This window comes from Bicyclus anynana, chromosome 11 (assembly GCF_947172395.1).
Source record: "Bicyclus anynana chromosome 11, ilBicAnyn1.1, whole genome shotgun sequence".
NCBI lineage: Eukaryota > Metazoa > Arthropoda > Insecta > Lepidoptera > Nymphalidae > Bicyclus > Bicyclus anynana.
The window spans coordinates 464,784-720,193 of NC_069093.1; the positions used below are offsets into that span (position 1 = coordinate 464,784).

At 36.8% G+C, this 255,410-nt stretch overlaps 4 protein-coding genes across 4 annotated transcripts; 2 read left to right on the forward strand and 2 right to left on the reverse strand.

Annotated features, from left to right (window-relative positions):
- The first annotated feature begins 3,428 nt into the window (after positions 1-3,428).
- LOC112055466 (C-type mannose receptor 2) lies at positions 3,429-9,249 on the forward strand. Its single transcript, XM_024095594.2, has 6 exons — positions 3,429-3,578; positions 4,872-4,985; positions 6,230-6,370; positions 7,159-7,353; positions 7,807-8,070; positions 8,413-9,249. The coding sequence occupies exons 1-6, from the start codon at positions 3,524-3,526 to the stop codon at positions 8,601-8,603; spliced, it is 960 nt and encodes a 319-aa protein (XP_023951362.2). The 5' UTR covers positions 3,429-3,523; the 3' UTR covers positions 8,604-9,249.
- Positions 9,250-19,665: 10,416 nt separating this feature from the next.
- On the reverse strand, positions 19,666-23,548 carry LOC112055467 (C-type mannose receptor 2-like). The gene is made up of 6 exons (XM_024095595.2): positions 23,470-23,548; positions 22,142-22,255; positions 21,845-21,985; positions 21,378-21,572; positions 20,964-21,227; positions 19,666-20,306 (listed from the first exon to the last, which is right to left on the reverse strand). Exons 1-6 carry the CDS (start codon positions 23,519-23,521, stop codon positions 20,122-20,124), a joined length of 951 nt encoding a protein of 316 aa, XP_023951363.1. The 5' UTR covers positions 23,522-23,548; the 3' UTR covers positions 19,666-20,121.
- A 33,301-nt stretch (positions 23,549-56,849) lies between these two features.
- On the reverse strand, positions 56,850-196,461 carry LOC112055470 (allatostatin-A receptor). Its single transcript, XM_052884265.1, has 5 exons — positions 195,980-196,461; positions 146,208-146,237; positions 66,009-66,917; positions 62,767-62,922; positions 56,850-58,418 (listed from the first exon to the last, which is right to left on the reverse strand). The coding sequence occupies exons 3-5, from the start codon at positions 66,828-66,830 to the stop codon at positions 58,314-58,316; spliced, it is 1,083 nt and encodes a 360-aa protein (XP_052740225.1). The 5' UTR covers positions 66,831-66,917; positions 146,208-146,237; positions 195,980-196,461; the 3' UTR covers positions 56,850-58,313.
- A 21,617-nt stretch (positions 196,462-218,078) lies between these two features.
- On the forward strand, positions 218,079-224,538 carry LOC112053986 (macrophage mannose receptor 1-like). The gene is made up of 7 exons (XM_024093618.2): positions 218,079-218,137; positions 218,801-218,914; positions 220,116-220,253; positions 221,463-221,657; positions 221,992-222,125; positions 223,316-223,439; positions 224,271-224,538. Exons 1-7 carry the CDS (start codon positions 218,086-218,088, stop codon positions 224,441-224,443), a joined length of 930 nt encoding a protein of 309 aa, XP_023949386.1. The 5' UTR covers positions 218,079-218,085; the 3' UTR covers positions 224,444-224,538.
- The last annotated feature ends 30,872 nt before the right edge of the window (positions 224,539-255,410 follow it).

Sequence of the window (255,410 nt, forward strand, 5' to 3'; positions counted from 1 at the left end):
TAAATTATCGTTAACACGATAATATTCGAGACAACGGGGCGAATAGCCGAAATATCCGCGAATATTTAGCTACACATTGTGTATACGACTTAGCGAGCTGAGTGCGGCCTCGATACAGTGAAGTGTAAGCTAGTGTAACCTCGTACTAGGGGTGCTGTTCATCAAATTAGATGCACCGAGGACATGGCCGCCGATACCCTCAATATCCTATAATTACCAAGCGCGGGAAATGAAGTTTGCCACCGCCGCCGCTGGCGCCACTGCGCGACAATCTCATTTACCTCCCGGATGCCGGAGCGTGCAGACGCCGCGGCATTTTCATTTTATTAATGATTATAATATAACAATATTATCCAGAGTCTAAGCAATAAAACCCCAGAACAGTAAATTATTTTGCTACTTTATATTGTTAGGTATCGGAGGTTTTTCTAAATTTCAATTATTCTATAACCTTTTAAACTTAATCAAAATTCTAATACGTAAATCATGTCAAAAGAACTATAATTCATGATCATCATCATTAGTAACTCATATTCTTATGCCAGTTTCCTTACAATATTTTTCCTTCACAGTTGAAACACGTGATATTTTCATTTCTTAGAATGCATTTATCTGAAAAGTAGAGGTGCATGCCCCAGACCGGATTCGAACCTACGCCCTCCAAATCTAAGGCGGAGGTCTCATATCCACTGCGTTATGACGGCACGGAATATTATCACGGGAGTTAGAGCTACAACATTCGAAATTTTAGATAATTCAAGAAGTGTGTAGAAGTTAATATAGATTATGACATAACAAACGAACTAATAATATAATTAATTATACTCGTAGTACCCATAAACGTAATAAATACACAAGTAAATTGACCACAAAGTTATTATGGGAATTTAATCACTGTTATTGTAAATAGTTACGTTTAAAATCCAACTATAATTATTATTATAAATGCTTTTGTTGGTTTGTTATATTCACGCCTAAACCACTAAACTGATTTTTAATTCTGTGGAAAACTACATTATCAGCGAGTGACATGGGCTATCTTCCGATATTTCCAAGGGAACGGCAACTTTGCGGGTGAGAGTTTTTACTGAAAATATCTATTAGGAAGGCTTCACACGCCACGTAAAAATAATGCAGGTTTCTTCACGAGATTTTCCTTTATAGTTGAAGCAAGTGATATGATTGCTTGAAGTGCTCAGAACTGCACGAATGTGCACGAGCGAAATCGAATTCCTGACTTGCCAACCGAAGGTTCCACTTTCAACCAATTAGCTATCAGCGCTTTATGTATAATGATTACAGCGTAATGGGATTAACTTATGGGATTTTAATGATTATGTCTATCTTTAAATAATTTTCAAGTAACGTTAATTGCATGATGTAATGTTTTAATTATATTAATCTGTTTTTTTGTGTTTTTTTTTTATTTTATTCTTTACAAGTTAGCCCTTGACTACAATCTCACCTGATGGTAAGTGATGATGTAATCTAAGATGGAAGCGGACTAACTTGTTAGGAGGAGGATGAAAATCCACACTCCTTTCGGTTTCTATACGACATCGTTCCGGAACGCTAAATCGCTTACGATACTTCTTTCTCGGTAGAGTGGTAACTAGCCACGGCCGAAGCTTCCCACCAGCTAGACCTGGATCAATTAAGAAAAACTCAATCGGCCCAGCCGGGGATCGAACCCAGGCCCTCCGTCATTAAATCCACCGCGCATACCACTGCGACACGGAGGCCGTCGTTTAGTCTAGTTACATCATATTTCTGAACATTTAGACATTTTATCAGTTATCTAGACCGAATTTATAAGGGTACAAAAATACGACGAAACGCTTGAGAAAAGGTAAGTACGTTTTTTACGCGTTTTCACCTTGGCTCATAAACAGTGGCGGAATTATACATTTGCCGCCAGTAGGCTATTGAATTATTGTTGAAGCTCCTACTGAACTCTGAAATATATACTCGATAGGTATATATGAATATGAATCAATATGAAAATATGAATCAATACCTTAAATTGTGTCAATAAAATTGCAACTTTTAATATTTTAGTACACTGTACAGGGCTTACAGGACGTTCACGACTAAAATATTAAAATTATCGTTACATTTTCTTTATTTCTGTAGAAGATAAAGTTTTTTTGGGTCAAATTGGCCGCCCTCTAAAATCTGCCCCCATCATTTTGTATGTTAGTCTATACTAATATAATAAAAAGATAGTGAGAGGTTGACTGTCTCGGGATGTACTGAACCAATTTTGAAAATATTTTTACCAACAGAAAGTAACGTTATCTGTGAGCGTCGTAGGCTATATTTTATGCTCATAAGTGCGTCAGGCAACCCGTTGGGCTTTACTTTGTCCTTGAATGGAATGGTGCTAAGAACACTGCCTGAATTTCTGTGTCGGACAGCCAAGCTGATCATTTGTTTAAAAATGAGCCATCCCTTATGCTACGCAGTTGAGGCACTAGCCGCGAGGAAATATTCGCAAAAATATGTTTTACAGGCCCATGGCAAAAGGATCATAGCAAAATCTCAATGGATTATGAAACACGGCTAAAACTCACGTGATACGGAGTATGCCCGACTAGTTAGACAAGAAGACGGATCCAATCTAGATTAGTATTTTTGTAATTTAATATTTATTGTTGTAGTTAGATACTATTTACAATTGCTCGGGAAACGAATTGAGAAACTGTAATGTTTCTCTGGGCATATTTCATGTAAATAAATAATTAAATAACGGAACCTTCACTCCCCATACCACAGCTCCTCTCCCGACGCGCGCTGCGTGCGGCCGCCCGCGCTGCCGCGCTGGATCCACAGATTGGATCGTGCCGGGTTGCAAGAACCAGCTCATGACTAAGGGCCCTGTATGGGTTCGAAACTAGTGGGATATACTCATGTGAGTTTTAGTCGTGTTTCATAATCAATTAATATGAATAACGCTCACGATAGTTTATATTCTAAAAATGTCAATGGAGTTTAGTAAGCGATGTTGGTACACCGACAGGCCTGGAAGAGCACTTAAAGCCGTCAGACCTGCGTCTGCACTGTCACCGGTAGTGCACCTGTGTTTGTGTACAGTACTTGTGCACTATAAACCTGCGTAGATATATGGTTAATTTTAACATTAGATTGGCCACCGTAGCCGAAAATTTCTATTGGGAGGTTAAACTCGTAGGTATATTTAAATTAGCAAAATTTCGACTACCTACCAAGAAAATAAGTAAAATTAAAAATTTTCTTTTTTCTCTTCAAATTCAATTAGTAACATTACTATAATTTGTGTCTGATGTCTTAACGACATCTACATCATAGCGCTGGTATACCAAGCTGCAATTAGATTCCAAAAAATTTAAAAACCGTCACGAAACCCGACTCAAAACCCGTTTTCATTTCGTTAAACACGTGAATTGATCAGAAAAAAAACCCCACCATTTTCCTTATACACACCTGTTTACCTAGTAGTCACTCGTGTCCAGTCGGTGTTAGAGTCCTCGTGAGTCAATACATAATGATTAGATTAATAAGTTGTTTTGTTTTTGCTGCATTTTTGTGTAGTACTACAGGTGAGTACAATGGTTTTTTGTTTGTTTATTCCAAATTAGTTAGTTGAATGAAACTCCAAACTTATATAATGGCATACTCTATTGATATTGTATCATCATTATCATTATCAACCCATATACGGCTCACTGCTGAGCTCGAGTCTCCTCTCAGGATGAGAGGGGTTAGGCCAATAGTCCACCACGCTGGCCCAATGCAGATAGGCAGACTTCACACACGCAGAGAATTAAGAAAATTCTCTGGTATGCAGGTTTCCTCACGATGTTTTCCTTCACCGTTAGAGACACGTGATATTTAATTTCTTAAAATGCACACAACTGAAAAGGTGGAGGTGCATGCCCCGGACAATATAATGTGATGATACATTATATACTATCGTTCGCTCGAATTCATAAAAAAATTAAGAATTTGAAATTCTATCCAATCGGGTTAAATAGTAGAACGAGAGCATGTAATACCACATTTTAGGAAGGTTGATAGTTTGCCCATGCTTTTAGGCTTTTACCATAGATAGCATAGGTAAGTACGGAAGCCAATTATGGAGCTTGGGCTATAGTGACTTTGAAAGGAAGCAGGTTTAATGGCTCCAGATCCTCACTTGTCCGAGTATAAAACGTAAATTTTTGATATTTTCTACAGAATATCAATTATATCTCTAACCTTTTGTTTAAATTTCTTAAATATTTTTTAAGTCTTGCCGCGAATTTAAATGACTAATTTACGACGTCTCCTCAAACGTATTATGTATAGGCAAATATTTGAAAAATAATCTTTTTCTTGGAAGGTTGAGGTTCTAGATCAGAGGTTCCCAAACTTTTCTTTCTTATTCTAATCTGGTTCCGGTGGACCCCCTGCTAAATTTCTATCCAAAACTCGACAAAAATGTGATTAGATTCACCTATAGCACCTTAGGCAATTATATAGCCACCACGAAGTAACAGTTATCAAAAAAAAAAAAGTGAGAATTGACTAAGTACTTAGTTAATTAATTAATTGATTGTGCTGGGAGTAGATGACAAAAAGTAAACCTGTCCAGGCAGAAAGTTATTTCAGCCAACTTTAATGTTTGACATACTCACAGCACAAGGAAGCAATCAATTCACAATTATCAACGTAGACCCCGGCGAGTCTTCCGTAGACGCCTGGACCACTTTGGGAATTGATGTTCTGGATCCTTGAAACTTGCTATATTTCGAATACACCACAGTCCATAGTCCATAATTGGCAATGAGATAAGTCTGGCTGTCGCCGGCTCTCGGTCCAAAATATTTTTTATTAAATACTTGTTATTTCAGAATGTAAGCGCTACAGATATGATTATTCATACGACTGTGACGTGGACGGATGGTTCAAGCTTCACCTGGTGCCAACCACGTGGCACGACGCCTGGCTGCGCTGCCAGCTCGAAGGTACGATAACAGAGAATAATACCTTACGCTGACGCTCCTAGCACGTGACATTTCAAACGTCATCTGTTACCCAAGAAGTGACATGACACCTGAATTCGGCATTGGCTTGAAGGTAGGAGACAGACAATAATAGTATAACTCACTTTGACCCTCCTGGCACGCAAAGAAGGTTTAGTACAAGCGGAACACTGTATGTCAATTTGTTGATGTTTTGTTTGTTAGTAGTCATAACTTTTTGTCAGGAATACGTTAATCAAAGTAATAAAAATATATCCGAAAAAATTCAATGCCTTGGAGCTACTCCTTAAGTTTTATTATTATGATACATTTACGTGACTTTTGCTTTAGTTTTTACCTAAGGAAATACCAATGACCGCTTAAAAAAACACAAACGGCTTGTTTTACCTTTCCTATTACCATACTCACACTTAAGGAAGTCTGTTACCGGACAAGTGCGAATCGGACTTGCCCATCAAAGGTCCCGTATAAATCATTCTTAGTCATAAATAGAAAAAACTATATACAATTAAAATAATTCAAAATCTGTTTAACTCAATTCAAAGTTTGGACCGCCGTTCCTTGCATAAATACACTGTTTTTTTTGTGACTTTTAGAATTATTCGTATAAGTAGGTACTCGTACTTATAAGACTACTTACTGTGGAATTCATAGACGTTGTAGGGGCACCCCCAGGGGATCATTCAGCCGCTGAGTGTCGGATATAACCTCTATTTGTTTAAGAATTTGACACTTAGCGGGCGAATGAACACCTGGGGGCGCCCCTACAACGTCTATGAATACCACTGTTACCAAATCGCATAGTCCTAGGTTAACGGGTGTGGGTACCCTATGAAGTTTAATTCCATTGAGAGTCGAAATATACTCATACAAGTTTTGTGGTTCACCGTATTTATTATGTTATTCTAGAAATTGGATTTGGCACTTGTTCACATTCAAGAGTCTGTAGATTTAAGTAGGTATGTACGAGTAGTTTTAATTTTAACTCGACACCTCCATGCGTTTCGGAGATAAAAAGTATAACAGATAGGCAGATAGACACACGAACCACAAAGTGATCCTATGAGTTCGGTTTTTCTTTTGAGGCACGGAACCCAATAAAAATAAATCGAAGACACAAAAAATTACACTGCAATCGCGAAATAATTTATTGCTTTCTCATTGTCTCCCATTTCAGAACTACAGTAATCTACTTCGACAGTCTTAACTCTTGTTTCCTTCCCCAGGGGCAGTTCTAGCATCTCCCGACAACATATACATGAACCTGGCGATGAGGAATGTCATGAAGAATAATCAAATCACGTGGAATGGCGTCTTCACTGGGATTCACGCTACATTCTCCAAAGGGGACTTCTTTTCCGTTGAAGGTAGGAATATCCGTTTTTTTTTACATCTGAAGATTCTCTCATTCTACATGTGGGTTAGTGTGATAGACCAATGGATATAACCTCTAACTTTTCAGTTATGTGCATTTTAAGTAATTAAATACCACGTGTCTCAAACCCTAAAGAAAAAACATCGCGAGAAAAGCTGCACACCTGAGAATTTTATTCTATATCTAAGATCTAAATTGTGTCAAGCCTGTCAATCCACATTGGGCCAGTGTGGTGAACTAACTAGTAGTAGTAGTTGACATTTCTATTAAACTCTAAATTCACATTAAAATCTGTTGTGTAGAAAAGATTTTAGGGTAAAGACGGTAGAAAGCGACTTTGTTTTATATAGTTTATTGCTGAGTTTCTTGCCTGTTTTATTGCTTCTAAGAAGAGTCAGCTGTTGAAATCTACAGTAGAGTAATTATAAACACGTCTGTGCTTTTACGGGTCTTAAAGTTCTTTGGCCTTTATCTCCAGAAATCATGATTCAATAGAGCGGTTGCTAGTGCAAGGGAAAGTCCAAGGCAAAAGATCCAGAGGCCGATTTTAAACCCGCTGGACGGATTTGGTTAAGGCTGCTATACAGTCATCTTTTGTGGAGTGTACTCAAAATGCATGCAGAAGTGGAGGAGCATTGCACAGAAGGCGTCGCTCTTCGCTGCAACCACGACCACTCTGCCAAGAGTGTACGGATTATGAAGAAGAATTATAAACAAACCCACTTGACGTTTTAAAAGTACTTTTTAACCGACTTCCAAAAAGGTTACTTTGTTTTCCAGGGATTCCTTTATCCAAAATGCAAATAGAGTGGATGCCAGTGGAACCTGACAACAAGATCAACAACGAAGACTGCATCCTCTTGGTCTCCAACGGCACCATCGCGGACGTGAACTGCGACGAAGTGCACCCTTACATGTGCTTCAAAAAGAAGACCAAGAACATGGTGTTTAATGGATGTGGTACATTTGACCAAGGTAGGTAATCTTTTTCAGCAGTGCTGTAAATGATTGCAATTATAATCAGGTTTAAAGAAAAACAGAAGGTTTAACTTTCATTCATTGACAGTTAGTCCTTGTCTGCGTTCTCACCTGATGCTAAGTGACGATACACTCCAAGATGGAAGTGGATTTACTTGGAAAAGTTACAAGTTTATTCTACCCACACCTCTGACGGGTTTTATTAATGACATCGCTACGAGTAAATTCATTGGCTTACGTCTTTACCAGTAGGATGGTAACTAGACACGGCTGATGCATATCACATACGTACCTGAGCCAATTTAGAAATTATAAAATCATAAAGTAACCCGAACTGAGAATCGCACGCAGGGTCGTCTGTTGAGAACCAGCTTTTCCAAGTGCGCCAGAAAGTTCGTCAAAAATTCCAAGATGTATGGTTCTATTTATTTTACGTTATTGTTAATTTAGAGTACAACTTGGACCCTCGGACCGGGAGCTGCTACAAGTTCCACCGCGTCCCCCGGAACTGGACCCGCGCGTTCATGACCTGCGCAGCCGAGGGGGGGCACCTGGCCATCATCAACAGCGAGCAGGAAGCCAACGTCCTCCGAGAGCTGTTCGAGAAGAACCCACAGAAGTCCATCATCGCTGCTATCCCTGGCATCATGAGGGACATCATGCACGTCGGATTCCACGATTGGGGCGAGCGTGGTGTCTGGACTACTATTGACGGTAATTTATTCTAAAATTATAAAGTAAAGTATGTGGTATTGTAGGGGGTAATCTCTGAACCTACAAAACCGATTTTGAAAATTCTTTTACCACTAGAAAGTAACGTTATTTGTAAGTAAGATCCGCTTTGGTTTATTCCCCGGATTTTCACGGGAGTAGGAACTTAGGAACTCCGCGGGTGATATTGCGGAGCGTTAGCTGGTATATTATATTTTATTTGCCCTTTAATTCCTGCCCACGCTTTCTGGTACCGTTTACGTGCATTTTTTCAGGAAGAGGGTGGTCTATCGCGCTTTTGCCGGTAAAATATATGACCTTGACTTTATTTTTTTAACACAACAGGTAAATCGCTCATCGAGGCCGGGTTCAATCTATGGGCGGAGGGGCAGCCCGACAACGCGCCGCCGGGCGAGTACTGCGGGGGGATGTTCCGCAACGGACGCCTGGACGACGTGTGGTGCCACGAGCGCGGGACCTTCGTCTGTGAGAAGAGCCCTGACAGCCTCCTACATGAAGAAGATCTTTCAAAATAACCAGTTATCATCGTCACAATCATCAACAGTATCATCATCTTCTGATAGAGGTCTCCCAGTAAGAACCTTAGAAGAATGAAAGAAGAAAGAGTTCCTTACACCTTGAGACCCTAACGGCCATAAAGGGGGAGGATGAATTTGACGGCGCCCCACATGACAAGTCGACCAACGCTGCCTTTTTTCGGTGTGGGGTTGCAACCCCAGCACCATATGGCCCTAATGACCTTACTCGGCTCTTCTAATTTTTGCTCCGTCTATTGCCACGTCGTCTTTGCGACTCGTTGAGTTATACGTCTTTGGTTTTTCTGATTCGATATTTCCTTATTTCTGATTCGTTCATAGAGATAATCCGAGCATAGGTCACCATCTCTTGTGGGTGCTTGTGACTGTGAGCCTCCTTATGAGGTCCAAGTACTTTCAGACTAAGCATAGAACATTTTAAAAATAAATTTTGTGGTTTCAAATAATTTGCCTTTGTTCAAGTAAATGCCTCACTAATTAAAATGACATTTTCAAAGTATAATTTAAAGGATAGACGTCGATATTGTCAGTAAAAGTTATTAGGTTAGTATAAATTTAATTTGATTATATTTTTCAATAGGTATGACTTTTTTAAATATATGAAAAATTTTGTTTTTGTGTATAATTTTTTTTATTTTTAATTAAAAGAGTTAAACAACTTTCTTTGTATCAAATACCTAGTAGGAAGTAAGTATATCTTTCATAGTCGGTACCATTATCTTCAGCTTATCATCATCCTTCCAAACATCACGATACTGAGCCACCTGCTTCCAGCGAAATCCGTCATGTTTGTAGATGGACCAATATCCTTATTTACACATAATATACTACATGTTATATATATATATATATATATATATATATTTTTGCTAGTTACATACTATAAGAATCTTGAGCCAGAAATAATGTGTTTCATTTCACCTTAAGGCATTAATGCAATAATGCATAAATATACTCAGGCCTCTTTCTCTCGTTCAGTAGAAGACTATATTATTATGTTGATATAAAGTAATACAAGAACTAATTACAACCATCAATCAAAGTCGCGGTAGAATATAATTACACTCAGTGGGCTGTTCGCTAAATTTGTGTTTAACTTTGGACCGAGAGCCTGCCATAGCCAGACAAACCTCATTTAAAAAAAAATATTTACAATATCTTTATTTTTACATACAGGATATCGGTAATACCCTTAAACAAGCGGAAAAGACTTTATAAGGAGTGGGTACGACAATAGTCCAACGGGTAGAGATCTAACCACATTTATAAAAAATTTCAGTGGGGCTTTTAAAAATCTTTATCGGTGTTTTTCTAAGTGTTGCCGTGAAGCTAAGTGTCCAAACTTCATAATTGGCTTCCTTACTTACCTGTAGTAGGAGTATAAGCTTTTAAGGACTTTTAAGGACTTTCAGCCATCAGGTATGTGTGACTATCGCAGGCTCTCGCTGGAATTCGGCTCGACGCCACTGAATGGCTTTAATGGCGGTTTGATATTAATCTGTAGTCTTATTGGAGTTTGAAGGGCAAGTGAAAACGTTTGCAAACTATATTTATCTGTATTAATTTGCTTACGCACCAATTATTTACTAGCTAATCTCTGCGACTTTGTCTGCGTAAATTTGAGATTTTTACATATCCGCGGAACTTTTTTGGAGTTTACTCCTTAAGAATCGATTATATGCCCCTGGTATGAAAAAAAAATATGGGTAGTAAAATTCGATGAACAAATGACAGCGTTACGATTTTGTGCGCAACCTATTCTGCGCACCTTTCACTTTGCAGCCAACACGCTGTTTGCGGACGCGCACGCCGTGTCCTGCTGCTCCTCGGTTGCGCACCTTTCGCTTTTCAGGCGTTTGTATTGAGACGTACATAGTGTATGCTGCGGGGCAACATACACCTATCTAGACAGACGATCTGAAGAGTAAACTCCATTCTTGCGTAGGAGCTGACACACGCTTATTTATCTAAAACGCGTAGTTTCCGTTCCCGTAGGGATACGGGGATAAAATATAGCCTTGCCTTGATTGCACCCGAGGAGAATATTTTTTTCCAACAGTGATTTTTTAAATCGGTTCAGTTTTGGAGCCTATACAATGCAAACAAACAACCAAACAAATATTTCTTCTTTATAATTTTAGTAGGTATAGCTAATCAAGTCTTCAAAAAAACTAAAAATGCAAATATTCAATATTCATTTAAATAATAAACAATATTTATTTGAATAACCAAAACCCTTTTTTTATTTGACGACCTCTCTGAAGCAGTTGGTAGTTCTGTGGTTCTCACCAGACAGGTCTGCTTAGAATATTATATTTTCTAAATTGGCTGATGGTAGGCGCTGAACGTGACTAGTTACCACCCTACCAGCACAGTCGTACCGCCAAGTGATTTAGCGTTCCGGTACGATGCGTAGAAAACTAGAGATATAAATAGAATAAATTTTTACCTTTTTTACGTAATTCCGCTTCCATCTCAGACTACATCATCACTTAATATATCAGGTGAGATTACAGTCTAGACCTTAATTTCAGCTATCATCCAGTAGATTATGTATTTACAGGATATACAGGATATCTTTAGTTCAGAGGGTAATTAAATAGATGGCGTTACTACGAACAGTATGACATAAAAAAGCGAAGTTGGTTCTCTTTACTATAAATATTATTTTACTCTTTAGCGGAGACGTAACTTGTCATAGTATAAAAAATAATCCTATCCAACTAAGACAAAGACAAGAATTATAACATATATACCATTAACTATTCTATATTTGGAAACTGTGGAAAATACAAGAAGAATAACATGTAGCTGTTGTTAACAGTAGCTCCATCTTTATGTCGGTAATAAAATATCCAATATCCATCCTTCTCTAAAATCACTTTTTAGTACATAAAACCGCATCCAAATAGGTTCATGATATATTTGGGTGCTACTGTACATCGTACACCGTCGTATGGTAGGCGTCCACAGATCCACACAAAAGGGATTTTAGTATTCTTTGTCATACAATTGATCCACATCGTACAGATCGCATCGAACGGATTTTATCTACTGTAGCATAAAAAATCCGTTTGATGCGATGCGTCCGATACGTACGACACGGATCTGTGGACGCCTGCCATTTAGCATTATCTAGTTAGGTCCATAAGACATTTGGGTGCTACCTCAGACCAATTATAGAAGGACCTGTATCGCGCTCATAGTCACGAACAAAATTGTCTGTCATTTTCTGAAGAAAATGAGCTTAGATTTGGTATAAATCTTATACTAAACTAGAAGTTTTTTCCCGTTTTTTACATAATTCAATTACACAAAAAGATATTTTTACGGAGCTCTTTAACCGACGAACACGATTACAACTATTTAACATCGATACTATAGAGACAGTTTCTATAATCACATTAGATCGTTGATCATATACTTTGACAGAAAAGTAACCGAGGCAGGTCCTATACAATAATTGGTCTGAGGGTGCTACCGATAAATACACACAGACATTAAACTTATAAACATCCGAGCTTTGTGTAGGGGTTCTAAAAATGTCCTGTCATAAGAACAGCAATGAGTGATCATAGGTCTGATTGCAAGCGACGGTGAGCGCGGGGTGATTTCTCCCGGGTCCACTTAGTGATAAGTGTTCGTCGGAGATGCCTTGTGATTAAACTTATATAATGCTTTGTTGGTCTGCGTCCCTTTGGCACTGTGGTAAGCCTTTGAAAAACTGTTCCTTTCTGACTTTTGAAACTTTTGTCGGCCTCCGTGGCGCAGAGGTAAGCGCTGTGGATTTACAAAACGGAGGTCCTGAGTTCGATCCCCGGCTGGGCAGATTGAGATTTTCTTAATTGGTCCAGGTCTGGCTGGTGGGAGGCTTCGGTCGTGGCTAGTTACCACCCTACCGGAAAAAGACGTACCGCCAAGCGATTTAGCGTTCCGGTACGAAGCCGTGTAGAAACCGAAAGGGGTGTGGATTTTCATTCTCTTCCTTACAAGTTAGCCCACTTCCATCTAAGACTACATCATCACTTACCATCAGGTGAGATTGTAGTCAAGGGCTAACTTGTAAACAATAAAAAAAAAACTTCAAATTTGATTCTATCAACGGTTCGGGAGACAGGTTCTGTCTTCAGAAGGAAGATTTGCGGTTCTGTCTTGCAGGTTTGCGAGTTTTGATAAACTAGGCGTCCACTAGTAACTATAAGTTGCGACGCTCTAAGAACATGTCTATTTTTGCCCTTCACTACAATCTCACCTGATGGTAAGTGATGATGCAATGGCATCGGAAAATTTTGCAGCAGTTATTCTAGTCTAAGAATGATGCTTGTAAAAAGTCCCCAGGTTCTATTTAACGATTGAAATCCGAACTTCAGGGGCTTGCACGTTTGCATTATTATTCCATTTTAGAGCGACTCGGAGTCGGAATATAAATGAAGTATTCAATTGAACCACAAAGGCGCTACGTCTGGCATAAAAACCGCCCAGCATCTTTTTATGCATCCTTCGCTACTGATCGTACTTTGAGAACTTATAATTAGACGTATTTTTTAATCCCCGACGCAAAAAGAGGGGTCTTATAACTTTGACAGGTCTGTCTGTCTGTCTATCCGTCCGTCAGTCTGTCTGTCTGTCTGTCTGTCTGTCTGTCTGTCTGTCTGTGGCACCATAGATCCCGGACGGATGAAGCGATTTCAATTTAGTTTTTTTTTTGTATAAAAGGTGACCTACGAACGAGTGTTCTTAGACATGTTTGATGAAAATCGGTTGAGCCGTTTAAAAGTTCTAGGGGTTGAAAGTGGGGAAGAATAACCGAATGTCTACAAATTTACTCGAGTGGGGTCTCTAAATTAAAGCGCACTGAAAGATATGTTATATAACTGGTTGTTTTGTTTTGACGAGTCAAGGTGGACTCTGGTGGTTTTCAAATGAATGCTCGGTTCGATTCCTACGCATGGGTAAAGGAGAAAGAAACCCTGTCTCCTTAAAAACTTTGGTCTAAATTGTATAAATGATGTCATAATTTAGGACAACTAAATAGAACTCATAAGGGCAACTTTCAAAGAAATTTACATTTGACTAATCAGCTAAATTACATGTTACAGGTGGGCAATAATTTGTATCCCTTTGACATAAAATTAATTGCATTATCTGTGTTAAACTGACAGGCGACAGTTTTAATAAGGATTCTTCTTCTGTCATTTTCTTACCTGGTTCAGGAGGTCTATTCTGTAATGATGTTTTGTATTACTTGCAAGTGAGAGTTTCGAATTTACCTCTGTCTCTCTCTGTTTAACATGATACTATAGACAGAGAGCGATAGATGCCCGTTCGAAGCTCACACTGTTGAAGTGATAGAAATATCGTTACAGAATAGCCTCCCAGGTGTGACCTAGTGGTAGGATTTAGCAGCTAGCTTTCGGAGAAGATGTATTTGCCAAGAAAGGTAATGTCCAAAAATGGGCCTTTACTATTTATAAATTACGAGTACAAGCGGGTTGATAGTATTTTTTACAGATAGAAGACAAAAATTGTAAGCAATTTTCAGATTTTTTGGAACCATTAGGTGTTATTGTAACTTTCTTGTTCTTTACAACTTTCCATCTTACCCCCATAAGTGTTCGCCATATTCAAATACCTATTCACGATACATCCCTGTATTTGGGTCACAAGAAGTGATATGTGTACCAAATTTTAATAGGATTGGTCTAGTACATTCGGAATAAACAGACAAACATTAAAATGTGCGCGAGTGATAATCTAAGGGTTTCGTTTTTGTACTTCGTACATTCGGAACCCTAAAAAGCTCAGATAACAATGCTCGATCCAGGAATAGAACCTGGGAATTTGTGGTCCAAAGCCACATAGGCTAACCACTGAATTTACGAGACAGTTTTTTTTATTGAGAAAGAATACAATAAGATACTTAAGCTAACTTATCCTAAACGTGGAATAGTGGCAAGAATACTGGTTGCATTTCCGCGCTGGTCAGCCAGGCTGATCCTTTGCGCAAAAAATGAGCCAGCCCTTCTGAAAGACAGTAAGAAAGATAGATAAATAAAATTTTTTTATTTAAATAAGACGTCCATGATAATTCTTTGTAACAATTTTTTGAAGAACAGATCGTAGAATTTTCTACGTATTTTCATAATAATTTCTTAAACATAAACCTGTTACCTACTCGAGAAAATAATATTTATGTTCTCAATTTTGTTCTCAAAGTTTCCTTCAACGAGTCACTTCGAGGAAAATACATGACGCCGGGAAACTTTTTGATAAGTCAAAGCGTTTTGTTAAGATGAAAATATTGGATGAAAATTCCGGGAAATCTGTATAGAGAAACTTTATGCTATAGTGGGGTGTATCGTACCAACTTTACACAAAATTAAATTTAGTAAAAATTTTAATTAATTTATGGGACACACACAATGATATTCAATACTGTTAGATGTGTTACTACGCATGGAAGATTAGGCGCTCAAAAGAGGAAATTTATAGTCAACTCAATGTTAGTTGTGATCAACAACAAACGTTATATAAACAAAAAATATCTACCTAAATATTGTCTACAATGTCGTGTTGTGTAAAAACTATAAAAAATATATAAATAATATAAATATATAAAATATATATAAAAACTATATATTATTAATAATAAAATGGAATTAAATACAAAATTGTGCATGTGTGTGCTCAGTTGTAGCCTATTTTTTTGTTTTATTTATTCGCATCACTTTTTGCGGTGATTTTGGACGTAACCGATCTCTAATAAAAAATTATCATTGGACACACACATACGAGTACAGTTAACTTAAAAAGAGGTACAGGTACTTTAAAAATATAATACCTAATGTTATGAGGTACTAACATGGATTTGGCAATAATTTGGAAGTGACTAATTGATTTATTGTTCTATTATCCGCAAAAAAACGAAGAATCCAAGCGACAATGTTCCCGACATCTGGCAGAACATCTTCTAAGTTCATTTCACCTGAAACCAAGCCCTCAGAAAACTTTAATCTATAAAGTTTATAGACAATAACTTTGCGTCTAAACATTATAAAACATATAGATATATGTAGGCGTTAGACCTACAACATATCTAGTGAAGAAAAATAGACAAAAACTACTGTATACTACTAGGTGACGTTTTCGCTGGTTTCGTTTATCAACCGATGGACGTCCACTGCTGGACATAGGCATGGACTTCCAAACAAAACGGTCTCGAGCCGCTAGCTCGAATGCGGAGTCGCCATTCCAGCACCTTGGAACCCCAACGTCCATCGGCTCTTCGAACTATGTGGCCTGCTCATTGCTACTTCATCTTCGCGACTCCCTGAGCTGTGTCAGTGACCTTGGCTCGTCTGCGAATCTCCTCATTTCTGATTCGATCACGCAGAGAAACCCCAAGCATGGCTCTCTCCATCGCCCGCTGAGTCAAATTAAATCAATCAGTCCCTATTTATAATCAACTTTTGCAAAGTAAGTTCAAAATTATTGAATTTAAATCCAATACTTTTGAATTTAAATTTCCCATACAGCACAACACACAATTTCGTAAAAGTCATTAACTCGGCGCCGATCGCGTTCCAATCGCGACGCAATCTAACTAGTTTGTCGGAACCGCGGGGGAACCGGAAAAACGTATCGCGTCAAACCTTATTAGTTCAATTTCCTCGACGCCGTATCTGGGGCGGAAACTACGTAAATATTAATCAAAGCCTCGCGCCGGAGACGCGTTATCTGTCATGTTATTTATACACTGCTCGAGTTTCTTTGATGGCGGCAGACAATGCTAACTGAGACTGGCTTGAGGAGTTAGAATCACCTAGTGTGTCTTTTGCTGAGTAGTATTGGTGTGCCAACCCAGTAGACATACATAGAAACATGACAACAGTAAAACGCCAGTATAGAGCCGTGTAAGCCCAGTGGATATGACCTCTGTCTCTGATTCCGGAGGATGTAGATTCGAATCCGATCTGGGACACTTTAATTTTGCAGTTATGTGCATTTTAAGAAACGAAATATCACGTGTCTCAAACGGTGAAGGAAAACATCGTGAGGAAACCTGCATACCAGAGATTTTTCTTAATTCTCTGCGTGTCTGGAGTCTGCCAGTCCACATTGGGCCAGCGCAGCGTGGCCTAACCCCTCTCATTCTGAGAGGAGATTCGAGCTCAGCAGTGAGACGAATATGGGTTGACGATAATGAAACACTCTAATCTTTCTACTGTTAACACAGCTTTCTTTCTTCTCAAATTTATCAAACATCGACGACATTAGGTAATTTGAAAGTCCACTGCCATAAGGATTTGGAAATTACGTAGGGACGTCCAAAGATAGCGGTCCCGAGCCGCTTGTGAACAGCGCATGCTTGTGACACTTTATTTTCCGGTCGTGTAAGTGCCGTAGGCTCCTAAATGGGACCTCAGCGGCGATACCGGGGGGTAGCCTGCCGGCTGCCTGTGACACGTTTAACATCGTCAATGTGAGGTAAATCAGCATCCTCTTTCCGGTGCGGGGTCACCTTGGATCACTAAAGTCCTAACACCAACGCTCTACGGACTATGTGCCCCGCTCATATCTGCCGTTCAGTTTTGCGATATATTGTCGGTAACTTTGTTTGTTCCGTGGATCGTCTCATTTATTTTTTCAAGGCGCATGAGATATTCCGAGCATTGATTGCTACATCGGCCGCGCCGAGGAACTCTGAGCTTCTTATGAAACCTATAGATTAATTATCTTGAGCCTAAAAAATAAAATTTAAATCCTAAGACCTGATTTTTGCAGAGTAGATAAAGAAATATATTTAAAATCAAGTGGTAACCTTTTCGGCCAAACTGCAGGATGCACGTTTGTTTTTCAGATGGCTTGGCGCCCCTCTACAGATTGCATAGTTTGTCAAGGTCCAATTTGCCCTGAATATCACAAATACAATGTAGTAGAGCAGTCATGAATAAATATTTGTCCCTGGGTCTAATATACTTAATTATTTTTGTTTAACGACACTGTGTTTCGACTGAAGTGTTCACAACTCACACTAAGGGCACAGGGTAAGTATCTACAGTTACCTATTCAGCGCATACAATTTGTCATTTGTATCGCTCTGTCATTTCACGGGGCGCGCCTTTGGGACAACCCTTTCCGATGCTTTTTATTCTCACAAAGCCTTCGACTCCCATTGTTGGTCCTGACACTGACACAATGGCTTTTGTAGTAATTTGTTTTGGATGTCATTTGTCTTGTATGTACATCGTTATGTGTGAGTTTTCCCTAAAGAAAATTGAGTGTTATCGATCGTTACCTGTAGGAGGAGACAACGTGACATATCTCGTGATGAAATCGTTACAGAAATGCCTGCAGAGCGCGTTTAGGACCGTAAGCTTTAATTTTAAGTTTACGACTTTTCTAACTTATTAAAAAGTTCATTTTAATATAAAAAATATCAAACTGACGTTAATTTTAAACGTAATATAGGCCTCAATGAAACTTGGAATTTGAAATTCTTGCAGGCGAAGTAGCAGTAGTCAGTTAGTTTTATAATACTTTGTCAAAGGAGACGGACGCACAGAGCTGCCTCGAAAGGAATTCTATACACCATCTCGCTGTGACATATTTATGGTTTTCCGATACACCTGCTATGGGGGATGATACGGGGGGATCATCTAAGGGGGCTTGAAGGCTTTTAAGGGTATTACGATGACATAATAAATAGCTTTCACTTCCACGTTTCCGACAGCTGACGTGAGGAAATCCATGTAACATAAGTACTTGTTGACAGCCTGTATTAATCAATCGTGTTTCTAGTTTGGAGTTCATGGACATGATTCTTTCGATTCAGAAGTGCTTATAAATGAAGCCTACTTGAAATAAATTAATTTTGACTTTGATCCTTGAACGTCCTGCGTAATGTTGCAGTAATACAGGCCAAACCAAATGTTTAGGCTTTGTTCGGTCTATTTAGTAGATGGTATATGTGAACTTTGCACAAAATCGTAGGGTTAGGGTAGTCGTATGGTTGGTTAGTGTAGGTTAGGGATAGGGTAGAAGTGCACATAAGTAGAAGAGGTTCCGCTAGAATTCCATATTTGTTTTCCAACGGCTGTAAGGTTAACCAGTGGTTAGCCAGGCTTTGTATTGTGAGGTGGGTTTTTAGTGCTAGGTCGGACTAAAATAAACACTCAAAAAATTCTCAGCCTGCATTTGGGGAGATGGTAGTTAGACACCCGTGGCTTGGAGAATAGGTTAAGTCATTAGCCTATACCTAGTCTTATAATATGTTGGTGATAATCACAGAGCCAAAGAACTAGGGGTTAACACCAAACCAGCCAACCCACCTAAAAGAATGTTTAAGCTCTTGATAATCTATGGAGTGACTACTGAGGCTTAGACTATATGGGTGGTACCAGGTAGGAAACAATTATTGTAATAGTAGTTGTACCGCGGACAGACGGACATGGCGAAACAATAAGAGTTCCATGTTGACTACGGATCTCTAAAAAGCCGCTTTGTTAGATTTACTTAATTACTAACGGATGCTAGCAATCCTCCGTCGTCCTCCTGTAATTTGTTTTTTTATTACGTCCCTTTTCTTGTGAATAATTTCAATAATTGATTCAGTATTTAAAATTCCTGTTTATTCAGATGTTCTTCTACCCACGTGGAGTCGAGTGGTTTTTTTATTACTGTATTTCAAGAAAACCATTCTATTATTAACAGCTTACATATATCGACCACTTCAACAATACGTAGAAACCACTTGTGTTCAAGTAGTTAATGATCGTTACTAATCAGTAATTAGGCATAAGATTTACGATTAGATACAATTGCCTCATGGGTTCAGTGGTTAGCCCATGTGACTGGTAGCTGGGTTCGAGTCCTAGGTCAGGCAATGAAATAATTGGGAAGCCTCATTAGCTCAGTGATAAAGGGTCGGACTCAACACCGAGAGGTCGTAGTCAGTTCCCGCCTGCTTGACTATTCTCCTGCTCGCTCCTAACACAGACTTACTCCACTTAATTCTTAAAAAAAAACACAATACTGAACTATTATGATTATTAATATTTTCTTATTTATACTCTTTATTCTATGCACTATTCGGGGAAGCCGTTGGTTGTTGAAGTACAGAGAGTTACAGCAAGCCTATGGATACATGTGGTAAAAGACTGTGCTTTTTTATATGGCTTTACCACGATCACTCCCAACCACCTGGTGAAACACGCTTGCATAGAAGATACCACTCTCGTATGAGTTCTAGAGATGTCAATGACATGTGAATGGAAGCCCACCCGATGTCTTGCAGTGCGATGGTAAAGTGGTAACGGTGGTACGAGCTCAAATAGCTCCTGCGCACACTCTCCGAAATATATTTTGCTTAAAACCGAAAGACTCGCGACCCTACGGCGATTACAAAGATTACCAAGAAGTGTTAACAAATCCTTACAACAAGCCTATTTTCAGTAGTTGACAATGACGATGATGATTATGATGATGATAGCTGTCCTCAGAGGTCCTCTTCCTGTAGGAGGCTGTCAGGGCTCTTCTCACACACGAAGGGCCCGCGCTCGTGGCAAAATATGTCGTCCAGGCGTCCGTTGCGGAACATTCCCCCGCAGTACTCGCCCGGCGCCGCGTTATCGGGCTGCCCCTCCGCCCATAGACTGTATCCGGCCTCGATGAGCGGTTTACCTGTTGCGTGAACAGATCAAAGTTATTTAAAGAGCCACCTCCACTTGCCAATTGGTAATTGAATGTCAAAGTTGACAATACAAGTGCCGGCACGAATTTTTAGCTCTAACCGTTCTACACGGCATCGCACCGGAACGCTAAATCGCTTGGCGGTACGTCTTTGTCGGTATCAATCATGTGCCCCGCGCGGACTGCAATTACTCGCTATCCTGCGCTGGGGCGGTGTCATGTTTGGTATGTGCGTCATCCATCTCGTCACCATCTTCGTCGCCGTAAGCGTCTGCGCCTGCAGGTTCGGCGGTAGTATTCAGTGTAGGTACTGCGTGTGTATTGCGTGAGTAACAGTAGCGATGCGCAGAAACCGTTTCGTTCAGCGCTAGAGTGCCGCTAGTAATACCCTTCTTAGAAATACATAAATATTTATTTCTCACTAGCAGACGCTCCGCGGTTTCATCCGCGTACTTTCCGTTCCCGTATTAAATATAGTCACACAAAAACTTGGCTTTCTAGTGGTAAAAGAATTTTCAGAATCGGTACAGAAGATCCAGAGAACGACAACACCACAAACTTTACCTCTTTATTAGTATCGAGTTTAAGTAAGGCTATAATTTCGACCACTGGTCGGCTCGTAGAGTCACGTAAGTAGTAGTATATTACCGTCAATAGTGTGCCAGGCATCACGTTCGTCCCAGTCATGGAATCCGATGTGAATGACGTCTTTCATGCCATCAAGATTGGTAGCGATTATGGTGTTCCGAGGGTTCTTTGCGAACAGCTCTCGGACGACGTTGGCTTCCTGCTGGCTGTTGATGATGACCAGGTGCCCCCCCTCGGCTGCGCAGGTCATGAACGCGCGGGTCCAGTTCCGGGGGACGCGGTGGAACTTGTAGCAGCTGCCGGTCCGAGGATCCAAGTTGTACGCTAAATGAAAAATAGAGTTAGAGAGGTCATCAAGGAAAAAATCTTCGTTTATTATCTAATAACGTTTCTGATTATTCCTCTTCTATGACTCATTGACTACGACTTCTGATTATTCCTGATTATTCCTCTTCTTTGATAATATAAACCTACCTGAGTCGAAGGTTCCACATCCATTAAACACCATATTCTTGGTCTTCTTTTTGAAGCACATGTAAGGATGTACTTCGTCGCAGTTCACGTCCGCGATGGTGCCGTTGGAGACCAACAGGATACAGTTCTCATGATTGTTCTTGTTGTCAGGTTCTACTGGTGTCCACTCTACTGACATTTTGGATAAAGGAATACCTGGAATAATATGAGTGTTAATTTTATTAAATAATTATCAAATTTATTAAAAATATAGGTGACCATAAACATTGGAATCAATTCAAATTCATTGCAAGTAGCCTTAGTTTAAAAGGACTTTTGAAACATCAAGTGGGTTTTTAAAAGTCCAAGCTAGAAACTAAACAGTTGTACTTTGGTAATATATTACAGAATGATGATAAATCAATGTCATACATATACAGAAAATTAAGCTAAGAAAAACAGAAAACAGGAGAAAATGTTTTTCTTACCTTCGACAGAAAAGAAGTCCCCTTTAGAAAATGTGGCGTGAATTCCAGTGAAGACGCCATTCCATGTGGTTTGCTTATTCTTCATGACCTTCCTCATTGCCAGGTTCATGTTTCTGTTGTCTGGAGATGCTAGAACTGCTCCTGGAAAAGAAAATGACAGAAAAAAGACTGTAAAAGTATGCTGAATTCTAAAATGGGAGTCAGATAAAGCAAATAATTGAGAAAGAATACTTATGCTAACTTATCTTAATGACTTCTTTTCTTTGAAGATTAAGGTATTATTCTCTGTTATCGTACCTTCGAGCTGGCAGCGCAGCCAGGCGTCGTGCCACGTGGCTGGCACCAGGTGAAGCTTGAACCATCCATCCACCTCACAATCGTATGAATAATCATATCTGTAGCGCTTACATTCTGAAAAAAAAATTCTTAAACTAGCTAATCCAGCAAATGGTATTTTGCCTCATTGCTATTAAATGATTGATTGGTGGTAGAAGGATCAAAATTTAGAGTTACCACTACTATCTTACCTTTACCATACATAGAAAGAAATTACAATAAATGTAGTAAAAAAGTTGCATAGTAATGTATAGTTTTGAATTGACATAAAAAAAGTTTGTTTGTCACAAAGCGGTTACTTGATACTCTGGGAGTTTTCAATTCGGTTATGGCGATAGTTGTAGTAGGCTTATTCATCGAAGACCCTTGGGTACTCAATAACAGATTGGCGGATTGGGATGGTTCATGTTAGGGTTCCGAAGGTACTCGTAGGTACGTACAGAAACAGAACCCGTATGATGATCACTACCGTGTCACGTCTGTAAGTAATTATTATTTTGTAAATACCTCAATTCCTTGGTGCTCCTTTACAAAATTTTAAGATCTGACTAGAATCTTTGGAACGACTTCTTTGAATGCAGTAAATATTCTTTTTTTGGCTTTTTTTTCCAGCATAATTAGCTTTTAAACAGTTAGATAGGAATGATGGAACACTTGGAACTGCCTTATCATAAACCCGTCAATAGGTAAATTCATATGTAGATGTTTATCATCCCACTTCATTTTCTAGCCAACTTCATTGTCATTGTAGAATATATTATTTGATCCATAATAGAATTTTAGTTGATTTAACAAATATAATGTAATAATAATATTGTGAGTATCTATCTATACTTATATTTGTTTGTATAAGGCTTTGGCCTAATATTACAATTTTGGCCTAAATAATGCACACACAAATGAAAAAATAAAAACCTTTGCCAGCTAGTAAAAATATATAATACTACAAATTTCTCCTTCAAATATATTAAATAATATTAGAATAAATATATATTTTTTTTCATTCTTTACAAGTTAGCCCTTGATTACAATCTCACCTGATAGTAAGTGATGATGAATTCTAAAATGGAAGCGGGCTAACTTGTTAGGAGGAGGATGAAAATTCACACCCCTTTCGGTATCTACACGACATCGTACCGGAACGCTAAATCGCTTGGCGGTACGTCTTTGAAGGTAACTTACACGGCCTAAGCCTCCCACCAGCCAAATATAAAATGAGTATGCAATTATGTGGGATTGGGGTTTTATTCAACTTTGTGAACATATTAATAAAAAACCATCGTGCTCACCTGTGGTACACAAGAATGCAGCAAAAACAAAACAACTTAATAATTTAATCATTATGTATTGACTCGCGAGGGCTCTATCACCGACTGAACCCAAGTGACTTATAAGTAAACACGTAAAGTGGTTTGAATTTTTGTTATCACTTCACGTACTTAATGCCTTAATCTACTACACTCCAAGCAGTTATTGAAAATTTTCTTCGAAGAAAATCCCATAAATATATTAATTATTTATGTTGGACTGACCAGGCATTTGAACTCTGGATTTGTCCATAGCTGAACCAGCTAACCACGGGATCAATAAGGAAGTAAATTTTAACATCTAATCATTGGCTCCAAGTTTTTCCATGTAAAATAGCTCAGCAATACATCTTTGCCGGCGCAACTTAAGTGCTTTATTTTGTGTTTGCTGGTATTTATCTATCTAATCTAATATCAGAGCAAACGTCATCATCATCATCATCATTGTCATCATGAGCATCATCATCATTATCATCATCATATCGAACGTCCACTGCAGGACATAGCCCTTTTATAGGGACTTCCAAACATCACGATCCTGAGCCGCCTGCATCCAGCAAATCCCTGCGACTCGCTTGATGTATCCACCTGGTTGAGGGTCGACTATCACTGCGCTTTCTAGTGCAGGGTCGTAATTCCAGCACCTTGGGACCCCAACGTCCATCGGCTCTTCGAACTATGTGCAAACGTCAACTTATTTGAAATCATAAATTCCTAAATCAACCGAATCTGAAAATTACTTATAGATAACTCGAGTATCGTCTAAGTGTCCATCCTGCTCGTGCATCGTCTTACTTTCATATGAAATTCCACACCATAGTTGAAGTTTCAATAATATAAATAGAACTAACTAAACATTGTAAAAACAACCTTATTGTTTACAAATTAAAGTCGACAATTTCAAATCTATCATAAAACACAATTTCAGAAACTGCCTAACTAGAATTGAAGTAGACGCATTTCCACTCCAGCAAATTATAATCCACAGATCCCCAAACTATTATAGAAACGAGATGTTTCTGAATTTCCAATTAAATTAGGATCAAAGAGAAGATATTGAATAGAGTATAGAAAAACTGAAAATAAAAGATGTCTCTATAAAGGTATTCGATAAAATATATTTAACTCTGAAATACGTCTGAAAACCAACATTAGAACGAAAATTGTTTATAGTTCAAGAGAGCACAGTCAAACGTTGCAAACAATTATTTATCTACGCTCAAAGCTATGCTGGTTTCCTAAACTAAAAATATTTGTGACTATTACTATTTTCAGTTACTTATATTTTTCGTACATTCTAATTTAATGTGGGTAATATAAATGTATCATTTATTGGAACTTCAAATTTCGTCATTCTATAGTAACTTTACCACAGGTTTACTCTCTTTTATAATTGACAAAATTTCACATAATTCTAATCTTTCCTTTGCATGATTCCGCTAGGCGGATTGCGCTTTCCGGCATAACTTCGCCTACTTTGACGATCTTAGGCTTCCGATTTTTGATTTTGTTGGCACTTTTGTCAGTAGGTACAATGTCAAGCCAGAGTTTTTGATATAATTGAAATAATTGGACTTAAGGCAGATATGATTATTATAAACAAATTAATAATTATCTTATCTTACTACTTTACTTATCTTAAGTTCACTGAAAAATAATATCTGAATGTTTAATACTGTATGTCGATGAATATTATTTTGTACAATCTAAAGTTTGATGAACTGATGATAAATAACCACAATTGCGATTTAGTGGTGAGGGCATAGGTTTATTGTTCACGCTCCAAGTTTGTCTCAAATAGAAATGTTTCAAGGGTCATAACTTTCAAAACTTTCAAAACAAATTTAATTTACATCGTATAATGCTTAAAGATTACTATTTATGTTTTTCCAATAAACATTATTTTCAGTTGTTGTTGTAAGAACTGATTTGGTGATTTCATTTCAATACTATTCAATATATATCTGAAATTCAGATTTACACAAATCTCGCGGGAACTATGGATTTTTCTGGAATTAAAAGAAACCCATATGTTGCTTTTGACAGCCTCCGTGCCGCAGTGGTATGCGCAGTGGATTTACAAGACGGAGGTCCTGGGTTCGATCCCCGGCTGGGCCGATTGAGGCTTTCTTAATTGGTCCAGAGTCTGGCTGGTGGGAGGCTCCGGCCGTGGCTATTTACCACCCTACCGATAAAGACGTACCGCCAAGCGTTCCGGTGCGATGTCGTGTAGAAACCGAAAAGGATGTGGATTTTCATCCTCTTCCTAACAAGTTAGCCCGCTTCCATCTTAGATTGCATCATCACTTACAATCAGGTTAGATTGTAGTCAAGGGCTAACTTGTAAAGAATAAAAAAAAATAACCTGTAATCGATTTGGGACTTTTACTAGACAGTAAAAGTCCCAAATCGATTCAGCAGTTTCGGAGATTAGCCCGGATATAATAACAAACATAAAATAAAAAAGGTTGCTTATGTTTTAGTATCATGTAAATAACTACAAGTACTAATAATGACTTGAGAAAACACAGTTATTTTGGATTTATAGACATAACGTCAAATTTTTCTATTGATGTATGAATTATATTAAACTCCGAATATAATTTTGGTTACTATCTCTTCTATTATACCTTTAGTGATTGAAACGATTTCAACAAGATCGTACACTTTGCTAGTACTACCATTCGATTCAGATCACACAAAAGTGGAATATTGCCCTCTGTACCGCAGTGAAGTCCCGGGTTCAATTGCTGGCTCAAGTCACTTTGAGAACTTACATTTCAAATTAGTTAATGATAGATGTATAGCGCAACAGTTAATGAGGCGTATTCAAGTTTGAGAGGTTGTAGGTTCTATTCTTGCATGCTTGACTATTGATATATATCAACTCCTTGGATACTGCAATAGCTTATGATACAACTTAGACTAGATCATTATCAATAATATCTGATAGTTGTTACAAAATTAAATATTATCACCCTAATGCCAGCAACCCACATTGTTGTAGTGGTGGGTTTAAACTCCACATCCCTTATCCTGCATCGTACTGTAGTGGATGGTGAAAAATCAAAACCAAAATTAATTTATTTCAAGAAGGCTATGTTTACAAGCACTAAAACGTCAAAATTGGCTATTTATAAAGACTACACCGGTTCGGAAGACAGGTTCTGCTGAGAAGAGTCAGAAATAAACTTAAGGCTAAAACAGTAACCAGTAAAATAGGCTGATATTGATGAATATGCCATACAACAGGTACGAAGTTGCTCCCTTTACAACTAATTTCATAATTGGTTGTTTGCAAGCGCCTGCTGCTAACTTCGCACTCGTATCACTTCCTGCTGGCGCATATTAATTTTGAGCAAAAAGCTACGCCTTACTATGATTCATAGGGAGATGCTCTATGCAAAAAATGCTATGTTAAAAGTACTTGACCACTGGGACCTATTAATTTCATTAGGTCAAGTTTGTAGTCGTGCATAGTTTCTTTCTTTTTTACAATTTTCTTATTACATTAGGAAGGAAATAACAATATTTATTCTTTTAATTATTACTTAGTATACGGACTTTCAAAGCGTTTTCGAAAAGTCAAGTCCTTCTGTCTAAGCTACCGTTTACGTATACGTTTTGTGGGATAATATGTGACCTACAGAAAATATATGAAAAAAATAAATAAGTATTACCTTTATAGTGCCTGCAGAAGCTCCAGTGCTACCTCTGCAGACCATGAGCGGTGGTAATCACTTCATATCAGGTGACATGCATTCGCATTTGCTTTCTGTGTTATATAACCCTTAATTTTAAATCTTTAAAAGATTTTAATGTATGTATTTAAAAATATATATATTTTAGTGACCGATCGGGATGTCAACGACATAATATCTCGTAATGAGAAAAAGATTTATTGTCAACCAAATCGGCAAATCTCTTTTGTCCCAACGTAACGGAAGAGAGCGCGAGAGAAATAGATAATTTCTATTCCAACGCTATTGCTCGACATTACACTTTATCTCGTCTCAAGAAATGTGGTGCAGAACTTAGCATTACTGAGTATTCTTGCCGGAGTGTTGCTCTATGGTTCTAAACAAGTGTGTGGATCCCACATGCAAATGAAGACGCGAAGTGTGCCGCCGCTGCCAACTCCGGCGCTTGTATGCTGATTTGTTGGCTTATTAGTTGGGGCTAATTGCCGCCGTGCTCCAACGGTTAAATAGATCTATTTTTAGAATTTTAACAGAGTGTTTCACTAAACTATAAAATCGACTGGAACTCCTGTTCTTTAATCATGAGCTTCTTTATGAAAAGAGGTGGTTGTAGGAGTTTAACCAACAGCATTTTGAAATTTAATGCCAGTAGATTGGGCTACCGATTGATTGGGAGATTGGGAGCCGCTGGATGCTGGCAGCTCGATAACGTTTTGTGAAGTCCATGCATGACGCCTATGTCCAGCAGTGGACGTCCATCGGATGATAATGATGATGATGATCATGAGATTGGACTGCAATTACGTGAACCTGATTTGTGCCGTTTTTAATGGAATGACATAGCAGTGGTTCCCGTAGACACCTTAGATTTTAAGTAACTAACATAGATAATAAGTAATAATAGTTACTAGCAAAAGTTAGGTTTAAATACAATTAACATAGATTTAAATAAATTTTTATTAACAATATGAGTCTCAGTTACTTGAAATAAATGAATTATTATTATTATTATTATTATTATAAAACCGCGTTGCGTTAACGAGCTCGTGAATTATAATCCTTTATGAGATCTTAACAATAGTCAGCCATTATTGAGCCAAAAAATTTCAACAGTCTCTACTACTGAAATGGAAATACATTATACTTAGATTGAGGTTCTAGCCCTATGAAACCCCAATTAATTACCTTAGTCACCTATGGTATGAGCATAGGCTGAACAACTTTTAGCTTTCTTATGATGAGGCAAGTCAAGGTATTAAATTGAGGCTTAATCTTGATTAGAATCACGAATATATTAGAAAAATTAAAGGACCATATTGGTTTGCTACTTTTATATTGAAAAAAAAGGTACATATTATCCACTGCAAGAAAATGTTACGAAAAAGCACATTCGTAAGCTGAGCGTAGTAGCAAAGGTCAGATTTTCCTCCGGCATGAATGCAAACGTTTCGGATTTCAAGCATTTTCATTTGTATGTTTACAAGAGCGGAAAGCTTTTCTTTTGTATTTTCGTACGTTAAGTTTTTCTTGTTTATAAAAATAAGATGTATGAAATAGAAATGAATGAGCTTGTGGCTAAAACTGGCGCAGGTTTCCTTTTATATTTGTATGAAGATTGTTTTACAATATTTAGAGATTTGAGTATCGTTATTATCAACCCATATTCGGCTCACCGTTGAGCACGAGTCTCCTCTCAGAATGAGAGGGGTTACGCTAATAGTACTCTACTCTGGCCCAATGCGAATTAGCAGTCTTAAAGCAGACGTGCGATATTTAATTTTTCAAAAATGATTCGAACCTACGCTACTCGGAATCAAAGGCAAGACCTACTGTCTCGTTAATGTATTGACTTTGTTACGAACACTATCATTGTTATCATGATGACTGTCGCGTAACATCGACATCCCAACTTGGAGCTGCTACTGAAAGTTCTGAAAAGAAAGAAAACAACCTAATCCAAAACCTCAAAGGTGTGAGTTTTTGTACAACGTACATTGTATAAAAATAGTAAAAGTTGGGATATTGCGACAATAGTAAAAAGACACAAAGAACCAACTTTTAAAAATTTAAAGCTCAGAGCCGCAGGCTTTGTTTCATAAACATCGGACATAGAGAAACAAATGTATACAAAAACAATTCCACATAGAGGGACCATTTTTGTGGTTTTAACCTCTTTCGTGTTATACAAAAGGAACACACGGGTTCTACGAGTATCTCGCTTCTCACGCCTACGTAGATTTGACACGTGCATTTTCCGAACATTTACGTAGTTGTCAACGTAGGTACAATAATTTGAGGTATTGAGCCACTAAACCTGTAAGGAAGGAACAAAAGACAGAGTTCTACTGGTATCTATACTAATATTATAAAGATGAAGAGTTTGTTTGTTTGCTTGAACAGGAACTACTGGTCCGATTTGAATAATTCTTTTAGTGTTAGATAGCCTATTTATCGAAGAAGGCTATATATTCCCTTCTTCTTACGGGAACGGGAACCACGCGGGGGAAACCGCGCTTCGTCAGCTAGTTTATAGTATCAGTAGAATTTGACTTAGTACTGTCAAATGAATCATGTAAATCAATTAATTACGCCGCCCTCGCGGTAAATAGATACGGAACAGCAGTAATTGGCTATCGAGTAATAGACGATGTCAATTACTATCTCTATTTACTGCCACCCTCTAATTGCAATCGCAACTCAGGCGATGTGCAATTCAATGCAAATGAGCACTGACCAAATATACGTTATACACATACTTGTGTGTATTGACAGATCGATTGTGAGATTGTCCACTAAGTGTGAGGAACACGAAAGGAAATATCTTTATTAATAAACTAAGTCACGCCTGGATATGCGACTCGTTTTGACCCAAAATTCATAATTCAGACACCTTATCTTCACCGTTTGAAATCTTAGTCTGTAGTAGGCGGAAATATCCAGATAATGATGATTACAAAATCAGTGATAGTCCAGTGGATATACCTAACTTCCTTCGATTCTAGAGAGCGTAGGTTCAAATCCGGTCCAGGGCACCTCCAACTTTTCTGTTATGTGTATCAAACGGTGAAGAAAAACATCGTGAGGAAACCTGCATACGTTAGAATTTTCTTAATTCGTTACGTGTGTGAAGTCTGCTAATTCGCATTAGGCCAGCTTAGTGGAGGACTATTGGTCTATGGCCCTTCTCATTCTGAGAAGAGACTCGTGCTCAGCATTTAGCCGAATATAATGATAATGATGAATGATGATGATAAAGATGATAAGGATAAAATTTGAGGAACTAATTTGAGGAGGAAAAAGTTCTCTATGTATATTCTTAAAAATCGATCCCAACTTTTCGCTTCACATTGATTCCGGGCGTACCTAATACCCAGTTATTCAGAAACTTACACTTTAAATCATCTCAGCGACCGTAGATCGTAGATACGAACGACATAATATTGATGATAGGGCGAAAAATAAATTGAACAAAATTCAATCTAGAATATCGGTGATCAGTTCATAATGTTAGCAGGGACCTTTGTAACTTTACCAGTTTCATAAAGTCGTGAATGCATTATGCATGACTTGTACACAGAGAGTGTTAGGGCATGCCCACACTGGTGCGCTTTCGTCTTCATCTTGCGTCGTCGTATCAAAGAGTTCTTCGTTCTTTTTACTCTTTACAAGTCAAGTTCTTTTTACTCTTTACATAGTCAAGACTACGTCACGCAAGCGCACCGTTGGGAAAAACTTCCCTTAAAAAACGACAGATAATTTTGTTGGTGAATTTTGGTGCGATGCATCTCCATATCTAATTCCTCTATGTTGTAAACTAAACCTTTTTGTAAAAAAGTAATTTCATTTTATGTAAATACCAAATTGTAGAGTTTGGTTAGTGAAAGGAGACACTGAAATCGCATTTTTGATGAATATTTACTAGTACGAGTAGGATTTCTTTACAAAAGCAGTGCAGGCTGTCTAAAGTTTTTCTACATCCGCAGAGTCCTCTAGCATTTCAAATAAGCCTTGATCATAATTCATAGTTGACGTCACTCGCAGCGAGAATACGTAATGCGGGTAGTTTAATAAGAAACTGCAACGTCTGCGTATAAACTGACTTTAGAGCAAAACCGGTTTTAAGGGCATCCTGCACCACTCCGTGGAATTTTGACATGAAACTACCAAGCTTATAAATCTTTGGCATTTAGTTTATTTTACAGAAAAATGTAGCTCAATAAGTCTTCAAGCACTACTAAAACTATATGCTTTTGTAACTAGTTTAGAAACTCTTTCTTTGTATTAGCTCAAACCCGGTGCACAGAGTTAAGAGAGCCCTGGTGTGAAAATATTGTTGAATTTTCTGATGTAACAAACTAAATTAGTTAATTTCAGTAAATAGATATTATAACCTAAAATTATTGTCAATGAAAAGTTAGTTAATGAAAATTAATGTCTCTTTAATTTTCATTAACTAAACTAAATTGTGTATTTATGAGCACCATTTCCTTTGAATTTTCCAAATGAGTGACTAATTTTATTTTTATAGTATCTTTGTCGATTATTTTACTTTATAATTATTTTCAATAATAGGGCAGACGAGCAGAAGTTCCCGTCGTTTTATACGTCGATAAGATATAGTATTTGTTATTCACAGATAATGTAGCTTTCTGCTGGGGTAAAAACAGTTAAAATCAGCCCAGTAGCTTTGAAGCCTATATACTATAAATAAACCAACAAACAAGTCTTTCCTCTTTATAATCTATACCAATATTATAAACCAATTATACATCAATAAAAAGCAACATTATTTGTGAGCCAGGTACTCGTATTCACACGGGAACGGGAACTACGGAACCACGCAGGTAAAAACGCGGGGCGTCTGCTACTCAATAATATAGAAGCAAACTAGGGTTAGTTCTTGTCACACGTTCTATAATGTATTAAACGTCTTATAACGCATTTGTCTTCTGTAACATGTATTTGGTATGCAAATTACATGCGAAGTTACATCCGTGCAATCAAGATATCGTTTGCTTCCGCCGGAAGTGCTATCTGTAGAATGCACGCCATGAGCTTCGTTCACAGATTCGTTCACATTTTCCGCTTCCCTCGTATAAAGGTGAAGTAACAAATGATCGAATTTTCTTCGAGAAAAATTCTTATAGAAAACCGTTGATTTATGAATGTAAAGACTGATTTAGTCTAAAGTGAAATGAAAGAACTTTTTAATCCGCTTCAAAAAAGGAGGAGGTTTGTCATTTTGACCGTAGTTTTTCAACAAATTTTTTACTGGTTATTTTTAATAATATTTGAATTATTTTTGTTTTTGTATTCAACTTTGTATGTTTGTATGTAGAAATGTGTGCACTTATGTCAGTTAAGGGGCCCTTTAATATACGAGCAAATCCAGAAAAATCATTTTTATTATTCTAATTCTTTCACCACCATAAAATTGGTTCCAAAATGTTTCTTGTAATGCAACATACTACAAAGATTATTTATTGGCTTCGAGTGTAGGAACTGTGAAATAAACAATGAAAATGCCTAAATTTCCAATTTTCAAATTTAGTAAAATTTTTACTTGTACTCGCAATATAACAGGTCGGTTTAAATATTTCGATCTGAAATTATAACACAAATTATTTCCCGTCGCGATCTGCATGATGTCAAGCACATGACACGTGGATTTACTGGACGGTCTGTGGATAGCATATTGCTAGACGCCATTTTCTATACTTATATTATAATAAATCTGTAGCAGGGTCAATTCTGTACGTGAAATATATTTCCAAAATAACTATCAGGGGGTGATTAGCGGTCGATACTGATGACAAAAATGCAATCAGTAAAATTTTTTAAATGTTAGGGTACGGGTAGAGTAGTGGTAGGGTAAGATAACGTAGGGGTAGGGTAGGGATAGGTTAGGGGTAATAGTAGGGGATCACGCGGACGAAGTCGCGGGCGTCCGCTAGTTCTTGAATAATATTGAAAACTACTGATGCGACGCTTCGTACTCGAGAATGTATTAGTTTTTGAATTTTGTATTTGGAACGGCTACGACACCGTCGTGTTCCGTGAGGGCTATCTGCCTATTCTTTAATCTGTTCTTTCATCACAAAATATCTAGTTGCCAAAGTCCCTTGTTCTATATCAGCTAAGCAGTAACGAAGGGGATGCGATGAAGGAAGCGGCCGCCATTGCGCGTAAAAAGCCCGCGCCGGAAGTCGAACGCGTTTATACGTCACTTCCGTTCACTGAGAGCCCTTTACAACCCTATCTGCCAACATTGTGGATGTAAACATAACATTGTTACTTAAATATAAAGGGCAAAATAAAAATAACAATATCGTGTATGAAAAATGAACGAAATCTCGTTATTTTATGCAAAGGACTTTACTTTACTTAGCTGTATATTAAGTTGATGGCCGATCTAATTGCAAAAGAAAAACTGACGCCTATTTCTGAATATTATTATAGACTAGCGGATGACCGCGACATCGTCCGCGTGGAAATCAATGTTGGATAGAAGCAGGTGTTACTTTGCGGAAGTTCATCATGATTATATAATGAATTATTTATTTTGCTATCATCCGTGAAAAGAAACAATACATAAAACATAAACATAAACACAGAAACAATACATCTTTTTGCTGATGATAGTAAAATAAATAAATCATTATATAATAATGAAATCAATGTTATCTTTCAACCCCGATTTCGTAGTATACAATGTTGGTGATATAATATTATCTTTTGTTTTTCTTTTTCTACAAGTTAACACTTGACTACAATCTCACCTGATGGCAAGTGATGATGCAATCTAAGATGGAAGCGGACTGACTTGTCAGGAGTAGGATGAAATCCACACTCCTTTCGGTTTCTATATGACATCGTACCAAAAACGAAAATCGCTTGGCGGTACGTCTTTGTCGGTAGGATGATAACTAGCCGGCCGAAGCTTTGCCAGACCTGGATCAATAAGAAAACCTCAATCGGTCCAGTCGAGATTCGAACCCAGGACCTCTAAATCTACTGAACTGATTTTGAATATTCTTAAACCACGAGAAAGCCACATTATTTATGAGTGTCACAGACTATATGTTATCCCCGTTATCTCACGGGAAAGGGAACAACGCAGGTGTAACCGCGCGACATATTCAATATAACATTAAAGGTCCGTTTATATCTACAGACACAGTGCGTCACAGCGAGGCAGACACCCACAGACACCGTATATTCACACTGCCCAGCAATTAGCTAGAGACATTTAATGTCATTTTCATGAAAGAAGTCCCGCTAATGTCTTAATGGTGCTCATTGTTATTTGATAATGGCGGTCTTATTTGTGTAAGGCGCTGTCAATTTTAGTTCATGTTTCATGAAAAGGACTCTACAGACATGAACCGCACAAACAAAATATTCTTTCCGTGAATACTAACCAGGCGCGGCCCGTGTCTGCAACGTATGCGCGGCCGCGTTACGATAGACATAAATACGTTTATCAACACTGTATAGAAGAATATTATTTTGTCTGCCACGGCACGTGTCTGGCACGCTAAATGTCTGTACATATAAACGGACCTTTACAATTTGCACAAAGCTGTCTCACTCGTTTACAGTTGCCTAATGACGTTACGGAGAGAGATAAAAAGACGTTACAGTGATGTAACAAATACAAAAACGTTCCGTAAGCAATATTCCGTAACCGTAAACTGAATAAACGTCCGTAACGTAAATTCCTCAGAACAATATCCCGCACCTGTTCCGTGGAATGAGCACTCAATCATTGGAATAATAGTTGTTTAGACTTCCTCAGCCGTGAGTGTGAAACGAAATGAGATTTCTTTATTATTGTGGTAGACTGAGAAAAAAAATCACGAATTCTCTTTTTACTAGGAGCTGAGGGTTTTGGGGTTTACTTGAGCGCGCGATATATATATGCCAAACACGGTCAAGTATGCCGTCAAATCTGTAGCACGGGTAGCATAGAGTAGGCGGTTAGTGATGTAAGCAGTGAAACATCGAACCAACACCACATATGTAATACGACAAGCTCACTGGCGCAGTTGCTAGTGTTGTGTGGTACTGTATAGAGAGGTCGTGGATTCGATTCCTAGCAATGGTCAGTGTAGGGTTTTAAATTTTCTGAATTACCTCAGTTTTGGTCTGGCGGTAGGCGGTTTTCGGCCGTGGCTTGTTACTACCAAAGACAAAGACGTACCATCAAGCGATTTAGCGTTCCGGTACGGTGTCGCGTAGACACCGTCTATTGGGTAAGGGTAGAATAAACGTCTACCTCTTCAAAGTTAGCCCGCTAACATCTGCTGCATCATCACTTAACATCAGATGAGATTGCAGTCAAAAATCAATCCCCAAGCGCGTTGCAGACTTAACGGTCAATTTGAACGTGTGTGGCTGGCATAAAGAAAGATAACTTGCACGTACTTGTATTTCCACCATGTATGAGCCCTTTTTCCTCATAACTGAAGCTGAAATATTACTTAACCTTATTCTTCCCAACACTATATTCATTAAAATATGTACGTAATAGGTACTCGTAGACATCCACTTACGTATAGTTGGACGAGGTCATCAAACACCAGCATTCCTCCGTCGGAGAGGTATTGCTAAATTAAAAAAAAAATACTTTAACAATTGTAACCAATCGATAAACTAAAAATACAGCAAAGAGCAACGAAAACACGTTTATATTGTGATAATAAATCCAATGAAATCCTTAGTTTTATTGGAATCCGGTTAAACCAATTTATATAGCACCCTCTAACCTTCAGACAACATAAAGTAGTTTAGTGTAATCCCATAAACGTGACCCTGAACCCGAAATCAATCACAGAAGCGCAACAGTACCGACATTTGAATACATTACCAAAGATACATTCAGAAAAGCTACATTGTCAGGGAGTGACATAGGCTACATGTTATCCCCGTATTCGATACTACTCGGGTGTCCACTATTAACGTATATTTTGTGCTCATCATCATCATTATCAACCCATATTCGGCTCACTGCTGAGCTCGAGCCTCCTCTCAGAATGAGAGGGGTTAAGCCGATAATTCACCATGCTAGGCCCAATACGGATTGGCAGACTACATACACGCAGAGAATTTAGAAAATTCTCTGGTATGCAGGTTTCTTCACGATGTTTTTCCTTTACCGTTTGGGACACGTGATATTTAATTTCTTAAAATGCACACAACTGAAAAGTTGGAGGTGCATGCCCCGAACCGGATTTGAACCCAGAAACGGAGGCAGAGGTCTTATCCACTGGGCTATCACGGCTCTCTTTTGTGCTCAACGTTCATAAAATTGCTTTGTTTTTCCTTTATGTAACAAGTAAATAACAAAACTCGAATTAGCTTTCATTATATTAGCTAGTATCCTGTTGGTTTTCAGCGATTTCTATATGCATTTTCTCTTTTTATCCAGCATTGGTTTAGAAAAGTTACGGAGTAGAGATCGTTCAGGTTTTACTGAGTATTACAAAACTTAACAGTTGCTTCAAGCAACATGTTTCAGAGACCGAGTAGGATAAAAAAATAAAACATAAAAAAATAAATAAATAGTTTTGAAAAATCGCGGAGAAATTGACAAGTAAGCCTTAATAGCTCCACGGATAAGAGGATTCAACATCGAGAGGTTACAGTTTCAATTCCCGCCCATTTTAGTATTTTCTTACCCTCTTCGAACACAGTATTTTCGACTTATTGACCGGAAATGGAATGGAGTTTTGGTCATATTTCGAAGATATTGCAAATATTTTTTTATATTTTATACGAGCCAAAATTCTTTTTTTATTGAAATTAGTTCGCATACACAAGTCAAGGCATTTTCTAGTTTGGATAATATAATAATTACATATAATATAGTAATCAAAAACCCCATAGCATTGAAATTGGATCATAATCAAAGAGCGAACTTACAAAGGGGGATTTTCAAAAAAGGATTTTCGGAAATTACGAGAGCAGACACTTTCTTTATACTTTTCTTTTTACTCGCGGAAATCGGTCCGGATTTTATCAGCTTAAGGTGTGTGAGGGTTGTATTTTATAACAATGGAGGTAAGGAAGCGCTGAGTACAGAATCGCTTGTAGGCGTACCTATATATCGTATGCTATTGTCATGAATGCAATGGAGCGAAATTCAGAAGTTACGGGTAGATTTTATTTAATAGATATTAGGATGACAGTTGATATAGCAAAAACATGCCTAATTTCCTGAAGACTGAGCTTTTAGGTCCCTGTTCCTACTATAGGTAAGTAGGGTACATACCTGTGGTAGCTTCTACTTCAGTTTACTTCTGTTCCACACGCGCTATTAATTTGTACACACTAAGTACTCATTAACACGATATCTAACCCGTTTCTGAAAACCAAATATTATTATGTATGCTAGCCTGGTACTAATATTATAAAGAGGTTTGTGAATTTGTGAGATTGTAGAGGGTAATCTCTGGATCTACTGAAACTATTTTGAAAAATATTTTATTTTCCAATAGCCTTGTTATTTGTAAGTGTTATGTTATGTTTAACCTCTGTATTCCCTCAGGAACGGGTACTATGCGAATGATAGCGCAGGGTCCATGTTAGTAATCCTACTAATATTATAAACGCGAAAGTTTGTATGGATGTTTGTTACTCTTTAACGCTGCAACTATTGAACAGATTTGGCTGGAATTTGGAATGGAAATAGATTTTACTCTAGATTAACACATAGGCTACTTTTCATCCCGGAAAAATTCATGGTTCCCGAAGGATTTCTGAAAAACTAAATTTTAGTCCTCGTCCTCTAGTAATTAATAATAATTAAACCATGTCAGCGTCCTTTCGATTGCATTCTCAGTTACAATCAGGAGAGACAACATTGAAATAAAAAATATATATATGACAGTAGGTATTTTATATCAAATCACGCATGCGCTAATATAAAGTCACATAAATTCCTAAACCCAATCCTGCACACCTGTAGTCCGTGTAACCCAAGTACTCAATTACCCAAATAAAAACCCCCTAACGGTTGAAATGGTTGGGCTGTAAAAACTGTAATTTCCCAAGTTTACAACTGTTCAAATATTAAAGTCTGGAACGGTGTCGGGCGCTTACTTAGTTTGAATAAACAACATTCTTTGGTTTTACTTAAATTCAAATTTATTTAAATAGAGCGGTTTAGTTCCTCTTTCCATGAACGCACTGCAAAGATTCCGTTTTCCCCACCACCTACAATATGGGTATCAATTCAAGAGTGAATAGGCATCTTCTAGGCAAGCGCGTTCCACCATAGGCTGCATTATCGCTCCCCATCAGGCGTGATTGCAGCTAATAAAAAATAAAAAGACTGGAATTAATAAATAGGACTGGACATGAGATTTGATGAAATCTTATGAGTAGGAGTTTTTGGTAACCAGTTACTATATTCAAATCTTCTACTTTTAAAATATCTGTAGGTTGTTTAATATAAATTTATATTTTTATTTTCAATAACACTTAATAACTACACTAATATTATAAAGCTGAAGGGTTTGTTTGTTTGACTGAACGCGCTAATCTCAGGAACTACTGGTCCGATTTGAAAAATTGTTTCAGTATTAGATAGCCCATTTAAAGAGGAAGGCTATATATTATCCTGATATTCCTAAGGGAACGGGAACCACGCGGCTGAAACCGCGCGGCGTCAGCTAGTAAGATATAAAATGTTACTAATCTTACTAACTCATCTAGATTACTATCTTTGTAATTTTAAATTGTACGGTTTGAACCGAAATGAAAATTTATTTGTTTAAATTATAAATTCCCATAAAGTTAATCGTGTATAAAATTGGGCTTTTAAATTATTGTAACAATGTTGGGTTAACCTCATTTACGGCAAAGCAATTATAATATAATTGTTTTCCAATCTATATTAATGCGCTTTTCCCCGCTAAATGCGCCATTAGTGTCACATTACCTTTGAGAACAGCTGAGTCGTTACAGGGACAATGGAGGCTCTAGGTCAGAGGTTCTCAAACTTGTTTTCTCATAGACAAGTTTCGACATCTAGTTGGTACCGGTGGTGGTGGAAGTGGAGCAGTAACATTTCTGCTTTATCCCAAAATTCGACAAATATGTAAAAAATATGTCTAACTATTGAAATTTGCATTGCGGCTGAGTTCCAACCAAATAAACAACAAAATTAAAAGTTTTGGAAGAACAGTGAGACTTGATTGTTTAATTATTTAATTTAATTGATTGTGCTGTGATTGTATGTAAAAAAGCAACGTATGGTTAGCCAAAAAAGTGATTACTTTTAACATCCATTATCCATTTAACATACATTATTTTTAACTTTTAATATCCATTTAACATACATTATTTTTAACTTTTAATATCCATTTAACAGACATAATTTTTAACATCCTTTCTATCAATTTTTAACATCTAGGTACTCACAGCACAATCAATTAAGTCTCAACAGCTCAACGGTAAGAGCGGTCGGACTCATCACCGATTGGTGGTGGTTCGATCCCCACCCCATTGGTCTATTGTCGTATACTCCTAATACAGTCTTTCCCGATTAATTGTTGAAGAATAGGAATATTGGTCATATTTAAAGATATGGCAAATATTATTTAAAAAAAAAAAAAACGAAACTCGTACCTACTATAAGAAAATAGACAAAATTTCATGTACCCCCACTTACCTGTATATAATATGTACTTTTGTATCTGCAAATAAATACATTGATTGATTGACTAATTTCATTTTTGTCACGTTAACATAGACCCCTGTGAAGGGTCTTGTGGTACACTTTGGGGATCAATGCTCTAGGTAATTCAGGCTACAAATAGGCTTTCCTTTAGAACCACTAATGGCGTAAATCTCTCAAACACCAACGTGAACCCATCCATCAAATTCAATGTAAATGACCTTTAAGGCCTTTGTGCTTATCTGTCTTATGATAACTAATTTATGAACTTTTTTACTTAAAGAGAGAGTTAGCAGTAAAGCTTAGACTTTAGTTATTAGCCGCTCTAGTATATGCATTACTTAGTTTACAATAACCATATTAAAAATATATATATATTTTTAGGGTTCCAAAATAGCTTTTACCACGTCAGCTTCGCGACTCGCTGAGCTATTTCAGAAGTATTGAACTTAGGTACATTATAAAATTTTGTAGCATGCTTCAGTTTTGTAGAAAAACTAAGTATATAGTGATATTTGAGGCAAATAATATGCCTCACATATTCACATTAGTTAAGACATATAAGTAATGTAAAAACATGCTGGACAGTGCCATGTGAATAGCCTTGCGTTGAGCATAATGTACTAGAAAATGAAAACTATACTAATAGCATTAACAACTGAGTCTTAGGGCCATAAATCATTTCTCTATATCTATCTCGCTTGCACTCATGGGTCTTATGGAGCCGTCTAGTGAAGGGTGTAACAATGAAAGACATATTATCGATAAGTAAAGTTTATTATCGTATCTTGTTCACAAAATTAAAAAAATTAACAATATTTGATTTAATATAATACATATTTCATATTATATAATTATTAACTAAATAAAATTAATCTTCATCTGAGTCTTCATCATCAGAATCTTCGTCTTCTGCCAAATTTATTATATATTAGTATCCATAGTGCGCAACGAGTAACACATGAATGTATTTATTTAATTGCAGTAAACACATTTATAGCAAAAAAAATACGCAATGCAATTACATTAGAAACCGACCAATCAGAATCGTCCAAATCATTATTGACTCATCATTAGCACGTGCGCAGGTAGCCGTTTATCGATAATTAGGGTGCGCAGGTAGGCGCGCTGCACATTCCTATCTTTTTTGACTTTTATGACCGGACGACTCAGATGATAATGCGCATACTATAGTATCTATCCTAATAATATATCCTACTAATATTATAAACGCGATAGTTTATATGGACGTTTTTTTGGATGTTTGTTACTCTTTAACGCCTTTTAATTTGGAATAGAAATAGATTTTACTCTGAATTAACATAAAGGCTACTTTTCCATGGTTCCCGAGGGATCTGAAACTAAATTTCACGCGGACGATGTCTTGGGCGTCCGCTAGTATTTATATAAAGCCTCAATAAATCAATAGCAACGGGACTGAACACCACACTGAGCAGTTATAAATTCGATGTCAACTCGTCGGATCATCCTAATCCTAACACAGTATTTTTAATTAAAAAGGAATATGAAGAAAATCCTTATACTATTTTAATACATGTTCGACGGTAGCGATGTTTATATTTCAAGAAAATTGCATATCAAATAAATTATTAATAACCAGTAAACTTCAGCGAGTTGGAGACTGCTTCTTTACGTCTACATTAACACGAGCAAATCTGCAGGCAACCATTTTATATTGCCCGTTATAAATAACATTAAAAGTGCATTTATCTTGGAAAATGGCGACATTTTCAGGTGTTTAGAGCCGTGTAGTGGATATCGCGCCGGTATACGATTGCACGTATTTATCTTTTTCCAATACACTCGAGACGTGATCCGCGTGCAGCGCATTCCCGGAAAATGTTCCTGGAAAGCGTTCCCGGACCGTTCTACCCAGTTAATGGACACTTTCTAACATCAATTCGAACATCCGTTTCACTGGATTACAAAGTTTAGATTGTAGACCACAATTTATAGCGAAATAAGTAAATCTGTAATCTATTCGTAAGCTAACCTTTAGGCCAACGAGGCATTAAGGTCGCCGTCTATCATAACTATAAAACACTGGTCAAGTGCGCGTCAGTCCACGCGCAGTGTAGGGTTCCGTAGATTAAATGAACACATTAAACCCTTTTATTGCAAAAATACTGATAGCGATACATACTATGGGATAGATAAGAAAAAAAACGCCTCACTGTACATGACTCTGAGATATCTTCTAACAATTTTATCTATTTAATTAACAATTTTCGAGTTCCAATTACATATTTTAAATTGGTCGTTAATATTTTTCAAACGGATCCCTAAATAGAAAAAATAGTGTTTCCAGACCCACAATATTTTGATGTATGATATGATATCAAATATGAAAAAAAAACAAAAATCATCTTTACATAAAAAAATATATATCAAGATTATGTTGTACGACTTTGTCGACTGTTTTTAATAACTAAATACAGCTTTTTAGTATAGTAATAGTCTCTGCACTAAACCGTGGACAAACGAACCGACGATCAGACGGACAGAAGGACATGGCGAAACAATAAGGCTTCCATTTAGACTTCGGAACTCTATAAAACGAGACAAGTGCGGATCGAACTCGCCTACAATCGAGGATTTCATACTTTTATTTTATATATATTGTAATTGTAATAGGTACCTATGTAGAGTCCTTTTCATGAAAGAAGTCCCGCGCCTTACACAAATGACAATAAGACTGCCATTACCAAATGACAATGAGCGCCATTAAGACATTACTGCCGCGTCTGGTGGACTTCTTTCATGAAAAGGACTTTACATATTTGCATCTCGATGGTTGATTACGTACTTACAATAAAGACTATATTTATTATGGATTAATTACAAATGTATCGTGTTCAGATTTTAGGACAAAACAGGACAGAATGGAATATAGACTACAAGCCATTGAACAAAAATTACCTGTGAAATGAACCAACGTGATTAACGTTTAGAAGGCTGTAACTATAGCGGTACAGGTGAGTGCGCGAGTGAAGAGTAAGGCTTGCGACCCTTCACTTGCGTACTCACCACTGTACCGCTCAGAAATGACGGCATAGTGCTCAGAGTTATTTTCTGGTATAGTACCAGCCAATAGTTCGTGTGGAGTATTTGATATTTTCGTACCTATTTTGTTGTTTCAGAAATATTTTCAACACAATATAAATCATTGTGAGGTGTATCGAGCCACGCGTGGGCGGGTCCGTGGGCGATGGTTGAACTCATTGAATATTCTCGGAACCACCGAAGCTGCCCACGTGAATCTTAAAGCACGCTTCACGGATTTATATTTAGCTAGACACCGCACACTGTATACGAGTACACGTGCCCATGAAATTGTCCTATTTGTCCAATACATCTAGCCGTTTACCTCCAATCCAAGCGTACATACATAGTGCATGGGAATGGTATAAAATATAATGGTATATACGTACTTACTATAGACATGTTACGTGTCTACAAAATTACTACAAAAAAATTGATCCGAATTTGGCTGCTCCACTGAGCACAGTTTTGTTGTACATTGTAATGTTTATGTATAGGTAATAGGTGTATAGTTTTTACACTTCCTCAACACACAATACGATATTAATGACAATATTTAGGTATTATTTGTATAAATAACTTTCGTTGTTTACTATACGACTCAATTAAATTAAGACTATTAGCCGCTTTTGTTCGCCTCTGTTTTGATGTGCTACTAACACATCTCTATTATAAAATCTTTGCTTGTATTGTATTTATCTTATAAAGGCATTTTCTTAAGAATCACGTTTTTAGATTGTTTTTTATGTTACGATTAGTTTTTGAATGTATGTTTAGTTCAAAAGTTCATTTTGTGATTGACTGTGGTATAGTAGCATCTAAATCGATCGATGGTTGGTAGGGTTTCGTGGATTTTAAAATATAAAGGCTTTTTGGGAGGTAAGACCTCCTCATTGCTTGCTACCAGTTAAGAAAGGTGAAAGTATTTATGAGAAAATGTATTGTCGGTTTTAAGCCTACTATTAAGCGGTATCTAGATAATTTAAGTCCGTGGTACACTGACTAATGTTTAATAAAAAGTTTCAGCTTCGTTTATAAAGGCAAAGTTTTACAAGTCCTTTTGAATATGAATTTAAAATGTTATGTTTATATTTTAATTTTTTAACTTATATATAATACAATTATATTTTTTGAACAGTAACGTCAAAATTCTAAATAGTACCTAGGTATTCTTTTTTGAATCTTTAAGTTTCCATAATCCAACGTCATAGAATTGCAAGTCCAAAATCTTAAATCCTCATGCTACATGGTAGTCATAAGTCCCAATCTTTAAACTTGAGAACTTTTTAAAAGCTTCATAAAGGTCACAGCACACATCAACGCTGAAAAGGATAGTAACTGTATCGAACTGGAGCCATGTAGTACTTTGTATGAAACTCTTTACTGCAACGGAATCGTAAAGTAATCGTCTCTCCGAACGCGAATATCTCTCATCCCTGCCGCGTATCGCCTCGCCGTCAACTTATACGTACAAATTGGTAGCCGTAGCCGAATAGACGCCTGTAGGCCTAACATACGCGCTACGACATAACCCATAAAGACGAACTTATGGGTAATATCGTATACGTTGCGTTGGAACGAAAGAGATAATGTTATTTCCTGTTCGGCGCTATTGGTCGATTTGTCTTCACGATATAATATCGTGGGTCGCATGTTAGAAATAATATTGGTGTTACAATTTCGTTAAATATGCATTGCTATAAAGAGGAGGTATTTTTTGTATGAAATAAAGAATAATAGACAATATAAAGAATGATAATATAAAGAATGATACGGCACAGATTCCGATGCCTTTTCCATTTACGAGTATATGTGCTATGAGCTTTATGTTACTATTTTTAACGTGAAAAAGATTTTTAAACTTTTATGAAATTAAATTATTTTTAATTGTACCTATTGTTTCTATACAAATGTTTATTAAACATTTTTAACTTAGACAATGATAAGTGTTCAAAAGTTGATTAAACTTTTTCTACAATTCACGCTTTTAATTTACAAGTATTAAGTGAAAATTATTTCAGAATGGTCTTCTATTTAAAGAAACAAAAGAAGTTCGCAAAGAAATACATACGAATTGCTTTTTTATTAGAAGTTATTTTTAAATTGAACGCTCAAGACCTTTCAACGTATTCAACGAAGAACAAAAGTTAAAGAACCATTCAATTTTGTACACCTGTTTCTCTCTTAAATTCTTGTTCTATTTGGAATTTTCCATTTCTGCTTGCCAGCTTGTAAAACACAAACCTTAAAGGTGGGTTGGTTTGCTTTTTTAATATATATTGAGGTAGATTTTAAAATTCTATTAAAGATACGGTATTCGATTTTTATACATTAGCTTTAGTAGCCCTAACTGCATCCAGTCCAGTGACCAAAGATGCGATGTTAAAGCCATATAGGCTATATAAGCCATATATGCTAACCACTTGTTTAGCCTATATGGCTTCGGATCACGTGATCCTAGGTCAAATCCTGAGATCTGCATAAGAATCAAAGTTAACGATGCAAAGCTCAAGTGACAAGTGGGCGGCACATAGTTCGAAGAGCCTAAGGAGTTATGGACATTGGATTCCCAAAGTGGTGTTTAGAAATGTTGATGAACGGTCTGGCTAGCCTAGTCCATTAATAGTCTTAACCAGAGGCTCCTAAACTTTTTTTTCTCATACACTACTTACAAATTGAACTGGTTCCGGTGGACCCCTGCTAAATTTCTATCTAAAACTCAACAAAAAATGTGATTAGTTTCATTTAAGGAAATTTTGGTTGCAGCTAAATCAACAGCCACTACAAAATAACAGTTTTAAAAAGGTTGTAAGAATTGATTATTTAGTTAATTAATTGATTGTGCTATGAGTGGATTACAGAAAGTAAAATTGAGCAGGGAAAAAGTTATTTTAGACAACTTTAATTTTTAAAATGTCTACTCACAGCACAAGGAAGCAATCAATGCACAAGTTTTTTGGACCCCTGCTCACGAATCGTGAACCCTCATTTTTATGTTACGTCAACGTAGAGCCCCGTCGAGTCTTCCGTAGACCCCTGGGGACCACTTTGGGAATCAATGGTCTAAACTAATAATTTAAAGAGGTAAGATTTTCTTTCGGTGTATTGTTACGATTCATTTTAAAAACTACTTAAAAAGTAGATGTAAACTTTTAACAACCCCTACCCTGCTCTACCCTACCCTACTCCTACCCTAATCTACTCTACCCTACCCCTACCCTACCCATTAAGGCTTCACACGCGACGGAAGCTTAAAAAATGGAGTAATTTTCCCCGTTTTCCCAACATTTCCCTTCACTGCTCTGCTTCTATTGATCGTAGCGTGATGAAAAGTATATGTCGCCGGGGAAGCTTGGCTCACTGAGGGCTCTATGGCCTCAGACCTAATAGTTGTCATGTTTGCTCTGTGGTTATTTCGAATCGACTTGTTATCTAGTGGTCTGATCATTTTGCAGTCAAAATACTATTCCGTTTTGATTTAATTAATAATTAGTCTCTCAAGTAATGATGACAGGTGACAGCAGTAGAAAAGAAACTCTTTAGGTTCTGTGTTGAGATTTTGCTGTCGTAATGGTCAGCAAAATCTACGTTAATTAATTTAATAAATTTAGAATCAAGTTTCATGTAATTAGGTTTTGATTATTTACTCTTGAACTAATTAAGATTGTAAAACGTTACCACCATAACGAACGTGGCGGCGATCGACCAATAGGAGATTACGTAACTCTCATCCAATGGCATCGCGTCCCAAATGGCGCGTGGACTAGAGTCAAGTGTACCGTCACTGTGTATTCACACTAGTGAGGCATCCTGCCTCCGTCTGTCTCCGTAGTCTGCTGATTTAGTAATTCAGTTCTAATCGCGTTTTTAAGATGGAATAATCGTCTTCTACTTGTTAAGTATAGTGAAATAGTGAAATGTTAAGTAGTGTTAATAAGAAAAGGAAAGTGATTAGTGACTTGGGCTATTAATTGGTTCAATTCTTTGTTGAGCAGCTTGAAGCGTCATGCTGCTTGTCGCGTTAGTGATTTTGTTCGATAATGTTTCGTGATGAAGTAATTATTGATCTTAAATTGTTTACTGTGGGCATGGAGAGCATGTCGGGCAGGGTTGGTGAGTGTTTACTAGTATTAAAAGGCGCCTTTAAACCACACCCAATGGTCACAAGTCCTGGGACTTGCTCGATGTACTTCCTCTACCACAACTACCAGGGTAAAATAGTAAAATTAAGAGTAGTATTGTGTAAGCGATTAGTGAGGTTAAGCATAGCATACCTATTGTAATTGGCAGAGCCGATGACCAAGGTTAGGTCAGCGGTTCTGTCCATATTTTTATTAATGACTCTACGATTTCTACGACATATACTATAACCTGCCCAGAAGTATGAAGAATAAATGTACCAAGTTTCATTAAAATCCGTCGAGTAGTTTTTGTTTCTATAACGAACATACAGGCAGACAGACAGACAGACAGAGAATTTTACTAATTGTATTTTTGGCATCAGTATGGATCACTAATCACCCCCTGATAGTTATTTTGAAAATATATTTCATGTACAGAATTGACCTCTCTACAGATTTATTATCCCCGTATTCCCGAGAAAATACGCAGATGAAACCGGGACGTCTGCGAGTATAAAATATATTCATTATACACAACGGCTTGAAATTGTAAGCAAATCACGTATTAACTTGAAATTCAATAACGAAATGTATTCGTTAATTCCAGAGGAACGTAGGCGGAATACGTTTGTGGGGGATCTCTCTTCATTCTGAGTCGAAATTGTTACTTGAACACGCAATACAATGTTCATTATATTAAATTAACTTAATAATATTGTTAATAATGCGCTACTAAAGTTATGTGTAAGGAATTTCCAGTTATACCAACATTACATAACATTGTCTTGTCGTTAATTAAATACTCTGTTTATATTCACGTGAAGATTAAATTGTAATTCAAGATAGTTTGTTTGATATAGACTCTTCAAGTCAACTAAGTCAAGTTAACTCCTTTATCTTCTTGTGAAAGTCCCTTTAAAATAGATTCTGTAATTCTGTCTAGGTATAATGTTACGCTCAAAGATCGAAAACGCTTAGTGAGCGGAATAATAGCTCACAACGCGTTGTGGTTACAGTAAAACATACACATGGGGAAATTCGTGTTATGGCTTTAATGAAAACGCGCACGAGGCGTTGTGATAATCACAGAAAGACGCAATAGCGATATTCGTATTGTGGCTGACATGCTATTCGATCTCAACGCGTTGTGGCATTGAACTTTTGATTTGATCAATAAAAATGATTTTCTTCATTGCCACAAGCTATTTTTCCGCTCACTGAGCGTTTTCGATCTTTGAGCGTAACATATAATTAAGAAAATTATTAGGTATTCAGGTTTCTTCACAGTGTTTTTTCTTCGCAGTATAAGACACGCAGTTAATTTAATTTAAATTTGTAGTAGTATTTAAAACTATAACTGACAAGTTGGATGTGCATAGCCCGGACCGTAATCGAACCTACGCTTTCTGAAATAGGCAGAGGTCATATCCAGTGGGCTATCACGTCACTATAATAAACACAAAGTTATAGTTGTAACATACCCCAGACCGAAATTTATGGATTTCTCAATATTAAAATCGGCTTCGCTGTGAACAACCATAAATTCTAGATTTACAATTCACAATCCGAATTCAATACAAGCTTGGGTATTTCTACTGGGAATGAGCCCGGCTCACTCATTTTGTACTATATACGTTATACACATTTCACTTTAGAACAAGCGCCTGCGGGAGCTAGACATGCCTCGTTTTATGAAGGCTTGAAGGTATATAACTTTAATCTTTAACGGCGTTTTCGGAATGATTGCGAAGCTAAGTGACTGAAAAGATTTTATACTATTAGATATGACACTAGCGCGTCGAAACTGAGACAGACAAAATCGGCTAATTGTCTTAATTTAAACAAATAATACCTAAATATTGTCAACAATGTTGAGTTGTGTGTTCAGGAAGTGTAAAAGCTATGTATATACTTACCTATACAATTTGTAACTATATAAATAAAGAATGAATGTAAACACAAAATTATGCAAAATTATATTATGTGTGCGCTCAGTGGAGTAGCTAAATTCGGATTACTTTTTGTGGTGATTTTGTAGGCACGTAACATATCAATAAGTAGAAAATCTTAGGGCGCCTGCGGAAGTTATCTTTCTTATAATGCTGAGGAAAATATTAACAACATACGCTTTATACTTGGTCGGTTGAGGGTCTGGACCTTCCAAAGCCAACCTCTATAATTGGCTACCGTACTCAGCTATGGTTAAGCATAGACGGACATACTTTCAGCCTTCATATAAAGAAATATGTCTGACTGTCACAGGCTCTTACGTCCATTACTAGGAATACCAATCAACTAGCGATTTTATACATTGTGACACATGTGTCTAAGGGGTGACAGCGTAATATAGTGCTCAGACGTCGACAGCTGTCAGACTTCGGCCCCGGTCACACAAGTAAGGTAAGCCTCATTCGCACGAGAGTTTTTTTAACGAACGTTAAAAAAGTGTACTGTGAAGTTAAATGAAGGTCTATTTCCAACGCCCAAAATTGAAAATGCAACACTGCTCGAAATGCATTTGTTGTTTTTGAACACTTTTTTAACGTCCGTTAAAAAAACTCTTGTGCGAATGCGCTCTAAGGCAAATAAGTGGATAAATATAATTCATTGATCTATGCTATAATTGCAAAAAAAAAAATCTTTTGAAAAACTTGCAAAATTAGGTACCTACTATTTTTTTCAATAACTGACGTCCTCGACACCCCTCATATTAGATTTCTAAAAAAGCGAGCATATAGCTGATTATTACTAAAATTATTATAATTATAATTATTTTTATTTATTTAAAATTTAGATTTTATTATTCTTTTAATTCTTGGTCTAAATTTATTTTCATTAAATTTATGTGAAAATTAGTTATTAAATTAATGATTATTTATTGTTTATAACTAAGTAATTTTGTTTGTACTAAAATATCTTATTACATTTTGACACACAGACAACCCACGGTTTTACCCACGTAGTTCCCGTTTCCGTGGGAATACGGGAGTATTTTTCATGTTTAGTTGTTATAAACCAAAAATCAAAGCTTTATCAATCATCATTATTATTAACAACCGATTGGCGTCCACCGTTGGACATAGGTTTCTTGTATGTACTCTCAAACACAACAGTCTCGAGCAGCCAACATCCCCTGCAACTCGCATGATGTCCTCGGTCCACCTAGTGGGGGGTCGACCTTTCCGGTGAGAGGTCGCCGTTCCAGCACCTTGGGAGTTGGGACCCCAACGTCCATCCGATCTTCTAACTATGTAACCCGCCTACCAAAGCTTACCTCTGTATAATAGTAGATTCATTAATAATTGATTGTTTTGCTTGCTAAAGATGTAAAATAAAATAGCCGTCTTTGTTTGCAAATTTCTGCTTGCATGGGTTGCATGCATGTGCATGTTCACATGCAATGTTCAAGAAATATTAGTAACGTAAGTGCTTTTAAGTAATTTTTAAGCTTTAGCTATCCTACTAGCACTGGCCTGTGGTTTCGGTTAGGCTGTATAAAACTCTGTTTCGACTATGTAAAAATATAGGTATATAGACCGCGTACGCGTAAGCAAAGCTCTTTATTTAATCAGAAAAAAAATTAAAAACCCATGATTAACGTTAAACAAATAAAATTGTTGTACAAATTCTATCTAATAATATATTGTAGGAAATAGTAGTCTGAGACGGATATGACGTTCTTCGATCTCGTAGTAGCTTGTGCCAACGCTAGGTGGCGCGACTTGTTTCCGTAAAGAGTAGGGTCTTTATCTGTCATTATAGGGGTCTTATTTTGGTTACAGTTTGATTTGTTAATTAAGTTGTCCTGACATTAAGTTGTCTTATTTTTGTAATCCATTTCTAAGTTTGTCTTTCTATTCATCATAAATTATTCCATCCATTAGTAAAATAAGTAACAAAAAGTAAATCGTATGAAAATCCATTCAATGTTATTGAGTTTATTAAGTACTGATAGACAGATGCGGCAAAAAACTTTAATTTTATAATGTTTTGATGATGAAATTAACATTGCAAAAATTACTTTATACCAGCGGTCGCCCGCGACTTCGTTTGCGTGGAATTCAGATTTCACATATCCATGGATTTTTTCAGGATGAAAAGTATCCTATATGTCGCCGGGGAAGCTTGGCTCACTGAGGGCTCTATGGCCTCAGACCTAATAGTTGTCATGTTTGCTCTGTGGTTATTTCGAATCGACTTGTTATCTAGTGGTCTGATCATTTTGCAGTCAAAATACTATTCCGTTTTGATTTAATTAATAATTAGTCTCTCAAGTAATGATGACAGGTGACAGCAGTAGAAAAGAAACTCTTTAGGTTCTGTGTTGAGATTTTGCTGTCGTAATGGTCAGCAAAATCTACGTTAATTAATTTAATAAATTTAGAATCAAGTTTTCATGTAATTAGGTTTTGATTATTTACTCTTGAAGTAATTAAGATTGTAAAACGTTACCACCATAACGAACGTGGCGGCGATCGACCAATAGGAGATCACGTAACTCTCATCCAATGGCATCGCGTCCCAAATGGCGCGTACGCGTGTACCGTCACTGTGTATTCACTCTAGTGAGGCATCCTGCCTCCGTCTGTCTCCGTAGTCTGCTGATTTAGTAATTCAGTTCTAATCGCGTTTTTAAGATGGAATAATCGTCTTCTACTTGTTAAGTATAGTGAAATAGTGAAGTGTTAAGTAGTGTTATTAAGAAAAGGAAAGTGATTAGTGACTTGGGCTATTAATTGGTTCAATTCTTTGTTGAGCAGCTTGAGGCGTCATGCTGCTTGTCGCGTTAGTGATTTTGTTCGATAATGTTTCGTGATGAAGTAATTATTGATCTTAAATTGTTTACTGTGGGCATGGAGAGCATGTCGGGCAGGGTTGGTGAGTGTTTACTAGTATTAAAAGGCGCCTTTAAACCACACCCAATGGTCACAAGTCCTGGGACTTGCTCGATGTACTTCCTCTACCACAACTACCAGGGTACAATAGTAAAATTAAGAGTAGTTTATTGTGTAAGCGATTAGTGAGGTTAAGCATAGCATACCTATTGTAATTGGCAGAGCCGATGACCAAGGTTAGGTCAGCGGTTCTGTCCATATTTTTATTAATGACTCTACGCATTTTTACGACATCAGAAGTGGGATCGCTCCAGCGATCCCTTTCTGCCGGTCAATCTGTACCAAATCCTGACATTGACAATGAAAGTGCAACTTAATTTGAAATTTGTGAAATCCCTGATGAAATTAATTTTATTTGATAACTACCCTCAGTTTTTCTTGTGGTAACTAAGTTGGACTTAAAACCGTAAAATAGTTTTGACAATTTAATATTGATGCGTCATTGAGTTGAATCGGCAATGGTTGCCGTGATGCCCGTGTCGCCATATCGCATCCAAATAAATAATGTAATAACGTAAAAGACAAAGAGAAAAATAAAAAAGAAAAAGAAAAAGAGAAAAAAAAATAAAAAAAAAAAAATTGAGAAATGTTCATTACGTTGCAATCTGTATTACTTTTAAGATTTATCGTTTGCAAACGTTATGCGTTTGCGAGTCGAGTACTTTTAGTTAAAAACCACGACTGTTTGAGCCGAGTGTGCGAATCTTTTACCGATAATTTCAAAATAGATATTGCGTTTACGTGGCGTACGGCATTTTCCTTAGTTAGATTGCGTCTCTTACTTTTCATTTAATTCAGATTGTACCAAGGGTTTACTTTAAGAACTTCTCCGCCTCTTTACATCCCCAAAATAAATTATTGATGATGGAAGACAATTCCTCAGAAGCTTCCAAGACTTATTGTGACAGGCATTGCAACGAACTACACATAGTGACTCCAGGTAACGAAATACTATCTTTGGTTATTTGCAATGCTCTTTTTACTGTAAAGTACATACAATATTTGGTATAGCTTCGTTAACACTTGTTGTATGTAGTCAAAATTGTGTAGTACCTAAACTTCTTAATCTAGTTGACTTTGACAGTAGGGTCATCGATATAGAAGCCCTGCATGTTTACATCCAAAGTAGAATGGCCGAGGCGGTGGTAAAAAGAAAACCACTATTAGTAAGTAGACTACTTGGTTTTAATTAGAAACAACCAAACGTCGCTTCACCTTTGTTTAGCAATCCTTATAGTGAAGTACACAGAGTGCTCAAGAGCGGTATCTGGTCGTCATTGGAGGCCTTGCAGGATCACAGATAACCAATTGAGGCGACCTGCTCGCCCTGGTGATCTTCTGGCGGCCGTACCGCCTCTGGTATCAACGGTGTCAAACGTCTAGCGCCACTACAGCCGCGCAGCCCGCTACTACTTCTGCAGTCGTTGCAGCCTGCGGCTATTGCGACCGCTGGAGCTGGCGTGCTGCCTGTGTCGTCTACTACATCGACCACTGCGTGGACTATTTATTCCCGGTGAATATAGTTTCAATTATTTTAACATTTACACAAACATCATCACAAACACTTTAAAAGAAAGAGTAATGAGAATACTTATAATTTTACTTATTGGCGGCGTGGAGTCGTTTATAACTAATAAAAGATGCCATGTGGCACTCAAAAGATGTCGTTGGCGTATGGAGCCGACCAGCGACCACCAAAAGATGCCATGTGGCACTAAAAATATGTCGTTGGCGTATGGAGCCGACCAGCGACCACCAAAAGATGTCGTTGGCCTGAGGTGCCTTGTATAACGACCAACCTTGTCTATCCCCTGTGGACCACGGCGCTAGATAACCGCTTAGCACCACAGCGTCGACCTTCCCAAACTCCCCTAGAGCCTTCGACGTGGATCTATCTCACCTGATTCCCTACCTATACTACACATCACGTTATAACTGTATTCATATGAAAATTATGAGCAGTGTCTACGTGTACACTTAAAACACAACATACTTACTTATTTTATAATTATAATATTTATCTGTTGTCGCGTGGAGCGAGCAGTGTCAATATAAATTATTATTACCTGTTGTCGCGTGGAGCGAGCAGTGTACATTTGAATCATTAGCTGTTGTCGCATGTAGCAAGCGTCAATATGAAATAAACTTATAAATATTCTCTTTCTCAACGTTCATAGCAAGTTTGTGTTGTCACACGTCTTATAGTTCAGCCTTGTCACGTTCAGCCAAGATAACTAAACATTTTAATTTTAGATACTGAAGTTAAGCCTTGTTTAAGGTAACTAACTATTCGAAAAACACAATTTTCTAGATTCAAACAAAGCCTAGGTTAATTGTGAAAGTATCTAGCTTCAGAATTTTTTTTTTATTTACAGAAAAGAACTGGAGGCGCTGCAGAGCACGCACCGCACGTCAGTATGGCCGTGTCGCCGGGGAAGCTTGGCTCACTGAGGGCTCTATGGCCTCAGACCTAATAGTTGTCATGTTTGCTCTGTGGTTATTTCGAATCGACTTGTTATCTAGTGGTCTGATCATTTTGCAGTCAAAATACTATTCCGTTTTGATTTAATTAATAATTAGTCTCTCAAGTAATGATGACAGGTGACAGCAGTAGAAAAGAAACTCTTTAGGTTCTGTGTTGAGATTTTGCTGTCGTAATGGTCAGCAAAATCTACGTTAATTAATTTAATAAATTTAGAATCAAGTTTTCATGTAATTAGGTTTTGATTATTTACTCTTGAAGTAATTAAGATTGTAAAACGTTACCACCATAACGAACGTGGCGGCGATCGACCAATAGGAGATCACGTAACTCTCATCCAATGGCATCGCGTCCCAAATGGCGCGTACGCGTGTACCGTCACTGTGTATTCACTCTAGTGAGGCATCCTGCCTCCGTCTGTCTCCGTAGTCTGCTGATTTAGTAATTCAGTTCTAATCGCGTTTTTAAGATGGAATAATCGTCTTCTACTTGTTAAGTATAGTGAAATAGTGAAGTGTTAAGTAGTGTTATTAAGAAAAGGAAAGTGATTAGTGACTTGGGCTATTAATTGGTTCAATTCTTTGTTGAGCAGCTTGAGGCGTCATGCTGCTTGTCGCGTTAGTGATTTTGTTCGATAATGTTTCGTGATGAAGTAATTATTGATCTTAAATTGTTTACTGTGGGCATGGAGAGCATGTCGGGCAGGGTTGGTGAGTGTTTACTAGTATTAAAAGGCGCCTTTAAACCACACCCAATGGTCACAAGTCCTGGGACTTGCTCGATGTACTTCCTCTACCACAACTACCAGGGTACAATAGTAAAATTAAGAGTAGTTTATTGTGTAAGCGATTAGTGAGGTTAAGCATAGCATACCTATTGTAATTGGCAGAGCCGATGACCAAGGTTAGGTCAGCGGTTCTGTCCATATTTTTATTAATGACTCTACGCATTTTTACGACATATATGTTAATACAAAGTAAAAAATATTTCAATTTTGAATTTAAGTCAAATTAATGCAGTAGTTGCAATAGTTGCGTTAAAGAGTGACAAACATACAAACTTTCGTGTTCATAATATTAGTAGGATATATATAACAATAATTTTATCAATGTAATATTACGTACATACAGACATACTTGTAAAATTATACATACTGTTTAGCTGCGATGTTAAGCTACATTACTCAAGCAAGCTTATTGTTATGGCCTTCGTAACATTAACACGAAATAATATTCAAGAAACCATTTGCATATTGTGCTACCCTCTGGCGCATTAGGTATTTCTTGCTACGTAAAGGTCCTGCGTTCGGTTACTCATCATTACAAAGAAGGAGGAGGATGTAAATCCAACCCCTTTCAGTTTCTGCACGACATCGCACCGGCACGCTAAATCGCTTGGCGGTACGTCTTTGCCGGTCGGGTGCCAGCTAAGCCTGTGCTGTAATACGGGAATCCTGGAACTGTAGTAAGTCTTTAAAATAGGCTGGTATTGATGATGATTTAAACTAGTACGATGGTTGGTATTGGCACCTAACGGCAAAGACTTGTAAAGCGATTTAACGTTAGAGCGGTTTCAGACTAGTGTTTTATACGCGCGTAGGAGCTCGTTTTTGGAAGCGCATGTAGGCGCGAATAGCGTTGACGCGCTTCTAAGCTCGTAGGTATATGTTATATTAATGCAGACACGACATCACCAGTTCGAGCGAACACGCCGAAATGTGACCGGTTTCGGTTTTTTGAAGCGCGTAATGTAGCGCGCGTGTAAGCGCAGCTGAAACGACCGTATACGCGCAAAAAAATACGCTAGTCTGAAATCACCCTTACGATATAAATAAGCAGTGCTTTTTCTAACTTAGCGCGATGTTGTGAGACCGCAGAAGTAGCTTTTTTGACGTCCACCACGCATCTCCTATCAAATCCCTTTGATGTGTTCCGGTCTGAAGAGCATGATTGCTGGTGTAATTACAGGCACATGAGGCTTACCCTACGCCTGAGGTTGATAGACATATATCGAGATAAGGTTCCACTGTTTACGACGAGTTCCTTGCATGCAAAGTGTTATAGTGTAAGTGCCCGCGTGGTTCTTGTTCCCGTACGAATACGGAGATACAATATAGCCTATAACACTCAAGGATAGTGTAGCTTTCAAACAGTGAATTTTTCAAATCGGTTCAGTAGTTTCAGAGCATATTCAATGCAAACGAACAAACATACAAATCTTTCCTCTTTGTAATATTAGTATTGATAAAGCACATTAAGTTACGCTTAGACGATGACTTTCTACTTACCATCAAGTGGCCCGCTAATTAATTAATAGTTTATAATATGCCTAGACTTAACTGGTCGATTTTTTTGTAAATCTTGACTTGAGAACTTTTTAGTAAAACAAATACAATTTTATTTAAAACATTTATTATCGATTTTAGTACATGTAAGCGTAAGGTAAACAACATTATTTTAATGTAATTTTTAGTATATTACAAAATAATTAATAATTTTTAAGACTTAGCAATCGATGGTGACTAGGTTAACGTTTGAAAAATTAAAAATTAACTTAACGTTTTGAACTACGCTATTGCAGTATTTTATAAACCCAAAGCTTAAAAACAACATCGAAATTGATACAGCAATAGTGGAAAATAGTAACGCCACATACAAAACCTTTAGTTGTCGTAAAAAATAAAATTTATATACTCGTATTTAGGATAGGATAGGTCACTCTACCCTAGCGGAGAGACTTATCCTTGTGTCATACATCGATGTATGACACAAGGATAAGTTATAGAAGATAACAGTGATACATTATGGCACATTAAAGATTACTATCATAGCTTTATTGTGTTTAAATTTGTAAGAAATAAGAAATTCAACATTTATACATAAATAAATAAGCAATTTTTTTTTATAAAATCTACGGTTTTCCTACATAAATATTTAATATAACGTAATAGTTCGATGTTTTAACGTCTATTTGTTATTATAAGTACCTAGATATTAATAGTTATAGCATTCATAACCTATATTAATCGTCACATAATAGTTATTTTAAATTATTTTCAATATGTACAATTTTACATGTTCACATATTTCCATATTTGGGCTCACTAAATATGGGAATATGATATATTTGCAATTATTAACACTATATAACACTAATTTTGATTATAAATTACATTTGTTTACAATCAAAAGTCACATTAAAATTAATTGTCTACTCGTAATTTAAGAAATATCTTACAATTTACTACTTTTTTGAACATTTAGAACTCCTTTTTTTTATTTACACACTAATTTAACTATACAAAGCATTTTCTACATCAAAACATCTACATTTAAAAATATATACATAGTAGTTTCCACGAAATTAATTGTAATGTTATCATTTTGTATGTTATCTACTATGGGTTAGTAAAAGCATTATGATTTTTCTTTGGTATTCTACAAGAATAAAATTAATAAAATGCCATTTACTTATCTACTAAGAAAGCAATCTACAGAATGTACTATACATTATATTTTGTATGTTTAAACGAATCGATTGATGGATTTTTTTTTTATATTATTAGGTAAATAGTATTTGCAGTTTTCTGAAATAACTGCTAAGTTTAAACTAATGCAGTTATCAAGGTTATTAACACGTAAGTACCTTTATTATTTTTGATTGAACATAACTGTTTTTTTAAATGGTTTTAAGTTATAATTTTAACTCCATCAGTGGTCACTTGAAATATTTTCATTGTTATTAAGGGTCACTAAAATCATCATTGGTAGGTTTTTTTATACAAAATATACAAAGTCGTTTGTCGAGTCGTACGCATAGATTGTAGAGTTATACAATAGTCGCCTGGTCAGGTGCGATATGCGTACGACTTCGTAACGATTCTCAAACGATGTCGTGACACGAGTTGCCGTTGCCAGTTCGTGTAGTTTTTGTGGGCTGTGGTCGGCCGGACATGCCGTCGTTGTATGGAGGTGGGCAGTACATGACCTGGGGATTAAAAAAATATATATTAATAAAAAATTCGTGTCAGTATACTGTACTTGAGCAGGGGAATGTAATATTATTTCAAATTTATAAGCAAACCAGCCAAACATCGCGGATTCATAGGCGTAGTTGCAATTGCCGCAGGAATACAGGGATAATGTACGTCAGTGAAAGAATTTCAAAATCAGATCAGTAGTTTTTGAATTTATTCGTTACATACAGATCGTTTCTTTTAGTATAGAATTAAATAGAATAAATTTTAACCTCAGAACAGATTTTGGAGAATATATAAAGAAAGGCAAATATTGTACCTACTCGTACTCTTAAATTATCTTAAATATTAAATGTCTTATACTGTTTTGATGCAAATAAATAATTTGAATACAAAGATATTTAAAATCAAGTGGTATTATATATACAGAATCAAGACCGGGAGCCGCAGCAGAAAAAGCTGAAACCGGTAAGTGGCTCAAGTATGCCTCTCTGACAGAGAGTTACATATTTGTACCTTTTGCCGTGGAGACCCTTGGGCCATGGAGTCGCAGTGCCAAAAAATTTTTCCGTACTATTTCACCGCGGCTTGTTGCCTCGACTGGTGACAGAAGGGCTGGCTCATTTTTTGCGCAAAGGATCAGCCTGGCTGTCCAGCGCGGAAATGCAGCCAGTATTCTTGCCACCATTCCACGTGGGCATGATTTGTATAGTTATTAGGATAAGTTAGCTTAAGTTCCTTATTGTATTCTTTCTCAATAAAAAAAAAAAAAAAAAAAAAATGTGGTATTTAAATTACCAATTTGGTAATTTTTCAGAGGGGTATATTTGATACCGGACGCGCCAAAGTCTGGAAGATTGCTTGGAAGTCCCATTAACATGGTTTGCCTTTTTAACCGATTTCAAAAAAAGGAGGAGGTTCTCAATTCGAGTCCATTTTTTATCAGAGTTTCGTTCGACTCGCCAAGATATTAGGTATGTCACATAATATGAGCCCAAGGATAAATAGAAAAATCGTTCAAATATAAGGTATTTAACAACCTGGTTCTAATGTCAAGCATTGACATATACGTCAAAAGGCTTTAAGATTAATCTAGGACGAAGCCTGGATGAAGCCTACCCAATATTATTTGAAGGGTCGGCTTGATCCCTCGTCAGAACATAGTTTCATTGCCAACTTACCAAACTTGGAGGTTTGTGTGCGTATATTGAAAATAGTATCGTGATAGTTTCATGCAAGTAGTAGTAAGTGTTATCTACTTAGTTGTACTACGGATCATTGGGTCTTGGATTCGAATCCCGGGTCAAAATCGTAAAACATGCCGTTTCTTTCTCCTTTTTTTATTATTTGACAAGTTAGCCATTGATTGCGATTACAAATGATGTTAGGTGATGCAGTTGAAGATAGAAGCGGGCTTATGCTTTGAAAATTTATAAATGTATAGAAATGACGTTTACTATCGACCGGTCACGTGATCAAGATCGATCTAATCTGTCATCCCCATATTTATATTCATTTATTTGTTGAGAATACACAGATAATTATGCATTTGACCATTTCTGGCGTACAGCAATTTATAAAGACACAATAAAAATAAAAATAAATGAAACTTAAATTGTGAAGGTACCCATACATATTATAAGTTTAGCGTTAGCGTTTATAGAAAGAAAATTCGACGTGCTACATGGCTACAGACCCAGGTATATATTACCCGCGCTTCCAGGGCATCCTACCATCCTACCGGAACGATAATTCGTTTGGCGGTTGCCGGTAGCTAGTTTAAAAATTGGCACTAAGACTTGTCTATGCCTATAGCATTAGGAGGTTGGTAATTTACCATCAACTTCCCAACTCTGGGCAGCTATTAAGAACTTTTTTAATGAAAGAAAACTAATTTTTTACAGCTCGACCCTGGACTCGAACTCAGCTCATGATTTGAAGCCGTATAAGCTATCCATTGGCCAAACGAGGCTGTTTACTGACTTTATTAATAATAAATTAATTTTAGATTTTTATTCGTACTTTCTAAATTACAAGTTTGACCACATCATGTGCGTCAAATAAGTAGGTACCTACAAAGCTGATCTCTCGAAAGGTTTATTTGAAAGGACTAAGATCGAAGAAGAACCTCATTATCAACCCATATTCGGCTCACTGCTAAGTTCGAGTCTCCTTTCAGAATGAGAGGGGTTAGGCCAATAGTCCACCACGCTGGCCCAATGCGGATTGGCAGACTTCACACACGCAGAGAATTAAGAAAGTTATCTGGTATGTAGGTTTCCTCACGATGTTTTTCCTTAACCGTTTGAGACACGTGATATTAAATTTCTAATAATGCACACAATTGAATAGTTGGAGGTGCATGCCTCGGACTGGATTCGAACCCACACCTTGCGGAATCGGAGGCAGAGACGCATCCACTGGGCTATCACGGCTCTTTATCTTTAATATGTACTATTACCTTATATAAGCCGAATAAATCCTTATACAAGCCGTCTTACTGAAAAAAATATAGACTTTGAAGTTGGAAGTGTCAGCTGAAGTGCAATAAAAATCGAATCTAGGACCATTTACGTTTGCAAGTCCCATCTGGAATCGAATTTGCAACCTACACAACAAATTGAATCTCTACGTCATACAAATATAATAACCAAACATTGCACGGTAAATTCCGGCAGCTACCTTTGTACCTTCAAACACCATCAGCCCATGGCGCGGACAAGCTCAATCCATCATTAGTTCACATAAACAACCGCCCGCACGTTTGATCTTTGGCAGGAGGATTCCTTTGAACTTTTTATAATGTACCCGCATAAATAATATTTCTTAATCCATTGTTTTCTTTGAATACTCCAGTGCCTTGTAAGAACGTTTTTTAAGATAATGTAGGTACATAGTTAAAAACATTAATCTGAATATTATAAAACTTAATATCCATTGTATGATGAAATGTGATATGTAATGCCTTTGTATTTTCTTTTTCTCTTTGTGATGTGTATTTTAATTTGGTTGGCATTTCTTTTCGTATTTAACCAAAGATTAGCGGTTGACTGCTATGCGGCGGAATCGACCCCATGTCTCTCGGTGTTGAGTCTGACTCCTTTACCGTGAAGCTATTGAGGCTCAACTTAACTAGCAATCAAATATAGCCATCTACTTTAGGAAACATGGACAAAGAATACGTAATAGTAACGTGGAGCTAAGATGATGACGTAATTTTTTCTCTTTACATTTGCCGCAAACGAACTTGTTAGAAAATTAGCGAAGCATGCGATATCCAGAGGATCTTGTCGGCTAATTAACAATTTATCACGACCCCCACACAGCCCCGGGGCGACGTGCGGTGGGTGGTGGGAATAATTGAAAGTATTCCCTGGGTAAGCCAGAAGAATTACAAAGAAATTGGAAAAAACGAGAACTCGTTTTGTGAACGAAACAAGACCTCGGGGACACGCTTATTTTGTCCACGCGGAAAATATTATATCCACCGAATTAGAAATTAATTTCGGGTGTTTTCGGGTCAGCGATATGATTCAAGTCGTGACAAATTGTATTATAATAAACTAGGATGTTCCATTTACTTCGTCTGGAATTCGTTTGGGATCTCCTCGACCACATACGAGTATTTTTAATCGTTTCCGAGCTGTATCATGTGGGGATAATTATGATTTTATGGGGTACTAAATATGAGAGGAAAGACTATCAATTAGGTGACGACTCGACTCTTGACGGCTCGACGGCCTCCGTGGCGCAGTGGTATGCGCGGTGGATTTACAAGACGGAGGTCCTGGTTTCGATCCCCATCTGGGCCAATTTAAGTTTTCTTAATTGGACCAAGTCTGACTGGTGGGAGGCTTCAGCCGTGGCTAGTTGCCACCCTACCGACAAAGACGTAGCGCAAAGCGAATTAGCGTTCCGGTACGATGTCGTATAGAAACCGAAAGGGGTGTGGATTTTCATCCTCCTCCTAATAAGTTAGCCCGTTTCTATCACAGATTGCGACGTCACTTACCAACAGGTGAGATTGTAGTCAAGGGCTAATTTGTGACGAATAAAAAAAGGGGGAAAAAAGGTAAAACGTGGACAAAGTGTATCTATGATATAACTACGAACTACTGTCTCGAATGATTCCTAAGATACGTAAAGTCTCGGTTTTTTCAGTAGGTACGAATTACACAATCTGACGCGAAGACAGACTACATGTACAAATGCCATCATCATCTAGTTTTGAATTAATTCAGGAGTTCTCCCAAAAAAACATAGAATGCAAATTGTGTAAACGAACACATAAGATACAATATGTTTTCTTACTGCGAAGTAGTCGTATGTTGTGTTGTACAGTGACGTCACTTTGCTCACCTTTCTGAAGGCGATCCTGAAGTTCTCTGACAGGAACGCGTAGAGCACGGGGTTGACGCAGCTGTTCATGTACGCGAGCACGTGCGACACTATCTGCGCTGTCACCGTGAAGTAAGTTATGTTGTAAGCTTGCAACGCCTTCACTAGCAGAATTATCTGGAATAACGAACAGTTTCATTACAATAAAATACATTGTTGTCAGCATTTTCAGACAAAGTCATCACTTTCAAAAGAACTATAAAGTAAAGAAAATTGCATTGCCAAAAACTAACTGGTACGAGTACGTCCTGAAAAGTGATGCAGAGCTGAAAGTCTGATACCCGCCCCGAATGGCAAAGTGATGAGAATACTAATAAAGTAATATTATAATGGTGACTGCCCAGGAGGCTTAGCTTGTCAGGAAACAAAGAAAATGCTTCTTTTTCTATTTTATATTTTGGGGTCACGCGCGGCCCCCAAAATACCAGTTAAGGGTTAACATCAGGTGAGATCTTGCTAGTAACATCAATAAAAAAGCGTGTGTCAGCTCCGACGTACGAATGGAGTTTACTCTTTTAGATCGACTGTTTAAATAGGTGTATGTTGCCCCGCAGCATACACTATGTACGCTGCTTGCTGTTGGCGGCAGCGCACGGTGAAAGGTGCGCAGAATAGGTTGCGCACAAAAACGTAACGCTGTCATTCGTTCATCGAATTTTATTGCCCATATTTTTTTCATTATTTATATGAAAAATCGATTCTTAAGGAGTAAACTTCAATAAACTCCAAAAGTCTATTTGTAAATTTTAATAGCTATTTAATGTGTACGGTTTTTCTCTTTCAAATCCTGTAATGTACTACTTTTTGATGGTAAATTATACGCTATAGCTGAATAATATATCTTTCATAACATTGCATAGGATAAGCGTATGGTACAAGAGGAAAGCGATAGCGGTTCCAAAATTCAGGTCACGTGGAAAAATAAACTTAGAACTAGTTTTGTAACTTTTTGATATTTATGAAACGGGTTATTTATTTTATAAATTGATTTGCTGTTACACATGAAACAGGAATGCTTAACGAGATTTGTTATAGCCTAGTGTATATATTTACTAGCATTTTATGTTTCGTATTTTCAGCAAGCTCCTTGACAAGTTGAAAGATAGAAAATAATCGTGGGTTTTGGAACTCCTTAAAAAATGTTATCTGTAATATAGCCTAGTCAGAAACATGGTCGCTAACTATGGGCCTTATTAGAAGGCTCAAAGTCACTCAGTGGGCGATAGAACGAGCTATGCTTGGAGTTTCTCTGCGTGATCGAATCAGAAATGAAGAGAGCCGCAGACGAAACAAAGTAACTGACGTAGCTCAGCGCGTCGCGAAGCTGAAGTGGCAATGGACAGGCCACATAGTACGAAGAGCCGATGGATGTTGGGGTCCCAAGATGCTGGAATGGCGACCCCGCACCGGAACGTGCAGTGTTGATAATGATGAATATAGCCTAGGCAATGAAGTTACATATAAATGGTTGTCATTTATTGTAAAAAATAATAAAATGAAAAAATTAAAGATAATACTTAAATAGGCTAAACTTTTTATAAAATAAAATATAAGGAAAAATCAATCTACAACTATAAAATTAAAATAAATTAGAGAAATAAAAAAAAATTAATTAATTAATTAAAGGCAATGGAGTGATTGTATTAGACACTTTTTCAAATTCAACAAATTTTAAATTGCAAGTTAAGTAATCCCACTTGTTCGTTTTCATTTATTCATCACACAATAAGATTTTACAATTTTCTTTAGTTCAAGAATTAGCTGTCCTAGCTAGATTTTACGAATCTTTGTTAAGGATAACCAGCCCTCTCTTTTTTAACACTACTCATAATCCCTTCCACTCTTGTGTCTTGGGCCACTGTATTGGACACGCACTGCCCTCGTTCCGGATTCATTAATTTCCTTTTATTTATTGACGGCACGTTTCTATATCTCCCCTTTAATCTAACTTGATTAATCATATCTTCAGCTCTTTCCATTTCATTTACTCAAACTAATGTCGATTCTACACCTTGTCCGCACCTATTAGTTTAACGTGTGGATTGGGAAGCTCATAATGCTAATGTTTATTGTTGAATAGAACATTTTACTCCTAAGGCCTGCTGTAGCTTATAATATAGGCATTGAAAATATTTACATTGATCCGAAATGTTTGGGGAAAAAAATGTTTGATTTCTATAAAATATTTGCAATTTGCATGTTATTTACATTTTACACCCAGACTAATCAGTTACTTAACGAGTATTAATGCATCATGTTTAGAGTCATCATTATCAACCCATATTCGGCTCACTGATGAGCTTGAGTCTCCTCTCAAAATGAGAGGGGCTAGGCCATTAGTCTACCACGCTGGCCCGATGCAGATTGGCAGACTTCACAAACGCAGAGAATTAAGAAAATTCTCTGGTATGCAGATTTCTTCACGATGATTTTCCTTCACCGTTTGAAATACGTGATATTTAATTTCTTAAAATGCATACAACTGAAAAGTTAGAGGTGCATGCCCTGGACCAGATTCGAACCCACAACCTCTGGAATCTGAGGCAGAGGTTATATCCACTGCACTATCACGGCACGGCTTAGAGTAAAGAAACTAAATTGAATTTACTTATTTTTTTCTACAACATAGCCTCACTCATGGCCCACTAAAAACCCAATTCACAAAACAATTATAAACGCTTTAGAAATTCCGTTACAAATTAAATGTTTTACCATAATAAATTACAACAACCGTTATACCTTAACAATTTACAACAACCACAGTTATTACAACGGAACACTTTGATGAACGCTCACTAACTTTCAAGAGGAACCGCACCACTCAGCGGTAGAAGCGGGAATTATTTTAATCAAAGAAACTGTAATTTTCCGTAATAGAGTTTAACTTCTGTTGCTCCAAACTAAATTAGAGGAAGCAGTTAAATTGATTAATAAAGCTCTTCGCTCACTACATAGCTGGCAAAGAATTCTAATTAGTATTTACTTGGTAAAATTCTTTGTTGTTGGCGGAGTTTCTAGGGAAATGTATTACAACGTGCTTATTTCTGCCGTCAAGTTAGCTGCGTTTTTTTATTCTAGCTAAGCTCGTATTTGATCTAGATCTTACCTAAGATGGGACATGCTTGCTTAGAAGTTGCGAAGTTGCCTATTCAATCTTAATAAATAAAGTAAAACTAATCGTAAATGAAATCATTAATTATTACCTGGATAGGACACCAGCAAACGGCGAATACAACAACAACGACGACCACCATTCTGGTGACTTTCTTCTTTCCTCTCCTACTCTCTGCCGACACTCTCCCTCCTGGAGCACTCTTCCACAGCCTCGACAGCATGCACATGTACAGCACGCTGATCAACGCCAGCGGTATCACGTACGAAGACAAGAAGAAGGACATTTGGAAACCAAGCTTGCTGTAACCCTGGTCTTCCAGAAATACGCACGAAGAATGGTTTCTGTGGAAATAGAAGTACTCTCGCTCTCCATGGCATATTCCCACTGGCACAGCGGTCGTTAGGACGACTACCCAGATGCAAGCTATTGCTAATAAGGCGTTCTTTTCAGTTCTTATTGACATCGATGCTATAGGATGGACCACAGCCATAAATCGGTCGAGAGACATTAAGACAAGAGTGTATACTGAAGCATGTGCTGTCACCACTATGAAGTATTGAACCACTTTGCACCATAAATCTCCGAACGGCCATCTTGGCATCACATAGTCGGTAGCAGTGAACGGTACGCAGAATATGACGAAGAGTAAATCAGCTACCGCTAAGTTTATTATTAGCAAGTTTGTAGTCGATCTCATGCCAGGGTTGGCAGCGACAACTAATACCACTAATGCATTGCCGACTAATCCAACGATTCCTATAAACCCGAAGAAAATCGGCACAACTCTTGATACGACTTTCTCCAGCAAATCATCATTTCTGAATTCTATGCTGTAGTTACAGCCTACTAAGCTAGATTCTTCACTGGTTAGATTGAGGCATATGTTGTACATTTCTTCTGTGGACTCCATTTTGTATTTTAGTGGTTCATGTTATTTGAAAAATTTACGGTGAGCTCAGGTAGTTTTCCATTTGTTAGAGTGAGTTCTCCCATCAACCTGCAACAATACAAAATTTTATTTTAAACTAAAATGTAACTTACAGTCTTTGACTGCATATCATACAGAAAATAGTAGTAAAGAATCAATAAAGTAACCAAAATTTGAACAATTACAAAGTAAAATGAATTTACAGACAACATTAAAGTTTTTATTTTGACTTATAGAGATGGATTTGACTTATATTGTATTGCTTGGTCGAGTAAGAAAAATCAAATACTACTTATATGTTTAATGTTTATTTCTACTGATAAGCAGCTCTTTCTTTTGACCTGAAGGGTTTATTTATCGGAGTGGTTAAAAAAGTCTTATGTAATCTTATTAGATATTATTTCTAAAGATTTCGTGATAATTTCTTGTGCTTATTGAACTAGATTTTGTAGTTTTTGAAGACGGTGAAAATAATCATGCCGACTTTGATTGTCACCATCAGTGTTTTAGATTAAAAACTTCTTAAGCTCCTCTGAATTCGGATCAATAGTTAAATTATTAAAATACACGCTCATCTTGTGTAAAGTCGGAAATTACGGACACCATCAAACTTTTGCCAGAACAAACGTGTTTTTCAAACAATTCTATTGTCCTCGTTCGAAGCATTTGTCAAACAGTTTTTAATGAAAAAGTCAAGCGTGACAAGCAAGTTAGTCAAATGTTGTCTTTGTCTGTCTGTTGCAATGTTTGATCGTTAAGCCGAACGTCCAACGCCGGCTAAACTAAATAAAAACTAAACTCAGTGAGCTAAGCTAAGCTAAACTAGAACTACGTTGTCCGTCCACCAATAAATAAGCTAAAACTACGTTAGTGATGGCCAGTTTGTGCTAGAACTAGAACGTTGAGATAACCTGACGTAATAATATGGAAGACGACACGAGCAATAACGAGACTTTTGAGGAGTACTATCGTCATAGGAGAAGAAGATTGATTATTGCTTATTTTATGAAGAACTGTCTGATATGTTCGGGTTTTTCATTTCATCCACTATCCTCTTCCATAAACCGTCTTTTTTATTTGTGTCACGGTATTATAAAACACAGAATACTGCTTGACATATTCAATAAACACCTCCATGCTGCTAAATACGTGTTTTACAAACCGCGCACGAACGCTCACAGTACAAACGCGTTCGAATATCGACAGGAGTCAGAGGGGTAACGCAAGGGGGTGAGAGGCACTTTGTTTTTAGTGTTTTCGCATCAATCGGCCGCACAACTAAGTTAGTTCTACTTACCTAGCATTAGTTTGCGGTGGACGCACATGTATGAAAAACTGGCTCAACTATGCGAGCTAAGCTTAACTAACTTATTTTAGCCGGTGGTGGACGTTCGGCTTTAACGTTTCCTTAGATCAAGAGTTATCTTCTTATTGAATAAAAGCTTCCTTTGTATTCAAGATCGTGGAATCTCAATAATCAAGTTCGAGTTTATGATTAGAAAGTATTGAAAGAGCTGAAAGCCGCGGGGCATATTTCACCCCAAGTGATTATACATTCCATACGCGTGCGGGTTGTTTGTTCCCTCCTCTTTGTTCGTGTAATTACGTCATCAAAACCGCATTATGGACGAATATATACGTTACTTTATTGTGTACTTTGAACATGATTTATAAGCGTGTGCTTCATGTGTAAACTCAGTTGAGGTTGTTGACAAGGACTTTCTGCTTGGCTGATTTGCATTTCTCGCATAATTCTCATCGATTAAGGGTTACAGCTCATTAGAGCCACACAGCACTAGCATCGCCTCGCCTGTTAGTTATATATACTCACTACATTCATTATGTGCCGTACGTAGTCACGTACTTAATCACCGGATAGCTTCCCCTGTAAGTTAGTCTAGTTTCCATTTTACTTATCAAATAAGGAACAAAACCTATTGTTCCGAAAGTGCTTGTGAGCTAAGCCTATTGGAAATTAATTACTTTTGACTATATTTTTGCATATATTGACTATATTATTGTCCATACATGTAAAGTGCCATTGATTACACATTGCCAACGCTTGGTCTTGGTCAATTTGCATGCCAGTATATGACGAATTGTATAATGTACCTACTTCAATATTTATTGTATACCAGCTAATGTACCTAACTATACAATTGCAAATAAATAAATTGAATTGAATTGAATTGGTCCCGTTGAGATGAACCACGATGTTCACTCGTAGATTACGTGAGGTTCACTGTGAGATCACTGACGATAACTCTACTTTCACTCGTAGACCAAATGTCGACAACATGTGAACGCCGACGCCGAGGTGCTGGGTGGCTCAAGTAAGCAATTAACAGTTATTTTTATATGACGGTTTCTTACTGAGTAATAAAGTCACAACCATTTATTTAATTTTATCATGTTTTTAAGTACCTAATCTATACACAAATTCAGTTGAAAACGAATAACCTTTGCTCAAATATATAGTTAAACGTCACAAAGCCTGGTTTGTTGTGTCGGAGACAGGTTTGTTTGTCGGCTTCTCTTTGTTCTGCTAATGACGTCACTCGCCTCTCATTAAGCGCCGGCACTTGTGTTATTTACTGAGGGGAAACTTTGACCTATGAAATTCGATGTCTGTCTAAAAAATAATGGTATTAGATTTATTAAAAATCGAGTTACTTTATTTTTAACAGAGGCGATCATCCTTAATATCAGACGCATCATTAATTTTATATGGTTTAAATGTATAATGTATCAAGGTTTAGTCCCAATAAGTTAAAATATGACAACAAATTTTGAAAGTGTCGGAAAAATCAAACCATTGGGAATCTCTCATCAAAAACACAGCCTTTGAGATAAAACAAGCCAATGCATAGATACTGAGATATTTCCCTATTTTCAAAATAATAAAATATTTACAAAAAGTCCACAATGTCATACGAGTATGTCTTTTTATCTGTCTTCTAAATGATCACTTAATATGCGGTAATTGGTAACCTTTAAGTCTGTTCTTCAAAGTAAGAAACATGGGCGAAGCCGCGGACATCTGCTAGTAATCAATATTTAATAAAAAAATCCCAACGAAGCGAAAAAAGGTTAAACGAACGTAAAATTTCAGACAACAAACACTAAGAACTTTGATGTTCTCAAAGATTACTTGAAAGGGTTCTTAACATTACTCACAAATAATGGTTTTCCATTCCTTTTGTGTTTTTATTTTTTAAAAACGTTACAAGTTTTATCTAAACGCTTGTTTGGATCAAAGCCTTTCCACTGCTAAGCCTCGTGTAGGGTTACGAACGTTTACTTATAACCCTCTCGGGAGGAGATAATCTTTGGCTGCTTAGACTGTATAAACAAGATCGTAATCTTTCAGCTTATGACCCAGACTTTCAAGTGATTTATAAATGGAGGAGGTTGGTTCATTTTAAGTGTTATAATATTGTCTCACTAGCGGACGCCCGCGATTTCATCCGCGTGAAATCATTCATGGATTTATCCAAGACTAGCTGACGCCGCGCGGTTTCACCCGCTTGTTTCTCGTTCCCGTAGGAAGACGGGGATAATATATAGCCTATAGCCTTCCTCGATAAATGGGCTATCTAACACAGAAATATTTTTTCAAATCGGACCAGTAGTTCCTGAGATTAGCGCGTTCCACCAAACAAAGAAACTCTTCAGCTTTATAATATTAGTATAGATTGGCTACGTCCCTACCTATGATAGGATCTTGGGCTCTGGTTATGACATTTGAACCCACCCTTATACAGGCTGTTCTTATTTAATCTTTGTTATTACAAAAAGTACATAAGCACCCTTTGTAAGAACTATCATAGATCAAACTATCAAAAACCATTACATACAATAAATTATTCTCAAAAATATTATAATAACATACAATAAATCATTCGACATAATGCTAAAAGCGCGCTTTTAGTATGTGGACATAATAAAATAAATCACTACGTCAATAGTAAATAATAAGTCAGTAAATAAACGCATCAACGTTACAGTTGAGTGTTTACGCAGCAGTGTAAAAATAGTTAAACCTTGAATTCATTGTATGTTTTTGTGGAAATACCTAAATCAAATCAAAAAATTCAAGATAACACGTTTTTCCAACTAACACGTTTCCAACTAACACGTTTGGTTTCCTGATGGGAAAAATTCCGTCACCAAATTGCCCAGACTGTGACAGGCCAGAGGACATCTACCACGTGTTGTTGGAGTGTGTCAGAAACGAGGCAGTGCGACGGGAAGTACTGTTAAGATTTCCTGCACTAAGAGAGGTGGGCGGCTGTAATAGCGCACTGGCACATCCTCAATCAGAGGAGGCCAGGGCGCTGTTACAGCTTTATAGGAAAAGTTTAAGGTAATTAAATTAAATTATTAGCATTGTTACAAAGGCGGCCTTACGGAGCGGCATAGTCCAAAATGGACTCAGCTTCCTAAAATAAAGATAAAAAAAAAAAAAAAAATTCAAGATCAATATTGATGTAGTCTAAAATTTCAGTCTACGAGTATAGCGACCTTCATTATTGGATGAAAGTTTTAGAGAAGAATTTTTTTTTTGAAAATCCGCATTATTTTATTGACGTAATAATTTAACTCGACGGCCTCCGTGGCGCAGTGGTATGCGCGATGGATTTACAAAACGGAGGACCTGGGTTCGATCCCCGGTTGAGCCGATTGAGATTTTCTTAATTAGTCCAGGTATGGCTGGTGGGAGGCTCCGGCCGCGGTTAGTTATAATAATAATAATAATAATCGTTTATTCTCTATAAAACCGTAACATAATAGGTAAAAATAGCTTAACACTATAATTATTGGATGAGTAACAGGTATCTAAACTAAGAAAGAACTTGTATTATAGACACCTGTGCTCTTCCCTGCTTAGATGTAACAATCTTATGTCACGTACAAAACATAGCAGCGTGTGTATGCGTGTGTGTGTGTGTGTGTGTGTGTGTGTGTGTGTGTGTGTGTGTGTGTGTGTGTGTGCGTGTGTCTGCTTGTATGCTATAAATAAGAAGAAATAAGTATATATATATATATATATATATATATATATATATATATATATATTGAAAAATAAGTATTATTTCAGAATTGACAGCAGATTTTCAGTAGTAACATAGTCTAATTGTTGGAGCCAGTCATGTACTCTTCTTTTACACTGAAAAGAAGATAGTGAGTGAATTGAAAGAACTGCGTCAGCCTTATTATATATAAAACTTCCAAGAAAAGGGAAAAAATTATGGGAAAAAGATGTGTAGAATCTAGACGATTTGCAAATTCTGTTTTTGTTGCGTTTATTCTTTAATTTATTTATCAGAGCTTGGTCTACTGACTTATGCTGTTTCAAAATTATTATGAGAACAAAAAGCTGTCGTACTGTGAGTACTCCACATTCTTTATACAGTGAGGTTGTTGGGTATCTGTAAGGAAGAAAATTACTAACTTTAAGAACAGCTCTCTGAGCACGCTCTAAGTTAAGAAGACGTGTCTTATTTACACCTCCCCATGAATCAATGCAATAAGTTAAAAGGGGTTCGCATAAAGTGAAGTACAACATTTTTAAAATCTTTTTGTCAGCTATGTGTCGTATATTTTTGAAGATGGCGATGAGCTTGCGGATTCTGCTTGTTAGATTGGATATATGAATATTAAAGGAAAGTTGGTTGTCAATGACTATTCCTAAGTATTTGATATGGTCTGATCTTTCCAAGAAGGAACATTTACACGTACTATTATTAATTGAATTAAGACATAGATTATTGTGGGCACGTATATTGAATTTTTCCATCGGTGGTTGTGAGGAATGTAGTAAGGTAAAAGAAAGATATTTTGTTTTCTCAGCATTACAACTTAAAAGATTAGTTCTTAACCAGGAAAGTACCAAGTTAAAGCCTTGCTGCGCATTATAGAAAACACTTTCCCAGCTTTGTCCCCAAAAAATAAGAGTAGTGTCATCAGCGAAAGTAATAATTCTACCATTTATTAAATTAAGGTTGCAAAGCTGATTTATATAGATAAGGAATAATGTTGGGCCAAGAATGCTTCCCTGTGGGACCCCGTGAACTACTGGTAGTGATGTACTGATTTGATCTCCAATTCTAACGCACTGTGTTCTATTACTTAGGTAATCCTGAAACAGACGGAGTTGTAAACCACGAATCCCTATTTGTTCCATTTTATTCAAAAGTAGAGAAGTAGACACTGTATCAAAAGCCTTTTCGAGGTCCAAGAATATAGCAATACACTTCATTCCATGGTCTAGTTTACTGGCTATACAATTGGTAAGATCAGATACAGCATCTGAGGTGGACTTTGCTTTACGAAAGCCATATTGATTAGGCGACAGTAAATTATTTAATTCCAAATAGTTTATCAATCTATCGTTGATTAGTCGCTCAAGAATTTTAGAGAATGCTGGTAAGATAGATATTGGCCTATAATTACTAATTACTTTTCTGTCACCCTTTTTATAGACTGGGGTTACAACAGATTTTTTAAAGGAAAGTGGGAATTGGCCATGCAAAAAAGCCAAGTTACAAATATGGCACAGTAAAGCAGAAAACAGTTCTTTGTTCTGTTTTAGTAAAATAGTCGATATGTTATCTAAGCCCGCGGAACTAGAATTTTTAAGGGAATTTATAACTTTTATAATTTCACTAATATCTGTTTCGAGTAACACAAATGAAGTTAAGGGCGAAACTGTACACAATTTAGTAGGACTTCCGTAAGGGGATTGGATTTTTTCTACAATATTTTTACCCATGTTAATGAAGAACTCATTGATTTCCGCAACAGCTTGGTTAGGACATCCGGAAATTGTTAGAAGATCACGGGCATCTAGATTTTTAGATTTAAGATTGGTAATATTGTTTAATACTTCCCAAGTTTTCTTTAGGTTAGTCTGACTAGCAAGTTCTAATTCGGTTTTATTATGTTGTTGTTTTAATTTTTTAAGTAGACTAGTACAAAAATTTCTGTACCTTTTATAAGTTATTCTTAGTAGTTCATCGCCGGGACTTTTCCTTACACTCATATGTAATTTGTCCCTATGTTTTAAACAACGTAACAAACCAGATGTAACCCATGGCTTTTGTGGAATTTTACGGTTCGATGTAATACGCTGTGAAGTATTTTTTGCTATGATATTAGACACAGTAGAAACAAGAAAATCAGTGGCAATGATACAATTTTGAGTATCAAGTACTGGTTGAAAATCTGTAATTAAAAGATCATTTTTTATACCAATGAAATTGAGTTTAGTTTGTAGGTTACTTATATTCCTATTTTCTATGAAACTCATTTTTAAGGATATTAGGATAGTGTCATGGTCTGTCAAACAATTCTGAATTACAAGCGTAGTCGAGGGTTTGTTAAACCGACAGAAGATGTGGTCAAGACAGTTATTAAGTCGAGTTGGGAACGAATGAGTAGGAATAGGCCATGAGATGATGTCAAATTTAGATATTTATGACAGTTTCGATCAACACTATCGGACTTAATATCAATATTTATATCACCAATTAAAACCACATGTCTAGTTTTTTCTAAAGATTTGAGTGTATAGTCCAGGGATTCAATAAAAGCATTCGTGTTTTTAAAAGAGGGTGGTCTATAAATAGACACTATTGATAAGTTATTTATTGTCGTAATTAAGCAATTTGCGTCTGAGAAATGAGGTTCATGTGTTACAGATTGAATAGATTTTTTAATATATATAACTATACCGTCGTTCTGATTGTAACAATTCGTTGTTGTATAAGAAGTGTAATTATCAATTTGTGGCACAAATTGGCAGCTTCTTAGCCAACATTCGCTCAGCACTATAATGTCGGGTTCAATAGAAATTCTATCAAGAAAAATTAAAAAATCATCTATATTTTGCTGAATACTACGAATGTTTTGCGCTAATATTAACATGTCATTTATTGTACTTTGCATGTAACTTGAGCAATTATCCGGACTACATACAAAAGATTGGTGCAAATTAACATTGTCTAAATTATCTATAATTTTAGTTATGTTATCCATTTAAGTGATGAAAAGATAAAATATGTGACGGAAAGTATAATTTTATAATTAAGGTGATAGACATACCTATGCATAGCAGTAGGTACACCATAATTGTTTGAAATATACAAAAACGCGAGATAAAATGTTCAATAAAAATACGGTACGAGCGATACAATGATTGGTTAAAAAAGAAAATCATGAGTAATAAAATCAATAAGATATTACAGGTATAGAAAATAGTGTATGGAAAAGAAATAATATTTTTTGGAAGTTGCGGGTAGATTGTAGTAGCGGCTCGCTTGCAACGGCGTCGTCTGTAATATATATTATAATTACCTTGCACGAATGATAAGCACACAGGGAATTTCAGCAGATTTTTAGTGTTGAAAATACTTGTGAATAAAAACATGTAATATGATGGTTTGTAGTTGTGTGTAGTAAGTTTCATAAGTGAATTGTAAATGTAAGTTGACACACAGTGTAAACAAATTATAACTAAGTAGTATTTAAAGGAACAGGCACAATAAAATGAAAAATAAGCAATATAAAATAACGTATTATGGACACAACCTAGTCACTTTTCACCACTGTTTTTTCTAATAATTTCGTTTAGACCTTCTTCATTTTTAACATGAATGTACGGAGCCCCATCTTTTTTGCGTAAATAAACATTACCATTCGTAGTCCAGCAATAGGCAAATTGTGATGACTTTGCGAAATCTCTTGACAGAAAAAGTAGCCTTTTAGTTTTAGGTGTTAATAGCTCGGATATGTAGATCGGTTGTTTACTACCTTTTAGTCCCAAGTTTGACGAATTTAACTGATCAGAGAATTCTCGGCTATGTTTTTTTGTTGCGTTTAACAATTTAGCCTTTAGTAGTGTGTTTGTTAGTTCTACAATGAGACTCGAGCTCTTTGCGTCCGATTTTTTACTAGGCAGCCTATACACGTCACGTACTTCCAGATGGTTTAACTCCGACTTAGTGATGTATTTGCTTAAGCTATCGACATATGAGAATAGTACCTCTTTAGTCTCGTGGGGTTGCTTAGGTACGTTTCTAACTTCTATACAAGTTTTTATGCTTTTTTTATCACAGCTCTCAAATTTATCCTCGAGTTGCCTCAGTTGCAACAACAAACTACGTCGTTCGTTTTCCATGGTGGCAATTTTGTTCTCCAATGATCTAAACTCATCCGTTAAGAATTTAAGAGACTGTTCAATATCAATACTTCTTGATTGTATGGTCTCGTTTTGGCATTTTACCTCCTTGAGGTGAGTTTCGATGCCTATTAATCTGTTATTTTGCGTTTCCATAAAGGTTTCAAGCATAAATTTCATCTCTGCCCTGAAATCATTTAATTGGAATTCAATTTCATTTGAGCGGCGTCGCTTACGCTGTGTGCGCGGTTTCTGTTTAGAAACTGAGTCTTCGGGCACTGCGTCTGAGCGCTCAGAATCCGATGCCGATCCCATTGCACTTTCCAACAATTTGTTCACTTGGGTTGGCCGAGGCATAATGACACTTGCGCCGAACGTGACAGAGTCGAATTTACTAGGTATATAATTTAATTCAAACGGAACACAGAATACACGTCTTAACTGTACGACGGTCGCGAGGGAAAGCTCATACTGGCTCATAGTTACCACCCTACTGACAAAGACGTACCGGCAAGCGATTTAGCGTTCCGGTACGATGTCGTTTAGAAACCAAAAGGGGTGTGGATTCTCATCCTCCTCCTAACAAGTTAGCCCGCTTCCATCTTAGACTGCATCATTACTTACCATCAGGTGAGGTTGTAGTCAAGAGCTAATTTGTAAAAGAATAAACTAAATAAAACTTGAATCTTTTCATCCAATAACAAGTCCAATAAAGGTTACCTACTTTACACTGGGATCGTATAATTTTTAAAGTTTATTTATTTATAACTTATAAATTATAAGTATTATTATTATAACTTATAAATTATAAGTAGTAAAGGAGCAGTGATAGCCTAGTGGATATGACCTCTGCCTCCGATTCCGGAGGGTGTGGGTTCGAATCCGGTCCCGGGCATGCACCTCCAACTTTTCAGTTGTGTGCATTTTAAGAAATTAAATATCACGTGTCTCAATCGGTGAAGGAAAACATCGTGAGGAAACCTGCATACCAGAAAATTATCTTCATTCTCTGCGTGTGTGAAGTCTGCCAATCCGCATTGGGCCAGCGTGGTGGACTATTGGCCTAACCCCTCTCATTCTGAGAGGAGACTCGAGCTCAGCAGTGAGCCGAATATGGGTTGATGACGACGAAATTATAAGTATCTATATTTTCCATTAAGCATTGAAAAGTGGCGGTTGTAACTTAGTATTTTATGAGGTTTCACAGCTTTCATACAACTTTTTACAAACCTTCGTTTAATTTTTTGCAAAACGTTTAAAATGTTTAAAATATGAGTGCGCTTTGAGACTCGTTTCAATTTGTACAAACTTTTACCATTACACGCTGTCGTTTCCACTCACAAAGTTCACAAATGAAGTATTTTATGCATTTGCTTTTTGCACAAATTTTGTGAGTGTATGAAGTCTTCTATTTTCTCTACACTCTTTGATATTAATATATTATGGATCACGGCTTAAACTCACGTGATAACGTCGGAGTATGCCCTACTAGTTTCGAACACATACGGGGCCATTAGTCATGAGCTGGTTCTTGCAAGGAGGCACGACCGAAACATCGTGCAACAAGCGTAAAAACATGTTTTATAATAAACTAGCGGACGCCAGCGACTTCGTCCGCCTGAAACTCGATGTAAACTTTTAACTACCCCTACCCTACCCTACTTGCTATAAACCTCACGCAACTCTAGACCTTCCCAACAAATGCAAAACCGTGGAAATTGGTTCGTGCATTCTGGAGTTATAGCGTCAGGAAGGAAACCCCGACTTCTTTTTATATAGTAGAATTAATATGAATAAGTGTTCATTTACATGAGCGGGAGCTGCTACCGACGACTGCAGTTAGAGAAGTCTCGGCGGCAGCCAACGGCAGTCGACTGCAGTCGGCGACATCTCGGCGGTCGCCCAATGCAGTCGATTCCCGTTGGCTGCCGCCGAGACTGCAGTAGAGTTGCCGCTCGTAAATGAACCGGAACGCTAAATTTTCTTGGTGGTATATCTTTGCCGGTAGGATGATAACTAGCCATGGCCGAAGCCTCCCACCATCGAGACCAGGAACAATTAAGAAAACCTTATTCTTGTAAATCCACTGCGCATCTCTACGCCACGAAGGCCGTGAAAAGTCTGTTCCCAATGGGCATATTGCTTTAGTGAAATAATTTCATTCATTATCAACCCATATTCGGTTCACTGCTGAGCTCGAGTCTCCTCTCAGAATGAGAGGGGTTAGACCAATCGTCCACCACGCTGGCCCAATGTGGATTGGCAGACTTCACTCACGATGTTTTTCCTTCACCGTGGACCTGAAAAGTTGGAGGTGCATGCCTCGGACCAGATTCGAACCCACACCTTCAGAAATCGAAGGCAGAGGTCATATCCACTGGGTTATCACGGCTCTGTGAAATATTATTCACACGTAATTTCCTAAGCTTCTAGAATTAGTAGATACAACAATTTTAAAACAGATGGCACTCAAGTCGTCCTTCCAGTACCATTGCAACACGAGCCGGGAACAAGCGCTTAGTAATAACTTTCGTTCTTAAAAATATTTTTGAATAAACACTGTTTAATTTTTAACGCATTGTTCTCCAAAAGAATAACAAAGCAATTCGACAAAGATGTTTTTTCGGGAATCTAATAACTTGGAGATGTTTATTCTCAGACCCGCTTTTCGGGATTCCGTACACTTTCTAATGGAAAATAAACAATTCATTTTGACAGCTATGAAGATTTGTTCATTTTTTGCTCTCGAAATTCTCAAGCAAAGAGAGAATACCTAATGCTCTATTGTTTCATATTTTAATGTATACCGAGTATTGCTTATATAAAGACATCTATACTAGTTAGGGGTAAAGTTTGTCAGGTTGTGTGTATATATTTAACTGGTTTTCAATATTCTTTACCAATAAGACACGTTATTTGTGAGGGTTAAAGGCATCTTATGGCAACGGTAACACGGGAAAAACCGCGGGGCGTTTGTAAGTAATATATTAACAAAAAAAAACTGCATCATTGGTCCCGTGGTTAGCAGGTTCAGCAACGGACAATGAGGTCCAGGGTTCGAATCCCGGGTCAGACCAACAAAAAAAAAGAGGTAAATGGTTAATCTCACCATGATACCGAAAAGTCCGTCGGGAGCATTATTATTAACGAAAATTGAAAGTGTTAATAAAAAATAATACAAAAAAACAATATTATTTTTTCGTGAGTTGAGAGAGAGGAAAAACAGTTGTTCCAGTAAAATGAAATTTCAAGCTACAGGAAAATCATACGTAACAGGAAACAGGGACACCGGAAGGATGTCCCTTACATTGGTAGTGTGCAAAACATTTGGAGCGGGTTGACTGGGCTCATATAATTTTATTTATAAGAGTATTCTCTGTTTGTTGCCGATAGATTTCTTGCGATTGGTTGGTTGCGTAGTTCGTTCATGTAAGAAAATAGGAGGAACACCTTCTCCGAAGTATATAAAAACCTATTAAAAATAGAGTAAAAATAGCAAAAATATAAATACCCAATAATAAAAAAAAATACCTATACTACAGCATTTCTTGATGAGTGCTGTTTACTAACAAAGAAATTAAAATGAAGGTAGAAAACGTATGTCATTTCATAACTTTTTTATTTAAAATTGTGTATGGTTTGTGTATAAATTGTTATATAAAACATATGTAATTATTATAAGCTTATTAATCAAAATTTTAATTAATTTAAGAAGAAGTTAATTATAAAATGGCTAGTGATTTATAACCTAATTTTTAATTTGTTTGTTGGTAAACAGTACTCATCAAGAATGGCTGTAGTATAAGTAATTTTATTTTTTTTGTTAAAAATATATTTTTTTTTGTTTTTTATCAGTTCTTGCATTATTTTATTATTAAGGCTATAAAATAATTATTGCAAAGTTTACTATCATAGGTACCTTCCAGCTAGACTTTATTCTTATTACTAACTAGCTGACATCGCGTGATTTCACCCGCGTAGTTCCCGTCCCCATAAAAATACGGGGATAATATATAGCCTATAGCCTTCCTCAATAAATGGGCTATCTAACACTGAAAGAATTTTTCGAATCGGACCAGTAGTTCCTGAGATTAGCGCGTTCAGCCAAACAAACAAAACTTCAGCTTTTTAATATTAGTATAGATGTGTTTGCGGGACATCGTTAAATTTCGTTAATTTTTATCGTTCCTCAATGTTTCATTTAAATTTGGAAAATACAACAAAATTAAAAAAAAAAACATCAAACAAACATATTGGCAACTGAAATAGCAACAAATCCGGTTCTCAATAGTAAGCAACAATTTTGTGGTAATGTTTTGAAAACACACGCCGACGTAAATCACTTGGAATCGTCATTAGTAGGTACTCAGTGCTAAAATCGTTTCGCAAAACGTGCCTTTCAAATTTTAAACGAAGTCTTTTGAAGCGAAATATCACAGAGAACTTCTTGTGAGTTAAGGATGAAATGGTTGGATTCGTATACGGTTTTACACATTTATTTTCTGCTACATTAACGCTCGTATATAAAATATCGATATATCGATTGCCATGTAAATATTAAAAAAAAATTAAGTAGTTTGTTGAATAATTAGTTAATATTCTGTTTAAAATTTTGTATTTGAAACACTAATAGTATGTCGTATAATGACGTGAGCTATCGTATATATACTATATCTGTTCTTAAGAAAAATCTCGAACAAGTAAATTCGGTAAGCAGGTATCATAAAATTGTGTCAAACATCATGTTCTTTTGTCGGTTCTGTTAAAATATTCAGAAATTAATGATTATAACGACACAGAATCTTCATGGTTTGAGGTTTTCGAATGAAACTTTTTTCAAATGGTTTCTATGATGTTCTTTTTTTAAAAAATGTGAAACATTTGAATATCGGCTTTCAATTGTTTTTGTTATTCAATTTAGACAAGAAAGATGAATACTGCGAAAATTCGAGTGATTTTTGAATACGAGTTCCGACGCGGAACTAACGCGGCAGAAACAGCCCGCAATATCAAAGCTGCGTTTGGAGAGGGGTCTACTAATGAACGCACCGTGCGATTTTGGTTTAAACGCTTTCGTGATGGAAATTTCGACTTAAAGAATGAGCCATGAGGAAGACCGCCCACACAGGTGAATAACGATGAATTAAGAGAGATAGTGGAAGCCAATCCTAGTCAAACTAGCCAGGAATTAGCGGCATGGTTTAACGTTACCTTACCCACAATATTGACTCACTTGCGACAAATCAATAAAATAAAAAAATACGAAAAATGGGTGCCTCATGATGTGACTGATCTGCAGAAAGAAACGCGTGTTGAAACTTGTGTTGCCTTGTTGACCCGGTACAGAAATGAAGGAATATTGGATCGAATTGTAACATGTGATGAAAAGTGGATTCTTTATGATAACCGGAAAAGAAAAATACAATGGCTGACCCCAGGTCAAATGCCACAACAGTGTCCTAAAGCAAAACTTACCAATAAAAAGGTAATGGTAACTGTTTGGTGGTCTCAGCATGGTGTTATTCACTATAGTTTTCTCCGATCTGGTCAAGCAATAACGACAGATGTCTATTGTGCCGAACTCCGAACCATGTTGACAAAACTAGCGGTTAAACAGCCCCGACTCATGAATCGATCTTCACCATTATTGCTCCACGACAACGCGAGACCTCACACAGCACGAGAAACCATTTAACCCTTCAGGAACTGCAGTTAGAAACTATTTGTCATCCTCCGTATTCACCAGACCTTGCTCCAACGGACTGCCATTTTTTTCGTGATTTGGACAATTATCTACGTGACAAGAAGTTTTCTTCCCAGGAGGCAGTACAAAATGCTTTCACACAGTTTGTGCAGTCTAGATCGTCGGAGTTATATCGCTAAGGCATTAATGACCTTCCCATTAGATGGCAGCAATGTATAGATAATAATGGCAACTATTTTGATTAAATAAATTTGTTAAAAATTAAAAAAAAACAATTTAGATTTTCAGTACAAATCGGCAATTTCATACTTTAACCCATAATATTAACACAAAACCGGTTTAGCACCGCCTTCAAACTGATCATCAGTTAGAACATATTTCGTTAAAATTGTTGGTATCGAAACATTATAATTATATCATCAAAGACCACTTTTTATTAGAATACCCACGTTTTCGAAAATCCCATGATGGATAAAAGATACGAGTATCTTACAGCAACATTACGCCTTTATGCTATATTAAGATCGGTTGTTGGATTTCTTATGCGAAATAGAAACGAATTCCATGTAGACATTACTGTTAAGTGACTGATGACTGGTGATATATTATGTATAGTCCTTATTTTATATTCGTTACCTAATACAAAAATAAAAAAGTGTGACACTAACGTTAATAAATCTATTCTCTTTCTTTCTTTCTATATTCGGTTCACTCTTGAGCACGGGTCTCTTCTCAGAATGAGTAGTTAGGCTTATAATAGTCTACCACGCTGGCCCTATGTGCATTGACAGGCTTCACACATAGTCCGGTATCCGTAGTACATTTTTACAACTGATTACTATCAAGTTAATTTTTCGTGAACAGCTTCATCTTGATGAGACGATCAACTTTTTTACTTACGAAAATTCTTGATTCTGGTAGCTAACTGAGTTACCACGAAAATGAAAATTCTGAGCGTCAGAACGAGATAATGTACCACGCAATTTGTAAGACATTGTTAAGTTGTATATTTCTTAATTAAGCAACAGTAAAAAACAGCTGGTTAGTAATAACTTTTAATAACCTCGTTATCGATACAAGTTGGGAGTTTGGTAAACTACCCTCAGTTTACCAAAAGTTGTTACTAACCAGATTTTTTTTTACTGTGGCCACCTATAGAGCCCCGTCTTTTTGTAAGTCAGTTACAGTTAATTCCACTTCAATGACGAATATATACTAGTAAGCTCATGCTGTGCGGTGGCGTTATGAAAACACTTTCAGACATTGCTGTTCGTAAAATTTAATGGTGAAAGCATCTCGCGCCAAGCTTTTAACATTATTTACTCACCGGTTACACTCAAATTTTGTATTTACCCTTCTGATTATATTACACAGAGGGTTTCATGTTCAAATAAGTTCGAAGTTTGTCTTTCTGTCTGTATTATAAAATATTGTAAAATGTGTTCTGTTTATTTTCTGTTTGCTAATCTCAATAAATATACTAACTTAACGGATTTTTCTAACAGTTTTTAACAATTTAGACAATTTTGTAAGTTGGTTGAGTATATTATGCGAATGGTGGTCGCACGAACTAACTTACTATAGATATAACTGTCGTCTTATAGATATCTAATATAAACGCGCACTATCTACTAACTAACATTCGTTATTTGAGCATAACATATTTTTGGTGAAAAAGTAGTTCAGTGTAGGCATAGAGTTCTCATTTACATCGATAAGTGTAGGCAGTGTTTATGTAAATATCATGTCAAAACCGAATCAATTTTTACTGACAATATAATAAATGAGTGGTCTATTTATACTCTGTCATTATTTTGTTTATAACTTCGCTGTGAGGGCGATTCTGCAATTTTACACTCGCCGACGAACTTTTCGCCTTTAACATAAAATCACTAACAACGAAGTTGCCATGGCAACGAACGATGTCACAGCGCTGTAGCTTTACAGAATGCAGGGGTTGGAGTTATTCAAGGTCAAGGGTCGAGTACCTACATACTTTTTTGAAATTCTGATAAAGTAACGAAGGTTTCTTGGTATTTTTATTGAAGTGTTTCTCATTTCACTCGTTGGATTTGTGTGATTTATTTTTAAAACAGTTTACAATAAATATTTTACGAGCGACTTCTTGAAGATTTCGATTAGATATTATTTTGGATGATCGTGGGCCGATAACTCTATGATAATAGCGATTGGCGGAGTTTGTATTTGTTTTAATTAAAATACTTTCAGTCGAAATTAGCAAGTAATCCGACACAACGATGTGTTCCGAGTTACGAGGAACGTTGTAAAAACATACGGTTCAATAAATTACATGGAATCGCCTACAGTTTTAGAATTTAGATTAGTTGGATCAGGGTTGGTAAACAGTTTTACAGCCTGGAGCCAATTTATCGATTATAAATTTTTCGATTAAAAAATAAGGTTAGTTTAAGTTAAAAAAACACAAGTTTTCCTATAATAATGATCACAAATAAAAAATAATTAAATTATCTCAGGCCTAACGAGTGCAAAGTTATAAACTACGTTAAGTAGTATACAACTGACGGCCGATTGGTGCGGTGGGTGGTCATCCTAGCTACTCTCCAAGATAGTTAGTTCGATTCCCACAGGCGGAAAAATATTCGTTTATTGAACATGTACCTACCTATGGTTTACATTGTATCGTCGTCATCAACCCATATTCGGCTCACTGCTGAGGTCGAGTCTCCTCTCAGAATGAGAGGGGTTAGGCCAATAATCCATCCATCGCTGGCCCAATGCAGATTGGCAGACTTCACACGCGCAGAGAATTAAGATAATTCTCTGGTATGCAGGTTTCCTTTCTTCTGTTTGTTTCCGATGTTTTCTTTCACCGATTGAGACACGTGATATTTAATTTCTTAAAATGACCACAACTGAAAAGTTAGAGGTGCATGCTCCGGAATCGGAGGCAGAGGTCAAATCCACTAGGCTCTCAAAAATGGCGTGGTTCATAATATGTTGTAAGTATTTATGTATATTTTATATCTTTACTAAAAATATAAAATGGATGAGTTTCTGGTATGTATCTTTGTTAAAACGCCCAACTAGTGAGATAGTAAAAACTATTTTTGTAAATTAGTATAAGCTCATGAGAATTGACTTAAATTACTATAAAGGGAGAGGAGGGGGGGTAATTGGGGAAACTTTAAATGAAAGAGTAATCTTTTAAATTAGAGATTTATTGTGACTTATAACACAAGCTGCGCTTGACTTTGGGGCTAGATAGCGATATCTTTATCACCCAAATATATTTATCGAAACATTCATAATGAGGCAATTCCTCAATATCGTGTCCAAAAACATTTATGGCCGGAATTGGTTTGCCATCCCTGACCTTGAGTTTAAATTTTAGATGCTGAGTTTACGTTCCCTCGATGCTAAAAGCATCGCCAATTTGCGATAGTGGACCACGGTTTAGCTATCTTACAGTACTACTACTACTAATTTAATGTATGTATTTTTGAATAATAACGACGGGACAGGTAGGGACAGTGCACGGTTTTGCACTGTTTTTCATAGGTGATAGAGACGTAGGTGAAAGAAACACTGTAAGTATAAATTTATCAAGAAGATGCTATCGTTCTAGACTTTCCTACTCTGAGCTTCTAATGAAACACAATCTGCTGACACTTGAATCCAGGCGTAAGCTCTTAGAAGCAACGATATTGCATGGTCTGAATCACAATAAATATGATTGCTCTGATTTAGTCAGCAAATTATCCCTTAATGTCCTCAGGTACGCAGGTCGACGCAAGGTGCGTGCTTTCAATTTGTTCACTGTTAAATTTTGTAGAAACAACGCTGGAAAACGCTCGCCTATGCGCCGACTTGTGGACACGTACAATAACTGCTTCGATGACGTCGATATATTTAGTATGTCCGAAAGCATGTACAAAAAAGCTATAACAGATATTTTAAAAAAGAACAATCAATTAACTTAAATAGTGTGTAGTCAGTTTTGTGTAAATTATAATTTAGGTTTAACTGTATTTAACTGTTATGCGGTGGTATATTTTGATAATATAAATTATTTGTTTACTTTTAATTACAAAAAAAAAATATTCATATTAACATCACTATAAAAAAAATATTCATATTAACATCATTAAAAAAAACAATCAATTAATTGAATTATTCAGTAAAAAATTATACAGTTTTGTGTAAAATATTTAAATTAGGTTTAACTGTTATGTAGTGTGTTGTAACTGTTATAGATCTCTCATTTATTTATTAGTTTATTTATTAGTTTTTTTTTTTTCTCATTTTAAATTTTATTAAATAACATATATTATTGTTAATTGGTATATTTTAATAAGTAGTATAAATTCTTTGTTTTTATTTATGTTATTGTAATTAATTATTTTTATTGTCTTTTGTGTACTTCTTCCTTTTGATTTGACTGCTTTATGTTAACCACTTTCCTTGTTTGTCTTGTAAATGTCATTTGTAGGTATGTTTTGTGACGCCTTTATTTTTAATTTGTGTAATTCGTGGATAGTGTTGTTGTTTACATGTTTATTAACCCCTTTGCATGGTAATTTAAGCCTTACTAACCTCTAATATGTAAATGTTTTCTGTCCCAAAGAAATAAAAATAAAAAATAAAAAAAAATAAAAATAAGATAACTTTTGCCTCGTTATCTCAAAATATCGACGACCTCCGTGGCGCAGTGGTATGCGCGGTGGATTTACAAGACGGAGGTCCTGGGTTCCAGATTCCCGGAGATCCCCGGCTGGCAGATTGAGATTGATTGATTTTCTTAATTTGTCCAGGTCTGGCTGGTGGGAGGCTTCGGCCGTGGCTAGTTACCACCCTACCGGCAAAGACGTACCGCCAAGCGATTTAGCGTTCCGGTACGATGCCGTGTAGAAACCGAAAGGGGTGTGGATTTTCATCCTCCTCCAACAAGTTAGCCCGCTTCCATCTTAGATTGCATCATCACTTACCATCAGGTGAGATTGTAGTCAAGGGCTAACTTGTAAAGAATAAAAAAAAAAAAAAATATATAAATTATTACTGTTACTATTTATCCTAAAAATACCTACTTTCTTAGGAGAGGGGTTAAAAGACAATATGTACATTTAGCTGTAATTTATTATTTATTTTTGACATTTTTTTATTATAAAAAGATACTTAAAATTTTCTCTCGTAATTAGGAGTCAATAGGAATTGGTTTAACAGCAGTTGCAGGCAATACGCTGGAATGCACCAACGCGAGAGACATGTATCAACGCAAAAGAGAGAATTTCCAAACGGATAGAATAAGAAGAAGAAGAAGAAATACTTTATTGCACACAAAAATACAATTATAAATTAAAACAATAAAAACATAAATAAAGCTTAGCATGCAAAGGCGGCCTTATTACTAAAAATAATCTCTACCAGGCAACCCCTGAAGTGAGAACTTGCAAAGAAAGAGCGGGAAGGTGCAATACAATATAATGTAATTATATATATAAATAATTAAATAAATATAATATAATATATACGTAAATATAATATTAAAATTTACATGTGTATTACATAATATATTATAACTAAAAAATTTTGATTTTGATTTTATATATAACATAAACTACATAAATAACAAAAAAATAAATACCTCGAAAAATAAAATTTACTTTACGATGATATTTTATAAAAACAATATGTATGAATCAATTCGAAACAATATTGCAGAAAAAAAATGCCAAATTTTGTCGAAATGCACCAGATTTCTCCACTAATTGCTCCATAAATGTTGCCAAGGTATATTGCTCCATAAATTGCGTGCAAGCGTACCGTTAGTTATCAATAGGTACCTGAGGGTCGTAGATACGCTGCTTACCGACATTACCATTCGCCTGTATTGCGAACGTAGCTATCTTTATAATTTATGGGCGATTTATTAGAAATGGCTTTTAATATCACTGCCACAAGGAAGGAAGATTAAACTGTTGAGTACATAGAATAAGATGAGTTTTGTCTGCAGTTACGGAATATTATGTAAGTTACATAGTTGTAGATCGTGACTTCAACGGATCATAATATTTAGATACCTAATCGATTTAGACGTAACAACGATAATTCGATGGAGCTGGCTGCTCACTCGAAAAAAAATGACGTCATGCGTCGTCCCCTCGCTCTCCCTCGGTTTGCCAACTTTTTTTCCAAGAAATAAATTTACCTCTTTCTCAATATCCATACAAAATATCTATCAAACAAATAAAATAAAAATTTTCTTTTGAAAAATGCAATCATTTCATCAGTGTTTTCTTATGACGTTGTCACGTTCAGCTATCGTCAGAAAACCGACTTTACAGACAACCGATTTTTTTTCAATACGGTCTGTAATCTAGTTGACAAAAAAATATAAAGATGTGTAAATGAGATATTATTAGTATTATGCCAATGTAGTTTTCAATTCACAGAAGAAAAAATCAATTTTAAAAACTTATTTTAAAAATTCTTCCAGTTTATCAGGTGTACTTTAATATAGCGCGAAATTGAATAAAATATTTTAACTTCCTCCTTTGTATTGTCCTATTCATAATCCATATTAACAAAAAAATAAAAAATCTATAAAAGAGCATTTAGTAATGTAATAATGGTAAATCCCTCATCATCAGCTAGTTAAGTATATATATACCTACTTACTTAATTGTATTAACATTATATATTTAGTTTTGTTTAAAATCACCACAATGATTAGGGTAAGATAGGGTAAAGGTAGGCAATGAGGACTACATACAGTATATATTCCAAAAGTTAACCAAAAATTCAAATATATTCCAATCCGTGTCCTCTTTCCAGAAACTCTGTATTTTCAATATGCAAATATTTAGCAACAAAGTTTAGTTATTCGAACGTTAAAGCGTCAGGTTGTTAACTTGTAATCCTTGTTCACAATATATTTACTTATTTACCTATGTATATTTGTTTTGTATGTCGTCCTAATTCCTACTTGTTATGAAAATACTTTTAGCTGGCTTAAAACGGGCTTTTCGAATCGGAGGAAAGTTATACGCCAAAATACAAGGCTTCGAAAGTGCTTGTTACTTACATTGCTACAGTATATTAAACTTATATGTATAAAAAAGGAATACAGTGAAATCATGTTATATTTTTTAAATTTAAAACTGATAATATGACATATACCTACTTATTATTAAAAATTATCTTCCATTCAGATATTCATCTATAACATTAGACCTATATATTTTTTTTTCATTCAGAAATAAAATCAGAGGTATATTGAGTTAAAAACATTAAAAGGTATAATTTCCCAAAATCAATGTGTATCTATTTCAAAATTGACGATAAAAACACATAGAAACCCTTCATGGAGACAAATCAAATCGAAAGTGTAAAATAGTTTTCGTAGAAGTATATCTAAATCAGGACCATTACAGTAATACTAAACAATGGAAACTTTAATTATTGCAATTGTAAGTTTCCAAAGCTTTTGTAGATTTAAAAATTATTTTAATTAAACGCTCATCTTCCCAAACGCTTGTTATTTTAAGGGAACAATAGAGATTAAATTCTCCACAGACTTTCAAGACACTAATTGTTTTAGTCGCCCTTAGAACAATTCAATTATATATTTTTCACGAGGCTTTCAAATGTCTTGGATTATTTTTTTATTTTGGACCTGTATTTTAATTATGAATGGTAGAAATGTCTTAAGGTTATTTACTAATTTTATACTTAATATTCTGATGAAGGCAAAGTGTTTTTCGTTCAATTTTATTCATTATTCAAATCCATTTATTTTGTAATTTACTATTCAGTTATTTTAAGATATGATAAGTTGGCTATTGATGACAAATTAGGTAACTATGTTTGTTACTTGGGTAGCAACTAACCCCAGGTTACCTTCAGAAAGAGTATATTATGCCTTACTTTAGGAGGACCTGCGTGTAAAATCAATGGTTTCTGTCAAACATTTTTAATAAAATATAAACAAAAATCCGACTACAAATCTAAAGGAAAATACAAGAAATTCTGCTTCTTAAAAGGTATATATATTATATTATGTATATTATAGCTTAACGATAATATTTAAGTGCATATTTTTCAGGCACAAATATATATTTGTCAAACTATCTATGTGAATGTTGGTATGTAACTATACATTATCGAATTTCAAAATGGGTACTTCCTACTAACCTCTACCTCAGGACAATAATTATGTTATCATAAATGTTTTAAATGAAAAAGAAAAGTATTTTTCTAATAGGAAAAGGTGAGGAGAGAAAACTGGAACATTATTATATTGTAATTTTCCTGTTGTCAATGACCTGTCAATTAGATCTCAATTGAAAATGACAGTGGAAAATTCCCGACCATTTTGTATTTTCCTCAGATATGACACTTGTTCGACATAGATAGTGTATAGGTGTAGGAAATAAATATAAAAAGAAAATATAGAAAGAAAGGTAGAAAATACTTTCTATAAGGAGTATATTGTAAACCATTTTTCGGTAAAACTTCTGACATTCGGTACAAACCTAGAGGATGGCATGTAAAGGGTCAGAGAGAGGACGTGTCCTTCCTTCTCTACTTTAAAATTCGGAATTTAATATTTTTTAATTATTAGCTTTTTAGTCACTTACTTAAATAAAATTGTTAGTCTGGCATTTCAAAATAACAGTGTTTTTTCAAGTGCTCATATCTATTTACACGATAGTAAACAATAACCATCTTTATTTTAATTTTTGTCTGTCTTTCTGTTTGTCCGAGCTAATCTTTGAAACGACTTCCATATAGGCTACTTTTTATCGCGAAATAATCGATGGCTCCCGCGGGATTTGTGAATAATTGAATTTACGTGGACGAATTCGCGGGCATCTGCTAGTAACAAATTTTTGGGATTCTCAAAGTTTGCCAGCCCATGCTCCTACCAGTAAGTATGTAGCCAATTATGTAGTTTGGACCGTGGTGGCTAAGGAAGGTTTTAGGGGTCCAGATCCTGTGTTCAATAGTGGCTTCTAGTCAATTAGTCCTGAATTAGCCTATGCTATTTAAGCAAATGTTTAGAGCATCCGGTCTAGGTGGACATCAACGACGGGGAAACAAAAACGAAAGTTAATGCAATTACAAAACCCACGCGTTTTAAATGTTTATGCTTATTTGTTTGAAGTTCACGTAAGGAAGACACACAGAGGAAGATTGCTTAGTTAGAAGCATCAAGTTACTGTCTGGGACTGTTGTCAATAAGGTATCAACGAAATCCTACTAATATTTTAGACGGGAATTTTTGTATGGATGCTTGTTCTCTTTAACGCCGCTACTACTGATGAGCTGAAATTTGGAATGATAATAGATTTTACTCTGGATTAACACATAGGCTACTTTTCCCGCGGGATTTGTGAAAAACTGAATTCCACGTTTCCCACCGACCACCCGGGCGTACACGTCGCCCAGTTTGCGGACGACACCGCACTGTACGCGACGGCAGTAAACCGGGTCCACATTAGAGCCCGCCTCCAGAAGGCGGTAAACATTATAGGTAAATGGTTCCGCCTTTGGCGTATAGAAGTCAACCCAGAGAAAAGCGCAGCCGTGCTTTTCACCGGCAAAGCGGTCTCCCGTCTCAAGTCCGGACTCAAAGAAGTCTCCCTTTACGGAGCACCCATCCCCTGGCAACGTACTGCCAAGTACCTAGGCGTTACCTTCGATAACCGCATGAGCTTCTCCATGCACGTTAACAAAGCGAGAAAAAAGGCCGCATACGTAATGCACCGCCTTTACGCTATGATAAATAAGAAAAGTAAATTGTCCCTCCGCTCAAAGCTAACGCTTTATAAAACTACGATCCGTCCGATCTTAACCTACGCTAGTGTAGTGTTTGCCCACCGTCCGTTGCGACCCTTAGGCCGCTTCAAACCCTACAGAATCGTTTTCTGCGTCAAATCACGGGCGCGCCGTGGTTTTTACGCAATAATGACCTTCATAGAGATCTAGAATTACCGACAATAGCTAAGTACATGAAACAGCTCTCTCAAAACTATTTTGACAGAGCTGCCATCCATCCCAACCAACTAGTGGTTGAGGCCTGCAATTACACTCCCAACCTAAACGCTAACTGCAAGCAGAGGCGTCCCAAGAACGTCCTTTACGATCCAGACGATGACATAACAACCGACAATGCTTCCCAGGTAACACAATCACAAGCTACACAGCGTCTTCGCCGGCGAAGACGAGGTCCCCGATATCTAACGTCACCCGGACGTGGGTTTTCTAACTCACGATCTTGGGGGCGTCCGGACTGATTCACTCAGATCACGGTTACCTCCTCCAGAATGGCCTTCTAAGCCGAGGTCCGAGTCTCATAGGAGACGCCCTTAGAGAGCCGTTCCGTCCTCTATCTTTCTTTCAGCCTTCGGGTCACATCAGGCGATGCTTCTGTGCTTGCCCAACCCCCCCGGTGACGCCGTAGTGGTTCCGCAGGGAGCTATCGGCACCTACTCAGACAGAAAAAAAAAAAAAAAAGAATTCCACGCGGACGAAGTCGCTGGCGTCTGCTTGTAAATAATAAATATAATTAGTCTTACTTAAATTTAGAAAATTTCAAATCCCAAATTGACATGAACTGAGGGTTCTAAAGTAAAGCCTGACTGGGCTATTATAATATTAATGTGTGTGGATAGTAAAATAAATATTATTACAAGTTTATTAAGTTAAAATTACTTGGAGCATGGCTGTGTGTAACAACACAACATGTAATTAGGCTTTCTCTTGCTCCTTCAAAGGGCCCTGTACCCTCTAATTGGTTTAGTTAATATTTTGCGATGTATTTGTATAATGTTATCGTATATGTAAATATCATGCTTCGAAGTTAAAAGGAACCTTTGATAATACGACTTCAAAGTTGAAATGTTATTTGAAATAGGTAAACGTATGAGAAAAAGATTTTTTTTACACATTATATTTTTGGCATATTTGTATGTAGGGGACTCTTTGCTTGTAGTTTTTTTTTATATTTTATCATCATCTACATTTTGACGGCCTTCGTGGCGCAGTGGTATGCGCGGTGGATTTACAAGACGGAGGTTCTGTGTTCGAGCCCCTGTTGGGCCGATTATTAACGTAAAATGGCATTACTTTTAGTGGTAGTGCAAGTAGTGTGTATTGTTATTTTAATATTTTAACAAGTTAAGTAGCGTGATTTAGTAAAAACAATCACGTTAGAAGATTTGAACAAATTAGATCAACTAAAACTGAATTTTTCATTATAAGAACATCGCTAGAAGAGCTTAAAAATGCCTCGAATGCTTTGTACTCTAAAGTTGCTTAAGGGAAATTGTACGGATGACTTGGAGGGTAAAAAATACAAATTTTCGCTATGCTCGTAGCGCTTGGTAACATTCCGTATCTAAAACCGGTTAGATAAAAACGCAATAACATAATTCAGCTACTCCAATACAGCTCATATTAAACACGCAATAAATAACTGATGGAATCTGCTCTCAATACAACTACAACGATGAGGAGCGCGTAAATAAGTGCGAGATGGGCGGCTACACCGATGACTTACGATCATATTATTAAAAAATTGTCCAAGAGCCAGCTAATTTAATCCCGACATAGATAAGAGTGGAGTGGTTATAATTTTCACGTGGCTGACTAGACTCTGCACAACGAAAAAGTCTCGCGGCTAAAACCTGAACTAAAATTGACAGCGCCTTACACAAATAACGACAAGACCGGGCTTCTTAGGGATGAAGGTTGAAACAGTCCATGGCTTAGGCAATTCGTTTTCCAGTAGTATGGAAAACTGTGCCTCAGGCCATGGTTTGCAGGTTTTGATTTCTTCCACAAGTCAGTCCTGGCTATCCTTGTTTACACAAGTAACTAGGATCCAGTCATTTTTAGAAGTGAAAGCTTATCACGAAATATCGAAAACCGCTTGACGTAAAAAGATGAAAGTTGTCAGAGAGATATATTTAGTAGACATCCGCTTAGAATGGATTTTGCGACAGGGCCGGATTATGGAGGTCTAATGGTATATGATATCGCGGGCGTCGGATAGTTTTTTTTAAACGAATAGACCGATGATTTTTTTAAGCTAGTAGACTAGTAGTTCCTGTGATTAGCGCGTTCAATCAAACAAACAAACAAACTCTTCAGCTTTATAATATTAGTATAGATACGTATGACATCAAAAAGCTATTACAAAAAAAATGTTCATTCGGCCCAGGATTTTTTTATTCTAGATCATGCAGCTACAACGTGTGGATGTGGTATTCATGGCGAGTCATCAACTATTTTAATTTAGTTCACCGGCTCTCAGTCTATAACGTATTGGAGCGATCAAAATACAATGTAATAACACTCCCAATATAACGAACATATTTACATAAAAAAATGTTGTTCAAACATGATTATTGTTTACGCTACCTTTATTTATGTTATGATACGAAATTTATTAATATCAGGCGGGTACATTAATAAAACCTTGTATTTATTATACTACCAATTTGTTTTTACTCGCGATTTTATTTGGTTATGGTTAATGTTACTTCACTATCACAGTTCTGCAAATCTATAACGGATCTAGGTTTGATTCCACGTCGGAATACTTTTGGAATTCATAACTTCTAATTAGCTTACCTCTTGATGAAAGCTTCCACTGTATTATGACTGCAGGCTCATGTCATATCGATAAAAATAGACACGACAATATAAAAAAAAATTGCTAAAGGTTTGGATAAAATTCTTTTGTTGTTTTTAAGGTTCCGTACCTTGTAAAAGGAAAAAAGGAACCCTTATATGATCAGTCTGTCGTGCGTTTGTCCGATTGTTTGTCAAGACCTCTTTTTACGGGAATGCATGGAGGTAAATAAAATAAATTTGAAAAAGTATTTTATTTCTGGCATACATTTATAGTATTTGGTATGATTATATTTTATGTTTATTTATTTATTTATTTGGTCCACCAGTGACTGTTGCAGCATTTACACAAATACAATCTAAAAAAAACAAAAACACAAGGCTCTGCACAATCAAATGAAAGGTAGACACGGCATGCACATTTCCGTAATATTAAAATAAATTGACGATTATATAAAAAATACATTTTACAGTATCAAGAAAAGAAAACATTTTACAACTACTATTTGAATATACTATATAATACAAAAAATAAAATGGAATTGGTAAAAACAAAATGAAAAATTAGTTTAGCAAATCTAGCAAAACTAACTTGCGATATGTCCTTGGTGAGTCTTTGTGGATATCTATAGACCGACTAAGTGCGTTATATAATTTACATAGCCTGGGCATAGTAGAATAGGCGCTAAGTAGTAATGTTAAGTAGTAATCCAAGTTAATTTGGTTAGTAAAACTAACCATGGAAGTATCAAGTTGAAATTTAAATTGACTCTACCGGTCTACGGTCCCATGAAGTTGTGAAAAAATCTAATTTCTAAGTTTACGTCCAAAAAGATTTGTTCGATCTAATAACGGCCGGTTATTCAGCAAAAAAGTACTTTCCCTTGAACTAAACTAAGTTTAGTAAGGAGCATAGATAATAATTAGACAACAAATTCAAGAAAAATATCTCAATATTATAAAGTAATTAAATCTTAAAAAACAGGGGTCTGGAATTCGGGAAAAGCTCGGCAAAACTGCGCAAAGCTATTCCTGACCTATTTATAATAATCCTACGTACAGATCCCTCGATGAGCGAGTCCAACTCGCACTTGTCCGGGATTTTTTTTGATTGACTAATATTCCCATTACCCTCCATTTACACACTGTGTCGGAAAACACTGTATTAAAAATGGGTACGACAACATTCCAGCAGTCGGGGATCGAACCCATAGACTCTCGTGTGAGTCCAGCCTTCCGCATTCCTGATTTAACAGTTTTACATCAGGAACCAACCAAGGCTATACTTTTCTCAACGGGATAATCTCAAAATGTCAGTTGAGTAACGCGATGCCGTTTGAATTGTTAACGCGGCGTAGAATGTTTTTCGACGATAAAAGTAAGACGTAAACCAGCCTGACAATTTCGGAAGGCTTCGTGGCGAATAAAACCCAAAGCCTAACTGTCGGGCCATTGCTTTGCTTCAAGAGCGTTTAGCTAAGCGATCAGTTATTTAAAAACTTAGCGATCAGTTACTTAACAATTTCATGACGGCGATCATTCAACAAACTGGTGAATGATTGCAATCTTTTGTTCAATTGCTTGGCGATGTTTCTGTAGCACCGAATACGTAAGTACGAGTATTATAGCGCTAAGTTAACACGGCCAACGCCAAAATTTATTAAACACCAATTTGCAAATTACAAATCGCGTGTTTCTACTTTGTCTGTACTTCTTTAAAAGTAAACCTTCTTCCATCTTTGATTTCATCGTAATTTAACATCAGCTAACACCGCAGCCCAGGGCTAACCTTGTCATAGAATTAAAAAAAATACATATTTTAAACCTGTTCAGTGAGAAAATTTTGAAGAAAATTGTTAAATATTTGTATAAATACCAAACTCTTTTCATTCATCAAGTAACTTTTTTATTTATTTCGCGTATCATAGCGTATTTATATTCCGCTTTTATCACAAAGTCGTGGACCGAAGTGTACCTAAAAAAGTTTGGCTCCAGCGATGACGTTTGAATAAAATAGCCCGATGTATATTTAAAATTGGAGTAAGTAGTGAACGTACCGGAGCGTAATTTTTCTTTCTTCTTCTTACGTGACACGGTACGATGCGACGAACTTGACAGCAGATTTTTTATTTCGTAGTCTTTGACCATCTTTAATGATTTTAACCAACGACGGTTGTTATAATTATTTTACACAATGATTTTTCTGTCGTCGTTTTAATAAAGTGATAATTCAGGAAAGTTTCTTAGCTTAGCTTTGATCCCAACTACCAAGACAATAAGTGATTTAAAAATACGTTTTTTTATAAAATGCTGATTTTACCGTAGCTTAAAATATGTTAAGACAAAGAAGTACATAGTTACATAGATATCTTGAGTAATATGTTTTACTTCTAGTGTACTAAACTACCCAAACTAAATAATAAATATTATCTAATTCGTAAAAAATACTAATATTGTAAAGAGGTAATGTTTGTGGTTGTAGGGGCTTAATCTCTGGATCTACTGAATCGATTTTGAAAATTCTTTTATTACTAAAAACCGACATCATTTGTGAGTGTCGTAGACTATATTTTATCCCTGTATTCTCACGGAAACGGGAACGGAAACAACGTGGAAGAAACCGCGGGGTTTGTGTAGTATAATTACATATAATTCTTTTGATTGAATTTGGTTGTCTTGTAGTAAACTATTTCACATTCGCTCTAATTTATAAAGCTGCAGCGTCGACCATTTTAGTCAAAAGCACTACCCAAATTAGGAATTTTTAATTCACTGACACTGTAATTACACATTTTTTGTGAAAAGCAACTTTTTCGAGAGCTTCTTCAGGAAACGTTCGCTATGGAATGATTGCAGCGGCACAAGAACGCTCGAGACTAATTAGTCCGCCGGGAGTCGTCCATCATTCCGCGTCGGCTTCATAAATAAGTGAAATTAAGACAAATGAGGTTTTTTGCTTTCAAATTTTTACATGGATTAAAAGGGATCCCTAGAATATTTTGTACACCTGATTAGGGTAGAGTACCCAAAGTTGTTATTATACGTTGAGCTATGTCGGTGACTTTAGTTCTTCTGTGGATCTATCTCCTCATTTCTGATTCGATCACGCAGAGATACTCCTAGCAACTAGGACTCTGAGCTTTCTTATGAGGTCCATAGTTAGCGACCAAGTCTCAGGTCATCACTGGCAACACGCACGAAAAATTTGCGTGTTAGTAATCAGGTGTATAAAATGTTCTAGGGATCCCTGACTATAAGCTTTTGACTGCCGCTAGCTTAAAGCTCGTGTTTTTCGACTGTCTCAGTTCAGTTGACCTTTTTAGATAGTGACCTTAACTGCTCCACTAAGTTTTTTGTTTTTATTCTATACTAGTTATCCTTTGACCACAATCTCACCTGATGGTAAGTGATGATGCAATCTATGATGGAAGCGGGCTCACTTGTTAGGAGTAGGATGAAAAACCTATACCCATTTACGTTTTTACACGACATCGTGCCGGAACGCTTGGTACGTTTTTGCCGGTAGGGTGGTAGCTAGTCACAGCCGAAGCCTCCCACCAGCCATACCAGGGCCAACATTAAGGAAAGGAAAAGAACTCACTGACTCTAGAGTCCGACCTCGCACACAGCTGTGGAGGTACAAAATGAAAATCAATACGTTTATAATTTCAACTTACCAGTATTCTGTTTCAATACAGGGCGAAATTGAAGCCAAACTACGTTCGAAACAGCAGTTACCATTTAAGTTTAAAAACTGTGTTCACTGAATAAACGCGCTACACCCAACCGAATGTTTTTTTGAAAATAAAACGGTTTTTTAGCTCCGCTGCGGCAATTTGGTGACTTCCGTTTTCTCGATGGAAGGTTTGTGTTGGATTAATATAAGTGTTTGCTTTGTAAGGTTTTTTGGCTTGGCTGAACGATGCAGTCTAGAGTACCTATTCATCTTGAGCGACTCACTGTTGAGTACTACTCTTACAATGAGGATTTAATCTTATGTATTACGGAGTATGATTATTATGTATTCCGATGAATTGATAACCTCCTCCTTTTTTGAAGTCGGTTAAAAATAAAAGTCGAAATGTAAAACCTTCATTTATCATTTATGTGAATGTAAATACCAAAGATGAAACAATAAAAGTCACAGTTAATACTTTCATTTACAATTAAAATTAAATTCAATTTCAATTTCCCTCTCTCGATAATTGATTAAGTGTTTCTTGTTTAACTTATAAATAGCTAGCAAAGAAATGTGTATTTTATGACAGACCTGATAGAGTTCATAACAGTTTGTCTGTGATGTTGATTGTTTGATGACAGGCTTAATTGTGATGGAGTGAAGTAATGACAGTAAAAGATGAAAGTGTTCGTCTAGCGAACAAATCTATAAAGGACAGCGCTTGTAGCAGTCAGACATACCTCTTTTATGGAAGGTTGAAATTCTGCCTAACTGTGCGTACCATAGGTATAATAAAATCCTTTATTCAGCCAAAAAAAGAGAAATTACAATCTACTAGCTTACAAACTAATAAAAAAGATTAAACTTACTTAACGATGTACAATCATAAGATAGTCTATTATTACTTAATTAATATTAAACATTCAGCTGAATGGGGCGCTGCCTCAGCTCTATTCTACAGCTGAGATACTGTAGCGCTGATTTTCAGGCATGACCCCAGGGTGAGCTCACGGACCGATCGGTAATGCGTTTGCGTTGCGTCGTCGTTAAAATGATAAATTAAATAATATAAAATCATATAGCACCAACTACTACATACATATTTAGCTAACATTATACTTAATATAAGTGTATACTATAACTAATAGTATTTATTTGCAACCTAAATTGATGTACATACCTACACTTCCTATTTACAGGGACTTATTAGGGACTTGCGGTAGAGACTCATCCCTTCCTTTTTTCAGTATTGTTAGCAGATGGCAGTATTGTGGCTTGGGAGGTTTCGGCCGTGGATAGTTACCACCCTACCGACAAAGACGTACCGCCGAGCGATTTAGCGTTCCGGTACTTTGTCGTGTAGAAACCAAAATGGATGTGGATTTTCATTATCCTCTTAACAAGTTAGCCCGCTTCCATCTTAGTCATTCCATCATCACTTTCGCGCGAGGTGCTTGCTCACGATTCCCGCGCTATGTTTGTACACGCCTTTTGGCTTTGGCAGAATTTCAACCTTCCTTAAAAGAGGTATGTCTGACTCTCACAAGCGCTCAGTCCAGAATTTGGTCTGTGGTGGCTTTGGAAGATAGCTACGTTCAAGGTTACAGGGTTTTAATCATCCAAAGGATATTTTATCTTAATAGCTTGCCTTAGACTTACTGGTGGTAAGATCAAGTCGGCGCAAGTTACCACTCATCGCCAAAGTATCATATAGTGATCTGACATGATGTAAATAAATAAATAAACCCAGAACACATAATACTACCTAAGACCTACTTAATAATGCTCTAGGAGAGCAGTGATAGTCCAGTGGAAATAGCCCCTGACTTCTATTCGGAGGGCGTAGGTTCTAATCACATTATATATCGCGTGTACCAAACGGTGAAGTTTAAACATCGTAAGGAAACCTGCATACCTGAGAATTTCCTTATTCTCTACGTGTGTGAAGTCTACTAATCCGCATTGGGCAAGCGTGGTGGACTATTAGCCTAAATCTTCATTGTAAGAGGAGACTAGTACCCAACAGTGAGTCGCTCGAGATGAATAGGTACTCTAGACTGCATCGTTCTGTCAAGCCAAAAAGCCTTACAAAGCAAACACTTATATTAAGCCAACACAAGCCTTCCATCGAGAAAACGGAAGTCGCCAAATTGCCGCAGCGGAGCTAAAAAACCGTTTTATTTTCAAAAAAACATTCAGTTGGGTGCAGCGCGTTTATTCAGTGAACACAGTTTTGAAACTTTAATGTTAACTGCTGTTTGGAACGTAGTTTTTCTTCAGTTTTACCTAAAACTGTATTAAAAACAGAAAAATGGTAAGTTGTGAATAAAAACGTATTGATTTTTATTTTTTACCTCCACAGCTACACGGTTATGTACGGGGTCGGACTCTAGAGTCAGTTCTTTTCCTTCCCATAATGTAGAACAACATAGATTCGCGATTACAGATGGAGCGAAACAAAACAACTTCTAAAAAACGGCGAGGAAATACAAAAGAGTCAATGCAGAAAGCTTTTCAGCTTGTCCATGCTGGAATGAGCATTAGGAAAGCTAGTCAGGAATGTAATCTTAAATATCCTACCGTTAGATTGTGGTTCCTATATGTTAACTGTATGATTAGCATTATTATGTAATGAGAATTATGAGACTAAAGAAAACTAACACGTGGTCTCTGTTTGTTCCTTGTTATTAAAATTTACAATAAATCTGAGATAGCTCTCAATGAGCAAGCTCATGATAAAGGACCCATATCGATTCGCAACTAATCGAATAGTCACTTGAGTTTCCCCGTTTTTCTATTTCAATAGTACGAGTACAATAAAAAGTCATCATCAACACATAAGCCGATTGTCGTCCAAATCAGGACATAGATCTTTGTCTTTGTTAGGGATTCCCAAATACCAAGGAACAACAGGTGTAATGAACGCAAATCGTGTTAATATAGAAATAAGGCTAAGATAGAGCAGGGGCATGACGTGCGTTACGGCGATGCGTTGCGGCGGCGGTGCGGTGTCGCTGCGTCGTCTTACATAGAAATATCTGTGGCATATGCGGTGCCGCACCGGACTTGCAACCACCGAGACGAGGCGCGGAGGGGGGAATGCGGCGCCGCACCGGACTTGCAACCACCGAGACGAGTCGCAGAGGGGTGAATGCGTTGCGACGTCGGAGCGGCACCGCTCAGTTGTCAACGCGTCACAACATTACTTTATTAACAGACTGTCCAACACTGCTACGCCATAACAACGTTGCGGCGCCGCATCGCTCGTGTGCACAATACGGTGAAATCTTTGCGATGCGGCGCCGCAACGCATCGTGTGCGCTCAACCGCTCTTACGCTTACGCTTTCCTTGTGTTACTAGGTCTTAACTCTTAGCGTCCTAGCGCTAGAGTTTTAGGTGGTTAGGTCCCACGGTGTCAGGTTTACTGGAAATAGCTCTCAAACAAGCGAACCTCATGATTTTCCCGAAGTTGCGGAGTACGCCCAAATGGACAAGTAATTAACAGCGTTTAGAGAGCATTTTCACTTTTAAATGGAAATTAATTCATTTTGTTGTTGAATACGATGTTAATTTTGTAAAACAGTCATATTTCTACTTTATTTAGAAAATTATAATTATTAAAACGTGGAACTAAGTCTGAGAGACTTAATAGGGATGATGACAGTTATTTAAATTATATATAATATAAATTATAAGTAGGTATGCTAATAGTAAAACAATTTTACAAAAGTGACAGCGTATCTGCGATCATTACTTTTGGAGCTACAGGGATTTAAAGGGTCAGATTAGCGGCTGCCGCGAGTCCCTGAAAAACGCCCCATTCAAAATGGTACGATTTAATGACGTCGTAGGTCCGTAATGATCGTTAGATTTGTATGGGCGTTTAAACAAAATTACTAATATCTTAGTTATTTGTGCGTTAATGTTTATAGTTCATTTAATAAAAAATGTCACATTTAATGTAAAGAAGCTAAAACTGTATGAATTGTCATCTAATTGCAAAAGATTTTTAATAGATTTTGAAATTTTGTAATCTTATTTATTTTGCAAATATCCAGACAATATTTGCTTTTTATGTATAAATTAGTTAATATTGACCTTATTTACTCGAATGTATCATAAAAATCAATATGTTCAGACCCGGTCATCATCCCCGTTGCACATTATTTAGATTTTTTTTTTTTTTTTTTTTTTTTTTTTTTTTTATTTTGAATAAGCAAGCGCTTAGCTGCAATCATGCCTGATGGTAAGCGATGATGCAGCCTATGGTGGAACGCGCTTGCCTAGAAGATGCCTATTCACTCTTGACTTGAAAATACCCATGTTGTAGGTGGTGGGGAAAACTGAAGCTGGGAGAGCATTCCACATCTTTGCAGTGCGTATAAGGAATGAGGAACTAAACCGCTTGGTACGCGCCCGAGGGATTTCGACAACGTAGCGGTGCAGATCTCTGCGATGCCTAGCAGTCCTGTGGTAAAACGGCGAAGGTGGCACAAGATCGAACAGTTCCTGAGCGCACTCCCCGAAATATATCTTGTAGAACACCGATAGGCAGGCAACCTTTCGGCGATGCTCTAAGCTTTGAAGCTTACAGTCAGTTAAAGCCTCATTGCCAATGAGTCTTCTAGCGCGTTTATCCACTGAATCTAAAGCAGCAAGCTGGTATTTGGCGGAGCCATCCCACAAGTGGGAGCAGTACTCCATACACGATCGAACTTGAGCTTGATATAACGATAGAAGCTGTTCTGGTGTGAAGTACCGTTTCACTTTATTAAGGATGCCAAGTTTTTTGCCTGCAGTTTTTGCCTTAGATTCAATGAACTGTCCGAAGTTGAGTTTGGACGATATGGTTACGCCAAGAAGCTCTAAGCTATCAGATATTCCTACAGACATATTCCGGAAAGTAGGAGTCAGATGGAAGGGGCTCCTTTTGGCAGTGAACAAACATGCCTGAGTTTTTTCCGCATTAAACTTAACCAAATTGGCATCTCCCCATTCAGACACCTCATTTAAGGTTAAATTAATGCGTTGCACCAAAGCCTCTCGTTGTTCATGGACCTCAACCCCACTAGCACGGGGACTGGACATATATCTCTCTGTTACAGTGCTATCATCTGCATACCCAAATATACCGGGTTTAAGCAGATCATTTATATGCAGCAGGAAAAGTGTAGCAGAGAGAACTGATCCCTGAGGAACACCGGCATTAATTGCCATTTGATCAGATGAGTTGCCATCCACGACAACTCGAAATGATCGCTCACTCAGGAAATCAGATATCCAATGACAAAGGCTAGAGGGTATCCCGTAGGAAGGAAGTTTGCTTAAAAGGCTTTCATGCCAGACCCGGTCAAAAGCCTTTGACACGTCCAGTGAAACGGCAAGCGCTTCACCGCACTTGTCAACAGCCTCGCCCCAGATGTGAGTGGCATACACTAAAAGATCTCCTGTGGACCGGTTGCGTCGAAAACCATACTGTTGGTCCGACAAAATATCATTTTCTTCGAGGTATGCCAGGAGCCTGTTGTTCAATACACGCTCCATACTTTTACAAAGTATGGACGTGATTGCAATTGGCCTGTAATTGGCCGGGTTAGCACGGCTTCCCTTTTTCGGTACAGGTTGTACATTGGCAATCTTCCAACCTTTCGGAACGCGAGCAGACTTGAGAGAGAGGCGGTATAGGCGTGTTAGTACAGGAGACAACTCAGCGGCACAGATTTTCAGTACTATTGCTGGTATACCGTCAGGACCACTAGCCTTATTCACATCCAAGCTACGAAGTACTTTTAAAACCTCACATTGGCGGATATGTATCTCTGACATCTCAGAGTCGCAAGGTGTTAGAGTTGGTGGTGAGGCACTTCCAGCATCTAGATGTGAATTTTTCGCAAACAGACTGGCCAAAAGATTGGCCTTGTCGTTAGCGGAAAAAGCCAGCGATCCATCAGGTTTAAGCAGAGGTGGTAATGATGAACGGCAGAAGTTCGTTTCGACAGATTTCGCAAGGGACCAAAAAGCTTTGCTGCCACGCGGATAAGTAGCTAGTTTGGCTCCAATGCGGTTTGTACGGTTGAAACGAGCCTTCTTAAGAGCCTTCTTGTAGGACTTGGCAGCTAGGTTGAAAGCTCTCTTCTTTGAGGTGATGTCCGGAGCTTTGAGTGTTCGGGCTTCAGCCCAAGCTGCAAACGCTGAATTTTTAAGATACTCAGCTTCAGCGCAAGCAGCGTTATACCACCTTGGAACTTTGCCATCCAGCGACATGTCAATAAATGGAATGAAATACTCCATTGCTTGACATATCACTTGCGATATAGCTTGTTCACAGCTCGACGGATCAATAGAAGAGAAGCATACCTGCCGCCAAGGATAAGACGCGAAGAAATGCCGCATCTCGTCCCAATCTGCTGACTTATATCGCCACACCCGTCTGATACCAGCAGGTCCTGGGTCCAAAGGGTGATAATTCAATACCGACTTAACCACACAGTGGTCAGAAGTGCCCAGTGGGGCTGCAACTGACACTGAATACCGGTCAGGGTCGGTGGTCAGCAGAAGGTCCAAACAATTAGGCGTGTGACCGTCAACGTCCGGTATCCGGGTTGCTTCGTGTACAAGCTGGGAAAGACCCAGCGTCAAGGCGAATTTCAATGTTTCTCGCCCGGCGTGGTCAGTAGTCTGGTAAGGGAACAACCAGTCTTCATGGTGGGCATTAAAATCCCCCAGAAACGCCATTTGAGCAGTCGGATACCGACGTTGGACAATGTCAGCCGTCTGACTAAGGTACTGAAACATCTGAGTTGTCTCCTGGTCACCGCTATGCGATCTATAGACACATGCATATATTATCTGTTCCATGCCCGTATCCAGTAAACACCACAAGATGGAAAAATTGGGTACCTCCAAGTTACGGAGACGTCGGCAGCAGATGTCGTTACGAGTATACAAACAGACCCCTGCGTGAGGTTTGAAATTGGACTCAAGCGAATAGCCGGGGTACTGTAGGTATGCTTCATCTGATGGACTCCAAATTTGCGTCTCCGTTACGAAAAGTAAATGTGGCCTCTCAGTCTCCAGGTGGTGGTGGACCGCAACGAGATTTGAGTGCAATCCTCTGATATTGGTGAGGTGCACTTTAAGTGAGAGGGGGTGCAACCGCTGAGCAACGTTACTTTTCATATGCTTTTTTTTCATGTTTTTAAGGAGTGAATAGGGAGGGGAGGATGGTAGTTGTACGAGGCTTTGCGTTCGTAGACTCCTCAACCTACGAAGTAATTACACTGAGGGAAGGCTTGACTGGAGACTGCGGGGACGCCCGAACCCCCCTGGAAATTGTCATCGGACCCTCTCTCCGGTCGCCAACCGGCACGATGAAAGCCATTCCAGGATTTGTCGCCAGTTGGCGGGGCAGCCTTTCATAGGTGGCTAACCTATAATTGGGCCCCCTACTAACTGCGGTCGGCCAGCGGAGAACCGTGCTTCGGATCCCGCTAACCTCCAAGTCAAGACCTCCGGTGCAATTAATCAGCAAGTCGGGTTTATTGTCATCAAATGCATCGCAACTGTACAGACCCACCTCCCCTGAAACGGCTTCTACAAGCAACGCGACGGAACACGACTGACCACGTCAGATGACATGATCAGTCATTTGGCGGCGCGACTTTGCTCGCAGGGTGGTAACCTAAGCCACGGCCGAAGCCTACCACCGGAAAGAATGCCACTCAATTAGCACCACCCAGGGGCCACGTGTAGGGTGATGAGGGTTAAAAACCTGTTTTGGTACTACCTACGGACGCGAGTGGCTCTGACCCCCAAAAAATGTAGATAGATGTATGTAATTAGCTTAGTTACGTAGTTGTATGTTAATAGTGCATGCGCTATTTTATAACTGGAAGATCCTGGATTCAATTTGTCCGAATTTCTTAAAATATTTCATATTTGAAAAGACGCAGGCGTTAAAATGCTGAAAATCATTATGAAAAGGGAATAATTGATACATTTTACTATTCTCGATTTTATTTGAAAACCATCAAATCCTAGTTATAACTTCACCCAGATTCGTTTTCCTCCGAATACAAATATCTTCAGGATGTACCGGTTTCAGAGCTAAACAATATTTCAACAGATTTTATAGCTTGATACAAAACCCTATACCAGACAAAACTAAACTCGTGAATTCAACTTATTTCAACGTTTTGGAATGTTTTAATTATATTTAAATTTGACTTTCAAAAAAGAAAAGAAACAAATTAAACATATTGAAAAAGTAATCAGTTAAATGGTTCGTAAAACAATGAGTTAAAAGATTCCCGGTATTCACCAAACGGATTCACAATGCGTTTAATCGGTAACTCCACAAAAGGATTTGATTAATACAATTTTGATTAAAACGCTTTGCGCGAAATATATTTTATAGACGGTCGGTGGAATGAAACCGTATTCAATACGTAACGAGATTATTATTGTCGGAAAGAGAAGCTTTTTGTTAAAATGCCTTTGAAGTCACAATGAAAGTTAACCTTATAACCCTCGTAACGATTTTATATTTTAATTAATATTATAAACGAAGGTAGGTTTGTTTGATACGCTTTCACGCCTAAACCACTGAACGTAAAAATTCTTGTATGGAGCTACATTATCAACGAGTAACAAAAATAATATTTTATGCCGTTTTCCCACGAGAACTGAGGACGCGGGTGTAACTGCTGGAGAAAACACTTCTTGTTGTTTAGGCCTTAATTACTTTTCATTATATTTATATATTATTTAATACGATTTAACAATACATGCGCAGGTATTGTAAATGTAATATGGAATATATTTATTATAAAAAATAGTACAAATCAAAAATGAAAAATTTAAGCCGTCAAAAACGGCAAGGCTTTTCTAAAAATATCAGCTGAGCTAAATATCTACTGTGAATTAAGTACCTAATAAAATAAACCATTAGTTTATTATTTGTATAGAAGAAGAAGAAGAAGAAGAAATATACTTTATTGTACACTAAAAACAAAAATAAACAATAACTTATAATAAGACTTAGAAACTAATGTACAATTGGCAGTGTTACCGCTAAAGAGCGATCTCTTCCAAACTACCACTGTGGAAGAGAAAAACATATCTTAGGCACGGCGCATGGGACCTTTATTATTAATTAAGAATCAATTCCTGTGAGGTCAATTCTGTACCTTTTACCCTCAGTGTCTAGTATATTTTGCGTGCATTAGGGACAAATTCCGTTAATCCGACCCGACCCACGCCCTTCATTAATTCCGTTAATTATCACCTAATGACACACTTGGCCCGCTTTGAGCCCCGCTGTGACATTCACTGAGCTACAGCTCAAGCTTCACTGAAGCTCAATTTATAATTTGAGCACGGCTTTAACTCACTTGTCACTAGTCAAGTGTTGGAAATCTGACATTGATCACTACACAGTATAAAACAAAGTCGTTTTCTCTGTCCCTCTATCCCTACTTATGCTTAAATCTTTAAAACTACGCAACGGATTATGATGCGGTTTATTTTAATAGATAGAGTGATTGAAGAAGAAGATTTATATGTATAACTAGTGGACGCCCTCGACTTCCTCCGCGTGAAAGTCGATGTTAAACTTTCAACTACCCCTATCCTGTGATACCCCTACCCTAGGGATGAGTGATGAGTGTTATAAACGTAAGAGTAGACAAATATAATCAGAAATCTCCGAACTGCTGAGCTATCGGGAGTTATACGTGTTATTGTGAGTCAACCATAAGAGATAGAGATATATATGCTATTGTGTTTTTTTATATAATTTTAAGAAGAACATTTTCGTCTTACATGATTTCTTTGTAGCTTTAACCATTAAGGCTGCACACGCGACGAAAGCTTAAAAAACGGAGTAACTTCTCCCGTTTTCCCAACATTTCCCTTCACTGCTCTGCTCCTATTGATCGTAGGGTAATGAAAAGTATACTTTAACCTGCCCAGGAGTATGTAAAATAATTGTACCAAGTTTATATATATAACGAACATACAGACAGACAGACAAAAATTTTACTGATTGTGTTTTTGGCATCAGTATCGACCACTAATCACCCCCTGATAGTTATTTTGGAAATATATTTAATGTACAGAATTGACCTCTCTACAGATTTATTATAAGTATAGATATAACATCCATTAAATAGTGGAGAAATACTGTTATTATTGAGGTATCTAATGTGATGTCGTAAATTTCATTTTTTCCGCCCACATTGCAAACGCAGGCTGAACCCTACGAGATTTATCAAAATAATGTACACATTGAAAAGGTCTACAGAAAACTCCGCGATGGTATATGTCATGTCTGTGTCATTTACGTATGTTTGGTCCTCCTTTACGCTGCGGCTACTGTAGCGATTTGGCTGAAATTTAGAATAGTAATAGATTTTACTCTGAACTAACACATAGGCTACTTTTCATCTCGGAAAAGGCCATGGTTCCCGCGGGATTTGTGAAAAACTGAATTCCACGCGGATGAAATCGGTAGTAAATACTAATTAAAACATTATCAACCTATTTTAACAGCCCACCTCTCTAAGACTCCTGCTATGAAGTGCGATTTAAAGGTAGAAGAATGTACTGCCTTGACTCATTCGGTTAAGGTAGGCTTTACACAAAGAAATTCTAGTGTTTTTAAGGTATGATTTGCATTGGGAGGGGATGTTATATTTAACGCCTACCCTATTTAAAACTTATGCGCGCCACTACTCCACTGCTAAAGTTTGTGAGGTTGTAGGGATAATCTCTGGATCTACTAAACCGATTTTGAAAATTCTTATATCAATAGAAAGCTACATCTTAACTAGGCCGCGATAGCCCAGTGGATATGACTCTGCCTCCGATACCGGAAAGTTATTAAATTTTACGTATCTCAAACGATGGAGGAAAAACATCGTGAGGAAACCTGCATACCACTGAATTTTCTTAATTCCCTGCGTGTGTGAAGTCTGCCAATCCGCATTGAGCCCGCGTGGTGGACTATTGGCCTAACCCCTATATATAGGGATATGGGTTGATAACGAAAAAAAAATGTGAGGAAACCTGCATACCAGTGAATTTTCTTAATTTTCCGCGTGTGTAAAGTGGTAGACTTCCAGACCATATTTGGCCAGCGTGGTGGACTATTGTATTGGCCCTTCTCATTCTGAGAGGAGACTCGAGCTCAGCAATGAGCCGAACATGAGATGTAAATGATGAAACCGGGTGGCGCTCGATAGTCCCACGTATTTCAGTCGTCAAGTCAATTAACCTGAACCTTCCATTTGGATTCGCGCGTGGAGTGATATTTGATTGAAGCGTTTCATGTTCAATAGCCTCACGCTCTTTATGAGGCCATATCGTAATTGAGTTCGTGACTACAGACCGGTCGACGCTACGATAATGGCCGCTCGAATGATCTGTGAACACTTTTTCAGATATTGGGGTATCTACCAGCCGCGAGGAGTCCAACAAGCCGATTCCCGACGGGTTACCGTTTAGAAATCCATACAAAGGAGGTAGTCCAAAATTGTATGGAGTCCAGTTATTGTCGTCGTCATCAACCCATATTCGGCTCACTGCTGAGCTCGAGTCTCCTCTGAGAATGAGAGGGGTTAGGCCAATAGTCCACCGCGCTGGCCCAATGCGGATTGGCAGACTTCACACACGCAGAGAATTAAAGTAATTCTCTGATATGCAGGTTTCCTCACGATGTTTTCCTTCACCGATTGAGACACGTGATATTTTAATTTCTTTGTTCCAGTTATTGTACCCTGGCGGAAATAAAAGAAGATATTATTTTTAACTATTTTTAATTATACAAATCTACGAATTTACTATAATTCTTTCGAAATAATATTCATTATCTCCCAAGAAATGCAACATTATAAACGGTATTAATGGCGGATAGATGACGTTTTCAATGCATTAATCGATTTGACGTTTGCTGTCAACTGTCATGTCATAGTTGCTCTATGGCCGCCATATTGATATAACTCTAAAACTTGGGTTTTTATCTTATTTATTTCTTTTTATTTAGTTAGATTTATTCACTTTAATACATTTTAATCAATTCCTTGTATTTTTTAAATTTTAATGATACGGGGTACAAGAGTGGACCTGAATTTTTTTTTTTTTTTTATTCTTGACAAGTTAGCCCTTGACTACAATCTCACCTGATGGAAAGTGATGATGCAGTCTAAGACGGAAGCGGGTTGACTTGTTAGGAAGAGGATGAAAATCCACACTCCTTTGGTTTCTACACGACATCGTACCGGAACGCTAAATCGCTCGGCGGTACGTCTTTGCCGGTAGGGTGGTAACTAGCCACGGCCGAAGCCTCCCACCAGCCAGACCTGAACCAATTAAGAAAATCTCAATCTGTCCAGCTGGGGATCGAACCCAGGACCTCTGTTTTGTAAATCCACCGCGCATACCACTGCGCCACGGAGGCCGTCAAAAATGGACCATCTCCTTTATTATTGTAACGAATATGATGTATGTATGGATATATGAATGAAGATTGAACCGCTAAGAACGGATAAGATGGTCTAAAGGCTCTTGCAACTAGGTAGAAAAACTATTTCTATACGGATGAAGTCGCGAATCTCTGCTTTTTTGCTTTCTTTTTTTGTTATGTTCTGAATCAATATTTACTAGGTACCTCTATTGATTTAAAACAAAACGTTTCTAAGATTTTCCATGTGCGATTGATAGCATGCGAATTTGATAGGTCTTGAAGTGCACCGATGTTTGATATGATTTTCGTAAATTTTAAAAATGGCGGACACGGCACAACAAGGTCATGATTACAGACAACTTGTCAACCTTAATGTATCGTGATAATCTAATACAGACCTTTAGAAGGGTAAGTCACCCGACATTAGACGCGATAGGGTAGTAAAAATGTCATAAAAGGTAATTTAATAGACACGGCCTGGACATAAACCCCACCCTCGCGCCGAGATAATTATATTTGCACCAAGATACGTGTACGATACACGGTGATAACGGAAAAGAATTATAACTAGCGCCTATGCTCTTGGCGCTCACGTTTATAAATAAGTACGCCCTGCGGTTTCACCCGCGTAGTTCCCGTTCTAGTGAGAATACTGGGATAAAATATAGCTTAAGACACTCACAAATAACGTGGCTTTCTAATGGTAGAAGAATTTTCAAAATCGGTTTATTAGGTCCAGAGCTTTATCCCTACAATACCGCAAACTATACCTCTTAATAATATTAGTGTAGACATAGACTAAGCTCTTTCGCTGGAAGTATGGATTTTACAAGATAAAAAGTAGCCAAGGTCCATCATTAATAAAATTCATCAAAATCAGGCAAACTTTCTTTCGCTTTTATTTTAATTTTAGTGTTAGTGTATTTTAATAGTAGTGTAGATTTTTATTTACAATCATATTTATCGGATGGACCCAACACGCTGCTACAATGCGGGTTAGCGGGCTAATGTTGATAGTACGTAACTATCAACATTACTATTTGATTTATCATTGCATTTAAACATGAACCAGTGATTTATTTGTCAGTTTTGGCGTTGCAAGAACCAGCTCCTGGGTAAGGGCCATTCATTTTTTCACAAATCCCTCGGGGACCATGGATTTTGTCGGGATGAAAAGTAGCATATGGGTCCAGAGAAATCTATTTCCATTCCAAATTTCAGCCAAATTGCTTCAGTAGCCGCAGCGTAAGAAGGGTCGAACATACACACACACAAATTTTCACCTTTATAATATTAGTGTGATTAAGATTCTTTTTCGACGATTCGTTAATTCGTTGAACTTAATGCCTACCAGTAACACTACCAAATTCCTAACTCCAGACTGAGAATTTATATTAACGATTCCTCAATATCTCATAGCCCGATTCCGGACTTTAACCCTTGATCTGAAGGAAAAGCACTTGAACCGTCGTGATCTGAAGGAAATCTGGCTAGTTTCTGTCCGAATCACAGCATTGCTGCATGAAGGCTAACAAGCACGATGGTAGTACGTTCCCTGGCGAGCTCTGCTATGCTTTAAATAACAAATGTTTATTCTATTTTAAACTCTTTCACCAACTGTATGCATAAACAAAGGTTAGTTATACAAGTTGAGCATCAGTCGATTATTTCATCAAAGGCCATCCACCAACTAACATCAACTTTCTCTGTGATAAATAACTTTAGTATTGTCTGCGGTTTGCTGTCAGCTCAGGAAAATGCGATACGCAAACGTACGTAACCGTGATTTTAACCTTTAACTTGCATTTAAACTTTTAGTTAAAAGTAAAATAATGTTAAATACATAATTATATCTTTATCCATAATAATATTATAAAGAGGAGAGATTTGGTTGTTTTTTTTTTAATTTTAATAGGCAATTGATATTTGAAACTACTGGATCGATTTTCAAAAATCTTTCACCATTAGAATCCTATTCGTATTCCCATAGGAACGGAAACTATAAGAAGAGTATGTTACTAAAACTGAATTTGGAGAAAATTTTCTAACTATTAAAGTTAGAAAATTTTCTCCAATGTAATACATCGCTTATAACGATGTATATTACGAACATACATAGATTGACATACAACACGCCACTCACACACTCATAGGGGTGGACAGAGACGACGTTCATCCACTTGCCACGATCCATACATAATTATCTAATTTGCTTTTTCCATTCTCGTCAATCTTTCATACAAGTTAGTCGGTTTAAGGTACTCTTAACCTACATTTTATTGAGAGTATCCAATATTTGGTCGCCTTGGTCTTTCAACATTTCGATTCACCTTCGCCATATAATTTTTTTTGTTAGTTTCCTTTCATTCATCCTCTTTACGTGACCAAACCATATAAGCATACCTTTCTCGATATATTTTTCTCACTTACTCACTGTAATCTTTCTCTCAAGTAAGACTTACTCAAATACTAAAAATTACTGGATCGTTATGCAATCGAACCTAGAACCTATCGGCTTTCATTCCAAAACGACAGAGCTACTGGGACTAAACTTTATAGCTTATATTTCAGTAAATAAGACGCGCGGATGAAACAAAAGATGAAGATGTGACGGAAACAAAGTTGTTCACAGTAAGTGCCCGTTCACACTGACTGAGACATTTATACTTATAATTATTATACAAGAGAAAGAACAATATAAGCGAGTAACGTAGGCTTTATTTTGTTCCCATATTCCCACAGAATGAGAACTACTGTTTGCATTGTTGGATCCAGATTTGATAAGAGAACAGTCACAATGTCCAAATTAAACAATAATATCAATTAAAGACTGGTTTAATTTCACTTTGATTGACAGTTGCTTCAACATGTTAAGGCATATAAGGATTTCAACAAATTTCAAAAGTATTAACAACTGTGAATTGTAACTATTTTTGGTGATGTTGATTTAATATTAATATAAAGGAGTTATCGTAATATTTTCTGGTTCTTGCTGGACCAAAACAGGTTGGTCTCCTCATCTTACTCACTGTGCCAATGTGTAAGGTTCTTTATAAAGTTAATACGAACTTTTGCGCTGCGTAATTTTCCGAGGAAAAATTTGACTCCGAGAATGTTTTAATGAGCTGAACGTTGGCTGTTAATTGAGTGGACTGAATCATCCATTCACTTGACGTTGACCTACTTTGTATGGATCGTCAAGTAGACATTTCCTTTTTTTCATTTTAGTACAAAAAACAATTAATTTTAATAAGCGACCACTTAAAAATTTTAGTTTCTAGATTTCATGTATTGAATATGAGTTTCATCATACCTTTATAATATGTTTTAATTTGCTATTGAAAATGCCACTATTATGACGGCCCACGATTATTCTTTATCAATCTTTTGGATAGATTGCCTCCTATCAATTGTCAATTGTCAGTCTTATCCTTCAATGGAACGACGCTTGACTTTTTGGATACATTCAATATATTTTAGCATGAGTCAGAAGTGGATTATATTTATTCCCGCTTATCCCTCTTCCCGCCTCTCTTCCCGCCTATCCCAAGTAACCCATAAACCCTCTCTAACTCCGTACTCTTTATGGAAACAAGACGCGCCATCTGACGTTATATCCGTCTCAGACTACTATTTCCTACAATATTTAATAACAAATGTACAGACATACATTCTGCAAAAATCTTTCCAAAAATCTGGCGTCGCTTAGTATTGTAATATGAAACCAAGTTTTATCCAAAGCTTGGAAAACTTCCAAACTTGCAAAGCTTCGAATGAAGCGACTGAAAGAGAAAAATAAAGGAAAAAAAAAGCTCAGATTTCGGAAAATGTAAACTAACACCGTATCGTGAAAGTCGTGAAAAAACTTTTCCTAGATGATGTTAGTTGAGCAAAAGCTAGTTCATTACGTGGGCGCTTGCCTTAAAGTGATAAATAACATTGGCTCTGTTTGCAGAGTAACAAACTTGCGCGTTGCGAAACAACACGCGCTGCGTCGAGATACATTGTACGTACGAGAATAGTGCAGGAGTCCAACTAACACATACTTATCCCCATCTATATTAGTTCTACCAGTCTTAGCGACCGAAAAGCGTCTTGGTCGTTGTCTTCGGAAACAACAATTTAAACATGGCACGAAATCTTGCGGGCTGTGCGTCCCGCACAAGCATCGATTAGACATTCCAAATTTTACTCGTACTTTCTTCCATCATAATTATATTAAAGATCTTTCCATCGTTTTGTGAAATATTTATTTTGTAAACCAATAAACAATTATTATAAACCATCAAATGTTATACAATTGAATGTGTATTTTTATAGTCATAGTTAAAACAAATATGATAAAGCAACACTTTGCAGGACACACTCAGTAGAAACACGTCTTATAATGCGCAGCTTTGCGCCGATCAAGAAGAGACATAGGTGATCGATATGTGTAATTTCACAAACAATTCTTCCGTTCAGACTAGAACACAATGATGCTTGTAGCAGGTTTATCCCCTATACCCTTAAAGGCAGGTTTATACCCTTAAAGTCTACAATGATTTTGTATACCACTATAACTACAATATATTTAATAAATACAACAAACAATACACCCAAGTTATAATTATTGGAATTAATTATGTATTTAAACATATTTTAATATTTTTTATTATATTTACTTATGTGTGGCTGTAGTATGCCTCAACAAGCTCTATCATAAAAAATACTATTAATATAGGTTGTATTTTATTGCTACTATAATACAAATCTTGATACGTTTGCTGCCTCATATAATTCATAATTTTGAGATTATTGTCGACAAACAGAAAAAAAAAATACGTAATACCTATAAATTTGACCTATTTTACATTTTATGTGTAGCCAACATTGCAGGAATTATTCAAGTTCATTCATTAGATTGTTCGATGAGTATGTCAATGTAAGTTGGGATCTTAGTCTATTCGTTTAGAAACATAGTTGAGTTGAACACATACAAGAATAAGTTGCATCGAGTTACTTTATTTGTTACAATCTCGGAAAGAGTTATGCGTATCTGAAGACGATAGCTACTAGTTTACGTAAGTTTCAGATATCTGGAAACTTTGTCACATTTTGCGCAATAAAACCTCTGCGGAATTGTAAATGTAACAATGGAATGGATGCAACAATGTCTTTAAACATCTACATACGAGTAGAGTGGTTCTCAATAACTTTTCTACAAATTCCATCATCATCATTATTTTCATCATTATAAACTCATATTCCGCTCACTGCTGAGCTCGAGTCTCCTCTCAGAATGAGAGGGGTTAGGCCAATAGTCCACCGCGCTGGCCCAATGCGGATTGGCAGACTTCACACACGCAGAGAATTAAGAAAATTCTCTGGAATGCAGGTTACCTCACGATGTTTTTTCTTTGCTTGAGACACGTCATAATTATTTTCTTAAATTGCACACAACTGAAAAGTTGGAGCTGCATGCCCCGGACCGGATTCGAACCCACACCCTCCGGAATCCGTCCGGAAAGAGGTCATATCACGGCTTACAAGAGAGTGACAAATACCTTACTAATGACAAATTCCATACTAATGTTTATTGTACAATTCTTCATCTACATTATAGAGGCACCTTAAATGAGGGTTGAGGGAGGGTCGAGGGAGAATTTAGCAATGTGGGTTTGCGGGTGATAATGTTTGAATCTTTGACCTTTATCAGATTTTACTGATGATCGCGACTTCATACGCGTAAAATTCTGTTTTATATAAATCCTGCGGGACCCATGTATTTTTTCCGGGTAAAATGTTGCTGTATAATCTCTTATATTTTCCAGTGAAAGACCCATTAAAATCGGTTCAGCCGATTCAATGATTAACCCGGACAAACAGAACTACAGACAGACAGACAGATTCTAAATATTGATTATGTCTCAGTATTCTTTAAACTTGAAAAAAATAAATTATTTTGAAATAACAGACACACACTTATTTATAAGTATCTATTGATATTGACTAAGCCTAATTGAAATAAATGAATTTTGACTTTGAATTTTGACTTTGACTTTGACTATGGAAAAAATCTAAAGTGATTATGTCCATTATTCTGTTTAATACATTTTAACGCCTACATCTGAAACCAATTTCCATGATTTGTGATGCATAATCCGCCAATACGGATTGCAGCATCGGATGTATAGAAATATACCTGAAAGGTCAGATATTGGAAAGGAAAGTGCTTGTAAACTACGCCTAATTCAAATAAATGAATATTGTGACTTGTCTATAGATTAGTAGGATAGGGATTTTTCTTAATAGGCCATCATACCTAACAATGATGTAAAAAATTAATTCTACTGTTTATTAATAGTGTTAACGACGCGTATTAATAATATTATGTACCTAAATGTATTTTGTATATAGTTTAAATAAATGGTGAAATGGAACGCGTGTGGTGACAGCAAACGTCACTTAATGTCAGAAAAATCAAAACGTCACTCGTTGACAACCAATTTGAAAACCAACGACTTTTCCTTCACCCGAGCAACGGTCACCACACACGTATCCAAAGAAATAAGCCAATTTTACCAAAAGCTGTGTTTTTATTGAGCCTGGCCCTTACAAAGTGATCTTCGAGCCAAATCTTGAGCCGATATATATAAAAGGTATGTTTCAAACTCCGCCGCCAAGCATCATGGCAAATCCTGCGCGTACCGAAGGAAGGCAGGAACGGGAGCAGAAACACCGCGACACTGAAATCGAAAGGCAAGTTCTCATTAAAGAGGAAATCCGGAAAAAACTTTTTGATACTGCAGAAGCGGGCCCTAGTGGCCCAAGCAACATATCAGTTGCACGTAGCAGGGCTTCTGCACATTCAAAGCGGTCCTCAGCCTCCATCCGGGCGAAAAAGGCACAGCTGGAGCTAGCGGCAGCGGAGGCAAAAGCTCGCATTGATAAAGAACTAATAAATAAAAGGTTAGAAGCTGAAGTAGCGGCGCTAGATGACGAAGATGAATACAGTCCACAAGATGAGGTGCGTACTACTAGTAATGTAGAGGAATGGCTAGACCGTAGCCAGCAGGAGCAGGCAGCACGGCCCGCTGTACACGAGCCGTGCCCGCCCGTCGCAGCAAGCGGCGGCACTGAAGGGACGCTCCAGACGCTGGCCACAGCTATAAAGGATATGGCAGCCCTTTCTCTGCGCAACGCCCCAAGCAACATCAGCCGCATCAGCTTGCAAAAAGAGCTACCGGTATTTATGGGTGACCCGATGGAGTGGCTCCATTTTTTTAAGCAAGCATATGACGAGTCCACGCAGGTTTGCAGTTTCAGCGAAAAAGAAAATCTATGGAGACTGCGGAGCTGCCTACGCGGACCGGCCAAGGAGGCGGTCACGGCGTTATTAATTGGAGCCACAACCCCCGACAAAATAATGTCGGCGCTGGAATTACAGTTTGGCAACCCAAATATAATTATTTCCAGAATAATAATGGATGTACAAAAATTACCCACCTTAGCAGACGAATATCATAAAGATATAGTCAAGTTCGCGGTCAAGATCCAGAACTTCGTGGCAGCAGTCGTCGCGATCGGAGAGGATGAGTACCTGAAAAACATGAACATCATATCGGCCGTATTAGCTAAGTTCCCGACGGTCCTGTTAGCAAAATGGACGGACTACAGTTATCCGCGAATTATAGACGGAACAAAACCTAAGCTCGTCATACTATCCGAGTTTTTAACGGACGAAGCAGTCAAAACAACAAAAACCGCAAGTATTATTAATTACATTAAGCCCGAGCACAGTTATTTCAAAAGAAAACCATACGCCGAAAACCACACGAAGTCGCATAACGTATTAGTACAAAGCGAGTCTAACACAAATGTAATAATAAAATGCAGCTACTGTAACGATCGCGGTGGGTCCAAAGTCCACAATCTACCGGACTGCAAATTATTTAAGAAGGCACTACGCAAGGATCGCTGGCATCACGTGAAACGATATCGTTTATGTTTTCAATGTCTTGCACCTATTAAACACGACAGAGACCATTGCCCGGCGCCTAGGTGCGACAAGGACGGCTGCGGTAAGGCGCACCACCGATTATTGCACTACGATAACCACAATTTACGAAATGAAAACATCACGGCCGCGCCTGAGTCCGAGTTTCGACCGAACGACAGCGAGATGAACACGGAAGCGCAGCAAGTAACACACATTATGGACAGTCGTAATGTACTTCTAAAGGTAGTAACTTTGCACATACATGGACCGAGCGGAACCGAGACTACAAGCGCGTTACTCGACGACGGATCAACTGTCACACTAATAAACTCGGAGCTGGCGGCGCGCGTTGGTTTACACGGACGTCACACAAAGATGCGCGTGTGTGGCGCATGGAACAATGCAGTAGAATGCGACAGCGAGTCACTGATATTTACTGTGACAAACAGAGACGGCCAACTATATTCGCTAACGGGAAATAGTGTAGACAACTTGAGTTTACCTGCGCAAGATTCCTCGAATTTATGCATTACGCGATATGATTATTTATCTGAAGTAAAAAATAAAATTAATCTCGCACATTATAAGCCCGAAATATTGATAGGGCAAGATAATTATCATTTATTATTACCACTACAAGTAGTTGAAGGCAAAGCAGGAGAACCTTTTGCAACACTTACGCCGCTTGGGTGGTGTATCCACGGTCAGACCAGCGAAACCTCATACAGCTCACTGCATTCTTCCCTCCTTCTCAGCTCGAATCACAGGAATACAAGATACAATATAGAAAATGAATACTTACCTCCCGAGATTCATGAAGAGGTACGGCAGTTATGCGCGATTGAACCTTTAAGTATAACCGCTGAGCCGCGAGAGAACTCCGATGACCTGCAGGCTAGGGCTCATCTGGAACGGACCTGTAAATTAATGGAAGGAAGGTGGCATGTTGGGTTGCCGTGGGAAAATACTGAAGCATTAGAACCTAGTGTTATAAAATCCAATAGTGATCAGCACCCCGAACGAACTTTAGGCATCATGTGTTTACCTAACATAGACACGTTAGGTTTAAAAGTATCTTTCAAGCGTATACCTACAGACATAATATTATTGCAAGAAACATGGCGATCTGGAATCGACTGGAATGAACCACTTAATAAGGAACTTTATTATAAGTGGACCGAATGGTTAAAGTTGCTAAAATGCATCGATAAGATGTACCTACCGCGTCACAATCGCGCGGCCGCGCGCGCGAGCGAGATGGAGAACGCAGTGAATGTTGCACCGAACAGTGTAAGCGATGCCTACTCGAAACTAGAATTACATGTTTTTACCGATGCATCAATAAAAGCAATGTGCGCCGTCGTTATAGGAGCTAGATTGGCGGATACAATAATTAAACCGCACAGAAAATATTTTTGGAGCGATTCTACTAATGTATTACACTGGACAGAAAAAAGCGCGCGAAATTATAAAATGTTCGTAACACATCGCTTAGGAGAAATAGACGAACTTACCCGTGCAAGCGAACTGAACGTAACCGACGCAGCTACTGAAGAAGTGCTAACTTATTTTCTATGTTGCGATGCGAATAAATGGCCTGAAGATTTGGTGACTGGTACTGAAACAGAGCAAATGTATAACACAGAATGTGTAACTACGATAATGATAGAAAATAAGTTTAATTGCTTACCTGTCTGTCCCGATCCTGAGAGGTTCTTTTCTTGTCTACGGCTGTTGAAATCTACATACATGGCGTTGGCTTTCCAAGATAAAATATCTAAAAAGCTTACCGGTGAAGTAGATGGTGCCAAGATGGCGCGAGTGGAGCTGATGTTGATGCTGTACGCACAAGCTCAGTCGTTTGCTGAAGACCTGGAACACCTGAAAAAAGAAAACATTTTAGAAAAGAAAAATAAATTACTTACCTTAACACCATTCTTTGACGAGCAAGGCATTCATCGAGTGGGTGGCTGCATCGACGCTGCACCTGGAATCCCAAGAGAAGTCAAGCAACCGGACGGGCGTCATCCTGGAATTACGTGGACCTTCACAGCCCCACGTTGTCCCCACTGGGGTGGAGCGTGGGAAAGATTAATTAAAAACTTGAAGACAGCTCTCAAAGCTCATAGAACAAGCCCTGAAAGAAGAGGTTCTGCTCACGCTGATAGCGGAGGTGGAGCAGATTGTCAACAGCCGGCCACTTACTTACCCGCCGCGGCAGAAGCCATCACGTCTAATCATTTCATTTTAGGTACCTCGTCAAACCTTCCCGTACTGCGGGAGTGCAACGACTCTGGCAGGTTCCTGGGGAGGCAATGGCGCACATTCTCCAGCTCCTGGCTGACCACTTCTGAACTTGCGGGCGAAGTCGGGGCTGCTAAGGCGACTGGTGGCACGCGTCTCAATATTACCAGTGAGGAGCGAGTGCTAAAGCGCACTGGGGTGGAGAGTGTTAACGACGCGTATTAATAATATTATGTACCTAAATGTATTTTGTATATAGTTTAAATAAATGGTGAAATGGAACGCGTGTGGTGACAGCAAACGTCACTTAATGTCAGAAAAATCAAAACGTCACTCGTTGACAACCAATTTGAAAACCAACGACTTTTCCTTCACCCGAGCAACGGTCACCACACACGTATCCAAAGAAATAAGCCAATTTTACCAAAAGCTGTGTTTTTATTGAGCCTGGCCCTTACAAATAGTAAATTATGATATAAGTGCGGTAAGTTGAAAATTACAGCCGAGGCGATATTGCAGCTCGAGCCGAAGGCGAGAGGTATAGTAAGGATGCTGAGGCTGTGACTATCAAAGCGCACGTATGTCATACAACATTTTATAACAAATTTGCGAGAAAACACACTTTGAACACACTTTCTGAAAATGTTGAGCACTTTTCTGACATATAAATTCTTTGCTAAGACTTTTAAAAAGTACCGTTCGTTTTTAGACGAATGATAAAGGTTTTATATTACATTACGGCACATGTGCGTAATGAGATACATTACGAAATTAAAATGGTGACATAAAAGTTACTTTACGAGCAAATGTGTTATAAAATAATGTTATACTCGTGAATCAATTCTCTTCCTTTGAGCTTTGTCGTTATCGGGTGAAAAGGATTAGTCACGTGCAGGTAACACGTGCCTTTGAGCCGTTGTTGTATTGATTGAGCCTCCTCTCCCATATGAGAAGGACTTTGCTCTGTAACGCATGATTTCGCCGTTTTCACAAAAACGTCAAGTTTATGAGGATGGCTATTTATGTACTTATGTAATTGTAACACTTTTTGTATTTTTTTATACAATAAAATTAAAAAAAAAATTAAATCAGTATTAATCAGTAATGACGATTGAGACCCAAAGTTATTGGCACAGCTTAAGAAGTCGCAATGCTGTAGTGGCAATGGGCGGGGCACACAACTCGAAAAACCGATTGATTTTGAAGTCCTTGGGACACCAAATGCTAGAATGTGGACTTCACAACGGAAAGCGCAGTATTGGTCAACCCCCCATTTGCGTGGTTTAGGCATGAAAGGGTAAAAACGTTTTCTGGTTTAAGATCTTTATTTTCTCAAAAGAATTACATTAAATTCGCTTATATGAGAAATACAATTAACTCACTAAGGTAATTATTCACGTGTGTACATACTAATTAATTAAATCCTACATACAAAAAAATCAAAATAAATAATTGTTAAAAAAAATGCGGGTAGATTTTAAATTACATGTTTGTAACCGGCTTCTTACGTAGTATTATATTATTATTACGTATACATGACTAGTTTTAATAAAACAAAGATTATAGCTTACAGGATAGCGTTTTCGCATTCAAATTGCGATATTTTAAATTCTTTCATCAATGGAGAGCTACTGGTACTTTCGAAAGTAAAATAGGTTGTATTTTACCCCCATATTGCCGTATTTTTATTTATTTATTATTATTCACACGTGAACGCGTCTATGCGGGTGAAACAGTAGGTATCCGCTACTTGCCTTGTAGGCTCATGTGGTTTCGGATCACGAGGTGTTAGGGTTCGAATCGGGATATAAGATACCGAGCTTTTCTTTTTTCTAAAAAAAAAAAAAACAGTTAAAATTCTCAGTCGAATTCAAGGAGGTGGTGTTACAACCCAGTGCCTAGCAGAGCACGTTAAGCCGTCGGTTCCGGTAATTATCATTGAAGACAGTAGTCGTGAAATTTATTAATTTCACATAATTGAAATTTGTGAAATTTATTAACCCGCCAATCTGCATTGGAGGGTCCATATCCCATTTTTATAGGAGGCCTATTAAATAAACTAACATGGATGGATGATGATGTATGCATGTACTTATTAAGTACATAAGTGCACGTAAGTTACTTATAAACATACACGAAACACGAAAAGTAGTATATAGAACATATTGGGCCAACCCAAGTTAATTATCACGAGTTGGTGCCAAGTGCTGGCAGTGAGCCGGTTGACAATATTAATGATTGCGAAATATATTGAATGTGTGGAGTGAATGAACGACAAACGGAATAGTTACTAGCGATTTAATTTAATCACCTGTTCATATTAAGTAGAAATTCTATATATATAAAATAAATTCATATATCCCTCGGTTACGCCATCACGCGTGAACAGCTGGACCTTATAATATCTACTGTGGCTGGACCGATTTCACTACTTTTATTTTTAATGTGTTAGAAGTTTACATCGATTTTCAGGCTGACGAAGTCGCGGTCGTCCGCTAGTAATAATATAAAAATAATATCTCATTTATATCCTAAAGCTAATATGACACTATATATATAAACTAAAAAAAGTTAAAATATCGTACAGATATTATTTCTATACTAATATTATTAAGCTAAAGAGTTCGTTTGTTTGTTTGTTTGTTGGAACGCGCTAATCTCAGAAAGTACTTGTCCAATTTGAAAAATTCTTTCAGTGTTAGATAGCCCATTTATCGAGGAAGGCCATAGGCTATATATTATCTCCGTATTCCTACTGAAACGGAAACCACGCGGCATCAGCTAGTTGTATTATAATCTCCGAAAAGCTTCAAACGATTTGTGCTAATAAGTTTCCTTTTTGAAGAGTTAATCCCAAGCTACATCTAAATAATCAAGCAAGGTACAGCTAAAAAAACTTTACTAATATGTAGCTGGACATTTTTACTGTAGAACCTACCCACGCGTAGCACAGTCTGCAACATTACTTTAAATAGTAACTATTCTAAAATATAGTTACATCATCAACTATCGGCTAAAAAAAGTCCCGTCAAAATCGGTCTAGCTGTTTCATTGATTAGTCGAAAAAAGCAGACAGTAAGAAAACATTATCAAAAATTATTTTATTGAAATAAGTACCGTATTTAGTTTCATATTTGCATTTAGTAAAATTAATGACTGAAGCTCAATTTATTTTTATCTGTATAGAAAGGTACTACTAAGCAAGATACTACGTAAAATACTAAGCAGTTAAAACAAAAAGAGAACCAGGAAGTTGAAATTAGACATATTGTGCATAGATAGGTTAATATTAACTTAACAAGACAGTAACCCTATATAAACCACTACGTAGCGGAAACTAAAAAGGGAACCAGGAAGAAGATTAACGATTTACTAAATCGTGGAATCCAGACACGCCTATGTCTTGTAAAGATGTCGAATGTCGAAGTAAATGAATTCTCTTAAACGCTGAGCTTTGAAGGAATTTAATCAGAACCGATAGGGAAGGCACGATGCGCAATCAAGTCTTGAGTGAGGTACTTGAATAGTTGAGCCGTACTGCCTGTGGGGTGTGATCACCGGAGTGGACTGAAAAGCTGAGAAACTTCATTTTATTATCCAACGACGCAAAAACAGGGGTGTTATAAGTTAAAGTCGATGTTTGTCTGTGTCTGTCTATGGCATCGTAGCACTAAAACGGATTTGTCCATTTCAAAGCCAGCCGCTGTAGCCAAATGGTACGACGATTCTCTCTCTACGATCGCAAACGCTTCAAATACTAGAAAACTGTATGGAAATGATAGATCACGTGACCTGTCGATAGCAGATGTCGATCCCATACATTTTTCTAGTTTTCGAAGCGTTAGCGATCGTAGAAATAGAATCGACGTGCCACTTGGCTACAGGGGCTGTTTCCTGGCGGTGGTTCATAGCAGTGTAAAAGTATCAGCTCTTTTCCAAAATGATGAATGATGTGAAAAAGGGGTTGAAAGTTTGTATGGAAAATTCTACATTGTACAACTGAAGGTAGAAAAAATTGAAGTTTTTTTTGTAATTTAAATCGTTCATGTTTGAGTTATATTATTGTAAAATAATTAGTGGACTATTATTGTATAAACAATATGCAAAAAAATATATTGAAGGGTGTGAAATAGGGGTTGGAAGTTTACATCGATTTTTACACTGCAAAAGAAAAAATCTATACATTTAAAGGTTTAATCGAAAACACTGCCTAATTCATTTAAGGTATAACAAAAAAACAAACATAATGGAATACCTCTTTTATAGATCAACAAAAAGTCCGCGTATTCTTATATCTTCGAAAAAAAGGTCACGTTCAATGAAAACATCGATTCGCTGGCAGACGAAGTCTAGGGGTATTTGTTAGTGCAAAAGAAATTTAAAGAATTTAATTTAACTATTGTTGTAAAAACTTTCAATGTACTTAATATATCAAAAGAACAGTAATTGAAAATAATAATATAAACCAGCACAAGGATCGAAAACAGCTGGAAGCTTAAAGAGATTAATCAAAATGTATAAATTCATTACGTAATCCTTTGTAGTGTAAAACTTATTGCGTGCGAATTGGAGCAGGGCGGTCCTTTGTCACCCAAATAATTGAGTTCGTTTTATTTAAGTTCAATGAGTTTTTATTTCATCTCTCCACTAAAATAAAATAAAAATGTGTTTATTCATAAACCGTATACAATTTAAATTAAAAATAGGTACCAGTTATAATATATTGCAATAACTATCTTTTAAAATACTTATTTTTTTCATAAATAAATCGGTGATATACTTATATGCAAGGCAAAGTTGTTGATAAAGACCGTTGAGCTGATTATGCTGGTTTGTGTAAAAAAACGGACAAGTGCGAGTCGGTCTTTGCTACCGAGGGGTGCGTACAAATCATACTTCGTCATAAATTGAAAACTAAAACATAATAAAAATAATTGAAGCCTGTTTAAGATTGTGCCACTATAAATGTCTCTTGAGATACAGACAGACAGACAGAGATTAACCACAAAGTAATTCTGTAAAGTGTACATTTTTTCCTTTGAAAGTACGAAACTCTGAAAACAATATGTTCAAGATTGGAGTTACCAAATAAATTCTCGAGAACTCATTCTAAACAATTTAACAAAGTGCTATTAATAAAGTTCTCAAGCTGCAGAAGGACAGTTTTAATTGAAACGTTGGTCATTTTGAAGCAAACGTGATTATTTCAACAAGTTTTAGCACCTTTCTAAATTAAAATGTACAGCTTCTAAGTATAAAGTTTCCTAACTCGATATTGCTATGTACTCAAGATTTACGCGAATTTTAATGAGAAGTATAATAAAAGGTAAACTGTTAAACAGTAATGAAAACGTCGAGATATTTAATCAAAACCATTTTATATTTCATTTCATCTCGTTTTATTACTTTATTCATATTTTTGTTCATTTCTCGGTTGTTCAAAATTATTCGAGCGATTTCAAAAAAAAGATATTTTTAGCTATACGTATATACCTACGTATCGTCGGAGGTAGTAATAACAAAACATGAACTCTATACTATTTTAGCTTAGTGGATGTGACCTCTGTCTTAGATTCGGAGGGCGTAGGTTCGAATCCGGTCCGGGGCATGCACCTCCAACTTTTCAGTTGTGTGCATTTTAAGAAATTAAATATCACGTGTCTTAAGGAACAACATCGTGAGGAAACCTGCATACCTGATAATTTTCTTAATTCTATACGTATGTGAAGTCTGCCAATCCGTATTGGGCCAGCGCGGTGGACTGAGGCCCTAACCCCTCTCATTCTGAGAGGAGACTCGTGATCAATAGTGAACTGAATATGGGTTAATAATAAATGATAAATACTGTATTATTGATGTTTTTAACCATGCAAGTGCGAATTGAATACGACAACGGAGGGTTTTTTTTTTTAAATTACAGTCTAATAAAACGTGTACTCGTATGTTGGAAAAAAAGTAATTAAGTTATGTTTTTGAACGTTTAACCTAACTTAGAGCAACATCGTCGAGAAAATCGCATAAATTATAAACAACTTTAGGATAAAACAACTTTCTGCTTCCTGAAGTCGGCTTAAAACTATTATCGGAGTAAAGTTCTGCTAGAAATATTGTTTTAAATAGGATACAGGTTTCTATTTAAAACAATTTTCTAGCAGAGTTTTTAAAACCTAATCCTCTGAGAGCAATATATTTGATGACCTCGTTCCATGGAATGCAGTTATCAAGGTAGGGTAGGCATTATTGTTATAAATTCTACAACTTTTCATAGAAAATTATTCCTTCAAAATAAGATTTTGGTAAATTTTCAAAGAGTATGCAGAGTATTTATGCATAAATGAATTGCACGCCACTTGTATCATGAAACAACACTGTTTACTTAATTAAGTTCCATATTATTTGTTAGAAACAGTGTCAACTAACTTTAATTTAAATGCCAGTTTAAGTAACCGTCTCAATTTATGAAAGTTACTACAAAACACAGTATCTGAAGATACGACATAATACTCGTAGCGCTTTTCCGGTAACGTTCCAATCTTTTTCATTAAGTTTCCGGGAAAGTGAATGACTTCCAAATCTACCGACGGATGAGGAATTTAATCTAGAATCAATAGAGTATGGGGGACTGGCGCGCCATCAACATTCATTGGAATATCAACATTCGTAGGACGGAGCCGATATCCGGTACACATGATTTTGGCAACCGCTTTCCCACAGGTATTAGAGGCAAACAATCTTCGACTTTTGATGGATTCGCCGTCACACCGTCACAGCGTATTTTTTCAAAATTCAATCTAATTTTATTTTTTTGACGGCCTCCGTGGCGCAGTGGTATGCGCGGTGGATATACAAGACGGAGGCCCTGGGTTCGATCCCCGGCTGGGTAGATTGAGATTTTCTTAATTTGTCCGGGTCTGGCTGGTGGGAGGCTTCGGCCGTGGCTAGTTACCACCCTACCGGCAAAGACGTACCGCCAAGCGATTTAGCGTTCCGGTACGATGCCGTGTAGAAACCGAAAGGGGTGTGAATTTTCATCCTCCTCCTAACAAGTTAGCCCGCTTCCATCTTAGACTGCATCATCACTTACCATCAGGTGAGATTGTAGTCAAGGGCTAACTTGTAAAGAATAAAAAAAAAAAAAAACTTTCAATACGCGAATATCGTACGTAGCCAAGCAGTGGCGTAGCAAGGCATGGGCGAAGTGAGCGACTGACCGTACCTTTAAGTACGGCCTCGCACCTAAAGGTGCCTCGCGGAGCCACAAAGTTTCCCGCGTCAAAGACTCCCGCGCGTCCACGCGAGACCTGTCACTTGTCAAAGTGTCAGTCATCAAAATAAGGACCGAGAGTCTATGATGTAACATTTATTTTTGGTTTGGTTTTAGTTTAGTTTTATGTCGCTATGTGACTACGCAGTTCCGTGGTGTCACCTGGTTCAAGGTTAACAGCTGAAAATCAACGCTTTATGGGAAATATTTCTTTGGTATATGCAGCACAATGCTAAGCTGGATCTTTTTTCAAAGTTGTGCCAAATATGACATAGTTGTGTTCTGATGAGTACCAGGCACTATAATAGTGTTAAGGGATTATTTGTGGCGGAATTTTTGAAATATATAATTTTTTTCTTTTCTTTCTTTTTCTATGTCTAAAACTAGTAGAAAAGTCATGTCTTACCAAAACATAACGTCAGTTTCGCTAGCTCCGATCCAACCAAAATATACTAATCCCCACGGCCCGATTGGCCGAAACGGAAGGGACTTAATATTATTACGGGAGCCTTACTCATCTAAAACTCCCACGATCTTAATCCCGCCTTATTTTCTTTCCCTGATGCTATAAAATCCCTCGTAAACGTGATAGTTTATTTGGCAACTTCTAGATGAGAGGGACTACTAAGATACTGGCAGTAATTATTCATTTTATTCACAGTCACTTATAGAAATAGGAATCAATAACTTAAAGGTAAAAGACCCAGACTTAATGCCGGTAGGTCGGGGTCTATGGTTTGATCCCACTTCTGATACAGTCTTTCTAGCTAAATGGAGGGTAAGGGAAATATTGGTCATATTAAAAATACGATCACCGTCATAATTATCAGCGTATTTTAACAGCCCACTGAAGGACAAGGCCATCTTAATTGCAGGTGATAGCTTAGCACCACCACTCTGCTACAATGTGGGTTTGCGGGTATAATATGTTTTATGGTTGTTCTTTTTTTAAAATTACTTATGAGTAAAATTTCTTAGGAGCAATAAAATCTCAACGAAGCCATTTAGACTACTTACTGGACCAACAAGGCAAGCAAAAAACGAAATAGCATTTTTTTATAAATATCCATTGAGTTTATTGACGTGATTTATTTTATTTAAAGACAAACATTTGTCTTTACATCCGCCTGGATGGATGTAAAGTAACGGTTAAGCCTGTTAAGGCGGTCACGCATTTCAATATTCTTTCCCCCGAGACTAGTAGCACCAAATTTGTGCTGAACAATACTAATTTAGTTCGATCCGTCCTCATCAAAGGCCTGTCTGTGATCGATCGCGCGGCTGAGTGAAATGATACGGGGATACGGATTTATTGAGTACCACGTGGAAACTTCCAGATAACATCCCATTATGTTGGGATTTACCTCATTATTGAGAAAACTCGATTACCAAAATAAGATTATAATATGCTTCTATACTAATATTATGAGCGGGTTTTATTTAATTTTATACTAGCGGACGCCCGCGACTTCGTCCGCGTGGAATTTAGTTTTTCACAAATTCCGCGGGAACCATGGATTTTTCCGGGATGAAAAGTAGCCTATGTGTTATCCAGAGTAAACTCTATTTTCATTCCAAATTTCAGCCAAATCGTAAAAGTAGCCGCAGCGTAAAAGAGGAACAAACATATTTACACACACACACACACACACACAACCTTTCGCCTTTATAATATTAGTGTAATTTCTTAGTTACGACTTAATTCATATACTATTAACATTCTTTCTGGTGCGGGTTCGCCATTCCAAGACTTTAGGAAAATAAACTTACTTAGGCAAATTATTGTTCAATTTGGCATAAGTATCAGCCATAAAACACCTTTAAAAAAACGTCTATATTTTTAATCTACTAAAAGATCTAAATTAAAAACCGAGGTCAAAATCTCCAAACGCACATCTATAACGCGACAAAAACTAAACATCTTTTAATAATGAGTTAATTTATCCCGGCTTCTTTGCATCGGACAGTTAAAATAAAAAGAAAAGCAATGCCAAAGGTTAAAAAGCTAGGTCAGTGAAGATACTCGCTCATTCGTAATTAATGACTGTGGCAGAAGTTGCATTGTTCCACTTGTTTTCTTCGCTTGAGAACTGTACCTTGGAGAAACCGTTTCCGCATATCTATAAGGTCTTGGACATACGACATGAAAGAACCGCGCGGTAAGTAACTTAGCCATGTGATTTTAGTTAAATTGTATCAACATCAAGTGCAGTTATTTCAAAGATAATTTAAAACACTTCTTGTGTTTGAGGAGTATTTTTTAAAGAAATAGCGCTATTTCTAAATAAAATGTAATACACATTATATACATAAAAGTAATTTAGCTTATAATGACGAGCTGAAGTTAGAAATTTCTTTAGACTTCTTGAATAGACACTGGTATTTTAGCTTATTGGATTATCATCGTATAGAGCAAAGAAAGCTGCTTTATCAATAGAACTATCTCCCTCCGTTTAGCAGCTATGGCACCAAAGAATACACCCACAAACACATCCATCTGTGACTTCCAGAATTACAAATGTAAACAAAAATAAACGAAATAAAATATCAGCAGAAATACGAGTCGAAATTAAATAAAATATATTTCAATACCATCTTATTCAAAATAAAAATTACTGTAGAAAGTGAATATAAATATGAATTGTATTAACTACATAATACTTACAAGTCGGTATGTCAACTTTTCGGTTGACATACCGACTTTCTCGTCGGTATGTCCTATTAAAAGAAATGTATAGGTACTTTGTAGGCAAGTTGGTTGTTTAAAAAATGTTTCATCTAAAAAAAATACTTTCATATAATTTCAACAGAGCAAACGAATATAAATGAAAAACAAACAATTCATTTTTTTTCTTTCTTCCTTACCTATTATATGGTATAAATTTATTTATCTAATGAAGCAAAGTATATTTCTTTGGAACTTGTATTAAAAATGCAGCGCCTTGTGAGCTCAATTCCGGCTAAAAGTTAGAACCAATAAAACTTGAGTTTCCGCTACTAAATTACTTCAAAAGTTTTCAACCGCAAGTCAAATTTCCTATTATGCAAACTCTCCCTAATTTAACTATTTAAGGAGCTGTTTTAGCTGAGGTCTTGACTTTTAGGTATAAAATTAATTTAAAGATATCTTAATAGGTATTCCAGATTTAATTTTTAAAGAGCTGTAAACTGATATAGATTTAAAAACTATACGATTTGCCGTGACGCTAAACGATAGTTTATCGTTTAGCGACTGTCGTGGTGATGTTTCTATTGGTATATAAATATATTGTGTTGTCACAGAAAAAAGCGATAGATGAGAAATAATCGTACCATCTCATTCGTCCATTTAAATGTAAAATCCACGGCGTTTTAGACTGTACAACTATCTGGCAGTGGGAACACGCCATAAGTAGCTCCATTAGCATCGGAGGTCCGACTCTCGAGCCACGTCTCCTCGAGAGACTAAGCATTTTTCGGCGGTCAAGAGGACTTCAACATCAAAAAAAGATTTAAATTAAAATAAGCTACGCGTAAGTACCGAGGCTTTGAATACCGAGGGTCCTTTCGCCTTTGATGTATTGTTGTTTTGAGTGTGCTGTCAAAGGTACAGAAAGGTTCCTTTAAGAACCCCAGGATTAAAAGATATGTGTTTACTCTTTGCTTACATACCAACACTTATTTGTTTTCTTTTGTGTTTTCTATTGGACTTAGAAACTGTTAAAGACTAACAAACAAATTCATTTTCATTTTTTTATCCACCGCCTTATATGAAAAAAAATGAAAAAAAAATGAAAATGAATTTATTTGTTTTAAAGATTACATTAAATAATAGTGGTTGAGGCTTGCAATCTCACCATCCCAACGCCCAGACGCCAGAAAAACATCAAACAAACTACACAGCGTCTTCGCCGGCGAAGATGAGGTCCCCGATATCTGACGTCACCCGGACGTGGCGTTTTTCCCGGGCGATCTCGGGGGCGTCCGGACTGATACACTCAGGCCAAAACACCCTTCCAGAGTCGCCCTTAGAGAGTCGTTTCACCTTCTGGGTCTTCTTCGTCTGCCTTTGGGACCCATCTTCTTGCTTCGATGCTTCTGCGTTCGCCGCAAACTCCCGGTCACGCCGCTAAGGTCTCATTAAGGAGCCTACGGTGCTTTTCAATCAGAAAAAATGTATCGGTATTTTTGCAATAAAAGGGATTAAAGTGCTCATTAAATCTACGGAACCGTACACTACATTAAAAAGCAAAAAATAACATCTTACCTATGTGCTACCTTCTGATCAGTTTGAATCCAGTGTCATGTTTTAATTAAAGCCGTTTCTGAAAGAACCACAGAAATTTTGTAATTTAAACGGCTTGTATTAAAACATCACTGGCTTGGCACCGCCTTCAAAGTGATCAGAAGGTAGGTACATATGTAAGATGTTATTTTTTGCTTTTTAGTTTAGGTTAATTATAGAGTTGGAAGTCGGTTGAATTTTTTATTGAAATTTTTATGTTTATTTTGTTCAGTGTTCAAGAGGGACCATGGAAACCAGTTAAATTAAAAAATAGTCTATGAGAAAATATGTTTGGGAAAAATTTCTCCTCTGCTTTAAATTATTCCTAACTAAACCCCGGGGCTATCACTAGTAATAAGTTTAGTTAGGTATAATTACATAAAAGGATTTCTCATTTGGTGTAATTTTGCACTGGGGTAAACTCATACGGGATCTCGGGATAGATGGTTATCGGTTGTATTGATTTTATCAACCGACAAACTCTACCTCGTTAATTCCGTTAATTAGCTGCCAACTAGAACACTTCGCCTTCGCAGCCTCCGAGCGATCATTAGACACGTACTTAGTGATTTAGATCTGACAACTCCACGGTGCGATTAAGGGGCCTTGCACACTAGGCGGCAACGACCAACTAAGATTTGTATTTGTATTGTATTGTACAATACAAATACAAATCTTGGTTGGTTAAACATACAAGTTTTAATTACAAATGTCATTGTTGAGTCCTTCTTTTGGTCCTTCTTTTGGGATGCCTGTGACAGAAAGCTTCACTATAGTATACTAGCTTCCATAGCCAACGTAACATCCATATGTATGAATATATATAAGTGGGCGTGTATGTGTGTGTTTGTGTAATCTGTTACGGTTTTGCTGTGCACAGATTTGCGATGACCACGACCGTTCGTGAAGCGGTCTATCGTTGAGCTAGTGCAGTTGTTATTGACGAAAACATACATACAGCCGAACACAGAACCTCCTCCTTTTTGGAAGTAGGTTAAAATATGACTTCTTGTGTAGGTTATTAAATAATTAATTGCATAAATAACAGATTTGTAGTGTAATCATGTAGTGGATTTTAATGAAATACATAAATCAAGATATCTCATAAACCTCACTAGCTATCAAAGTCAAATAAAAACTGAAAATATTCTACAAAAATGAGGTTTAAAATTATGTGTTTTGTTGCTGGTAAAAGATATTTAATAGGGTACCAAAGCCCCATAGAAAATCATTGGTCTACTTTTGAACAGTCGTGTCGGCGCGGTTTGTGGTTTTTTTCCAGTTTCTACTCCCTGATCGTTGCGGCTACGTACTACGTACTACGTACACGTCTTGGTCGTGACTACGTAGTGTGCAAGCTGCCTTATTACTTTGCGCTTTGTTGATAAAAACTATTTGCTGTAGTTTATTTAGTAGGTAGGTATAGCTTGTTCAGGGTAAATAGTGGATAGTTATTTTTATCCCGTTCTATTTGTCTATTTATCGCTAATTTCCTGTAAAAGTATGTAAAAAGATATAAAAGTCACCTGAGATAATTAATTATGTTCTTTACTGTACTGTAGATTATGTCGTGCTATTTACGGGATACCTTGTATAAGTCAAACCTACATCTGTCAGTTAGTAGTGACAATACCACCAGCGTTGATTTCCACTCGAAATAAATCCATTGATTTACTTAGTCGAGGGTACTACAACATTGATGAGTTCCTTAATGATAAAGATGCTTGGAGGCCGTTGGATCAGCTTCCACCTTCACACAGGAAGTAAAACTATAAGAAATGTAAACAGTAATCAATTGTAAATTATAATACTGTATGACTTTTTCAAAAGAGCAACTGTTGAGTTTCTTGCCGGTATCTTCTCAGCAGAACCTGCCTTCCCAACCGGTGGTAGAATCTTTACAAATAGTCAACTGACGTGTCAAAAGTGCTTGTAAACTGAGCCTACTTGAAATAAATGGACAAAATTTTTTTTTTTTGATTTCCTAACTGTGAGGTAAAGAACATTAAGAAGCAATTCCTATTAATGTTCACTTTGCGCCACTATTGTCAAAGTGCAACTCCACTAAGTGTCCAAGGAGGAAGAAAGTCCATTATGTAAGTCGAAGGCGAAACTTAGCTCCGGGAAAGCCATTGTGAACTTACTAACTTGAAGTATCAGCATTCGTAAGTCGAGTCCTAGTGCTGGAACAATTGAAATCTACTTCAATGAAATGTACTTCAAATGAAAATCTTTTTTAGTTCATTATGTAACACCACTTTTTTTAAGTTATCTTGAATAATTTTTCAATCAAATAATGTCTAAGAAATTTTCTTCCAATCCAATATAACTATACTGTTGAAACGAAGTCATTAGTGTTGGATATTTAAAATATCAACTACGAGCAGACTAAATAGACTAAAAGTCATGTTATTTTAAATTTTGGGATTTAGGAACTCTTACGAATCTTGAAGTTCTTTTGTTGGAAGCCACAACTCCAGGTTCAGATAGTCAAGATCATGTCCAAGAAAAGAGGCTCACAGGGAGATATTCTACTCGATGGACGAACTGTTACATCATTTCTATACACTGTAATACATCTCTCGGTACTAGAAGTGTAGACTTCAATGTTGTTTTATATCTTTAGATGCATTACGTAATACATATCAACGTAAATTTTGCTGTTTAGGTCAGTACAAATCAGGTCCTCACTGTCTTCATTTAAAATCAATTTTCTGGAACTTATTAAGCTTCTAAACCTAACCTAAGTAAAATGTTAAGCGAATTAAATAAATACTTTAGTACTAACTCGAGTTTTGGTGTTTCGTTAACTGAATTCAAACTCTAGGGCGTAACATAACCTAAACAAGGGCAGCAATCCAAAAATAAAATAACGGAGTTCTGAGGAATTACAGATATAATAGAGAAACGTCGCGTCATAGCAATGATATCGTAGCCAGAGAAAAGATTTACTCTACCGCAGAAAGAGATTACAGAATTAAGAAAATGGTAAGTTGTCGATAATGAATATTTTTAATTTCCTACCAAGATCTAGATTCCTAAATGGCTAATTCTACACTGGAATTACAAGCAGGTGAAATGGATACCTAAAGCAATATTGGAGAAGTCGTAAAAAGAACGTTAATTACGCAAAAGGCGAAAAAACGTCGTAGAACAAAAGCCATTTTCATGAATTTAAATGAAATGTTTAAAAGTTTCACGTTCGCTGATACTTACGAAGGCGTTTTAATTATTATTTTGCAATTTACAAAAGAGTTACGGCCGCTACACACCTTGCGAACAGCGGCGGTAATAATTACTTTGTACTTGTTTTTTCCGGTTTTATTTAAAATATTCTTTACAATTAGTACATAGTTATACAATACAGTGATAGCAGTACTTATAAAATACAATGTTGGGAGGGAGATATCACATAATAAAGGTCCATTAAGGAAAATATAAAGTTGGAAGAGAAGAAAAATTAAACGGGCTGTAGATGTGATAGCTCAGGATGGAAGTATTGGCTAGGAATAAAGAGAGCTGAAAGGCAATGAAGGACCTGGTACCCTTAATAAAAAAAATGTTGATATTAAATTCAAAAATTAGAAGAGTAATAAATCGTATATTAAACAGTTGTTAAAATAAGCAGTTGATGCAAGTGATTTTAAGTAAAAACTATTGCACAATTAGTAGAATATATCCTCTAACTTTTCAGTCGTGTGCATTTTAAGAAATTAAAAATCACGTGTCTCAAACGGTGAAGGAAAACATTTCGAGAAACCCAGCATACCAGAGAATTTTCTTAATAATCTTCGTGTATGAAGTCTGCCAATCCGCATTGGGCCAGAATGGTGGACTATTGGCCTAACCTCTTTCTTTCTGAGAGGAGACTCGAGCTCAATAGTGACCTGAATATGGGTTAATAATGATGTATATTATACGTACAAAAAAAGTCAAAAGAGGTAATATAACCATGTTCCCTTCCTTACTTAGCGAGTCAAAATCAGCTGACATTCTAGTGAAGCACTACTTGACGATAAATTAAAAAACTTCAAGCCTCATGCGGGCTTAATTACACCGGAAGACAGCGATAGTGCTTTACTTTAAAAATGGCGGAAACATTTTCCTGAACGAGATTTAGTTGTTTGTATCACAAAGGGCCTTATACTCGTGCAATGCTATACTAGATACTATAATACTGGTGCATTATATTCGTATAGGGTAAAGGATATGGAGCAGAGACGACCAGGCTTGCTTAAATGCGGGGTTACGGGATTAGGGTGATAATGTTAAATCCCCCCCAACTATAAGGAGGGAGGTTTACTGTAGCAGGCTGATAATGATGTTATTTGTATAAAGGTGCTGATAGATTTGAGCATTCACTTGTAACAGAATATCGAGCATTCGTCGTTTTTATATTTGTCGAACGAGCCGAGCCAATAAAGTCAAATACTGCTACAAACATCTTGAGAATTCTAGCGAACGGTCTATTCGATGTGTCCATTCCAAGCAAATCTGCTCGCTCGACCAAATGTTCGCTAAATTGTTCTCTTATTTTTCCGTGATGTAATATTCGCACTTATGCTCATTACAAGCTCTATGCTCAAGTCTATCAGCACATTAAAGGTAAAAATTAGCATGAGGGTTTCTTTTACATGAAGATAAGGAAGGAATTGAAAATTTAAAACCGGCAATGATATTTGAGAATTTATAAATGATTTGAGAATTTGAATTAAAAATTCTAAGAATGGAATTCTGCGTAGCTAAAGTCACGGGCATTTTCTTGTATAACATATTGGACTTTTTATAATGAAAATGTTACTTATGTTACATATTACATAGCTAATAACAAAAGCGGATCCTCTTACATCAACAACACTCAGGTATTCACGCTCACAAAATTGCTCTTCAAGTTCTTAATTATGTTATCACTTACGATCTCATATAATTAACGTTCCTACTTATTTATACATTCTCTCCAAGCATTGTTAGTATGTTCTTCAAATTCTATGTATTTTATTTACCGACTACAAAAAAGGAGGAGATTCTCAAGTTCCTAATGCTTTGGTCCGAGAAGAAACCACAACAAACTCATAACAGCCAGGTTTTTCCTTTTTTAGTTTATCACCATTTAACAAAAGGTGTAAAAGTAGTCAGTATTTCCAAGCTTTTTCATCATGTCAGGATCTGATGACGGGTCCTGGAGAATTCGAGAGAGCTTCTCATTTTAATACACTAGAAGCGATTTGTGTATTTTATAGTAACTGGCGCATTTGGTTAAGGAAAGCACAATTTAATGAAGTCTAAGTCGCTGATCATAAAGACCCTGATGGCATTACATAATTGCAAAAATATCTGTACATTTTCTATCCTTTATCTTGGGAATTTAATGGATTAATTATAAATGAATCATGATTTTTATTGATATCTTACGATTTTTAGAAAAGTTAAGTACCTACTTAAAAGACTTATTAAAACACATTTATTAAGTAAAGGTTAAATTTAACTGATAACCGTTAACTTGGCCTTGTTATCGATAATAGACTTCTGTTACTACAGGATCGTAAACATTACCTTAAAATTACCAAAATAATGTGCAGTTGGAGTCACAACAACGATTCCTCTCAATGAAAATAAATTAAAAATCTTGTCACAGCTTACTTATTCGTAATATTATAATTATTTTGCTTGTGGGCGAAGAAATTTAATTTAGCCGTGATTTTGCTTTGAGAGGATGAAATTACAAATTAATTCAAGCTTGTTTTACATAAATCGTAGTTGTTCGTCGAAATTAAGGCTTCGTCTAGAGGCAGAGTGAATGTTATACACTTTAAGCTTTAAAACGGTTCTAATTATAGTAGGCGTCCATAGATCCACATTGTACGAATCGGATGCATCGCATGAATTGGATTGTTTTGAAAACATACGGGGCTTTACTTGTAATACACAAGTTAGTAAAGCCCCGTATGTATTCGAAACTGGTCGGGCATACTCCGACGTTGTATCACGTGAGATTTAGCCGTGTTTCATAATAAATTAATATGTTTGTTTGCTTGAACGCGCTAATCTCAGGAACTAATGGTCCGATTTGAAAAATTCTTTCAGTGATAAATAGCAAATTTATGCTATAGGGTAATATTATATATATTATTCTTACGGAAACGGAAACCACGCGGGTGAAACGCGCGGCGTCAGCTAGTATTCTAATAAACAAAATTTGACTTAGACTCTAGAGAAATGGCCAATCTGAATAAAATCCGAATACGTTATAGTCACGGTTGAGCAGCTAAAGCCTCGCTCGATTGTTATGCACTGGCCGTCTGTTGTTCTAACATTCAAATCAGTTGGACTAGATTACCATATCTTTTGCTATGGTAATAATGCGCGCTGACCCGAATTTGTCTTTATTGTACGGGCTTTATCTACGCGATCACATCTGTGATAAGGGATCCTGGGAGATCAAGACTCATCACTATTAAACTGGTTTTATAGCTCTCTACAGGTCCACGCCTCCCGCCTTATATTTTTTTTTATTCTTCACAAGTTAGCCCTTGACTAAAGTGTTTTTCAGATAACGGTGACAGCAGTATGACATTCATAATACATACTATTATCGGCAAATTTTCAAGAGTGAAACGAACTGTCACTGTGCCCATGCTATATGAAAAACACTTTGCAATCTCACCTGATGGTAAGTAAAGATGCAATCTAAGATTGAAGCGGGCTGAATTGTTAGGAGGAGGATGAAAATCTACGCCTCTTTCAGTTTCTGCACGACATCATTCCGGAACGCTCCTACGATATGTAAATCGCGTGGCGTCTTTTGCCGGTGTGACGTCTTTTGCCGGTAGAGTGGTAACTAGCCGCTGCCGAAGCCTTCCACCAGTCAGTCCTACCAGGGCGGGTCCGTCCATACGATACGGAGCAGTCGCTCCAGGCGCCAAATCCTAGAGAGCGCCTAAATGATAATCCTACGTAGACGGTATTACGCCTGATTTTCAATTGGTCACCCCAGAGTATGATCGAGATCTTTGCGTTCCATTCTTACTTTACACTCATAATTTGGTTTAGATATCTACATATTATTAGGAACAAACAGGAAAGGCACCATAATTGGATCTCGCTCCATTTTAAAATTTACTTCGGGCCGGCGCTACGTCCTGGACCAAATAATAAAACCTCAAACACACCACGCAACTCCAATACGTCTCAGTAGGTTTTAGTGTTTGACTCTATCTAACTATGTCCGAGGCACGGTCGCTAAGCATTACCAAATCATCAACTCCGAGATGGAAAATTTTGCCGATTGCAGGTAGCTCAGATGGTTTTTCAAGGCTTATCAGATGGGTTATTTGCTATTCCGTTAACTAAATGAAAAGGTATTAAATCAATATTTTGAATATCGTATTTTATTTATTATCGCTTCAACAGAAAGCTAAAATGAATTTTAAATTAAAGCACTTTATTTTTCTCTCAGACGTTTGCTTTTTAAAACGATGTCCTATACTTATTTTGTTTATTGTACCTACTCCGTATTCTTATTTATAATCTTTAAATGTGCGAGATTGATTAATATCTTTGCGCCTTTTACTTTTATTTTCTGTTTTGTTTCTTATTGTTTTGTGTTAATTTTTAAGCAATAAATTTGCTATCCTTCTAAACTAGTTTTATTAAATACCACAAAACCGGACCAACAAAAGCCTAAAAAGTGACACGCCTATCTCAGATTGCATCATCACTTACCATCAGGTGGGAAATTGTGGTCAAGGGCTACCTTGTAATGATAAATAAAAATAAGCAAATGTACAAAAGCCTTTTTGTTTCTCTTGAAATTGTCTTTGCTTCTGTGAGGAGATATTCAGCCATTTATGATAACCAAACCAAGTGTAAATAATGTATCTATAGTAAAATTACGTTGGCAGTATCTGTAATAAACAACTTTACCGACAACCAGTTAGTAAAATTAACTTTATTTCCAAATAAGTCAGCGAAGTCACCTAAAACTAATAAAGTTCCTTCCTTATTGGGCCCTTATTTATCCCGGCCTCATATTTTTCCCCGGTCACCCGCGTCTAATATAAGTTCGATCCTGTTTACTTCGATTCCAGCTTCCGTGCCGTACGTATACTATATGCGTTCTAAGATAAGTGCAACTTTTGAAATCTCTCTTTTGAAAAGTCCAGCGCAGACTTAAATTAGTTCCGATCCGTTTTTTTATATTTTTTGCGCGTATCTTGTATGTATGTATGTATGTGTGTATGTATGTAATATTCTTTATTACCTCATATCTTCCTAACCATTGAACGGATTTACGTAATTAGGGTATCGTTAGATTTGTCTCAATAACTCAAGTGTTCTTAGATAGGTGAAACTAAAAAGAAATAACAAGACGAATGTGAGACGCTATAGACTCGAAGTGAAAAAATTTTTTTTTTCTAATATTGCAATATGGGTATCAAATTCAAGAGCTTTTTGTGAGGATTCTAAAATAATATACCATGGCCATGTTTAAAAAAAAACTAAAATTAGAAAAACATTATTGCTTTCCACACTTCTGGACTGAGGTTGTCTTTTTTCTTTTCTTTTTTTTATACTTTATGCAGTCGGGCTTTTTTTAATTGTTTAATTAATTTATTAAATATTGGATTTAGAATAAACAAAGTAATTTTATCAATAAAACAATCAATTCTGCGAGTAAAGTGATAGGGAATCCAGGTTACAATAATCCTTACCTAAACTAATATTTTAATGAGGTAAGGTTTGATTTTTGGTTCAGTTCGTACGAAATACCTACACACTGCCGCGGTCTAATAATAATATTATATCGTTTCCTTCTATGTATATGTTCTATGTATATAGGATCTTTTCATTAAAACATCGGTTTCTAGTCTAAAAACGCTTTAACATGGCTCAAACCCAAGGTCGAAATAAGGTTTTTAAAAAATAAGTAAACAATGTCTGCTACGAGGAAATAACGTAATGGATTTAATAACTTTTTTAGGTTTTTTTTTTATGTAGTATAGGCTTACGCTTGACCACAATCAAGCCTGATGGAAAGCAATGATGAGGTCTAAGATGAAGCGCGCTTGCCTAGAAGATGCCTATTCACTCTTACCTTGAAGATGCACAAATTATACGTGTCAGGAAACACAGACGCCGGAAGGGCATTCCACATTTTGGCAGTTCTTATTAGGAACGTTGACGCAAAACGTTTCGTGCGGGTTGATTGCACGTTGACAACAAAAGGATGCCATTTTTCACGGCGTCTCGCTGTTCTGTGGTAAAATGGGGACGGAGGAACTAGATCGTAAAGTTCCTGTGCACACTCTCCAAAGTATATGCGATAAAAGACCGATAGACAGGCGACGTTGCGTCGGTGTTGAAGACTTTGCAATTTTGCCCTTGTCAACGGTTCATCACCTATGATACGCCTAGCGCGACGATCAACCGAGTCTAATGCAGCGAGTTGGTGTTGAGCAGAGCCATCCCATAGGTGACTGCAGTACTCCATGCTGGTTCGAACTTGTGTCTGATATAGGGTGAGAAGTTGTTCTGATGTGAAGTACCGCTTTACCTTGTTTAGGATGCCTAACTTTTTAGCTGCTGTCTTGGCCTTATTCTCGATGCATTTCCCGAAGTTGAGATTGGAGGATATGTTAACACCCAATAGCTCGATGCTATCACAGATGGGAATGGATATACTTTGGAAAGTGGGAGCTAAGGTGAAAGGGCTCCTTTTAGCAGAAAAAAGACACGCCTGAGTTTTTGCTGCATTAAACTGAACCAAATTAGCGTCACCCCAGTCAGACACCATCTCCAGGTTCAAGTTAACGCGCTCAACCAGGGCCTTTCTAAGCTCTAGGACTTCAGCACCGCTGGCTCTTGAGTTGGACATGTATCTCTCCGTTACCGTACTGTCATCTGCGTACCCAAAGATACCGGGATTCAGCAGATCGTTAATGTGAAGCAAAAACAGTGTAGCGGAGAGAACAGACCCCTGAGGTACACCGGCATTGACAGCCCATTAGGTCAGATGAGCATCCGTCAATTACTACTCGGAATGACCGTTCCCTCAGAAAGTCAGAAATCCATTTACAGAAGCCATCAGGTATCCCGTACGCCGGTAGTTTGCTAAGAAGACTAGCATGCCATACCCGGTCGAAAGCCTTGGAAATATCGAGGGAAACAGCAAGGGCTTCGCCTTGTTTCTCAATGGCTTCACCCCAGATGTGGGTGGCATATACTAGAAGATCGCCAGTGGACCGATTTGTACGAAAGCCATACTGACGGTCGGATAAAAGTTCGGTTTCTTCTAGGTATGCAAGGAGTCTGCCATTGAGCACACGTTCCATACTTTTACAAAGTAAGGACGTAATGGCTATTGGCCTATAGTTTTCCGGTTCGGCACGGCTTCCCTTTTTGGGTACCGGCTGCACATTAGCAACCTTCCAGGACCGAGGGACTTGAGCAGTTTCCAGAGAAAGGCGAAAAAGACGTGTCAGGACAGGAGACAGTTGGTAGATTATTATTCCGGAGTTTAACAGTAAAAATGGTTTAATAAAAAAACAATTATATAAAAATTGGATATTTTTAGTACATTTACATTTTCCGCAAATTTCTAAGTTAGGACTGGGTCAGGATCTGGCATTCTCCTTTCACGACTTATGGTCAATTTTATCATCCTCTTATAAGTGTTGGACTTGATACTAAGTAAGAAAGTGTCAAAACTTACGTTTCGACTATCCAACAGTTATCATAAAGTGGGGACTCAGGTCGTTAGGGTTTTTGCTGCTTCAAGAAAGGAAACAGGTAGAATACGTAGTGATTCAACGCAGGCAAATTCGTTCGTACCACTAGTGTTATAGGAAAATCAGATATAAACGTCTCCTAACTACGTTGCTAACGCGGTTAAGTTCAGTAATGTTGGAACAGAACTTAGATGTGGGCCCAAATTGAGTTTAAAGTTAAAGTCAAACATCTTTGTGCCTAAAGACTCGAGTGGTTTCGTGCGTGTAAAGGCCTCTTTACGTAGTTAAAGTTTGTTATAATCATTTTATGAGTTTCAATATACTTGCGATGTATAATATAGTCCTAGATTTGATTTCGTAATTTTGATGTGTTTGGGAATCTGTTTAAGTGAGTATAGCCTTCGGGGATTATGTTTCATTATTACACTTGTAATAATGAGGAAAACTGTATACCTGAGAATTTTCTCAATTCTCTACATGAGTGAAGTCTGCCAATCCGCATTTGGCCAGTGTGCTGGACTATTAGATTAACTCCTCTCATTCAGACAGAAGACTCGTGTTTAACAGTGAGCCGTGAGCCAAATATGGGTTGATAATGATAATGATGATACACTTTTATCTTTAATTTTACGAACTGACAGACATATACCTAATAAGAAAGCGGTTCCGTGCTGAGCAGTTGAGAGATGAGGGAGATTATTTTACTCAGGTTTCACTGAATAAATTGTGAATGAATAATTTTCTTAGTAACAGCGGAATCGTACAAGACATTGACAGGAGACAGTTAAGATGCTGGACTGTCGCACCACAGACAAAGTATATGGTGGTTGACAGAGCACAAAAATGGGATTTCTTTTCCCTTTACTCTAAAAATTGCGACAGTGCAGTAACACTAATGCATACTACATAGTAAAAAAATTAGAACGAGATCATGGACTACAGAATCTAACAAAGTTAGTAGGTATACTTACGATTCGTAGTAATAAAAGCAAGTCAACCGCGTCATAGGGTCAAATTGTTTTTAAATATGGCCGACGTTGGTGTCCAAACAAATTCAAGCAGATTTCACCGTCCGTGTTTACATAAATTCAATTACACCCCAATACACCATGAAATTTGTTTAGCGGAGGGTTTAATCAATCCAGTTTGGACGGACACGTGCTCACCCCTTTTTCATCCCCTAATTAATCTTGTTCATCACCTACGGTGTGAACAAGTTTGCTGTTTACTTTGGCGGATGAATTGATTGTTTTTGTGACTTTGTTGAATCAGCTTTTTTAGTTTTACCTAGATCTTATTTTCGAAAGAATTTTTTTTGTTATTAAAGCGCCTACTATAACGATATCAAGAATTTAAGGGAGAGTTTTAAGTATATTTTTATAAGTTTAATAATATTTTATACATATAAACCTTTTTATTTTTTGAAAAAAAAAACACAGAAAAGGTACTTCTCGGAATTTTTATATATTATTTTGAGCTATAATTGGTTATAATTTTCCTTCCAGTGTAAACATTTCTAAGGCAGCTCAATTGATTGATTGGTACAATCTAATTATACATTAACTTAGCTCCCGTCTGCCAACATTCGATCCATTTCACCAAAATACAAATACAATCACAAATCCATCACAAGTCACCCAGTTCCCCAAATCCAATATTTGCGTTACGACAAACAATTATATTCGATTGTTGTACTGTATTGACTTTCGGGTCTACATTAAACTAAAATTAAACGTAGTTCGTAAACAAGAGAACTTGGAAGCTCACCAAGCCGCGAATTTAGTTAAGTAAACCCATCGACACAACGGCGATACAAACTGTGGAGTTGTTTATTTATATTTGCGTGTAATTTGGGCGTGCGTGTAAATTGTGCTTCCAACATCACACTGATTGCTTTTATGCATTTTGTATTACATCAACATTGCGTCATCACTGCAAAGTATAAAACAAAGTCGCTTTCTCTGTCCCTATATCCCAGTATCCCTATGTATGCTTCAATCTTTAAAACTACGCTACTACGATACGGTTTTTTTTAAATAGATAGATTGATTGAAGAGGAAGGTTTATATGTATAACTAACGACCCGCACCGGTTTTACACGGGTGCAATGATTATACTTAAGACACTACAGAAAAACTGTGAAAGTTGTATATAAAAACATAGCGGCCCGCTCCGGCTTCGCACGGCTATCACACTAATATTATAAAGGTGAAAGTTTGTATGTATGTTTATTCGGGCACCCGTGACTTCGACCGCGTAGAATTCAGTTTTTCACAAATCCCACAAGATCGATCGATTTTTTCGGGATGAAAAGTAGCCTATGTGTTAATCCAGAGTGAAATCTTTTTCCATTCTCAATTTCAGCCAAATAGCTGCGGCTACTGAAGCTATCCTGTGGGATTTGTGAAAAACTGAATTCTACGCGGACGAAGTCACGGGCGTCCGCTAGTACTCTGAAAAATCTTTTGGTTGTGGTTCTTAACAAAAAGATCCTGGGTTCAAAAATACTGGGCACAAAAACTGAGAAGGGTGCATTTTTTATCTATTATGAATAACTATGGGAATCATTTCAAGAAAGTATACGAGGCGTTTAAAATAGATAAAAAAAATTTTTTTGCTTATTTTAGAATGACTTTAATTTTGAAGAACACTTAAGTCTGATATCGCACGCAGCGCTGAATGGTAATACGTCATCGCGTCGCAAGTTTGCACGGTGCGACACCGCATCGGAAATTTGCACGGTGCGTTGTGCGACATCGTAGATTTTTGCGCAGTGTTGTGTTTTCGCCCTCAGTTGTCTATACGTCACAACATTACTTTATTAACAGACTGTCCAACGCTGCGACGGCGCCGCTGCGCCATGACTTTGCGGCGCCGCACTGTGCCCGCTGATACGGTGAAATCTTTGCGATGCGGCGCCGCAACTTATCGTGTGCCCCGCTCTCATACCTCTTCCAAGTGAGCGCGCTACCATCTTAGACTACATAGTTACTTAACATTAGGTGAGATCGCAATCAAGGGTTAACATGTAATTTAATAAAAAAAATATGAGCATTCTATTGAAAGCTTACCAAGAACTCGCATAAACTCAATCTCGATACATAATAATTGTTTATTTGTATTTGCGTCCAATTTGAATCGTTTAAGAAAATTTAGCCACGTCATTTTCATGTAATTACAAAAAAATATTCTTCATGTTTTATTTACTAGTATATTCAATATTCAATTCTTACCTTATGAATTCATGGTGAAGGCTCGGCAAACTGGAAAGAAAAACATAATAATTAAACATACTCGTAAAATATTAACATTTACAAATAATTGTGTGCATTTTAAGAGATTATTAAATATCACGTGTCTCAAATGGTGAAGGAAATACATCGTGAGAAAACCTGCATACCTGAGAATTTTCTTAATTCTCTACCTGTATGAAGTCTGCCAATCCGCATTGGGCCATCGTGGTGAACTATTTTGGCCTAACCCCTTTTATTCTGAGAGGAGACTTGAGCTCAACAGTGAGCCGAATATGGGTTGATAATTAATGAATATCTTTACTGATATTATTAAGAGTTTAAAGTTAATGAGGTTGTACTGAACCGATTTTGAAAATTCTTTTTCCAATAGAAACTACATCTTAACAAGTAATGGTAAAGAATACTGTTGGTAAAAGAATTAACATCTTTACCATTACTTGGTAAAGATGTAGTAAAAAAGGCTCATAAATAATAAGTAATTTAAAAGAGATATTTTAAATACCTGTTTATGTTTATTAAACATTTTTCGTTGGGGAGACCTACGAAAACGTGAAATTAAGTTATGTAAAACAGTAAGTAAACCTGATAAATGAAAAGGAAAAAATGCGATATTTCAGGAGACCTTATAACGAGAGCCTGTTTTAAATCATCGCGTCCCGCAAATAGCTGTGCGCTGTTTATCTGAGGCTTTCGCGGGACTTGCGTTACTTATTCAAGAGGAATACGTTATAATCCCGAGTTAAAATATCGTCATGTGCTCTATGACAACATGAAGATAATTTAATCGGGATAAATACCCTCATTGTGGTTTAATGGAAATGTCTGTCTGTGATTAAAAATAACTGCGTTTTTCTATTCTTCACAAGTTAGCCCTTGACTATAATCTCACCTGATCGTCAGTGATGATGCAATCTAATATGAAAGCGAGCTAATTTTTAGAGGATGAAAATCGGGTGGTAACTAGCCACGGCTGTTTTATATTTTCCTGTCTATCTGTTTGCCTGGGTTTATCTCTGGAATAGCTTAACCGATTTGAATGAGTCTTTTACTGGAAGAGGGTTACTGAGCAACATATAAGCTACTTCTAATTTTGGAAAAAAAACATAATTCTCGCGGCTTTTGAGAAAAACTCACTCACGCGGGCAAAGCTGTGGGCGTCTATTAGTCATTGAATAAAAAAGAAAAAAGAGAACTAATCTGCACGTAAAGAAAATTAAATAGATAGTAAAGCTATCCGCACAAAGTAGAAAGTAGCTAAGTAGATCTTTATACTGGACTTAAAAGTTAAAACAAACTTTCACGGTTTAAAACCGTTAAACTTGAGCAGTTTCACCGTAGAACGAATTTACAATGTTAAACAAAAATATGAACAGATGCGACCTTCGTAGATCGCACTAATGCAGCGCTGTTTATTATAGTGCACTACTGAATAAATAATGTGCCTTAAAGCTTGAATAACACTCGTATTTTATTGAGTGTTAGCTGCATTTGACACACCTACGCATTATAGTAGAGGAGCCGCAGAGGGGATTTATGCAGTTACTCGAGCGCTGCAGATTAACATTAGGGAGTATTTCTGCACGTTGCTCTGTACCTCCACCAAGTATGAGCCCTTAATATTGGTAGGTACGTTTAGGACAACCAAAAAAAAAACTAACTTTAGAAATACTCAACCAGCACGTCATATTAAAATAAGGTGAGTTGATAGCTAAAAGGTGTGCATTTCGAAAATGTAACGATTTGAGCGTAGCGTAATGGAATAGGAGGGTTATTAAGTAACAAAATAAAACTCTTATATTTTTGTTATCGAGCTTCGAGCGCGGTTAATTTTTTACTTATTTTGAATTAAATAAGCTCCTGATTAGCTCATGTTTTCTGATAATTTAGTAAGCCACAGAAATAAAAATTGTCTTTTAAGTTTGTAGTTTTTTCCCCACCGCTGAAAGCGAAAAAAGTTTATAACCATTTATTCTTTCTATCATCTAATCTACCAGATCTAATAATTTTTCAGCCGCTTTAGTAACTGCAAATTTAGCATCCCGGGCTCCCCTACTATATTAGCATTAGGATAGTTTCTTAACAACAATATATAATTCTAAGCAATAATGTGGCAATAACCTTTTTGGCTGGTGGGAGGCTTCCGCCGTGGCTAGTTACCACCCTACCGGCAAAGACGTACCGCCAAGCGATTTAGCGTTCCGGTACAATGCCGTGTAGAAACCGAAAGGGGTGTGGATATTCATCCTCCTCCTAACAAGTTAGCCCGCTTCCATCTTAGACTGCATCATCACTTACCATCAGGTGAGATTGTAGTCAAGGGCTAACTTGTAATAAAAAAAAAAAACTTTGAAAAATAGTTGTTTGATTAGACACGCTAATATTGAAAGTACTTACTCATAAAGTAAGCTCATACTGAAAATATTTTTTTTTATATGTTGATTTTGCTAAACTTATATTTATTTATTTATTTATTTATTTATTTATTTATATATATATATGTCTGTGTATACAAATTTTACAAGTAAGTAAATGTTTTAACCAAATCGATGAATTTGTTTCTGAAATAAGCGATCGAAATCTTACGTTAGCGAGGCTTTTTCAGCCTTCCTAAAATGAGGATACACACAGAACATATTCGTTACAATAATAATATTTTTAATTCATGTGATCCAAGCCTAACTTCCTCGCACTTACGTTCAAGTTGTAGTGAAGTACGCAGCAAATTAGTTTTGAAATTGAGAACTGGATTTATATATTTTTTTCTTGTACTAAGCTCTAAAGCCTGGGTAAAGCTTGCGCCAGGATCGTGTTCTTGAATAGTGTAGATAAAAAGAAAAGAAATAAGACTTATAATAAATCTATAGAGTGGTTAATTCTGTACATGAAATAGGTATATTTCCAAAATAACTAGGTATCTTTTTAATTAATTAGTGATCGATACTGATTTCAAAAATGCAATCAGTAAAATTTTTGTCTGTCTGTATATTCGTTATAGAAACAAAAACTACTCGACGGATTTTAACGAAACTTGGAACGATTATTCTTCATACTCCTAGACAGGTTATAGTATACTTTTCATTACGCTACAATCAATAGGAGCAAAGCAGTGAAGGGAAGTGTTGGAAAAACGGAAGAAGTTACTTCATTTTTACAGCGATACTACTGTAAGGGCTGGATTAAAGAGGTCTAAGGGCGGACGAAGTCGCGGGCGTAATCGAGTTAGATAATATGATAAGCTAAGTATATTAGATATTTATCAAAATTTCTTACTGTTTTATAATTCCATTTGTAATATTGAAGGATTATTATAATATCATTTTTAGGCAAGTTTTCTTTGTCCCAATTTGGGGCTTAGACCCACCACGCTGATTTAAAAACGCTAAAGATCGTGGTGTTTTGGAGACCTTATAAAAGATCTATGTCCTATTATAGCACTATTCTGTAACTATGTTTTTATATCTAGATTGAGAGAGATGGATTTGGATGGAAATTCGAAATTCACACTGTCGAGTTATAACAACTTCGTTACAGAATAGCGTAATAGGTCAGCTGCAGTAGACATCTAACGGCTGATAAATGATGACAATAGTGAAGATGATGATGACGATGACGATGATGATGATGATGATCGGCCCGTCAACCGATCTTTGGACCCTACATCCGTAAAGAAACAGTTAAAGAAGTGGGTAAGCTTACGGTTTATTTACATTGTGATACAGTTAACAAACGCGTAATACATTTAACTCGGTTTACTTTGCCAGAGTTAATTCCGGAATGAAACAATTAAACAAAGCCGTGCCCATCATCCTGGCTCAGTTTCTGGTTTGTTTGGTAAACAACTACTTTATGTGCGGTTTTAATTAATTATGCAACTCCTCATTAAAGTCATTAGTGTTACGTGATAAGTTAAATAGTAGTTTTTGTTAATAAAAAAACCCCAATTTCGAATAACTTAGTTGTCTCTTATGCCAGACGCACATGGCGTTCATCAAATAAGCCGTCAATTCTGCAACCAGCGTTATTTTTTTAAAGAATATTAATTGTCTTGAATTTTTAATTTGATCAATATTCCCGTTCTCCGTCAAGTAGTCGTACAATACTGGAGTGGGTATATACATTATTCATTGGTACTCCGCTCCTATTGGTCTTAGCGTGATAATGTGTAGCCTATAGCCTTGATAAATGGGATGTCTAACACTGTTTATTGATATTGACTAATTTTTCAAATCAGGTCAGTAGTTCTTGAGATTAAGGCGTTCAACCAAACAAACTAACAAACACTTCAGCTTTATAATATAAGCGTATCATACCCCAGCGGAAAGGGCATCTAACCACGTCCACGACATTTCAGTGATGAATCCGTCGCCGTTGAGTCATTGAGGCTTCGAATCACTGTTATTTATAAGGAAAAATATGTTTCGATAATTATTTTTTTCACTGTTCACACATCCCAAACTGCGCTACAGAATTGAAAATGAAATGAAATGAAAATGAAAATGAATTTTATTCGTTTTATAAACATTACATTACATAGTAGGGCTGAGACCTTCTTTTAAGTGAAAACCTGTGTCAGAAGGTCTCGCTCTCGCTAGTAATTAATATATTATTATACGTTATAAGGAAAAAAACACATCAAAAGAAAATGAATTGAAAATGGAGTACATAAGTGTGTGTGTGAGTGCGTGCGTGCTTGTAGTTGTGTGTGTGTGTGTGTGTGTGTGTGTGTGTGTGTGTGTTTGCGTGTGTTGTGTGAATGTGTGGCATTCCTTCCCCTTGTTTTATTTTAATTTATTTAACAATCTTTAGGAGATCTTCGCTTTGATCATAGTCAAGCCCTTTCAAAAATTCACTCACCCTATTTCTACAATCATACAAATTTAGTGGATATACATTTAACTGTTTATTTATTTTATTGTATAACATAGAAGAATTGACGGTAAACTCGATCGTGTGTGGCTGGCGTTAGTGTAACGTGATAAGCGGTAATGTTATTTTTTGTTTATAGCACATAATAATCGAGGAACGTAATTGTCGCTAATTAACTGACAAAACTAAAAATTATCAAAAGCGTCTAGTTATTGGGCCCAGGATCAAAATATTTATTCATGACCATAATACTCAAACTTTATGTGATATTCATGGAGATTCAAACTAAATTTTGAACGAGGCAAACCATGAGGGAGGGGCGTTTTCTTTTTAAGTTTAACAAAATGTTATGCCCCCCAAAAATTACTTTCCTACAAAAAATCGAATTTTAAGTAGATATATTATGTTTAGCAAAAGAGGCTTTAGGTTGTCGTTATATTGTTATGCATGTGGTGTAACCTGGTTCAAGCTGAAAATGAAAATCAGCGCTTTATGCCCAATGTCTACTTAGTACATATATGCAGTACAATGTTATGCTGGAACCGTAGTCAAGGTTGTGCCCTGCCCAACACTTATCCAGGTGGTCGATATATGAAGTACTACAGCAGTGTGGTTTTATGTGATATTTTTAAATAACCGTTCGACTTATTCATTTATTTTTATTGAACATAAAAAACATTTTTTCAGTGGACATTTCAATATAATTAAATGATTTACTACTTCGGCATGTTTGGGTGAAAATTTGTGCCGCCTCACTCGGTTCAGTTAAACAAAACACAGAGTCCCAAATAAAAAAAAAAAAATAATACCCACTTACCGTAAGGGTACCGTAGCGTAGGCACCGGCATTCCTTCACATAAATCAGAGTTGTGACAAATTGGGCGAGGGAAAAATGAAAATGAAAGGTAGAAATGAAAATATGAAAATACAGCCTACGGTTTGTGGCTTATCATTGTGTTTCCTGCAGTGCCTGTTAATTTGAATTGTTGGTGTGAACAAATTTTCATATGAATAGAACACAAAATTTAATAAAAAATAAAACAAAAAATACTTCGGTACTCACAAATGGTGTATATAGGAATCCATGTCTTTATACAGATTACTATTGAAAGAAATACTACGATTCTCAGCCTCAGATCAAATACGTATGGACTTGTATCGCACCAAAATTCACCAACAAAATTGTCTGTAGTTTTTTGAGGGGGACGAGGTAAACTCACACATCTAAAATATTTAACACCAATAAATACGTGTCCTTGCATTACACAAAATTATAAATTTGCAATATTCATCTCAGCAAAACCGCCTTCCGAACCGGTAGTAGAATCTTTACAATTATTCAACTGACATTTCAAAAGAGCTTGTTAACTGAGCCTACTTGAAATAATGAATTTTGATTTTTTCAATTTTAAAAGCCGTATGAGAATCTTCGTTATCACCGTTATCAACTCTTATTCGGCTCACTGCTGAGTTCAACTATTGACTATTCCTATATTATATTTGACTGTTGGCCGAACTCCTCTCAGAATTAGAGGGGTTAGGCCAATAGTACACCACGCTGGCCCGATGCGGATGTTTTTCCTTCACCGTTTGAGACACGCGTTATTTAATTTCTTAAAATGCACTCAACTGCATGAAATCAAATTGGAGCTGCATGCCCCGGACCGGATTCGTACCTACCCCGTCCGGAATCGTAACGTATGAGAATGTTTCTGACAATATCTTGGAAGAAAAAGCGTGTCTCAGCTCCGACGCACGAATGGAGTTTACTCTTTCAGATCAACTGGCTAAATAGTGTATGTTGCCCCGCAGCATACACTATGTACGTCTCAGTACTGACGCTAGAAAAGTGAAAGGTGCGCAATCGAGGAGCAGCAGACCGCGGCGTACGCGCACAATGAAAGGTGCGCAGAATAAGTTGCGCACAAAAACGTAACGCTGTCATTCGTTCATCGAATTTTACTGCCCATATTTTTTTCATACCAGAGGCGAAAATCGATTCTTAAAGAGTAAACTCTAAAAAGCCACTCGAACCGGGGCCACGTGATTCAAAGTCACATAGGCTTACCACTGGACTACTGGAGCACACTGACACTAAGCTGACAGTGTATTTGCGTGTAATCTACAAGCTATCAAAATCATAATCGCCTGCTGAATTTCACAGAACTTTTAACAGATACGTCCAAGTAATTCAGGACTTATAGATATACTTATATTATATAAACGCATTAGGTTTACCCTGTAATGTTTATATATACACATATATCTAATATATAAATAAATAAATAATTATCATGCATACCCGACGAGCGAGTGGACCGTGGCCAAATTGGTAAAGCGCTCAAACTGCGATAGCTAGAGATGCGGGCTCAAACTGCGGGCTTTTAATAAAATGTTATTTTTCTAAAAATATAGAAAAGCTCTCTCTAATATATAAATGCTGAATTGTGATACAAAAACAAATTTTAGATTAATTTTCCAAATATAAACAATATATTTTAAAATAATCCAATATTATAAAAAAATATTAAACTTTTGAAGAATAAACGATTAAGACATCCACGGATGTGCGTCAGCCAAATAGAGAGAATTAGTTGACGCGACAAGGTATCTTTAAACGAACCATTTAAAGCCACTTTTGTCCACTTATTAACTAAAAATCTATTTAATATGATAACTAAATAAAAATAAATAATTACTTATGATGAATGTTACATATATTATAGACTAGAAGACCCCACGCGATTTCACTTGCATAGTTACCATTCTGTGGGAATATAGTGTTAAATATTATAATATGGCTATAAGTTTTCGACTAATTATTAACATCATAATCTTATATTATTATAACCTGACGTTTGAAAACTAAGCCTAATGGAAATAAGTGAATATTGACAACAGACCACCAGACACTTAAAAATATTATCCATGTTAATTTCACATATATTTTCCAGTTGTGGTAATCGAACCTGCTGCCATTGATGCAGCAAAAATCAGCCGTCAAACCGTCGGCATTTTCGTCTTCATCGTAGATTTATTGAAAGTGCAATTAGCTTTGAAAGTGTCAGACTGTAGCGTTTGTCCTTAGCATAATATTACGTTACAAAGAAGCTGCAAGACTATTTGGTAAGACGAGAAAGATCTCTTATTGACTGAGAGCCTGCAATCTTTGTTATAAAAGCATTTTAAAAAAATAAAAAAATACCCACTTTTATACCAAATAATAATATACCAAAAAAAAAAATACAAAAATACGTTAATTCCAGTAGTTAATTTAAAAAGCTTTTAAAAACGGGACCAATATTGTATTGAATGATTTTAGGTTACTAAATGGGTCCCATACAAAAGATGATCTCCATTTAAACCTTATTCTAAGTCTTATTATCTAATAATATAGCATAAGAATAAAGCTTCATAAATCTGTATTATGCGTGGAAAACTCCAAGCATCCATTAGCATTTCATGAAAAACTGAAAGACACGGGAAATGTTTGCATTTAATTACGGAATATGAGTTTAAATGAAAATAGTTCCTCTTCGGTTCACTTTCCAGTGAAAAGCGTGACGTCATATTTTCCACCAGGAAGTCGTATTGTTCTTTGGAAAAGGAATGTTTTACAATTATTTTTTGTAAGTTTTTTTATCGTGTTTTCACTAAATATTTTAATATTTATGTTTTTATAACCGTTTGTAAATGACTCTCGGTTTTCTGTTCACTGCACACAAAATAAAAAGGGTTTTGTTTGTGTAGCCACTCATATTTCAGTGCATAGCAATACAAATCTACAAGTACTTGTATACATATTATATCATCATCATCATCATCATCATCATCATCATCATCATCATCACCATTATCATCACCATCACCATCCATCATCCATCATCCATCATCATCACCATCACCACCATCATCATCATCATCATCATCATCATCATCATCATCATCACCATCATCATCATCATCATCATCATCGTCTCGTCATCATCCGTCGTCGTCGTCGTCATCGTCATCGTCATCGAGAACGATTACACTAATAGTCCACGTTGACCCAATGCGGATTGGCAGGCTTCACGCACGTAGAGAACTACAATAATTCTTAGATATGCAGGTTTCCTCACGATGTTTTTCATATTATACAGGGTGCTCGGCAGTATTTCCCATATCTCTAAGGTTGTATTCTTTAACAAAAGTTAATTTAAAATGTTCATGAACATGTGTTCTAAAAAAAATATTTTCGCAGTAAATAATATTTCTTTTGTAAATAAATCTTACGTAGCCTATTGTCATATTGTTTTATGTATTTTAAAATACAACGATACATAAAGTCATTTGTTACATGAATAGTTGGAATTACTTGAATTACTTTGTAACAAAACATTTGAACTTTTTTTGTTACTTAATAAAATATTAGTTATGCAGTTCGGTTCCTATAAGTGTTCACGTCAAAGCTTTGAAGTAATGGAGAATACTCCCTAGCACCCTGTATATCTTTCTATTATAGTCTAGTGGCATTACCCACTGGACTATAATCGGTATATGTCGGGGCATCGACTATATTCCACTTCTGATAACTTCTATTTTGGTAGTATGCCTCGATTAGGTTCTACGATATATACGTCAGGGATGGCAAATACACAAAGTAACATCACAGAATCGATAACTTAACTTACAACTACAGGTCTACCCTTTAATTACACTTGATCAAGTATAGCGCTGATACTATCAGATGTAAACCAGGATTAACTATCGTATGGCAAGGAGTCAACCACCAGCGAATGTCAGACTTGTAACTGATCCAGTTGGGTTAAAGGATCCTTTTACAGTTAACTAATACTCCCCCATACTTCGCTCGTGTTGGCTCCCAGCCTAGTAACTAACAATACAAAGGCCTTAATACTAGGATTCACTTACCACTGACTCGTTGCCGAACCGTCTCAAACTAACACAAGTGTTCAACTGGATAAACCTAAGAACTACCGCGTCTCGTTTTCTCCGAGATCGTCAACTGACAGATGTCCTCAGACAAACAACTGACAGATACATTTCTAACAGATATCGCTATTAAATTAGTTACTCTAATTAATGTAATATTATTATTATCTAACTCTCCGACATATATTTAAATATTTAAACACATTATCTAGCACAAAGTTACGATTTCATGAATTCCCCTTACATCCTCCACAACAAAGGCAGTAAACGTCGGGAAAAGGAAAGCGCGCTGCTAATAACAGAGCCTTCTCCGACCCAGCCGCCGACAGCTTTGAGAGAATACGATGCATCGAGGAGAAAAGTACGTTTTTTAGACTACGCTAATGACATACTCGTAGTTCTTTTCGTGAAGGCGCTTTTAACTCAATAGGTTCGCGATTAAGTACCTACTCAAAACGAAAAAGAATGGTTTAAGAACCTCGCAAATTAAAATAAACGCATTTTAATTCATAATACAAGTGCTAATAATAATCGTCTTGAAAAAAGTCCTGAAAAGTATTTATCAGGTGATAACAAGGTGCGTGTATATAGTAATAGCTGGGTCATGCCTTTACCCTTATACACTTTTGGAATTCTAAAGTGGACTTAAAGATATAAGTGGATTCCCCGGACTGTAAATTCCGCAAACTGATGACGTTATGCCGGGTGCATCAACTCTTTTCATATGTAATGAGATTGTACCACTTGGCTTCATAAACGACTGCAATCTCAGAGATTTTCTCAAGATAAATGTGAGTGTGTATCAGAATGTTGTTACATTCGACAAGGGTGTTACCCCGCTATTCCTTGGCAAAAAGTATACTATAATAATAGTTTATTTATTTGCATTGAACATACGTTACAAGCATTGGTTATAAAGTTACAGATATACATTTCGATCCAATGCAAATCCAATTTGCAAGGAGTTGCATGGATTCTACAAGCTCGTGACTGAGCCGGATGTAAATCAAATAACATCTGTAACTTGCTTGCAATTTGGTGACCTCTTTGGGAAAACCGAGGGTTTTGTCTGTGCAATTATGGTCGAAGTAGGTAATCTAAAGACGAGAAACTACCGATACCATATTATTTGAAATACATATTATAAAGACCCTCAGGCATATTAAGTCCGAATTTTCACATCTTGCTCACGGCAAACACATAATCAGACGGCATATACATAATCAAGACGGTAGTCAAGATAATCCACCAACAGCTTCCTTCAGTATGGCCACAGTAGATATATTACAAGCAGTATAATAACTCGGCCATATTTTTGAAATAAATACCTACAGCCGCGCGCTCCGTAAACATGTGATAGGGCTGCCTGTCTCCAGCATTTTAATTACATTTGCCAACTTTGTGTTTCCATTTAGTTATGTATTGTAAATATACTTTTTTTTAAATAAACAAATAAAATACTTTGTAAATTTAAGTATTTGGACGTGACCAAAGTTTACTAGACCATGGTATTAAATTCCTAAAACGTATTTTGTCATTTTTTAAAAGCTTCTATTCAGAGTGATTTTAGCAGTGGCATTCTTAAACCATCCAGTCGCAATTTAAGCAATAGGTATTTGCAAGTTAAAATATAAATTTGCAGATTTTACGTCAGTTTTGTCAATCAGATCCGCGAATAACGAAATATTTAGCCGTGAATATAGGAATTGGGACGCAATTTTTTAATCCGCGGATAGTGAAAACGTGAATAAAGGAAGCGTTAATAAGAAGCTTTTACTATAGGGCTATATATTATCCCCGTATTCCTACCACGGGAAACGGGAACCATGCGTATAAAGAGGGAGGAAGAGAGTATTAATTAAGCAGGTAAACAGCATTTTTGAAAATTTTAATGCACTACGGAAAATGCCTTATGAGTTTTGCCTTTATACATTTCTGCGAGCTTCGCATTTTCTCGCTGTTTTCGGGTTCTTCCGTCCGTACGGAAAAATAGTTTCAGAAAAGAGCTCTTCAAACAATGTGCGGAGTTGTGCAAATATTGGCTCATGCTGCATAGTGCATGTTCTTGGGAAATACGCCATTTCTGTATGCTGTAATAAAATACTAGGAAATTATTTACGTTGAAGAATTTACAGCAGCTATTTTATTTATTTGAAAACGCTGTTCGTAAACATTTTTATTTTTGTTTCTTCAAAAGTTGCTTAATATTAGGTAATTTGAGCGTAGTAGGTAATTTGATCACCGTTTATAGGTATGTAATTCAATACTTTTTTCCGACTTATTATATGAATTGAGCTGAACTTGGTGATTGATTTTTGATTTGATTTTAACACATTTTAACATTGATGAAATTTTGGTTTTTATAACATTTAATAATAAAATTACTAAACTGATATTCATGAAAATGAATTGAGACCGAGAAAGTATACTCTTTCAAACAATAAAATAATTTCCAAAATAAGTTAATAAATGACGAAATTATTAGGTAACTGTAGTATATGTCAACAGCCTAGACTGTCAATAGATGAGTCTATAAATACAAGCCTCGGACAGGAGGGGGGTTAGTTGCACTTTGGTGCTACAGCAGTACGTACCACGAGGTACTAAGTAGACACAGTGTTCAACCAACTGGTATGTGATAACCAGAGTGATCAACCGATCACCCAGAGTGTGTGTGTGTGCAAACACTACAGTAACAAACATTAAAACATCACACACGCGTCGATTTGAGAACCTTCTCCTTTTTTTGAAGTCGGTTAAAAGACAATAACTTGGTTTAATCACGCCTGCGGCCAAGTGAAGTGGCTACGTGCTTGGTGAGGAAGCTGGTCTTCAGCAGCTGGGCGAGTCTACAGCATCCAAAGGTGGGTGGGTGGAATAAATAACAAAGGATTGGGGGGGTGATCCTTTTAAGCCATAATTACATTCTAAGGAGCGTTAAATCTTCAAAAAATGATACAAAAATGTCCTCCCCCACTTCCACGTGTAAGTAATATTGTTTTGTAAGATGATATTCATCGGCGACGGAGAAAAATGTAATATAAGCAATAACAAAGCGCGATGTTTTGCGTGGGGGCTCTGACGAGTAATAATGTCGACATCTCGTTTGATACAGTTGGTAAATGATACATTTTGTATCACGGTTCTTGGGCTCAGGAACAAAATATTTATTAATAACCATACTGCTCAAACTCTGTGTGTGATATTCATGGTGAGTTGGACATTATGAACGTAGCTAACCATGGTGTGTGAGGCGTTTTCTTTTCTAGACTTCGGTGCATTCGATAACAACAATAAATAACTTCTGAAGGCCTAGTGGAAGTTTGACACTGTTACTATCGCGTTACCGTAAACGCAAATTTCCAAGGAATTGAAACAGCGCCATCTAATTACTACACACAACTATTTCAATTCCATATAAATTCTCGTTTACGTCAACGCGATAGTAATAGTATGAAAATATTGAAAACTACTATGCACACTGATCATTAAATTAAACATTATTGTGTGGTGGACAGTAATACCCGAAAGAAGGCACACAACACGAAGAATCGCTTAATGGAGTGACCTTTAACTTAAAACATTCTCTGTTTTGAAAAATTCAGTTTATTTATTTAGTTTATTCAAGCGACTGCTCACTGATAGATGTAACTGAACACAAAAAAAAAATTAAACATTTTCAACGAAAGTTCGACTACCCGCATTGAGGCGGCATGATGGATTTTAGCTCCACATTGAGCCTGACAATGGCGACGTATCGTCATAAGAACACACACAAACCTCTATAAAATCCCACGTTTAGAAACCCTTTAAAGTTAACAAAACGAAACAAACAAAAGCATAAAAAAATGAGTCAAATCCATCAAGCCGTTCTTGAGTTTTAGCTTTTTAAACATCTATTACAAACAGACGTAAAACCATTTACATAATAAAAATATAAAAGTTTACCTTTTTGTTTAAGTAAACATTATGTAATGTTTATAAAAAAGAAAGAGGAATAATTTTAGTGAGAGGCTATTACCCCTCTCTGGAAATATAGGTACAATCCATTTTAAAGTTAAGCACATGCTTATCGAAAATTGATAATTTTTTTTCTTTATACATTACCTATTTTACCTAGTAAAGTAAATTGAGATTATAGTAGACTAAACTCGATAGAAACTATTTGATTAAGGCATCAAACACTATTCAGACAGTTCTTAAGTTCAACTCTTAAGACAGATTGTAATTTTTACTATTTAAAAGGAGTTTAATGGTCATGTTTGAAAATGTAACTTTGAATCACTAGACTGAACATACAATAAATGGCAACAATCGTGGAATATTTGTTGTAATTTTTCCTCAATGTTTATGACAATGTATCGCATATGCAGTCTGTAGAGGTAATAACATCTCTCAACATGTCACATTATCGGAAGCTATATGTACGGTAAAGAACATGAATCTTACACACGTCATTGAACAAGTCAATCGTATCGCATTTACTGTGTGAATAGCTTTATTATACCTACTCAGTGAGCATAGGCTTGAGAGCTTTGAATATTAAAACCCTTTATATTGTATACGTAATATTTATGATTTTCTAATAGTACGTACTACACTTTCTTGAGTTCTAATACTGTAAGATTGAAAATTATACACTAACACTTTCGAACAAAGAATATTATGTTAATTACTTCTGATTATAATCAACAACTATATATAAATAATAATATACACAAAATGTGTATAAATTATATACCAAGACCTTCCCCATAAATCACTTGTACCTATTTGTGAAAACCGCATGAAATCCCGTTCAGTAGTCTTATTTATCGCGAACATAGAGACGCGGCAGATAACTTTTGACATGACAACGACTTATAATTCGATAGAGCCGGCTGCACACTCGAAAAAAGATGACGTCAAGCGTCGTTCCCTCGCTCTAGGGTTGCCAAATTTTTTACAAGAAATAAAGCATATTCTGGTCTATGAAGATTATAGAAAATTTTCTTTTGAAAAATGCAACCATTCCATCAGTATTTTCTTATGACGTTGTCACGTTCAACTATCGTCAGTAAACCGACTTTACAGACAACCGATTTTTTTTATAATAACAATGTTGTATGTAAAGAAATATGGATAATGCGTAGACCTATTTTATTAAATTGATAAGGATGATTAGCAACTTTAACATACAAAAAAAATTGCCCGAAATGACGTATCACTAAAACTAATAATAGCAGTTATCACTGTTTTCCGGGAACGGCGAATATTACTTTGTCAACTATGATAAGTAAGTATACCTACCGTTTAATAATGTATTCATATTAACAACAACTGAGCTCGTTATAAATATTGGTGGAATATACCTTTTTTATTGATCTACATAAAGTCCACAAACGCATATAATTATAATTTTATAGTTTTTCACAAATCTAAAAGTAAACCGGTGTTAATCCAGAGTATAATCTATTTCCATCCCAAATTTCAGCCAAATCCGTTCAGTTGTTGCGGCGTTAATGAGTAAGAAACATCCATACAAACTTTCGCGTTTATAGTAGGATAGTAGGATTATAATATTAGTAGTAGCTTAATAAAAAATATCGTCTTTACGAGTAGATATAATGTAAAGTACGTATCATTTGACACATAAATTGAAATAAATGAAATTTGAATTTGAATTATACTTCTATACTATAGAGTTTGTGGTGTTGTAGGCGGTAATCTCTGGAAATACTGAACCGATTTTAAAAATTCCTTTATCAATAAAAAGTTACGTTAATTGTGAGTGACATAAGCTATGTTTTATACCTGTATTCTCGCGTGAACGAGAACTACGCAGAAACCGCGGGGCGTCGGTTTGTCGTTTATAAAATGTATATTAAGCTCTTGATATAACAACATAGAGATGAAAGCAAACCGCTCGAGCTCGTATGTAGGTCGAGATCTCATCAGCTCCTCGAATCTTGAACACCGCAGTGGCCGATGAGAACATAATAGGCAATGTCCGTTGGCATTTTAACAGGGAAATTGGCCTTTTTATGAACGCCCCATAAACTGCAATCATGGTGTCAAATATAATAAGTATAACGGCTATTGTATAAAGTATGGTTAGATGACAATAACAAGATCATGGTAGCGTATGAAAGACAATTGAAGTGTTTTCAAGAAACCGAAGTTTTGACTTTTTTTGATTTTTCATATATAGCCACCGGTATGAAAAAATAATGAGCAGTGATTATTCAGCACTCGGGCAGAGTACTTATACAATGAACGAATTACAGCGTTACGTTTAGTACAACCTATTCTGCGCACCTTTCACCGTGCGCTGCCGCCAACGGCGTGCACAGGTAGGCGGGCGCGCCCTAGCACGCCTGCCTACATGTGCACGCTCGCTGCTGCCAGGCGCACACGCCGCGGCCTGCTGCTTCTCGGTTGCGCACCTTTCACTTTTCAGGCGTCAGTATTGAGACGTATTTAGTGTATGCTGCGGGCGACATACACCTATTTAGACAGTCGATCTGAAAGAGTAAACTCCATTCGTGCGTCGGAGCTGATACACACTTTTTTTTGAGAATGATGCTTCTGTTTTTACCAAGCAGCTTATATACGAGTATTTTATACATTACAGGCAGACACCACGCGGTTTCACCCGTAGTTCCCGTTCCCGTGGGAGTGCGGGGATAAAATATAGTCCATGACAGTCACAAATAATTTGGCTTTCTATTGGTAAAACAATTTCTAAAATCGGTTTAGTCATTTCAGAGATAGTGCCCTACAACCTCATATACTTTATTTATCTCTTTATAATATTAGTATAGATGGGTACCTATCTTCAAGTCAAGAGTGAAGTGAAAGTGAGTCAAGAAAGCATGGGTTAAAAAAGTGTTGTCGCTAGTGAAATTAAAGACTAAGGCTTGACTATGAACTCAAGCCTTCAAGAAAGACTAGCGTATCAGGTATTGGTATAAATTACTACATTGCCAATTGTATTCATTTAGTTTCACTGTAGTGTTTGTTTTTCAAATAATATTTCTTTATTTGCTTTCTTTTTCTCAGGTTTCCGGTGTAACTAATTGAGGCTGTTTAGTGAAGATGCTTATTTTGAAATTACAAACACTTAAACTTTACTTATTATATATACCTTTACGTAGATATTATTTTCAAAGTAAGATGTAATAAATAAGCCGAAATAAAGGTCCCCGTTTGGTCGCCGGGAAGAGAGAAACTTCTCCGCGCAAACTTTATGTAATAAACAGCATAAGTTTGTACCAACTCGTAAAAATGAAAGACCAACGTATTCAATTTATCATGTAAGTATGTTACAACTGTTAACTGTTTTGTTAACTCCAACTTGCTAACCGTAGGTAGGTACTATATTTATACCTACTCTATATGTCGGGTCTCTATACTGTTAAAGAAATATACTATAAGTAGTTGCCCAACATTCTGAGAAGTGACTCGTGCTTTTTTTTTTTTTTTTTTTTTTCAGGGAGGAAAAAAATCCCTCCGGACTTCTGCCGACAGTCGGCAGGGTATGTCCGACTTGCACGGACTAAAAATAACCTTCCCTGGACTCCATGGTCAGCACGGAACCGCTATGCATTTCTTCGTGCTGACCTTCCTGTTGTTTTCTTTCACTCTCTTTCTTTTGTTCTGTCTCTTTTTCCTCCCTTCTTTTCATTGTGGTCGAAGCATATGGGCGTACTTCTGCCACTGCTCCTCACTTGACAGCATGCGTGAGATGAGGTTACTTGCGTTTACTCCCTCATTAGTACCTTCAGCGGCTGCTCTTACATCTGTGGTACCTGGGCATTCAAACAGTGCGTGACTCGTGCTTAACAATGAGCCGAATATGGGTTATTAATGATGATGATGATGATGACTATAGTTGGCAAAAATACTATATTTTGAGCATTGAAATTTAACAAACAAATCTTTTATTTTAATATTGTATGAACGTGCTTTACCATTAAAATTTGACTAATACAATAGCGTGGAACATGTCGGAAGCCAGAACTATTATATCTTATTGCGTTCTGAAATTTAAACCCACAAATTAATTTTATAAAAGCTTTTGATTTGAGCCCCTATCTTATACCCTCAGTGTTGGGTTCGAGTCTAACGCTTCATACGTCGTCAACCCATATTCGGCTCGCTGCTGAGCTCGAGTCTCCGCTCAGAATGAGAGGGGTTAGGCCAATAGTTCACCACGCTGGCCCAATGCGGATTGGCAGACTTCACACACGCAGAGAATTAAGATAATTCTCTGGTATGCAGGTTTCCTCACGATGTTTTCCTTCACCGATTGAGACACGTGATATTTAATTTCTTAAAATGCATACAACTGAAAAGTTGGAGGTGCATGCTACGGACCGGATTCGAACCCACACCTTCCAGGATCTGAGGCAGAGGTTGTTTCCACTGGGCTATCACGGCTCACCGTTTCATACGCGCTTTTACAAAACTATTTTCAAGCAATATTTTATATCTTTGTAAAAGAAATATGTAGATATATCAGGAGTACAGAGTTCTATGATGTATGTGTGACATACATCAACAAACACACAATAATGCGTTCCACGAGTTAGTAATACCTACTAAATCGAGTAACAGGATCCAATTCTCGCGCCGTCCCTTTATGTCTACTAGTTCGTCCACATTCATCCATCTGTCATTTTGTTTTGAACGGCAGTTCTGTAGCATGTTTCCATTTTATCGTGAATTCTTCTCATTCTCATCACACTAATATTTAAATGCGAAAGTTTGTGTTTAAGTGTGTGTGTATGTTTGTTTCTCCTTTGCGAAGCGGCTACTGAAGCAATTTGGCTGAAATTTGGAGGGGAAATAGATTTTACATAGGAAGATAGATGATCTTATTTAGAAACTTTCACCTTTTTCACGACAAAGGTCTGAACTTTACATGCTTTATAACCTTAACTATTGAGACTTATTTCGACTGTTATCCGCGAATGAAGTTTTTAAAAAAAAAGGTTCGCATCCGATAATGTGATAATGGAAACCTATCGTAACGCAATTTGGAGTGACTCACTCAATAATCCGGGAATGATTGATAGAATTACTTTTCGTTCGACATTCATCGCGTTACCGACTCGTTCTTGTAAATAGACGACACATTTCGGGGGTTTGTTTCGACAAATTAACCCTTGTTTGTGTTAACTGTTGTCTATCTAATAAAAGTCTCAAATATCACATCGTAATCTTGAAATTGTTCGGGGTTTATGGTCGCTTTTTGTAAGATCCATTTTCAAAATAGAAATATCGACAGTAAGTTCAAGCAATAAAATAAACACATAAAAATAAAATAAAACATTTATAAGTTCAAAACTAAATATCTCCAATGGGCAAGGCATCCGATTCGTAAAACTACTTCTCTGGAAATTCTCCTAGTTTTTTCTATCTTTTTTAAAGTGGAAGGGATGAGACCTCGAGGACGTAGCCCGATGCGTTGGTCAGATCAACTCTGCACCACTCTCGTTTCAAAAGTACACATAACGCGACTTCGTGCGGGAAAAAGTCGTGAATGTGTGATAGGGGTCCGTGTCGTTTTTCACATTACCCTCAGTAATGAGAAACACGACATGGAGAGAGAGAGAGAGATATATAAAGTTTTGATACAAATATACCTTTAGTATTTTTGTTATTCTGTACAAGTTAACCCTTGACTACAATCTCACCTGATGGTAAGTGATGATGTAGTCTAAGATGGAAGCGGGCTAACTTGTTAGGAGGAGGATGAAAATCCACACCCCTTTCGGCTTCTACACGGCATCGTACCGGAACGCTAAATCGCTTGGCGGTACGTCTTTGCCGGTAGGGTGGTAACTATCCACGGCCGAAGCCTCCCTCCAGCCAGACCTGGACAAATTAAGAAAATCTCGATCTGCCCAGCCGGGGATCGAACACAGGACCTCCGTCTTGTAAATCCACTGCGCATATCACTGCGCCACGGAGGCCGTCAAAATATAGTAGTATATCTAGTATCTAGAAGGTAGGGTATTGAGAACAATACTTATAGATAAAGGGGCTGTTTAACATGTTAGAAGGAGCACACCCGGGTTACAAGTCCTAAGCTCTGCTCGGAGTTTTTGTATTTGCCATACAATGGACCCGGCAACCATTCGGTGAATCCACAAGATATTTGTGTCTTATGCATTAAGTATATCATGTCTTATTGAATAGTTCAGTTTAATGAGACGCAAGGTAGATTATAACAAGAAATGCTTTCAGCGATAGTAAAATAATAAAAAAAAATTATTTCCCCGATGTGTCACTTAGTCCCCGCACAGCTGGACTTGGGCGATTCAGCGAATTTATTGCGCGTTGAATAACACACTAAAACGAACGATACATTTGATTCAAAACGGGATCTTGAACTATAAAACTGAGACGTTAGAGTTCAATTTCGATTGCTGCTTGTGTGTGTGTGTATTTTCGCTAAATACCCTCTGCTATTAGTTTTATAGACGCGTTAACACTTTTGAAGCTTGACCTCTGGCTAATTGCGCTAAAAGTCACATTGTTTTGGTAAACAGAGCATATCCTACCTGGGAAATAAAACAAGAATGTTTTTACTAAATAGTTAAATACCTAATATTTTTTCGTACAAATATTAATTTTTAAACTAGCCCAGAATAACTGGATAACGATTTTAAAATTGTCTCTATTGTAAAATAAACATCCTTCGGATTTTAATTAAGTACACTCGATTTTAAAAACCTGTACTTTGCAAATTTACTTTCCATAATATCTTTTCCAAAAACTTATTACCACAAACAAATCTTGTCCCAAGACGTAAAACAGGTAAAAAATTACTCAATACATGATGTCTTGAGTAATTTTAAATTTCAACTTTGTACATTTTCTCCATGCCAGTATAAAACAACCTAACTAATTTTTAAAAAAAATTCAAGCCGCTGAATGAAAAATGATCACTTTGTAACTTTGTGTATGGACGAAAATAGCAAATTGAATTTCAAACTCCACCAAGCCGAAAATTATAAATCACCAAAAATAACATGAAATCCCTCCCTTAATCACTTAGTAACAAATTTGAAATCGAATTTCAAAAATCCACCGAGCTGAAAATTATAAATCACTGAAAAAAGGAATAAAAAAGTCACGTATATTTTTCAATGCGGCCAGATTTTGCCTATTTACGAAATTTATAACGCTCTGAATGCGCTGGTAAAAGCTAAAACAAACGGGCAACTGGGCATACGGTAAAATGAACTTTAAAATATAAAGGCCACGATTTAATTTCGTGTGCATTTGTGTCGGTCATTTGGCTGCACCGTAGGATTAGTTTTCCTGGCGCTTCAGCACTCAAAAGGCTGACCTTATTTCAGTTCTGTTTATACAGGTGGTGATAAAAAATTGTGTTTTCAATTATTTTAAAGAATATTTATAATCATCATCATTAATGATATACTAGAGTTAGGGACATACCTTTTTATTACCCGACTGCAAGAAGGGTTATGTTTTTCGTGCGTATCTTGTCTGTATGTATGTATGTATGTATGTAATATTCTTTATTACCTCATATCTTCCAAACCACTGAACGGATTTACGTAATTAGGATATCGTTAGATTTGTCTCAATAACCCAAGTGTTCTTAGATAGATGAAACTAAAAAAAAATAACAAGTCGACTGTAAGACGCTATAGATTCGAGGTGAAAAAAATTTTTTTTTTTTTTCTAATATTGCAATATGGGTATCAAATTCAAGAACTTTTGTGAGGATACTAAAATGGTATATCATGGCTATGTTTAAAAAAACTACGCGAAGCGGATGACTATAGGTGCGAGTAGGTTTGTGAACTGAAGTTATAAAATAGACTAAATTAAATATATTGATTATGAAAATCGGCTAACCATTCGCCCAACTTCGCCCAACGAGCGTTCCGTAGAATTTTTTTGAATATTTGCTTAACCTCGGTTGGACGTATAAATTATCTTACTTACTTACTTTGTAATAAACATAATAAATAAATCCAAAATTAACCATCTATCGTAACTAAAAAGTGTGAAATAAATAAATTAATTAAACAAATAAAAAAACCCGAATGCATAAAGTATAAAAAAACTGAAAAGAAAAAGACAAGCTCTGTCCAGAAGTGTAGAAAGCAATTAGAAAAAACAGTCGGGACCTTAGATATTGGATAGAACGATTTTCTTCTACATTATTTAATAGGTCCCGACTGTTTTCTAAATGCTTTCTACACTTCTGGACTGAGCTTGTTTTTTTCTTTTCAGTTTTTTTATACTTTATGCAGTCGGGTTTTTTTATTTGTTTAATTAATTTATTTATATAAAGTTATATACCTCTTCTGAAAAAATAACGTAACTCACGAAGTTTAGTTTATTGTCCGTCTGTCAAGACGGTAACGTGTTTAAGTATTGAGTTGAAATTAATGCTATGTAAATAAAAAATATATTGCCGTACTGCGTTTATGCCGTAATTTTAATATTTTCCTAAGCATAATACGAGGATTCATGTCTCCAGTAGACTGTCACTTTCACAACCATTTTAAAACAGCGTTTAAGATCAAAATTTAGGATCTCTAACAAAGGGTTGCCACAAAGCAGAGGGCTTGGCGACATGGTTCGTAGAATGATATCCCGATATGATATCCCGTAGGAAGTATCAAAGAATTGCCTTTTTATACTTCGACAATGGACTGGTTGACACTCTTTTTAAAATGGTCTTTAATTATTCACTATCGTTGTACAACGTTGAAAAAAAAACTAATACATAAAATTTTTATTTTTAAATAAATAAACGTTGTCGGCCATGATGGTCTATATTTTATCGGTTCATGACGTCACGTAAACAATCGACAATAACATATACCACACGGCTATATATTTGTCAAAAATAATGGTTAAAATTTAAGTTTGACGTTTTTTTCTTTAGTACATCAAGTAACATTATGACGACACAAGATGGACGACAGAGTTTTTAACGTTTCGAAAAAAATATATGTAATCCTTAACTTAGAGTCAACTACCCTATTGAGGATCATGACCCTTGTAACCAGCTTCCAAAGCCACCATGGTCCAAACTCCGTAATTGGCTACAATAGGTACATTACCTATGGTAGAAGCATGAAAGGACGGAAGCAAGCCTTTTTAAAATGTGGTATGTCTAACTCTCGCAGGTTCTCGTTTAATTTCATGCTCTATTTTGGCAGGCACGCAATATGAAATGTTTATAGCGAGTGCCTACTCAACGTCAAGTGGTAGTAATGAAATCTCGGGGATGAAATCTAATAAAATTTCGCGAAGTTACCTACTCAAGTAATAAATTATTATTTATTGTTATAAGACACCGCCGCCCTACGCATAAGGCGCCATTCACATTACCGCTCAGACGAAGCGAAACTTCGCGACACATTTTACACGTGACTGCCTACATGAATTACGTGTTTCTTTTACAATTAAGTACTTTTTAGTTGTCCTTTAGTATATATTAATTAGATTATAATTTATCTCAATACCAAATTTCATAGTTAGTTGGATTGAACGCTATCTAGAATTATTATAAAGTACCTACATATCAAAAAGTTATTACCAAGAACTAACTTTAGAAAAGTAAAACTTCGCGTTAGATAGGTGAACGAACATACAAATCCAACCATAATCACTTAATAACATTATTAATAGAGTAAAATGTTGTAAAGAATTCCAAAAAATCCGCATCAAATATCTAAATCACTGAGAAAAAAAGGTAACCCTAGCTTAGTTGTTACAATTCGAGCGTTAACTCGCGTACACATTTGTAGAAAATAAATAGAGTTCAATATACAAACTGTTCGTCAACAGTTTCCGGGTAAAACTTCTTCTATATAATGATTTAACAACGCGCTATTGTTGTGATGACAACCCTTTAGATCACACATACAAAGGTGTATGTGCTGTTATCATACAACTCCATGAAAAATCAAGTCATCTTCGAAGAATAGGAAATACGACGCTCCTCGATTCTGCTAGGCTATTCTGTAACGATATTTTTATAAAGTGCGAGTTTTAAATTCACCTCTATCTCTCTCTGTTTAACACGATACGATAGAATGAGAAAGATAGTAGTAAGTTCGAGACTCGTACTTGCGAGTTATGCAAAACAACGTTAGAGAATACCCGTGCCGTTAGACAATAGCGGTCTTACTCATTCTTATTCTTATCATTATATACTCAACTTATTAGAAATATCATTATATAACGATGTTTTATATTTATAACTCGACAGTGTAAGTCTCGAATTCGTCTCCATCCCTCTCTGTCTAATACTGTACTATAAAATATAGATAGATAGGAGAAAAATAGAAGAGTCTCATACATATGACCGCCAAACTGCAGTTTGAAGAACCCAGTGATGATGAGAGAAAAATAGAGACGAATTCGAAACTCACTATGTCGAGCTACGAAAACATCGTTGCGGAAAACCGCTACTGCGCCAATGTGAATGGAGCCTAAAAGCTCTTACGTAATAAATGAGTGGATCCCTGAAGTAAGCTGGGAGGATTTTTTATATGTGCATTTTGAGGGTAGCTTAAAATTACGTAACGGTGGCTAGAGCAGCTATTTTTGTGCTAAAATTTTTCGTATATTTCCATTTGAAGTAATACCTGGTGGTAATTATGAGTATGTTTTCCTATTATACGCAAAAAACCTAGGAACTCAAATTGAAATCACTCCTAAGCCGGAACAGCATAATGTAGTTGTTGACTCTACAATTCAATTTTAATTGTAAAGTTTTAAAAATTCAACATTGTAGAATCAAAATCGATGGTTGTTTGTAAAAACAACATTGAACATCAGTGTAGTCTATTAACCTATTAGTGTTTAATTGAAATGACGATATGCATTATTATAGGTAGGTATATTAAAACAGACGCCCGCGATTCGTCCGCGTGGAATTCAGTTTTTCACAAATCTCTCGGGAACCATGGATTTATCCGGGATGAAAAGTAGCCTATGTGTTTATCCAGAGTAAAACCTATTTTTATTCCATATTTAAGCCAAATCACTTCAGTAAAGCCAAGCCGCAGCGTAAAAGAGGAACAAACACACTAACACACACAAACTTTCGCCTTTATAATATTAGTGTGATTATGTGCTCGTATTTCATCAACTTATCTTAGTACCCATAACACAAGCTACATTACACACGATAGTGATGTGTGTATTGTCTAAATATTGTTTATAGCGGACTTCGTCGGCGTAGAAATTAAGAGTGTGCAATATGTAATTTGGTGGCTACAAATTGTTCTGGATCTCAAATTCTGGAAAAGTTAGGAGCCTGATATTTGGGTAAATGATATTTTCAAAGTGTTAGCTTCGTTATGACTATACAAAATACACAATTTGTAAAACTTTTCTCAAAACTTATTTTCTTAATTTTTTGTTTTGTATAGAAAATTAGGTATATATCTTGAACATGGCCATTTTATTTTTCGTTATGTTGTTTAATTTACTTGCAATTAGGTAAAAATGGTTTTGCCGCTCACGTCATAAAATTTGCGTCGCGCGTCAATCGCTCCGTGCTTTTCACTCACGTGAAAGTCATAATTCGACGTCTCGTTTGCGCTTCGAATTTTATCCATATCGTACCGACGTGCTGCGCGCTCTTAATGTAAACTTTCAAGCCCTATTTCACCACATTAGGCGTTCAATTTAAAAAAAATTTGAATCACATTTGCATTAAAAAGTATCCTATAACCTTCTCCGGACTATGGTCTTAAACCGTGCAAAAGAAGTGCCAAGAAAATCACGGACAGACAGAAAAAAAATATTTTTGGATTCAGTATCGATTATAATGCCCTCCAACAATCAAAAAAATCTCAATGTATAGAATTTAACCTGTTACAGTTTTCTTACAAGTGTAGATAAAAGTAGGTTAATCTTAGGGCAGCTTATCACATATGCCACGTGGGCAACGCCGCGTGAAATTGCTTGTATAATATCTGGAACACGCGCACTGATCTCAAACGCGCTGATCCATTATGGCAGCCATTTGCTAAACGAGCTCGTTTCATAGATGATACCTTTATAGGCATTTCGATTTACGATTCGCTCTATTAGTGACACTCTATGACGTCAAGTTATAGTTTGGCAGCTTCGTTCGTAACACTCCCGATAATCCGCGCGGGGCGGGGGGCGTGTAGCGATGAATGAAAAACCCACGACTTATGGACGTCACTACCTCGCACGCACGAATTCACACCCGCGCAGTTTTTCGACCTGTCACCCGCATATCATGGGTGTGTTATCGACGGACTTGCCAGATAATAGCCAAGCTACAGTAGCGTGCACAGGGTGCTTGGTCATGGTATGCATACAAAATATCTAGATTACTTTTTAACCGACTTCCAAAAAGGAGGAGGTTCCTACGTTCGGCTGTATGTATGTTTTTTTTTTTTTTTTTTTATTTTTTTTTTTATTGCTGTGAATGAACTTTCCACCTAGATGGGTTGTGACTGAATTAAGGGTCTGGTATTGAAGACGAAGGACAATGAAGAGAACTTCTCGAAGGTTATTAGTTATTAGTTCTTAATTAAATTAAAGCCGTTTCTGAAAGAACCACAGAAATTTTGTAATTTAAACGGCTTAAATTGATACATCACTGGCTTGGCACCGCCTTCAAACTGATTAGAAGGTAGCACATAGGTAAGATGTAATTTTTTGCTTTTTAGTTTAGGCTAATTTTTGAGTTTTAAGTCGGTTGAATTTTTTTATTAAAATTTTTATCTTCAAAACATTCATAGTGTCTATGGATGAGCTCAACGCGTGATGCCTTGTTTCGCTCTTCACACATCATCATTCATCAATATCAACCTATATTCGGTTCACTGCTGAGCATGAGGCTCCTCTCAGAATGAGAGGGGTTAGGCCAATGTTCCACCACGCTGGCCCAATGCGGATTGGCAGACTTCACACAGGTAGAGAGTTAAGAAAATTCTCAGGTATGCAGGTTTCCTCACAATGTTTTTCCTTCACCATTTGAGGCAAGTGATATTTAATTTCTTAAAATGTACTTTACTGAAAAGTCAGAGATGTATGACGCGGACCGGATTCGAACCTACACCCACCGGAATCGGACGCAGAGGTCATTTCCACTGGGCTATCACGGCTCTCGCTCTTTACACACGCGCATGTTATGCTAGCCACAAACGGTCAATTATTCTCCCGTTTCTGTAGCACCCACGACTATAATCGATCGTGTGTTGGTCACTGCGTACATGACTTCTATAGTATGCCGTTTGCTTTTCAGAAACGTGAAAATAAATGATCGTCAATAGCAACCTTCATATTTATTTAAATATTCACATTAAAATTTAAATATTACACTTCTGTGTATGTATTAGAATTACCTATATTATTTATCTCCAGTGGATATGACCTATATACCTATATGGTGGACTCTAAACCTAACCCCTCTCATACGTAGAGGAGACTCGTGCTCAGCAGTGAGCCGAATATGGGTTGATAAAGATGATGATGACATTTATCTAAGTACGACTACTTTTGACAAGTTTTGTTAACATTTTGCCACAGCATTAACTTTAAGTAAACACTCTCTAAGCCAGCTGACCGCACCTCAAAACACCTGCACAACACTCAGTTTCACGAAAATGCCAAAATAATTAAAACAAAGTCACTTAAGCCGTTCAAAACCGTCACGACGGATTTACCCGCGGCGACGGATTTACCTGCACCCTTGTCATTGGATCAGCGATGTAACGGACATTGTGATAAATTGTTTATCACGGTATTATCCTACGTTAAACTGTTTAATGGACTTGTTGTTAACCGAATTCCAAAACGGCTTCTAATGTAAATTAATAGACCCCGCAATCCCGTCCACGTTGAATTCTGTTAGTTTGATATTACATTTCTTATGAATATTAATATTTCGTGGAAAATAGGTTCAGGTAATAGTTTCAGTTTTAAGAAGTTAAATATCACGTGTCTCTAACGGTGAAAGAAAACATCGTGAGGAAACCTGCATACCAGAGAATTTTCTCAATTCTCTGCGTGTGTGAAGTCTGCCAATCCGCATTGGGCCAGCGTGGTGGACTATTGGCCTAACCCCTCTCATTCTGAGAGGAGACTGGAGCGCTGCAGTGAGCCGAATATGGGTTGATAATGATGATGATGATGAATAGTTTCAGAGATTAACGGACAGACATTATCTGAAGTGTCTTATTTGTGTTCCATGGGTATCTTTGCCACATTTAAATGGTTTCTAATTTTATTGAAAGTACACAGAGACATTTAATTTCTACTCCTTTATTAATAAACTTTGATCGATAATTATGTATTTTTTTTTCTCAAGTTTACCTATACAAAAAAAACTATGAATATTATCGAAATAAACAGCAATCTAGTCCGCATCTTTTTTCCGAAGTATATCTAACCTAATATTATAAAGCTGAAGAGTTTGTTTGTTTGTTTGATTGAACGCGCTAATCTCAGGAACTACTGGTGCGATTTGAAAAATTCTTTCAGTGTTAGGTAGCCCATTTATCGAGGAAGGCTATAAGCTATATATTATCCCCGTATTCCTACTGGAACAGGAACCACGCGGGTGAAAACGCGCGGCGTCAGCTAGTTGATAAGATATAATTTTCTACACTCATTTTGTATAATACAGATTTCTTAAGGTAGTACTTGACACTAATATGACCTTCGTTTTATTGGAGAAGCGCTCATTATATCAATTTACTTTTGGTGTAAAAATGTGCCAATTAAATTATTTTCGAAGCAATTTTTATTAAATTTCATCTTATTAATAAATTTCTTGCTATATATTTTTTATTCTAGATAGAGGTCATCCGGGGACGTGCCGTCGCTAACTTATTAACAGAGGTTTTAACAGCTTTTACGCCTCCGTAAGTCCACGATAAAGAGGCCGGGCTTATCGCCGAGAGGTCGTGGTTCGGTTCCCGCCCGGTGGACTGCAGGACTAGTCGCACTCCTAAGTCCTAACAGTCTTTCACACAGAATTTTGACGGCCTCCATTGGAGGTCCTGGGTTCGATCCCCGGCTGGGTCGATTACGGTTTTCTTAATTGGTCCAGTGGCTTTGGCCGTGGCTAGTTACCTCCTTAATGCTAAGCCATTTAGCGTCCCAGTACAATATCGTGTAGAAACTGAAAGGGGTGTGGATTTTCATCCTACTTCTAGCAAGTTAACCCGCTTCCATCTAAGATTGCATCATCACTTACCACCAGGTGAAATTGTAATTAAGGGCTAACTTGTAAAAGATAAAAATAAATGGGGGAAACAGAATAATGGTCGTATTTAAAAGATACGCTAATTAAATTCCTTAAAAATAAAAAGCTGAATTGCAGCTCGTGATAATTGAGTAAAGTATTTTTCAGATAGCATGGGTACGGTAACCTTTGTATGACGTTCATAATACGTAGGTACTATTATCGTTAATCGCGGCAAACTTTCAAGAGTAAAACGAACTGTCACCGCACCCATGCTACATGAAAAACACTTTAGTTCCTACTCGAGTTCCTTACATTTTGCACATTTCGTTGCATTAACGCTTTACTGTAAATTATGATAAGCTGTCACTTTACGGCGGTTAATCCCCGCGTAATGTGCCGTCAATTATTCAGGATTATGTTTAAAATATCCATAAAGTCTTATCAGTTAACCTGGAAAGTTATTACCAACTGCATTTTCTATAATACGTTTTAAATAATATAGTATCTTATACTACTAACTAACGCCGCGTGGTTCCCGTATGAATATGGGGGATAATATATAGCCTTTATATGGTAACTTATGGATAAATAGGGTATCTAACACTGAAAGAATTATTCAAATCGGACCAGTAGTTCCTGAGATTAGCGCGTTCAATCAAACAAACAAACTCATCAGCTTAATAATATTAGTATAGATATTTTATATATAAGAAGGCTCACCAGGTGGACTGACGACATCAAGCGAGTCGCAGGAATTCGCTGGATGCAGGTGGCTCAGTATCGTGATGTTTGGAAGTCTCTACGAAAGGCCTATGTCTTGCAGTGGACGTCCATCGGCTGATATGATGATGATGATGATGATGATGATAGATATTTTTACACTCTTGTGTGTACTTACTCGTACCTTTATTTTAGTATGTAAATTTTATACAATGTACATTGTACAGTATTTCTACAATATACATGAGTTGGTTGACAAATAAAAATGGCCGCTATAACTCTCACCGCGGTACGATTGGTTCCCAAAATAAAATGTGTTTTTATTCGCGGCTACGGAAACTCTATTAGGCAATTTTGGTTCGGCACACGTGGACCAGTAATTGATACTATTCCTATAATGGTACACCTGTTGTCTAGCGAATTCGATTACGTGGTTATTGTATACGTTTATTAAAAAAATGTAAAATTACTCTATAGAAAAAATTCGCGAAAAACTCTCTTTTATGACTTGGTTCAGATGTAGAGAAGATGTCTTTATTTATTTTGTCTTTGATGTCCGGGCACTCTTTTGCCCAGTAATCTTCCTTCCGAGATTAATCTTGGAAACGAAACTTAGAGCCTCTCTGCAGGAGTCCAAAGAAGCTCAGTGTCTTATATATGATGGTGGATATTAGTTCTCTATTTTAATTCACCGTTAACGTATCAGGCTATACTTAGGTGTGCAGCTTTTCCAGGTGATCTTAAGCATTGTTCCACCATATTTTGAGATGAGAGGAGATTGTTCTAGCGATAAGACCGCCTTTCTATTTCATGTGAAATAAAGACTTATTCTATTGTATTGTATTTTATTTTGATATACCCTCATTTCGAAAGCTTGCCTACTTACTGCTTCTTTATAATAATAATAATAATAATTTATTTGCCAAATTGTGGGTTACAAATAGATCTTACAATAATAAATCTTACGATAATAATAGATCTTTTATAAAAACCCAAAGTTTTTGGACCTACAAATAGTAGTTGTAGTTAGCGGAAAAAGCAAGAAGTACAGTGTGCCTAGTGGGAGTTTTCAATGTTCTCATACTGTTACTATTGCGTTAACGTAAACGTGAATTTATATGGAATTGAAACAGTTGTGCAGTACTGCCACTAGATGGCGCTGTTAATTTCTTAGAAATTCGCGTTTACATTAACGTAATCGTCACAGTATCAAACTGCCACTAGGCTCTCAAAGCACGGCCTGAAACAGACCATTAGTTGGCAGTACACACACGTTACGAATATTGTACAGAAGTATAGTTCTACAATGAGCTACGAATATCGTACCAAAACAAGCTTCGTAGACGTATCTGCTACATATTTCAAGGTTCAAGTCATCTGGGTCGCGCTATGAAATTCTTGGTTGTTTCTTCCGTTTAAAATATTCTCAGTAGAAACCCAAATTTCTTTTAGGTCAGTGTTTTTAAATGTGGACGGGGGGCAAAAAGAAAAGGTTAAATATAAACACAATGAAAGTGAAAATGACAAGCTTGCTTATTCTTCAAAAGTTTTCAAAAGTGGTGGTACTATATATTTTTAAAATATTAATATTTACTGAAGTCTTTAGTCTCTTTTTAGTTTTAGTGGTGGATACCATTGCATTGATTGAAAAACACAAATCTAGTCCATAGCGCTCAAACAGTACAAAGCTACTACGAAAATTGTACTACGAGTACGATTAACTCCGTAGGGCCTATTTGCTACGCCTCCCAAGGTTCAAATCACCTGGGTCGCACTATGAAACTAGTGGCAGTTTCTTACGTTTTTACGTTTAATAAATTGTCAGTAGAGTTTCGTTAAATTTTGTAATTTATAAAAATAAATCATTATCATATAATGGACGTCCATTGCTGGACACGTGCCTCTTATATAGACTTCCAGAGACTACGGTCTCGAGTCGCCAGCATCCAACGGCTCCCTGCAACCCGCTTGATATTCTGGGGGGTCGACCAACACTGCGCTTTCTGGTGCGTGGACGCCATTCCCGCCCTGCCCAATGCCGCTTCAACTTCGCGATTTGCTGAGCTGTGTTAGCTCTCAAAAATTAATAACATAATACTTTTCTGAAAAACATCGAAATAGTCGTTTTTGTTAAAAGGACACAAATATATCCCTACATTGACCTGCTAAGCAAAGCACTTAGCATGACAGACGACGTCGATACGGCTTACGTGTGTGGCCGACGTAACAGCTCCTACAATAATGGATTTTTCCCTACTAATGGCTCACGACACGATATAGGCGGCCCCGCAGAGGAAATTGCAATCAAATGTCACTTTGAGAACCTTTGACACTTTATTATTTTTTGATACAAAACCGGCCAAGTGCGTGTCGGGCCATGAGCAGTGTATGGTTCCGTAGATTAAATGAGCTCTTAAAACCCTTTTATTGCAAAATACCGATAGTGATACACACTGTGAGTATTACACATTATGGAATAGACGAGAAATGCCTCACTTATACATAAGGATGGAACCCCAAAAAATTTTTTTTGTTTCAAAACTCTGTATCTCATATTCCGACCCGGGATTCGAACCCTCGACCCCGTGATTCTAAACCACATTGGCTAACCACTGGATGAACGAGTGGATGATTTCTTATTACAAAGAGTTAAATCATCCTATTCAGCAACTCGCTTACTCGTAGTTTCTAACTGAAGCGAAGTACAAAACTTCGCTGTTGAGAGAAATTATCTTGTTACGTTTCAAGTATTTAAAAAACAAATTGAAACGCTAACTTCGCTTGAAACCCGCTTCAACTTACGTCATGAAATTATTTATTTCATCTTCTTCGTATTATTTATTCATAAAAAGCTAACAAAGAGGCTTTTTCGAAATCCTCGACTTAATTTCATATCGTCGTGGAACATTTTGAAACAGTTTGTATAATATTATGATTACTTCGTGTTAGCGTTGGATTTTCCTTATTTTTCTTTATTATTCTCATATTATATCTCGGATTAATCTTGCCAAGCCACTTTGGCTTGGAAAAGTCTTCATCAGTAATTATTTTTTGTACAAATAAGATGTTTTCTTAGAATAAACAAGCCTTAATTGTAAATTTTACTTTAAGATTGTAATGACTTGGTCGATCAATTGAACTACTACTATTTAAAAACAGGACAAATGTGAGTCGGACTCTCCCGCTGAGGGTTCCATACAAAATTGTTGGTAGGTACCTACTTCAATATGTTATTTTAATAAAGACTATAATTTTGTATGATAACTGAATGAAGACTATGTTTTCAGAGTACTTTACTTATGGTATAAAAAGCTTAATTACATAGTTCTATGTCATCGAAAAGTACCTTATAAATTTTCATTTTATTGACAGTATTGAAATTTACAAGGTCTGTACTATTTTTTTATGTCAACTGAGAAATTATAGCAGATTCGAGGGACTATAGACCTTAGTATATGGTTTTAATTACATCTCGATACGTCCACGCGTTTTTGTGATAAAGGTCTTAGCAGACAGACAGATCAACGGTCCACTAAGTGCTAGTATTTGGATTTCGTTATGTTCGTTTTGAGGTAGGTACGGATCTCTAAAAATAAAATAACAAGGCAATTTTGTCAGTTAAATAAAGTCTTGTAAAACAATCAATGCACAGAGCATAAATTACGAATATTTACAAATAGTATAAATTATTTAATTTTTAGTCGCAACCACAGAGTAAAGATTTGACTATACGGTGAAACCTATAAAAAAAACAAACGTTTATTTAGTTACTAATGCGACGCTTCGTGTCGTACTGACTCGAGAATGTATTCGCTTTTGAATTTTGTATTTGGAGCGGCTAGGACACCGCTGTGTTCCGTACGCGCCATCTGCCTATTATTCTTAGTCTGTGTACGCAACAGTGTATTTTCCGATTCGAATATACTTGATTCGGGCAACATTTTGATTGTAGAGCAGTCACAGAAATCAGAGCGAATCGTCGGTGCCCGCAGTTTGTAATTTTCCCGTTCGCTGCGTCGAATTTAACAAGAGAACTGATTTCTATAAAAGTTTTTTTGCTCACTTGAAAGTAACAACAATTTTGGGTCCGCAAACGTTTTTTTACTCGCTTTCATATATTTTGCATAGTTTGTTTATGTTAAATAAGGCAACTGAATTTCAAAACAGTTATCGTCCATCGATTGAAATTTTGCACGCGTGTTTGTTGTTTGCATGACGTCATTGTGAATTCAACATAGTGGACTTCGAAGTATGGTGGACTGCTTTGTATTTTCCCTTATTTTAGGTAACTATTAGGGTACTTAAAAAGAAGAAAATAGACCATTCCCCTTTTCTCCGGAACTACCAAACGTAACATTTTGAAAAATTTACAGAACTTAGCTTTCTACTTAAAGATTTCCGGAAAACCAAAGAAATATGAATTTTTGAATATGAAGGTTACTTCTGGAGGGCAAGATGGAAAAAAAAACAAAAACCTTTTTTAATGCATCGTGTGATACATCCGACAAACTAGCTAGGTAAGTGGATCACAAATATATTTTTTTTTGTAATTATATTCGAGAAAATAGACCATTCCCCCTCCCCCTTTTCCGAAACTACCGAAACAAGCTATAGACTTGACGTAATTTTTTACTCTTTTTAGGGTTCCGTTTTTGTACTACGTACGTTCGGAACCCTAAAAAAGGTAAAAAATTACGTCACATCTATAACTAGTTTTTTCATCATCATCATTAACAGCCTTACAGGGCCTAGTCCGTATAGGAGAGGGTATATGGAATTTGGACCCACCACGCTGCTCCATTGTGGGTTGGCGGGCTTGTTAAATTCACTAACGATCACTATTACATGTTAATGATACCAGGATCGACGGACTAACGTGTGTTAGGTACAGGGGTGCAATACCACCGAGTTACTCCGGGCTGAGAATTTTAAATGAAAATTTCTTAGAAGAAAGAAAAACTCAGTATGTCATAGCCCAGCCAAGGATTCGAACCCAGGACCTCGTGATCCGAAACCACATAGACTAATCACTGGACAAACGAGTCAGTTGTGGGCTGGTTTTTTTTTAAATAATCCTACTAATATTATAAACGCGAAAGGTTGTATGTTTGTTACTCTTTAACGCCGCAACTACTAAGCTGATTTGGCTGAAATTTAAAAACGAAGATAGACAATACCCTGGATTAACACATAGGCTACTTTTTATCCCGCAAAATTCCATGGTTCTTACGGGATTTGTGAAAATATTATATTCAACGCGGACGAAGACGCGGGATAGTGAATAATAAATTAATTATCAGCGAACCTAATGCCTACTAAACGTTTTGAGCAGACTGTTATTTTTCTATGGTTATTAGGTTTTCATTTGAGTACTTACTATGCCTGAATATGGAAATCAATGACGAGATCTTAGACGCGTTTGAAATGCCTATCCAGTATCTATAAAATGTTATCAAAACATTGCCAATATCTACTAAATGGATTATTATTTTATGTAAATACATTTATTTACCTACTCGAACAGTTTAAAATCAAGAAAAATGAAACGTATGTCTGTAATTTCACAAGTAGTTTAAGCTGAACAGGAGGATGGCAAGAGACCCTCAGACCAATTATAGAAGGACCTGTATCGCAGTCATAGTCACAAACAAAATTGTCTGTTATTTTCTGAGGAAAACGAGCTTAGATTTGGTATATATCTTATACTAAACTAGAAATTTTTGTCCGTTTTTTACACCATTTAACTGCACAAAAGGTATTTTTACGGAGCTATTTAACCGACGAACACCATTACAAGTATTTAGTATCGATTCTATAGAGACAGCTTTTATAATCGGATTAGATCGTTGATCATATATATACTTTTACAGAAAGTGACACCTAGCGAGGCAGGTCCTATACAATAGTTGGTCTGAGCAAGAGACCCGGTAGCCAGAGTAATGGGGTGGGCCCTAATGTGATTGCTATTTGCGTTTACTTATTGGCTTCGTCATCCTTGTCATATCAAAGAAACAAAATCAAAACCGGGTGCTGCAGCAAAAAATCCTGAAACCGCTAAGTGGCACAAGTAAATGTAATAAAACGTAATGTAATAAAAGGTAAGATGCGGATAGTTCCACGTGAGAATTATCTGTAAAGCTAGGTTTTAAGCAGTTTCTTATTGTATTTCTTTCCATCATTTTATTCCATTTAATCTATTTTTATAAAAACGTAAAATAAGCAAGGAGCAAAGTAAATAATTTAATATCGTGTTGTATATATATACCAAAAAGTTTTGATAAAGACGAGGTTATGGACATCGCCAAGTATCCGCATCTTACGTTTTATTACATTTCGTAAGCAACCTAGCAGCAAAAGGCGATATTATCATATCCTGAAGCGTGAAGGGTATTAAAGGAATATCTGAGTCGGCGAAACATGGCATTCTATTCGGCGTCTAATCATCATCAATCATAAAGATTATGCGTGGCTTTTATTGCCTTTCTGAACGTATGGATATCATTGTGCGATGATGTATTCAACTTTGCACTTAGCGTTGGTTTTACTTTGATGACTTGGAAGTTTAAATTAAATAATCTTATAAATATATTTAAACAATACACATCACTATCTAGCCCCAAAGTAGTAAGCATACAGAGTAGCTTGTGTTATGGGTGCTAAGATAGTTGATATTATAATATTAATAAACAATTATATACTACATATAAATACTTATATAATGTATAAATACACACAGACACTGGAAAACACAAATGTTCATCACACAAATATTTTCCAGTTGTGGGAATCGAACCCACGGCCGTGGATGCAGAAAGCAGGGTCACTACCCACTGCGCCACGCGGCTGTCAAACATAATAAAAATGGAAACGACTTCAAAGACATATTTCAGTTATTGTGATTTTTAACAAGAAATTACTACATTGATTTTCATGAAAATGAAATGGGAATTTTCAAAATTGGTTAATAAATGACGAAGTTATGAGGTAACAAACATAAAAGAAACATACGCGTCGAACTGAAAACCTTCTCCTTTTTTACCCGACTGCGTCAAAAGGAGGGTAATGGTTTTCGAGCGTATGTATGTGTGTGTGTATGTTATGGCTGGACAGTTTCTGACATATGAGGTGTCATTGTCGAGCATTGCTGACGTGCACTTGGCACGCACTTGCCGCGCCATAAGTGACAGGCAGACCAAGCGATATAGCTGGGCACCAGGAAACATGGTTGTAGTACTCCCTTAGACAGACTCTGTCAGCAACAGTTAAAAAAAATGGGTAAATTAACATACCTCCCCACTTCAGTCACGTCATAAAAATCTTAGTCGTTAACTTGTAGTAATATAATGATTACGACATCGTTGCTTTTACGACAATTACGTAATACAGGCGATAATATATGACTGTCATGCTGTTTAGATCTACAACATTCGATAAAATTGCCATAAAAGGAAATGCTTAACGATTTTGTTTATTATTGTTAACCGCACCGGCTTACCGCAACAAACCTCCAAACGTATTGAATACATTTTATTTAATATTTTATCATTTTCATTAGTTTTATTCACCATTTATTTTTTTGCCGATTTTTCAAAACGAATTTTAATTTTAAGGATTTTTCAGATGTACGTAATTTTTTTTAAATTCCGTATTGTATTCTTTCTCATTGTTTTTCAAAAGGATTTTTCATTCCGGAATGTATAGATTTTGCATCGTTTTGTTTCAATTATCGAAACAACTAGCGGACGCTCGCGACTTCGTCAGCGCAGAATAAATTCTGCGCTGACGAAGTCGCGAGCGTCCGCTAGTCCGCTAGTCGCGGGCGTTTTCCACAAATTCCTGGGAACCATGGATTTTTTCGGGATTAAAAGAAGCCTATGTGTTAATCCATGCTATGATATATCTCAATACCAAATTTCAGCTAATTCGGTTCAGTACTCGAGGCGTGAAAAAGTAACAAACATTCATTTCATCAAAATCATCAGTTTTCGCAAATCTCGGGAAACCATAGATTATATATTTATGTGTCAATCCAGATTAAAATCTATTTCCATTCCAAATTTCAGCCAAATCGCTCCAGTAGTAGTGGCGTTAAAGAGTAACAAACATTCAAACAAACATCCAAACATCCATACAAACATTCGCGTTTATAATATTAATAGGATTATAGTTATTCCTTTCTAGCGGAAATAAAGTATTTTGAATTACTGTTTTAATCTGTTTAAAATAAAAATATATTTATCATTTTTACAGATCCCCTTAGTGAAAGTACAGTAAAAGAACGTACAATAATTTTAGACAATATTTTTTGATAAGAGAAAAATACGCCTGAAATGACAAGGTACAGTTCGAACATCTGTGCTTAAAGCTAAAGGCTACGTCATATTACTGAAACTTTTCTTCTATATCCAATAAATGTCTTGTTCTCAAGGTAAAACTTTCTTTTTGTGTGAGTAGATATTGTCTTGTTCTTTATAAACTCTCAATGAATATTCTGAAAAGAAAGAGATAGAAGTTTATATATAGTTATAATATAATTGCATCACATTCTGACATGATGACAATGGGATCACCCTGGACGCTCCTTTTCAAACAATAAATATTTTTTTAAAAATCGGTAAACATAATTTATCTCTATAAAAAATTGTACACACAGATAAACATTTAATCTCCTGCTTTGTAAAAGTCGGTTCAAAAATAAGTCATTAGACAACTATTTTTTAAAAAGATGGAAAATAGGGTAGGTACGGTAAAAATAAACATGGCGGTACATCCCAGGATTTTCTCTATTCTCTAACAAACAGCTCTACGCCTCCATCTCTTCATCATTGTAATTAAAAGCGAATGGACGTCCACTGCTGGACATAGGCCTCTTGCATGGACTTCCAGGCACATCGATCTCGAGCCATCAGCATCCAGCGGTTCCCTGCAACCCGCTTGATGTCCTCGGTCCTCCATGTAGCTTATAGATCGGGAATGTTTGAAATTACTTTTTATACCGAAAAAGTCCATGGTTTCCCGAGATTTGCGAAAACTGATGATTTTGATGATATGAATGTTTGTTACTCTTTCACGCCTCGACTACTCAACCGAATTAGCTGAAATTTTGTATTGAGATATATTATAGCATGGATTAACACATAGGATACTTTTTATCCCGGAAAAATCCATGGTTCCCGAGGGATTTGTGAAAAACTAAATTCCACGCGGACGAAGTCGTAGGCGTCCGCTAGTTGTTGTTATATACAAATTGACCTTGTTACAAAGTCATTCATTATAACACTTAGACGCAGCGACCAGGGTCGGCACATTTAAAATATTTTCCAAAGTGAAGAGCCCTTAAGAATCCGAGGTTATTTTAGGTCGGCGCCAGTCAAAACGACAAGAGCCTTGCTTCCGCACCATTAGTATTTAAAGGACACATTTATTCAGTGCCTCAATGTTTTTCTGCGTCCGGTAATTCGAGGCGACGGAACTGAAAAAAAATACATTCTAAATTATGCGAGCACTTGGGTAAAATTAAATATACTCTCAACGACTAAGTACTTTTTTATTGAAATAATAGACAAGCTATGGCTTTTCCTACTCGATGGCTTTTATTCGACGAAGAGTATGTGCTTGAAATTAATTGATAATACTCTTTATTGTACAGTTTGAAAAGTTCAGAGTGAATTTGAATTGTATATAAAAGCGAAAGGTCACCCACAAAGTAGAAATTTTGCAAGGAGATAGTTCTTAGTAAACACCTGCTAAGAACGGATTTTGCGAGAGGGCCGGATTAAGGAGGTTTAAGGGGGAAAGTACAAACGAAGTTGCGGGCGTCCGCTATATAAACCATAGAAAACTAAGTAACTTCACGCTAAATGGGCAGGGCACACCAAGAAGTTATGGTTCGTTCTCCTACTTGGAGAGATATATAATTAGATTTATATATAAAAAGATAAAGATATAATTTTTTTGAAGAAAGAGGAATGTTGAGTTCCGATAGTTGTTTCTAATGTAAATAATGGCGTCCTGACCACCGGTTGCTTGGACGCACAAAAACCTCGCAACGGGCAGACTGGATTTTTGATACAAATTTTTAATAGATTTTTGTATTATACATTTGTATTTTATAAGCAAATACTAGGGGATGTGGCCTACTGTCGCCCATATTATATTATATTATTTATATTTTATTAGCATTCATCACATTTAATAGACACATAATTATTTTGTATATAATAAATTCGTCCTTATTAAAATTTATAAATTAACTTTCGAATATGTATTATATTTCATGTATATTGCATTTCATGTAAATAGTTTACTTTATTGTGTAATATTTGGCATTAGTGTGCGTAATTTGTATGAGGCGACACACACTCGCGCAAGCCGCTAGCGGTACACGGGGCCGATCGCTCGCCGCCCGGCTGGAACTCTGCACAGACTACCTACTCTCTGCTGTAGTCGGCGACAATTTAACCGCGAACGTATTTAGCTATACTGTATGTTTAATTAGCCGTATAAAACTATAGTCTTCCGTATTTGTGAACTATTGTGTTTGTGAACGCTTGTATATCTGTGCCTGTGCAATAAACTCTTTTATCGTGCCTATCACTATCATTTCTCGCTCCTTCTTAACTTCTACTGGACTTTCTCTTTAACCTATATAATAGGCAGACACATCATCCCTATAAGGCTAAAAATGTTTTTTTGTAAAAATATGAATTCTTTAAAAATCGTTCCTTTTTTGCCGATATTAAAAGAAAACGTCTAGAAGTAACACAGTGTGGGTGCCGCCGGCTCGTCAAATCAGCGTTATCGTACTTTGTACATCTTCATTTGATTACGCTCTCAGAGCGGAGGAGGCAATCAACCGACCGACTTGTAAGGACAACCTCACACTGGCGATAACCATACTTAAAACTGCTTAACTGCCTCATTGGTCCCGTGGTTAGCTGGTTCAGCTACGGACAATGAGGTCCAGGGTTCGAATCCCGGGTCAGACCAACAAAAAAAAAGAGGTTATTGGGACTTTTCTTACAAGAAAAATCTTAATAGCAGCCTGGAGTTGGGATGTCGGCGGTGTTAGTACACCCCCGTGCCTCGGAGAGCACGTAAAGCCGTCGGTCCTGCGCCTGATCTCTCACCGGTCGTGTCGGTCTGCCGTCTCGGATTTCGAGAGTGAGGGAAGAGAGAGTGCACCTGTGCTTGCGCACACACTTATGCACTATAATATCTCCTGCGTACATGGCTAATCTCACCATTAGATTAGCCGCCGTGACTGAAAGTCGGTCGGGAGCATATTATTATTACTTAAAACTACAGACTTCCCGCGGCTTCATTCGCGTAGTTCCCGTTGCCTTGAAAATACGGAGATAAAATATAGCCTTTACTGAGGAAAAAGTCGTACACTTTCACATTTACAATACTTAATGAAGCAGATACTATTACGCTTGTAGCACCATGTTGTACACAAGCTCCTTATGTTGCTTCTAAACGGCACAGTAAGCTGTACAATCACTAAGTAGGTATACAGCATACATTTTAAGTACATGCATCACCCTTAGTAAGTAGCTCAAATTGAGCTATGGGTGCTTCTTAAGGAACTGCATAATATAATAATGAAAAAATAAGCTACTTATTTAAGTAGCTTATTTTTTTAATTATTTATTCAGTATAGCAGATGCCCTGCGTATTAATCCGCGTAGTTCGCGTTCCCGTGGGAATATGGGGATAAAATATAGCCTATTTTCATCTCTGTAAATATGGGAATCTATTATAATTTTTTTTTTAAATCGGTCTAGTAATTACAGAACCTATTGAATGAGCACAAACAAACAAACAAACAATAAAATCTTTCCTCTAAAGAATAAAAGAATTATACATTCTAGTAATTATCATGATTAGTAATAATAATAATTAATCTAGTTAACTATCAATCGCGAAAAAGTAGATAAATATGAGCTTTTGCAAAGTAACGCCTACCTCTATTCAATATCGATAACATGTCTATATTTTCAAATATACCTATCTAAAATGTAATATTGATATAAAATGAGTATAATGAAAAACGTGAATATTTTTTACAGTGAACAGAACTAAACTTTATTACTTAACATTGACACATGACATTATACCACAGATAACATACAATACAAAGAGTATAGTGTTTACATTTTGATATACCATTTTAACAATGAGTTTTATGATATGAGGGTAAATAATAGGTTTTCATAATTTATACGACAACGTAGCACATAACACTAAATATGTAGTAGACATTTCCGCCGCTTGTGTTTCATACGACGGCCCACTCAATCACTTTCAGACCATTTCTCATTGTCGGCACACTGCGATAAGAGTGTCATTATAAAACAATCATGGAAGCCAAATGTATGGAAAACGAACTGAAGCAAATGACAGGGAAAGTGTTTCAATGTTTCGGTCTGTAATTCTAGATTGTTCGATGACGAACACAAAATTTAATAAAAATATAACTTGTAAGAATAAAAAAATGTAAAAAAATATTTTTTTTTAATTTTTTGTTTAATTTTTACAAGTAAGCTCATGATTATAATCTCGCCTGATGATAAATGATGATGAAATCTAAGATGGAAGCGGACTAACTTGTTAGGAGGAGGATGAGAATTTACACCCATTTCGGTTTCTACACGATTTCGTACCGTAACTTATTATAAGGCTAAATTGACACGGTAATATCCTGTAAGTTTTTAACGTATTTGTCTTCTTGACAATCGACTTTTTTTACAGTCTGTGCAATGTAGGTACATGTCTCGATTGCCTGGACGCTGCATTTGGGCTGGCAGACGTCAACAGAACATTTTGCCGCCTGCGAGGAACTTCGAAACGTTTGTATATATTATAATATCGTATCGTATATAGGGGCTCAAATTGAGCTACTCAATAGTAAGGGTTAGGGGGGTGGGAGGAGGGGGGGCTGGGGCGGAATGAGTTACTTAAATATGTAGCTTTTTTTCAGTACCTTATGCAGTATAGCAGACGTCCTGCGTATTAACCCGCGTAGTTCGCGTTCCCGTGGAAATATGGGGATAAAATATAGCCAATTTTCATCTGAGTAAATGTGGGAATCTAACAATGAAATATTTTTTTTCCAACGTTGGTATGTATACATATATACGATACGTATATCGTATCGTATATACGTATCGTTTAAACGTTTGCATATACGTTGTTCATAGAACCGCTCAAACTACGTCAACTATCTACTACTTACTTATACCTACACTTTAATTTTGTTTATACGTAATTATATATTGAGTTGTTCTAAATTAATTCAAATCACTTCAAACTCAATTCGATGTGGCCGTGGCATAGTCATCATCATCATCATCATATCAGCCGATGGACGTCCACTGCAGGACATAGGCCTTTTGTAAGGACTTCCAAACATCACGATACTGAGCCACCTGCATCCAGCGAATCCCTGCGACTCGCTTGATGTCGTCAGTCCACCTGGTGGGGTGTCCGCCAACACTGCGCTTACTAGTGCGGGGTCGCAATTCCAGCACTTTGGGACCCCAACGTCCATCAGATCTTCGAACTATGTGCCCCGCCCATTGCCACTTCGCTTCGCAACTCGCTGAGCTATATCGGTGACTTTGGTTCTTCTGCAGATCTCCTCATTTCTGATTCGATCACGCAGAGATACTCCTAACATAGCTCGTTCCATCGCCCGCTGTGTGACTCTGAGCCTTCTTATGAGGCCTATAGTTAGCGTGGCATAGTACTTCTGAAATATGACAGTATCTCTTACACATTGACAAAGTTGCGTGTGTGTAGACTCCCTTAGTACCTAAAATTTGAACCGCATTTACACAACGTGAAAACATTTAGATACGAACAAATGTGCACAGTTCTACCGAAGTTCGCTCGAAACAGATAATATCTATTCACATTGCAATGCCACTACAAACTCTCACTGTATACAAAAGTTCGCACTGAATAGGTAGCTCGCTTACATTTACACTGAAATATCATGGGACATTGTGAAAGTTTTATCTCTATTCATGAATCTTGTAGAATATTTTCAATATTATTTTTAACTAGCTGGCGCCGCGCGGTTTCACCCGCGTGGTTCCCGTTCCCGTAGGAATACTGAAATAATATAAAACCTATAGCCTTCCTCGATAAATGGGCTATCTAACACTGAAATATTTTTTCAAATCAGTCCAGTAGTTCCTGAGATTCAATTAAATAAACAAACAAACTCTTCAGTATATAATAATAATATAGATACAAAATACAGGCAGGATTGTCGAAGTTGATCGAAGGCCATATATTTTCTTTGTAACTTACAACCATAACTTTTTAATTAAGTAACTTAACGTAAAAGTTGTTGAGATTATACATTTTAGTTATTAAAACGTGTGTTAAATTCCTGGGAAATTCAATAATAGTGAAATTTCCTATTGATCCGTTCGAAAAGTAAAGTAAACTCGTCGTTCGTTCGAGGTTCGAGTCGAGTTCAAGCTAAAAATAGGAAAGTATCTTTTGAAATTTGTGACGTCTTGGTATACGTTCAAATAGCGCGCTGAAATGGCGATGTTTTAAATGCTTAAAATATGAAACTTTTGTAGAAACCATTAGTGTTTTATCCCAAGAATTAAATCAGGCATGATTACAGGGCTTTGGCATGGCATGTAGGGAACAAGACTACAAACTGCTGTCCGGTGTCCATCAACCTGTAATTAAGCCTCGTGTCCTGTAATTACATCGGCAATTTCAGAACTTATTCCCGAGAAAAGCAGGTTGCAAGCGCCAACCTACCGGCGCTTATCGGTACTGTAGTAGGTACTATTCTGAAACGATTACTTGTATAACTCGCAAGTGTGAACTTCGGATTCTTATTTCTCATTCTATAATATCGTGTTAGACAGAGAGAGACAAAGGTGAATTCGAAACTAGCACTAACGAATTATACAAACATTGTACGGAGTACGGAATAGCATATAGTCGGCGCTGGTTGGTGGCAGAAAAGTTCTGACCTGCTCCGATCAGGGCTGTACGATATTAGATTGCTACCACTGCATTAGTGTTTACAAGTTATCCCTTGACTACAATCTCACGATGGTAAGTGATGATGCAATCTAAGTTGAAAGCGAACTAACTTTTTAGAAGGAGGGTGAAAATCCACAACCCTATCGGTTTCTACATGACATTGTAACGGAATGCTAAATTTCTTGGCGGTACGTCTCTGCCAGTAGGTTGGTACTAGCCACAGCTGAAGCCTGAAGTTGATCAACACTGACAACCTGCTTTCTACGTGAATACGCCCTTAGCTATACAGCGAAACAGTAATTCTGCTTATCGCCAGAAACTTGGTTGTAGTACTTTCTTGGAGCGTCACAATTGCTCTACTATACATAATACACGGTATACACATAGATGTAGACACTATTGACCCGATAAGGTTAATAGTTCGCCCCACAACTTCGCTCTCTGAGGCAGACTCGTCTAAGTAATCTAAAAGCTTCTAATTAATTGAAATTAACAATTCACAGCACCCTTTTCGAAAGGCAACCGCCATGAGTAGCGTAGGCCTGCATAATGTATTTACTATACAAAGACCATGTAAATGATAGACGGGTTAAGCATTGAAAACATTTTATGTAAATTTTATAGAATAAAACTATTTTTCAGGACTAGCAGTCATACCACGGTATTACTTCCCGTGGGAGTGTGGGGATTATTCCCATTTTGGTGGGAGAACGGTGATAAAATATCAAGTATGTTACACGCTGATATCGCTTTACATTATTGAAAGAATTATTAAAGCCGTTCCAGTAGTTTACGCCTATTCCTAACAAACGAAAACTCAAAATGTACCACTTTTTAATATTACTTTAGATGGATTACCTACAAAGACGGGTAAGTAGACAAAGTTTAATTTTGACGTAAAATATCAAAAATTATAAATTACCTACCTTATTTTCAAGTATTTATAGGAATTCAGAACTTAGAGCTAGAAACCCAATTCAAAACCCGCAATTCGTCTTGCTATCGGAAACACCATTATTTTATCAGTCGTGCGTCGATATGATCAAATAAATATTTTGAAAAAACTGCCTTTTATATTTCAATATCGCAATGTTTTCTACGTTAATATACAGTCGAAGGAACGGATTTGAATCTAAAAGATCTACGGTTTTATTCCTCCTATAAATCTATTCTTACTCACTCTTAGCCTAGACTTTTCACTTGGAGGGGAAAAAAGGACTATTCTTCACGTTTAATTCCGTGGCCAATATTATATTGAAAAATAAGGTCAGACCGTGCTAGAAAATGGCATATTATATTTAAATGATCGCTTCGTCTACCTTCACCTTCGTCTATGCTCCAATACCAGAGTTTCTGCGATGTTTAGAAACTCTACATTATGCAGACACAAACAATTACATTTAGACTCACAAGATAAATAAATTGGTATTAAACCTATTCTGATGTGTTACCTTCATACATAATATAATGTATGGGAATGACAATCTTGATCACGTGACCTGTCGATAGACAATGTCATTCCCATACAGTTTTCTAGTTTTCAAAGCGTTAGCGATCGTAGAAAAAGAATCGACGTGCCACTTGGCTACAGGGGCTGTATCTTCTTTTAATATATTGCTCCGCTGTTTCTCCGATAAGTAACTTATTCAATGTTTCTTTCTTGCCTTAACATTACCGCAATTTATCCCCTAACAACCTTTTGTTACTGAAACATTCTATTTTTACATAAATTCATACTTTTTTGCGTTTATATTATGTGACATTAGCAAAGGCTTTTTTCCTTTGTAGGTATAATAAACTGGCTAGCTTGTTTTACCTCGCTTGGCTATATTTTGGCTGCAGGCACGCCTGATGGTATCCGATGACAAAGCCTATGGTGAAACGCACTTTCCTAGGAGATGCTTATTCACTTGCAACTTATTAATATTTAATGTGGTAAACGGGAGATAAAAATTCATAAATCTTATAAAAGTAAAGTAAAGTACTTGCAGAAAAGCGAAACTAAACCACTTAGTACGCGTCTAAGGGTAACAACGTACTGGTGCAAATCCCTGCAACGCCTAACAGTTCTATTATGGTAGAACCGTTATAGGGAAACGAGATCAGTTTTCTACCACACTCCCCGCATTATTTCTTGTAGAATATCGCAATGATAATTTAATACTATAGATCGGTTAAGTTCCTACAAAATCACCGCAAGAAGTGATCCGAATGCTACAACACTGAGCGCATACATGCACAATTTTGTCTTTAATTCTATTATATATTTATGTATAATAGTGTTTACACTTTCTGAACACACAACTAGACATTGTAGACGATATTTAGGTATTATTTGTAAATAACGTTCGTTGTTGACCACAACTAACATTGATTTGTGTATAAATTTCCACTTTTGAGCGCCTCATTTTTCATGCGTTAATAACACATCTAAATATCAACAGAACTTTCGTCGATACTCTAAACTTTGAAGTTTAGAGTTTGTCATTGCCATTGCCTAGGAGCCTGTTCTATAAGTATGCAGCATTACATTATTTAATGTTGTGTAAATATTTCTACTAGAATCTATATTTAGACGTCTCCATTGGGAAAATTTAGGAATTAATATCAACGGTTCCTTACTAACGCATTTGAGATTTGCAGACGATGTAGTGTTATTTTCTAATACATCAGAAGACATAACAAGAATGATTACCGAACTGGCAAATGAAAGCGAGAAAGTAGGGTTGAATTTGAATCCAGAGAAAACAAGAGTAGTAACTAATGGAGAGAAAACCACTATAATCTCAGGGAAAACGGAAATCGACTACACAGATGAATACATATACCTAGGACAGTTAATGACCCAAAAAGATTCTGTAGGCAAAGAAGTAGAAAGAAGAATAACCAACGGCTGGAAGAGATACTGGAGTTTTAAGGAAATCATGAAAGATAGAACGCTTCATATAAACATTAAAAGTAAAATTTTTGAAACATGTGTACTACCTGTCCCTATGTATGGCAGCCAAACTTGGGCGTTAACAAAACATACACTAAGCAAACTCGCGACCTGCCAACATGCAATGGAAAGGAGCATGTTAAATATAAAAAAGTCACGCATGTTAAATAGAAAAAATGTGTCATAAAAACAAAACCAAAACCATAGATATAACAAACAAAATCAAAAGGCTCAAATGGCGGTGGGCAGGGCACACAATAAGAGGAAAAGACAAATGGAGCAAATTTGTGACACAATGGTACCCCAGAGAAGGAAAAAGAAGAAGAGGTAGACCACAAAAAAGATGGGACGACGACATCAGACAAGTAGCAGGCGTGACGTGGAATAGAGTGGCTGAAGATAGACAGGAATGGAAGAGGTTGGAGGAGGTCTTTGCCGATTGACAAACAGATTTCCAAAAAATAACCAAGAAACAGTTACTACACTCATAAATCTTTCGTTTATGTTTTTAGTTTGTAAAAATTAATAATCTGAATAAAAGGCTATTATTATTTATTATTATTATCATTATAATTTAAGCATTAGGTAATTTAAATTTTCCGTAGCAGTAGTAGCAATATAATTATCACACAAGTAGTTTAAGACGTTTAGGATAATCATATAAAAAGTCGTTTTCATTCATATACCTATAGCGTAACCTGCACCATATTTATGTGTCACTGAAAATGTCTCAAAGTAGGTACACTATTACCAAAATTTTCCGTAGACTGGTGAACTCCAAAATTACTGAAAACTAAATTAACATAACATTTTAAATCTTCAGTAAATTCAAAATATGATTATTAAATTGAGCATTCAGAACATTTTTTAAATAATACCGTGAAAATTAAGATGCCGAAGTTTTTGAAGAATTCCAAAATTTCGAACTCACTTTGGCGTTCAAAACATTTTGCCTTGAGAAAATTAATATAAAACTCAGATACTAGGTAGACTTTTAAATAAAGGTCATGACTAAAAATCGAGACGTATTTATAAAAATATGTAGGTATACACCTAGTTAGATGATAAAGAAGTCTGTGGCTATATTCGTTTTTTGTTTTTATTCAATACTAGCGGACACCCGCGACTTCGTCCGCGTGGAAATCAATGTAAACTATCGAGCCCCATTTCACCACTTTAGAGTTTCAATTTTAAAAATTTTTGAAACCCATTATATTTCGTATTTTTTTATGATTTATAAACAAATTTTTAAAATTGTAACTCTAAAAATTAAGGACTTTCCATACCAACTTTCAACCCCTGTTTCACCCCCTTCTTATTTTATTTTCGCAATATAAAGTACCCTATAAACTTCTCCGTATTGTGGTCTTAAACCGTGCCAAGTTTCATTTGAATTCATTTAGTAGTTTCAGTGTGATGCCCGGATAACAAAAAAACACAGACAGACAGACAGACAAAAAATCAAACAAAAATAGTTTTAGCTTCAGTATCGAATATAAAATGACCTCCAACAAAAATTTTCAAAATATCTTCAGTGTACAGAATTCGTATTATATATATATATATAATAAGTATAGATTCTAGATGGCGTTTATATAAAATTATATAAAATTAAATGTTAATTTAAAGAAAAAAAGTCTATCTCAGTCTTCTTGGGTCCATAATTTTACTTGCCTTGCAACGATTTTTTCATTAGGCTACATTTTTCCAGAATATTCAACAATCATTGTCTCATAATATTATCATCATAAAATTAAAACCTTAAATTAATTTTATATTATTTCCTAATTAATAAAAAAATCTACCTTTATTATAATATGATATAGTAAACGTCACTAATTTAAAAATAATTAAATCCTATGTATAACATCATAATAACGACAATTTTGCATAAAATTGTCATAAACAATATTAAATTTAAAAATATGAAAATAAATAAAATATTTTCTATCGCACGTTGATTTATTGATTTTAATTTTTTGATTATTTTAAATACAATATATTGCTTTCTTAGAAGACAAAAGACAAGATATTACTTCTAATACTTACATTGTCTTAATCAGCCATTATCACTTAAAACTTCTTATACGAATACCTAGCCTTACCAACTAATAAAAATAAATCATAATATTTTCTTAGTAATAAAATAAAAAAACTACAATAATACACAAAACACACAATATTTACAGTATCTCTCACTATAGTTCACTTGAAAATGTTTTGAATTATCTTAAAATACAAATTATTTAAATTCAGTTAAATCACTAAAAACTTATTTCAGTTATTGTAATAGTTAAACACAAAATCTCACGACTTAAAAAAATAAAACACTTGAAAAAATAAAAAAAAAAAAAACAAATCGCAAAATTGTCACGAAAATTTATTACACGGAAAATTGAAGACGCTGATTATTGTATGAGTTTTATTCAATAATTTATAGTAAATAGTTAATATTTTTTTTAATTTATTGAGATATAAGAACGAGTACGTAATTCTAGCTAAAGTTTGCAGGGACAAGCAACCATCCCATACGGAATCTCAGGAGCGACTGAGCTTAGCTGGGCTATCGTGTATGGATGGAAGTTAATACTCTTTGCACCTATCGGAAAGTGATAACAAGTCCTACATGATTACAGCACCAGCTTTAGAAGCTTCAAGTCCAAACTTATTAACTTAATGGCTTATGATATCGGCTTTGCACTATTTCTCTCCCGATATAGCTATAATTTGTAACAGAGAGGTACTAATGCCTTATTTGTTTTTGCCGGCAAGGAAATTTGCTGTTTTGAAGATTCCGCAGAAATTACAGGCATTTAATAACATCTATAGCTCAGGTTGAGGGACATAGAGTCATATTTTAGTCCATTTTAGCATGTGTTTCAATAGAGATTACTTACAACAATATTCATTCTTCTAACTTACGTTTTTAAAAGGATGGCGAGTGAACAAGTAGGTTGGTATGTTTTTTTTTTATTCTTTACAAGTTAGCCCTTGACTACAATCTCACCTGATGGTAAGTGATGATGCAGTGTAAGATGAAAGCGGACTAACTTGTTAGGAGGAGGATGAAAATCCACACCCCTTTTCGGTTTCTACACGACATCGTACCGGAACGCTAAATCGCTTGGCGGTACGTTTTTGTCGGTAGGGTGGTAACTAGCCACGACTAAAGCCTCCCACCAGCCAGACCTGGACCAATTAAGAAAAACTCAATCTGCCCAGCTGGGGATCGAACCCAGGACCTCCGTTTTGTAAATACACCACGCATACCACTGCGCCACGGAGGCCGTCAATATAATTGTATTTATTTATTAGGTCCATAAGCAAAGTGCTTCTCCGACCTTGTGTGCAATGTTTTATTTTTGGAAGACAAACTAGATGTGTATGTAGGTAAAGTGATAGCACAATCGTGTTTGTCTGTATATACTAAAGCTGCAAGTCACAAGCACTGCAGAACCGCATTCATAAACTATGTGATATAGAAACCCGTTTATCAAAAAAATTTTGCAAAAATAAAAGTGATGGCAATTTATAAACATGCTTGGTAAACAGTTCTTCAGTTGTACATATACGATTGAATTTGAAAAATTGAATACAAAATTTTAAGCGATGAACGATTTTTGAGCTAGGAATCGAACTCCGAAACTCTTTGTTAAAGAGTTAAAAACAAAGTTGCACCAACTGCGCTAGAGAGATCGTTAAAAAATTACTGATGATGATGATGATGTTGATGATGAAACGAAAATCGCGTAAAACAAAAAAATATACGTCACTTGTCGACCCCACGCGGTTTCACCCACGCAGCTCCTTTTCCTGTAAGAAAACGAGAATAAAATATGGCCAATGACACTCACAAATAACGTGGCTTTCTGATGGTAAAAGAATTTTCAAAATCGGTTCAGTAGTTAGAGAGATTACCCCCTACAACACCACAAACTTAACCTCCATACAATATTAGTATAGAAGTATACGGCATAGATTATACATTACTTTCATGGTTTGACGTCCTTTAGTATACAATTGTAATTTATTACTCGGAACGTATAAAATACGTATAAATGGCGAAAGTAATTAAATACACCGAAACTCGTAAGTAAGGTGCGAAGGATCTCGTAAAAGCGATCGTTATGTATTCACATACCCCATGGTAGCTCCTAAACCTGCTCGTTAACGCGAGGGGCATAAATCTACCGCACCCAATAAAACTAAAGAGAAAGAATAGGGATGATGACAGTTTTTTAAATTGTATTAAAATTAAGAGTATGCTAATAGTAAAGCAATTTTGTAAAAGGAACAGGGTATCTGCGATCATCACTTTCGGAGCTACAGGGATTTAAAGAGTCAGATTTGCAGAGCTGTCACGGATCCCTGATAAACGCCCCATACAAAATGGCACGAACTAATGACGTCGTAGGTAATGTAATGATCGTTAGATTTGTATGTGCGTTCAAACAAAATTACTAAGATCTTTGTTATTTGTGCGTTTATGTTTATAGTTCACATATTAAAAAATGTCACATTTAATGTAAGGAAGCTAAAACTGTATGAATTTTCATGTAATTACGATAAAAGTTTTTTAATAAATTTTGAAATTTTATAATCTCATTTATTTTGCAAATATCCAGACAATCTTTGCTTTTTATGTATAAATTAGTTAACATTAACCTTATTTACGCCAATGGATCATAAAAATCAATATATTCATACCTAGTCATCATCCCCATTATTATTATCATAATCACATCATAATTATTATGCTAGCTATTTTAATTATTGGCCATTACCAATAATAAATTTATACTATAGATAGGTTCTTCATTATCAACCCATATTCGGCTCACTGCTGAGCTCGAGTCTCCTCTCAGAGTGAGAGGGGTTAGGCCAATAGTCCACCATGCTGGCCCAATGCGGATTGGCAGACTTCACACACGCAGAGAATTAAGTTTTCTGGTATGCAGGTTCCTCACAATGTTTTCCTTTACCGTTTGAGACACGTGATATTTAATTTTTTAAAATGCACACAACCCATAAGCTATTGATATTCAAGCTACAAAAAGGTTGAAGCTATAAGCTAGTCTACTCCACAATCTTCATATAACTCGTTTGTATATCTACTTACTCAATATATCAATTGACGTGGTATTAATTATTCATGAATCTGTTCTTGCAACGCTGCGTGGAGCAAACGCGTTGTAGGAGCAAGCTCATAAATAAGAATACCGCATAAGATCGATATTAGTTGGCCATATAACTTGGCGTTACGTTTTTTTTTATTCCTGAACAAGTTAGCCCTTGACTGCAATCTCACCTGAGGGTAAGTGATGAATACAATCTAAGATAGAAGCGGGCTAAATTTTTAGGAGTAGGATGAAAATTTTTTAAATCCACACTCCTTTCGGTTTCTACGCGACATCGTACCGGAACGTTGAATTCCTTGGCGGTACGTCTTTACGGTAATTAGCCACGACTGAAGACCTGGACCAAATAAGAAAACCTCGATCTGCCCAGCCGGGGATCGAACGCAGGACCCCGTTTTGTATTTCCACTGTACATACCACTGCACCACGGAGGCCGTCAACGTTTATTTTATAATGGGGAACCCCTGGTTTTTGACATCCCGGTATAAGGGTTCCGTACCCAAAGGATAAAACAGGACCGTACTTCTAAGACTCCATTGTCGGCCCGTCCGTGTGTCACCAGGCTCTCATAAATATGATAGAGAGTTGAAATCGTCACAGATTATATATTTCTACTTTTACCCTACCTAAAAGGGGTCTTAAAAGAACAAAAATATTTTTTTTTATACATTTTTTTTTTATTTTGTCTAAAAATAGAGAAATGCATAGGCATAAAAATGGCCAAGGTAGAACCGTGTAATCATTATAATTTTAAACTTCAATATGGTAAAGTGGTACTTAACCATATTGAAAAAAGTGTAAAAGTGGTAAAGTGGCCGCATTCATCGCCAAGAGTTAGTGGGTTCGTTCCCCGCCCGCTTAAATATTATCTTACCCTAACACATAGTATTTTCCGATTAATTGGATATATTGGCCATATTTAAAAGATATGGAAACTACTTTGCACCTTAAAATTTCAAAATTGATGGTATTTGATCCAGAGCTACGAGTAAGCTATTTTTAATCCGACCTTCCCACGAAATGCTGAAACGAAAAAATATGGAATGCTGTTTATTCGAGAGAAACCGGGGACAAACCAATTATACAAATAATGTATAATACATTAAAAATGTTCTACTTTTCAAAGTGGTTGAAATCATATAATTTATAATTACTGAACTCTGTGGGCGTATAAAAATTTGTTCAAATAAAATTTTCTTTTCCGAATAAAAATTTCCACGAAATACCCAAAACGGGAAATTAGCATCCTCTCAGAATAACATCTCATATTTCATTACGGTTACTTTACAATCACAATAAAAAATGAGAGGAAATGGAAAAATACTAAACTGGAATATGGAAATAATTACAACGTTCCATTTTTAAATTGAAAATGTAACACTTTTTTTTTATCTCTCATTCATACTTATATTACTTCTTATTTTTTAAATTTTTAACAATATAAGTATAAAATACAAAACATTATTAAAAAATTATAAAAAAAAAATCACCCTCCCGCTGCGCATTTGAGTACCCAAGCAACCGGTGGTCAGGGCTCCAGAGTGAGGAACCTCCTCACAATACGCGTCGTCTCAAGAATCATATACATAAGAATCATATATATACCTTCTGCATCCGACTCTTGATCCAACAGTTAAGCGAAAGCTTCTTAAGGTGTTGGTCGAAGCTTGTCGCTATAAGACCATTGACTGAAACAACTATCGGAACAATAATAGTTGACTCAACATTCCACATGGCGGTAATCTCGTGAGCAAGGTCCAAGTATTTTGATACAATTATTACATTTTTAATATTCTTGCAGATTACACAATACTTGTTAGTCTTTCCTTGTATACAGCATTTTATATAAAAGTAAATTTTTCTCAATCAATGAAGTGAAATTTCAATTTCAAATGAAATGAAACAAATTTCTCAAAGAATGAAATCAATTAGAATATAGGAGATCCACAGAAAAAAGTCATCGATTCGAAGTTGAAGTGGCAATGGGGGGGCACTTCGAAGAGCGAGGGTATGTTGGGGTCCGAAGGTGTTGGAATAGCGACCACGCACCGCAAAGCAATGTTGGTCAACCCTCTAACTAGCTGGACTGACGTCTTCAAGCGAGCCAGGTCGCTGGATGCAAGCGGATCAGACCCATGTAGTTTGGAAGTTCCTACAAAAGGCCAGTCCTCCAGTGAGCTTTCAGCGACTGATGTGATTATTATGATTATGATGATGAGTATCTCAATAACAGTTTCAACCAATCGAGATCAATTTTCAAGCGGGTTGCTGGTGCTGGCGGCTCGAGACCGTTTTGTTTGGAAGTCCATACAAGAGCCTGTGTCCATCGGATGTTAATGATGATGATGTAATCAACAATTTTATATCTTTTACAGCGAAACTTACCTTGAGAAAGCTAAGCCGATCATCTTATGGTACTCGTAATCCATATTTATATTATAAATGCGAAATTAAAGTGTTTATCTGCCTGTTACTTATTCACGGCTAAGACACAGACCTGGTCTAATCTTACAGAGAGATAATAAGTCTTTATATAAATAAGTCTTCATATGCCTGTAATTTTACAAGTTACAACCCAACTTGTAAAATTACAGGCATATAAAGACTTATTTATTTATACTTCCGACTAGAAAACAATAGTCGTCGTTAACCTATAGTACCCATATTCAGCTCACTGTTGAGTACGAGTCTCCTCTCAGAATGAGAGGTGTTAGGCCTTAGTTCACCACGCTGGCCAAATGTGGATTGGCAGACTTCACACACGTAGAGAATTGAGAAAATTCTCATGTAATCAGGTTTCCTCGCGATGTTTTTCGACACGTGATAGAAGTTAAAAAAAAAGAATAGTGAAAATGAAATATAAGAAAACAATAGTGCTGAAACAAATGAGCTTTATTAAAAAGTATATTCCACCGTCTGTTATTAGGCGTGTCTACATTCTTATTATACGCGAAATCTGAGGCAAAATGTAATATTTCCCACTATCAGTATAATATAGAGATTAGTTTCAAGCTTTATTAAGATTTGTTTGTCAATCATAACAAAGCAAATTCTTTGAACAAAATAATCTTGGATTACTTGACAAAGGTATTTACGGAAAATGTCTAATTATACCTTTCTGCCAGACCCTTTTATTTAACCTTTTAGCGGCGCATTAGGGTGATCTTATTTCGGGGAAATTTCGTTAGACCGACGTAAATTTAGCAAGATTTAATGAATCAAGCGAACTATAATGAAACTTTTAAGCTTTGTAAACTTCAGAGGGGTTTTATTAAATATGATAGTCTGGCCTAGCCATAGCATAGTCAATATATATTTCAGAATTTAGTGTATGTACATAAATACGTAGGTAATTTTAAAAGGTGTGATGGATGAAACGAAGTTATCTCTATCGCTACATATATCGTTATCGCTATCGCTATCGATATCGCTATTGCATCCCAACCCATCACATCCCATTCCATTCCAAATCCAATCCACTGGGCTATCACGGCTGCCTATATACCTATTGTTAAATGAAAATAAATTATAAAAGAAATCCCTAGCTGAATTTGTTATGGACTCTTCTAGGACCAAGGCGCTTTGGAACCCTCGTAAATTGAACTTTTAAGTTTTCGATTAATTATTATTAACACCATTATAATAATACCTGACGTTTCGAAAATGCTTGTAAACTAAGCGTAATTGAAATAATTGAATGTTGTCTATTGACATACGTATACTTAATTGGTTGCCTCGTTGGTCCAATAGATAGCCTATAGGGCCTCGGAATATGAGGTCCTGGGTTCAAATCCTGAGATCATAAAATACTTAACTGAACTTTTCTTTCTTCTAAGAAATTTCGGGTACGTTTTCGGGTAGGTTTTCATCCCTATGTTGTAGATTTTCCTAGATCTCGTACAAAACGATTTTCTTTTTTCTTTTATATCTTTAAAACAACAGTGGCGATAACCTTATAGGCAAGCGTGTCGCATCTTAGACTATATCTTTACTTTATTCATTTATATCGCCCTTGACTACAATCTCAATTGATGGTAAGTGATGATGCAATCTAAGATGGAAGCGGGCTAACTTGTTATGAGGAGGATTAAAATCCACACTCGACTTGTATTCTACACAACACCGTACCGGAACGCTTAATCGCTTGGCGGTACGTCTTTGTCGGTAGGGTGGTAACTAGCCACGGCCGAAGCCACCCACCAGCCAGATCTGGATCAATTAAGAAAACAACAATCGGCCCAGCCGATCCGAATCGGATCGAACACAGGATCTCCGTCTAGAAAATCCACCGCGCATACCACTGCGCCACGAAGGCCGTCAAAAATAAAATATATAAAAAAATATTAAAGATATAATAAATATTAAAGATTTTTTATAACGTATTTAAATTTTATCAGTCTATAAGGCCTGAACAAACAACCTCTGCGGCTTCATTTGGTAGTCAAAAAGCATCACACAAAGAATCAAAACACAGACGAGTATAACTATATAAAAATATGATAAAGTAGCTAAACGAACTCACACCCCAGCCCTTCGTTCGCAGTACGTTCCAGCATTATGTATAATATGCAGGCCCGTAGCCAGCGGTTTATTCTACCCACCATTACAATCCAATATCTATACTAATACTAGCGGACCCGGTCAAGCTTCTTTTTGACATAAGTGCACTTATTCTCTATCCCTTCTCTACCCTTCTATACCCCTACCCCTACCCTACCCCTACCCTACCCCTACCCTACCCCTACCCTACCCCTACCCTACCCCTACCCTACCCCTACCCTACCCCTACCCTACCCCTACCCTACCCCTACCCTACCCCTACCCTACCCCTACCCCTACCCTACCCCTACCCTACCCCTACCCTACCCCTACCCTACCCCTACCCTACCCCTACCCTACCCCTACCCTACCCCTACCCTACCCCTACCCTACCCCTACCCTACCCCTACCCTACCCCTACCCTACCCCTACCCTACCCTACCCTACCCCTACCCTACCCCTACCCTACCCCTACCCTACCCCTACCCTACCCCTACCCTACCCCTACCCTACCCCTACCCTACCCCTACCCTACCCCTACCCCTACCCTACCCCTACCCTACCCCTACCCTACCCCTACCCTACCCCTACCCTACCCCTACCCTACCCCTACCCTACCCCTACCCTACCCCTACCCTACCCCTACCCTACCCCTACCCTACCCCTACCCTACCCCTACCCTACCCCTACCCTACCCCTACCCTACCCCTACCCTACCCCTACCCTACCCCTACCCTACCCCTACCCTACCCCTACCCTACCCCTACCCTACCCCTACCCTACCCCTACCCTACCCCTACCCTACCCCTACCCTACCCCTACCCTACCCCTACCCTACCCCTACCCTACCCCTACCCTACCGAACGAGTTTTAGCGAGACTAACGAACAGCAATTAATTTTTATATATATAGATTATAAAGCTGAAGAGTTTGTTTGTTTGCTTAGACGCGCTTATGTCAGGAACTCAATTTGAAAAATTGTTTTAGTGTTAGACAGCCTATTTATCGAGGAAGGAAGTAATAGAGTGAATCGGAACACAACGACAGTTGACAATGTCAGCTGTCATTGTGTTCCGATTTCCGAATGTCATCTTGTCACCTTTGACAATGATAAGCATCGGTCTCTCTTGCCCGACGATTTGCACTGTGCACAGCGTTTGACTGATATTAATTATTAATAATATATAATTTTATTATACAAAAACCACAACAATACATCTATAGGCTTTATATTATCCCCGTATTCCTACGAGAAAGGGAACCACACGGGAGAAACTAGTCCTTATATAAAGTACGATAATTCATTATTTTCATTATCAGCCTGTATCCGGGATAACTTAACTTATGTCTTACTAAGCTCGCCACCGGGAGCCATCCTCTTCCAGTCACTTCTACCTACCTTCTTAAGATTTTTGGGCATCGAGCTGTGCCAGAAAAGAAGATCTATATAGGTGCCCAAATATTGAATTCTAATATAAACTCATAATTAAATATAATTCTTTTTAATTGTGTCCTAATTTTTGAACTTATCACCCTAACCAAACATCAAAAATCCATAAATTTGGAGCCGGTTAAACCTAGTAACAGCAACTAGGGCTCGGAAGGACTTGTATTTTAGCCAGAATGATACCAGATAAATATGTTTTAGCCGAAATCAATCGGCTTATACTAAATTTAACCAAGAGTACAAGACACCTAGTTCAAACCGACCAAAACTAGCCGTAGACGCATTTATAGCCGTAACTTAAATTATAAGCAATACATTCAAATTAGTAGACGTCTATGGATATTTAGTTTCTGGCACAATTGCAGGCTTTCCGCTCCAGTAAAATTATTTATCAAATTTAAAACACTGCTTTTATTAAAAAAAAATAATAGGATATTATGATGCGATTTCATCGAATGTGACAAGTGAAAAAGCAGTAGAATCCAAAATTAAATAATAATATATACTCCCCTTCTATTTTTTTTCTCTATACTAAAATAATATATTTAAGAAATATTTTTCCCGTTTCGGGGGAGTTTGCACACTCCTAACCCCCCTCCTGACTACGGCCGTGTTAATACTCTACGCGAAGGTATTGTCCCGTTATAAAAGATATATTTCACTTTTATGTCAGAACCTGTGAAAATATACAATTACGGTCAGATATAAAATACCCGTTGAAGTTCGTTGGCCCAGTGATAAGCTGTGGGATCACATGTTTCTGAGTTCCGAAAGACTCCAGATTCTATTCCGATCCGTTTTACTATAGTTGTCTTATTTACCCCACACATTAACATCTCGCTTACGTGGATAAATATTTTCAACTAAACGGATTCTCATGATGTTTTAATTATATCATTTTACGAGTATCCAGCGTAAACACGCTTCTATCGAGACCGTTGTGTAAAAATGTGATTTATACTTTAATATAGCATTTAATGTGTCCTGGAAAACGTAAAAGGCCTCGCTTGAAATGTGTTTATTGCACGTATCTCGCACAGGCTGCAGGCTGGAGGCTTTGATACTCTTTTCTCGGTTACTATTTATAAACGCTACGTATAATTTAATATTAGTATCTTGAGAAAGTAATATACTCCATTTTATTTTTCTTAATGTGATCTGTTAATGGTTAGTACCAAATACCCGTGATAGTCCAGATGAAATGACCACTGCCTTCAATTCAGAGGGCGAAGGTATGAATCTGACATGATGCATTATTTTGGTCAGGGTACGAGTATAAGTATTTTAGAGAAAAACGAAAAGGAGATTTAAACCCACGTCTTACTAGACACGGGCATAAGTTAGTTATTTCTGCATATTGATTCTAAAGAGTAAAAAAATCTATTGTAGGTTTGGGTGTACTCTTCTATAACAAGATCCCCAAGACTGTGATGGACCTGCCAATGCATAGCTTTAAGCAATGTTTTAAAAAAACATTTACATTGTCGAAGTTACTATACTATTGATGAGTTCCTTAATGATAAAGATGCTTCAAGTCCGTTGGATCAGCTTCCACCTTCACACAGGACGTAAAACTATAAGACATTGTAATGTTGTCATCAATTGTAAATTATAATACTGTATGATTTTTTTAAAAGAGCAACTGTTGAGTTTCTTGCCGGTTTCTTCTCAGCAGAACCTGCCTTCCGAACCGGTAGTAGAATCTTTACAAATAGTCATATCAAAAGTGCTTGTAAACTGAGCCTATTTGACATAAATAAATTTTGTTTTTTTTTAATTTTGAGCTCCGTCGAGTTAAATATAGCAAAATTGACTTTCAGGATTTTGCATAATATTTTCTTAATCTTGTTGTTTGGAGAAAAGTCACATCCGTCGGTATATCATGTTCTTAACATCAATTTGGAGTGTCTAGACTTCGCTCGTTACACTAATATAACGCAAGTCTGCTGCATCAATAACACGCTCCTCTATATGCAAATGCAGTGGCGTGACCCAGATGTCACAGTGTTGCTGTTTATTTCATTGGAATGAATATAACCACTTCGTTGCACTCATCTAGGCCTGCTCAAGCTTAAAAGACTGTGTTTCATTTCATTGCAAGACTACTCCTATTAATCTATATGATACAATGACTTTATACTATAGATATAGCACCAGCGCGTTGAAACTGAGGCTAACAGAGCCACCTAATTGGTGTAGTAAACGGCCAGTTTCTTAATGTAAAGCTAAAGTAACAGTAAAAGTAGTAAGTAGTAAAGAAGACTTTATTTTTCAATGAGTAAGACCGTCACTTTTGATTTATGACGTTACTTTGACTGTTACTTGCGATGAAGAAACTGGCCGTTAGTCGCAAAGTAAACGACTAATGTTACTTGAGCATAATATCTGAATATTGTCTACAATGCCAAGTTGTGTGTTCAGGAAGTGTAAAAACTATATACAGGGTCACTGGAAATGTATAGCGATCCCTTTAAGGGATGATATGAATATCCGGGACCAGCCGTTGGTCCCGAGTATTATCATTGATATCGTACTCTCCAGAGTATGGAGGCGTAGCATGAACTTTTCAATTTCTGAGAATTTGCACTGAAAAGATTTCAGAAGTAAGTAAGTTTTTCATAGCTGCTCATTCATCAAAACTTCGTGACCTGAAGCTATTTAAGCTAAATGGACAAAGAAACCAGTTTGCACTAGGACAAATATAGTTAATATACTAGTTGCTTCTACTAACCGTACAGGCTACTGCGTTTTTGATGTAGTCTGCAATGAACTTTGATTTCCAAGTCAGGTCCCTATGCATAAATGGAATCTAGTTTCACGGTCGAGATTCCACCGCACTAGAGCGAGGCCTGCGTTAGCCAGACATGCTTCTTTAGGAACGCAGAAATGTTTTTCATACAATGCTCCTATCATAGGTAACTACGGCAGCCAATTATAGAGTAGGGCCCATGGTAGCTTTGGAAGGTAGCAGGTTTCAAAAGGTCGGGTTGTACAATTTCAATTGTCCAAGTTAAAAACTAACTAACGTTTAAGCTTCTGGACTGGAGCGGACTTGGCATCAACATCAATGGCGAGTACATTTTTTTTTTTTTTTTTTGACCTCAGCAGAGTTTCTCAACAGGTGGGCCTAAAAATGAACATGGCCAAAACGAAACTAATGTGTAATGCTCATGTATCGCTCCACCCAGTTACAGTTGAGAACGCTGCACTCGAAATTGTAGACGAATACATATACCTAGGACATATGATCCAGTTAGGTAGGTCCAATTTCGAGAAAGAGGTGAACCGTCGAATCCAACTCGGCTGGGCTGCATTCGGGAAGCTTCGCGACATCTTTTCGTCCGAAATTCCTCAGTGCCTGAAGACAAAAGTCTTCGAACAGTGCGTGTTGCCAGTGATGACCTATGGTTCCGAGACTTGGTCGTTAACTATGGGCCTCATAAGAAGGCTCAGAGTCACACAGCGGGCGACGGAACGAGCTATGTTAGGAGTATCTCTGCGTGATCGAATCAGAAATGAGGAGATCCGCAGAAGAACCAAAGTCACCGACATAGCTCAACGAGTTGCGAAGCTGAAGTGGCAATGGGCGGGGCACATAGTTCGAAGAGCCGATGGACGTTGGGGTCCCAAAGTGCTGGAATGGCGACCCCGCACTAGTAAGCGCAGTGTTGGCCGACCCCCTACCAGGTGGACTGACGACATCAAGCGAATCGCAGGGATTCGTTGGATGCAGGCGGCTCAGTATCGTGATGTTTGGAAGTCCCTACAAAAGGCCTATGTCCTGCAGTGGACGTCCATCGGCTGATATGATGATGATGATGAAGTTAAAAACGTAATATTTGCTCGTTCTTTCTCTTTACATAACCTAAGAGATTTTAGGTATATGAGTAGCCAGTCATGTTATACATTTTATTTCCAAGCTATTTTGTCGTTTATATAGTCATACACTATAATACGACTTTTCTATAAGCTAGTGTTTAATAAAAACTTTGAACTTATTGAGAGATATACGTGACAGAGCCGTGGTATGTTCCATATTCTCTTGTACAACTCTTCTCTCTTGAGTGAAGTCACAAGGTTTGCTGAGTGGCTTTAATTTTTAAATGTATTTAGGTACATAGAATCGTGTTTTTGTTGTTCCTGTAAGGCTAATTTTAAGTTAAGATAAAAAATAAATAAATTATTTCTTACATGATGCCGAAGAAAATATTAAAAAATAAGCTTTATACTTGGACGGTTGAGGGTCTAGACCCTTAAAACCTGTTTTCAAAGCTACCAAAGCTACTATAGTCCCAACTCCATAATTGGCTTCTACTCGGAGCAGGAGCAATACGAGTATATGCCAAACAAACAAACTTTCAGCTTCCCAAAACGAGGTATGTCTGGCTATTGCGGGCCCTTGATATACATAAAATCGCACCGGTCCGATTTAGAACGTATTTTTGGAGGGGAAATATAAAAACTAGTGGAGCGACTCGCGCTACGCTCAGCTGGTCGTGCCGATTGAACGACGCTTTTCAAAACTGCTGGAAAATTGTGGGGATTTTTCAAGTTTTTATTTTTTTTACAATTGCAACCGACCGTGGCGCTTAGAAATACTGAATTATTTTAACATAGTTTATACAATTTGCAGATTTACTAACGAAAATCTACTTACTTTATAGAAGTAAAGAAATAAAATTATCCGTATAAAATCGAAACCAGCGCCAGAGTCGAAATAATTTATTATATTAATCATTTGACAAGTTTCTTGCTGGCTCATCTCAAAAGATTACGTACTGATACGTACCTACTGATCCTGTAGTAGCGACATTTCAAAAACAGAAGTTTAAGTTTTTAATATACCAGGTATCTACTTGCAAAATGAGCTTGAAATTCTGAAACCCATCCAATTCTCAAGCCACTGTTACTTAACCAACTTTGCACGCAACTGGTGACCTAGTTAAGAGATTTCTTTCATTAATACATCATATCTGCATCGTGGAGATAAAATCAATAGACAATAAGTTGAGCAAGCCAAGGGGTAGGTTTCAAGGAAAACATGAGAAAAATTGGCACCATGCCCTGCCTCTCGCCTCCCCAAGGTACTCGAGTTAGTCTCCCATCGGTGATAACATAGACACCATGTCCCCTTACGCTACTCTGTTCGCCTATTTTGGTGTAAGTTTTTCCTATTTAATTGATAAATACCGTTTGCTTAGTATTTTGGTGAAAGTGCTCATAATGCTCATAAGTACAGTGCATTACAGTACTGATAAGTACAGTAACTTATATTGGCGCGAGTGATACTTTAAATAAAAAACAAATAATTTTATTGAAATAAAAAACTGCAAGTATAATTTATCTCGCTAACTAAAATTCATATTTTTCCATTATCAACCAAAGTCTTACAATGTAAATTGTTGTGTGGACTTAAATATATCTAATCGTTGCCTCGTTTGCGTGACAATGACATTTTGATTGTGACATTGTGTGTGTTGCCTGCACAAATAAACTTAGTTAAACTTAGCTTACAGATTAAGTTCACCACTAGTCTATTTTGAAGCAATGTAAAAATACTATTTATTGACAATTAACATAAATTTTCAGGTGTTTATATTATAAAACATGGCATTTATTTAAACACTACAGCTTACCATTGGTGAAAAAAAATTTAAAATCGGTAAAGAAGGTTCAGAAGAAGAAATGAATTTAAATTAGCTACAAAAGTACACAAACCATTCTGTACTTTTGAGATTATATGCAATCGTGTCCACCATATCACTTCCCTAGACACCAGAATAGTTAAAACGTTTTTCCAATTCAAGTATCTCTAGCCCAACTATTTGAACACTTTCCTCCCTAGGGTTGTAAAGATCTAAACGTATCGCTAAGCTTAACTTAATTCCAAGTTAATTCATTATTTTGTTTTTCACGCATGCGTAAACGTGCGGTGATGTCATCCCGGGGGAGATTTGTTTACCCAGCCATCTTTAAAAGGTCATTAGTCGTTTGCGTCGAGCAAATAAACGGCTGGGTTTTATATTACCACGGTAATTACTTGACTAGTCTATAGTATATATACAAGGAGTCCCGTAAATATTACGACATATTTTACAGGGTGATATGTTAGCCAACATATAAAAAAAACAGCATTATAATTTTATTGGCAACACAAAAAAAAAGAAAAATGTAATGACATGTTGGCGGCTAAATTATTATTAATCAATCTTGCTGAAAAATTAAGATAACGATTGACTCTAATTTAAAATACGAAGTTATTGTTTGTTGACCTACCATTAATAATCGTGTTACGTTTGGAAATAATGTGAAAATAATATAATAATAATGTGTGTTAACTATCTAAAGAATCTCTAATATTATATGATGGTGAAATCAAGAAATTGAAATAGACGTTTCATTAGCGACCCTCCTTTTTACAGATAGCTGACCTACTATATACAAAATTTTATTTTATAAATTTATTGGTGTATCTTATTTACACATTCATGCTAAATTACAACTTTCTAGTACTAATAGTTACTGAGCTAACTGAGCGGACAGACGGGTGGGAAAATAAAAAGGTTCCTAGTTGACAATGGCACTTTAATTTTTTTTTAAATATGTCTTTTTATACACTTTCCATGTAAATTTTGTCATTTTAACTCCTTATCCCATGATTTATTGTAATTTCTTTTATTATTCAAATGATAGGAACAAATTTTAATAAGTAACGATTTTTACATAATCAACTCCTTTCAGAACTAAAAAAGCAATTGTGACGAAATTTTAATTATTTGACATCTTTAATGTACCGGCCACATCGGAGCAAGTGACTAAGACTTTTGTTCATAATCTTATCTGCGATTTTATTTTAGACAACTGTCATTTTGGTTCAACTTACTTGCCGGGGACTATACGTAGGTGTAGGTAGTATTTGGTCCACCTCAGGTCACTCAACGAAATATTGCAAACCGCTTGACTTATAAAGTTGTAATTTGGCAGGGAGGTAGCTTATAGTCAATAGACGTCCGCTAAGAACGAATTTAGATGTCTAAGGTCTTGTCCGACCTTAGACCTCCTAAAGCAGAACCTGCAGTCGCGGGCGTCAGCTAGTTACTATAATAAGAACAAAAAATTTTATGATCACAGTAATTCAATCATTTTCTTTCTTTTCAGCTCTACTTTCTGTTCATGCTGGTTTTCTTCGTGTTACTTTGCCTCTTATGCCTGTTGGGACTTCTTTGGTACCACAGGAAAGAAGGATTCACTTGTGACCTGCCAGAAGACACGCCTATCACAAGAAATCATAACTACCCTTCATCTTCAAAAGGCTCTACGTTGAAATAGCAACTCTACGTTTGAAGAGTTAAAGTGTTTTAGCGAACGATGATAATATTATTATCAACTATACAGTTATGTTTTATTACATTGGCGAACCATATTTATAAATTCAGTTTGTACAGTGCAGTGATAAAAAATATTAATTTATTTAACTCAGATTTTCGCAAATAATTAATTATTACCAACAATTACTCTTATAGGGCTGAATTATCTATTCCAATAGTTATTCTTTTGCTATGAACATGACACAAGGCGCCAAGTTCGTATTTTTTGTACATTAATTATATTATTATAATATATAATATATATTTTATAACCAAATAACAGAACTGATGATGTAAGACAAAATACTTCGTAATATACATAGAAAGCTTCAAACGACATGGGTGTTAAGTGAATTTAAACTTTAATGTAAATACACAAAGTGCATTATAATCTGTGATAATATAATACGTACTCGTGCATTATCTAATTCTGTAAAAATTAAGTTGAAATATTGTAGCTCTGCGAAATTGTAAGGCGTCTGGTTTTTTGCAATTTTTGTAATATATTATGAATAAAGATATGTCTAAATTGTCTAAAATGTTGTTCATTTGCTGATTAGCAGATCCCCACCGTTCCACCGAGTAGTTCCAATAACCGTTGAAATATGGGGATAAAATATAGCATATGTTACTGGCTGATAATGTAGCTTTTTATTAGTGAAAGACTTTTTAAAATCAATCTTACTGTCGCCTTCGGCGCGAGCTGCAATATCGACTCGGCTGTAATTTCCAACTTACTGCTCTTATAACATAATGTACTATAACAATTCTGAATTATAATATTGTGTGTTTTATAAGAGCAAGATATAAGTTTATTATCAGCTCTTTTCAGTTAGAACCTGCCTTCCTTCTTCCGGTTGTAGAATCTCTACAAAAAGTTAAACTTTAACATAATCTCAATTTCGTATATGTTAATTGTTAACATACGTCAAAGTTAGTGACTAATTCACTAACTTTGACGTATGTTAACAATTAACATATACGAAATTGAGATTCTATGTAACAAATGTCATCGGGTGCCTACTGATAGCCTTTTGTGGATATCATACAATAGTTACCTAGATTAACATTTCTCAGTTGGTTTGATGTTTATTTTAATAAGTTGTTCACAAAGACCAAATTAGTGAATAGGTAGCTGATATGTTTTAACTGCCAACTTCTCAACTCTAGCCTAATTTTTGTTTTTGTGGAGTTTAGTTTTTCACAAATCCCACGGGAACCAACCGGGATCCTATGTGTTCATCAGAGTAAAATCTATTTCTACTCCAAATTTCAGTCAAATCGCTTCAGCAACGTAAAGGAGGAATGCACATACTCACTTAAACACAAACTTAAGCCTTTAATTTAAAAAGTGTCTATAGTCGACATATAGTCAGACTATAATAATAATAATAATAATAATAATTTATTTATTTGCTTTAAACATGGGTTATACAATGTGGTTAATAAAATTAAACATACATTTCGATCCGAACATGTTTTGCCGTTATAGACGACATAGTCTGATTATAGTCGACATAGTCTGACTATAATCGACATAGTCTGACTATAGTCGACACAGTCTGACTATAATCGAAATAGTCTGACTATAGACGACATAGACAGACTATAGGACCAACGAGGCAACTATAGTTGACATAGTTTGACTATAGTCGACATAGTATGACTATAGTCGACATAGTATGACTATAGTCGACATAGTCTGACTATAGACGCCATATACTGACTATAGGACCAACGAGGCAACTATAGTTGACATAGTCTGACTATAGTCGACATAGTATGACTATAGTCGACATAGTCTGACTATAGACGACATATACTGACTATAGGACCAACGAGGCAACTATAGTCCACATAGTCTGACTATAGTCGACATAGTTTGACTATAGTCGACATAGATTGACTATAGACGACATATACTGACTATAGTCGACATAGTAGAATTCTACGCGGACGACGTCGCGGGCGTTCGCTAGTTCTCAATAAAAATTAGCCATTGACTACAATGTCATCTGATGGTAAATGATAATGCAGTCTAAGATGGAAGCGGGCTAACTTGGTAGAAGGAGGATGAAAATCCACACCTCTTTCGGTTTCTGCACGACGTCGTACCTGAACGCTTAATCACTAAGCGGTACGTCTTTGCCGGTAAGATGGTAACTAGCCACGGTTGAAGCCAGCTAAAAATTAGGCACTTTTAAACATTGCCCGTTGATAATTAAGTTAGATAACGTCAAACAGGGCCAGATGTGTTCTTATAAAACAAGATACAAATGACCCTCACGTTTGGGGACAATTCAATTTGGCCCCGGCCCCGGATGACGTAGCGCTACGTTTAAAATTATTCATGGCGATGCCTCGCCTTTATTAAAATTTTGGACTTGTCTCGGGCATTTTTCAATCGCGGGGTTCTAGGCGAAGAGACGGCGATACGTTTACTGTGTATAGTTAGTCGTTAAATATCCCAAGATGATATTTCTTTTATTCTTTCTTCACAGTTGAACGGATGTTATTATTAGTAAAATCTCTCATACTATATCTATCTATAATATTATAAAGCTGAAGAGTTTGTCTGTTTGTTTGGTTGAACGCACTAATCTCAGATACTACTAGGCCGATTTGAAAAAGTGTCTCAGTATTAGATAGCCCATTTATCGAGAAAGGCTATAGGCTTTATATTATCCTTGTATTCCTACGAGAACGGGAACCATGCAGGTGAAACCCCACGGCATCAGCTAGCGAGTAAATTAATACAAATTGTGTTTACTTTTGTTATGAGTTAGGCATGTAGTAGCGGTGTAGGTGTGTAAATTAAAGTTTATCTATAAGTGGTAATGTTATGCTTCAATTTTCAAGGAACAGATCGTAAATTTAATTTTGTTTACGTATAATATGTACCTACCTACGACAAGTTGTATCACATGTGACATCAACTGTGTGATATTTCACTATAATTTTCTTGTTTATCTTAACCCGAATATTTTCAGTACAATAAAGACATTTTGATAATTACATAGGTAATAAGTAATTATTGTTGTTTATAGACGCGGTTTTATAAAACAATTTTTGTTATTAAATTATTTATCTTTTGTCATATCACTAAATTTCAATTATGAAATTACTAGCCGCGACTTCGTCCGCGTGGAAATCAATGTAAGCTTTTGACTCCTATTTCATCGCTTTAGAGGTTGAATTTTAAAAATTCTTGAATCACATTACATTTCGTATTTTTTTATGATTTTTAAAACTGTTACTCTAAAATGAAGGACTTTCAATACAAACATTCATTCCCTTAAGGGGTAGAATTTATGAAAATCCTTTCTTAGGGAATGTTTACGTCATAGTAGCTATAAGCATGTAAAGTCGAAGAAACTCTTGAGGTACCTTTTACTGACAGTGTACCAAAGCCTTTTTTCTTTGGATTTGGACTTGACTTTATGACATATAAATTTAATTACGCACACAGAGAGCTCCACAATGTAATATAGCCTATATTACTCTCCGAAAATGTAGCTTTGCTTTGGTAAAAGTATTTTTAAAATGGGTCCAGCAGTTTTGGAGCCTATTTGCTTCAAACAAACCAACAAAAATTATTTCCATTTTGTAATATTAATGCCGGTGGTGTACACATTAAGAGTGGACTTTAAATTCTACGTTTCGTACTGTTGGCTCTAGGACTAAATGAAAAGGCAAGGAAATTTTGAATAAATCCTAGTTGATATCGTAAACGAGTTTTCTATCCAAAATTAAAGGTCGACCTGAAGAAGAGAAATGGATATAAAATAATACTGCATTGATTTGAAGATTCTACGGAGAAAATATCTGTATAAATTCCCTTTATCTGCGATGGTGCGTCTTGTGACTTTTACATCATTCCTACTCCTTTATCCTGATATAGCAGACCCCTGTGGTTTTGTCTGCGTAGTTCCCCTTCCGATGGGAGTATGGGGCATATAGCATTTGTTAGTTGCTGGAGCTTTTCATTGGTGAACATCGTTGCAGTACTCAGTAGTTTCAGAGAATATTCGTAATAAACAAACAAAAAATCTTACCTGTTTATTATTCAAATCGGTGAAATTCAATTATAGGCGTATACGAGTGATCAGGTAACATAAATACAAAAAAAAAACATGCAGTCGAATTGAGAACCTTCTCCTTTTTTTGAACTCGGTCAAAAAATCCATGTTTAACGCGGGATTTATGAAAGTAAATTTCACGCGCATGTATTCATGGGCATCAGTTATTTTATCATCATCATCATCATCATCATCATCATCATCATCAGCCTGCTATACCCGCTTATGCACAGCATAAGTTTGGCTGGTGGGAGGCTTCGGCCGTAGCTAGTTACCACCCTACCGACAAAGACGTACCGCCAAGCGATTTAGCGTTCCGGTACGATGCCGTGTAGAAACCGAAAAGGGGTGTGGATTTTCATCCTCCTCCTAACAAGTTAGCTCGCTTCCATCTTAGACTGCATCATCACTAACCATCAGGTTAGCTTGTAGTCAAGGGCTAACTTGTAAAGAATAAAAAAAAAGTGCTTAGTTCTGTGGTTATGCCTAATAAGAATTTTAGATTAGATTCCATCTTTTAAATATCGTTCGGAACCCTACTAACGCGAGTTCAACTTACACTTGTCGGGTTTAAAACAGCTGGCCTATTAAAATCAACTGAGAAATGTTATCTACCTACTCTATGATATCCACGAAAGGTCGTCAGTAGGCACCAGATGACATAGAATCTCATTTTCGTATATTTTTATTAATATACGTGTAATTTAGTGAATTAGCCTGCAGAACCACACATTGCAAATTTATTATTTATTAGTTAGTTTATAATATTAAAATTTTATCTACTCAGAGGTTAAAAGTTAAAGCAATAATGATGATCTACAAAAATCGGAGAGGTGCGAGTCGAACTCGGCCACCGAGAGCTCCGTACATAATATTATTTTTTGTCATAAATGGAAAACTAAAAATAATTACAAAATCTATTAATACTTATTTTATACTAAACACCGTATCTCAACACAATATCAAGACTTTACATAAATACCCTTTTTTGGGATATAATTACAAATATTATATAGTTTCCTATTTTTCCCTACAATAAAACTTACGAAAGTACCCTATGAATTTTGATTCGAATTCGTTTCGAATTCGAAACGCAGGGAATCAAAGTTATACAGCCACAAAAAATGTATTTTTATACGTTTTTTGTGGCTATTTTGTTACGTTATTTTAGAAGTTTTATTTATTCATAGCTTCAAAATACTGTAGTTCTGAGATATATGATTTTGATTTCAACTGAATACCTCCAAACATTCACGATATAAATAGTCTCGACAAACAACAAACAGACGGGCAACAAAGTCATCCTGTAAGGGTTCCATATTTATTTTTAAGACTAGCTGCTGTCGCGCAGTTTTACCCGCGTGGTTCCTGTTCCCGTAAGAATACGGGGATAATATAAAACCTATAATCTTCCTCGATAAATGGGCTATCTAACACTGAAAGGATTTTTCAAATCAGACTAGTAGTTTCTGAGATTAGCGCGTTCAAACAAACAAACTCTTAAGCTTTATAATATTAGTACAGATACGGAACCCGAAAAGTAAACCTATATTAATGAATATGACAGACGTTCAGAATTTCCAAGATGAGACAGATATTGACGTGTCTTTTTGTGTTTGCATTGGTGACATTATTGAGTAAGTAAAATTATTATAATTTGCATTATCCCATAAATGGTATCGTATATTTGATTTATGTAAAATGTTTAAAGAAATTGAAGGGCCTGCGCAGCCCCCATAGTATGTTTGCTCCTAGTAAAAGGAATTGTAATTATGTACTTCAGTAAATGCACATATTGCGTAAATGATATAAATGTGCTCGTTTTATACTATCAGTTTGTTTTTATTAATATAAAAATTCATACTTAAATGCTGGAACATATCATAAAAAAATAGAAAAAAACTTTTTAGTAATATAAAATGACATATGACATAATATGCATTTATGAAATTTTCTTTTGTTTTTAGAATTATAGCATAAGGTATTTTTTTTTTGAGATAGAATACAATATGGAACTTAAGCTAACTTATCCTAATAACTATTCAAATCATGCCCACGTGGAATGGTGGCAAGAATACTGGCTCCATTTCCGCGCTGGACAGCCAGGCTGATCCTTTACGCAAAAAATGAGCCAGCCCTTCTGTCACAAGTCGAGGCAACTAGCCGCGGTGAAATTATTCGGTAGTGTTTTAAATTATTATGGACTTTATGCACACTCAATACTTCACATCATATTTCTACGCCAAACGATGTCCGAGATTTCGTGATGATACATTTGAATTTTTATTAAATATTTTTAGATGGCAGCAAATTCCGCTGCGACTACAAATACTCCGATCAAGCTGAAGGTTGGCTAAAACTACACAGGATTCCTGCAAATTGGACCGAAGCGAGACTACGATGTCATTTAGAAGGTAATTGGCGATCGCACTAACACAGTTAAGAGTTAGAGTCGCAGCTTGTATTTGGATCAATTTATTACTTTATGTTTCTAAATATTTATATAAATCTGAGTTTAGTGATAAAAACCCACCCAAAGCGAGTGATTCGGTATTATGTCGCGTAGTATGCGCCCTATCTCGACAAAGAGTTTTTAAAGAAAAAAAATATTTTCTTATTTTTAGAGCGTTTAAATAAAATCTTTATTTGAGAAAGTTTTTCTGCTTTTAATATATTTTTTATTTATCGCTATCTACGTCTCTAAATCTGTTCATATTTTCAAGTTACTCTTAAGAAGCCCTTTCATTTGATACCCATATTGTAGAAATGCATTAAAAATAACTATTCCGCCATCTTGGCTAGTCTGCCATATTGGATTTCCTCAATCGGTTGAAGATATCTTCTTTAAAATTGAGTTCAAAGAATCCACCGGAACATACATACATAGCAAGTTAAATAAAAGCGGCATACCGTGGACTGGTAAACATGGACAGAAAAAGGAGTAAATGATAGGGATGGGTTGAAAGACAGAGTTTTGCAGAAATATAAAGATAAATAAGATATTATTGCTCGGAAGAACTGTGAAAGCCGGAGATAGCTAGTATGTAGTACCTGACATAGGCTATAGGATATGTTATTAATTTAAGTAAATTAATTTCTAATTTTCTAGTTTAGTATCATATGGACACTAATCTGTTCTTTGTCATTGTCAACCCATATTCGGCTCACTGCTGAACTCGAGTCTCCTCTCAGAATGACAAGGGTTAGGCCAATAGTCCACCATGCTGGCCCAATGCGGATTGGCAGACTTCACATACGCAGAGAATTAAGAAAATTCTCGGGTGTGCAGGTTTCCTCGCGATGTCTTTCCTTCACCGTTTGAGAGACGTGATATTTAATCTGCACACAACTGAAAAGTTGGAGGTGCGGTGCGGATTCGAACTTACACCCTCCGGAGTCGGAGAGATGGGTCATATCCACTAGGCTATCATTGCTGCTATCTTCTTCTTTGTAATACACCAAAAATATATTTTATTGTAAGAAAATCGTGTACGGAGTATATCAAATGGTAAGGAACGACTGACGTGTGATTAGTAGCATGCGCACAAAACGCTAGTCGCTTGTCTCGTGAGTAAACGGCCTAAGACTTCATTCCAAGATTTTTTTTAATTTCAGGCAGCAACCTGGCATCCCCGTTGAACCTTGACCTGAGTGTAGCGATGCAGAAGGCGATGCAAAATGCGTCAGTATGTGGTGGAGTGTTCACCGGCATCAGTGGTTATTTCTCGACAGGAGATTTACATTCTATTGAAGGTACCCTAAATATCCCACTTCCTTTTCCATGTCAATGTTGATACTAAATAATAATTACTTTATTTATTTATTGATATTGATATTTTTTTAAAAATATCAAAACCTATAGGAAATGAGACAAAAAATATATATTTTTGTGTTTTCTGTGCTTTATTCCCCAAAGGACATGTCCCAATTTTGTATGGGGGCTGGGCCGTTATTCTGAGTGTCAAATAACCAGAACAAATAATTTTTATCTTAGAAGAACACGAAATATAGGGCTTAAAACCCAAAATAAAAAAAAAATGGAACCCGCATTTTTTTTTCATTAGCTGACAACATTAATTAAGAATTTTTATCATGGCAATATGCTTGTTACTCACACCATGACAGATTGTCAGTGATCTTCGCGTAGTAGCGTTCGTATATGGCGTTAGGGATTATTTTGTTAAATGCTTACTACAAAATTATACTTATATTTAACAATAACGAGATTTTACTAATTGAAGAACAGTGATTAAAATGAAGTGTTTAAAAACATTATGAAACGCACTGGCCACCCCTCCGATTTTCTTTCTTTTTCTTTTTTTCTTTGGTTTGTCCATTGTTATTTTTTACTATTTTAATTATGCCCGCTGTAATGTTTTTGTAACTCTTTGGTAAATTTATCCTGATTGACAATTTAACGGTTTCACTTCCGATAGATTATAATATACCGAAAAATAACATCTTATATAGTAATCAGTACGATCAGTTTACAATATATCGTCAGATTACAATTTCGCGAGTGAGATTATAAACTAACACATTTTACAATTTAACGGTGACATAGGTATATAGATACTCTCATCAGTAATATAGTCGTCTAATATGTCAAATGAATGCTTATTTTATGCTTAATTTAACTGCCCTTGATTTATTAGGTTTTCTTTGATTTAGTTCATGGTTTTCTAGATTTTGTATGAAAAATGTGTTTGACCGCAATTTAACTAGGTAGCCTATTTGCAATGTGTCACTGTGAACATTTTGTATCATTTATTTCATAGCACTAATGAACAACAGATTAGGTGAGTGTATATTTCTGAAGCCGGACGTTAAACCATTAAATTTTGTTAAGCTATATTGTGAAAATAATGAAGTATAGTAAATTAAATATCTAGTTATTTTAATTTACATACACTGGTTAGCTTTTATTATTATTTGTGTGTTCGTAAAATTAATCTATTATAGGCATTCCGTTGTCTGACATACCACAAACATGGCACGAAGGCGAACCAGATAACCACAACAATGACGAGAATTGTATACTGATGCTGGATACCGGAGAGCTGGCTGATGTCAGCTGCGCAGAGACCTTCCCGTATTTGTGCTACCGGAAGGGCAGCACGGTTCCTGATACTGGCACCTGCGGGCCTGTCGATAACGGTGAGTGTTTCATCGTCATCGTCGTGGTCGTCGTCGTCACCATTATCGCCATTGTCATCGTCATCGTCATCCTTAAAAACCCTATATTATCTAGTATCTACTTTTATATTGATCCTACTATGGGGAAGTGTGGAGTGATTATGATTTATCTGTACCTACTACAGGATAACTTTATGTCATACAAGGAAGAAAGCCACTTCATATTTTTATAGTATATATTGATAATACGGTTAAACTTATTAACTCTATTTACTTTTATAAACACTGTCTCAACTACTAGGAGTTAATCATTTAATTTCATCTGATCAGTAAGCATGTGTGTATTGTGTTCCAGGATATTCATATGACACACGCACGGGCAGTTGCTACAAGATCCCTCAGTTGGCGCAGACGTGGTCGCGCGCCTACATGATATGCGCGGCCGAGGGCGGCCACTTGGCCATCATCAACAGTGATACTGAGGCTACGGTATATACAACCACCATAAGCATCAGTTCGACAGCCGCACGGGCAGTTGCTACAAGTTCCACAAGGTGCCGCGCACGTGGTCGCGCGCCTACATGGCGTGCGCGGCCGAGGGCGGCCACTTGGCCATCATCAACAGTGATACTGAGGCTACGGTATATACAACCACCATAAGTATCAGTTCGACAGCCGCACGGGCAGTTGCTACAAGTTCCACAAGGTGCCGCGCACGTGGTCGCGCGCCTACATGGCGTGCGCGGCCGAGGGCGACCACTTGGCCATCATCAACAGTGATACTGAGGCTACGGTATATACAACCACCATAAGTATCAGTTCGACAGCCGCACGGGCAGTTGCTACAAGTTCCACAAGGTGCCGCGCACGTGGTCGCGCGCCTACATGGCGTGCGCGGCCGAGGGCGGCCACTTGGCCATCATCAACAGTGATACTGAGGCTACGGTATATACAACCACCATAAGTATCAGTTCGACAGCCGCACGGGCAGTTGCTACAAGTTCCACAAGGTGCCGCGCACGTGGTCGCGCGCCTACATGGCGTGCGCGGCCGAGGGCGGCCACTTGGCCATCATCAACAGTGATACTGAGGCTACGGTATATACAACCACCATAAGTATCAGTTCGACAGCCGCACGGGCAGTTGCTACAAGTTCCACAAGGTGCCGCGCACGTGGTCGCGCGCCTACATGGCGTGCGCGGCCGAGGGCGGCCACTTGGCCATCATCAACAGTGATACTGAAGCTACATTATACTCATATATACAACCATATTTTTTTTTTCAAAATTATTAGTTCGTGATGACTAGGGTCAACCGCAACGCACATTTCCATAAATAGGACTAATCTTCACATTTGTTGTCGGGTTTTGGGTACAAATCTCAATCTCTTCATTTTCACTTTTCTCTTCATTCAAAATCTTTTTTACGTATTGGGTACTTATGTTTTTGTTCATTCTGCTCCAAAAATCTAAAATAACAAACACCATGAACAGATTCACATGTAATTTTACTTACAAAGCAAGCAAACGAGTGATCCGGAAGATACATGGAGCCACGAGCGCGTAACGTTTAAAATTAAAATTTACTTACAAAAAAAAACTTGGTGGGGGACTCTACTCCCGTGAATGGTGCTAAGGGAAAGTGTATCTTCGAAAGTAATTTTTGTATTTTGTTGGCAGGTTCTCTTAGAACTGTTTACGAAGCATCAAAATTCCATCATAGGTCGCGAGTATGAGATGTTGGGAAACGCCTTCATAGGGTTTCACGATAGGGGCGAATATAGACAATTCCTCACTATTGAAGGTAATAAAAATTATACATTTTATATTATTTCTTTGAAAAAGCCAATTTTAATTATTGAGTAATTCCAGTAGTTGAAAAGGTATATTTAAATCAAATATTTTGAACCCATACTTTCATACTTACATAATCTATGTATGTAAGAATGTTCCACCGTAGCGCCTAAACTAGTGACCCGATTTTAATGAATGCTTCTAGTAGTAGCTGGAATTTAGCGTGAGTAGAAATGTCGAAAACGTCGTAAAATATATATTGAAAAAAAAAAAAATTAGGGTAGAGAGAATGATTTGTTCACATCTATCCATGTGTACGGTAGCGTGGGGTAATTTTTATATTTCTACATTATAAGGGTTTACTGCGCGTGACTTGGTCGCTAACTATGGGCCTCATTAGAAGGCTTAAAATCACTCAGCGGGCGATGGAGCGATCTATGCTTGGAGTTTCTCTGCGTGATCGAATCAAAAATGAGGAGATCCGCAGACGAACCAAAGTCACCGACGTAGCTCAGCGAGTCGCGAAGCTGAAGTGGCAATGGGCAGGCCACATAGTTCGAAGAGCCGATGGACGTTGGGGTCCCAAGGTGTTGGAATAGCGACCCACACCGGAAAGCGCAGTGTTGGTCGACCCCCCACTAGGTGGACCGAGGACATCAAGCGGATTGCAGGAAACCGCTGGATGCTGGCGGCTCGAGATCGTTATGCTTGGAGGTCCATGCAAGAGGCCTATGTCCAGCTGTGGACGTCCATCAGCTGAAAATGATGATGATGATGACTGCGCGTGACCCGACCCAAAATGTGCATTTGTACTAATACGACTATGATGGCAATGTTCCAGGGGAAACGCTAGAAAAGGCAGGCTTCGCAAAGTTCTACAAAGGTGAGCCAAACGCGAAAAGGGACCAAAAAGTCTGTGGTACCATCAACTTTGCTGGACAGTTAGATGACGCATGGTGCGACAAACCTACTGCCTTCATCTGTGAGAAAAAACCCGAAAGCTGCAACAACTGACGACAAATGACATAATAAACAATTATGTTAAGTCATTTAATTAAATAAAATATAATGTTTATTTGTAAATCGTAAATAATAAAACAAAGTAATAAATATCATTTCATGGAGTTTTTTAATTATTGACGTGACAACGTCTTATAATTTGATGGAGCCGGCCGATCCGAAAAAAGATGACGTCATGCGTCGTTCCATCGCTCTAGGGTTGCCATCTTTATGACGTGACAACGTCTTATAATTCGATGGAGCCGGCTGCGTACTTGAAAAAGATGACGTCATGCGTCGTTCCCTTGCTCTAGGGTTGACAACATTATAACGTGACAACGTCTTATAATTCGATGGAGCCGGCTGCGTACTTTAAAAAGATGACGTCATGCGTTGTTTCCTTGCTCTAGGGTTGCCAACTTTTTGACGTGACAATGTCTTATAATTCGATGGAGCCGGCTGCGCACTTGTAAAAGATGACGTCATGCGTCGTTCCCTCGCTCTATTGTTGCCAGCTTTATGACGTGACAATGTCTTATAATTCGATGGAGCCGGCTGCGCACTTGAAAAAGATGACGTCATGCGTTGTTTCCTCGCTCTAGGGTTGCCAGCTTTATGACGTGACAACGTCTTATAATTCGATGGAGCCGGCCGATCCACGCGGAACGGGAACGGGAACCACGCGGGTAAACCGCGCGGCGTCAGCTAGTTAATTATAAAATAATACTGAATAACTTACACTAACTAATATTTCACCAATATCTAGAGTAGTAGTAGAATTGTCATTGCTATATTCCAATGTACATAATAGCTGTACGTAGAATGCGGTGCAGATACAAGATGGCGACCGGAAGCTCGCCGGCGGACCTTCATTTCCGGCCTCACCTATTACGGACTGAATACCATTTCATTCAAATCAACGCTCTTCAGTCAAGTTTCTTTTGATTAGCGTCATCAAAAAATCGGAATGGAAATCTAGTGGATGTTACTAATGATTTTTCTGCAGTGTCAACCTCCTGCCTATGAGTCTTTTACTACCTTTTCCCTTCAGTAATTGTCTTCTCAATTCATGAACATTCATAGGTACTTATTATTTTCAAATACATAATGACTCCCGTTTGGCGAGTTTCTTACTTACGGAAAGTAATTTATAAAGCTTGACAAGATCGTTGATAACAGTCCCGTGATATGCGGGCGACGGGAGGAAAGGATTGCGCGGATGCTTTATTTTTTAATTTTTTTTTTATTATTTACAAGTTACCCCTTGATTACAATCTCACCTGATGGTAAGTAACGATGCAATCTGAGATGGAAGCGGGCTAACTTGATAGGAGGAGGACGAAAGTCCACACCCCTTTCGGTTTCTACACGACATCGTACCGGCACGCTAAATCGCATGGCGGTACGTCTTTGTCGGTAGGGTGGTAACTAGCCACGACCAAAGCCTCCCACCAGCCATGTGAAGTCGTGCGCGCGGAGCATTTGCCAAGCTACAGTTCAGTATTCCGGCTTTCAGTTTCAAACTAAGAATCAGAGTCTGAAGTTTCCTCGTAGGCATCAACTACACGCGAAGGAAGTGGCGGTTAATAATTTAGTTTCGTCATAGCGCGCACACGCTAAGAGGGCCGTTAAAGCAATGTACGCGCCGAGCCGCAGTCACCGCAAATAGCCTGAATTGGTAACTAAGTGAGCGGGCGGCCCGGTGGGGGCTAAATTGGATTGCAAATTTAATGGCATCAACGGAGATATTGTTTGAAAAAATGAGAGCCGTTACAGGATGCCTGGGAAATATTATGTAATATTGAATTTTATCCCACACCAGCAGACGCGACTTCGTCCGCGAATATTCAGTTTTGCACAAATTTTGCTTGAACCATGGATTTTTCCGGAATATTTTTTTTTTTTTATTCTATACAAGTTAGCCCTTGACTACAATCTAACCTGATGGTAAGTGATGATGCAGTCTAAGATGGAAGCGGGCTAACTTGTTAGGAGGAGGATGAAAATCCACACCCCTTATTGGTTTCTACACGGCATCGTACCGGAACGCTAAATCGCTTGGCGGTACGTCTTTGCTGGTAGGGTGGTAACTAGCCACGGCCGAAGCCTCCCACCAGCCAGACCTGGACAAATTAAGAAAATCTCAATCTGCCCAGCCGGGGATCGAACCCAGGATCTCCGTCTTGTAAATCCACCGCGCATACCACTGCGCCACGGAGGCCGTCAAAAAAACTAAAGTCCCTCTGATATATCAAAATTTACCAAAACAAAGTTTATTTATTTTATTCAGAAATTGTAGAATAACTAGAAAACAGTGGCAGTAACAAAATATCTTTCTTTTATTTCAACATTTAGAGCGCGTAGACTATAGGGATCAATTACAGATTAAGAAAGCATCTGAATTCAAATTTCGTAGCAGTTTTTACGTCAATTTTCAAAAGCAGCTAAGTACTTTGTTTGCCTCTACGCACACGCTACGACGCCTTTCGTAGAGGGCCTACGCACTTACTTAGATATGCAGTTTGTATAACAGAACCTTATATTATTATTTTAATATATATTATTTTTAATAAAGACATCGGGGAAGCTGCTTTTAAATAATTCTATTTCAATAGGCAGGCACTGTCGAGCACGAGTCTCCTCTCAAAATGCCCAATGAAGAAGGCAGACTACACACACACAGTGGTATGCGAGGTGAATTTACAAGACGGAGGTCCTGGGTTCCGTCCTTTGCTGGGCCGAATAAGGTTTTCTGAATTGGTCTGGCTCGTGGGAGGCTTCGGCTGTGGCTAGTTACCACCCCACCAGCAAATACGTACCGCCAAGCGATTCAGCGTTCCGGAACGATGTCGTGTAGAAAACGAATTTTGATCCCCCTCCTAACAAGTTAGCCCACTTTCATCTTAGATTGCATCATCACTTACCATCAGGTGAGATTTTAGACAAGGGCTGACTTGTAAAGAATTAAAAAAAACGTAGAGCATTAAGAAATTATTAACCCAATACGTTATTTTGCAGCATTTGCCAAAATATTTGGTCTAAAAAGGCCAACATATTTTTTAAGCCTTTTATAGACAAAACAACTGTCAGAAGGATCCTATACAGTTTATATTTCCAGTAAAACACGAAGTCAATGAGAGGTGTTGAATGTTCGGCAGGACATTCCGTCCGCTACATTTCGCTCCGCTCGCATTCGGCAGTCCGCTGAGGCGGAAACTCCTGTCATATATCTACTAGACCCCGACACTCAGCTACACAACGGTCTCCGGGATTTTACCCGCGTAGCTCCCGTTCCTGTGATTTAATATGGCACAAGTTGCTTGGTGAAGATGTGGCTTTCTATTGGTAAAAAAAAATTCAAAATCGATTTAGTAGATCCAGAGATTACCCATATAAACTTACAAGCTTAACCTCTTTTTAATATAGACAAAAATCATGCTGAAATAGGTATCGAAGTCACTTTGCCCGATTTGAAACCACTTTGCAATTCCGACCAAAGTGGAATTCACAACGTGACCTCAATTCGCAAAGTCAAATTCGAATGGCAGACAACGAAATTGCTCATTCCGAAGCCGATTTTTGACAACAAAATTACCTATTCATCACGTTTTCGTTTATCGCAAAAACATCTTGACGCCGGCATGTTGGGAATGATTTGTGACTGCCCACCTGGGACTAAGTGCTTCTTTGGAATATCCTTTTTTAGACTTTAACTACTACTAGGTGATATCGGCTTACCATTAACGGTTACTACAACATAAAGCGGCAGTGATTTTTTATAGAATATTAAACGAAATAAGGTGTTATGGTTATCCTTTAAGCTTGCTGCTTTAGGTTCGATGGATCACTGAGCTAGAAGGCACATTGTTAATGAAGCCGCATATCTAACGCAAATAAACAAATAACTATTAAAACACATTTACTAAGAATACCAACAAAGGTGTCTAAGAGTTTTACATATAGAGCATTTGAAGAATTAATATTTTACATATATAGCCTTGTAATATCTCAGTTCCACGTATATAACAAGACGGCTACACAATCTTAGTGTGTACGTTCTAAGTAGATATTCAATGAAAACATAATGGACTGCGAGCCTGAGATAACCAGACATACTTCATTGTAGCTGTGACGTCACGCGGGTCTCGGCTGAAAATTAGCACCATGTATTACGCTTCTATGCAAGGCATATGCAGCTGTACACTCTTTCTTTTTAAGGTCTTCAGACAGGCATGATGTCTAAATATTTTTTTTCTTTCTATTTTATGAAGCCTGAAAGTTTGTCCTTATGTTTCTACCGTAAGTAAGTAGCCAATTACGAAGTTTGGACTGTGGTCGTTTTGGAAGATGTCTCAAGTATTTACCCTCAACCATTATAGTATAAAGCGGTTATTTTATAACATTTTCACGGCATAGTATAAAAAATCATGTCCCATGTCGCCAATCACGTAGCTTCGCGGAAACCCTTCAAAAATCATCGTTTAAGATTATTTTATGAGACCTTTAAGGGTGTATAGCGAAGGGTTGCGTCGAAGCTAAGTAAGTAAAAACAAAGTTTGGCGACTGGAAATGTGATTTCTCATAATACTCCATGTTAAAAAAATACCGTTTATACATGCATTTGGCTTATCGTAGTTACGTATCTATAGTATAAAATGGGCTGGTTTTTTGCATTTTGAGCCTACATTCTTCTTCTTCTTTTAGTGCCTCTCCGACTAATGAAGGTCAGTTTCGTATAGATTTCTTTATCTTTTGCGAGGCAAAATTACTATGTGGTACTCGTAATATCCTGTGTTGGCCTCCTGGAGATTCTTAGCATCCCTGTCCCATCCAAGGAACGCTAGGGTCTTATTTTCGATTTCTGTGACTTTTATATTATATAATACAAACAACTAGGGAATTAATAGTGAAGTGGACTCCTATTGACTTCTGCACCAGATATTTCTGAGATAATTTGTAGGTACCTTTGACGGCCTCCGTGGTGCAGTAGTATGCGCAGTGAATTTACAAGATGGAGGCCCTGAGTTCGACCCCTGGCTGGGCCGTTTGAGGTTTTCTTAATTAGTCCAGGTCTGGCTGGGGAAGACTTTGGCCGTGACTAGTTAACCTAACAGCAAAAACATACCGCCAAGTAGTCCAGGTCTGGAAGCCTTCAACCGTGACTAGTTAAAGTTCTAACTGAGCGTTTAAAAGCACTTTTAACACGTCATTAAAGATTCTACCACCGGTTCGGAAGGCAGGTTCTGCTGAGAAGTTACCGGCAAGAAACTCAACAGTTGCTCTTTTGAAATGAAAAAGTCATACAGTATCATAATTTACAATTGATAACAATCTTTATTTCTTATACTTTTACTTCCTGTGTGAAGGTAGAAGCTGATCCAATGGCCTCCAAGCACCTTTATCGTTAAGTAACTCATCAATACTGTAGTAACCTCGACTAAGTAAATAATTTTAACACATTGCTTAAAGTTTTGCATTGGCAAGTCCATCACAGATAAGATGTTATTTCCTTTTTCCCCTTACCCCCAGCCTTCAAAGAGTGTAGTATGTCTGACTTACACAGGCTCTTGTTCTACAATATATAAAATAAAACATCATTTTTCTATTATAAGCAGAAATATAAAGCTTAGCAACAATGGCGGCGGGCACACGTGGACGTGTTCCCACGGCAATTTGCTCGCTGAGGTTTCGTTTATTGTGGGATTTCTACTTAATTGTGACGTCAATGTGCGAAAGAAATGGCGGCTTGCTAAGGCTTGGTTCACACTACAACTGTACATCTACCATCAACCGAAGCGCATAATAACAACATGGTATATGTACGCTACCTATAAGTTGAACTATAAGCAGTTGAATACAATTTTCGAATGTTAGCGACTTACAGTAAGAGATGCATCGAGTAACACGTGAAGCCCGATAATAATGTTTGGACGGCCTCCGTGGCGCAGTGGTGTGCGCGGTGGATTTACATGACGGGTCCTGGGTTCGAACCCCGGCTGACCCGATTAAGGTTTTCTTAATTGGTCCAGGTCTGGCTGGTGGGAGGCTTCGGCCGTGGCTAGTTACAAAGAGTTACCGCCAAGCGATTCAGCGTTCCTGTACGATGTCGTGTAGAAACCGAAAGGAGTGTGGATTGCATACTACTCCTAACAAGTTAGCCCGCTTTTCCATCTTTGATTGCATTATCACTTACCATCAGGTGAGATTATAAACAGCTAACTCGTAGAGAATAAAAAAAAATGTACCGGCAACCACAGAGCATGCTTGTATGTTTGTTTATAATAGGGTAGGCTCATATCAATTTTAGAGCCGTGATAGCCCAGTGGATATGACCTCTGCCTCTGATTCCTGAGGGTATGGGTTCGAATCCGGGGCATGCACCTCCAACTTTTCAGTTGTGTGCAAGAAATAAAATGTCACTTTTTTAAAACAGTGAAGGAAAACATCGTGAGGAAACCTGCTCACCAGAGAATTTTCTTCATTCTTTGCGTGTGTGAAGTCTGCCAATCCGCATTGGGCCAGCGTGTTGAACTATCTGCCTATCCCCTCTCATTCTGAGAAAAGACTCGAGCTCAGCAGTGAGCCGAATATGGGTTGATAATTATATCAATTTAATTTCGTGTAGTACATGGAATATGGGCCCGAAATAAGATTCATTATGAGCTTAAATTAATTAGTCACTCAGGGTTGTCATTTCTCGTACGACAAGGAAGAGGTAGTTTCGAGCAATGGGTCATTAATAAGTCTGATGATGTAGACAAGGTGACATGAATATTAATTGCTGTTCTACGGAACTTACCTCTAACGAACTTATTCCGGCTTTGTTATTTAAATGTATGGAGGAATGGGGTGTAAATAATTATGAACCTACTGACTTGAAATTTTGTGTATAAAACGCATGCTTAATTATACATCATTATCAACGGCTTATTTTTATGACCTTATTTTAAAGGCACTAGGTTCCTTTTCTTATTTGGGTTCCATTCTTTAAAAGCAAAACTCCTATAATACTTTGTATGTCCGTGTTTCTGTCAACCTTTATCACTTTATCCCTTATCTCGGAAATGTGTGTGTATATTGAAGTAAAATTTTAACCATACTGATTACTCGGATTTACAGTGCTTTGAAACAACAATCCAATCTAAGTTAAAACCCAGTACCTATACCTATGGATGGGGAAAATCTGTAAACTACATATTTATAATGAAATCATACAAACATACTATAGAAAGAAAACCAACGAGAGAACAAATGCCAGCAATTCATAGTTTGAGCTGCCTTCTGCCCCCCAAGCCAAGTGGCAAGTCGATTCTCTTTCAACGATCGCTAACGCTTCGAAAACTAGAAAAATGTATGGGAATGACAGATCTTGACCACGTGACCTGTCGATAGCAAATGTCATTCCCATACATCTTTCTAGTTTTCGAAGCGTTAGCGATCGTAGAAACAGAATTGACTTGCCACTTGGCTAGGGGTGCTGTATCGTAAGTTGAATTTCTACAAACAAAATTTCTCTGAAATTTATATATAAAGCTGAAGAGTTTGTTTGTTTGTTTGATTGATTGAACGCGCTAATCACAGGAACTACTGGTCCGATTTTGAAAATTCTTTCAGTGTTAGGTAGCCTATTTATCGAGGAAGGCTATAGGAATATATGCGGGAATAATGTATATATATATACATTATTCCCGCATTCCCCGCATTCCCGGGAATAATGTATTTATATATACATTATTCCCGCATTCCTACGGGAACGGGAACCACGAGGATGAAACAGCGCGGCGTCAGCTAGTCCAAAGATAACATAAAAATAAATATACCTACTCGTACTTACACATTGTCACTATCTACCCCCAAAGTAAGCATACGCGACGCGTAGCGTAGCCTATGTTATCTATGTTATGGTACTGATTAAGATAGCTGATTTACCTATAATAATATTACAAAGAGGAAAGATTTGATTGGTTGTTTGTATGCTTTGAATAGGCTCTGGAATTACTGAACTGATTTTAAAAAGTCTTTCACTGTTGGAAAGCTATATGTTGGGAATAGTCCCCGAGTGCTATAGGCTATATTTTATCCCCGTATTCCAACGGGAACGAGAACCATGCGGGTGAAACCGCTGCGTCTGCTATCATATCTACTTGAAATAACCGAAATTCAATCTAATACCAAGGTGAATAACCCCGCAATAATTTCTCAGTGAAATACGACCAATATTACAGACAAAAACTATCATTCTCTATATGATTACTCTGTCAGTGATCTCTATAATATTAGAGCAATTTCACGGACATAATAAGGTCTATCGCCCACAACGGCGCAGTATCAAATCTGATAGAATTGCGATATAATTTACTCGTATTATGTTCGTGCTATCACATTTATTTCGTCGTCGCGTCCTCTTTATTACGTCGTTTCATTGCTAAGGCCTCGAGTACATCACTGTCAGACGATGTACTCGCAGCAGTAATGTATTTATTTATCTATTGGATATGCCAACAAGGAAAGCTGAAAACATTTTAAACAATCGTACACAGTCTTTGCAGTATTCTACAATCATATCTTTACTAATATTGTATGTTTTCATTATAAAAAACCCATATTTGGCTCACAGCTGAGCTCGAGTCTTCTCTCAGAATTTTTTATTCATTTGTTAAACCATTCTCTGCCCGCGAGTATTTTATCGAAAAGCCCGTCTGCATTGAAGAAGCCAGGAAATGCGGTTTTAATTTATCGTTGTCAGCCATTTAAATAAAAAATAAAATCTTTTTATTCCTCTATCGCGCGGAGCTGTACTGTGTACTGTACTGTACTGTGCTCGCCTATTGCCCTTAGTTTACTTTATATTTTTTTACATATCACGTAACGCATACGACCGGGCGACCGGTCGTCCATTTAGAAGTCAAGTGGTTAAGTTGTCCTCACAAATATTGTGAATCAAAACTTTTGTTCGACATTGGTTTTCTTATTTTTGTAATTCACTTCTGAGTCTGCTAAAATAGCCTATAGCACTCGGGGATAGTGTAGCTTCCCAACAGTGACAAAAAAATATTAAATCGGTTCAGTAATTTCGGAGCCTATTCAATGCAAACAAACAAACAAATCGTTCCTCTTTATAATCATTATCAATGGTAAACGTGATAGCCCAGCGGATATGACCTTTGCCTCCGATTCCGGAGGGTGTGGATTCGAATCCGGCCCGGGGCATGCACCACAAACTTTTCAGTTGTGTGCATTTTAACAAATGTGGTACTGAAGGAAAAACATCGTAAGGAAACCTGCATACCTGAGAATTTTCTAAATTCTTTGCGTGTGTGAAGTCTGCCAATTCGCATTAGGCCAGCGTGGTGGACTATGGCCTAACCTCTCTCATTTTGAGAGGAGACTCGAGCTCAGCAGTGAGCCGAATATGGATTGACAATGATGTTATGGCCCTTTACAGCAATATATATAGCATGAATATTTTCGTCGATATTACAGATTTAAAAATTGCGGGACGTAGCGTAGACCAAATAAAATTAATTACATAAAACATTCATCTGCGCAATTTAATAAAAGTATTTTGCATATGGCGCCAAAAATGTATAACAACTTGCCACAACAGCTGTCAAACAGAAGCATAAGCAAACCTACACGTAAAGAAAATCTTAAAAAGTTTATAATAGAAAAACGTTACTACTCCATAGAAGAGTACTTTGCTGATGCTTCAAAAAAATAGTATTAATTATATTTCTTTTAAACTTAATGTCATTAAATTTTAATTTAATTAATTAAACAATAAACATTTGTATACCTATTAATGGTGAAATATTGTTACCTAATACATAAGAACATCTTTGTATAACTAAATGTAATGTTTTTTGCAAATAAATGATTCTTATTCTTATTCTTAGCGTTTACGGCGGTACTAGCTGGCCGGGGAGGCGGGAGTCTACAGTTTTGCTGTAGTCATGTAGTGTATTTAGTATCACATTGCACCCGTGCGAAGCCGGGGCGGGTCGCTAGTCTATAGTATAAAATATTGTTGACTACATTCCATTCCTTTGCATTATATTCCTTATCTAGTTTGTGCACCCCCTAGCATATAACAACATTTTTCACACACAATAAAATATTATTACACATTCAGCGCCTCATCGTAATCGTTAAAGTAAATAGGTTAAATACAGCTTTTTGTGACCATATTTATTGACATTTGCTTAGAAAATTTTATGTTCACATCTCATAATGCCATTACAATACCTATTTTATGTGGGTATATAATAATTTGTTTACGATCCATCAACAGTCACCACATTATATAAAGTTAACTTGACGAGTAAGGGCGGGCTTCCACCATAGCGGAGTACAGATAGAGCGAGAATGTTCTTAATGTGGAGTAGAGATTTATACACCCTCCGTGGCGCAGTGGTATGCGCGGTGGATTTAAGAAACGGAGGTCCTTGGTCTAATCCCCGGCTGGGCCGATTGAGGTTTTTTTTAATTAATTGATTATGAAACACGGCTAAAACTCACATGATATTAGGTCGGAGTATGCCCGACTAGTTTCGAACCCATACGGGGCCCTTAGTCATGAGCTGGTTCTTACATCGTGGCACGATCCAAACTGCGAAGCGGCTGCGCGACGCGCTGCTGCACGCATTGCGCGCGTGGAGAGGGGTCGAGTGGTGGGGAGTGAAGGTGCCGTTACACTCTCCGACGGTTCATTAATGTCATCTTCATTAGACTCGTCTTCTTGTAAGCAAACCGAACTAATGCTATCTTGTTCCAAGTTTGTTGTATGTGACAATGAAAGAAATAGCGGTTTCCACGCTGTGGGCAGCAACCATCCATGATCCCGATTAAAATTCGGGTGACGACTAATTTCTATCGCTTCACGTATCTTACGAGGTACTAGAAACTTTTCCCTAGACAATACAGAAGCCTTATCAAAACGGATATAATGAGTCGTACCCGAAGCTAGAACATGCTCGGCTATTGCTGAACCGTCCGTGTCCACATACTCACGATAGTTTAAATTCTAAAATAGTTTTTTTTAATTGGTCCAAGTCTAGCTGGTGGATTCGACCGTGGATAGTTTCCACCTGTGTCCCTGTTAATAATTATAAGGAAACTACAAATTACAACTAGACAAGTAATATTTAAATTAACGACTTTTAAAAGTTCCCAGTGTCTTTGAATAACGTATTTCATAAGGAAGACCATTCCAGAGAGTAATTGATGTACGAGTTAATTCTTCACACTTGCTCTAGTTCGTTCTGGCGATGCTACTTTCGAGTTGAAATAATACATTTTAGGTAGACGGCTATGAATACCACAGCTGCGCAGCTGAGCCTACTCCTAGAAGAATAAGATACCTCTTTTATTCTATCGCTTGAATAATTTCCACCAAGCCTAATCAATATGTGAATTAAACGGCACCTGATTGGATATTCCCTCTTTTAAGAAGGAGGTCTAGTAGCCCTGTAGTGGATCGTAAAAATAGGCTCATAATGATAATGATATTGATTGCTTTTTGATGATTACCCTTTTTAACCGACTTCAAAAAAAGGAGGAGGTTCTCAATTCATCTGTATGTTTTTTTAGCTTAAATATACTGGCAGTTATCTACTAGTATATTTAAGTAAAAATTCATTCATTTAAAATATGCTTATTTTACAGGCTCTTTCGAAACGTCTGGTAATAATATTATACTTAAGATAATGGTGATAATAATTATTGGAAAACTTAAAATTAAAATTACGCTAAAATTGCTAAAATATTTAAGCTAAAAGAGCCGATTTAGTAAAAATAACGCTCACCGTAAGCTACTCAGCTTCTCGTCATCTCTAGTGGAAAAGCAGCCTTACGCTCGACTGGGAGGGAAAAAGGGCCTTAAACTGCCGGAGACATACAAATATAAATCATTTATTTCAAGTTAGCTTTATTCGCAAGTTCCTTTTTGGGGAGTCGAAAGGCAAATTCTGCTGAAAAAAATCCGACTTTTTATTTCCTTCTTCTCGACAATTTGTCTTATCGGTTCTTCGAACTATGTGCACCGCCCCTTTCTTCTTCAGCTTTGCGACTCGATGTACTATGTCGATAACTTTTGTTCTTTTGCAAATCTACTCATTTCAAAAAAATCTCTCCACAGCTACGTTGAAAGGTGCAAATTTGTCAGAAAAAATTTCAAATTTGATAAAAAAGTTGAAACTAGTTATAAACCACGGCGTTTTCATGAAAAAAACAAAAATAAACTCGCTTAACCTTCATCAAAATTAATACTACACAGTTCGAGCCCATATTTTAATGCAATAAAAATTTATAATAATCTGCCACACCATATACGGAATGAGGAAAAAGATAATGCATTCACAAAGATATTAAGGGACTTTCTAGTCGAAAAGTGCTACTACGCGGTAGTATATAAAAACGATCTCCCTATCACTCGACAACTAAAGCTACGCCCAAACTGGGCTCCATAGCTTGCATTACATAATAAAAGTGTAATAAAAAGGTATAAGACCTCAAAAGAACTCTAATCCGTACTTCCATACTAATATTATATATGCGAAAGTAGGTAAGTTTGTCGGTCTGTCTATCTGCTACCTTTTCACATGTATACCACTGAACGAAGTTGGAAAAGTCCAGTGATTTGCCCTAATATAATAATGTAGTGTCTATTTTATGACACCTTGTGGTGTCTTGAGCCCTTTGAAAGTTGTATCAGGTTTCTAGATAATTAGATTCCCCGTAAGTTTTTTTCCCGGAAAAATCCATGATTCTTACGGGATTTAAAATAAAAAAAACACGAACGGAGTCGCGGACGTCCACTAGTGTAGTATTATCCTCCTGAAGGTATCATTTAATGTTAAAATTTAACAAATTAATATGAAATAACATTTTATAGGTCAATTTGAGGTAACAAAATTAAAGTTAATTTGAAAACCAACCCACAAATAAGTGTATGAAGTTATTACTAGCCAAAATTAAATTTATTACCGCCAAATTAAATTGCGCTTACCTATAGACGTGAAATTTAAAATCGTTCAATCGATTTTGGATCGTATGGTTAATGTTTTAAAGCTTATTTTATTGTGAGATAAACCACGCCTTTTTGGAGTGATATAAAGTATCTACCTACCAATTGCCTAGAGCGAAGCTAAATACGGGAGGTATTTACTCGTACAAGGAGATATAACGTTGTATAAACATTTTACGGTCAGAAAATTTAGTTTACCTACACCAAGGGCCGCGACCTGCAATGCTCAAAGTGAACTCTCTATAGGTATGCTGTGAACGTCAGCTTTGAGCTCTAAAACCAATATGTGTACAATCATGAGGACACCAGAACTAGATGTTGTAAAGAGTTTTGTTTGCGAGCGTAAGTTTTATTAGTTTTAAATAAAAAACTGAATTCCACGCGGACGAAGTCGCGGGCACCCGCTAACTAAAACCCGAAAATTACTAAATTCAACATCAAAAACACCTCTTTACTACTAGCCGACGCCCCGCGGTATTACCTGCGTAGTTCCCGTCCCCATGAGAATACAGGTATAAAATATAGCCTATGAGGCTCTCAAACAACGTGGATTTCCAGTGGTAAAAGTATTTTCAAGATCCGTTCAGTAGATCCAGAGATTACCCCCTAAAACACCACAAACTTTGCCTCTTTATATCAATAAGTATAGATTTCAGTCTATTTTTAATAACTTTAAGATTATGATTCTCAAAATTGTGAAGACTCATCCATTCTCTGTTTAATGCAGATGCTTAACAAACAACAATTCTCATTTCATTTCAAGTTAATATAACTTTGCTCTTAATATTTGTCGCTGAATCGGTAAATCAATTTCTAAAACGGAATAAGCACTTGTGTTAAGGCTAGTGCACATTGGTTTAGTTACTTGAGCCAGTACGTTGTTACCTGAAGGCCTAACATACGACCAAACGACGCATCTCGTGACGAGATATAAACCAATAGCAGGGCAACCGGAAATATCGCTCTCTCTTTCGTTGCATCGGGACGTACTATATAGAACTGGGACTGCATCGCTGCTTGCTTGTTGAAATTTTGTCTGTTTCTCTTCACGATATATGTCGTTGGTCACTAAGCACTCAGGGAAGGAAATTCTACCAACGTAAAATTTATTAAATGTAAAGAGTAGAAGAACATTAAGAAATTACCTCTAGCCATATTTAAGATATTTATACACATTTAACCTTCTTTGAATATCTGAACTGCAATTATATCACAAAATTATAACAAAAAACGTGTGCCTCTGGGGACGCTCGACATAAGTATTAACTTAAAGCTACTCCATATGCGTGAGCGAAAGGGAAGTCAGGCAAATTTACGTTACGAAGATGCTTACCCTCCCTTGTGAAGTTATTACTAATAATAATATATAAATATTATATTATTAAGCTAAAACAATAATATAACTAAAATAGAGTACACAGTAATATAATCGTCCTAGTAGTAATATGACAAATTCATCATATTTTAGGTTAGGTTCAACTACTACCTAACTACTACTACCTACCTACCCGAATAATGTAAATCAGCTGTAAAGGTAATCAAAACAATTTTGAAAACGGAATCAACACTTGTAAGTCGGAGAATTAATTTATTCCTTCTCTCAGTTGTTTGATGAATTATACTCAAAGAGCAAAGACCCAGTCTCTCGGTAAGTAAAATGTACTAACAACTTTCTTCTGTCAATATTTCGGACCACCTGGTCTCGTACCTGTTACACTTTTCAAAACTTACAGAACACAACATAACACAATATTAAATGAGATTTTTTGTTATACAATTAAAAAGATATTTATGTTTATTTTTGAATGAGAGTTTGGTTGTATTATTTATATGTAGTGTAATTTATATGTAGTGTAATTTATAGGCACAATGTTGTGTTCAACTGAAAGAGTGTTAGTGTTAGCAATACTCATAATATAAAATATATCATCATCATGATAATATAAAATATATCATCTGCCTGAATGTGTGGTTGTAATCATAGGATAAACGAGAGAAAATATAACTTCAAAAAATATTTCTTAATTAAAATGAATTTACTTAACTGTTCATATAATACTCATCATTAAACAAATCAAATCAAAATTTATTTATTTCAATTAAGCTTAGTTTACAAGCACTAAATTACAGCTTTAATAATACAAATTTAGAACAGACAGACGGACGAACATAGCGAACCTATAAAATCTTCTCTTAAGTGAGTAAATTTATTATTTTCTTACTTATTATAGTATTTATTAGGCAGTTTGAGAACGATTAATTTTGGAGGCAAAATGGTGGAGTAGGTAAGTATTTCATCTGCAGCAATTAAAGCGCTGCCTCTTTGTTTTTTACCAAAATCACGTTTGAGTTATCTTTTGTTTATTTTGTTCTTATTTGAATTACAGTTTTAACTTTACCTAAAATTACTGATTTTGACAGTTGATTCGATGTTTATTATAATAGGTTGTTATAAAGACCAAATTAGTGAATAGGCATCATCATTAACATTCTGATAGCCAAGAAAACCAAACATTACCGATTCCTTCTCGTCCAAAATCACACAAACAAGATTATAATGTAAAAGTAGTTCACGAGACAGACATACAAGGTCAAAGTATCGTAGGGTAGGAAAGTGCTGTTGCCAGTTTTCCCTCCAAAAGCGGCTTGTCTATGGGTAATTTAGCTGTCTGTCGCTTCTATGGGAATCGGACGTAGGTACTTAAGTCGAGACTGAACTATTAGCTTTCGTAATTTGTTGCCGATACCTACTTTATTTTTTGTTATTTTCATCGAAAATATATAAATACGTTAGAAATCATCTTACGTACTTATATGTAAGTACCTATTGGGTAAAATAAACTTGGCCCTTGCATCTTAGACTACATCGTCACTTAACATCAGGTGTGATCGCAGTCAAGGACTTACTTGTCAAGAAACGAAAAAAAAACAAAGTACCTTACTCGTGAAAAACGTATTACAGATATGGCCTCTATAGTAATTTCATAAATAATAAATTTCAATATAGCCGCTGGGTTTTAATCTCGACGTATGATAGGCTCTACGGGAAAGTAAATATAATGGTACGGGGGAAAGGCAAAACTTATCAAGTGACAATTTGAACCAAAACGCTATTTATTTTATAGAGTTGCATGATTGTTTGGTATAGTTTTGGCGGGCATTTATTTCCTTTTAATGTTTATATACATATCTACTATTATAGCTTAACAATGTCTAGTATTTTAATAGATAAAATTAATTCTAATACATGAACTATGCTTTTCCATTTCTGACTAAATAAAATACATATGATTCATAATTTACTATTTTTCTCATAAAATTAGTTTTTAATACTATCATTAACATTATCATCAACAAAAGGTATGTATGATAATTGCGATTCCCAAATAGGGTGCCGACGTCCATCAACACCGCACTGGAAAGCGTAGTATTTCTTGACCCCACTAGTAGACGTTCTTTGGAAGCTCCTAAAAAAAGGTCTATGTTCGCAAAAAACGTTCACTGGATGAAATTTGAATAACAACTAAACAACTTTATGGGGTTACATCAAATTGTTTTAGGAAAAAATCGGACAAACAAACACACACACATACATACAGCCCCAACACAAAACCTCTATGAAGTAATTATCTGTTATTTAGAAAATAGAACTATAAACTGTTCCTGAAAAGTTAGCTTCAGCAGCAATATTCTTTAAAAATGTTCTTATTACTCGACTGTGTAAGCTTTGAATTCACGTCTATTTCTTTCTATCTATAGTCTATTTCTCTCTATCTATATTAGTCGGAAAGAGATAAAGACCAACAGTACTAAAAAATACAATGTCGTTATAATTATATCTTTACAAACAGGTCACTTACCAATTTCTGCTTCACCACCGTCTATATATCCTCCCGGCGATGAATATCATATAACACAGAGTTTTGTAGGTTTGCAATATCTATATCTATATCTATACTAATATTATAAAGAGGTAAAGTTTGTAAGTTTGTAAGTTTGTCACATTTTTTAAATGGGGTAATCTTCGGATTATTTGCGAGTGTCATAGCCTATGACACTCGCAAATAACGTAGCTTTCTATTGGTAAAACAATTTTCCAAATCGGTCCAGTAGATCCAGAGATTACCTCCTACAACCACACGAACTTTACCTCTTTATATTATTAGCATAGAAGTCTCTATTTCTCTTGGTCATACCACCACTCTCGAAGGACTGGACCGATTTTGCTAAGGGTAGGAGTAAGATAGAGAAGTTACAGGGTAGGGTAGGGTACGGGTAGGGAAGCGTAGGGGTAGTGTAGGGGTAGGGTAGGCTTAGGGCCGGGTTTAGGGTAGTGGTAGGGTAGGGGTAGAGGTAGGGTAGTGGTAGGGTAGAGGTACGGGTAGGATAGGGAAGTGGTAGGGTAGGGGTAGGATAGGCATGAGATAGGGGTAGGAAAGGGATAGGGTACGGGGAGGGTAGGGGTAGGATGGGGGTAGGGGTAGGATGGGGGAAGGGTGTAGGTAAGGTAGGGGTAGGGTAGAGGTAGGTTTGGGGTAGGGTAGGGGTAGGGGTAGGGTAGGGTTAGTAGTAAAGTTGACATCGAAATTTACGCGGACGAAGTCGCGGGCGTCCGCTAGTATGGTATAAAACGATAAATATAGCCAGTGGAGCTTTCACGTATAATTCGGCTATACATCAACTGAATACAAAAATATATTATGTATTACTTCAAAATTTATGACCTAGATAAAAATATAAACGCACAGGTATGGCAGCGATATTAAAGTTCGCGTTATAGGTGAAATAAAAGAAGAGAACCTTATAATATACCTAGGGAAAGTTGTTCAGCCATTATTTAATTTCTTTCCGCCCGTCACAAGTAGCAATTCTTTAAACCTACTGGGATGGTTCCAATCACTATACTGCTATGTAAACCATATTATTTTATGAAATACTAGCGGACGCCCGCGACTTCGTCCGCGTGAAACTCGATGTAAACTTTCAACTACCCATATCCTACCCCTACCCTACCTCTACCCCTACTCCTACCCTACCCATACCCTACCCTATTTTTAAATTAAAGAATGGTTGTTGTGCCTCACTCGACATAGATAGGTATAGTGTGTCCCGGACTTTTTTGTAGATATTTATAAGATCTACAATTAATTAGAACATTTTATGGTTCTATCTTTTATAGTTTTGGCAGCGTACGCAAAATAAGTAACTTTTCTGGTTGATTTTTTACACCATGTGTCCAAAAATCACCAAATATCCTACGGAACCCTATTTTTTCCTAAATAAAATTTAGCCTATGTTACTTGTGGATAATGTAGCTTTCGAATGGTGAAAGAATTTTTAAAATCGGTCCCGTAGTTTTTGAGCCTATTCATTACAAACAAACAAAGTTTTCCTCTTTATAATATTAGTATAGATATTTACACTAAAATCGTGATTAAATAGTATAGAAGAGTCACAAATACCACCTACGTACTATACCTATAGGTTATCTATGTAGGTACGTTTTTTTTATTCTTTACAAGTTAGCCCTTGACTACAATCCCTCCTGATAGTAACGATCTAATCTAAGATGGAAGCGGGCTAACTTGTTAGGAGGAGGATGAAAATCCACACTCCTTTCAGTTTCTACACGACATCGTACCGGAACGCTAAATCGCTTGGCGGTACGTCTTTGTCGATGGGGTGGTAACTAGCCATGACCAAAGCCTCCCACTATCCAAAAAACGTACATATTCGTATAGCATATTCACGATCATACAAAGAAAAAACACTGATCGCAAATATTGAGACCTAATTTATTCATATCCGTTTAAACACACCTCCTATTATAGGACTCAAAGGTGATTACAAATATAAGAAAACTAATGTCGAACAAAGGTTATGATTCACAACACTTGTCAGGACAACTTAATTAACAAATCAAACTGTAACCAAAATAAGACCCTAGAATGGCAGAGAATGACCTTGAGTGGAGTCACGTACTTGTGAACGATGTGTGTAGGGTTAAAGGTACCTTTGACTGTTAACAAACACTACCCTTTTCTACTAAAGTCACTCTCCCCGCCTATCCCAAGTAACCCATAAAGAATTACACAACAAGAGATGTGGACGGCTCGAACGCCACGAGCACACTGAAGCCAACACAAGATCGAGCGACGTCATATCCGTCACCTATTACTATTTCCTACACTATTTATAAACATGTTAATTCAAAAGCGGCTAACGCGGTGATAGCACTCCTTTCTTCGCAAGTCGGTTAGTTTATTATGTGAAATGTAATTTCACAAATTGTTTGCAGATTATGTTTTGGCAGGGGTGTTAATAATAAACTGCTGTTTATAGTAATCATAGTTAATCTGGCTTCACGGGAATTACGCCATAGTCGTGAGGCTTTATCATATTGTTACATAGAAATTACATTTTGTAGCTCTCGACGGTTTTGACGTTATAACTTGATATTAATTTGTTATTCATTTGCGTGATGTAACTATATAATTTACAAACAGATGCCGCGCGGTTTCACCGGCGTAGTTCTTGTTCCCTTTAGGAATTTGGTTATAAAATAACTTCCTAACAGTGAAATGATTTTTCAAATCGGTTCAGTAATTCCAGAGCTTATACAAAACAGAAACATACAATCAAATCTTTCCTCTTCATAATAATAGTAGGTATACATAACAAATTCAAATTCAAGGTTTTTAGTAATAGAACCTAGAAGCTGCCATAGATCTTACCGGAAGCCAAAGCAATTTTAGTCTATTTTTCAAAACTCAAATCCAAGCGTCAACTATCCAGTGACGATGACTTGATAATGATTATATTCATTATTATCATTACACAGTATGTTCATTAATCACTTCTAGACACATACCTTAGCTTTTTGACGTGACAACGTCTTATAATTCGATGGAGCCGGCTGCACACTCGAAATGAGATGACGTCATGCGTCGTTCCCTCGCTCTAAGGTTGCCAACTTTTTTTACAAGAAATAAAGTATATTCTGGTCTATGAAGATTATTAAACAGCATTTTAGAAAAACGATCATTTTCTTTAGAAAAATGCAACCATTCCATCAGTATTTTCTTATGATGTTGTCATGTTCAACTATCATCCGACTTTACAGCCAACCAATCTTCAAAACACCACTCAGTCCAGTTGAAAGAATTTATCAAAGAAATGACCCAGCGACTACCTAAATAATATAAACCATAAATATAATAAACCAGTAAAAAATACTTGAACATATTTCCCTGTCAAATGTGACACACCAAAATACGTTCGATATACCTACGTTTAAGAATATGCCAGATTCGTCATATTTTAGGCTGACCTAAAATATGGGCTGGGCAGGGATAACATATCCCGAAAATTGCCTATTTAGACTTGGACGCCCGAAAACGGCGAGTTTGTGAGGTCACAAATCACTGAATAAACTGTATAGAGATCAAATTATATAAGATGCTATATTATTCATGTTTTTGGGTCGAGTCTGTTTGAAAAGCTGGATACTTTATATCAGGGATTCTCAAACTTTCGGCTCCACGAACCTTTCCGAACTGAAAAGTTGAAATTTCCAAGTGACAGCGAACCCCTTACTAATAACTGGAAACCACCCCCGCCCCCCAAAAGAAAAAAAAATTTAGTATTGACACATAAAGTACCAAAACAAATGCTTTCGCAATATTAATGTGATGTGTGTGCTTGTTTCTTGTCGCAAATGGATTCAATGTTAGGAGTAATTTTGGACATTTTTAACTTTAATTCTGAATCGGTATCAGTTATCAAGCCACCATTTCGTAAATTTCGTCGCGAACCCTCTGCCGTGAAATGGCGAACCCCTAGGGGTTCGCGTACCCCACTTTGAGAAACCCTGCTTTATATAGTACATACTTTGTTATATTCGTACCTGCTATAACTTTTGTATATTTACACCGATATTTCTACCTTTATTTTTGTTGTTCCTATAGTTTGAATACTTTACTACTATTGTGTTTTTTGTATTGCTTGTTTTGCCCCTGATTCAAAAGAAATATTAAAATATAGAATACTAGCGGATGCCCGGGACTTCGTCCGCGTGAAATTTAGTTTTTCACAAATCCCGCTATGTGTGTTAATCTAGAGTAAAATCTATTTCCATTCCAAATTTCAGCCAAATCGGTTCAATAGTTGCGACGTTGAAGAGTAACAAACATCCAAACAAACTTTCGCGGATTTGAAGCCTTAATAGCTCGGTAAAATTGCGGGACACAATGCCGAGGGGTAGTGGGTTCAATCCCCGCTAGCCTGTTGTCGTATACACTACATTTAAAAAAAGTTGCTTAGGAGTGATAATAAACTCATACTTTTCTTGTAATATCATTCTTATTTTTAAGTTTTATCAACGAGACGACCAAGCATTAAAAGATCCTCATAAAATATCTGAATATTCAGAATCAATTTAGGCATATGACGTGAGCAACTTGACCCAAGCGTTACCCAAATCAAGTTCAAAAGTCATTCAGATAAATCTGCCTATTCACTATCCAGCATCCGTCTTGAGCGTGAATGGCGTCCATTAGTCAAGTTTTCCGTTTACCGCATACAAATATCTCTAACATACGTACTCCTATATTTAACTTTTCAATTCTTATTACAACGCAAAATAAGTGGGCTGTGTGCTTAAAGTAATTCACCTTTTTTTTATTCTATACAAGTTAGCCTTTGACTACAATCTCACCTGATGGTAAGTGATAATGTAGTCTTAGATGGAAGCGGGCTAACTTGTTAGGAGGAGGATAAAAATCCATACCAATTTTGATTTCTACACGGCATCGTACCGGAACGCTAAATCGCTTGGTGGTACGTCTTTGTCGGTAGGGTGGTAAATCTCAATCTGTCCAGCCGGGGATCGAACCCAGGACCCCCGTTTTGTAAATCCACCGCGCATACCACTGCGCCACGGAGGCCGTCAACTATAATAGTAATTCACATGATGATGATGATGAACACAATCTATAATTTGTCTACTAATAATAATTAAAAAAAAAAAAACAAAAAGTATCACCATAATTTTTACTTACATGTAACGAAGATATTTTTCAGGTAATTTACAAAAAGTGTTCGTCGTGGTATGATCTTGTCGTGAAAAACGACATCGCCCCGCCGCAAGCGAAGTTCGAGCAAGAAGCTTTTACAATATTAAATATTATAAAAATATCAAGTATATCAATTACTTGTTCCCAAGAAAGTACATTATAGCCATTATAAACTTTCAACGTTTTCTGAACATAATCATTAAAAAACGAAAGCCTGCGTTAGTCAGACATCCTCATTTTATAGGCTGAATATTTTGGTTATTAATAAAGTGCAGTGCTGTGAATGCCTGTAAAAGATGGCTGCAGTAATTCAAGAATTTTGTAACTGACTTATATATAATGTTTTCTGCTGTCATTGTTGGCATTAAAAATAAATAAATAAAAATAAATAAATAAATAAACCAACAAACATGCTCCTACTCATACCATAGTTAAGTACATAAGCCAATAGGGACGATAGTATTAGTAAATAATAGTAATTTTGTAAAAGTAACAGGGTATCTGCGATCATTACTTTCGGAGCTACAGGGATTTAAAGGGTCATATTTGCGGCACTGCAATGGATCGCTCAAAACGCCCTATATTAAATGGCACGAAAGATTCGTATTTTTTGATTAATACGTTTCCAAGTTTCATCTTAGAAGGAAAATTACTGAGCATAGACGACAAAAGTTAGAAGACTTATGAGAGAGGACCGCAATTCACAACAGAAGCGAGTCTTGGAAGATAGATAAGCTATCGTGTATTGACCGCCAAACTTCGATCAAAAATTATGCTGTATGTATATGGTAAGAACACAAACCTAGGCTGACTAATTGCTGAAAAAAATAACAGTGTTTTTCAGCCTTCATAAAAATAGGTAAGTCTGACCATTGCAGGCTCTTAGTCCACTATGGCGGTGAGTTTTTTACGAATAATTTCCCTGTGGCTGTTTCATGTAAGTAACGTTTCTTTTAAGGCTTCTTTTAAGAAGTGGGAGTATTTCGACACGGAAAATGACAAAATCAGACAGAAGAGTTACAAAGTTTTTGCTTTTTAATTTTTTTACATGGAATAGAAAGAATAAAAAAAAAACATGGTTCAGTTCAGTTTTTCACAAATCCCACAGAATTTTTCAGGAGTATGAATATGTTTTTCAATAACCTCCTTTTTATTTCAGAGAATTACTCGAACTGTGAGTCTGTTTACAGACAGGCAAAATTTTATTTATTTATATTGAGGTAACGATTAAAACATTTATTTTACTGTACTATTTTACTAATCGTTATTCCAAACTTCGTTAAAATAAGCTAAAAAATAATTATTGCATAAAATTTAAGCAATAGAATAAGTCTATACGAATCTTCTATAGAGGTAAAGTTTGTGATGTTGTACGGAGTAATCTCTGTATCTAATGTAACAATTTTTAATTACCACATGAAAGCCACGTTATTTGTGAGTGTCATAGGCTATATTTTATCTCCGTATTCTCACGGGAACGAATACTACGCGGGTGAAACCGCGGAGCGTCGTGTAGTAAATTTAACTTCAATGCGATTTATTTAAAGAACCAGGATAGATCTTTTATTTTAAGGCTTCAGTAGCTCCTACATTAAGGGGTCCAATTAATTTCCAAGTCTTGTAAATAATCCTACAAGTTATAGCAGGATTTCCTAAATAAGCTTGCATTTAATTAAATCTCTCTTAAAGATAAGTTTCTCTGGCCACTTTGTTTTAATTCTTTCTATTTTTTCATTAAACCTGGTAACTAAGTAAAACCAAGAAGTTATATAACTGGAACAATGAAGCGGAGGCAAAGGATAAAATGCGGATTTCAAATTATTTTCAACCTATATCGTAAACAACGTTTGCCGAAAAACCTAACAATAGCAAGGTTTTTCATTCAAGTCTTTCGAGGCTTAACCAAGTTAACTTTTGCTCCCTTTTTCCATTCCACGTGTAGGTATTCGACACGTTCGCTACCAATTGAATCTTTTTCACACGAGGTGACATTTTACCTTTCAGTTTTCGACGACGAGTTACGACAAAACTCTGTCGATGGCCGAGGCAAATCATAAAGCTAGTGGCATATGCAAGGTTATCAACTAGGGTAGGCATTATACATAAAAGCTTTACAAAATGGGAAATTTCTTCACTAATACAGGGCCTATAGCTATGTGGCTAGTTCGTAAACGCTTCGAAAACTGTATTAGAATGACATTTGCTATCGACAGGTCACGTTTTCAAGATCTGTCATTCCCATACATTTTTCTAGTTTTCGAAGCGTTAGCGATCGTAGAAAGAGAATCTTCGTGCCACTTGGTTACGGGGGCTGGTTCATAATAAGAGTGCTCTGAGCAAGCATTGCGTTTTAGCATCTATGAAGTGCCACTGGTTACATTGTAAAATATTGACAATTGGATGTTGTATAAAGAACCTGAATTAAGAATTACATTAATGCTATGATTTCTGAAATGAATGTTTACCCCTTTACTGCTACCATCTTAAGTGTTATTAAATTTTAATTAGATGCTAATCTACTTTGTAAAAATAATTACCATGAATATCATGGCCATGTTAGTCGTAATGGATATGACCTCTGCCTCCGATTCCGGAGGGTGTGGGTTCGAATCCGGTCCGGCATGCACCTCCAACTTTTCAGATGTGTGCATTTTAAGAAATTAAATATCACGTGTATCAAACGGTGAAGGAAAACATCGTGAGGAAACCTGCATACCAGAAAATTTCCTTAATTCTCTGCGCGTGTGAAGTCTGCCAATAAACATTGGGCCATTGTAGTGGAATTAAGCCTAGCTCCTCCCATTCTGAGAGGAGACTTGAGCTCAGCAATGAGCCAAATATGGGTGGACAACGACAATAATCAGGGCGATGTGCTGTATTTTTTATTCCTACAGTTGTTAGGTATTAAACAGGTGACTCTATGTTTGAATGTTACTAAAATTTCAAAATTATACGTACAAAGTTTTTCGACTTCGTAGAATGGTGGTGATAAAAGTAATACTTTTATGATAAAGAATATAATACCTGCGCTACGTGGCAAGAGCTTTGAAGAAATATCATCATTCTTCAGGCATTGAAATGGTCGTAGCTAAGATAACTTCTATAATAACTTTCCGCTACACGTTTCATAAGGTATACACCAGCGGTGTATCGTATATGAAATCTGTTATTGCTCATTGCATATGGAGTACTTACGAAACAGAGAATATTGTGTTTTGCTGTTTATGTTTTGACCTAGAAAACTTTATTGACAAAATTTCACTTTTTTTTTTTTATTCTTTACAAGTTAGCCCTTGACTACAATCTCACCTAATGGTAAGTGATGATGCTGTCTAAGATGGAAGCGGGCTAACTTGTTACGAGGAGGATGAAAATCCACACTCCTTTTCGGTTTCTACACGACATCGTACCGGAACGCTAAATCGCTTGGCGGTACGTCTTTGTCGGTAGGGTGGTAACTAGCCACGGCCGAAGCCTCCCACCAGCCAGACCTGGACCAATTAAGAAAACCTCAATCGGCCCAGCCGGGGATCGAACCCAGGACCTCCGTCTTGTAAATCCACCGCGCATACCAAGCCGTTCCCTAGGAACAATATACCTGTTATTTTATTTTTATATAATCATATAAACAACCTCAACTTCAACCTTATAATAAGGATGTTACTTTTACAGAGACTTATAATATTATATTAGTATAGATTACTAAAACCTACCTCACTTTTAAAATTAATTAATAAAAAAATAAATGAAAAATGCTTTCAGTCTTGGATAGCTTATTGAATGGGCTTTCCTCATTCAATGGGCTATAAATATAAATATTGAAAGTCAAAATATAAAATAGACATTGTGATTGAACGTGCTTTGTACGCAAATACATTATTCGAGCCTGTAATATTTGTCGAATAAAATCGCAGCCTTCTCTTATTACTTGTCTTTGTCTATTTGCCTATTCCATAGGTGCTTGTCTATTTACATATTCCGTACTTGTCTGTTTGCCTGTCTTACTTGCCTATTTTCCTTTTTCATACTTGATTTTTGTTTATTGAGTACCCGTAGTTAATCGTTAATCTGCACTACTACTACCTAGTAATTGAACCATTGGAAGTAAAACTATCTTACTGTACGAAGACTAAAAAACTTTCAATCTTCCTAACTTTTTAATTAGTCGTCATCATCAACCCATATTCGGCTCACTGCTGAGCTCGAGTCTCCTCTCAGAATGAGAGGGGTTAGGCCAATAGTCCACCACGCTGGCCCAATGCGGATTGGTAGACTTCACACACGCAGAGAATTAAGATAATTCTCTGGTATGCAGGTTTCCTCACGATGTTTTCCTTCACCGATTGAGACACGTGATATTTAATTTCTTAAAATGCACACAACTGAAAAGTTGGAGGTTCATGCCCCGGACCGGATTCGAACCCACACCCTCCGGGATCGGAGGCAGAGGTCATGTCCACTGGGCTATCACGGTTCTTTAGGTACAATATAACTGGTTATAATATTTTTAGATAATTATATAAAAATACTATGGCCAACTTTATGATATCTCGTTAAAGCTTTGACCTTATAATAAGATCGTTATGTTAATTATACAGAGACTTATAATATTATTACTAAACCTTTTAACGTATTCTTAGATAAAATTAAATAAATGAAAACTGTTTTTACTGTTAGATAGCCCATTGAATGAAGAAGTATAGCCTTCATTGGGCTATAAATATAAAATCAGGCTATTACGCGATATTTTTACGAGAATGTAACCAAAGGACAAATGATCTCTCACCGGTCGTGTCTGTCTGCAATCCCATCTATGACAGTGAGAGTCGTACTCTCTTATCTTCAGCGTACATGGTTAATCTCAAATATGAGATTAGCCGCCGTGGCCGAAAATAAATAATTCGGTCAGGAGCATAGTATATCTTGTCCATTTGCCTATTTCCTATTTGTCTATTTGCCACTAAACTACAATTATGTATTGAAGTCGCTGAAATCTGTTCCGCTCTCAGACCAATTATTGTATAGGACCTGCCTCGCTAGACGTTACTTTTCTGTCAAAGTATATGATCAACGATATAATGCGATTATAAAAACTGTCTCTATAGAATCAATGTTAAATAGTTGTAATCGAGTTCGTCGGTTCAAGTGCTCCGTAAAAATACCTTTTTGTGTAATTGAATGGTGTAAAAAACGGGCACAAACTTCTAGTTTAGTATAAGATATATACCAAACCTAAGCTTGTTTCCTCAGAAAATGACAGACAATTTTGTTCGTGACTATGAGTGCGATACAGGTCCTACTATAATTGGTCTGATGTTCCGCTATGTATTCCGAACGCACTGAGAATGCGAGGCGAACTCAATTTCGTCCAGCCATCGTTCACAAAGTAGGTCGCAGCTGGAACTGCATATTGTTTGTGCCGTACCTCGTTGGACTACACCACTGCTAATAATTGGACCAGACCACCATCTTCTTGTGGTACAAAGTGACCAAATTACTCGTAGTTGTATTAGAGAATATTGAGATAAAGAAAACGAATATTGAGAAAACTATTCAATATATACATACCTGTCTCATAAATTAAAAAAATCATGACCTACTGTTATCGCCGCGTTGCAACGACTTGCGGTACGGTCGGCTTCAGTGTCCACATCTCTTGTTGTGTAATTCTTTATGGGTTACTTGGGATAGGCGGGGAGAGTCACTTGAGTGGAAAAGGGGAGTGTTAGATATCTGTCAAAGGCGCCTTTAACCCTACACACAACGTTCACAAGTGCGTGACTTCACTCAAGGTCATTTTCTGCCATTCTAGGGTCTTATTTTGGTTACAGTTTGATTTATTAGTAGTTGTCCTGACAAATGTTGTGAATCATAACCTTTGTTCGACATTAGTTTCCTTATTTTTGTAATCACTTCTGAGTCCGCTAAAACACTACATTCTAATATAACATTTAAGCATAGGACTAACAAACTCAATCTCAGGAATAAATATAAAATCAATATTTGGCGATCACGGACAAAACCTATGGAAATAAAAACATATTATGTGAGGGTGCATTTATATATCTAACGATCTGCCAAACTCCATCAAAGAGTTGAACAAGAAATCTATTAAATCCTACATCCTCACAAAGTTGGACAAAATATTGAAAAAACAATGTAATTAAAATTTAGTTACTATAATGCTGTCTGCATAAATGACAATATGTTAACTCGTAAGTTAAGTGAAAACAGTACGTTCTTTTTTGGAGAAGTAAATATCTTTAAAACCGAATTGTACGTACCGTTTAAAATTATTAAAAAAGGGGTATTTTGTTGTATTCAATATTTCTTCCTTACCCCTACCCTCCCATACCCTGCCCCTATCCTATCCTACCCCTACCACAATAGAAGCTCAATTAGTCATAGACTTGAACTTAGAACCTCATAATCAGAAACCACATAGAATAACCACTGAACTAACAAAGAGGTTAACCGATGGTTATCCAAGAAACTACAGATGAAAATTTTCCAAAGCGTTTAGCTTTCCCAATGCGCAACAGAACAATAAACTGCAAGTTAGCTCACAAAGGATAATCCTGACGGATGACGCAGTGTTACAACACTTCGCTGCAATACACGCCACAGGAACAAGGTATAAGCTGTCCGAGAGTGAAGAATCATCAAGAAAAAGGCCGCCATTTTTAACCATTTGTTTGGCTTTGGGATGTATTCCAATTCACTTTGACAGCTAACTGACCTTTGGATCTAAATTGCTACAATGGATGCATTAGATGCCTTCACCGATTTCGTTCAAAATCGATCTATCTGTTATAAAAAAGTTATAAAAAAACGTGTGTGTCTCGGAACGCTCGGCTGAAAGTGATAACACCAATAAAAACGCCGCCATTTTTAAATGCCTTCACCAATTTCGTTCAAAATTTATGTATCTCATTCCATAGTGTCGTTATACAGAGACTTGTAGAGGTGAATTTGAAACTCGCCCTGCCGAGTTATAAAAAAATGCGTCTGGATCGCTCGACTGAAAGACATCAATAAAAACGCCGCCATTTTTAAATGCTTTTCCCGATTTCGTTCAAAATGTATCTATCACATTCTATAGCATCGTCTTAGACAGAGGGATATAGAGGTGAATTCGACACTTGCACTGCCGAGTTATAAAAAACGTATGCGTCTCGGGGATGCTCAACAGAAGTAATAACTTAAAACTGTTGCCGTATGCGTGAGAGAAAAGGAAGCCAGACAGAGTGGCGCCGTAATGCGTTACGTTACGAAGCGGTTTACCCTGCCATAACAAGTCATCACTTCCAAACATCATTACAGAATAGCGCTACTGTTCTGTGTTGTTTAATCCAACATCTCAAAATTATCAGGAGAAATTCACGTTTTTGGAAGTGCAGTCAGAACTAAGACAAAGTTCGCTAACTCTGCATATCACACTAATATTATAAAGGCGAAAGTTTGTGTGTAAGTGTGTGTATAAGTGTTTATGTTTGTTCCTCCTTCGCACTGCGGCTACTGAAGTGATTTGACTGGAATGGAAATAGATTTCACTCCGGATTAACACATAGGCTAATTTTCATCCCGGAAAAATCCATGGTTTCCGCGGGATTTCCGAAAAACTGAATTCCACGCGGACGAAGCCGCGGGCATCCGCTAGTGCAGATATAAAAATTCTATAAACATTATACAGTCGTTCATAACGTCTCCAATAGACAGACTATAAATATATTTTTGCATCAAGTCGAGCCGTCATGCACCTCGCGAGCAACACGCGATCAGTTTGCGCTGCAAGATCATAAGAACAATTGATGGTCAAAGGCTGACAATACATTATGCAAGCTATTAATTTGTAGAATGCACTCCCAGTGAGTTTTATTCACATTTCCCAAGTTATATCCGCTCTTACTTATAACTTGAGTTATAGACAATGAAACAGCTCAAAACAGACAAACTAAATTGTTTATTCTTTTGTCCCCTATTATTTTCCGACATTTATCATACCTACATGTGTTGTCAACTATAATAATGATTTTACCTAAATCCATTTAAAATAGCATTTCGTTTACCTCGGTAAAGCTCGGACTTTTTCATAAAATTGATGCGAATTTGATAAACAAGCTTTTATTTTACCTATAAATTTACTTAGCAGACGTCCCGCGGTTTCATTCGAGATGATAAAATATAGTCTATGATCCTCATCATCATTAACAACCCATAATCGGCTCACTATTGAGCACGAGTCTCCTCACATAATGAGAGGGGTTAGGGTAATGGTCCACCACACAGGTCCAATGTGGATTGGCAGACTTCACACACGCAGAGAAATGAGAAAATTCTCAGGTATACAGTTATCTTCACAATGTTTTTCCTTCACCGTTCTGAGATACGTGATATTTAATTTCTTAAAATGCACACAACTGAAAAGTTGGAGGTGTATACCCCGGACCGGATTCAAACCTACGCCTACCGAATCGAAAGCAGAGGTCGTATCCACTAAGCTATCACGGCTCTTTCAAGTCAATCAATCAAGTATTTAAGGCACTAGCAAATAATGTGACTTTCTATAGTGGTAAAAGAATTTTCAAAAACTGTTCTCTAGTTATAAAGATTCCCCCCTACAACACCACAAACTTTACCTCTTTATAATATTAGTCTCTAACACGTAAGGCATCTTTCCCAGATAAATAGACTTTACACAATTTAAGGATTCCGTATACGTACTAAAAAGACGTAATATTTAAAAGAATCCTAAATCCTGAAGAATCCATTGTTTAATATGGTTTACTCACAAAATTAATTTTGTTTTTTATTCAAATACCTATTTCATTATCATAATCATTATAACTATGTCCATAATGTAAATGTAAATCGTGTTAATGCT

Excerpts from the sequence above, each read along its gene's own strand:
- LOC112055467 (XM_024095595.2), bottom strand. The coding sequence starts at position 23,521 with ATGATTAAATTATTAAGTTGTTTTGTTTTTGCTGCATTCTTGTGTACC. Across the intron at positions 21,986-22,141 it reads GCTGCGCTGCCAGCTCGAAG|GAGCAGTTCTAGCATCTCCA; the intron begins GTACGATAACAG and ends TTTCTTTTCCAG. Across the intron at positions 21,228-21,377 it reads ATGTGGAACCTTCGACTCAG|CGTACAACTTGGATCCTCGG; the intron begins GTAGGTTTATAT and ends TTTTTCATTTAG.
- LOC112055470 (XM_052884265.1), bottom strand. The coding sequence starts at position 66,830 with ATGGAGTCCACAGAAGAAATGTACAACATATGCCTCAATCTAACCAGT. Across the intron at positions 62,923-66,008 it reads TTTGCTGGTGTCCTATCCAG|ATAATTCTGCTAGTGAAGGC; the intron begins GTAATAATTAAT and ends TCGTTATTCCAG. Across the intron at positions 58,419-62,766 it reads TCAGGATCGCCTTCAGAAAG|GTCATGTACTGCCCACCTCC; the intron begins GTGAGCAAAGTG and ends TTTAATCCCCAG.
- LOC112055466 (XM_024095594.2), top strand. The coding sequence starts at position 3,524 with ATGATTAGATTAATAAGTTGTTTTGTTTTTGCTGCATTTTTGTGTAGT. Across the intron at positions 4,986-6,229 it reads GCTGCGCTGCCAGCTCGAAG|GGGCAGTTCTAGCATCTCCC; the intron begins GTACGATAACAG and ends TTCCTTCCCCAG. Across the intron at positions 7,354-7,806 it reads ATGTGGTACATTTGACCAAG|AGTACAACTTGGACCCTCGG; the intron begins GTAGGTAATCTT and ends TTGTTAATTTAG.
- LOC112053986 (XM_024093618.2), top strand. The coding sequence starts at position 218,086 with ATGAGACAGATATTGACGTGTCTTTTTGTGTTTGCATTGGTGACATTA. Across the intron at positions 222,126-223,315 it reads ACAGTGATACTGAGGCTACG|GTTCTCTTAGAACTGTTTAC; the intron begins GTATATACAACC and ends TTTTGTTGGCAG. Across the intron at positions 223,440-224,270 it reads ACAATTCCTCACTATTGAAG|GGGAAACGCTAGAAAAGGCA; the intron begins GTAATAAAAATT and ends GCAATGTTCCAG.